At 38.8% G+C, this 277,133-nt stretch overlaps 10 protein-coding genes across 29 annotated transcripts; 3 read left to right on the forward strand and 7 right to left on the reverse strand.

Moving 5' to 3' along the window:
- Positions 1–26,995: 26,995 nt before the first annotated feature.
- On the reverse strand, positions 26,996–48,441 carry exoc3l1.L (exocyst complex component 3-like 1 L homeolog). 2 transcript variants are annotated; one of them, XM_018258115.2, is made up of 13 exons: positions 48,283–48,441; positions 45,973–46,133; positions 45,258–45,477; positions 43,966–44,662; positions 42,394–42,511; positions 39,515–39,640; positions 36,963–37,063; positions 31,550–31,660; positions 30,202–30,343; positions 29,757–29,879; positions 28,391–28,546; positions 28,005–28,129; positions 26,996–27,487 (listed from the first exon to the last, which is right to left on the reverse strand). In XM_018258115.2, exons 1-13 carry the CDS (start codon positions 48,410–48,412, stop codon positions 27,301–27,303), a joined length of 2,397 nt encoding a protein of 798 aa, XP_018113604.1. In that variant the 5' UTR covers positions 48,413–48,441; the 3' UTR covers positions 26,996–27,300. The 2 variants fall into 2 exon arrangements, with proteins under 2 accessions (XP_018113604.1, XP_018113603.1); XM_018258114.2 differs by having other exon boundaries at positions 43,945–44,662.
- Positions 48,442–51,259: 2,818 nt separating this feature from the next.
- LOC108714167 (anillin-like) lies at positions 51,260–80,513 on the reverse strand. Of its 13 annotated transcripts, none has more exons than XM_041590273.1 (27): positions 80,342–80,484; positions 79,806–79,901; positions 77,631–77,709; positions 76,645–76,863; positions 75,443–75,510; positions 73,824–73,878; positions 69,191–69,345; positions 68,961–69,071; positions 68,439–68,534; positions 66,714–66,825; positions 66,416–66,505; positions 65,823–66,028; positions 65,644–65,735; positions 64,074–64,209; positions 63,402–63,537; positions 62,991–63,167; positions 62,765–62,891; positions 62,523–62,571; positions 61,065–61,118; positions 60,352–60,381; positions 60,214–60,259; positions 59,660–59,769; positions 59,439–59,492; positions 56,601–56,687; positions 56,230–56,337; positions 55,911–56,083; positions 51,260–52,587 (listed from the first exon to the last, which is right to left on the reverse strand). In XM_041590273.1, the coding sequence occupies exons 2-27, from the start codon at positions 79,812–79,814 to the stop codon at positions 52,446–52,448; spliced, it is 2,721 nt and encodes a 906-aa protein (XP_041446207.1). In that variant the 5' UTR covers positions 79,815–79,901; positions 80,342–80,484; the 3' UTR covers positions 51,260–52,445. The 13 variants fall into 13 exon arrangements, with proteins under 13 accessions (XP_041446207.1, XP_041446205.1, XP_041446206.1 ...); XM_041590271.1 differs by having other exon boundaries at positions 69,191–69,354; positions 80,342–80,483; XM_041590272.1 differs by having other exon boundaries at positions 66,419–66,505; positions 69,191–69,354; positions 80,342–80,481.
- Positions 80,514–89,486: 8,973 nt separating this feature from the next.
- Positions 89,487–101,481, reverse strand: tmem208.L (transmembrane protein 208 L homeolog). 2 transcript variants are annotated; one of them, XM_018256981.2, is made up of 6 exons: positions 101,373–101,481; positions 96,868–96,963; positions 94,446–94,505; positions 93,542–93,678; positions 91,634–91,718; positions 89,487–89,910 (listed from the first exon to the last, which is right to left on the reverse strand). In XM_018256981.2, the coding sequence occupies exons 4-6, from the start codon at positions 93,628–93,630 to the stop codon at positions 89,770–89,772; spliced, it is 315 nt and encodes a 104-aa protein (XP_018112470.1). In that variant the 5' UTR covers positions 93,631–93,678; positions 94,446–94,505; positions 96,868–96,963; positions 101,373–101,481; the 3' UTR covers positions 89,487–89,769.
- usp1.L (ubiquitin specific peptidase 1 L homeolog) lies at positions 101,471–125,951 on the forward strand. 2 transcript variants are annotated; one of them, XM_018258126.2, is made up of 9 exons: positions 101,471–101,609; positions 106,369–106,626; positions 107,377–107,506; positions 115,553–115,660; positions 116,389–116,549; positions 116,757–117,427; positions 121,431–121,595; positions 122,445–122,646; positions 124,573–125,951. In XM_018258126.2, exons 2-9 carry the CDS (start codon positions 106,448–106,450, stop codon positions 125,297–125,299), a joined length of 2,343 nt encoding a protein of 780 aa, XP_018113615.1. In that variant the 5' UTR covers positions 101,471–101,609; positions 106,369–106,447; the 3' UTR covers positions 125,300–125,951. The 2 variants fall into 2 exon arrangements, 1 of the variants encoding a protein (XP_018113615.1); XR_005966989.1 differs by lacking the exons at positions 101,471–101,609; positions 106,369–106,626; positions 107,377–107,506; ... (2 more) ...; positions 122,445–122,646; positions 124,573–125,951 and adding an exon at positions 113,116–115,457 and having other exon boundaries at positions 116,389–116,413.
- Positions 125,952–129,908: 3,957 nt separating this feature from the next.
- elmo3.L (engulfment and cell motility 3 L homeolog) lies at positions 129,909–153,182 on the reverse strand. Its single transcript, XM_018258130.2, has 21 exons — positions 152,848–153,182; positions 149,931–150,025; positions 149,372–149,412; positions 147,733–147,805; positions 146,079–146,129; positions 144,978–145,147; positions 144,053–144,152; positions 143,518–143,669; positions 142,000–142,078; positions 140,490–140,540; positions 140,295–140,417; positions 139,770–139,898; positions 139,053–139,157; positions 136,467–136,575; positions 135,735–135,871; positions 134,267–134,430; positions 133,986–134,098; positions 133,701–133,805; positions 132,203–132,279; positions 130,872–130,949; positions 129,909–130,783 (listed from the first exon to the last, which is right to left on the reverse strand). The coding sequence occupies exons 2-21, from the start codon at positions 150,006–150,008 to the stop codon at positions 130,571–130,573; spliced, it is 2,148 nt and encodes a 715-aa protein (XP_018113619.1). The 5' UTR covers positions 150,009–150,025; positions 152,848–153,182; the 3' UTR covers positions 129,909–130,570.
- Positions 153,183–163,050: 9,868 nt separating this feature from the next.
- Positions 163,051–183,219, reverse strand: e2f4.L (E2F transcription factor 4 L homeolog). The gene is made up of 10 exons (XM_018258132.2): positions 183,081–183,219; positions 173,763–173,872; positions 172,573–172,734; positions 171,451–171,494; positions 170,620–170,681; positions 170,289–170,535; positions 168,602–168,772; positions 167,569–167,616; positions 165,209–165,253; positions 163,051–163,829 (listed from the first exon to the last, which is right to left on the reverse strand). Exons 1-10 carry the CDS (start codon positions 183,201–183,203, stop codon positions 163,717–163,719), a joined length of 1,125 nt encoding a protein of 374 aa, XP_018113621.1. The 5' UTR covers positions 183,204–183,219; the 3' UTR covers positions 163,051–163,716.
- A 60-nt stretch (positions 183,220–183,279) lies between these two features.
- On the forward strand, positions 183,280–219,181 carry LOC108714170 (circumsporozoite protein). 3 transcript variants are annotated; one of them, XM_018258134.2, is made up of 5 exons: positions 183,280–183,347; positions 206,233–206,321; positions 207,070–207,196; positions 208,026–208,112; positions 218,689–219,181. In XM_018258134.2, exons 2-5 carry the CDS (start codon positions 206,319–206,321, stop codon positions 219,108–219,110), a joined length of 639 nt encoding a protein of 212 aa, XP_018113623.1. In that variant the 5' UTR covers positions 183,280–183,347; positions 206,233–206,318; the 3' UTR covers positions 219,111–219,181. The 3 variants fall into 3 exon arrangements, with proteins under 3 accessions (XP_018113623.1, XP_018113625.1, XP_041446224.1); XM_041590290.1 differs by having other exon boundaries at positions 183,284–183,335; XM_018258136.2 differs by lacking the exon at positions 208,026–208,112.
- On the reverse strand, positions 189,231–204,759 carry ldhd.L (lactate dehydrogenase D L homeolog). Its single transcript, XM_018258131.2, has 11 exons — positions 204,573–204,759; positions 200,982–201,076; positions 199,881–200,022; positions 198,295–198,436; positions 196,941–197,100; positions 195,256–195,455; positions 193,408–193,536; positions 192,657–192,784; positions 191,621–191,711; positions 190,843–190,954; positions 189,231–189,720 (listed from the first exon to the last, which is right to left on the reverse strand). The coding sequence occupies exons 1-11, from the start codon at positions 204,660–204,662 to the stop codon at positions 189,555–189,557; spliced, it is 1,455 nt and encodes a 484-aa protein (XP_018113620.1). The 5' UTR covers positions 204,663–204,759; the 3' UTR covers positions 189,231–189,554.
- Positions 219,182–234,187: 15,006 nt separating the features above from the next.
- On the reverse strand, positions 234,188–244,048 carry lcat.L (lecithin-cholesterol acyltransferase L homeolog). The gene is made up of 6 exons (NM_001094208.1): positions 243,783–244,048; positions 241,070–241,226; positions 237,693–237,808; positions 237,291–237,386; positions 236,517–236,741; positions 234,188–235,076 (listed from the first exon to the last, which is right to left on the reverse strand). The coding sequence occupies exons 1-6, from the start codon at positions 243,940–243,942 to the stop codon at positions 234,550–234,552; spliced, it is 1,281 nt and encodes a 426-aa protein (NP_001087677.1). The 5' UTR covers positions 243,943–244,048; the 3' UTR covers positions 234,188–234,549.
- Positions 244,049–251,167: 7,119 nt separating this feature from the next.
- On the forward strand, positions 251,168–272,145 carry ano10l.L (anoctamin 10 like L homeolog). 3 transcript variants are annotated; one of them, XR_001935319.2, is made up of 14 exons: positions 251,168–251,400; positions 252,372–252,429; positions 256,816–256,991; positions 258,913–259,086; positions 259,779–259,913; positions 260,791–260,910; positions 262,943–263,509; positions 265,197–265,252; positions 265,441–265,515; positions 267,253–267,426; positions 268,390–268,581; positions 269,926–269,996; positions 270,416–270,559; positions 271,779–272,145. XR_001935319.2 is itself a non-coding variant. In XM_018258137.2 (14 exons), the coding sequence occupies exons 3-13, from the start codon at positions 256,847–256,849 to the stop codon at positions 270,554–270,556; spliced, it is 1,917 nt and encodes a 638-aa protein (XP_018113626.1). In that variant the 5' UTR covers positions 251,170–251,400; positions 252,372–252,429; positions 256,816–256,846; the 3' UTR covers positions 270,557–270,559; positions 271,779–272,145. The 3 variants fall into 3 exon arrangements, 2 of the variants coding, with proteins under 2 accessions (XP_018113626.1, XP_018113627.1); XM_018258137.2 differs by having other exon boundaries at positions 251,170–251,400; positions 269,859–269,996; XM_018258138.2 differs by lacking the exon at positions 252,372–252,429 and having other exon boundaries at positions 251,170–251,400; positions 269,859–269,996.
- Positions 272,146–277,133: the final 4,988 nt, after the last annotated feature.

Genomic DNA, 277,133 nt, shown 5'->3' on the forward strand with positions numbered 1-277,133 from the left:
TTTATTTTCCATAATTAAGAAAACAGCCCTGACGCATTTCGTGTCTACCAGGGACACTTACTCATAGGCTAAACATGAAACAATTCATTATTCTCTATAGACTGTTGTACACAGCTGATAGACACGTACATAGAGAATAATGAATGTGGCAGAAGCAGGAATGAGGTGAGTGTAGCGCAAGACTTGGAGTCCAGGCCCTTGGGCAGGATAATATTATGGGATGTGTATTTCATGGGGACCTGACAGAACGCTGTGGAAGGCAGTGCAGGCTGCAGTGACACATACACAGAGAATTAGGGATTCCTGGGTAGGAGACATTTGAAGTCATTTTCCCCTTCTTTGTGCACGGACAGTAATTTCCAGCTGGGGCAGCTCAGAGCCAGACACTGACAGTGGGAAATGATTTAACAGGCCCGGGTGGGATTAGAGCGGAGACTCTTTCTCCTCACACAGTCCTTCTCTTTCCCCTGTCACGGGAGAGGGTGGGCCGGAGCGGTTTATGTTGCTCACCCGGGGACCCAATTACCTGCGGCAGATCACAGTGCCTGGGGGCCCCATTATCTATATTATAGACTAGAACGATATGGAGTAGTGACCCGGAGCCCACAGAAGACACACACTTTTAGTGTCACAATCACACTGTGTATAGTGTCACACTCCCTGGCACAGATGTGATAGTAACTCAGAGTGAAACACAGATGCGCCTCTAATACAGCAGCAGCGTTAGCAGTGTGAGAGTGGAGCGGGCGCAATACAGTGTGGAAGAAGACTCTGGGGAAGCGAGGTTTGTCTCCCCCGGCTCCGGAGCGCTTCCCTGGTATGTGGCAGTGCAGGAGTGGGAGGCAACGGTGAAGTTGGCCCCGTGCTGTGGGGGTGAGGGCCCTGCACTCAGGCTTGGGGCACATCAGGGAAAACTTTGCCAGTTTGGAGCATCAGTCAGTGGCCAGCAGGATCCAGCAGCAGAGAGCCAGGGAGGAGAAATCGAGCGCCACTAGATGGATGGTCGCCCTGTCCCCTTTTCCAAAGAGGAGCGGAAGCTGAGTTATTTCTTAATAAAGACTTTGCAATTTTAAAGTATAATTTGTCTTTGTGTTATTTATTCATTGTGTACTAAGGAAATCTTTTTTTTCAAAAAATTTGATGTTACTGGTCCTTAAACAACATCAATTATGACCTTTAATATAACGTCATCAAAAGTGCCAATATTCCTTCCTTAGGTAATGTGTGATTAGCTTAAGACAGGAAGAATCTATATTGAATATTTCTTATGTGTTTGACTTGCAGACTATAAATGGAGGACAATTCTACGATCAATTTTGTGTAAACATGAACTTATAGTTTTAGTCATAAGCTTAATTGTATTTTATTAGCAGTGAGCAGTGTCAGCCACAAGTGGGAGACATTTATGTTTCTGCACAAACACAACATACATCCAGCTATAGATGCAATATACATTTTTAGCTGCTTTTTTTAAGAAGTTGGGAGAGCGTATTAAAATGGAAAAAAAATCAAAGCATTCAACCCTGAGTCAAAATAATGATTAATCCAATAGTGATGCAGTATTGGAAATAACGAAATGCTAAGGGGTTCTATGTAGGGTAGGGGGGTAGAGTTTGTTTTTAAAGTTTAAATAATTCTTTTAGTAGACTTAAGGTATGGAGATCCACAGAAAGAATCCTTATCTGGAAAACCCTAGGTCCTGAGCATTCTGGATAGCAGGTCCCATACTTGCGCTATATATTGGGTGGTCAGCTGGTATTGTCTTTGGAAGTACTAGCCTCCATTCTCTGCCTGCCAATAAAGCTTAATAATATTCCTTGTCATTTGTACATTTTTAATAGCATAGTTTTGCTTTTATAATGCCTTTACTTGAAAAGTTTCAACCAGGTTTTTTAAGGTTCAGCAAATAAATTCATAAAGGTTATTCTGTCTATCATTTTTCAACACGGCAATCTACAATTTCCCCATAACAAAAATCACAGTTAATATAGAATGTTCAGGGGCGCTCAGGCGAGTTGAGAAACTTGTCTCAGGCGGCAGCACCCGCTGGTTGCCAGGGGCAGCAAATTAGCTTCTCCTGGTAAGTTTAAGAGCCAAATTCCCATTTTTCAACCAGGAAATTCTGCTCCTTTAGTGTAGCGAGTGCAACTGCGCTCTTTGCACTAGTGACATGGACCCCCCGACCCCCTCCGCTGCTGAAAAGGTGAGTGCCGTGGGGAGGGGCGGCAGAACAAAATGGCCTGGATCACCCCTGAGAATGTTGATCTAGAGTTACATGTAGTTTAGCTCTTACGGAGAGACACTACATTAGCAGTGGAATGGGGACCCAAATAACTACAGTGTCTAGGGCTATTCTGTTGTCTTATAAATTAAATTGACAATTTCACTGATTAAGACCAGTAATTAAGAATACAATTTCAGGTTCCACTGTAATTCAGTAAAATTCCCATGGTTGAAGTGCTCAGTGTAGAATTAAACAATACCTCATACCTCATTAGTGAATGCAATGTCACTTGCAATTTTCAAACCTGCTTTATAAGAAAATATGTTTCTGGGCACCCGATAGATTGCTCAGTACTTAAAAGGAAGAAATGCCGGAAATGTACATAAGATGTGAAATATGTTTTATACATTTTGTTATAAAACCTTATAATGTGGACCAGGTGTTGGAAGAACCCCATCAATCATCAAAAATGCACCTAATGGTTCACCATATTGCAGGACATGTAAGCACGAGTGTGTATATAAAAGTCCAAATTTATTTAGAATTTTCCAATAAAATCATTGCATGAGGACAGACAAATAAAGCAGGCAGTGGAGATCAAGGCTTAACGCGTTTCGTGACTTTGCTAGTCACTTCCTCAGAAGCCAGTGCGCCCTCTGCCGAAATAACACCTTTATAGTCACATATATAAAAGGATTGGTCTAAAGGCTGTTATACACAGTCACATAAAGCGATAGTAGTCATGATAAATACTGTGGATATCGTAAAATTAATTATTATCGTTGTACCATACCCTAATTAATATGTAATAAAACAGCAATATTTATTGCGGCAGTAAACTATTTTAAACATACTAAATGGAGTTATAAATATTGCTATAAATACAATATAAATACATATAGGTAAGAAATCCAGGCAAGCCAGAAAAAATATAAATATATATGTACATGACAATATACAGTATCCTCAATGTGGATTGAAAGTAATGGGCAAACATGGAAAGAGCATGTATAAAGAGGAGAATATAAGGAAAAACATCAAGTTAATGCATAAATGGCCACTTTCATAAAATAAGCCTAAAAAAAAAAAAATGTTGATAAATTCATTATTATATTATAAATACAAAGGGTACACCCAAATTAATCAATAATGCAATTAATTTCCCAATCTCCATGAAGCCCTCCCAGGGTAACTGTGCCAAGCGTGTAAATCCAAAATGCTTCCCTCTTCAAGAGGGATTTTCAAGGTCTCCTTTCCTAACCCCAGGGGTATCACCCTGTCTATCACTTGAAAGGAGACACATTGTTTTCCACCATGTTTTTCTATCAAATGTTTGGCAACTGCTGAGCTCTTATCCCCCCTAGAGACACAGCTCATGTGCTCAGAAATACGTTTTCTCACCGGTCTGATCGTTTTACCCACATATTGGATCCCACAAACACAAGTAATTAGATATATTACCCATTTTGTACTGCAAATGGCATAAAATGTCATCTTATATGTACGAGAGCTATCCCTAGAGCCAAATTCCTTAGAAGATTTCATGAGGTTACACGCATGACAGTGCGACCTACCACATCTGTAGCATTACATTTAACCAGTAAGAGTTCCTAGTTTCTTTACAATCCAAAAATAAACTAGGGGATAGTTGTGAACCCAGGCTTTTACCCTTCTCAGCAGTTTCCCTAGAGGGGGGCAGGCCCTGGTGTGTGATGCGCCGCTGGGCCCCGCCCCCCTCAGTACGGGTTGATCTCAGTGGCGTGCGGCGCTGCCGGGGGGGCCTGAGGGGGTGCGGGCCCTGCTCCCCCGGTAGTTTCGCCACGGACCCTTCTTAAAAGTAAAGCACGGTCGAGGGGATAATATTGTTTTCAAAGCCAGGTCATGTCTCAAAAACACCCCAATGTTATTGTATTATTCTTTGTAAAAGGGGGGTGTCCTTTGAGTATGTAGTAATTATACGGGGGCAAACTGGATTGGCCTTGCGGGTAAATGTCATCCTACAATGCAACATAATCCCACAAGGTTATTTCTTAAACAAATATAAATAGCTAAAATATAGCTCTTTGTAGTTGATGCCTATATGCTTGATAGAAATTTCAAATGCCTCAGACCAAGTTTCTGGAAGTTTTGGTTTAGTCCCCAGCCATGCCCTGTTCTGCCAAACCCCATACAATTATGGCCAAAACACAACTCCGTATACCCCATCAAAGCCCCTTTGCTCCACCCAAGTACATAAATATAGGAGATTAATGAAAAATACAGGAGGCTTGACGTGTAGTTTTAACTAAAATTTATAGAGGGATTAAGTAAAAGAATTAAGAAACAGTCAATGTTCCTTTGATAAGGTTGTTCACCTTAAAATTTACTTTTAGTATGCTCTACTACCTTTTATTATAACCATTTTATGGCCTTGGGATACTTGTTCTTGTGCCGTACATTAGACGGCCAATATTTTCATCAAGGTAGAGCTCCTGATGGGGCCAGGTGTCGAGAGTAGATCCCAGGGTAACAAAGTCTGGGCACCCCTGCCATAGCCCCATAAAGAGATTCGCATACGAGGGTGCAAATCGTGCTCCCATTGCGGCTGCCTTCTTCTCTAAATAATATACATTATTAAACATGAAATAAATAGTACTAGATAAAGTAAAGCCTGGATCAAAAATTCATTTTGTATATCCACATATAAACCGAAATGTTTTAACCAAAATCTGACTGCTAATATGCCCCTATCCTGCTTAATAGACTATTAGATCTATAGACTATAGCATAGATCTATGCTATCCCTCAGATAACTTAATAAACTTAACACCATGGACAGCAACAGACAATCAACATATTCAGATAAAGGTTCATTTAGGGAGCCAATGCCAGATACAATTGGTCTGCCCCGCACCTCATCTAGACTTTTATGAACCTTAGATAACCAGTGAATAATTGGAACGTGGGGAATCACTCTGTTCAGATAGGTACACTCTTTATCATTCAGAATCAAATGGAATTGAGCCCGATCAAATAAACTTAACAATCGGGTACGAAACTCAGTAGTGGGATCTAGTTCTACAACCCGGTAGGTAATATTATCCTGAAGCTATCGAAGAGACTTGGAAAAATAATATTCTGCATCCAATATCACTAAAGAGCCTCCCCTGTCTGCATTTTTTATAACAATGGATTTATTAGAGGTGAGGTCTAGTAATGCCTTGATTATTCAAATTCCCAATAGTAACAAGGGGGTTACCTTTTCTATCAAGTTTACATAAGTCTAACGTGTCCAGTTTCTGAAACAAATCAATATACGAACCCCTACTCTCTATTGGGTAAAACTCGGACCTCTCTCTTAATCCTCTATGTATAATGGGAAGAAACACATTATCCTACAGTTTAGATTCGGACTGAAGATCATGCATCATGTTAATCGCGCGTACATCCTCAAAAGTAAAATTTGACCAATCTACACAATTAACGAAGTGGGCCTCATTATCAATACTAGATGACATGTCCTGATTCCCATCAGTGTCAACGGGGCTCCCCGACTCCTTTGTTATAGAATTATAGTGTCTTACTACGGTAAGTTTACGAACAAACTTGTTGATGTTCAAAATAATGTCATGTAGGTCTTTATCAGAGACAAAGTTCAATCCTAGACTCAATACTTTTAGTTCAGCATCAGTTAGAACATGTTTGGATAAATTAATGACATTGCATGTGGGGTCATATATTTTACCCCTACTCTCTCCATTATTGCCAGATTTCAATAGTGCCTGCTGTATCCCCGGTCTCTGCTCCCCCTCCAAGTCCATTCCTGGTCTCCTGAATACATGGCTTCCGCCTGGCTTCGTGTTTTGACCCGATCTCTGTGGAATGGTGTTCACCTGTAAGGCCTTTCTCTCATGTAGTCTTCTATTTCACCTCTGGAAAAATCCCCCTCTGTATGTAAAAAAGAGGGAGAGGAGGCCGAGCTGCCTGATGCTTGGTTATCTGTATCCTTAAATCGTACTCTCTTCTCAGGTTTCCTGTTAACCTTAAAGGGTTTCCTTGAAAATATTTATTCTGAGTCATAAAGGTCTTGTTACGAAAATTCCAGTCGTATACTCGGTTAAGCTCATAATCCTTCTTATCTCTGAGAAATTTATCTATCTTTGGGGCAAATTTACTAAAGGGCGAAGTAACTAAAACGGGAGAAAATTCGACAGCTAGCGAAGGAGATAGACTCTAGCGGTAGTTTGCTTCCTAACGCCTATCGAATTTGCGCTCTGGCAAATGGACGTAACTATGCAAATCCACTAAGATACAAATTTTATTGAACGTTACCTCCTTTTGCCAGACTTGCCTTCACCACCTCAGACCAGGCAAAGTGCAATAGAGTAGATAGGACTTCCTAAAAAATGCTAGTGTCTTTTCCTTTTTCAGGGTAATGGGCTGAAAAAGAGCGTAATTTTTTTGGGGGGGTAACTGGCTTCCCCCCTACATTTCCTAACATATGGCACATAAACTAAACACTGGGCTCATGTGTAGAGCAATATAACAACTTTATTTTATTAAGGTTTCCCGGGTAATGTATTTGCTGCAACATATACCTCCATTGAACTTTAACTTCCCGCGGTATGCAAATTAGGCAACGCTAGTGAAACTTTGCTTTGCTTGGCGCAGTAATGCTAGTGCAACTTTGCCAGCGTTCGGGCCCGGAAGCAATTTCGGATTTTAGTGAATTAGCGTTGTCCTAGCAAATCTACGCCTGTCGAAGTATTGCGCTGTGAGCGAAGCCGTCACTGGCGAATTTTCGGAGGTTAGTGAATTTGCCCCTTTGTGTGTTTGAGCTGTGTCTCTAATTTGTTAACACGATGTTTGATGTTATCCAGCCGTTCAGCTATATCCACGTCAGCTTCCCGTTCAGCCAATTGGACTGTAAAGGTGGCCATAGACGCAGAGATCCGCTAGTTTGGCAATGTCGCCAAATGAGCCAATCTCTCCCTGATATGCCCACATTGAAGTGGGCATTATCGGGCAGATCCGATCGTTGGGCCCGCATTCCAAACGGGCGGGAGGATCGCGGGACCGCATACACGTGGCTGCGCTCCAGCGGGATTTTTACCCTGCCCGATTCAGATCTGCCCGACTTTCAGCAAGATATCGATCAGGGAAGCCCGTCAGATAGCCTAATACACGGACTCGGCATGTCGGCAGCCTTTATCGGCCTGTGTATGGGGACCTTTAGTCCTTAATGTTCGCCTGTAAGAACCCAAACAGTCTAAAAACCTGTTGACATTTGCTCTTAAAATTAAATGACCCAAACACTCTAAAGTATGTTCTTATAGTAAAATGATTGCTGTATGTAGGTAATTATAAAATACTAAAATGAGCTAACTCACAGACCTAAAAACTGCACGTAGTTTAAGCACTCCATTACATAACATGGAATGTCTTTACTTATACAAAACCAGTGGTCTTTCAGTTGGACTGCTGTAAACAAGAGGTTTGCACATTTAAAAGGACAAATAAATATGAGAAGGTATTTTTATCTTATGTGGACCTACAGATAACTCTTCTTTTTATTACATTAGTAATCCTATAGTGAATTGTAGACTGCCCATTTATGAGTATCCTCCAGCTGAGTTCTTCCCCCTGCCCTTAAATACATAAATAGATAAACAGTTAAAGCAATGTTCCCAACAAATTGTGGTGTGCACAAAAACACTTGTGTGAAAACACAAAAGGTTGTATTAATATCAATAAACTGAGCACACTGGTTGTAAAAACTGTGCACACTTGTTTAAAATGTGTGCACAAAATAAATTTTTAGCCAAGTTAGGAATTAGAAAGAACATTGCATTTAAGGTATATATAACACATGCACACTAGCCTAGAACAGTGGTTTTCAGACTTTTATTGTGTCTAGCACAACTCTGAGACCATAATTAACCCTGAAGTTGGACTTTCAGCTGTATCTAAAAAGACAATCGCATACTTCCCAAATTTCTCTCAACTCTCTTTATTCTGCCCCATCTCCATTAAAGGCTTTGAGGCCAACCCCACACCAGAATCACTAGAATGAAGACTCTAGATCACTGATCCCCAATCAGTGGCTCATGATCAACATGTTGCTCACCAAATGCTGGTTTGGGGACAAGTTTTGGTTGCATAAAAACTAGGTGTAGTGCCAGAGTCTCCTGTAGGCTACCATTCCATATAGGGGCTACCAAATAGCCAATCACAATCCTTAATTGGCAATCATAGGAACCTTTTTCATACTTGTGTTGCTCCCCAACTCTATTTATATTTGAATGTGGCTCATAGGTAAAACGTTTGGACCCCTTCTCTAGATTTAATTGAATGGAATTAAAACGTTGCCATTTTCTCTTGAAAAGAGAGCCAGATGTAGTGGAAGCTGCACCAGACTCCTGAAGATGTAGTGTTTCTATGACTGATAAGATCAGGGCATCTATCATCTCTGCGGAACGTGGAACCAGGTCATCTTCCTCTTCGTCACTGAGGGATAGTTCCCCTTCTTAGAGAGTGTTCTCAGGCTGTCGAAGCATGCACCTTAAAGGCGGATGACCTAGAGAATAGGCTCCTCCGTAACAATCTCTTGTTTATTGGTTTCCCTGAGAGAACGGAGGGAGAGAACCCGGAGCGCTTCATAGAGACTTGGCTAATAGATCGATTCAGCCGTGAGGCTTTTTCACAAGTTTTCGTGCTCACAGAATAGCAACGAGACCACTTATACCCGCAGCTCCACCACATCCATTAATTGTCCAACTACTGAGCGCCCAGAGATAGAGATCGCGTGTTGGCCCTAGCTAGGAGATGGATACCCTTAACCTTCAGGATGCCCGGATCTCAATATTCAGTGATTTCTCATCTGAGGTACAAGACAAAAAGCGGCACCTTCGGGGCCTGGGATTACAATCCGCTATTCTATATCTGGCAAGGCTGCGTGTGGTGGCAGATGGATGGCCAGACCCGATTCTTCACGGAGCTGCAAGATCTCAGCCGCTGGCTGGACACGGAGGGCAGATCACCAGCTAACCCCTAACCGGATGGAAGGAGACCGCAACGTTACCCTGTGACCGTTCGCGGTCCTAGGCCCCAGATCTGCATTAACTGGTAAACCTGGCCTGAGTTACTCCCCCCCACCACCTTGCTGGGCCTAATACCTGTTGACTAGTCAAGACAAAATCGGAGCCACTGGGAGGCCTCACCACGCAAGACGCGTGGATGGCGAGTGCCTCACCCGGTGTAGCTTGGCACACAGGGAAAACATGCACCCTTTGACTTTAAGTTTTAGCCCCCTGAAACTGACATCACCTACGCACGAAACCCAGACCAGGGACGGTGGGTCCAGGTTGGGCTCCTGTCTACGACACCCTCGTCCACCACAGGACAAGTGGCCTAGCGCTCGTTGGCACCCCCATAGTTTATTATGTGTTACGGGTTGAATTCTGCCAAAAGTTGGGGATCCGGGCAGAAAGGGAGGGTTATGAAGCTTAAGTTGGGGGAAGCTCTAAGGTTAAATGTTATGTGTTCATCCTCAAGCAAAATGTTTATACAAAATGTTATGCAAATTTTAGTTAGTTATGGCACAATTTCAGGTACAATACATATGAAGAATGCTACAGATCCAAAGCCCAAGGCAAAAGCAGTAACATATCTGACATTGTATTTACTACTGTGTATAATAAGAGATTCACAGCCGCCAGCTGGTAAAGGTAAAATGCGCATGATGAAGGGTTTATCTCCAAAATCCAGTACCTGTCATTTTATTCATAAATCTATGCAATATGGGACTTAAGGTTGTAACCTGGAATGCTAGGGTTCTAAATGATTGTATAAAGCGCAAGCTAGTTCTGGAATTTCTTAGGAAAACAGGGGTAAATGTTATCATGCTCCAAGAAACCCACCTAGCGGGATGCAAAACGCTGGCCATAAAACGCCCCTGGATAGGATGGTATTACCACGCACCGTACTCATCTCACTCCTCAGGAGTAGTGGTGTTAATAACTAGGGATGTAGCGAACGTCGGAAAAAAAGTTCGCGAACATATTCGCGAACTTGCGCAAAAATGCGAGCGGTTCGCGAACGGTTCGCGAACCCCATAGACTTCAATGGGAAGGCGAACTTTAACATCTAGAAAAGACATTTCTGGCCAGAAAAATGATTTTAAAGTTGTTTAAAGGGTGCAACGACCTGGACAGTGGCATGCCAGAGGGGGATCAAGGGCAAAAATGTATCTGAAAAATCTGCCTGTGTGTGCTTGGAAGAGATAGTGTAGGGGGAGAGCTGTTAGTGATTTCAGGGACAGATGATAGCAAGTTTGCTGGCTAGTAATCTGCTTGATACTGCTCTGTATTGGAGGGACAGAAGTCTGCAGGGATTTGAGGGACATTTTAGCTTAGGTAGCTTTGCTGGCTAGTAATCTACTGTTCTCTTTAAACAACTGCCATACGTTGACCTTGTAGGCATTGTTTGCCCAGTTTTTTTGGACGCAGCCACTGAAGCACAGTTGCCAGAAAAAATATGCCATATAAATGCTGAAAATAGTCATTTTTCGCCATTACGTAAAATATATTATGGCTGCTTGAAAAAAGTGACTCCGGTGTTTTTTCTGGAGACGGTAATATTATGGATATTTAGACAGAATGGGAACAAGGTCACACAGCTCGATGGCGGGTTGAAGAAAACAGTGTGCAAATAATGCCTACAAGGCCAACGTATACACTACTACAGCGGTGGATACGGATTACGTAAAATATATTATGGCTGCTTGAAAAAAGTGACTCCGGTGTTTTTTCTGGAGACGGTAATATTATGGATATTTAGACAGAATGTGAACAAGGTCACACAGCTCGATGGCGGGTTGAAGAAAACAGTGTGCAAATAATGCCTACAGGGCAAATAATGCCTAAAAGGTCAACTTATACACTACTACAGCGGTAGTAAAATAAAAAAAAGTAAAATAAAAAAAAAAGAATATTAAAAAAAAAAAATTAAAGTTGGTGCTGCTGAACTACTAGGAGCAGCAGATTAGCACACCAGTCCCACTCCCCAACACTGCTAGACTAATAGCACTGGGCTCTTATAGTAGTAGTAGTAGTAGTAGTAGTAAAACAACAAAAAAATAAATAAAAGCAGTCCTTACAAGGACTACTGTTATTGCAGCAGTCAGCAGATGAGATCAGAAGCAGGACAGCTGCCCACTGCAGCTACATACAGAGCACTGCAGTAGAAGGTAGATTACTAGCCAGCAAAGCTACCTAAGCTTAAATGTCCCTCAAACCCCTGCAGACTTCTGTCCCTCCAATAACAGAGCAGTATCAAAACGATTACTAGCCAGCAAACTTTCAACTGTCCCTGAAATCACTAACAGGCAGCAGCTCTCTCCCTACACTATCTCTTCAGCACACACAGGCAGAGTGAAAAAACGCTGCAGGGCTTCGGTTTTTATAGGGAAGGGGAGTGGTCCAGGGGAGAGCTTCCTGATTGGCTGCCATGTACCTGCTGGTCTGGGGTGAGAGGGCAAAAAAAAGCGCCAACAATGGCGAACCCAAAATGGCGAACGTCGCGCGACGTTCGCGAACTTCCGGCGAGCGCGAACACCCGATGTTCGCGCGAACAAGTTCGCCGGCGAACAGTTCGCGACATCTCTATTAATAACTAGAAACGCCCCCTTTAGAATGGACTCAATAAAAACGGACAGTAGGGGCAGATTTATCTTTATTCATGGCTACATTCAAGCGCAAGAGGTTGTACTGGCTACTATATACATACCCCCTCCATTTAAAGATGATTGTCTGGTGCAGCTAATCAGCTTCATGGCTCAGTATGAACATGCAGTGGTTTATGCACTAGGGGACTGTAATACAATCCTAGATGCCACACTGGATAGGAGCCCCCTACCAATATAAATGAAATTACATAAGTGGCTGGGTTAACTGAGGCATGGAGGCACTTCAACCCCGCCCACAAACAGTATAAATGCTTCTCCAGCTCACACACTGTGTTATCTAGGATAGACCACTGCTTTGTTAACCAAAAGGCTCTGACGCAAATCAATAGTATAAGATACCTTCCCAGAGGGATATCGGACCACGCCCCCATTGAGCTTATTCTCACATTAGAGGAGAAGCAGAATAGGCCCAGGTGGTCCCTTAACCCAACTTGGCTGAACCTACTAGAGAACTATGATACCCTGGAAGCTGAGAATTCACTAGAATGAATGAAGACACAGCAGATCAGTGTACATTTTGGGATGCCATGAAGGCTTACTTGAGGCGGGTGTTGCACGCACAAATCTATATATATAAGAAACAGGCTTCAATGGAGGTAAAAGGAGTAGAGAACCAAATTACATCCCTAGAAAGTGGCAGTCCTGAACCCTCAATCGCAAAAGTTTGAGGAGCTTAAATGAAATGGTCCAAATATAAGCACTTATTTGGGAAAATAAATGTACTGGAGTACGGAGAGAAAGCTGGTAGAATGATAGCCCACCTCACTAGAATACACTCATCCCCCTCCACAATTATCCTTTTAAGAGGTGCACAGGGATCACTCACCACAGATCCACAAGAAATCCAAGAGAGCCTAACTAAATTTTATGAGAAACTATACTCCTCTACACTCCAGGGTACTTCGCTAAATACTATAGACGATTTCCTAGAGAACCTAGACTTGCAACAACTACCGGAGGACTATCAATCATACCTAGACTCAGAATTAACACTTCCCAACGATAAGGAGGCAGGGGCTGACGGGCTTCATATTGAGCTATACAAAAGACATAACTGTAAGGAGTTCTTACCTGGCGTCCCAAGATGGCGGAGTCCAAGATGGCGGCGACCTCCATGTGCTTCCTTCTGGTCGCAGTTCTGTGACATCACACCAGCGTCAGAATATCCACCAGCATCGGATTGGTCGCCGGCGCCTAAGCGCCAGCGTCAAAACGCCTGCGTGAAGACGCCAGCGTCATGACGCCACTGCGTCCGTTTTGGCGCCAAAGGAGGCCTATAAAAGATGCTGAAGCACTGCAGACTGTGCCCTACTATAGGTTCTTCCTCGTGAGTTCCTGGGTGTGCTTCCTGTGATTATCATTCCTGATCCTGTGTATTGACCTTTGCCTGATTTCGTATTCTGAACCTTTGCTGTCTGAACCGACCTTATTGCCTGGACTTCGACCACTCTCTTTCTATACCCTTGCCTGTACCTCGAACTATTGGACTGTGCTTCCTCCTTGGTCCGCTACTCCTGGCTGAGCCTTCGGGCCCCTTACAATAACAAAACAATGGAGCCCATGCTTCTTAAAGTGTATAAACATACTATACTAGCCACAGCCCTCCCAGGCTCCATGTACGAAGCTGCAATAGCCTTAATAGCAAAACCTGGCAAGGACCCCACAGAGCCAGAATCATATCGTCCCACATCGCTCCTCACAGCTGATGTTAAAATATTCGCCAAAATAATAGCAAACAGATTAAGAAAGGGAATACACAAACTGGTTAAGGACGACCAACTGGGGTTTATGCCGGGACAAACAGAACCCAGAATAAAGGGCTGGAAATATAAATCAGGGGTTGATAAGCTATACACAGATGATACCCTGGTGTACTTGGGTGACAGAGGAGGCTCGCTTCGGGAGCTTGTTGCCATGACCAGTCAGTTTGGTACCCTATCAGGCCTAAAGGTTAACCCCTCAAAATCCATCCTATTCCTAGTAGATCAACAACTACCTGCTAAGGACTTGGGGAGCTGCACTATGCAGATCTTGTCTTTGTATATTTAGGAGTTAAAATTGCACTTCCAATCTCAACTTATTACTCATTAAATGTGGCCCCATTACTAGAGTGGGTCAAAAATAAAGTTGAGGCTTGGACCTCGTTACCACTGGGACCGGTGGGCAGAATAACTCTAATGAAAATGTTTATTCAACCAAAAGTCGCATATACCCTATGGCATGCCCCCGCTACTCATACCAAAATCTTTCTTTAAGAAACAAGAGGGTCTGTTTAGAAGTTTTATATGGGGTAACAGTTGACCTAGACTAGCTTTCTGCACCTTGATCAGACAGCAAGGGAAAGGTGGTTTGGCTGTACCAGACTTCCACATACTTTACATTGTATTACAACTATCCCATGTGGCTGCACTGCTGGGTGGAATGACTAGCTCTGCTGTGTTACAGTGCTGGACCTCTATACTCCCCAAAGATCATAATACAGCCCAATCATTGCTCACTCCCTATAAAAAGGGTTTGTGAGGAACTAATTCTATCCTATTGGCTACAGCAGAAATCTTCCTCAAAGCAACTACGCAAGTGTTAGTTGACACACTGGACACCTCCACACCCCTATGGAGGAGTGGCGGCTCAAGCGGCGTGACTGATCTTGTCCCCCCCCCTAGTGGGCGGAAGCAAAAGGGCATCCTTACATTAGGGCATGTTTGGCAAGATGGAAATATCATCTCCTTCTCAGCCCCATTAATAAAATTTGGCCTACAAGAAACTCACTGGTTGAGCTACAGGATGTTGCACCATCATTGGCCCAGAGGCACAGACGTGTACCAATTAAAATGGAGACCCATCCACTCCTCCCTATACTAAGCCCCAGGTCCCCAAAGGGTATAACATCTAACCTGTATAAAAAGAGATAAGTGCTCGCCACCTCAAGGAAATTCCAAACAAATCTAGAACTGCATGGGAGATAGATGTGGGAGATATAGAGGATGAGCAATGGGCGGAATTTCTTAAATCCCCCAATAGAGTCTCGTGAATCCTAGACATAAAATCTTACAGCTCTACTTGGTACATAGAGCATACTTTATTCCTTCCCGTCTCCACAAGTTCAACTCACCCCTATGTCTGAGGTGTAGAAAGGCAGGAAGGCACCTTGTTGCATACCACCTGGTCCTGTAGGGTGATACAACCATACTGGAAAGATATAACAAATGTGGTATCATCAGTCCTAAAACAAACAATACCTCTTGACCCACTCATCTGTATCTTGGGCATATTCACAGGTCTTACTTAACAAATTCTCCAAAGCATGCTAGTAAGTAAAAAAAAAACAAGATCATTGAAAGAACGTATTAGGGAACATATCAATCAAGTAAGCAATACTAAACTAAGCAGCAAAACCAATGTCACTAGACATTTTCAAGAATGCAATAATAGTAATTTACAGTATTTTTCCATACAGGGAATTGAACAAATTAAGACAAGCATTAGAGGGGGAGATCTCCTGACGAAACGAAAGAAAAGAGAGGTTTATTGGATTTTTCACCTACAAACTAGGTTGCCACTCGGTCTCAATTATATGTTTGATGTGACTTGCTATATTTAACTATATGTATACTATTTTTTATATTGTATAATTATACTTTTATAAATGCCCTGTAACATGAATTATCTAACACATAGATTATTGTATTTGAACAAAGCCATTAGCCCTATGGATGATATATGGCAGTTGTAACACATGTTTTGGATTGTAATTGGTTTTATTGAGGGGAGACTATGAGAGCTAGTATTTAAGGAACAAAGGAAAAGAAACTAGTTAGATTCTGCCTATGACTAAGTGCTGGGTAAGCATGAAACGCGTTAGGCGCTAGAGGGGTTATTTCCTATGTAATTTAATAACTGATGTAAATAAAGTATATTTTTTTACTTACTAGCATGCTTTGGAGAATTTGTTAAGTATATGGTTATACCTCTGTTTGGTCACTAGAGGTCTCCAGCATGCTTATAATGAATGTTTACTGGCTTCTACCTCCAATTTGACTAAAATATTCACAGGTCTGCCAACTACCCCACAGATTAAGGCCTTCCTTAGCAAAGCCATGTTTCAAGCTTGTAACGCTTAGTTGGAGATCAAACAGCCCATCTGACCAGGGCAGTGGATTAGCTCAATGACCAACCTAGCCTCAGTGGAGAATCTTCTCTCCAAAAAGAAGGGTTTATTATCTAAGTATTACAGAGAGTGGTCCCCTTGGATCAGTAAATTTCCCTGCCCCACCATTCATCACTCTAGTGACCACCCACCCAATTAAAGTGGGGACACCTTCCTAAAAACCACCTCAGATTTGTGCACTATAGTAGCCTTCTGGTAACTAGCTGTAAAGCCGTTTTTCATATATACACCTGTAGATACAGACTGCTTAAATATATAAATAAGTTGAAGTGGATGAATCGTCTGTTAACTCATATGCGACTCTTTATTGCCAATTGCATACTGTGCACGATTGTATATACTATTTTAAAGGGATTGAATAAAGTTGAACTTTTAATTTATTCTTCGGCTCCACCGCTGATTATATTCATCCGGATGCTACCCCCTACGTGAAGCGCTTGTGAAGACTAAAAACAGCATGTCTGTAATAAGTGGCAACAATTCTTCATTGATGTATGTTTCAATACATTTACCTGAAACAAAAAAAAAAATTAATTGTGCACAGCAATGAACAATACATACATACATACATACATACATACATACATACATAACATTTTAGGACTGGTGGCAGGACCCCAAATTTGGAGGGACACAGCAACTTAACCCCTGAAATAATACCTAACTCTGAGCAACCAGGGATTGAGGAGCAGCAACTTAAAGGTTCTAACAAATCTTTATCTAAAGGTGGCCATACATGTAGAAATATGCATGTTTGGTGATCTCTTCCCAACATTGAGGTGGGCCATATCGGGCTGATCCGACCGTGGGCCCTAGGGCCCAACGATCAGATCATAAGGGTTGTAGCACACGGCCAGATTCGGGAAGATTTAGTCGCCTGGTGACTAATCGCCTCTTCTGCGGGGCAACAATCTCCACGAACTGCCTTCCCCCTGCTATAATGTGAAAACGCCAGCGCCAATGCACTTGCGGCATTTCGATTTCTGAAGTCGCTCCAAGTTGCCTCACGAGGAAACTTGGGGCACTTCTGAAATCTAAGTATAGTGAGTGCATTGGCGCTTTCGCATTATAGCAGTCTGAAGGCAGTTCGGGGAGTTTGTTGCCCCGCAGAAGAGGCGATTAGTCGCCAGGCGACTAAATCTCCCTGAATCTGCCCGTCTGCTAGCTCCATAATGCATCCGATACGGGCGGTTGGATCATGGGACCGCATATACCCACAGATGCGGCCTCAATCCAACAGGATTTTTTAACCTGCCCGATATCGATCAGGGAAGCTCGTCGTATGGCCCCACACACGGGCCAATAAGCTGCTTACTCGTTCTGTCAGAAGCAGTATCAATAGAATTATCAAATAATCTGTTGCTCCTTGGCAATTTGCTTTGCCATTTGTCACTTACCTTGCTAAATTCCTTTCACATTGTAGTTCAGCCACATTTGTGTTCTCCTTTGCTTGTCTGTAGTGTTTCAGCTATTCAGCAAAATCTTCTTCTTCTTCCTCATTGTAGTTACCATCACTGTAGTTACTATTACCATCATAATCATTTGCATTTTTCTTATGCTTTGGGGATGTAATATAGCTCCCTGGTCCATGCTGAAATGAAGTAGAGAAATAGCTTTGCAATTGCTGAAAACTCCTAAAACGGTTATTTTAAAGAGCTTAATAATCTAAACTATACATTGAAAAGGTCTCTGTGCTTTTTTATATAATTCATGGCAAACATACCTGTGAATATTGAACATCATAATCTCTGTACATAGTATCTTTGTGTGACCTTTCTCCATGCTCTGTATCAGAATCACCACTGTACTCTTGAGCTGTTATCACTTTCAGGAACGTTATGCTGCAAAAAATACGAGGCATTATACCAGTTAAAATAAAATAATAACAGATTGCAGCTAGCTTAAGGTGGATGGTACTGGAACATATAGAAAGACCTTTACAAGGTGGTGATAGAAAAAACTTTAATATGAAGCTAAATGGATAGACAGGCTGAACAGTGTTCAACCACTTGGGATGAACGAAGCCTGGAGCCTTAAATGTTTTCTATGAGTAATAATAAGGTGGTTAAAAGAATGAATAACTTCTGCTGCTTACACTATATATATATATATTCTTTACAGAGAAAAAATTCTGGAGGACCATTGAGATGTGTGGACTCTATTACTGACTTGATTTGGTGAAAAACAATTACTGATACTATTGACTTATAACACTACTGAAAAAAATCACTGGTGTGGGCTTTGGATAGATGGCAACATAGTATCCCTTTGTTTATTATTGTGCTGATGGAGCTGAGGAAACACTTGGGGGAAAATTTACTAAAGGGCGAAGTGGCTAACCTTGCAGATTTACTCTAGTGCTACTTCGCAAAGTTGTGCTATGGCGAAGGTACGTAACTACGCCAATTCACTAACTTGCGGATTTTACTGAACGTTACCTCTAGCGCCAGACTTCCCTTCGCCACCTCAGACCAGGCGAAGTGCAATAGAGTATATACGGCTTTCTTCAAAAAAAGTCCCAAAAAACGCTGGCGTCTTACTTTTTTAAGGGTGATAGGCTGAAAAAGATTGTAAATTTTATTGGGGGTACCCTCCTACCCCCCTACAAATCCTAACATATGGCACCTAAACTATACAGTGGGCACATGTATAGGGCAAAATAACAACTCTATTTTATTCTATGAAACTTTCCCAGGCTTGTGTAGTTTAATGTATTTGCTGCTACATATACGTCCATTGTACTTAGACTGCGTTGTATGCAAATTAGGCATCACTAGCGTAACTTCGCTTTGCTTGACGAATTAACGGTAGCACAACTTCGCTACCCTTCGCCTCCCTGAGTGCAACTTCGGATTTTAGTTAATTAGCGGCGGCGCGGAACCAACGCTGGTGCAACTTCAAAGGTAATTAAGTTTGCCCCTTGGGGCTTATGGGTAAAAAAATGTTTAAACGGTCATCGTGTTAACAATGTTTGTAACTTGCACCAGAGGAAGGACCTTTGAGGTTCGAAACATGTAGTGCTGTAATAAAAACGTAATTTCTTCACACTGGAAGGCTCTCCAGTTCCCTTCATCTTTCATGATACTGCTGTGGAGATGGCTACTCTACTGTTGAAGAACTTGGGTCATTTGGAGGATCGGTTGGGAAATAATTGATTATACATTTAAAATTAAAAAAATCAACACGGTACTCAAAATCTCCATAAGCACTCTGTGTGCAAATTTATGTGAACATGCAGAACATATACAGAAAAAGGGCATTCCTCCTCTTTCTGAAAACAAATTAATTAACAAGCTGAAAAACATTGAGTTGTAGTGAACAAATCAAAGGGAAAATGCATCTTACCCTGTGTTTCTCTTGTCTGTGATGTTTTCCTTTCTTTTTTGGCCTTTCTTTTCTCTTTGTGGACTTCCCGTTGGTCTTCTATTTCCTTATTTCTCGAGGCTTCTCTTCTACACCTAAATCGTGTACTTCACCCTCTTCCAATTCCCCGTCTTCTCTGTAAGATAAACATATAATTCATAACAAGAATTAACATCTACTCAAGTGACTATTGGTGTGGGCATATTTTCTGGTGTAACCTTGATTTAAAGCAATTCTACTGTGTGTAAGTATTATTGATAGAACAGGCAGATACAAAGATACAGGGTGGCCTACTGAGTTTTTTATAGCACCCAGTCTGGACAAAAGTCACTATGATTTAAAGCAGTATTTAAGGGGTTCAACTAGGGAAACTGCCTACAACTCTACCCACAGAATAAATAGAGCAAAGACTAGCATTTCTAGAATGCCAGGATGATAACTATTTATACCTATGCTCTAAAAATATTGCCCTTCAGCTGCTGTTAAATTACAACTCACAGCACCCACCTACAGTCTTTGAAGTGCTAAGAGCTGCCATTCTACAAATTATGAAAGACCACAGATTTGATAATTTTACTATATATAACGGGGGCACTGGTGGACTGGATTATCCGCCCAGAGAGATTGGTATCTCTGAGAATTTATGCCAGGCCAGGGGTAGGTTATCCAACTAACAGATCAGTATAAAGTGGCCATTAATATGAACAATTCTTATTTAAGAGATTTGGAGCTCAGATTTGCCTGAGCAAACAATACATGTGCCACTAGCCTAACATAAATAATGAGCTCAGTATAAGCAAACAACTCCCTTCTCACAGCTGCAAATCAGGCTCTGAGATAAGGAGATGCTCATTATACAGAGGACTTATTTGAGGCCTGGGTCATTTATTGGATGTGGGCTTAAAGGAACAGTAACCGCAAACAAATTAACTGTTTTAATGATTAAAATATAATATACAGTTGCTCATCACTGGTACAACTGGTGTATTTGCTTCAGAAATTCTGCTATAGTTACATAAACAAGCTGCTGTGTAGCCATGGGGGCAGCCACGGAGAGCTGAAAAAGGAGAAAAGACAGAGGATACACAGTAGATAACAGATAAGCTCTGTAGTATACAATGGGATTCTTCACAATTTATCTGTTACCTACTATGTATCATGTGCTTGAAAAGCTGCCCCCATGGCTACACAGCAGCTTGTTTATACAAACTATATTAGGGTTTCTGAAGCAAATACACCAGTCTTACCAGAGCAGAGCAACAGTACATTTTGCTGTCGTTTCTTTATAATACTTTAATTTTTAGATGTTACTGTTCCTTTAAATGAAATTAACAATAAAAAGGTGGCCACACCTTGTATGGTATCCATCCTTTTATACAGTCAGCCAATTGGTTATATACCAAAGAGTATCAGCCAATGTATCGCTACCTTTAGTACAAAACTTAGAAATTTCATTGAATTTGTGCTGAACAAGAGAGTATATTGCCCCTTTAAGTCTGCATTCAGTAGCACAATGGAAAGGCTCCTACAATGAATGATACGTGGGAAGTGTTATTTTGTTCTATTTCTGAAAAACTTGTCGTCATGTTTTTTCACTCATTATCTAGATTAAATGTAATTTATCTAGTATGATCACAAATACCAGAAACTTAAAGACCTCAACCATTGGGTTTACAGTCAAACGCTTGTCAGCTCAGGTAAAGGCAGTTTTTGGCCTGAAAATTTGACCATTTTTGAGCCAAACACCAGCTAAATAATTAAATAAATAAATGTAATATAAAATTAGTTAAATTATCTATTTAAGTGGATTTAGGTGTTTGTGCAGCAGCAAAAAAAACCTGCTATGCCTAAGGTTAAGGTTATAATTTGCGCTTTCTCTGCTGACTCGTTAATGCCAATAACATCAAATATGGCTCTGCGTCTGTAGGGAGTGTCACTGATGGGATTCTCCTATCGCTGCACATAGGGTGCATTTTGGCAGGAAAAGTGTTCATTTGTGCAGTTATGCCACTGTCCACTGACACAGTTAGGCACTTGGTGGTTCTCTGCCAGAGAAGTCTGACATTGACTACTTTATGAATATAAGACTTATGGGACTTGTAGACTTTAGTTGCCATTTTTTCTCAGAGTGAATAAAGAGACATGATGCCAGCAATTCATTTAAACCACTTCTCATCGTAGGTAATAGGACACAACTGGGGTTATATACATACCTCCCAACTGTCCTGTTTTTAGAGGTCCCTCTTTTGACAGCTCAACCTGCAGTCCCTCATTTGTACTGGAAAGTCCCGTTTTTGTCTGCACTGAACAGTCAGAAAAAGAAACAAAGTTTCTTACTTAATTGGCTTTTGGCAGAGAGCCCAGAACAGCCACAACAGAAGATACATTTGTAACAATTCAAATGTATCTAGATAAGCAAATAAGTAATTGTAACAAGATAAGATAACAGGTCCCTTGGGAAAAGTTAGACTCACAGCTTAGGGTAAGGCCAGACGAGGAGATTCGGGGAGGTTTTGTCGCCTGGCGACGAATCTCCTCGTCTGGCCTTACCCTTAAAGTGCAATTCACCTTCATTAGCAAAACTGTAATAACTAGAAAAAAAACACAGTATGTTCAAACTTTTACAACCTGCGAAATTTTGTAAAATGAACATGGTAATTAGGGGGGGTGATGGCAAAAATGGGTGTGGCAAAAAAAAATTTCGCCAGGCTACACGCGGCAACTTTTTTTGTCTCTCTTTTTATTTCCAAAATGTTGGGAGGTATGTATATAATTAATGGCACTAAGTTTGCCCAGGGGCAGTTACCCATAGCAACCAATAAGCAGGTAGAATTTATTAGTCACCTGTTTAAATGCAAGAATTTTATTGGTTGCCATGGGTTACTGCTCCTGGGCAAACAGTGCCATTTATTATATAACCCCCTCGCTATTATCTAAAATGGGAAGCTATATGAGACAATTCCTACGTGGATTTTCAAAAGTTTTTTTTTTTTTTTAAAATTACACAATTCCATTGATTTGATTAGTGATAACATGGAACAATAGATGGTGAAGATACAATGCTAAACAGCCTCTGGTAAGATTTGCAAACACCTACAGATGCATTCAGATATGTTATTTACTTGATTTTCATACTGAATCAATGATTTTTGTGACCTTTTAAACACTGGTGGGTAAGGGAAGTGGCAAAGCTACACTTCAATAAAGGGTTAAACTATTTGATTACACTTTACAAGTACATTAGAGGACATTATAGACAAATGGCAGGGGACCTTTTTACCCATAAAGTGGATCACCGTACCAGAGGCCACCCCTTTAGACTAGAAGAAAAGAACTTTCATTTGAAGCAACGTAGAGGGTTCTTCACAGTCAGGACAGTGAGGTTGTGGAATGCACTGCCGGGTGATGTTGTGATGGCTGATTCAGTTATGATGATTTTTTGGACAGACATAATATCAAAGGCTATTGTGATACTAAACTCTATAGTTAGTATAGGTATGGGTATATAGAATTTTAATTAAAAGTAGGGAGGGGTGTGTGTATGGATGCTGGGTTTTCATTTGGAGGGGTTGAACTTGATGGACTTTGTCTTTTTTCAACCCAATTTAACTATGTTACTATGTAACTATTTGCATCTGTTAATCACAGGGAGGAGTATGGGAGAGACTCGTATCACTACTTGCCACCAAAATGAATGTGAGCAGCTCTGCAGCTCTGTGCTGTCCCACAAACACACATGCATTTTCTTATAGATAAACACGAGTGCTTGCAGTGTACAAATTCCCCACTACTTAGAAACAGTCAAAAGCCCCCCTAACATTTCTCCCCTACAAGTCGTTTTGTTTTACACTGAGGCGCACACACTGCACCAAAAAGAAAAGGCTGCATCCCCCACACAACTTCCAACAATTTCCAAGACATGAAAAATAAAGAGAGAGAGAGAGAGAACATTACTGGACCTTTCATCCCCTGCATGCTCACAGTCTGTCATGTTTTTGTCAAGGGCTGGGTTTGGGGGTCTGGAGAAGAAGCTTTCAAAAGCCATGTCTGATGGATAATGACAGGCCCTTGTTTCGTACTTGCTTCTTGTGCAGCCTATATAATGATACTGGAGTCATTACTCTCGCACAATTACGGTGCAATAATGGCAAGATAAAAATGAAAGGCAAGACATACTGACACAGCTATAATATAGTGGATAATGTACCCCCTACTGTAATTTATAAAGATATTATGTTACCGAGGAGTTATGTGACCATATAAAAGCACGAGGCCGCAGGCCGAGTGCTTTTATAAAGGTCACATAACTCCGAGGTGACTATTAATATCTTTATAAATTTTAAGTGGGGGGTACATTATCTATTATAATCTACAGTTTCTGGATTCAGTTTTACTTTTACTTTTTTCAAAGTGTCTATACAAGTTGATTTTTATCTTTAACTGCAGCTCTTTTAGGCATACCTTCCAACTGTCCCTTTTTCGGAGGGACAGTCCCTCTTTTGACAGCTCAACCCGCAGTCCCTCATTTGTACTGGAAAGTCCCTCTTTTCTCTGCACTGAACAGCCAGAAAAAGAAACAAAGTTTCTCACTCAATTGGCTTTTAGCAGAGAGCCCAGAACACCTAACAGGTGCAAATGAGATACTTTGTAACAATTTTGAGAGACAAAAACACAGTTTAGATAAGGAGAAATATTTTCAAACTTTCATAACCTGCCAAATTTTGTAAAACAAACATGGTAATTAGGGGGTTTGGCCACAGAAAGGGGTGTGGTCAAAAATTGCTGCGCTACGTGTGGAAAAAACATTTTTGTCCCTCTTTTTACTTCCAAAATGTTGGGAGGTATGCTTTTAGGTACCTGTATTTTATTCTTGCTTTCTAAAAGGCACACGTCTCCTGCAGCTGCCTCCCTGGTCTCGCTCTTTTCCTCACAGGATTCCGCTACATTTTCACTCCCCCTCCCGTCCACTATCTAAAGAATCGCTCCCCCTCTGTGTCACATCATTTTCTTTTACTGCATCAGAGACCGGTCATGCAGGGAAGGAGGGGGAGCGAGTGGACGGGAGGCAGAGCGAGACTTTGGTAGTGTAAGGGAGGCAAAGCGAGATTTAGGCAGTGTAAGGGAGGCGGAGCGAGACTTCAGACACTGGACGGGAGGGGGAGTGAAAATGGAGCCGAATCCTGTGAGGAAAGCGACACCAGGGAGGCAGCTGCAGGAGACTTGTGACAGGAGTGAGAGATGCGATGAAGGAAAGAGAAGCCCTTCATCGCATAAAACGGGTAAATCCATTGTGGGAAGTGAGGAGATGTGGAGCCCGAAAGCTATAGCGGTGAGAAGCAAGGCAGCAGCTGCGAGTGCTGTCTCTTTAAGCTTATAATCGGCGCGTTCTGACGGAAGAACGCGCCGTTTATAAGGATATAATTTACAGTCTGGTCCCATAGGGAAATGACCAGACTGTAGATTATAATATTATATTCATTAACCATAAACAGCTTTGCTTTTCTGCCATGCACTGAAAGTCTCCCTTAATGGAGAATAATCTAATGGGACAACTTGGGAACAATAAATTGTATAGAAACTGTTGCCTTGGTGCTTCATGAGCTGACGGAAAATGTGGAGCACCCAGTCAAGTAACAGAACATGGGATAACGGTCATGAGAGGGACTTCTGTTTAAGGAGAGGATCATTGCCCCTAAACCTTTTTAAAGGACCAGTAACACCAAGTTAGCTTAACACTTAATTCCCCCCAAACTTCTATATAAGTCAGGCTTTCTCTCCCCTTTGGTTTTCTTTTTAAATTGAGCTTCAATCTGACTTCCAAAGTGCTTCATAACAGAATGTGAAAAGGTGACGGCCGCTTGAATTCCTCTGTGTGCAGAACCAGAAGTCAGCTTCACGTGGATAACCTAAAGCACCTAAGCTTTTTTTTTTTTTTTTAAGCATCTGCAGTTCAAATGTCTGTTTCTTTTCCTTCAGACGTCATGAAATTAATAATAATGAGGCCCCCCCCAGCACAGTGCGATCAGGAATCCCATAGCCGTAATATTAAGGCACATTAGTGAAATGATCTGCCACTTGGTCTATACTGCTGCCTGTGTTAGTAATAGACAAGTACTGGCACGTAGAGATGCTCTGTTTTCGCATACTTCTTTAGAGCTGAAGGTGCCAATAGACGATGTGCCAGTACAGTAAACTAAAGAAGTATGGCGTCACTACATGCTGTTACGTGTCTATTGCTACCACCTTCAGAACACAAGCAGCAGTATAGACCAAGTGGCAGATCATTTCACTAATGTGCCCAAATATTACTGCTACGATTACTCGATTCCTGTATTTTAATATTAATGGTTAAAAGAATGTTGGGCTGAATGGTCGTCCCACACACATTTTCACCTCACCAAATCTGGACCTCGTTGCAAAAAGTTTGGGCACCCCTGACTTAGCCTAAAAGCAAGAAGTAGTGTTCTGGCTATTATGTTACACTCAAGCCTTTATACATTACATTTTTGGCTAACTAACTATATTAGAAACATTTCATTTGTTATTTTGCACAGCCTATCTATTTATCAAGTTTTTATTTTTACACTGAGCTGTTCCTTTAACCTACAGGAAGCTATTGGGAGATGTTGTGGTCTTGATGAGCCCCTACATGCCACTACAATTTAGGACATCCTACTCCTAGCCTTTTAATGTTGCTCAGTCTTATAGCTTTAATAAACTGACCTCACTTTAGACATTCATGCTTTATCCCTAATATAACCTACAGTGTCCCAGTAGACCAAATAATCACCCTGTCAACCATCAACCAAAAAATGCTTCTCACGATTCATACCAATCTAGGGCTCCTAAATGGTAGTTTTTTTCCTCCAACACTGTCTGCCCGCATACTTAAGGCAACTTAAGCCTGATTGTAGTATTAGCAGAGATGCTGCGGATGGCTAAGGCATTTTTATATAGAAGGAATACTGATACAGTCCACAGCCAATAACAGGAACATGTCAGCATCACATTGCATGTTATTATAACGGTTGTATGAATGTATCATTAAAGTGAACCTGTCACCCAGACACAAAAATGTGTATAATAAAAGTCCTTTTCAAATTAAAAATGAAATCCAATTTCTATTTTTTATTAAAGCATTCATGGCCGTTGTAAGCTCATTTAAACATCTCAGCTGTCAATCAAATATTGTCTGCCCCTCCTCTATGCAATTACTTTCACAGGCAGCACTTCCTAGATGTCACTGCTCTCCACACATTCCCCAATTCTCTTCACCACTTAATTGTGTAGCCAGGGCAAGGGGATGGACATCAAATCCCCCATTCTGGTGCACAAACAAGATTTTGAGATGATTCAAGGCTTGTCTTAATAACAGGGTCCACAAAATGGCTCCTGCCTGCTTGCTATAATTATGAATTCCCAGACGGAAGGAAACAAGATTCAAATAATTTTGGGTGACGGGCCCAAATTAACCCCTAAATACAGTCAAATATAATATAGTTATGGACAATGCACAACTTATTATTTGACTTTATTAGGCACTTACTGTAGATTAAAAGACATGAAAGACCAATCTTGTTTTCTGAGTGTATGGATTAATTACTAACATTAAGATAAATAAGTTGTTGTGCTTTGTAGAAAACAAAATTATATTGAAACAGTGTCCATAAAGGATAAGTAATTTGTGCATCGAAAACAGTAGTTTAACTTTTATGTACCATCAGATAAGAAACTGCTTTATTCTTATCTTCTTGCAATTTGTAGTTATAGTTGAATGTTGATATATGAGGCTATGGAGATGATTGCTGTCATACAGACAAATTAAGCACATGAGCTTGGATGTAGGCAAAATGGTGGCGCTGGTGCTGGTACAGATATACTCATGAAGATTGGGCGGTAATCCTTGGGAAGAGTCAATGTCTGCTGCTGCATCATATTTAGCACAGTATGCCGAAGGTCTCTGTTTACATCCCCACGGAGCTCCATAAGAGCAAGAACATGATCATCACTATAAAGAAAAGAGAATCTAGGTCATGGGTAATAAACACATGCACATTGCCTACACAACGGATGTTATCTGTTTTTCATTACTTCCCCCATTTCAACCTCCAGTGGATTATATGCCTATAATTTAGCAGGGACTACCAATATATTGTAGGGCCTGTATATGTTGGACTGGTCTCAGTGGATTTTGTGTGGGGTTCTGTATTATTCTATTCACAGAATACACTTGTCAATACATTTCTTTGTGGCACACCATAGTGTTACCCTGTAACACTCATTTCCATATTGTTATTATTTCCATTTCCATATTGTTTCAAATGCATTGTGATGTGCTATAGAAAAGTGCATTTCCTCATTCAGCAAAATAAACAATTACTGGCAGAGAAGGGTGTTTTGACCATGGTAATTCCATAGTGACATTGGCCTTCGATGGAGTGACCTTGTTTTTTTTCATAGCAGTGTACATTGATGTGGATATTCTAAAGGAGTTGGTAAATAGATATTATAGACCTCACACACACCTGATATCTGGAAATGTGGTCATTAATCCCGAAACTTCCAAGCTGAGTAACGATGGATCCTTGAGAGCAAAGATCTCCTTGATTGACAAAATAAGTGGAACGCAGAGAGTAGACTGCTCTAAATCCTACATGTAGAATCAGATAACAAGAGAGAGAAAATGACTAATAGTCATTAGTTAGGAAAAACACAGTTGGTTTTAAGGAACCACACTTTCACTTACAACAACTATTGGGAAAATACCATATGTGCCAAATGTTTAGTGGAGCAATTGTAGAATCTTATTAATTGTAGCACCATACAGCCAACAGCTTATTAATTATCTGAGGCCAGATTTTATCTCTAGTTCCCTTTTGCAGTATCCCAATGAGGTTAATTTCCATCTTACCATCCTGCTTAGAGCAGCCCTCAACTCTTCAGCATCTGAAGACATCCTCTCAGCCATCTGTTGCCTTTCCAGAGGGTTCTTACACACCATCTTGCTATGCATGAATGCTTTTACATACTCAATTACAAGCATCCTCTCGGTCTGTCCCAGAAGAAACTAGAAAAAGAAGTGTCTTATTAGAGCCTACCAGTCTATGATCATATCACTGCTGCTAGTAGTAATTTACAAGTGGAAGAAATAGAAGAACTACTGTACGTTTGTTTAGCAAAGCTTATACTCAGTATTCAAAAGTAGAGAACTTGGCCTGCAAAGTATAGATATATATATCTGTAATAAAACAGATCCTGGCATGCATGTGCACGCCATAAGCCTGAAATGTGGTCCATCTAGATCAGGGATACTCAACCTTTCTTACTCACTAACCACATTCAAATGTAAACAGAGATGGGGAGCAACATAAACATGGAAAAAAGTCCATGTGGGTGCTAATTAAGGGCTATCATTGGCTATTTGGTAACCCGTATGTGGACTGGCAGCCTACAGGATACTCTGTTTAGCAGAAAATCTGTTTTTTATGCAACCAAAACTTGCCTCCAAGACAGGAATGAAAAAATAAACACCTGCTTTGAGGCCACTGGAAGCAACATCCAAGGGGTTGGTGAGCAACATGTTGCTCGAGAGCCACTGATTGGGGATCACTGATCTAGAGAATGCTGCTTAGATGATCCAGTAAGCTCTGGTCACATAATATATTTTAGTGTTTTGATCATAAACAAAAATATAGTTCACTTGTAATTAATGTTCACTCAGTTGTATTACCCAATTTCAGGCTGTGTAGATAATAAAATTATAACTACAGCACTAGCACCTTATTTAATCCATATAAGAACCATTAACTTTTAGATTTCATCAATTGTGTGTAGATAGATTTTATTGAAAGTCACAGCACCTAATTTATAGCACTTAAGCACTTTAATCATTTTAATTATTTGTATGTAACACAATCGATTGAAATACCATTAATTGTATGTTGGTGCTAAATTGATTGAGAACTAAGCATATGTTTATAATAGCACTAAGCACTTATATAATTACATCTCAATTCATTTTAGTAAGGTAGTGTGGGGTTTTACTGCTTTTTCTTGTTTTTAGTATACATTTTAGTGTTTTGTAACAAAGGGAAAAGCTCACTGTACCCCCTCTCTGCTAAAAATTGTTTATCAAACAATTGGTCTATTTTATTATTGTCGGGGAAAAAATTTATGTGCGAAATCAAGTACAAGCTTGCTTGCGCTATTATGTTTTATATAAATCTCATGTTTGCTTTCACCAATGGGTTCATGAGGCAATAAGAAGCTTAACTGACCTGACACATGGGAGCTCTGGCCATGGACAAGTGCTGGTTAAAAAGTTCTACCTTCTCACAGATGATGTGCATGGTATCTGATCCTGACAACCAGGTGCGTGATGGAATTTGCAAGAAGAGAGGCTGCAAGCAAAAAACAGGAATTGGAAGTTATCCTCAACATCAACGGCAAAACCAAAAAAAATAAATAAATTCCCATGGCATATCACCCTCCACCCATATCACCACAGTATTTATTAATTAATTCATGTTTTTACAGCTGTCCTGCATATGCTACCCCAATCCTGCACAGGGGATACATGGGAGCAGAAGCAAAGAAAATGTCCTTTGATTGTAATACTGCAGTAGGTTATGTACAGATGTCATAGTTGTGTTTATTACACTCCCTTTTAGAGTTGTCCCTCTCTCCCATCCCAGCCTTAGTCAGCTATAAAGGGTGCGTTACCTGCAACTCTGTCTGCAGCTCATCCAGAAGCAGGTGGCATGCTTTCTTTTGGGTCTTGTCTAATGAGGTCTGCAAGCAGGGAGTACTTTTTCTGATAACAGGACTGGCAGAGTCCTCAGGCTGCAAGTAGGAGATGGATGAACTGCAGAAAGAAGCATTACAATGTGTAGACCCACATGTTGTACAGCTATGAAATCCGTTATCCGGAAACCCATTATCCAGAAAACTCCAAATTACTGGAAGGCCATCTCCCATAGACTTCAATTTTTGAAAAATTATTTCCTTTTTTCTCTCTAATAATAAAACAGTACCTTGTACTTAACTTTTTTTCGTGAGTTCTGCTCTGTTTATTTAAAATGAGCTGCCTTATTGAATTACCTAAATCACCCCCGGACCGCTGAGCCAATTAGATTGGGAGACTAGAAAATTTTGAACTGTTGCAGAACTACAACACACAAACTATCCTGCAGAGACGCCGCCATTGCTACAACTTGAAGCAGACTCCACAGAAGCCGGCCTGCCAACGTGCTGTGGACCCACAGCGAAATTCAGCTTCTTAACGCTCTAGGTGTAACAGATAAGCGGCACATTGTGGAGAAAGATCCACACCATTCTGACTGCTCTTATCTACTACTGCTCGGTAAGTGCAAACGGCCCCAGGGCCTTTTCCTGCAGTTCCGGCGATACTTCACCATTTCAAGCATTTTCTTTGTAGAACCGCACTGAAACCTGTACTGTAGATGCCTGCCTAACGTGCGCTAACACATACCGCTCCTCAACTATCCCTTTTGACATAGATCGTAGAGAGAATTCCTGTACGCTTACAATTTTGGAACAACAATGTGAGTGGTTCTAATTATCTATATAACACCTTGATAAGACCTACTACACTATATATTGCTTCTTTCCTTAGGTTTTTGGAAACATATCGATTAAGCAGATAACAGCGCACTGAACTTTGTTTAAACTGAGTACCTTGTACTTGATCCAAACTAAGATGTCATTAAGTATTGGAGGCAAAACAAGTCTATTGAGTTTATTCTATGTTTAAAATTGTGAACTAGAACAACTAGTCTACTTCAAAAAAGGGATCCAAGGAAATTTCTTTATAAAATTTGAAGACAATTATTAGATGCACACCCCTTCCTGCTGTAACTAATAAGTTGGAATGCATGCAGACTATGTTACTTTTGGTTAAATACTGTATACGGATTGCATTTATGTAAGTTGTCTGTGCACTCTTGTTTTAAGTAACGAAACTAAAACTATCACCTCACTAAGGTTGCCTTCACAATTGCATAGTTTACTGCCAGTAGCCCTTCTTTTATGTTAGATCATGCAGACTTACCTCAAAACAGTACAACCATTTATTATGGCCAGCAGGTAGAGTATGTAGTACGTTGGATGTGTCCTGTCCTTCATATGTTCAATGCCATATTTTACTAGGGCTTCTCGTAGCCTATGCAATGAAAGGAGCAAGTTAGATATATATATATATATATAATATCAAAATATTATATATGACTTCTTCAGCTGCGTGGAACCGCGATGGGATCCAACGTCGCCCCGGCATATGCCAACGCCTTTATGGCTAGGCTTGAGGAACTGCATATATATCTTGATGTAGACTTTGCCAGGCACTGTTTGGCCTGGTGGAGATATATGGACGATGTCTTTGTAGTTTGGCGGGGTGACGTTGACTCCCTACAGCGCTTCCACGACAGAATTAATGAGGTACATCCCTCCATTTCTTTTTCACTAATATTTGATCTTCAAAAAATCTATTTCCTCGATGTTCTGGTATACAGGGACCAAGGTGGCCACCTACATACTTCTCTATTTACCAAGCCTACAGACAGGAATCAGATCCTATATTATACGAGCTATCATCCACCACATTTAAAAAAAATCTATCCCAATCAGCCAGTTGTCCAGGGTACAGAGGCTAGTTAGTGAAACTGAAGAAAGAGATATTCAGAGACAAACTATGTGCCAAAAGTTTAGGGATAGGGGTTATCCAGAAAAGACAATACAACAGGCCCAATATATGGTGGAATATCCTCGAACTAAGAAAAAACAGTCGAATAGGATACCATTCGTTACCCAATTTCATGCAGACAGTGAAGCTGTAGGTAAAGTATTACGTAGACACTGGTATTTATTACAAAATGCATATCCTATGATACAAAAGATTAAGACAATGCCACTTATATCTTACCGGAAGGGAAGAACCATAGGAGCACAGGTGACCTCAACCCAGATGAAAACTAAAACTATTGATAGAACGTTTTTGGGATGTAGATCCAAGGGTATGTTTCCTTGTTTAGGATGCACATAATGTCCTTTTGTTTTGAAAAATAAGGAGTTTATACATCCCCATACTGGTTATACAGTACAATTACGGGGTTATTTCACATGCATATCTAAATTTGCGATATATCTGTTGATATGTATATATGACATATAGGTGAGACCACACAGATGGTCAAACCACGTATCTCCCAACACCCTTCCAGCATCAATCTAGGTAACATGACCTTGCCTGTATCCAAGCATTTCTTGGAAAAAGGACATACTGCAGACCAACTGAAATTTATGGTGTTGGAAACAATACCTCCCTTGAAAAGAGGGGGAGATAGAGAATTAAAATTAAAACAGAGAGAGGTGTGGTGGATCAAACAACTTGGATCATTATATCCCTCAGTTCTTAACAAGGAATATGATTTATTTCTATTTCCCTAATCCACTAAATGCATTTATAGGGTTAAACCAGTGTAGTAATGGATGTGGACCAATCATTATGCAAATTATGAAGTCATTTCCTGTTTGTTGCTTTTAAACTTCACATGTATAATGCTCACTTTTAATATGGCTTGATAAAGGGCATATAGCTTGCCCGAAACGTCGCTGTACTGATGTTTGATATGTAATATACACTTTTGAATCGTGTGCTGCTTCATTCCTTCACGTATGTGTATATATATATATATAACAAACAAGGGAAAGTTGTGCTCACCACTATTTTTTAAAACCATTAGGCGGGGGTGCAATGAGGCTGTGACCACAAAATACATATAGTCAAATACAAGAGTCCTCTGCACTCAACCCATTATCAATATATTTAAGACAGCGACATTTTGTGCATACTGCTACTAAAAAATGCCTTACCCTTTAAACAAAACAGGGATTGTTTGTCCATATATTGCAATATATTTAAGCTGGCCAACTACGTCAAAGTCATCCCATATCCGGCCAGTCCTATGCTCAATTTTATCTGATTCATTAAGAATTCTATTGCTTCATTATACATTTTACAAAGGGACTAGGTATCACCTGCAACTTAACTTGCTGCTTTCAAAGTAAACCTCCATACTTGGCTGCCCTTTTATTAGACACCAGTGGGATCACCTGACTATAGCTGGGAAGGGTGGGAGCTACAACATAGAGCCGGTCACTGCTCCTGTACAAACTACAACAAACAAGGGAAAGTTGTGCTCACCACTATTTTTTAAAACCATTAGGCGGGGGTGCAATGAGGCTGTGACCACAAAATACATATAGTCAAATACAAGAGTCCTCTGCACTCAACCCATTATCAATATATTTAAGACAGCGTCTTAAATATATTGATAATGGGTTGAGTGCAGAGGACTCTTGTATTTGACTATATGTATTTTGTGGTCACAGCCTCATTGCACCCCCGCCTAATGGTTTTAAAAAATAGTGGTGAGCACAACTTTCCCTTGTTTGTTGTAGTTTGTACAGGAGCAGTGACCGGCTCTATGTTGTAGCTCCCACCCTTCCCAGCTATAGTCAGGTGATCCCACTGGTGTCTAATAAAAGGGCAGCCAAGTATGGAGGTTTACTTTGAAAGCAGCAAGTTAAGTTGCAGGTGATACCTAGTCCCTTTGTAAAATGTATAATGAAGCAATAGAATTCTTAATGAATCAGATAAAATTGAGCATAGGACTGGCCGGATATGGGATGACTTTGACGTAGTTGGCCAGCTTAAATATATTGCAATATATGGACAAACAATCCCTGTTTTGTTTAAAGGGTAAGGCATTTTTTAGTAGCAGTATGCACAAAATGTCGCTGTCTTAAATATATTGATAATGGGTTGAGTGCAGAGGACTCTTGTATTTGACTATATGTATTTTGTGGTCACAGCCTCATTGCACCCCCGCCTAATGGTTTTAAAAAATAGTGGTGAGCACAACTTTCCCTTGTTTGTTGTAGTTTGTACAGGAGCAGTGACCGGCTCTATGTTGTAGCTCCCACCCTTCCCAGCTATAGTCAGGTGATCCCACTGGTGTCTAATAAAAGGGCAGCCAAGTATGGAGGTTTACTTTGAAAGCAGCAAGTTAAGTTGCAGGTGATACCTAGTCCCTTTGTAAAATGTATAATGAAGCAATAGAATTCTTAATGAATCAGATAAAATTGAGCATAGGACTGGCCGGATATGGGATGACTTTGACGTAGTTGGCCAGCTTAAATATATTGCAATATATGGACAAACAATCCCTGTTTTGTTTAAAGGGTAAGGCATTTTTTAGTAGCAGTATGCACAAAATGTCGCTGTCTTAAATATATTGATAATGGGTTGAGTGCAGAGGACTCTTGTATTTGACTATATGTATTTTGTGGTCACAGCCTCATTGCACCCCCGCCTAATGGTTTTAAAAAATAGTGGTGAGCACAACTTTCCCTTGTTTGTTGTAGTTTGTACAGGAGCAGTGACCGGCTCTATGTTGTAGCTCCCACCCTTCCCAGCTATAGTCAGGTGATCCCACTGGTGTCTAATAAAAGGGCAGCCAAGTATGGAGGTTTACTTTGAAAGCAGCAAGTTAAGTTGCAGGTGATACCTAGTCCCTTTGTAAAATGTATAATGAAGCAATAGAATTCTTAATGAATCAGATAAAATTGAGCATAGGACTGGCCGGATATGGGATGACTTTGACGTAGTTGGCCAGCTTAAATATATTGCAATATATGGACAAACAATCCCTGTTTTGTTTAAAGGGTAAGGCATTTTTTAGTAGCAGTATGCACAAAATGTCGCTGTCTTAAATATATTGATAATGGGTTGAGTGCAGAGGACTCTTGTATTTGACTATATGTATTTTGTGGTCACAGCCTCATTGCACCCCCGCCTAATGGTTTTAAAAAATAGTGGTGAGCACAACTTTCCCTTGTTTGTTGTAGTTTGTACAGGAGCAGTGACCGGCTCTATGTTGTAGCTCCCACCCTTCCCAGCTATAGTCAGGTGATCCCACTGGTGTCTAATAAAAGGGCAGCCAAGTATGGAGGTTTACTTTGAAAGCAGCAAGTTAAGTTGCAGGTGATACCTAGTCCCTTTGTAAAATGTATAATGAAGCAATAGAATTCTTAATGAATCAGATAAAATTGAGCATAGGACTGGCCGGATATGGGATGACTTTGACGTAGTTGGCCAGCTTAAATATATTGCAATATATGGACAAACAATCCCTGTTTTGTTTAAAGGGTAAGGCATTTTTTAGTAGCAGTATGCACAAAATGTCGCTGTCTTAAATATATTGATAATGGGTTGAGTGCAGAGGACTCTTGTATTTGACTATATATATATATATATATATATATATATATATATATATATATATATATATATATATATATATATATGTCAGCGTAGAAGCTTATATTTCCAGTTTCTACCAGTAAATGTAACATTATAATCTATTGTAATTCATGATATGTAAGCGATATGTGCTAAATATTGGATAGACTTTGTGAAGAAGTATCCTTGATTGTTGTTTTTGCTATTTTGATACCTGCCGAGTAGTAGAAGCTGGTACCTTGTTCATATGGCAATGTGTGTACGTGTAAGGGGTGGTAACTTTGTAAGCTTTAGGAGGCTTTTTGTCACTGAAAGCTTTTGAGAATGTGGCCGGAGGGCTACGAAACGCGTCTTGTTTTTATTCATACATGCACTAGCATATATACTGAATTACTTGTGAGACAGGGGCCAGGGAATGTGCATTGATTGCACTTCCATTGTATTTAAACATATTTTTTTAGCCTGGAGTACTCCTGCTGCCCCCTTTTGTATTTTTGTCTTGTAGCCAGAAGCAGGCGCTGCTTCAAAGTGTTTGTAGCACCCCTTACCGGCCCCTTCAACTAAAAATGGGTGTTGGTTTGGGCAATCACTCTCTCTCTTAAAAGCCATATTGATAACAGATAGCATAATGTTCTACAGAGCTAATCTGCTATCTGCTGTGTAATTTGAGCCTTTTCTCCTTTGAACAGCTGCCCCCATGGCTACACAGCATCTTATTCATATAAACAATAGTAGTGTTTCTGAAGCAAACACACCAGTTTTACTAGTGCAGGGCAACACTGCATTATATTTTTATTACTTTAAAAAGATTACATTTTTTGATGTTACTGGTCCTTTAAGCTCATGTTAATAAAATGTTATGCACACTTGGAGTGTTGAAAAAGCTTACTTGGACTGAATTATCTACAGTCATGGAATTGTTTGAATAGGACATTCTGCAGCATTCACTCTTGGAAGAGCCACCCAGCTTGAAAACTCTTATTTATGGCCAGTTATACTGGTGCTGTTATTATATCTAAATTAAGTGACTTTTATTAGGTTTCTTTTCAATCAAATATTAGTTACCCTGTATGATGTGGGTATGTTACCCATGAGGTTACAAGTGTATTTCCTTATTAATTACTCTGAGGGTGAAAAGTGTTTAAATAGGTGCATTACTTACCAAACCAAGCAGTTATCCATCTCTAGCACAGCCGCATTTCTCACCCGACTCTCCAGAGTCTCACCCAGGACTGAGGCCAGCTGCACATTCTCTGCGAGCATCTGACAATAAAAAGTCCATATTTGATATAATGGATAAAGAACAGCTGGACCCGAAGTCTACCATTTTTGTTTACTGAAAGTGGGAAGTGTCTGGGCCAATGCAAATTTACAGTCTAATCTCTTACCTACCACTTGCCCCTCATTGGACAAGGCAGTTCAAGTTTGCTAGCCTGAAAAGTGATTCTGCCTTCCCAACTGTAGTTGAGATTTTCTGAGGCTCAATTGCTTGTCCAAGAAAAACTTGGCGTTGGGGGAATTGGGTAACATGGTCTAAATTCTCCTGATTTTTCACTGGAGAGTTGGGGGGGGTACGTAATACATGTTAGTCAAAAGGGTAATTACTCCTGTATCTGTTTTTTTAGCAGAATACAAACAACAGGAAAACAGTGGACTGGTACCAGACAAAAAAAAAACAGTTCCCTGCTTTGGGTGTATAGCATGGCACATAGTAGAAAAGAAATATAAGTCTAAAACTCAAACATTCAAAATGTTGGCAGGACAGTATAATTTGAATTGTAGATTTCATGCATGACAGCAGGGGCAACATCATTTTAGGTGCCAAACAAAACAATAAGTAGTACTGATCAGCTAAGGGCAGGAGCTCACAGATATATTTACTTGTATAGGGCCCATTAGAGTAGAGCAAACTTTTGATAGCAGACCTGAATGTCAAGATGTGGTTCATTGTCTGACTACACTACTAGCTGAATCAGGGCTGTATAATTGGAGGTCCGTGAGCTTAATACAGTTGTACTTGGACGTTTGTGAACCCTTTAAAATTTTCTATATTTTTATATCAACGTGACTTAAAACATCATCTGATCTTCAAACTAGTTCTAATGTAGGAAAACCATAATTAAATAAAAATTATTGTATTTGGTGAGGTATTTATTGAAAAAAACAACATATTTGAGTAAGTGAATCCGAAGGATTATCATATAATTCAAAGGGGAAATCAGAGTCTGGTGTGTTCCATCAACGGCATGACAATCAGGTGTGAATGTTTTATTTAAAGAATGGGGATCCAGCGAAGCTTGATCACACATACAACATATTTGTGGATTTGTATCATGGCTCGAATAAAGGAGGTGTCTGAAGACTTCAGAAACAGAGTTGTTAATGCCCATAAAGCTGGGAAAGGTTACAAGATTTGCTGCATCTGGGCCTGGACCGCTTGACATCATCAATGGAACAATGAATTCTAAACAATACCCGTGAATTCTAAATGAAAATATGAAGACATCTGTCTGTGAACTGAATCTCAAGAGTGGACTATGCAGCAAGACAATGACCCTAAACTCACAAGTCCTTCTACCAAAGAATGGTTAAAGAAGAATTAAGTGAATGTTCAGGAATTGCCAAATCAAAGTCCTGACCTTAATCCAATTAAAATTTTGTGGAAAGACCTAAAGTGAGCATTTCATGTGAAGAAACCCACACACCCAAAAGCTGAAGCTGTTTTGTATGGAGTAATGGGCTAAAATTCCTCTTTGCAAATGTGCAGGACTGATCAACAGTTACTGCAAACGTTTAGTTGCAGTTATTTCTGCACAACGGCGTCTGAGAGCACAATTTACTTACTTTTTGCTACACACAGATATGTAATTGGATCTTCTTTTTTTCAATGAATACATGACCAAATATAATAATTTTTTATATTAACTAGATTTTCTTCATCTATTTTTAGGACTTTTTTTTGAAAATCAGATGATGTTTAAGGTCACATTCATATAAAAATATAGAAAATGCGGAAGCGTTCACAAACTTTCATGCATGACTTTATATAGTGAATAAAGTACCCCCTCTTGTAAAATATAAGGATATTATAAGTTACCGAGGAGTTCCATGACCATATAAAGGCCGAGTGTTTTTATAAAGGTCATGGAACTCCGAGGTAACTTCTAATTTCCTCATATTTTGCAACCGGCGGTACTTTATATATTATAATACACAAGTTTCAGTGAGTCATGTGACAGAAATTACATCAGAACTCGCCGTTTATAACTGATGACATCAGAACTCACCGTTTATAAGAATATAATTTACAAGATATTCATGGCTTTTGTGTATTATATATACATATACACTGCACACCATAACTAAAAATAGTATCTGGGTGCCAGTCTGAATATAAATAGATACCAAGGTGAGTTGACAGGACTCCAAGGAAGTTTTGAAGCAAAGGTTTCAGTAAACAAAATGTTGGTTTATTGGTTCCAAAGTTTCAGTTCCATTCTGGAGCTTTCATCAGGAAAAGTCATATACACACACCCACATATATATATATATATATATATATATATATATATATATATATATATATATATATATATATACACATACATATATATACACATACATATACACAAATATTTAAGGGTTATTATATGACATTAGCTCGACCAGTAGAGTTTGTCAGAAGCATCTTTAATAAAATACCACATTTCACACCTGCATAACAAGTTGTTGAAGACTGGAAAGATACAACCCATCCTGATCTTTATCTGGTTCTTGCTTTCTAAACCACTCGGCATATTCCACTTCTAAAGCCTTCTGGATCCATTGAGCCAAGCATACCTTTACAAAAATAGAAGGTGAGAATTCACTTCAAAAACTTGTCTATTTCAAATCTAATAATCTAAGCAACTCTCTCCAACTGGTAGTCAGTGTTGTGCATTATATATTAACCTTTCTTCCTCTCCATCTAAAGTCAAACTTTAAATTCACTTTTGTCAGGGTTTGGGGAGCTGATTCATTAGCATAAATGATAAACTGTACCAGTGCAGTTGCTCATAGCAACCATTTAGATCTTAGCTTTAACTAGCAGCAGACTGCTCCAGTGTACTTACTGATTAGTTGTTGTGTGCAATTTAAGCCCTTTGTTATCACACCAACCTAAAAGCAGATTGATCATAAGAATATCATTGTGACTGGCTAGAACTGACAACTGGGTAGGACTGTAGCTGTTACTGGTACATTCCCTTACTGGACTAGGGTGGTGTGCTTTAAAGTTCTGTGTTACTTCAACTTTAGGTTAACGTTTAGTATGTTATAGTATGGCCAATTCTAAGTAACTTTTCAATAGGTCTTCATTATTTATTTTGTATAGGTTTTTAATTATTTGCAGCCTTCTTTTGACTCTTTCCAGGTTTCAAATGGGGGTCACCGACCCCATCTAAAAACAAATGCTCTGTAAGGGAAGAAATGTATTGTTATTGGTACTTTTTATTACTCTTTCTATTCGGGCCTCTCCTATTCATATTCCAATTTCTTATTCAAAACATTGCATGGTTGATGCATGGACCATAGCAACCAGATTGCTGAAATTGCCAAATAGAGACCTGTTAAATTAAAAGCTAATTCACTCAAAAACCCACAAGTAATAAAAAAATTAAACCCAATTGAAAATTGTCTAAGAATCTCATTCTCTTCTACATTACAACCCCTTTAAGGACTTTAAAGATGGTGTTGTAATCAATGTTTTTCTGTGCAAGGTTGAAGAAGAATGAAAAACATAATCACGGGGGGGGGGGGGCAAAATGTTATGTACCCCCTCAGTTAGAGTAGAGTGAAAACTGAGGTATAGATTTAGAGGTTAATTCTTTCCCTTTACAAGCTGTGGTAAGGCCACTTACTATATGCAAGGCAGTCTCAAAACTGTTATTTGTGAAATAAAAGCCACAGGAGCACAACTGATAAAGAGAATCAAGGTTATAAAAGAAGGATGGCCAAATTCAGATTGTTTACAATGCAGAAGGGCCATTAGGTGGGGATAAGTCTGTCTACATCAAAAGAAACCATGCAATCAACCAGCGGCAAAACAAGACCATGCCGGACCCCCCTGCAGAAAAAAAAATTGGCCTTTTGTGCATGACTTCTCCTGCTCTGCTGGTCGGAGATTTTAATACTATAGAGGAAGATGACCCTGTGGTCCGTGCCCCTGCAGGGTCTGCTTCCTTTATAGTTTTGCACTGCAACTAACTCTATGATAGTACAAAGATTTATTCACCAGTAGGACACAAGGGTTGCCCTTTAAGATTAGAAGAAAGGAGGTATCATCTTAAAGCTGTGAAGTGGTAACATTTTTTCCCCCTGAATCAGATGTACTATTCTGGCAGATAATTAGGTAGTCTGAAGAAGGGGTTTGAGATAATACAAGGTTAAAGAATGGTTGGGAAGAAAATTTCCCTTTTTCTTTCCTCAGATAAACAATAACATAAGCACTTGGACAAGGGTTGACTTCACTTTTTTGAAGCACAACCAGTATTTAACAATGTATTTTGCATAATTCACGTAATGGAAACACAAACTGAATGCCATGGATGTCTGAAAGCCTTAAAGCAACATTATTCAACTTTTATTTCTTTTGATAAATAATTTATACCAGAAGAATCTGTTTTCTCTCACACACACATCAGAACAACACTGTAAGATGCTCATTAGCTGTAAAGCACCCTTTTAATAATTTACACCATAGAAAGTGATTCTAAAAACCAGCACACCTAAACAAAGAGGTGATGGGATTTCTCCAGGATAATTAGTGTGTTATAAAAGGCTCTGGCCACACAAAGCATTTGCAGATCCACTCTCTTCTGCGGCTCTGTATAGATGCACTGATAGGCATAGCTTTCTCCTGCGTGTAGGTACGTGGAGAGGAGATTGGCTTAATAACCACACAAGCAGGTATTTTCAGATGACAATGTTTGAATGTATAATTTGTACTGTATATTGGTATATGGCATAGGCATCTTCCCTGTATAGTTTCATGGCTGCACGTGTTTTATGCAGAAATATACACCAAACAATGTGGATATATAATATAATGTGTAAAAATGGCTGTACAGGTTTATATTTGGCTGGGTACTTTGGCCAGTCTCTACCATACTGCTTAACCCGCATACATGGCAGGTCAGGGTTCAGATCATTATTTAATCCTGTTAGATAATCAGTTAAATTTTGAAATCTTACATACCGGTGTGCTGTGCATTTGCAGATGCAGCTTCTTGTTACTCCATATTCATTGGCCACAATAAATAAACATTTTAAATTTTTTGCAAGAGGAAGTATTGCAATGTAATTTTATATTGCTTCTCCTTACTTCCTCCCATTCTGATTGTTTGAGCTGTCAGCACAAAATGGCACAATGAACAATTGCATTACACATACATGACCACTTGTTTAGCCCTGTAATGGACATTTCTGTGTTGGGGTAGACACTTGTAAGACTAGTTATAAGAGACTGATGAGCTTGGCAGACCAATAACGCAATTAGAACATTGATTCCACTCCAAAATGGATAAGGGTTTAAGGTGTACCATTCTCACACTCACCTTTACACTGCGAGTGTAGCGATTTAGCTGCTCTTCCAAGATTTCAGGGGAAAGAAGAGCTCCTAACTCTTTTGCGTCTATCTCTGGAGACAAATCCTGGTGTCCCATCATGTCTTCACTAAAAGAAAAAACATTTCAATAAATCACTCCTGATTGAGATGCTATACTTTTCAAATTTGTAAGTTTATTCCTGTGCTAAAAAATTGGTATGTTTAATATTTAGAACTACATATAGCTGGGCACATATGCCTCTACCCTACATCCAATGTCAGGACAGTTTTGTGTTGATTTGTGCTAGGTGCTTGGAGTCATATAATTAACGGGTTAAGGAGTTTTTGATTTATCATTGAAATACATTGACTGTTAGATGTAGATACATGAACAAAGCACACCATCTGATGTCTTGTATGTAGTTTAGCTCTAAAACAGTCCTTTCTACCCACACTATAAACTTATTATTTTTAGCTCTTGTCATACAGTCAGCTCACTTTTGTGTCAGGTCATCTTTCTGAAATGTAAATTCTTCTTCCGAGATTGTCCCCCAAAATATATAAACATTCATAGCATGAAAAACATTCATGAATAGAGCAGTTTTGTAAATTCAGTGTAAGTCTTGGGTTTGACAGCACCTCCAGCAACAAATATACACCCTTTCCTATAAAACAATCACCCGAGTATTTATAATATCCAGAATATCATTGTACTGGTATCTGCATAATTATTCTGTTCCCAGTGAGCTCACAGGAAGTTACTGAGCACCACAACTAACTTTTAAGGGCTACCAAACAATAATTCGGGACGACACTGAGCTCTATATACTCCTGGCCCCCTCAGCAGTTGCAGTTATTACACTGCAGGGAAAAAGGTACTCACTTAAAATATGGGAAGCCTTGGACTCATATTCCCCCTGCCTCACTGTACAGAGACATTACTGGTGCAGGACAGCTCCCCGAACCTTCAGTCCATTCAGAAAGGACTATACCTGTGTGTTTGGCTCCAAATAGGAGTCTTCTAAGTCATAATTCAGCCATGCCTCATAGGGGGAAGCCTATTACAGGGGACTCCTAAGTGACTTGCGTAAAAACAAGCAAGGCTTGTTGCAGATATGTCTTTCATAATAACATAAGTGGGGTCTTCCTGGTGGCACTAGAAAAACCAAGCTCCTTCTCATGGTTGGTCCCTAAGCTCAGTAAGTGTCAGCAGCACAGAGCATGTGCAGTGAATCCATAGAAAAGAAGATGGGGATATCCTGTGGCATCTTTGGAGGTACAGATCTTTACTACTAAAGGGTTGCGGTTGCCTTGGGCTGGTACAGAAGCCCAAAACATCATGTACAACATTTCTAGCCTACTTCTGTAGTTAAGCTTTAGTTTTTTTTAAATATTTGATATATGCCCAACTGATAATGCTCCCCAACAAAAAACACACACATAAAAATGCCATACTTTTGTAACTGATAACACAAATGTTCAAAGCAGCAACATACACAAATGCAAAAGAATGTGCGTTTCTTGACAGTTATTGTAAAAATATGAATGCTTTTACATTTACCTGGGGTACACAATTACTGACCAATGAAGAACACGATACAAGGCTGGGTGGGCCAGCTCACGGCCCAATATATCACGAACATGGCGAGAAATGGCATGGTGACACATCAAGGCAACAGCTCGACAGACTTCATACCGTGGCGGAACACATGGAGCTAGCACAGAACATACTGCCTGTAGCTCATCTAACACTTTACTTTGAAGGTCCTTTAAATCAGTTGCTAGACCTGTTGGTGTAATATCTTCCTGTAACCCAGACTTTATAAGCCTGTCGCACACACCCCTTTCTAAGGCTCGAAAGAAACTCTCCCTCCATTGTTTTGGACGCCCAGGTGGTCTCCAAAGCTGCTGCGGAGATCCTCTTGTGTCTTCAGCATCCAGATACTCCTCGCGTTCAATTATTCGGACAGCAGACACTAATAGAGATGGATTTGAACATGCCAAGCTCACTGCTGATTGGGCTAATGAGAACAAAAGACGACCCAAATCTTCACTCAAATTATTTACACCTGCAAAGAACTGCTGTACCAATTCCGCTGGATCTTCACCATGCTGCTCATCTTCACTGGTACAAGAACTGGGATCCTCTAATGGCCTTACCCTCTGTAATCTATAAAGTACAACATCTCGAAAGCTTTCCAAGTCCCTCAGGTTCCGATGAGCCTCCAGTAGACTTTGGGTCTCAATCAAGTTTTGAGTGTGAGAAATCAGCTCAGGTACTGTAGAGAAAAAAATAAACAATATAAAAACAAACAACAATAAAATGAGGTGACAGATGTGTAATAGCCAAATATGAAGAATTTTATAGGTGCAACAAAACTAGGTTAATTCAATAAGAGACTGTACAATGTTGAAACTCATTTAGCAGTTGGGCACATGGGACATAGTTATAATAACTATATTAGTAAACTCTTAGTAAGATGACTTCTACTATCTTTATATTAGAATAGGGGTATATTATTCTATTTAATTCTACTAGAACATGGCAAAAGGCAGGCAAATGCATCTGTTTTACATGATCTAGAGTTAAACAGAGTTTGACCTGAATACTATATGTGAAAAATCAAGGCATAACTTCATACAGTTGTGTAAAGGGAACATACACACCTTTTTAAGAGAAAAAAATTATGTATAATATGTATACACTAGATAATCATGCATTCATTGATTTTTTTGCCACACTAAACTAGATCTTTGCTGAGATTACATAGATCCAAGTAGGTTCTTATATACAACTGTTACCAGTTGTGTCATGTGATTTGTTATGCACCAATAACATAAATGGGGCTAAAACAGAATTTGCTAGTATCTAACCTGTGTAGATAAAAGGCAGGCTTTGTATAACAACAGAAAGCTGTACATGTTCTGTCACCAGATTTCGAATGGGCTGAAGATGGGAACGCTGTCCATCACTCTTGCGCCAGATTTCCTGTGCCTCGTTTAATTCTCGCTGCACATTCTGTACTTCCGTGAGTGCGTTGTGAAGATGTTTTATTCCCTGTTCAACTCCTTCCACATAAGACTGGACTGCAGACTGTGAATGCCAGTAAACTGAATCAGTTTCTTACTCTTAAGTAGAGCTATGTATCATTATAGCAAGGCAGATGTAAGTGATAAACGAGTGAAATGTAATCTCAAGAATAATATAGGAACCCAGTGTAGACTGTAAGATCTATCCATCAAGACTTCTGTGTTAAATGGTAGCGCTATACAGGCATGGGACTTATTATCCAGAATGCTCAAGACCTGGAGTTTTACGTATAAGGGATCTTTCTGTAATTTGGGTCTCCATAAGAATCATTTAAAAATTAAATAAACCCAGTAAGGCTGTTTTGCCCCCAATAAGGATCAATTATAACTTAGTTGGGATCAAAACCAAGGTACTGTATTATTATTCTAGAGAAAGGAAATCATTTTTAAAATTTTTATTTATTTGCTTAAAATTGGTATTATGGGAGATGGCCATACATATAATAATACTAAAATTGAATATATTAGGATGTGCACGATATATAGAACAGGGACATACTTTTAGCCTGGTTTGTATTGAGTTGTTGCGTTGAGTTTCACGTCTTCGATAATGACCAAGCCTTGTCAGCTGATCAGGGCGAGAGAATATGCCGGAGGCCCATTTGAGTGCTGCACCCCTTGCCAAGCTCTCTGCCTTCTCCAGCGCTAAAACACTGCACTCTGTGGAAGATATAAAACATTTGGTTAAATTATGTCAGGTGTTGTGCATAATTTATACACTGTGGTGTGTATTTATTAACATTGCAGATAGGGGCATTTTTATTTACACTGGAGACAAACATTACTGGTGATGTTGCCCATAGCATCTAATCAGATCTTTTCTTTTTTTTTAAACTGCTGATTGGTTGCTATGGGCAACATTTCTGGGGTTGTCTTTCTCCAATGTTAATAAATACACCCATGTATGTGTGTGACAATGCTGACTGAACTAACACTATGGAGGACCAGCACTTATCTACTCATTCAGTTAACAGATAACCTCTGTTCCTTAAAAATCTCAAGATTTACACTTGTTTTTTGTGCCTAGCATCTTGCATTAGTAAAGTGACTCTATACTGTTTTTTGTAGAAAAAAATTACAGCTTCAATATAATAAAACCAAGAAATATAAGAAAATATTATAAGAAAACCAAAGTACCCAGAGGAAACCCATACAAGTACAGGGAGGACATACAAACTCTTTGTAGATAGTGCCCTGGCTGAAATTAAACCCATCAACCCCAAGGACAGCAGTACTAACCATTGTACCACTAACTAACCTACTTACTAACATAGTTTCAGTTACCACTAAGATAAGTCCCCTCTCACCACTACTATGGCCTGCTGTGGGTAAGTATAAGCTACTAGCCGAGATGGATAAAAGGTGGTTGCCAGTGTGCCACAAACAATAGACATGTTGCAAAATGGGTAATAGAAAGGATTAGGGCAAGGAAAGATCTATAGTTAAGTAGCAATGCAATAAAGAAGAACATTAGAACCCAGAGACTATTCCATAGGGGAAGATTCAAATGCAGCAGAGTCCAAATTCTCAGAGCATTTCAATAGAGCATGCCAAACATGACAAATGAGTTGAACCAATGCAAATAAAGTGAAGAACTTCCAGTCAACAATTCACAACTAGTCCCAAGGCTACTGCATAATGTAGTATTTGTTTCTGGTATAAACAAGGTGTATGTTTATTTAAACCCCAAACCCACTTATAAAGGAATATGTGTCATAAGTCAATATTATCCATCACTCCAACAGTTTGGGGTAGAGGATGATGTTAAAGCCATTCCTATCCCATGTTAATGATCCTTATCCATCTCATAATGCATCACCTACTAAACTAGGAGATGCTGTTAGACCTAACAAACGTAGACATATGGACCAACATGCTTAGGCAAGTGGGAGAAGATATGGGCCACCCCCCAAGCACAGTGTAGGGTTGTGATTTTTAGACTTTCTCAGTAAATGCTTCTCTTTATGGACTAACGCAGCCCCTCTACCTCATAAAAGTAGTATGAATTTATAAAAATATTCTTGTGTCATTCACCCTCCAGTTGCATGAATATCTAGCAAATATTTACTGGCAGAATATTATGCTTCTCTTGGGGGTGGGGGTCAGCCAGTAGGGTGTTCTTACAGGCAAAGGTTGACCTCTGGTTTAAAACAGTAGGTTCAACTTTTAAACTAAAGTTATCAATCAGAACAGCTGTAACTTATGCTTGCCTTACCTAACCTTGCCCCATGGCAGAAATACCCCTGTGACATTACATAATAATACAAAAACCAGTAGGCTCAGTTACAAAGAGGGTGTAGCATGAATAGTTAACACCTAACCTGAGCAAAGGTTTTAGTAAATAGTTTTTAACAGGTTAGATTACCTTGTAACTTAAGGGTTGCCTATGTAGGTAGCAGAGGAGGGAGGGGATCTGTAATTTTGTCTCAGGAATAAGTTGCAGGCCAATTATCCAAGGTGAGAATCTACCCCAGTTGCTGCCAAGCAATGCACTAGCATGTACATCATTCCACACTTATTACTGTACACTGCCCTGAGTTATTGCCCCTATGGCTACCTAATGGGACACAGAGGAAGAATATCAGGTAATTCTGTTCGTGAAGGAACCCTGCCCTGGGTAATTCTTCCATATATAATTCCATAATGTCATAATAATAACCCTATGAAATAATATAGCGCTTTACATAGGGAGAAATAACAATGCACTAAGGACAGAGCATCCCGGGAAATAATAAGTGCATGTGTAAATAACTATAACAACCCATTTACACAATGATTGCAAAGTATTTAGGAGAAAGTTGATAGGTACCTGCATTTTGCCTGGTCAATTCCCAGTTAGAAAGAGTGCATAATGGCATATTCTCTCCCTCTGCAGGCATCATGCTTCTTTCTGTCAGTGCAGCAGAAGTGAGCGAGCAGGGAGGGGACACAGGCAGCATCCCACACAAACATCCTCTGCATATGCAGCCATACGGACAGTAGGCAGGATGTGGGAGGGGGGGGCCATAGGACAGATGTGGAGACTGGGATCTCAATGCAGATGCACAACAAGAGCAGGGGGAAAGCCAACCTCCTTCTCTCTTTTGTACACCATCCGGGCATGGTGTTATGGGTTAGCATTCTATATTGCTTTACTAGTCTTTATTTTTCATAGTGCTGTGCACACCAGGGCCTGAGGAATACAAACACAATCAGAAACAAACGGAAGAGTTTATAATAAAGTGGTAGAAATCCTAATGCAGCTCATCATGTGTGAGATCTGCAAAGCACCTTTCAAATCAAAAGTCTACCTTGGGCTCACACAGCATTTTCTTACTATAAAAATCTAAGCCTGGGTGCTACTAGTCATTATACTAAATAAAAAGGGCAGGCTTTTTGCAACAAAGGCAGCCTTTAGTTCATAATACCATGGGTCCCAGATCCCATGGGAGGAGAGAGAACTTCACACCTATGGATTCAGAAGGCTGTGAGGTACAGGAAGACTACAGTAAGCAAGTTCAGTTTAAGTACTGTGTCATTTTCAAACAAATCAAATAAAACATCCATGGTTTATAATCAATGGGGACAGCCATGCAAGCTGGAAAAAAGAAGAAAAGGCACAGATTACATAGCACATAACAGATAAGCCCTGTCCAATACAATGGTGTTTTATCTGTTATCTGCTTTATATCCTGTGTCTTTTCTCCTTTTTCAGCTTGAATGGCTGCCCCCATTGCTACACAGCAGCTTGTTTATATAAACTAGAGTTAGGGTAGGGATACATGGATGTTTTTGGCGCGATCCGACGAAGGTAAGAGATAGAAATGTTGGATGAAGTTGCAGCGTTGATCCGACGCGAGACAACTGTTGGATGCAGATGCTACCATCTAGAACAGTGATCCCCAACAAGCAGCTCGCGAGCAACATGTTGCTCACCAATCCTTTGGATGTTGCTCTCAGTAGTCTCAAAGCAGCTGCTTATTTTTGAATTCCAGGCTTGTGGACAAGTTTTGGTTGCATAAAAACTAGGTGTACTGCCAAATAGAGCCTCCTGTAGGCTCCCAGTCCACAGTGGCTACCGAATAGCCAATCACAGCCCTTATTTGGCACCCAGGAACTTTTTGCACACCTGTGTTGCTCCCCAACTCTTTTTTATTTTTGAATGTTGCTCACTGGTAAAAAAAAAAAAGGTTGGGGACCCCTGATCTAGAAAGTGATTTGTAAGTGGATTCCAAAAATGATATGAGAACACTATGCTGTAGTATCCCATATTTGTTGCATCTCAAGATTTTAGCTACCACCCTTCAAAAGAGGGGGTCCCCAACCTTTTTTACCTGCGAGCAACATTTAGAAGTAAACAGTGTGGGAGAGCAACCTAAGCAAAATAAAAGTCCCGGGGACGCTAAATAAGGGCTGTGATTGGTTAATAGGATCTCCTAATTAGACTGTCAGCCTACAGGAGACTCTGTTTGGCAGTACAAGTGTTTTTAATGCAAGCAAAACTTGCCTTTAAACCAGGAATTTAAAAATAAGCACCAACTTTGAGGTCACTGGGAGCAACATCCAAGGGGTTGGTGAGTAACACGTTGCTCACAAGCCACTGGTTGGGTGATCACTGCTTTAAAGTATGGATAAAAAGTACATAGCACCTTAAAAAGGCAGAGGTGGGTGTTCAAAATTCCCTGGAATAATTAAAAAATGTATAAACCAAATAATTAAAAAAAATAAAGTTGGTTGATTTAAAGTTATCATTGCCCAGATGAAAGTATTGCCAAGACCACAGAAATGTTTCACAATCATGGAAATATTTCATGCAGGAAGCCCTCTGCTGAATAACCCTGTGCTAATAAACAGAGACAGGAAGGAACCGGGAGGGGGTCCATTAGCAAGGAAATGCTGAGGGAGACATAAGGTGAAGAAAAGGAAATGTGTGGAAGTTTAAGCTTCTACTATTTATTTGGGGCTGATACATAATGTGTCAGTGCTTTTACCACAGGGATGCTTTCCCTTATCAGGCACAACATTTGTCTGCTCTGAGACTGCTTTTGGGAACACACACAAAAATACGGTCTGAGTCTATATATGGGCTGTGTAGAGACATCAGGAAGTGTTTCCTTTTCACAAGCCATACATGAATAGTACATACATAAAGGCAACTTGCTTTGTTATAATGCTATGATAAAGTATTCACAGATTCTCTAAAAACACAGTAGTGCAGCAATGTGCTTCCTGTATATCTACCCCAAGCATAAATAGATGTATGGAGCAGTGGTTTTGTGGTGTAGAAGCCAACTCATTTGAAATAATGCCTCAGAACTTCCTGATCACCTAGTTTGGCTTTGTAAGCTTGAAACTGGACTGCATGCCCTGTGTCCACCAAAGGTTATACTCCGTTATTAGTTACATTAGATAACACCATGCTAAATTCTTAGAGGACAAGTGAAAATAACGGGGGGTGCTCTATGTCAGGCACCCAGGCTGAGATTTGTGGGAAGGCCTGAGATTAAGACAGAAAATTTTAGGGTTATATCTGCTTTTAGCAAGCAGCCTTTCATTTTTTAGTTCTGACAAGGGTTGGTGCCCCTCTTCACTGAAAAATGTTCTACTTCTAACAGGGTCTTCATCTTCTTCCTACTAGCCCTTTTATCTTCCTCGGGCCAAGTGCACGAATTTCAACTGTGGTTCTCCCGTAATGATCAGTCAAAAAAATGTTGTGTGCCATAGGCTTAAAGACAAAACCGTTTATTGTACATATTTCAAGGTTAAGAACTCAACTGGTCACATATTACAAAAGATGAATGCCAAACTGTTTTTTGAATTATTTATTTTATAAGCAACATTACATTAAAATCACAAATAATCAGTTGTCATTAGTGTACATAGTGTTTGGATTTATCTGTTCATTATATGATTGTACGAATCACATCTACAGACAAAAAAAATACATCAACATAAAACATGTATAGGTGATAGGTGTAGTGTAAGAGAAAGTTACCACGTACATTGAAAAAACAAAATCAGGGATACAGAGCATATCCCACTAGAAGATCTAGAAGTAACCATTTTAACTGCTGCCCAGTAACTTGCATTTACATGCTCCTGATTTTGCATGTGATCTGGTAACCTTAGCATAGGATGAACACAAAAAAATGTTGTTCAAAGCAAAAGATGCACACTCAAAATTGCTCTTATGTCCTTACCACTTGTGTAATGGATTCTGCCAGGCAGTGCTGTTGGCCAAGGGAAAGACATTTGACTACTAAATGGTTGGTATCAAAACAAGAATATTTTTCTTCTGAGCAGAAATAAAGTGCAAACTGTGTGAGACAAACCATTTGCTAACCAGATACCTATAAAGTGAGGCTCATCTTAGATTTTAATATATTATACCTATATATCTTTAACAGTTAGTTTCCAATACAGACCCCAAAAATACATGGGTGATTACATTGCACCATGGAAAACAGAGACTAAGGCATTCACTAAACTGATAACTGCAGTTTTAGAGTTAAAATAAAAATTCTACAATATAACCTTCATTATAAAGTAATAGGGTCTATAAAGCGATGCAGAAAAGTACCTTCTAAACAAGCGAGTATGTGGCACTGCACAAGTTGAACTTCAAACGCCAGTACCCTTTGTTTCTCTTTTCCTCAATAACCCACAGAACAATTGGCAATTGTAACAAACAATATTTGCATCATTTACACCCCCCCCCCCAACAAGTTCATTTGATGCTGGTAGAGATGATAGAATGGCAAATGTGATTTTTAAATGACCTTGTTAAAGTGCCTGAAAGTGTTACTGTGCAGCAGACCTAAGGAACAGGAAAAAAGGGATAAAAATGGTCACTGCAAGCAAATCTTTTGAGAAAGTCTAGCAGCTTAGTCAATACATTTCTTGAGAAGTTAATAAGAGCTTAGATGCTGAAATACAACTTAATATGCAGTAAAAACAACGTTGCTAAAGTTAGCAATCTTTTCCTTGTGTGGATTAAGAGTTTGGAGACTGCAGTGGTTTCTGGGGAGAGACCCTTGCAGAACCACATTTCCATGTTCGAAGATCTACCAAAACTTGGTTCAGAGCCTCCATCCACTGGTTTCGTTCCTCCTTAGTGTCAGCAGTCAGCCAGTTCCTGACAAATTAGACAAAGTCAGTGCAATGCAGGTTTAGAACACAATTCATATGTATGAATAAAACTAATGTGGAAAAATAATCTTTACATGAAGGCAAGAAAAACATAATATTGGTGCCATCGATAGCAATGACTACTTTAATTACTAGTGCTAACCTACAGTTGAGATAGAAGTGAGCAAGTATAAGGCTGCACAGAAAAGATGGGATCGGATTTTACTTTTATTTTTTAACTTGAGATTCAATGTTGATAAATCTAAAGTCCTGAACCTGGGATGTAAAAATATCCAAGCCACCTATACCCTTAATGGGACTGCACTAGGCAAATCCATTATGGAAAATGTCCTTGTAGATAAACTTGGCTGTAGCAAGCAATGCCAGTCAGCAGCATCAAGGGCAAATAAGGTCTTGCGCTGTATAAAAAGGGGCATAGAGTCAAGGGAGGAGGGGGTCATTCCTCCACTTTATAGAGCACTGGTAAGGTCCCATCTAGAACATACTGTACAGTTTTGGTCTCCAGCTTTCAAAAGGGACATTATTGAATTAGAGAGGATCCAGAGAAGGGCAACTAAGCTGGTAAAAGGTATGAAAAGTCTTGGCTATGAGGAAAGACTGGCTATAATGGTGTGGTTCACGCTGGAGAAAAGCCACTTGAGGCTTGATATGATGACTATGTATAAATATATAAGGGGATCATATAATAATCTCTCTAATGCTTTATTTACCAGTAGGTTTTTCCAGCTGACACAAGGTTAGATTCAGAATAGAAGAAAGGAGGTTCTGGCTGAAAACTCTGAAGGGTTTCTTTTACAGTGAGAGCTATGAAGATGTCTGAATTAGCTGTACAGGCTGATACATTAGATAGCTTTAAGAAGGGGTTGGGTGGTTTTCTCGCAAGTGAGGGAATACAGGGTTATGGGAAATAGCTCATAGTACAAGTTGATCCAGGGACTGATATGATTGCCATCTTTGAGTCAGGAAGGAATTTTTCCCCCACTGAGGAAATAGGCGAGGCTTCAGAAGTTTTTTTTTTGCCTTCTTCTGAATCAACTAGCAGTTAGGCAGGCATGTATATATATATATATATATATATATATATATATATATATATATATATATATATATATATAAACATAAAAGTTTGAACTTGATGGACCTGTGTCTTTTTTCAACCTAACCTACTACATTACTATGTTGCCAAATCCCAGCTGGATTTCATATACATGGGGGCACATTTACTAAGTTCTAGTGAAGAATTTCAAAGGTTTTTTTTTTGGCTACTTCGACCATCCACTACGACTTCGAATCGACCGATTCAAACTAAAAATCGTTCGACTATTCGATAGTCGAAGTACTGTCTCTTTAAAAAAACTTCGACCCCCTACTTGGCCACCTAAAACCTACCAAGCATCAATGTTAGACTATGGGGAAGGTCCCCATAGGCTTTCCTAGGTTTTTTTTTTTGATCGAAGGAATTTCGTTCGATCGATGTATTAAAATCCTTCGACTTGAAGGATTTAATCGAACGATTTTTCCTTCGATCGAAGGAAATGCGGTAAATCCTTCGACTTTGATGTCGAAGTATTTTAATTCGATGGTCCAATATCGAGGGTTAATTAACCCTCGATATTCGACCCATAGTAAATGTGCCCCATGGTGTCAAATTTTATTGACTGTTACATAGTTAAATCGTGTTAAAAAAATCAAGTTAAACCCCTCCAAATGAAAACCCAGCATCCATACACACACCCCTCCCTACTTCCACACAAATTCTATATACCCATATCTATACTAACTATAGAATTTAGTATCACAATAGCCTTTGATATTATGTCTGACCAAGAAATAATCCAAGCCATTAACAGAATCAGCCATCACAACATTACCCAACAGTTCATTCCACAACCTCACTGTCCTGACTGTGAAGAACCCCCTACGTTGCTTCAAATGAAAGTTCTTTTCCTCTAGTCTAAAGGGGTGGCCTCTGGTACGGTGATCCACTTTATGGGTAAAAAGGTCCCCTGCTATTTGTCTATAATGTCCTCTAATGTACTTGTAAAGTGTAATCCCCTCACAATCGCCTTTTCTCCAGAGAAAACAACCCGAACCATGACAGTCTACCCTCATAATTTAAGTCTTCCATCCCTCTTCCTGTTACCATCTATTAAGATTGTTGCAATTAGGGAAGATTTCTTTGCCTGGGATCAACTAGATGCACTGAAGCTGTGCTGTGAACTTGCATTTCTGCTGTGCTTTTAGTCTACAGGCTTTGATTATTTTACTAAACGGACTAATGTGAAGTGACTTTTACTATTTACGTTTTTTGCACAGATTATTTATATAGCACTCCTTTGTGTGTGTTTTTAATTAAGATTTCCAGAATTCTTATAAAGTTATCTGTAACACAGCTGCCACTTCCCTTTAGTGCTACCAAGTGTTTTATGAATGTGGCGTTACAAAACAAAGGTATGAGGAAGATGTATGTATATATTTTATATACTTCCCTTTTCTTTAGTATCCATACAAATATGTGCTCCTCTTATTTTTGCAAATAGTTCTTGTAGATCAGTGGCAGTTCCAGATTCTTAATTTATAGAATTTAATTTCTCTGTATCAGTGGTCCACTGTCTATTTTGAGCACAGCGGACACTAAGCTGAGCCAGATCCAAACTCTTTAATTCATTTTACAACATACAGGCCATGAAACATTTTTCAGAATGTACATTTAAATGTAAGGACATCTAAACCTTTAACATAAATGTGCTCAAAGTGCTATTCTAAGTACTTAAACACTTTTTTTTTCTTCAAGATTTCAAGATATGAAGAAACATGTATAATGCCAATATAAATAAATGTTGTACCAGTGCCATCTGCTGGTCAGATTTTCAACTATGTTCTGGGCTGGGAACACAGAAGAAATGGAACTGTTCTGCTGCTGCTCGCTCTATGTATTTTCCTGAGCAGACCAACATAGAATAGTACTTTCTAATAACACATTCTGTGGACTGAGCATAGTCAGAAAAGTAGCCAGAATTATATTACCAGAATGCATTTTTGGTCATATCTTAGAATCTACAACAAAATGAATGTAAACAGCAGAACTGCTTAGAGTTGCACTCAAATCTCGAATTAATGGGTTTAAAGGTTTACAGACATGGTTTAGAATTTGGCAGAATCTTTTGTGGAGGAATCAGTATTACAAAGTCTAGGCATTTGATTGATGCTTCCCCTTTCATAATGCCTGTATGTAGGCATGTGTAATTTGCTGGAAATGGTGTTGTGTTCCATTAAAAAGGATTTCTTGCCCAGATTTTTGTCACTTACTTGGTGAAGCATAGGGTGTTGCGGCACTGGGTTACCAAGGTATCTGTGTCATCTTCTCGCTGTGGCCTCATAGTGATCAGTTCCAGGGTGTTGGGACGGGCACATACCTCCCTTTTTGCTGGTTCAATTTTGGCACTAGTGCAGTTTGCAAGGTTTATTCGACTCAATGGTTCCTGTACAGAAGATGAACATGCTTGGCTTTACCATTCAAGGATGCGAATTAGAATAAGATTGACCTAATCTTCGGCATCACAGCAATTTGCCCCTTTTTTGTTACAGGATACCATGGGCATGAATACACATCACATTCTCAACTTACTTTTAATGCCTCCTGATCAGGGTATGTCCAGAAGGATAGCTGGTTTAAGGACAACACACACCAGCGTCTGTGCCAAGCTCCTAAACCGCTAACATCCTCAAACATCGTCTAAATAAACATTGCAAACAGAAAGCTTAAGTAGTAAAATACATGTATCCCTGCAATTACCAAAGTAACATAATTTCACTGAAGTCTGGTTTTCTGTTGTTGCATATGAATGGAAATTTTACTCTTGATGTTTTAGAATCTGAACAGATTGCGAATAGTGAAGTAGTAAATTTTACAGACCTATCCCTTAGCCATCCCAAATTTATAAAGTAGGTGGTTTCACACAAACAAAGCATTCCACAGTAAGAGGAGTGTGCACTTACAAGGAAGCCACTGCGTTGTACAGTTGAGTGACTCTGGCACTGCAGCTTAATATACAGGTTTCCCTCTAGTGGTGATAAGAAAGGAACCTAAAGAAACAAAATGAAGCTGATGCACCATAAAATTAAGCAAATACAACTAACAGCAATGACGCAAGTCTTCTTTCTTTATCCGGTTACAAGGAGATCACATTGTGGGTCGGTGTGTGATTTCATTTGAAAAGAATTGGCAGTGCCTTTTCACATTTCAGCCCCCAGAATGTAGGTTGTAGAGCTCTTCCATGGGATCATATTTCAAATCTAGGACATGCTGTACTCAACTCCATGAACGGAAATATATACATCCTTATTTTGCATAATTTTACAGCTAACAGTCCACCACCAAGAGCTATAGGTACAGCATTAGATTACAGACAGACAATGCATCTCCTAATAATGGCAGATACATTTATTTTAATCTGTTGGAAGAGCTCTAAAACGCTTATTTTAAATAAAAAGCGATACACTGCCCTTTACACACAGCAGAGCTATAGGCAGTTAAAGACCATGCACAAAAAAAAATCTAGTGTTAATGCAGGAAGCATAGCAACAGTATGAAACTTCATACTATCTCAGTTTTAAAGCATTCAGTTGTACTGAATTATTAATTTTATTGTGAGCTGTGATTTCATCCAACAAAAACATTTGATATGTTTTTCCTAAATTGGACATTTCTTAACCTACAAACCTGTATATACAAAAAAAATGATGTACCTCCTAATATAAAGGATAAGACCCAACTCTGAAGGCAGAGTGCTTTTATACAAGTACTGGAACTCCAAACTGATTTTGAATATCCTCTTATTTTACATTAAATGTATTATAATGTCTCAGTGAGTCATGTGACAAATTACATTATGAAGCACAGATAACCAATGACATCACTTAGGGGCAGATTTATCAAGTGTCAAATTGAAAATTCAAATTTTCGAGTTTTTTTTATGGTCAAAACGGCCTAATTCGACTAGGGAATTATTCAAATTCAATTTGTGTTTTTTTTCAAAAAAAATTTAATACAATCTTCGAGATTTATCACTCTGGACCTTTAAGAATAGAAATGGGAGAGGTCCAGGGATCAATTTTGGGTTGTTTGCAGCCTTCCTGACATTCAAGTTTTTAGGAGAAAAACTCAAATCAAGTTTTTAAAATTCGTATCAAATTTTATTCAAGTTTTCTGGTCAATTCTATTCATCAGTGTTTAAAAAAAATTGGATTTTTTAAATAAATTTCCATTGGTCGGATTTCAAATTTATGGGAGCTTAAAGGAACAGTTCAGTGTGAAAATAAAAACTGTGTAAATACATAGGCTGTGCAAAATAAAAAATGTTTCTAATATAGTTAGTTAGCCAAAAATGTAATGTATAAAGGCTGGAGTGAACAGATGTCTAATAAAACAGCCAGAATCCAACTTCCTGCTTTTCAGCTCTATAACTCTGAGTTGAAGGGGGGCCACATGGTACATTTCTGTTCAGTGAGTTTGCAATTGATCCTCAGCATTCAGCTCAGATTCAAAAGCAACAGATATGACCCATGTGGCCTCCCCTCAAGTCTCTGATTGGTTACTGCCTGGTAGCCAGGGTAACCAGTCAGTGTAAACCAAGAGAGCTGAAAATCAGGAAGTAGTGCTCTGACTGACTTGTTATATATCAAATCACTCTAGCCTTTATACATTACATTTTTGGCTAACTAACTATATTAGAAACAGTTTTTATTTTGCACAGCCTATCTATTTACCCAGTTTTTATTTTTACACTGAACAATTCCTTTAAAGTTTTTAAAAACTCACATGAATTTCGAAATTCGACCTTTGATAAATGTGCCTCTAAGTATTGTTTATAAGGATATATTTTGTGCATTAAATATGAAAATACATATAAAACTAATTCTTTAAGATAATTTGGTGACAAGCTATGTTTTTTTTTGTTGCCTACTTTATGGTAACCAGCCATTAATATTTCTAAGCAACCCTATATTACATTCCAGATCATACTTGGTCTATTAAACAACTTTCCAAGACAGTTGTTTCCTTTCATCATTATAACCACAGTAAACACGTATAGTTACTATAGGTTTGCCGGCATAATTTTGGTCGTGTACCTATATAGCCCTCTGTATGTTTTAAGTATCAAATTGGCAAACTTTATGCAGCCAAAAAAATAAAAGGTTTTGTACTGATATTATGAAACTGCTAATATTTGTAGCCCTCCCCCAAGAGAACCATTTCAGTTTTTGCATTGCATGTTCAGTGGGTCTGGAGAATGACTAGTTGAGTTGGGGCTATATATAATAATTATTGTTTATGTTGATTAAGGAAAAAGCTAGCAGAAGTAATAAGGTTTATGCTGAAAAATATAGTTTACAGCTGGGTACTTCTATCTGCCATGGATGACTGGTAATATACAGCAAATATAGGTTTAACATTTTTTCCCCTTGGATAGAGATGGGTGCAAAAAAGTGATGCATGTCATTTACTCTAGAAAAAAAACAGGTCAGAAATATCTATTAAAAGTTATGTGCAAAAACGTATAATTACAGTGATTAAACGTTATCAAAAAGCTGTCAAACTGTATGTTTCCAATAAAGGCTCATTTCATAAATCTGCAGGTCACAACTCACAATAAGCATACTTATATCAAGTACAACAATTGAACAGTGTCTGGTTAGTTCTAACAGTAGATCTCATCTTCACCTTCTCATGCAGTACCCAGTAAAAGCGCTCTTCACCAACCTACAAGCTACAGAGAAAGACAGAAGGCCAAGAAGGGGAAAGATTTTTTTTTTTTTTTAAGTTTAATTAACAACCTTATCCTGAAAATGATTCCCAAGAATGCGCCCGAGTTTGCCTTCCAACTTCATCTAGAAAGAGACAGACAAGTAGGGGAAGTGTAACAGTGAAAGTGGGGAAGGAAGAAAATCATTGTAGGGAGGTAGGAAAGGTAAACACCATTCATCTATAGCTAATAAAATATACCAAAGGTTCTCAAAATCTCAAGATCATTGAAAAAGATGGCAGTGCAACTCACCTTTTCAAGAGGAAACTTAAACTTGCCCAGAGAGTCCAAAGAAAGTGTCAGGGATCCAACAAGTAGGAAGTTACTGGATCTCACAATGTTGCCAACAGCAGGACTATAAGCTGAACAGGAGGGAACATTTAAAGGACTTGTTTATTACAGTATAAATTTTCTGTTCAGTCAATCGTTACATGACAGTACAGTATTATCTAAGGTAAGTCATCCCCCGTAACAAATTGCAAATAACAGGGAATACAGCTTGAACATAAATTTACTGATTGTTAGCCAGATCATTGCTAATTTCTTCTCTATAATGTCATGCCACATATTATAGGGCTTGACATAGGTTTACAAATATGATAATGTCATGCAAAGCCATCTACGAAGCCATTCAGCAGATTTTGTATTTCCTTGATCTGCTGGAGGACTAAATCAGACCCATTACATATAAATATTGAGCATTTTTATAATTGTCAGTTAAATTAACACACTTCTGTTAGTTCAAATGTTATATGGATTTTTTTCTCAATTCGTCATTGTCCATAAAAAAAAAAAAAAAAAATCACCGCCATCAGGGCACTGCCACTCACCAGGGGAATTCAAACTTGATTTCTGTTAAGAGACAAAAAATGTAGGATCTTCTGAATAACATTAAGAAAAGAAAAGTAATCTAATCAATGTATTTTGAAGATACAAAAACATACCCTAGAGCCAAGAAGTTTCTTTGGAGTGAGCTGTGGAAAATAAATGTCCATTAAAATGTGCATAAACATACATTAATAAATGTTAGTGAAAACCAAAGATTTCCTTTCTTGGTGGATGCACAGAATAGAGAGTGTGGTCCACCTTTAAAGTATAGAACAAGTAAAGCCAAATTAACTTGGATAGGAGAGTCACTAGCTCAGACTTCCACCTGTACAATAAAGCTAAATTTTACTCTGCTGTGCATACACGATTTGAACTCTGTCAGGAAGCCCCTGGAAGAGGTAAGTAAAAAGGTGGTGTGGCCATTCTGCAACCAGTAGTTTCGATGAGAAAGATAAGATAAGCAATAAGTAGCATCAAATAGATAGTAGCATCAAAAAGTAGTAAAATTGTAGCCTGAAAGAGCAACCTTTGTTTGGCTGCCAGGGTCAGAAACCACAATTTGGAAATAGGCCAAACAGGAAGGAAAATAATTTTAAAACAATAAAAAAAAAAAATAAAAAAAAAGGGGGGGGGGGGAGAGACAGGATACCACATGCTATTACATGCTAGAAGTAAACTTAAATGTTAACTAGCCCTTTAACGTGTGTTAAGATGTCTTTTGAATTTTCTTCAAGTTTGAGTCTTAAAATTGGTTTTACTATAATCTTTTCTACAAAAAAAAAACAAAAAAAAACTGGAATCACATGAGATGAAACGTACAGACTCTTACCTTAGGCTTTAAAGTTTTACGCTTGTCCATTATTGTAATTGCTCCCCCTTGTGCCTACAGACAAATTGAACAGTTACAAAGCCCAACATAATACATAAGTACACACCTGTTGATCCAGAGAAAGGGGTCAGAGAAAAAAAATCCTTCCTGAATCTAAGATGGCAAATTAGAGCATTCCCTGGATCAACCTTGTACTAAGAGCTTATTTCAGTAACCCTGTATTCTCGGACTTGTGTCTTCCAATGCAACCACTTCAGGGAGAGAATTCCACACCTTCACAACTCACTGTAAAAAACCATCTAATCTGAATGGATGCACTTAACTGTGCTGGAATGACTTGCTGGTAACTGTACTGAAACAACCTGCTGGTAATAAAGCAATGTTTATTGCACAATCCCCTTATATATTTATACATAGTGAATATTCCATCAGGTCCTGGTGCCTTGTTCAAATTAACTTGCGTAAACATTTAAGTAACATATCCTGTGTCAGCCACCGACGATTGAGCTGAGCCATCTGTGCCCCTATCGAGTTGGTCTTGAAACTAACTGTATACACTGAAGAACTAAATATGTATATTTGTATTTTCTGAATCTTTTACAACCAAATTATTTCCATTGTTTAAGTGTAACCACACCCCATTAAACTATGTTGTTACTTAAGTAGTGCACAGCCAAACACTTTACATTAGTTAGTAGGTAAAGCAACTATGGTTGGCAAAATTATATTCAAGCTGCTTGGGAAGGGGGGAGTCGCACAAAAAATGGTAAGCATGTTATTTATATAAACAAATTATCAGTTCCTCAAAAATGATATCCAATCATACTAAATCTTAATCAAATTTTTTCACTACAAGAGTTAAATCAAAGAAAGAGTCAAAGAATCAATACAAAGAATCAAATGTATCAGCAACGTACTTTAATTGCAAGATTTGACTTTTTCACACTTGCGTGTTGGTCTGTTTTGTCCTCTGTTTTAATCAATGATTTAATAACCTTACATTCAGCTTCCACTTAAAGGTTAAACTGTACACCAGAGTCGGACCCCTTTATTTCATTTTAGGTTAAGATGTTCCTAACAAAGCTTGTAAAATTAGATTATATCTGTACACCTCAAGAGGACTCTCATAAAATAGTTCAGAAATGTTAACGTCTTGTCCCTTAATATCCTTATTCTCTTGATTGTGTGGTTTTGCGCTTCTGAAGTCAATGTGAACAATTCTCACTATAAGAAATATGCAAAATGTTACACACACACCACACACTACAGAACAACCCAACAAGCTCCAAGGTCTCTATAAAATGCTTGCAAGATCTAATAATCAGAACCATGATTGTTGGTCTTGCACTTGCCCGGCCGAGCACATCTTTTCGCCCGCCGTCTTCCTCTGAGCGGAGAGAGAGAGAGAGAGAGAGAGAGTACGGAGAAAAAAAAAAAAAAAAAAAGATGCCAACTTACCAGGCTGTAAACCTCTATATCGATTTTGAAATCAGATGATATGTCTTTCCTGAGAACAAAATACAATATCTGTTTCTATAGGAAAGGGAAAACCTGAATGTAAATTAATAATTTGGATTACCAAAGTATCCATTTACTACCATGCTAGATGCCCCCAAAATGAATGAAACAGTAGTTGGGCCCATATATAAACTGTTGTAGAAACACAAAGCAGTTATACGATATGTATATAGTACACTTACAAAGTAACTGTTGTAGGAAATGGGATTGTATCCCCTGTCTGTGCATCAGCAGCACTTGCAAGAGGTGTGGCCACAATGTCATGTGATCCAAAACGTATGAGTATCAGGAAGTAGTGGCTTGGATAGCCTGAAGAACAAAACAAAACAAAAAAAACAAAACAGAACAGTATGAAGCACTTAGCACCACTCCATCATACTTTGCTGGTCCTTTAAAACTAAAACCTACCTGATTCACGAATGTTTGAGCACACATAATCAACCTTCAGGGGAAGCCGAATGTCAGTGACTGTAACAGAACCCCTGCAAGGCTTTAAGTTTCCTGAAGAGGGACAAGATAAAGGTTCTTCTGCACTTTCTCCCCTTAATCTGTCTATTTCCTTTAGCAGTGCCTTCCTCTTCTCATCTTAAAAAGAAGGTGGTAGATATTGTGTCACTATGTTGGAAATAACCCATAATGATACACATGTCAAAGACCTGGAACAATGCTATCATATTGTTTTGTTGTTCCCAATACAACGGACCTTTTAATACAGGTTTGGATTTTGCATTAACGTGGTTTATTATATAGTCTGAACAAGCAGTATACAAGATTGCTTTGAATGATCTTCTCAGATTCCTGTAAAAATACACAACTCACTGGACACCAGCAGTAACCGTTCTGCTTCAGCCTCTTGCCGGGTTCCTTTCCCATGCTCAGCATCCACACAGCAGCTCAGTGCACGACAAGCTTGCTCTACGATACGCTGGAGTGCTGAAACTTCCTTACTTAGTAACTGTAACATAGATAATATGCATCACAAATTAAATATAATTGCTATCAAAACCAGTATTTAGCACTTGATATTTCCTGCAATCAATGGCAATTAAATGTAATGGTTACCAAGCTAATTCTACTTGATAACATTCAGTGTGCAGAAAAACTGGGAAGACTATTCAATCTAAATGTCACACCACATAAGATCATGGAAAATCCCATGCATTAACAAGAAGTTCTCCGTGGAGTGAAGCATGGTACTGTGCCCAAAGTTTAGAGAAGGGTTAGGCCACGTTGGTTATTTGGGCTTTTTCCTCCATTCCAGGTAGAAATTTGATATTTTTCAGATTTTGCATGTCTTTAGCTTTAACTTCCTAAAGCCTTTGCAATTTCCAGACTTTTTTCTTTAAAACATCATTTATGAACTTGAAGCATATATAGTATAAGGTGAACTATCTAGTACTACACTATAGAGCAGATGCACAAAGTTCAGGTGATTTAGAGAAACATTATAACAATAGCTTAGATAAAATTTCCTATGGATACAGCACCTACCTTTATTTTTTCTTTTGAGTCTCCATCAACTTGGGCTTTGAGAGTTTTCTCGGGGGAAAGGTAGTTCATCTTTGTAATGGTTTGCAAAGCAAGCTCCCCTTGCGCATTTCTCCGCATAGTACGATAAGCATCAATGCTAGAGGAGAACGAAGAAATCATTTTATCTGAAGTATTTTTAGAAACTGGCAAACTGATTGGTAGGGATGAACGAATCCCCCCTACTTTGCATATGCAAATTAGGATTCGGTTCGGCCATGCAGAAGGATTTGGCCAAATCCTGCTGAAAAAGGCTGCATCCAGGCCGAATCCCGAACCAAAATCTGGATTCAGTGTATCCCTCCTGATAAGTACTGATAAACAGAATTTTCCAAATAAGGGGAATAATGGTTTGCCAACAGGCCTGCTCCAGATCTTTGCTAACCATAAAAGTAAATCAGGAAAAGAAGTGAACAAATACAGAGTTTTCAATACAATAACCAAAATGCCATTTCTTACACTATTGTGTGCCACATGGCAACTTCTTCACATTCATTTCTATTAATTATTACTTAGGAGTGCAGGTTTACATGTTTCCAAGCAATACATAATGCCAAAGAGCCCCATTTTTCATTTAGCATAACTGCAACTAGCTACATGTGGGAAGATAATTCTGATCACTCTTCCCAGATAGACAGAAATATTTGAATGTGCCATTAGACTTAATCACCTTTGCCTCAGATACAAAAGATTAGATTGTTTTACTAAATATCGTACAAAATATTTAGTATAAGTATGGTGGGAGACTAGCCAACCTATGTGTGCAAAACACTTTTTTCAATTTATGATCAGGGGCCAGTGGAGTATCCCAACCTTCGGCCAGTGTTTACTACTGAATAATCAGATACAGGCAGAATTCTTTTGTTTCTACCTGTAAATCTGACGATACAGTTTAATGGACAGATTTATCAAAGGTCAAATTTCTAACGTGAATTTTTTTTTTTTTACTCTAATAAATTTGAATATACTCACAACTCAAATGAGAGGTTCATTAAGAAAAAATTTGAACGTCTACTATTCGATCGAATTGTCCCGACCTGAAAATGCGAATCGGGTTTTCCCTCCGAAAAAAATTGAATGTCAGGAAGGCAATTAACTTATTCAAATGGTTCAATGGAACTCTGCCATTGACTTGTCAATGAACTTGGCAGGTTTTAGATGGCGAATAGAACTATTTCCATGGTTGAGGTGTGATAAATCGCACATATGAATTTACATTCAAATTGGGGGATTCAAATTTAAATGTGTGAATTTTGACACAAAAAAAAAAAAAAAAAAATAACTATTGAACCCTTAATAAATCTGCCCCTAAATGTCTGTAATGAAAAACTAAAGCTTTTGTATTTGTTAAGTGTATGGCCATCTTAAGAAATTAATGTATCAGACAATGCTCTTTGTAGCAATGCATACTTTTGTAGTGTTATTTATTATTTTTAAGTTGTGTAAATATGTATTTTTTTTTAATATTATTAAAATTCAGAAATACTTATGACAACTTAAATCTATGCCTGAAAGTGATCACTTAACTCGGTACCTGTAGAGGAGGGGAGAGTCATCTCGAGTATTTGGCACTGGTGTGACTGGAGGTTCCACCAGCAACTCAGGTAAACTGGATACAACAGAATTCTGCAAAGAAAGAGCAAATGAAGCAGGAGAGGGATAACAAAATGCTGCCTTAATGACATAAAACAATTAAGATCATTTAAGACTCACCAAAGGGCTGATGGCTGCCTGCAGAGCTATAGACTTAGTGAGAGGAGATAATAGAGAGACTGGGGGTAAATCCAGCTCTCTCTCTGACAATTCATATGCTGATTCATTGCTGCTGTCAAGGACCCCTTCAAACAAACGGTCAATGAATGCGGAATTATCCATTGTTACCTGGCCCCTGACCTCTTCAGAGTCATCAGAATAAATCCCTGCAGACAGCAAAGGAGTTTAATCAGAGAATTCAATTAATTTCATGAGACTACGGTAGAACCACTGGTTGTTTGTGTTTAGAATGACCATGTTCTAATGAAGGCATCAGAGTTTTGCAGATTTTTTTATTCTTTTCCTTCTTATCTGTTTAACTCTATCCTTCTTCCTCACAATCCTTGATTATACATGGTTCTTGTATCAATCAACATTGCTGTTGTGACAAACTGAACAGGCAGCCTACTGCAAAGTGCTTACATATTGGTATGTTTTTGGGAGTTATGCCCCAGATTTAATCAGAAATCAATGTCCTTTATGACTTGCTTGCTCTAAATTACACATTATGGAGTTTGGTTATCTTCAGATCTCACAAATCAAATGCAGACTGCTACCTTGATTTGGATCTTTTGCCTCTTGTGGATTACAGGATGGTGACATTGTGCCCTCTTGTTGCAATGGGATGCCTCCATCACATGAATCTGACACAGGATAAAGAACAATTAACATTTTTCTGCTTTCTGACTACAACTATATATATATGCCACCCAAAAGAGATTTTTAGGATTAGATAGACAATGCACACTGTTGACTATTCATGCCTTTATTAAATGACCTCCCCATTTTTTATATCCACTTTTACACTGTTTTCTCTGAAAGACTCTTCTACCAAACACATGCACAGCTTACCAGAGTTTAGAGTGCTCTGAAGTTTGACCTCCAATGAAGAAATATAGCGATCATCTGAGTTATCTAGCACCCCTTCACTACCTTCCAGAGACAGTTCCCCAGAGTCTGATGCCTAAACAATTATTCACAAAGATAATTTAAATAATTAACATTGCAACATTTGCATTCGGTAATTCCCTTCGAAAGGGCAAAAATCAATGCATGCATGTATACTAAGAGGCTCATACTGTATAACAAAGATAGAATTTGACTTGTGACATTTTTTTTTTCGAATGAAATTTTTTTCGAATGTCTAAAACTCATATGAATATTACAACTTAAAACTAATTTGATTCCGATAAACTTGAATCAAGTTTTTTCTCAGAAAAAAACTTGAATGTGAGGAAGGCTAATATCTTCAAATGTGTCACTGGCAATTAGTTGAATAAACTGATACAAAATTCTGATGTGCAAACTAATGAGTGGAAGATAGACTCCTCTATGAGTTAACCCTAACTCTATAACATGGTCGTTGTGGGACACAGTTTTACTTTGACTTTTGGTCTTGGTGTGGGGCTAGTCACAATAAGATTTTTTTTTTTTTTTAATTAATTTGTCAGTACAAAGAAAATTATTAGAGTCAAATTGGGAGCAGAATCAGTAAATACTACTGGTATGCATGCCGGAGACCTCTAGTGACCAAACAGAGGTAAAACCATAAACTCAAAAATTTCTCCAAGGCATGCCAATAGGTAAAAAAATATACTTTATTTACATCAATGGTTAAAAGACATGGAAAGTATCCCCTCTAACGCCCAACGCGTTTCATGCTTACCCAGCATAAGTGCTGGGTAAGCATGAAACGCGTTAGGCGTTAGAGGGGATACTTTCCATGTCTTTTAACCATTGATGTAAATAAAGTATATTTTTTTACCTATTAGCATGCCTTGGAGAAATTTTTGAGTACAAAGAAAATGTTTACAAAGGTGGCTGGGGGGGGGGAGAACAAAGCAGAATATGGTGAAATTTTTACCTTATTACTACCTTAAGGGACCCTAATCACATGGTGAATGGCAAAAGATGCTTTAAAAAAACAAAAAATTCTGGTTTAATGAATGCTCTATTTTCATGATGTTGTTCTCAGCCCATTCTATATTTGCATTAGACTGATTATAGGTTATGAAAAGTATGAACCCAAGGCTAACATAAACACCCCCCACCACCATTCACGTTCCTTGCGGCTCATACTAGTGAATCACAAGTACACACCTGAAAATACACGGAGAGGTGACAGACAGACTTTATAGCTTGAGCTAGCATTCTGGCACCATCAGCTGCAATTTTTCTATATTTATGGTCAGACTGACTACACAGGTATCTTTTATCCATTGTCTGAGCTAAACCAACCATTTATAGACCTAACAAATTGACCTGATATCCATTATGTCTGTACTAAAAGTTTGTTGGATGCAATAACTTGATCGAAACCTATTTTCACTGCTTTAACCATTTACCTGCTAAACACAGGCAAAGGCTGAAAGCACCAGCAACGTAGAATAAACAAGCATGGGAGATGGGGGATATCAGTAATGTCACGGATTGTCCAATTTATTACTGTTTTTCACTGCCTTAAGTTTGCTTGTAATGTGTAAGATGAATGCACAAGTGGCTTTTCCTCTTAAGAACTTGAAAGGGAAATATGATTAAAAACCAATTGTTTAGTTTTTATGCCCCTATTATACTTACACCTGAGTCAGTCTCTGTATCATGGATGGGGCCCATTTTTACATTTCCACGACCTGTTTTCACTCTTCTCCTCTTTCTCCTTTCTTTTGCATAATCCTGGAGATGAGCACAGCCTTTGAGAACCCTGTCTACTTAGAGACTTACCCGAAGGAGATAGGACAGCTGTGCTCTATGCTTAGAAGTGAAAAGGTGTGACAATGCCTATATGCCAGTGCAATGACAAAGTGCAACCATTGTGCTGCCCCGCAGAAAAAAACACCCTAATGCTAACACACCAAACTGGTGATAGAACCTGGAGAACAGAAAATAGAGTTCCGAACACCGGGGTACTTTAAAAACGATGATAGAACCTGCCCATGCGCTAAAGGTATGTCAGAGCATCTGCATACTGATATAGCGTTATGGCATTAGAAGCAATGGCAACTATATGCTGTTGCTTCCTCACTCAATTTTAATAAACACGAGAGATAGGCTAGAAATGTGCACTGTGCAACAAACGCTTTCTTGAGACATTATACCTACTGTATTTAACTGATCAACATTCTGCTTTTGACTGTGTCTCATGGACTCTGCTCTCCAGGGATTTTTGCGATCAAGCATTGAGCACACCATAGCCAGCTCCTCATCCCGCTCCTGTTAAAAAATAATAAGACACCCATTCCTAATCTTCAACTGTTGCTACACAGCGCCCAGCAAAGGTTGAAGATCACTGTTCTAGTATATTGTTTCAAGAAGAAATCGGTTTCTCTGACCTTGCGAAGGCGTCTAACAGTTCCCTCACTTGAAGGCTCATCTTCCTCACACTGATGATGACTGCGACGAGCAATTGTGCTCTCAGCCAAAGGCAGAGGCAGATTATTTTCAAAATCTGGTTTCCACTCGAATTTCTCTAACACAGAACGCACATCTGGATGACCTCAGGATACAATAAAGGACACAATCATTTTAAAAGCTCTGCATATTTAAATCAAGTCTAAGGGTAGAACTCCACAGGGTTCTGATGTGATGAGACTAATCGCAGGCATCGTGTCGGATGCGCCAGACTTAATGTAAGTAATACAAATGTCACACGTAGAAGCGACTGTCGGATGTGACACTGCATGTTGCGTCTTCATCCGACAGTCATGTCGGATGCACGCAGCGAACACGTCTGACATTCTTATTACTTACCTTAGATCCGGTGCATCCGATGTGATGCCTGCGATTCATCTCAGTGCGTCGGAACGGAAGCTATCGCACTTAAAATAGCCCATGGAGTTCTACCCTAAAGATACCAAAACCCAAACCCCCCCCATCTTTTATACATATGTGAGAGCTCTTATTAGGAAATGCACTATCCAGGAAGCTATGAATTATGCAAAGGCCCTCAGAGAGAGAGTCAATTTTAAACATAATCACATGTAATCTCCATTTTCTCTTAAGACCTCGGGGGACACGGGAACCATAGGGTTAAGCTCCTCCCTCCAGAAGGCAGGACACTAATAAAAAAAGAGCTGGGCTCCTCCTCCTCTCCCCTCTATAGCCCTCCTGCTTAACTCCCAATCTCAGTTTTTCAGTGTCCTGCCTCCAAGGAGGTAGGGTTTGGCCTCTAGGAGGCCCCATGCAAGGATTCTACGGTCAAAGCTTAGCGTTGACACCCGTGGTAAAAGACCAGAGTCAGGTACAATTCTGCACTCTAAGGTGAGCCCCCATCGCGGGACGCCTCGTCTTGTTACAAGCTGACCACCCAACATCCCAGGGCCTGCCGACACGGCAGAAACTATGGTTGGCCAGACTGAGAGGCTCATGAGGGAGAGCTGTATGTCCCCGTCGATGGCCTCGCATCTCACGGGACTCCCTCAGGGTAAGTAGTCAGCCCAGGGGGTGGTTTCAGTCCCACCTGTGGGAACTCGTACAGCCTGCTCGGCTTTCCCGGAGAAAAGGGGTTTTCCCCAATCTCTTTCTCATGCAGCCTAGCCCAGATCTGGTTTCACAACGTCACCTGGGAGGGAGCAGCACAGGAAGAAACTAGTGGGTGCCCAGCTTAGTGCGTACTAGTGCAGACGGGAGGGAGCAGGCGCATAGGGAGGTGACGTCACTCCCTTCTCTTCCGGTCTTGCGCTCTTTGTGCCGAAAGGGGAGTTTCCTCTAAAGCTCTCTGGGAGGGTTTCCAGCCTGGCACGCTTCTCTCGCACTATTCTCATTCTGCGCTGGGACAATTAAGACATTTTCCTATCTCCCTCCAGGCACGCGGACTTCAGCAGCAATAACCAAGTGCAGCTCCTCTCCTCCTCTAGAACCAGGTCAGTGGGGAACATACACTAAGCCAGACCATGCAATTCAGGAACACACATTCCAGGGGCCAAGGCTGCAGGGAAACATGTTTTCCAGGGGAGGGAAGGCAAAGGACACTACTGCTGTGACCTACCTTGCCTGCACCTTACCACTGCAAAATTTATCATGCGCAGCTTCAGGGGAATCATCTACCCCTGCCATTGCTCCCAAGGTTACAGACCAAAGGGAGAATACCCTTGCTCCATCTGCCTCTGGGGGCTCAGTGGGCGCTACAGCATTCCAGACCTACACTATGGAGGACAACCCTCCACCCTGGGCGTTACAGCTGTCCCAATCCCTGGCTAACCTGCAGGGAATTGCAAATCTTTCCACTTCATTGGACAGGTTTGTATATCAATTATTTGGTCAGCCCCAGACCAAACACAGGAAGGCATCAAGCAAGAGAAAGATTCTCCTCCTACGTCTTCTGCGGAGTCGGCCGACAATATCTGCGTCTCTGATCTCAGTGAGGAGGAAATTTCTTCCTCCTGATCGGAGGACATTCCTGATCCCAACAGGGAGGCCCCTTATGATATAGTGGGACTCATCAGGGCCATTAAAGCTTCCCTACAGCTGGAAGAACCATCTGGTTCTGGGGCAAAGGGTCCCTTTAATCACCAGCGCAAGCAGTCTGCTGAGTTTCCTTTTCATGATCAATTGGGGGATGTTATCCAGCAGGAATGGGATTGTCCCGAGAAGAAGTTTCAGCCTTCTCGTAGGTTCTCTTGCTCCTATCCATTTTTCCAAGGATCTTACAGAAAAATGGGGCGTTCCCCCAGCAGTCGATGCCCCAGTGTTGAGTCTATCCAAGAATACAGCACTACCAGTTCCAAACGCCACAGCCTTCAAGGATCCCAGCGATAAATGTCTGGAAGGATTCTTACGCTCTATCTTTACGTCTGCAGGTTCTACCTTCAGACCTGCCATTGCGGTGGCATGGGTCAGCAGGGCTATGGCGGACTGGGCTCAGGAACTGCTGGATGGGATCAGAGATAACTAATCCATGTCGGAAGCTTCCAGAAGTGTTCGACATGATAGTGCACAGGTGGGGGCAGGCGGAAGTTGATCTCTTGGCGTCTCATTTCAACAAGAAAACACAAAGTTTTTTCGCAAGATCTGTAGGCAGCGGGGACACCATGACTCAACCGTGGTGGTTCCGGCTCGCATATGTCTTTCCGCCCATTCCAATGCTGCCTCGAGATCTAAGGAAATTTCGTCAGGAGAATCTGAGATTAATTGTAGTGGCCCCTTTCTGGCCCGGGAGAGCGCGGTTCACGGACTTCATAACCCTCTCCACCGTGAATGGGTTTCAGCTGCTGAGACATCCAGACATACTCCAGCAGGGTCCCATATTACATCACAATCCGGACGTGATAACTTTGATGGCGTGACTGTTGAGACCGATATCCTGAGGGGTAAGGGGTTACCAGACACTGTGATCGACACAATGATCAGGGCAAGGAAGCCATCATTGGCCACGGCTTATTATCGAGTGTGGAAGGCTTACGCGTCTTGATGTGATTCCAAGAAAATTTCCTTTTGACCAGTTTGATCTATCTCGAGTCCTTCTGTTTTTACAGAGATGTTTTGAAGGGGGATTAAAGGTGGCATCCTTGAAGGTGCAAATTTCAGCCTTATCAGTACTTTTCCAAGAACGGCTGGCATTAAGGGACGATGTACGCACTTTCATCCAGGGAGCTGCTCATGTGGCACCTCCCCTCAGAAGACCAGTTGCTACATGGCACCTACATTTGGTGCTCAGATCTCTACAAGATCCTTGAGCCGCTCAGTTCAGTAGGCCTGCCGATTTTGACTTGGAAGGTCGTTTCCTGATGGCCATTGCATCGGCCAGGAGAGTTTCAGAGTTGAGTGCACTCTCCATATCTCCACCACTCATGGTCTTCCACCAAGACAAGGTGGTGTTATGGACTGTACCTTCCTTCCTTGTCAACCAACCTATTGTGGTGCCATCGTTTTGCCCAGAACCAAGGAATGAGAAGGAGAGCCTTCTTCATTCCATTGATGTTGTCAGGGCTTTATCAACATATGTGAATAGAACTTCTTCCTTACGAAAGTCCGAATCCGTGTTCGTGATTCCTTCAGGTCCTCGGATGGGGACAACGGCGTCCAAGGCTACTCTGTCAAGGTGGATCAGAGAGGCAATTCTTCAGGCATACTTAGCCGCCCACAAGACTCCCCCAGAGGGGATCAGAGGTCACTCGACCAGGGCATTAAGTACCTCTTGGGCATGGAGGAATGATGCTTCCACTGATCAGCTGTGCAGAGCTGTCACATGGTCCTCCATTCACACGTTCACAAAATTCGATAATTTTGATACCTATTCCTCTGCCAAAGCGTGTTTTGGCAGGAAGGTCCTGCAATCAGTCGTCTGTTCAGACTGAAGCAGGCAGTTGGTCTCTGTTTCTTCCCTCCCTAAAATATGGGACTGGGACTGCTTTGGTAGGTCCCTATGGTCCCTGTGTTTCCCTGAGGCCGTAAGAGAAAAGGAGATTTTTAGTATAACTTACCGTTAAAATGCTTTGTCTAGAGGCACTCGAGGAACACCCTCCCTGAAACAGGTCTCCATTGTGACCATAAAGGGGAATATGTTTTCACATGGTGTTTGACCTTCTGGTTATGTGTATATAGTTCCTTGTTATTCTGCTTGCTATCGAAACTGAGATTGGGAGTTGAGCAGGAGGGCTATAGAGGGGAGAGGAGGAGGAGCCCAGCTCTTTTTTGTTATCAGTGCCCTGCCTCCTGGAGGGAGGAGCTTAACCCTATGGTTCCTGTGTCCCCCGAGTGCCTAGAGAGAAAGAGATTTAAGGGTTTAAGTTATACTATAAATCTCCTTTTCTCTCTCTCATAACAAAACAATTTTTGCAGTTGATTATAACTATGTTACATAAATTCCTCCTAAGTTTATTTAATGTTTAACAGACCATTTGGTATTACACCATTTTTTAAATAATAATCTTTTTACTTAAACATGATATATCCTATAATTGTCTCATGGCCATCACTGATCTACTGTATAGTAGGTATTTTCCTAATGTGATTATGAGTTTATACCTTTAATCTCTTCAGTTTCTCTCCTCTTTTCAGGCTCTGAGAACAGAGATGAATCCTAAAAAAAAAAAAGTAAATTGTTCAATATCCAAATCATTAATTAAGACAACTTTTTTCTGAATGGCAACAAGACCTCAGTACAAGTCATTAAAAAAAAAATCTACACATTTTTTAGTGACCTACAAAATACAGTTAAAGGGAACCTTCATCACATTTTTACCCTCCCTTTTATGATACAATTTTACACAAGCTAAAATAGTGTTGATCCATACGGAAACTCATATTGTTATTGTTTAAAATTTCAGTTCTCTGCTTCAATAAAACTTCTCTCTTCCACAACAATGTATTAAATGTTAATGTATCCCTTTTCCCCTTTAAACGCAATGGCACACAGGGCTGTTTCAGGTGCTTTCAAAGCCCAAAAGACACTTGAAACTACCTATAATCTAACACTATGCAACGAGGTAAATATAAACTCTTGGGGGGCCTATTTAATATTTGGATTTCTATATTTTTTTCTTCACTAATCAAATCTTCTCTAAAAATTTGACAAAGGACACCACTGAAAAATGCATGGATTTGAAAGATGTACAAAGCTCGGAGAGAACTGTCCCTTACCGCTCCCTGTATCAGTTGTCATTTTGGATATCGTTCAGGGTAATGAACACAGCAAGGAATATACTTTAAACACTTTTTCTGGTGAATTAATTTTATTCGCGCCCAGGAAGTTATTACATTAATGCTGAATATCTTAAATTGTATTTTATAAGTAAGAATTGTAATAGGGTATACAGAAGCTCATCTAACACTGCTACTTGTCTTTGCACTTATGAAAGTATATTTAAATTGTGATTATGTTACAATAGTGTTATGCTTTTAATCTGTGAAATAACTAGCTATCTTGAACATTAAAGTGGACCTGTCACCCAGACACAAAAATCTGTATAATAAAAGTCCTTTTCAAATTAAACATGAAATCCAATTTCTATTTTTTATTAAAGCATTCATAGCTGCTGTAAGCTCATTTAAAAATCTCAGCTGTCAATCAAATATTGTCTGCCCCTCCTCTATGCCCGTGGCATAGAGGCGGGGCAGACAATTACTTTCACTTTCCATTCAGCACTTCTTAGATGTCACTGCTCTCTACATATTCCCCTGTTCTCTTAAACATTTAATTGTGTAACCAGGGCATGAGGATGGACATCGGGTCCCCCATTCTGGTGCACAAACAAGATTCGGAGATGATGCAAGGCTCGTCTTAATAACAGTGTCCACAAAATGGCTCCTGCCTGCTTGTTATAATTATGAATTCCCAGACTAAAGGAAACAAGATTCAAATAATTTATATAGTGTTATTAAAGTTCATTTTGCTTGACTAATGTGATAAAATAGGATTTTGAATCATTTTTTTGGGTGACGGGTCCCCTTTAAGATCACATAAGGTATAGCACAAGTTTTGTTTTCTGTAGCTTAGTGACGAAAATATGTGCAGCCAAATGCAATCATCTGGGAATTTTGTCATATATATTAATATATCATGCAGTAATTAATATATATCTGGCTACTAATCCTAACAAACAAATCTACACAATTTACCCACATGAAAACAGTATTTTTCTGACCTGTAAGTTATCTGTCCATGATTTTTCACCTAGTCCATCAGAAAAACCTTCAGGGTCTTGCTTCACATCTGTCAGAAGAAAACAAATCTTAAACTGGCCAATAGACATGAAGATTATTAGGCTATGTCAGACGAATGATAGTATGTGCCAATCTTCCAACCTGCTACTTACCATTCAGATTAATATAAAGCAGCAAAGAGAACAAATCACATGATGTTCGGGCCATTAAGTGACAGACAGCAATCGTACGAAAGTTATGTCCGACAAATAATAGTGACAATCTCTCATATCATCAGATAGGTAATACATGCAAAGATCTTATTGGTAGACGATATAAACAATACAAATGACTGATCATCATGGTTCAAAAAAATGTTGGGACACTCCAACTACACTATCTGCAAATCATACGAATCTGTTTTGAACGATGGTTCTAGTCTATGGCCAGCTTTAGACTTATGTAAAATGAAGCAGTTTCTCTGTTGGCATTTTTCTGCCATGGTGTATCACAGTTTATACAAACGGTCACTTTGTCAGACCAAATCAACCATTTCAATTAGACAATAGGGGAGAATTCTAGCTAAATACTTGGTTCAGCTGCAAGGTCATGAAGACCTCCAGTTTATTACATACTAATAGTTTTATTCGCATTCAATAGTACAATTTTCTCAGCGATATCCACAAAACTTCCAATAAAATGACTGGACAACAAAGTGCAGGATCCGCAGGCCAACTACTCCTACTGACCACCTCGTCAAGACTTTTCCCTTACTTAGGGACCTCTAGGAACAGGGAACTTAATCCTTACCCATTACTGTTCCTGACTGGCGAGGTACCTTCGGATACTGACCCCTTCCTTCTTCCTCAGTAATATGCCATGCAGCATGCATATAAGGATGCACTACCACTAAACAACTACAGAGAGTTTCATAGGACATGGACTGGAACCTGTGATAGGTCCACCTCAGGCCCCTTGGTGCCATTCACACGATATTCGTCATCAGGCAAGAGAGACCAGGGCACACTTAAACCTTAAAGATATGTACTTCCTAATGCAACCCTCCTCCCTCTGAGGGACCAGCTCATTCCAGAACCTTCTAAAAAGTTACCGGTCTCAATCTGCCATATAGTTTCTACTGGCATATTTACACATATTACATACACTTAAGCCCACATGTAACTTTAATGATCTTATATCCTACCTTTGCTTATGTCTGTCAGCATCTGTATCCTGGATCTTATAGAAGGGATTGCCGGAGTGTCTGGTTTTATTTCCTTTTCTGCTATTCGTAGTAGGGAAGACCAGCTTGCTCTGGAGACAAACTCTGACCCTTCAGAAAATTTTGGGTCACAGTTCTCAGATTCGTCTTCTAGTGTTGTGAAACGTTTCTTCCTAGGAGATTCATTTCCAGAGTCTGGACCTAAGAGAACAGCCCATATAATGATAAAAACCCTATTTAAAGCGAAACCTGTAAACTCAGATGGACAACATGTAATGCACAAGTGTATTTGCAGCCAAATCATTTAGGAGAAGGCTTAAATAAATAGATTAGTGGGAGTGAGGCAGATTTTTCTTTTGAAAAAAGGAAACATTTGCATAAGCACCAGAAAATTAATTTCTTCATGCACTGATACAACTGGTCAGTCCCCAGGGAGTAAAAATTAATCTGGCTGTGGATTGGCCAATGACTGTATGCATGTGCCAGTAGGGTGGTTGATCAAACTACTAGAAATTGTAGTCAATCAGCATCTGCACAGTCACAGTAGTGGAGGTATCATAAAGTCATATAAACATTCATTAAAATGTAATAACCTTTATTAGCTTTGTGCTAAAGGGGTTGTTTACTTTTACTATTTTGTAGAGAGGCAGTTTGCAATTGGTTTCATTATTTATTTGTGGTTTCTGCATTGTTTAGCTTTTTATTAAACAGCTCTCCAGATTGCAATTTCAGCAATCTGGTTGCTAGGGTCCAAATTACCATAGCATAAATAATGAAGACCAACTGAAAGTTTCATAGAATTGGCCATTCGAGAACATACTAAAATCTAACTTAAGGGTGAACCAACCCGTTAAAGCCATCCAGCAAGCACTGTGACTATTACAGAAGATGGTGGTACACCCCAATTTTCAAAGAATGTGTGTATAGACATTGAAAAAAATAAAACCCATTTCAATAGGTTAACTCACATAAACGCTTCAGAGGCGGACGTCTTGTCTCCATCTTCAAAGAATGACTCAAAAAAGAAATATTCCTGAGGGTCTGATACTGGGGAGAGAAAAATGTTTTGTTATTTTTTCCAAGTAAGATAATTATCTAAATAAACAAAAATTGTCCATTATGGTCAACACACAGTACTTATACCCATATTCAAGCACATACATTCAGATAATTATACATTAACACACAAAAATTAAACAATAACCCTGGATATTTTGTGCAAGACGTCAGAATTACCACTTCTGGTAGATTTTCCCAGTGGCAGATCTTTTGTAAAGTCTGCAAAATGTGTCTGGCATCAAACTGATATTGGGAATTCCTAAATGCAGAAATATTCCAGGACCTGGCTATCAGCACCCTCCCCCCCCCCCATTATACCTTTCCTCCTACTTTAAATCAACAGTAACGCCAAAAAAATGAAAGTGTTTTAAAGGAATGACAAACTGGTGTGTTTGCTTCAGAAACACTACTATATGTTTATATAAACAAGCTGCTGTGTAGCCATGGCTAGCAGCCATACAAGCTGAAAAAGGAGAAAGGGCACAGGACATGCAGCAGATGACAGATAATCTCTATTATACAATGGGATTCTTCAGAACGTATCTGTTATCTACTATGTATCTTGTGCTTGAATGGCTACAGAGCAGCTTGTTTATATAAACAACAGCTGTGTTTCTAAAGCAAATTACACCAAATTTTACCAGTGCAGGGCAACAGTACATTATATGGCCATTCCTTGAAAACACTCATTTTTTTGGTGTTACTGTTCCTTTAATAAACTGTTCATTAGTAAATGTATGTCTCTTGCTGCAGTCACAACCAGCCTAGGAGCTCTGATGGTAAATAGAGATAAGTGGGAAATACAAGGTTTTGGTTGGCTACACTGAAAATTGTAGCAAATAAGAGATGTGGCAGTACATGGTCAAGGACATTTGGTGGCTAGGATTTATGGTCAATCATAAAGAATGCATGTACAGCTAGTAAGGTCTATTTTTAAAATATGCCCTGCTGTCCTCTGTTCATGGTGCAGTAAGTTGGCAGGAGTGACCCAACCCAATGAATATGCATTTTAAAAGCAATTTGTACAATTGAAGCTGAAGGCAGCATGTCACCACTGTATGTGCATTGAGCAAGGTCCTTAACCCTTCCCCCCAAATTTCTTTCTGGACAGCAGTCAGGGGTGTTTGGACTGCTACTATTCTCCGCCAGAGGGTAGTGGTAGTCAGAATGTCACTGTGCCATAGCCCCAGAGTTGCCAGGTTGGCGGTTTTCCAGGCAAATTGGGCTAATAATTTAAAGTCAGGCAGATTTTAAAAATAAAAACTAGCCAAGGTACGGATTTGGACTACTTTTTGGGCATTTGGCTGGTTTCTGATTTGGAAACCAGCCAAAGTTTTTACTTGCCCTAATGTGCAAAGCCTGCGTCTCCCAATGCTTGTTGGGTAACGTTTATCTAATAAAAGTAATTATAAAACTGGACTTGCTGAGTAATTATTGCTTATATTGGATATACCATGACCAGGGTGAATGAAAATCGTCAGTCACGTTGGGTAATGTATTTTTTGTTTAACTATTTGCCAATTGAAAAGTTTAATGTAAGACTACAATACCCAGAATGCAACGGGACTGACTTGTGTAAGTCAGGAGTTACCAGATTTTGGGTTCTGTACCCCAGTCTCCTGTCCCACTCTCACATTTTCCGGTGACTTTCCTCAATTTTAGGGCAAATATTAATATGTATAAGAGCCTTATGGGGCCCCTATACCTCCTGGGCCGCCAACTGTAGTTACGCCTCTGATGATGGGTGAATCTGTCCCATTTTGTTTCATGTAAAAATTTGCGAAAATTTGAAAAAGGCGTATTTTCCCCATATATTCATGTATTTTTTTTTTTTAGACATTTTTTTCACTGCACATATTGGGATATTTTTGAAGTGCCTCTTGGCTAGTTTTGGGCTGGTTTTGTGGCTGACTTTGGCCGGTTTTGAAAATTAGACCTAGAAACCCTGTATAGCCCTTAGAATTCAGACTGCAGTGAAATGTCCAGTTCTAGCAACTAAGTATGCGATTGGAATTCAGTGTAGCAGATGAATAGAAAAGGCCTGAAAAAATATACAAATAATAAGACCAAAAGCAAAGCCTTACAGTGTTCATGGTTGCCAGAGTTATTGCCCTCAATAACCTGATAGTAATTTCAATTTAGACTGGAAACAGGCAGAATAGGAAGAGCAATAAAGAAATCTTAAAAAAAAAAAAGTTACAAGATCAAATACAAAGTATAAATCACAGCTGAGTCACTTTAAAGCCAGTTTAAGACACAGTTGGTTAATTAAACTGATACAATAAGTTCCTGCAACAATAGCAACTTTAAGGTCCATCTATGCTATGACATGATTTAAAAAGTTAGGATGGAATTGCAGTCGACGATCCTGATAATCGATTGCACCCCCCACAGGGACACATGCGACACATAAACACGGTAAGCTACGCACACACGATTCAGACTCTACTACAACTCACAGAATTCAGTCGCAATAACTTAAAGTCAGTTCACACGATCCATTAAGACAGCGCTATGCACACTGGCCACTCACATTAAACTTGCCGCCTAAACACCAGACTGCAAATTATTCGGAAGAAGATTTAATCATGAAACGCCAGCGGCCGTCCAGCATACTCACACGGCAAAACAATCGCAAACTCACTGCGGTTCTGTCACGTAAACACCTTCCGCCGATCTCCCAGAAATACCCGTCACTGCCCCAACCTCGTCTCCCTGCCTAGAGTTCCAATTTCAAATATTTCAATTTCAGCGCTGAATCAATGCGCAAGCGCAGATTTCCGCTCACGTACCGTAACACGTAACACGCACATACCTGTAAAATGAAAGTCAGTAAAAAAAAAATTGTCGGCAATGTTAAGGGATGCGGCCATTTTGTTGGTGGGAAAAAAGTTAGCTTTGTGGATCACCAAGTCACTGAAAGGCAGGGGGCAGATGAAAATGCTTTACACACCTGGGTTAAGAATAGAATGACTTCAAATTATTTTCTCTCTCTGCTTGGTAGGGTCAGCGCAAACCTATGTTTTTTCAGTGATGTGCCATTTTTAGAATTGCTGCTTTTTTGGTCGATTTAGGCAAATGGACAGTTATGGTTGTCACCTTTGCTGATTGCTAAACCAGAACGGGGGAGGGGCAAATAACATTGGGGGTGGGGCAGTGATTTAGGAACAGGCATGATGACGTCAAAGGTGGGCACAATGATGTTGGTGGTGTCAAAACCGAACAGGTGGCAACCCTATGGACAGTACCACTAAAATATCATACAAATACTGTAGTTCCACTCAAATATCAATAATATCTACCTGTGAATAAATAAATTTTGTGGGTCAGATGCTTGACAGTGAAATGACCACCTGCCATAGGTCTATCAATATCCAAAGTTCAAGATGTCTGTAGCACACCACAACTTCAGTATTAGTGCTTCAAAAGTGCTTTAATGGTTCCACTAGTAGATACATACAAGGCAATGTTTCGGGCCTCACTGGGCTTGAGAAAGGGCCCAGTGGGGCCTGAAATGTTGCCTTGTATGTATCTACAAATACAGTAAAATGCTATTTTACCAGAAACAAATGATGTAAAATCTGGGAAAAAGTAAAATCAGGGAAATGCATTATGTATTTTATATTGGTGGGGACCACAAAAAAACGATGTAAAATGATGGAAAACTTAAAATTATGGGATGTAAAAGTGAAGTTTTACTGTACAGAGAAATTAGGGGTTGTCAGTGCCACTACTACTCCCAATTCACATATATTGAGCGCCTGTGAATTTTAAACTGCTGTATATATCAGTGATAGAGAATGCTAATTATATAGTGATCAGAGGATGCTGGGGTGGGTGTGGTGTAGGGTTGCCACCTGGCCGGTAAAAATGATGGTTGATCCCAATGTTATTAATAGGGAAAAAAGATAAATATATAGGAAGGCCGGTATTTTTTTTTTCCAGAAAAGGTGGCAACCCTACTGTGGTGTCCTAGCACAGCAAAAAATAGTTCAACCTCAACAAGTTTGGCACTTCTAATAAAGTCCAGTTGCTGAGCTTCAGAATTAACCATGTAAACTGATTGAATTTCAATTTAACAGAATCAGCAAAGCCCTTCTAACTGGATTTTTGGATCTTCTAAAAACTTCCCAAAATCTATAACTCTATGGAATAGAGTAAACAGATTGTAAACAGCCAGAAAGACCCTGCTTTTGATTCTGATTACATTTACCAATTTTTACTAATGTATATTGGATATGTAGAATTAATTGTTCTCTCATTATGTAAAAAAGCATGCTTTGGGGTATGTAAGATTTATCCATGTTAATAATATTGCATTAAAGGGGTTATTAACCTTCAAACACCTAGATGTTTGTCAGATAGGTCACCAGAAATAAGGCCTTTTTCTACTTGTGACAGTTTTTCTAATATTAAAGTGTAAAGTTTCATTTTTCACCTTCCCATGTCTTTCTGAAGCGGTTCTGCGAGGGGGGGTTGCTGACTCTGTAACTGTTTAAATTGATACATTTAGTTGATACATTTGTTATATGTGATCCTGTTGGGTAGAATCCCTGAGTTTCATTAAAGGCAGCGGTTATAATTAATGCAAATAGTTGCTAATATTCCAAAGATGCTACAGAGAAATGTATCAACTTAATGCATCAACTAATGTAGCAAGTAGTAACTGTTCAGAATCTGAACCTAAATTACTGAACTACCAGACTAACACCAGAGTAGAGTTGCCACCTGGCCGGTATTTTACCGTCCTAGCCGGTAAAACACCTGCCAAGGCCGGTATTACAAATTTACCGGCAGTGCAGTTGCCGGTAATTTGTAATACCCTTTAAAAAAAGCCCTTGGCCTGCCCCCAATTCGCGCAGAACTCACCATTTTCCAGCGCTGTGGACATCACTGTGATGTTGCTCCGCCCCTTTTGTGGCACGCCACGTGGCTCTGCCCCTTTTTGCATCACTGACCACCCCCTTTTTGTGCCCGCCCCCCACTGGCCGGTAATCTTTTTCAGTAAAGGTGGCAACCCTACACCAGAGACAGAAACATTAACTTTTAAACTTCCACTTTGGAGAAGCGGTAAAAAATAAAAGATGAAAACCAACTTTAAAAAGTCTTTATTTCTGGTGAACAATCTGCAAATAACTGAATAAAGTGTTTGGAAGGTGAACAACACCTTTAAGAAATTATCCATCCAGGACAAATGTTAAAAAGATAACTTTGTGGCTAGAGAGTGATAATACCTATACAGCAAACCGGGACTGGCAATCTGTGGGTTCTGGCAAATGCCAGAGGGGCTGCTGTAAGTTCCCATAGACAGTCACTATTTATTGGGCTGGTGGGGGCTGTTTGGGCCCCTGTTTATCTGAATGCCAGGGCCTATTTTGATTCCCAGTCTGGACCTGCTTTACAGTCTATCAGCATTATGTTTATTATAAACAGTCTGTATTTGCATGTTTTCGTACACAATAATTACCATATTTACTGAACCAGAACAAGAAAATCAACAAAGGTTGCATATATAGCTAAAGTAGCTTATTTAAAAAAAAAGGTCTCATCGTTCTCTGTGCTATTTAGTTTTTTGATCAGCAATATTTCTTACAATGTGCAGCCAATGGAATGTGGTTTAACACAACACTCCAGCTATACTGCATTGCATAACTGTCCTCATAAAAGTCATTTGCACAATAACCGCTCCCTTTTACATTGCTCGAATTCTTGTGTGCCTTTATAATTACCGCTGTCCTCCAAAGAGCAGTGATTATGGTTAACTTATTAAGCAATCTCATGCTACAGTATTAGTGGGACTTGAGAATTATGTGATCTCACACACTAAGTAACAAAAGATATTACATGATTTTCAGAGTTGATATGCCCTGCAAAGTTAAAGGAAGTAGCTATATGAAATACTGGTGATGTGTTTGCATTCTTCATTATTTGTTTAAGAAAGTGAGTTAAATTATTTGCACACTGGAAGTATCCACTCTTCTCAGTCATATATATCCAAGGCCACCTCACAGTTCTCTCTATTCATTCTACATCAATATCACGTGCAGATCCAATACAGAAGACAACCCTGAGATAGCTGCTTTATGTTATAATTGACCAAACACATCACCCTCATAATCTCATGACAGAATAAGTACCCACTGCTCCCCAAGCTATCTCTTAAGTGCCACCAAATAGCACAATTTGGTTGACACAGTCAGCATTGTAGTCTAGGAATGTCTCTTCTCTCAGCAGGAGGAGCAGGATCCACAGATAAGGAAGGATTACATTTAGGGGCATCTGGAGTCTGCTAAAGCCATTCTATGCAACACACAGCCATCTGACAAGTTTCTGACACGTGTCAGGGTGCTAAAAATATTATTTGGGCAATTCCAACGCTTCAGGGTCTCAATAGCCCCCAGAGCCTCTCCTGAAGAAACAGTACATAATGATCTAGCTCAATGATGACCGCCTTGTGACAGAAAAGTGGGACATGGGTTTGAAGGAAAAAATCCAATAGCTGTTTTTGCATGCAGAAATGCTTATTTCCTGGTAAACATGCAACCTGATTAAAGATCAAAGCCCAACTAGCTACCTAATTCTGTACTGTTCAACTTCAGATCAGGTAATGTAAGTAGCAAGAAAAAAAATTGCTTTATATAAATGAAAATATAGTATACTCTAGATTTAAAAAGTTGCTTGCTTCTGAAGAACTAATATTGTATTTTTTAGAGGTGCCCCTGAATTTTCACGTGACCTGGTATCATCATGATATAGTTTACACAAACACACTTCTTTGTAGCTAAGAAGGAAGCCATGTATGTAGAGACCTATAGAATTCATTTTGCATAGCAGATCACAAGCTTTAAGAATGCAGTGGTTTTACTAAATAAGTAGTAATAACAGGGGTAAGCAGTATTTCATATGTATCTAAACACCAAGGGGCAGATTTATCAAAGGTTGAGGTGAATTTTCGAATTAAAAAAAATTTGAATTTTGAACTATTTTTTCTGTACTTCAACTAGGGAATAGTCCAAACTCGATTCAATTTGAAAAAAATTCAAAAATTTGAATATCGAAATGTATTATATACTGTCTCTTTAAAAATTCGGCGTCGACCATTCGCCTTCTAAAACCTGCTGAATTGCTGTTTTAGCCTATAGGGGACCTCCTAGAACCTATTTGGTCCATTGGTGGACATTGAAAAAAGGTTTTTTGGGAATGCGCTATTCCTTCAATTCGTACGATTCGAATTTGGCCGAATACGCACCTATTCGACCAAAAAAACGTTGACTTTATTTTGGTTGGTCTTTTTGAATTTCAACGTTTTTTCAATTTGAAATTCGCCCCTTGATAAATATGCCCCTAAGCAAGAAAACCTGTCTTTCACAAAGTAGGTCTGTAGCCAACATTATTTTTACAGGTGCTCGACTAATAATGTACATAACCATGCATAAATTATTTTTACTATTTGGTACAACTGAGCCTTTAAGGAAACAACCTAAATTTAAGAAGGGATGCAATGAATTCTCTTTTTTGGAATGCTGATGAAGCCTAAATCTTTCATGAAGGATTTGGCTTAATCCCAAACTGAATCAGAACCCTAATTTATGCAAATTAGGACAAGAAAGTATAAAAAAGTAACACATGAGCAGTGAATGGGGAAAAAAATTTAATTTCCTCCTTTGTGTGAAGAAAAGTTACATGATATAAGAATTTGGGTTAACCAGGCACTTGGATTCAACCAAATCATATTGAAAATGTCTGAATACCAAAACAAATCCTGGATTTGGTGCATCTTTAATTTTAAGGTGGAATATTTAGGAAAGTGTTTTATTACCCAGTGTGACAGTCTGAGCACTGATTGCATTCAGAAATTACAGAGTAATTTCGTATGTCTTCACCCATAAAAGCGTACAATACTTTCTTTTAATTGCCTTGATCTGTGTAATTCAATTTTGTAATTTTATTGCATTCTATGTCGTTCTTGACTTTTCTGGTCATGGACTTTCCGTCTCATAATTTTGTAATACTATGTAAATTGAACATTAAACGGTTTTGAAACTAATGGCATTCATATGTATGATATTTTATCTTTGTACCAAAGGACATATGAGAAATATGGTGCTATAAACTGCAAGACAATTTTCATATATTACATAAAAATTGCCAACTTTAAAAGGCTTTGCAGTTTGTAGAAGAAAGACATATTTAGCAATTTGGACTTGTACAAAATGGGACGTATTTATTAACACTGGGGAGACAAACATCACTGGTGATTCAGCAATTCGATTTGAACAGTCACCTACAAGTTAGAAAACAAAAGCAAAGTTCTGATTGGTTGCTGTGGGCAACATAACCAGTGACTTTATAACCAGAATGTTAATAAATACACCTCAATGTGTACTGTACAAAAATACAGTAAATGGCCAAAGGGTGGAATATTGAATTTTGACTTCCATACTGTCTGCAGAAGCAATGTCGGTAGAAAATTTATTCATAGGGAGCAGGTGTGCAAAAACTTCACATGATGCATTACACTGACATAAGTGTAGTCTAATCTAATTTAGTTAACTTTGGACCACTGCTCAATAAATAGGATCAATACATGAAATTGAATTCCAGGTTGCACTGCCTATTTTAGCTATATGACACAAGTGAGATCACAAACAGTGCAATGTTAAAGCTTATTGGAGTTTCTGTGAGGAGTTACATACTTCCTTACAGAGGTTCAGTAACAGGAAAGAAATATCATGGGTGCTACAGCATGTTTACAGCACCCCAGCCAGCAAATTCCTACAATCGAACATAGCTGGCTTTTACAAAGCCTCTCACTTGTCCCTGCAGCTTTCTCAGGTGTCAGCATTACATACAGGTAAAACTTTGTATCTCATGTACAGGTGTTTGGTGTTCACTACAGGGCTAGAACTGCAGCTCCATGGAACTATTTTTTTTTTTTAGAGAGAGCATCTGCTGCAGCTTTCACAAATTGCATCAATTTCTACAGCTGCATCCGTCACTCTATAACCACACATGCAACAGTCTTCAAAATGAAGAAGAGAGGCACATTAATTTAAAATAATAATATGCCTTTAATAAAAATAAGACTGAAGCTCTGTAAGAGGAAATAATAGCAAACTTTGTGAATGTGGTACTTTGTATTCAATGGTTTTGTTTGATCAGTTGCTATAAGCATTCAGGCCACAGGATCACATGAAACTAAAAATGTCTTGTAAAAATAAGATGTTATGTTTTCAATTGAGGTTTGTAGCAGGTCAAGCTTTAGTAATAACCTGCATAAGATTGAAAACCTATAAGCCTAGAGGAGTTCAATAATCCATTTCAGTATATCCTTAAAGCTGAAGCTTTTAGCAGTCATTAATGGGGGTTGTGCACCCTTGAGTTAACTTTTAGTATGATATAGAGTGATATCCTAAAACATTTTGCAGTTGGTTCCCATTGTTTTTATTGTTTGTGGTATTTGAGTTATTTAGCTTTTTATTCAGCAGCTCTCCAGTATGCAATTTTAGAAAATGTGGTTGCTAGTGTCCAAATTACCCTAGTAACCATGCATTGATTCAAATATGAGACTAGAATATGAATAGGAGAGGGCCTGACTATATAGATAAATAAAAAGTAGCAAGAACAATACATTTGTAGCTTTACAGGACATTGTTTTACATGGGTCAATGACTCAAATTTGAAAGCTAGAAAGAGTAAGAAGAAAAAAACAAATAATTAAAAAAACAAAAAAATAAATAACGAAGACCAAGTGACAAGTTGCTTAGAACTGGCCAATCTATAAAATATGAAAAGTTAACCAAAAGGTGAACCACCCCTTTAAGATGCGAAAAAAAAAAAAATTCTATCTATATAACTCTAGGACACGTCTCCACGATGACCAGATATGTCACTTCCGCTTCTTACATCCGATACTTTACATGGTTAGACAACAATACTGCAGCAGACTAACTTGAGAAAGGGAGCATGATGCCCCTGAAACACCGCGCGCGCGCACACACACACACACACTTTCCAATCAGTATCGGCACTCCAAGGCTACTGCAAACATAGGGGTGCACGGTAATTTTGTATACATCAATTATCTTCAGACCAGCACATCCTTTAAAAACTTTATTTATTATTGCATAGTATCAAATTCCCGACGTTTCGGTCCTCATTAGGTCCTTGAAAAAGGTCCTAATGGGGACCGAAACGTCGGGCATTTGATACTATGCAATACTAAATAATCAAGTTTTAAAGGGAGTGCTGGTCTGAAGATAATTGATTATATATATATATATATATATATATATATATATATATATATATATATATATATATATATATATATATATATATATATATATATATATATATATATATATGGGAAAGTTGTGCTCACCACTAATTTTTAAAATCATTAGGCGCCTAATGATTTTAAAAATTAGTGGTGAGCACAACTTTCCCTTGTTTGTTATATTCATACAGGAACAGTGATCAGCTCCATGTTGTAGCTCCCACCCTTCCCAGCTATAGTCAGGTGATCCCACTGGTGTCTAATAAAAGGGCAGCCAAGTTTGGGAGTTACTTTGAAAGCAGCAAGTAAGTTGCAGGTAAAACTAAGTCCCTTTGTAAAATGTATAATAAAGCAATAGAATTCTTAATGAATCAGATGAAAATTGAGCATAGGACTGGCCAGATATGGGATGACTTTGACGTAATTGGCCAGCTTAAATATATTGCAATATACAGTATGGACAAACAATCCCTGTTTTGTTTAAAGGGTAAGGCATTTTTCAGTAGCAGTATGCACAAAATGTCTCTGTCTTAAATATATTGATAATGGGTTGAGTGCAGAGGACAGATTATATATATATATATATATATATATATATATATATATATATATATATATATATATATATATATATATATATATATATATATATACACACACACACACACACACACACACACATACTAAACAAGGTAGCCCCAGCACTCTCAACATATAAAGTTTGTACAAAGCATGCATAAGCTTTCACAGCACCCCCCATCAAATCAACTCCATGAAATAGCTTTTGAGTCAATTGTCCAATTGCTTTTAAGCCCCTGAAATGAAGTGATTTTGTTAAAAAAGGCTTTAGTTGCTCACATTTTTATGCAATCTTTTTTGTCCAACCCACTGAATTAAAGCTAAAGTCTGCAGTTGTTTTATTTAAAATTCATTGTGGTAATATACAGAACCAAACTTAAAAATAAGTTGTGTGTGTGTGTATATGCCTGGGTGCAGGTTAAGAAAAATGTGTAGAAACGAGTATTGGAAAAACCGCACACACAGGACTACCTGAGGAAGGAACCTGAACCTGAGGAAACGTCGTAATAAAATGTTGTTTTTTTCATTCATACAAGTCCTGTGTGTGTGGTTTTTCCAATACATATATACATATATACATATATATTACACACACATTTTTTTTTCCCCTCTAATTGAGCCTGTCTGTTGAGAGCAGTATTTTTTTGTTATTTTGTACACATATTACCTGCACCCAGGCATGCTGTGTTTTGTTTTACCTGGGTGCCCGTGGAAGATGAGATTGTCTTTGAAAGAAATCTACAATCATCTGACCTGCACCCAGGCAAACAAAAATAAAAAAAATTTTCAGAGCAGAAAAATGACATGAAAAAGTTGCTCCCAGAAAAGACCTTTGCAATGCCTATATATTCTTTCACCTTTCAGTAGGTAAACGTAACTGATAAAAAAATAATAATGCGGAGCGTGGTAATATTGAGTGTGGGTTTTATGGCTTTCAGTACAGTATGAATATAATGAGCAAACATGCGTGCTAACAGTTTCTGAAAGAACTCCATTTGCATATTCTCCAGACAGGCCTGTACACCCAAGTTTTATGATACTGGCTTCTGCAGACTGAAAATTATAGAACAGCAGCTTTACTAATAAGTCTGTTATATTCTTTTATATGGCCCCTGTTTCCATTTTCTTAGTGCACAAACTGCCCACGGTCTATTATTGTAAGACTTTTCAGCTCCAATGATATTAAAAAGTCAGAATCTCTTCATTTGCCTTCTTTCTTGACGACGTTGCCGTTTTTCATTTTGCTCTTGTGGAACTGTAGAAGAATTATCAGCAGTAAACCAAGGACCAAGAACATTAACCCAGAGCAGATACAGTGCACGGCCAGGAGCCTGAAAAACAAGTAACGGAGCAAGATTCAATAGAAAACATGCATAAATTTAAATACTGGAGACATTAAATAATTGTCATTGTGTGTGTAAAAAGGAGACTTATATTTAATTCTGAAATTACGTTATCTTGAGTGGCTTAGTGTGGTTGGCAGTTTTAAATCCTTGCCTTTTCCTCACTTTATAAGTTCCTATGAATGCTTACAAACCTTATGTTTGTCCCATATGTGCAGCACATGGCATGGCAAGATAAAGAGCCCAGCACTTAAATGGTGTGCCCAGCACTACAAAACAGTGTGTGTGTGTGTGATATGTCAGCAAAAATGTTTCCTTCCCAAGACTCCTTCTGCTTTGCATGCAAATGTAAAGGTTCTGAGTCTTGAAACAAACTACCAGCTCATTAACAGACCAGGGGAGTAGGATGTCAATTATGTGGAACTAGAGTCTTGGCTAAAGAGCTGACATCTACTACATTGTTTCAAGAATCATAGCCAGTAGTGCAGAAAATACTGGAATTTGTTAAATACCCCACCCCCCACACACAGTGATTACAATGCTAACTTTAGACCATGGGCCAGTGCTCCTCTTTGGTGGAAATTGCACCATAATTAACTAGATTGAAGTTGTAAAGCTAGTGCAAATAAAAGGGATAATAGAAAACAGGATTGCTCTCAAACAAAGCACATAAAATGTATTTTTCCAACAAAACACGGCATATTTTTATGCTGCTTTTGGTACAGTGTGGAGCATCAGCTTCCAGATATTGATGAAGACATGCATAACTACTTTCTATTAAACGAGGCACAGTTGGCTTATTTGCTTTTGCTATACAGAATGCTTGGGACCTGGTATTTTCCAATAGGGGTCTTTCCATTATTTGGATAACCATATCTAAGTCTGCTAAAAATCACTTAAAGGAGAAGGAAAGGCTAAAACTAAGTAAGCTTTATCAGAAAGGTCTATATAAATACACCAGTAAACCCTCAAAGTAATGCTGCTCTGAGTCCTCTGTCAAAAGAAACACAGCATTTCTTTCCTTTTATTGTGTACACATGGGCTTCTGTATCAGACTTCCTGTTTTCAGCTTAAACCTCCAGGGCTAGGGCTTGAGCATGCTCAGTTTGCTCCTCTCCCCCTCCCTGCTGTAATCTGAGCCCAGAGCTATGAGTGAGCAGGGAGACTCAGGCAGGAAGTGATGTCACACCATGTTAATACTGCAGCTCCTATCCTAAACAAACAGAGAGCTTCTAGAGCTGTTTACTCAGGTATGGTAAAGCATTCTACAGAATAAAAAGCGTTATAGTTTACACTATTGTGGCTAATCTATTGGCAATAAACTGCTTTGCTAGCTTTCCTTCTCCTTTAAACCTTAAATAAACCCTATAGGATTGTTTTGCTCCAATAAGGATCATGTAAAGGTACGGTTTTATTATTACAGAGAAAAAGAAAATCATTTTTAAAAATGTGAATTATTTAATTAAAATGGAATCCATGGGAGATGACCATACTGTAATTCAGAGCTTTCTGTATAATGGGTTTCTGTAGAACAGATCCCATACATGTAATTAGATGCTAGGTACAAAATATTGAATAGTGTAATTCTTCGACCATAAGCAGCTGCTCTTTTTTTATTTTATTTTGTATAGCATAAAGAATATCAGTAATTTGTAATTTTGGGTCATTAAATGGAGTGTATTTGATGAATAATGTTTGGGACATAGCTTACCAAAAGCCAGAAGTACCAGAAGTACAGTGAAAAACAGCTAAGGACCTGTACAATTGCTGTCAGCAACACAATATCCTTGATATGTCTAAGGAAGAAAGTTACAGAGGTCAGAAATAAACACTGGAAGAAAGATACGATAAAAAAAGGTACAAATGCAAAATGTATTTTAAAAAAAAACCACACACACTCTTTTGCAGCATCTTATCCTTATCTCAAAAATAATACTGGCATAGAGTATGCCAAAGTTCTTGCTGAAACATTGCTATATGTTAGAAATATAATCTATACCATATTTTCCATTGCTATAGATCAAGGCTATTCAACCCAGAAGCCTTCAGGTCAGAAACAGCCCTTAAATATTGTTTACTTCTATCACTGAAATGCAACTAGTGGCCGGAGAGCAATATAATGCTCCCAGTGACCTCAAAGCAAATAACCATTGAATTCCTGGTTTGCAGGCAAGTATTGGAGGTAAAACACACTTTGTCAATCAGAGTATGCTTCAAAGTGGCAGTTCACATGTAGCTGCCAATCGCAGCTCTTATCTGCCAGCCTCCATGAACTCTGTATATGCTTTCTACATCTAAATGTAACTGTCAGGTTAAAAGATTGGAGACCTCTGGTTTCTATACTCCTCATCGGTTACACAGATCATACAATTTTAGTATACTTCGTCCCAATACACCAAAAAGCTGGACATCAATGCTTTAGAAATTCAGCATACAAAAAAGCAACAAAGTGGTTACAAAGAGCAGCTTTAAGAAAAAGAATTTCTCAACATAATGCACACATTTCCAAAGCCTTTTGCTCCTTGAAATAGATCCAGACATGTCAAGGCAAGTACAAAGTATCTGCATTCAGCAGTAATCACTTAAAATGTCTAGTTTTATTTAAAAGTGTTTCTGACCTATTCATTCTTTCTGTTGAAAACCGCCCCAAGCACAGCAGCAACTGCAGTCCAGGAGGAGAGTGTGGTGCAGAAGCAGCACTACTTTGTCATTTCACTCTAGGCTGGGAGTGGCATTTATCCACCGGCTGTACAAAAAATAGTAGTCCAGTGCATTTAAAGGAGAAGGAAAGTTAAAATACAAATAAAGTTGTATAGATTGCCCACAAAATGGAGCGATACGTACAGGATTCCTTGCTCTATACGTTTTCCCCTCTTTCTGTAATCCAAGATCGTAGTAAAAATCTTTGTAAGGTGGATATAAAAGCAAATCTATCCCTCTCGCTATCCAAATCTGTTGTAATAGGGCTTGCACATGCGCAGTAAAAATTTAGTAAGCCCTGCGCATGCGTACAATATCCTTTTCTTCCCCCATGCGAGCGGCGATATTACGGTCAGGTGGTACAAGGCAACAGGCAATGGGGGAGGACTAAATTTAGCGCATGCGCACTTCAGACAGGGACGTGACGCGCACTCGGCCAACACAGCGGCAGCAAAGTTTGGAAAGGGCTGAAACTTCAACGGGACAGTGTGAGTGCAGGAGACCGAATTCGGCAGCGAAAGAAATGCGGTTCAAGAGGGGAACACCCTTTCTTCTCCTTTAAGGACCACATGAGCTCTGCCACAGCAGGACTGGCGCAACTAGCTCCCGGGTCCCTAAATCATGTCACAGCATTAGCTGTGGTAAGTACCAGTGGGTTGAGGATGGCTTGGGGGACACTCATGAATAACTGAATACTTTACCTAGGATAAATACAATAATAGTTTTCCTGTCTACTGTGCATTCTTGTGGAGCTGTTCTATAAAAGAAGCTTTAAGGCTAAGGTATTTAACCCTTAATGCATTCTTAGGTAACACATTCTAACAAAAATATGAATTTAGTCTTTCAGGCAACAATGTTAAAAAACTTAAAAGGAAAAGGAGGGAGCAGCTTGTGCTCACCTGGGTGAGCGTGCACTCACTCTGCCATTCCTTGCTCCATGTTTAGGTCAATTCCTCCATCTAGAAGGCTCCCATCTTCTGAAAAAGATGCCTGTGCCATGCTTCTCATAGAACGATAAGCTCCAGCATACACTATCCCACTGAACACCAGTGTTGCCTGAACAATAGAAATTGAACAATAAATGAGACTCCTTACTTGTTCAAAAGCATAACAAAACAGTGTAAAATGATCTAAATAACTGGTACTGCATAAAACATTCAGCAAAACTTGCAGTCCCGGTAGACTGTCATTATGGAAAAATAAAAAGATAGTAGCTATATTACCTGTTAGTTTATTAACTGCTTCACCTGTATGGATGTTGCAATGCTAGCATTTGACAAACCTTAACAATAATTGATAAATAATACTCTATGGCCTAGTATTTAAAAACATATATGAAGGAACAAGTTTGTTCCTTCAAGTGGGCTACAAGAAGATAAAGTCCTTCAATGTAAAATACAATTTAAATCTATATGTATTCATTTGCCATATGCATGTAGCATGTCACTAAACAAAAGGAAATACTTGACAATTTTCAAGACTAAACCAAACAAGTTAGCTAAATAGCTCTGAATGTATATATGCTTTCAGGTGACTGTAAACAATTTGTGTTGATTTCTGCCTCAGCTCCTGAAGTAGGGAATTTTATCTCCTTAAAGTTTGTTGTTTCGTAAGAGAATGCTAAAAGGCTTTTAATGAACATGCATAATGTATTTCAAGCTGAAAAAATAATGCATACAGGGCATAATACAGTAGCCTTGCCCACAAGTAAAATTTACACCATATATTTGTATTTTACTACACAATTCTCTCAAAAGCTGATCATTTATATGGTACAGTTTTTTTTTTATCAGCAACCTTACAATGCAAGTTTTCATACTTACCCAAGTCCAGAAATTTGAAGAGCTGTAAAACACTCCCAGATTAATAGCTCCACATAATACCTAAAAAATCAGATTGCAATGAGGTAACAGCAAAATGATTTGCACAAGCCCTACATAACCAACACCTATAGAAGAACCTCATAGGAAGGTACCTGAATATTTTGTAAAAATATACCTTTGCAAACGTTTTGTGAAATCTGTTTTAACACGTACACTTATATATTTGGCACTTGTGTATGCTGATTACTACTTTGCAAGTTGGCTTTTGCGGCTTCATTATTAAAATTTCCAGCAAAAGAATGTGACAGTGTGAGAGAGGGTGAGTGTGAGAGGGTGTGTATGAGTGAGTGTAGTTCACTGTGATCACTTGAGGAGCACAGGATATCTTGAAATACTGTTTCAATTAGCTAGAGGCTAGAAAATAAAAAAGTAGATGTAGCTCCTCCATGCACTACACCTCCAGTAAGCCATTTCCCAGTTCCCCCCACCCTCAGCAAGGGACCGAATTGCTCACCTAGATAAATTTAGAAGTTCACAATGATATGAATGCAATTAACACATTTTTGCTTATGCTATGGTGTCAAATAACTATCGAGAAGTTCCATGACCATATAAAAACACGAGGACGAAGGTCGAGTGTTTTTATACAGGTCATGGAACTCTGAGGTGACTTCTAATATCCTCATATTTTGCAACGAGGGTACTTTATTTATTATAATACACAAGTTTCAGTGAGTCATGTGACATCACTAAGCTTCAATTATAACCAATGACATCAATAAGCTCTGATTATATCCAATGACATCAATAAACTCAGATTATAACCAATGACATCACTAATCACAGTTTATAAGGATATCATTAACAGGCTATTCATGGCTCTTGTGTATTATAATAATATATATATGCTAATCAGTTGAATTAACGTAGGTATTATCATGCTATGCTACATGAAGCTCAGTTCTTCTGTCATGATTTTTATGATGTCGTTTTTATTTCTAAATTACACTGCAATTAATTGACTCTACAATATTAAATTTAATTCCTGGACCAGCAAGTGTATTTTTTTTTTTAGTTGTAATATTGGTGTGTAGGCAGCCATCTCAGATCATTTTGCTTGGCCATGTGCTTTCAGAAAGAGACAGTACTTTAGGATGGAACTGCTTTCTGACCTACTCAATATAACTTAATGTGTCACAGTGGGACCTGGATTTTACTATTGAGTGCTGTTCTTAGATCTACCAGGCAGCTGTTATCTTATGTTAGGGAGCTGCTATCTGGTTACCTTCCCATTATTCTGTTGTTATGCTGCTGTGGGGGAAAGGGGGGGGGGTGATACAAACTAACTTGCAGCGCAGCAGTAAAGAGTGAAGTTTTTCAGAGACAATGTTTTAAATTTACATTATAACTCAGTTGTTCAAATGAGTTAAATGAATAGGGCCTGTGCTGAACATACCTTTTACCTATTGTTTTTATCACAAAAATTAGTTTTTTTGTTTTTTCTTGAGCTTACCACGGCAAGCAGATAAACTGAAGCTACTTCATGTTTGGTACTTGCAAGGTAGATAATTAGATTACCAGTGCACAGAAAAGTAGAAGTTCATTATGTAAGAAGACTATAGCTCCCCATAGACGCGATGATTCTTCTTGCTGAACGACTGATTTTAGAGAAGTCCGATCAATCCTTCAAAATTATCGTGCGGTTAGTGGTATTCGAACGATCGTACATTTTTCAGCCGACATCTGTCAGGAAATTGATCGGCCAGGTCAAAAAATCTTTGTCGGCCCCAGTGCAATCTATCTAAGTTTGCAGGGACAAGTAGGCAGCTCCCCTTTGTTTTCCTGGCAAATTGGTCTTTTTAGTTGATGGTCAATTCGTACGATCGTTCAGAGAAAATCGTGGTCTCACGATGAGGATTGGATCTTTTAAAAATCTCAACATCTATGGCCAGCTTATCTGTGCACTAGCAATCTAATTATCTACCTCGCAAGGATCAAACATTGAGTAGCATCACTTTCCCTGTTTAGTTCAAGAAATAGAAAACAAAGTCTTTCTTATTATTACAATAGGCAAAAGCTCAGCACAAGTCCTATTCAATAATCTCAGGTTAAAGAAGGGAGCATATTAAAGAAACTCAGTGGATATAAGCACAGGATTTTTATATTTCTCTTTGAAACTGAAAACTTTACTGCGTTAAGGTTTATGCAGGACAATCAGGCATTTTTTAAGAAAAAAAAATTGACATAAAATTAGTTGTAAATCCCAAGAAAAAGCACCAATTAAAATACACTGGAATTTGTGAGATCACAAGCAATTGTGTAAAATGCAGAAAAATATAAAATGTGTGTCAGTGGCTGGTATAAAATACGATGCAGAAAGGCAGAGAAATAAACAGACAAAGAGGGGAGGAAAAGTTCTTACTGTAGCTCCAAGGATGATGCGCAAGTAGAAACTTAATGTCTCCTTATTTTCTTCATAAATCTGCTTCTTTCCTTTAGTTCCAACCTTACCTTTGGGCTGTAAAAAAAAAAAATACCACGTGTAAAATACAGGCATAGCTACTACTTAACACAAATAGACACATACTCTTTAGGCTAGGGCCAGACGATTGCGGATCTCAGCTGAGAATCTGCTCTGCCAGCACCCGAAAGCACTGTCTCTGCTTGGGTGCTGGCAGACGCAGTGGATTTTGGCACCGAAAAACTACATTTTGCACTGAAATCTACCCTGCCTGCAAAAGAGAAGGGGAGCAACCCTTAACCCTGGAGCAGAATCTGTATCATCTGGCCCTAGCCTTACCTCTAACAATATTTAATGGGGGTTTGCCCTATAAAATCTAGTAACATACCAGTCACAATAAGAATAAAACACTTTTGTAGTAAAACAATAGAATTGGCACATTTATAATGTAACTGCTAAACAATAATTTGTAATGTTCTAGATCAGTGATCCCCAACCAGAAGCTTGTGAGCAACATGTTGCTCTTCGACCCCTTGGATGTTGTTCCCAGTGGCCTCCAAGCAGGTGCTAATTTTTGAATTCCTAGCTTAAAGGCAAGCTTTAGTTGCATAAAAAAACAGAGCCTCCTGTTTGCTGCAAGTCCACATGGAGGCTACCAATACCCAATCACAGCCCTTATTTGGCACCCCCAGGAACTTTTTGCATGCTTGTGTTGCTCTCCAACATTATTTTATACTTTAGTGTGGCTCATGAGTAAAAAAAGGTTGGGGACCCCTGTTCTAGATATAGGGGCCTTAACCTTGGCATATAGGCAGGATTATGAATCAAATGGTGCTAAACCTTTGCTATTCATTTCAACAACACTGACTTTACTTTGCCTTAGCATCGCTTGATGCATAAACCCAATGGTATGCATTTACAGGGAAAAATTGCCCCAGTTCAGAAACCATAGCTAAAAGAATAAGCATTTACAGTTCAAGTTGTTTGACTAATATAGACACATCTGTTGCTAGCTACTGTATTTAGCAGGACTAGGTCAATGCTTGCCTTAAATTACTGCAAAATCCCACAGTGCCAGATTCTCAGGTAAACTACGTCTGTAATATCTGTGGTGCTGCACTAGGGGGTCTATTTACCATGTATTACTGGTGATGTTGCTCATACCAACCAATCAGTTCTTTGCTTTTGTTTTCAAAATGTTGAAATCGGATTGCTGATTGGTTGCTATGGGCAATATCGCCTGTAATGTTTCACTCCACTTTTACGCACCATGATAAATAGGCCCCTATGTGTATTGCTTCAGCCCCCCCAAGAAAGAGCAGAGAAAGCTCCTTTTAAAGTCATTTCTAGTAAAAAAGAATGCTTAGCCAGCCCCAATGTGGTGCACACTGAAACCCCTGCATTTCAAGTAAAACAGGGCAGTGCAATCAGCACCAACTGCACATGTCCTGGCTCTTCCTAATTCAATTATATAGCATACATTAATACAACTATACTCCCAAAATGAATACATGAGCAACAGATAGTTTATATCAAGTTAAGTGGCATATTGCTGTTTCACATCTCTTGCCTTGAACCACAATTTTGTGATGGTCTGTTCTGCCTCAGATCACCTGACCAGAAATACTACAACTTTAACAGGAAGAAGCGTGAAAGCAAAAGACAGAACTCTTGTCTGTTAATTGGCTCATGTGACCTAACAAGTATGTTTTGTTTGGTATATTTGTGTGCACCGTGAATCATACGATCCCAGGGGCTGCCCTTATTTTTTAAAATGGCAATTTTATTTTTATGATTACCCAATGGCACATACTACTATAAAAGTATATTGCTATGAAAATGGTTTATTTACATAAAGCAGGGTTTTACATGAGCGGTTTTATGCACTATAGACCTACATTGTTTGAGGGTATAGTTTTCCTTTAAAATAAGTAAGGGTGAGACAAGGCATGTGCAATAGCACTTGAATCTTGTGCTGCAATGGCTCTTACTGGAAACAATGCTCTAAGAAGAGTGGAGCAGAAAGTGTGCAACCTCCTGCTCCAGTGGGGCATGCCAATCCCTAGGACTAAATAAGCATTATCTTTTACTGGAAATCATTTTAGAAGAGACTTATTTTGGCAAAGGCAAACTACCCCTTTAAAAATACTGCTTCACTTAGCGTTTGTTAGTTGTACCTTTCTTTATAATTCTTTATATCACGTTACGCTGTATGAAAAAGCCCATAAGGAAACCAATCTCTTTTTAAATTAACGTGAAATAACATGAAGTGCTAGACGATGTATTTTTATTCTACACTTCCTTTACTTGCTATGGAACTGTCCCTTTGCCTAGAATGATCAAAACACATATTGCAGTCCCTGATTCAAATCAGTGCATGGTTGCTAGGGTAATTTGGACCCTAGCTACCAGATGGCTTACAATGCAAACTGGAGAGCTGCCGAATAAAAAGCTAAATAACTCAAAAACCACAAATGATAAAAAAAATGAAAACCAAATGCAAATTGGCTCAGAATATCACTCTCTACATCATACTAAAAGTTATCTGAAAGGTGAACCGCCCCTTTAACGTGCAGGTCAGGCAACTCTTCAGCAAAGGTGAGAAATATTTTGACAGGTGTCAAATATATCTCCTGTTATAAGATCGCTTTGGCGCCCCCATCGTCATTAAAACCACCCAAACACGTGTCCTGTTCATCGCTCGCCGTATCCTCTCTATTCCCAGACCCCACAATAATTTTCGCTCACCGCCATGACTGCACCGGTACTTGATGTAAAACACTAGCACCAACTCAGCAATGCGCACACTTCCGGCGCCACCTGATGACGTAGAAATCATATAAGACGTTCTTTCCGCTAGGGAGTTTTTTTTTTTTTATAGTTAAATGGTCGCCCTGAGAAGCAGCGTAGGTGACACTGAGTAAAGCGGGATATATTTCCCAGTTATCGTGAACCGGCAGCTTGAACGGCACTACAGAATGTTTCCTTGTAGCACAAGCCTAAAAGGCGCACGGGTTCTCTTTTTGTTAATTGTTTGCTTTCAGTGTTGTTTTCAAACCTGAATAATTATAAATAAAAAAAAAAATACAAAATGAATAACTGCATGCAAATGGAGGGACCTTTCTGTTATTCACCTTGTTTGGGTCAACAGCCAAAACAGCAAGTGAAAAGGAGCTGTAGCTTCTCTTCAGTTTATCTTCTGCCAATGGTAGGTACATCAGTGTATGAAATTTGTAAACATGCCCAATGAATAAAATACTGATTTTCATAGTACATATCAGTCTGGTCACACTTCTCAAAACAAAAAGCGTACAAAATGCCAGTGCATCTGTGGCCAGCAGCAGATCCCCCTTTTCCAGAATCAAGAGTATAAGGTAATGACCCAGTATATAATAGCAAATTACCTCATGCTTGAATGGCTCAGTACATTCAGTGACCTAGGGGTAGACAGAACATGCATAGGTTGCAAAGGTGAGGGGGTGCTAGGACCCTAGGCATGCACAACTTCTGTGTCCTCTAACTCTAGTCCTGCGCCTCTGGATAGGCCAATGGTGACAGGTGAGTTGTAAGCCACTGGGAGGAATGTGGAGATTGCTGGGTGTGTGTGTGTGTGTGTGGGGGGTGATGATGGCCAGGGTCTGCCTTGGGCATCGCTCAGCTTTGACCTGCTCTGCCTGGGCAGTTTTGAACCTGACGAAGGGAGGTGCAAACCCCCCGAAACGTTGTTCTGTACTTGGAGTGGTAATACTGGCTCAAAAAATCATAGTAGACAGCACCAGTCTTGAAAATTATTTAAAAAAGCCTTTATTGTTACTTCATGGCTTTATCATCTGAACAATTTGTTCAGATGATAAAGCCATGAAGTAACAATAAAGGCTTTTTTAAACAATTTTCAAGACTGGTGCTGTCTACTATGATTTTTTGGATTATTGAAGTTGGTGGAAGTGGACACCATTTGACGTGGACCTGGTCGCTCTCCATAAGAATTAAAGTGGTGAGTGCTGGCTAAGGAAAAAGCACCACCATATGCAACAACAGCCGAAGAGTGTAAGTAGTGCTGTGCTCGGGCGCTCCCCATATGTCTTATTTGTCACAGTGTCTGCCTTGGGCATCACTCAGCTTTGACCTGCTCTGCCTGGGCAGTTTTTTTCACAATGACTGCCAGCGTACACTCTACTTGAAGTTACTGTTGGAGAACTGTCCTTATCTGTGGCAATATAATCAGTGTAGCTACATAGACCCCTCATCTAGAATGATCACATATAGTGTGTATATGTCAGCAGTACAATATCACTTTCATTCGTTGTTCTCAGCCTGAAACCTCCGGACCTCTGCGGAGTCTATATGATGTTGCCGTTAGGGTCCCCTTCCTAAGGCAATGAATGTATTTATGTTACATCTTTCCCGAAACATTCAGGCTGTTGCGCCTGTTCCACCTATTGAAGTATTATTATACTACAGTATACGTTCTGTATTCAAATCTCCCGCTCTTCTGACTTCCACTTCCTGGACTAGCGCATTGCATTTCCTATCGCTGCAGACGGAGTGGTCACGTGGTGTCGTGATGTCACGGATGACATCGGAAGGTCCACTACAGGGATAGGGACTAGAGAATTCGGAGAACTCCCGCGCTTTACTGCGAACGGGAGTACAGCGAAAAGTACACTCTCGGGAATGGATTATCTGTCAAATCGTTCTGCTCGGTAGGTGCTATAGTTACGATTTTCCGTTCCTAGTTCATATTTGCATTCCTGCGAAGCTGGCGGGGTTACTGCCTCGAACATTGTACTCAGTGGGGCCCTTCCGCAAAATCGAAGTGGAAAATCGGGGTCACGTTTATGTATTTTTACGTATTTTTGGTTGTTGGTTTTGCCGGCCTCCTGTGCGTGCTGAACTTTTGATGGAATGCACTCTTGAGACCGGCGGGAGTTGTAGTTGCGCTGCAGTTCGTGTGGGCAGTGCAGCTCTGGGATACGGAGTAGAGCAGCGGGTTGACTATAGTATTTCTGTATTTAAACGCTGAACATTAGACTAGCAACTCGGAGCGGAGAAATAGATTTTGTGAAAGCGAAAGTAACTGGTTTTATTGAGGCGTGTGTGTCCAATCGTCAGTAGCAATGGCGGGGCTTTCCCTGTGATGCGCTAGTGACGCTTCCCTGGCTGCTGCCAGCATCCCATTAGCTTTCCATTCACTCGTCTAGTCTAACTTACTCAAAAGCTTCTTTGCTCGTCTATTTCTTGTCAGCTTCCAGATACGTTTTATAATCCAAGTAGTCCCTTATTGTCACACAGTAAGCATTCTGATTGGTATTCTAATAGATACAGCATGTACACTGAATAAATAGGCTCATTTATAGACACTTGACAGATTTGTCCATGGCCAGTAACCCATAGCAACCAATCAGTGATTAGCTTGTTTTTTTTAGCCAGCTGCAGGGTCAAAACTGAAAGCAATCATCTGATTGGTTGCCATGGGTTACTGCCCAGGGGCAAATTTGCCCAGTGTTTCTAAATAACTTGCAAATTTTTTTTGGAAAGGCGGCACTCCGGTTAAAAAGAAAAAGTGGTTTATTGCAACAGGTCACAGACCCACATTACCTGAAGCGTTTCGGGAGCAACTCCCTTAATCATAGGCTTCAAATGATAGCCTATGATTAAGGGAGTTGCTCCCGAAACGCGTCAGGTGATGTGGGTCTGTGACCTGTTGCAAAAAAAAAACAAAACACTTTTTCTTTTTAACCGGAGTGCCGCCTTTCCAAAAATTTTTTGGAAGTCTGATTACAGTGAGGACGCTGGTGGCTGAGCACCCAACAGTGCAGAATGGAGCTGTACTGATTACACACACAGGAGGTGAGTCTGGAGCGGCCATAACCCCCTCTTCTCTACTTTATATAGTGAAAATAGTACCCCCTCTTGTAAAATACAAGGATATTATAAGTTACCGAGGAGTTTCATGACCATATAAAAACACAAGGCTGAGTGTTTTTATATAGGTCATGGAACTCTGAGGTAACTATAATATCCTCATATGTTGCAACTGGGGTACTTTATTTATTATAATACACACGTTTCAGAAAAGTGAGTCATGTGACAGAAATCAGAACTCACTGTTTATAAGGATATAATTTACAAGATATTCATGGCCTTTGTGTATTATATAGTGAATAAAGTACCCCCTCTTCTAAAATATAAGGATATTATAAGTCACTGAGGATTTCCATGACAAGGCCACAGGCCGAGTGTTTTTATACAGGTCATGGAACTCGGAGGTAACTTCTAATATCCTCATATTTTACAACAGGGGGAACTTTATTAATTATAATACACAAGTTTCAGTGAGTCATGTGACAGAAATTACATCAGAACTCACCGTTTATAAGGATATCATTGATAAGATATTCATGGCTTTTGTGTATTATATGTTTATAAATAACAGGGGGAATTTTATTAATTATAATACACAAGTTTCAGTGAGTCATGTGACAGAAATTACATCAGAACTCACCGTTTATAAGGATATCATTGACAAGATATTCATGGCTTTTGTGTATTATATGTTTATAAATAACCCCCACTGTGTGCCATAGGTTTTAAGAGGGTCGCGCACACAGGTAAAATCTGGCAAAACAATGTTTCCTACAGTATTCTGTGCATGTATGGTGGCCTGCTGATCCAAACTGATATCCATCTGTTATGGATATTGGTCAGTTCATGGACTGATTCTGCTTAAAAATCTTATCTGCTACTGTACCGTATTGGCTGTTCTATGGTGTGACTGCAGGTTGGGAAGTGAAAAGGCTTGAGTAGTGAGCCACCACGTGTTCGAGCTGTCTGCTGAAATTATATAAAGACAGTATTCGTTGCTACTCACCTGTTTGGCCTGTGGGTGGGTCAGTCATTTAGTGCAGAGGTCCTTAACCTTTTTTTACCCGTGAGACACATTCAAATGTAAAAAAAAGTTGGGGAGCAACATTAGCATGCAAAAAGTTCTTGGAGGTGCCAAATATGGGCTGTGGCTGGTTATTTGTAGCCTCAATGTGGACTGACAGCCTACAGGAGGCTTCATTTAGCAGAACACATGTTTTTTATGCAACAAGGAGACATATGGGATAAATGAAAAACCCCTAATTTTGTAGACAGTTGTGAGTAATATGTGTTGTTGCTTTTACATGGTGCTAAAAATTAATATTATCTTTTAAAATCGCCCCTTTATTGGAGCTCCAAATAGAAGTTCTCTGGTCCCTGGGGTGGGCATAGCCTAATGGTCCCATCCCTGCCAGAAGCACTGTAGGAGGGGGACAGCCACTCACAGCCCTGCAGTCACACAAGCAAAGACAGACATCAGTTCCCTATCAGGTCCTGCTAGCTGCTGATTGGTTCCTATACTACAGTGCAGTGAGCTGACTGCATAGCCTGGGAATTCAGGGAGCTAGAAGTGGAAGGGAGGGATTATTAGGGTTTTTGCAGAAATATTAAACAAATCAGCCTGAAACACTACGTTTTAAGCACAATTCTTCTATATCTAAATGAGTATAACCCACTGGTACGTTCTTATTTTTTACACAAAATGTCTCCTTTAAAATACTCTTAGTTATTATGTACTCAAATTAGCGAGAGTCCTACCCCCCTTTTCTTCCCTCTATCTTTCTCCTCCTTTTCTTTCTTTATTCAATATTTTTTTTATTTATTTATTTTAATTATTAAAGGGGAACTATGACAAAATAAATGTAAAATCTAATAAAACATTGTGTAGATTGTCGCATTTTATTAAATATGATAAATATTATTTTTGCAGCTAATACTTTAGTTTTATTGTTTCCACTCCTCCCATTCACTCTTCTACTTTGCAACTGGCAGCTTGCTACTTCAAGCTTTGACAGAGTAGTGAGCAAGCAAATAGTTGCTCATATTGATAAATAATTCACAGCTCTTCTAGAATGCGTTGGTTGTTCACTTGTTTTTTTACATATTCACCTGGCGCTGCTTCTTGTGCGGGGATCAATGACATTCTGTAATATATCATCGCACTTCAATTCAAGTGTGTGTCTGTGCATATTTCGATAAAAGTGCAATGACGGGTTATATTCAAGGATGATACAAGCTAAGTGATGATGTAAGAACAACTACACATACCTTGCATGATAGAAGATAAGCTATTGTAAAAGTCAAGTTTTTTAAATATTTCATAAAAACTGCAAAAGATTAGCATATTGGATTTGGAAGACATATGTACTCATCTGAAATTTGTCAGAATGCACACTTCCCAAAACATATATGGTTTTCTGGGGGTTACTAACTCTCTTGGGGGTTACCACACATTAAGAGCACTCAGTGTGTTACTTTTGATGTAACCAAAGTGTCTGCCACAAAAATCCGTGTGCATAATTTCATTTTGTAATCTGTACATGCCATATACTTTCACGTGTGTTTCTTTCTCAAACTGTAATGCATGCCTCCGCATTTATGTGCAACAAAAATCTCTCTGCAAGGATTTTTTAGTATAGTAAAGACTATTACAGGCATGGGACCTGTTATCCAGAATGCTCGGCACCTGAAGTTTTCCGGATAAGGGATCTTTCCATAATTTGGACCTTCATACCTTGTCTACTAGAAAATCATGTACTCTTTAAATAAACCCAAAAAAGATGGTATTGCTTCCAATAAGGATTCATTAGATATTGGTTTGGATCTAGTACAATGTACTGTTTTATTATTACAGAGAGAAGGGAAATATCTTTTTTAAAAATTTGGATTTTATTATAATAATTTGGGAGACTGCCTTTCCGTATTTCAGAGCTTTCTGGATAACGGGTTTCCAGATAACTGACCCCATACCTGTATTATGTGCTGGACTTGTTGCACTTGCAACTATATCACAGAAAAGTTCATGCTTCAGATTTGTACAAAGCAGTTCCCAATATTTTGATCTTGTTAAGCTCTTCTCTTGGTGTTAGTGACACATCACATATGTGTGCTCTCGACTGTCTGTAGCGTTCACAAGCTTAGGAAATGTGCAGTATTAGGAGTAATTCATGTTCTATAATACTTCTCCTTCTACATCTTTTATCTGAAGTTTGTTCCTAAGCTCATAAAATTTAAAAAGCTCAGCGTGTAAGATGGCGGCCTAAAGAAGATCCATTCTGCACAGTGAAGAAGAAGCTTAGATCATAAGATTCCATTTTAACCTAGTATAATCTAGCACCCCAACTAATGGCAGAATTGCTAACCTGTGATTACTCAAGTTTGTGCATTCACATTGTAGTCACATGCACCGAGTATAAATTATCCTCTTGAAATTTCAATTTATTGATAGGTCAGCACTCATCTAGAGTTGCTAGAGCTTGGTGGTTTATTGATGTATCACTTGGGATCGATGTATCACTATGTAAAATCTATTACCTGTGATAAGTAATACTTAAGCACACAAACTAAGAATTAACCTTTTGTTTTGCTGTTCTACAGGGGACATTTGGGAATCTAAGGTTTCCTGCCACAGAAGTATTCTGTATTTTCTGAAGAAGGTGAACGGCTTTTATATAAAATGCCAGGAGTCACTCACTGTGAAAGCCAAACGGTCCTATCCAAAAGCAGTCCTCCAAGAAGGAACCGCTTATCTTTACGCTTTTTTCAGAAGAAAGACACCAAGAGGGCACTGGAATTTACTGAGGCATCGCCAGCAACAACAGAAAGTCAAAATGACGAGGAAAAGGAATCCGAAATGTAAGAACAACCACTGTAGGCATTTTTTTGTGTATTTAAGTACAATTAAGAGCAATACTGCACAGGATGGCTAACCAATTGCCTAAAAAGCTTGGAGATTCTGTGTGCTGGCAGCAGCATAGAATCTTGTTTCTGTGCCTGATGACTCCCCTAGGGATTGATCATATTGCTCCAGTTTTCCTAGGAACATTCCAAAACAGTAGACATATGACAACATAGTCTCGGCATTACAAGGTTTTTTTTTACACATGCCGATAGGACCGTGTGCTTCTGCAAACACTGTGCACTGTCCTGCCGGCTTCAGCACAATCATTTCCCCCTTAGTGCACAATGTAGGGCGGTGCAGGACCAAAGAGGAATCGGGTGGCAAGAAAAAACATCTGGGTGATGTGTCCAGCCAAAACAGCAGGGAAGAACACTGGTTTAAATGCACAAAGAATTGCAGCACTCCCATTCTATAGTAAAACCGCTTTTGTTTCACTTATGGCATAGTGACGTTTTGGACCCTGGTGGTCCTTTCTCATGCTAACCAAGCTTTGTTCGCTTTAGAAAAGACCACCTGAATTCGAAACGTGAAATAAAGGCGGGTTTACTGCAGAATGGAAGTGCTGCAATTGTTGTGCATTTGAAGCAGAGGTTTGTGGAGGTGAACATGCTATTCTGCGTGCATAAACCTTTAAATGTATGTGTTCTCAAAATTGCTGATTTATCCAGCGAAAGGCTAAGATGTCCCTTCTTTCTTATCTCCAGCTGCAGTGATCAAGTTGTTCCAACTCCTCAGTTATCACCACCAGCTTGCTGTGTAAAAAAAGAAAGTCTTATTCCATTTGTTGGATTGAATAATCTTGGTAATACCTGCTACCTCAACAGCATACTTCAGGTATCTATGCCTTTTATGTATGGTAGAGATTGTAATTGCCAAGGTCTTTCCCTCAGGTCTGTGCTCCTGCTGCACAGGTGCTGTGCTACTGTTTTACTTACTTTTCCCAGGTGTCCTTTGTGAGAACAGATTAGTAAATTAATAGAATAATTTCTCTTCTGATGCAGTTCACACATTAGGACAGTATGAGTTACTGACAAACTGTCAAGTAAGAGCATAGCTCACACAGCTGCTGCTGGATTTGTAGTACCGGTACATGGTGAGAGTTGGTGGGGGGTGGCTGGCCACAAAAAAAGAAATGCAACAATTTAATTGCTTGTAAAACTTGTAATGTTTCTAAACACTTAGGGGGTTATTCAGTCAAAACACAAATTTTTGGGTAAAAAAAACAACAAAATTTTTTCGAGGTTTACATTTTTTTTTGATATATTATACCCTGAACCTGGAAATAGCTCAAATATGAAAATACTCCAGCTTAAACATTTTAAAGTCACGTAGAAGTCAATGGCAAAGGTCCCTTCAACGATTTGAAGATATTTGTAGCCTTCATGATGTTCGAGTTTTTTTTGGTTGAGTTTCGCTCGAACACTCAATTCGATAGATTCAAGTTTTTCACCCCGACTACTCTGATTCGTGTTTTTACATTTGATTTTTTTCATAAAATAGAAAATGAGTTGTGAGTTTTATTTGTGGTATAAAAAAAACTGCTCAAACCTCTAAAACTCCACCGTTGATAAATAACCCACTTAGTTATTGCAACACAGCTGCATTTATTCCAGAACCTTGCAATGTGGTTAAATAGTCTGTATACTAATATAGTTGTAGTAGTCCCAACAGAAACTGTCCACAGTCAGCGGAGGTCAGGCGCACCATTCTGAGCCTTCAGCTATGGGATTAGAATCAAAATATTATGAAGGAAATCCAAATTTACAGTTTATTTTGTATAGACAGTGGCAGCCTTAAAAATTGTGTTGTATTAACACTTTGGCTAAAAGAACAGATCAGCCAGTCATCCCGAGGAAGACACCCATCAATATACACATAATAGGATGGTGAGTGTACTTCCAGACCTGTTTGAACAACAAAAACTTCATAAATAATTGCTTTAAGGAATTAGTAATTTGCCACTTGGGGGTGCCAAATGTTAGGCGAGCGATCCTCTTCCTACTTCTTCTTTCTTCAAATTTTCTGCAGTAGGCGCATGTGCAGTTGAACAAAATAACTGGCTTTTTCGTTTAAGTTCGGCTTTTCGCTCTAATGCCAGTGCAGTTTTCTGTTGATAGGGGCACCAGTCTGCAGTGTCATGTAAGTAAATACAATCACTTGGGGTGCCTAACATTTGGCACAATGACTTTTCTTCTCCTTTAAAACATTGCTTTAGAAAATAAAACAAAACTGACAAATTCTGTTTGGAATGTACATGCAACTCAGAGGACAATGTAATATTTCTTTTTCCTAAGGGCATTTCTAATATATAAAATAAAACTTGAAACAATTAGAAGTAACGGGAAATAACATATCCACTGTTCATAAAGGGATTATTGGGTTTTTTTTATGTGGATTTACCACCTGTTATTCAGAGAGAGACTCTCTGTACCACGGACAAAAAATATACCAAGGACAAAAAATAAATCCACCTTTCCAAAGCTAGATTCAAGAAAATTCAAGTCATTTACTTACCTGATACACGAAACACATTCCAAACACTGGTTTTGTGTTTAGAAGTAATGTTGTTTATGTATTTGTGAAGGTTTTGCTCGTCTGTCCCATGTATTGCTTTACCACATTTCTCAAAGGATAGAAGATATATTACATTTCAGGTGTTACAATTGATATATTGTTTTATTTTTATTTGAAGACAAGTTATGACCCTCTACCATATATTGATATGATACATCTGCATATGTTATTAGACATTATATAATGAATCCTATTTGTTAATAGTGTCCCTAAGGGTCATTGACTTTCTTGAAATAAAGAGACAACTGCTTTGTTATATATTGCCCAGAGTTCAATCTGTTTTTAGTATAACCACATTTATCTTTATGATTTTAACTTTATTATTGACTGTGCTGTAGCTTCTGAGGAGAATTTTGGGGGCGGTGAATTTTTTTTTTTTTTTTTAGAGTTTGTGGACTTTATATTATTTTATAAAGTCTAGCCATGTAAAGAAATGATTAAAATTCAAATGTATTTTTCTCTTGCAGATATCTGTGGGACACAGGGACCATGGGGTTTAGCTTCTACCTTCAGGAGGCAGGACACTAGAACAAAAACTGACTCCGCCCCCTTAAGCTATACCCCCCACTCACCGCAGGGGAGCTCAGTTTTTCTAGTGTCCTCAAGGAGTCAGGATGTTAATCCAGTCAGGATTATTCTGCGGCCAGACTTTGTGTTTGGCACCAGGGGTTGTCCTGGAGTTCTCTGCTTAAGGGAATCTCCTTTTAGGCTTCCCCCTTCGTGGGATATCTGCACTGGGGCGACTAAGTCTCTTATGGAGCGAGCCACACAGCACTCAATGGTGTCATGTAACATGAGCCGCAGCTGTCCAGAGCAGAAGGCTGAATGCGGGCATCCTGTGAGATGATGGATGTCCAGGGTCTGTGAGTATTGGCGTTTTTACGCTGGAGCAACTATTTTGGCGAGTAATGGTGGTTTTTGTGCCCCCCTCAACCCCACCCCGGGTCCTATTGTGTCTTCCGACTGCGGCACCAGCGTGTTCTGTTAGGCGCGTGGGGAAGGGCGCACCTGGAGGTTATTTCAGTGAGCCTGCGTTCCACTGCGGAACGCATAGGCGGTTCTCGGTTGGCGATGACGCATCACTTCCGGCAGCGCCATTTTAAGTGCGCAAGTGATTTGAGCAGCGTGTGGCTGCTTGCGGCCAGCCAAAATTCAACGCCTCAGGGAGAAAAGGTTGTCGGCGGCTAGGAACAGCATTCCTAGCGCGCGTATGCAGGACCTGTCCCAGTGTTTCTAGCCGGTGCTACGTTGACTCAGCAAGACAGTACTTTTTCACGGTCAGACACAGGGGCCAGGGGCTGGGAGAGGGTGCCGAGGGGGGCAGGCACAAGGGTAAAAGCTTCTTCAGAGCTACCTTAGAGTGTTGTGGTTTTTAAAAAAGATTTAAAAAATATATAAAAATTTAAAAAAAAAAAAAAAAAAAAAAAAAAAATTTTTCCACCATGGCGGATAAAAAGTCTGAAGGACCGTTTGCTAGGACCAGTCATGCTGTTTCTAAAGTTAGATATTTAGCATGCTCCAAGTGCCGCAAACGCCTACCAGCTGGTCATAAAGAGACCTTATGCAGTAACTGCGTTCCGCCTTCTTCGGCTGAGGGGTCACTGAGGGCTCAAGAACTGCAGGAAACTGCTGTGTCAGACAATAGGGAGGATAATTCTCCTCCGCATGTACCGACCGCCACTGCTCAAACTCACATAGTCGCTGAAGTAGCCCCGCCTGCATGGGCAACCCAGTTATCTTCAGGCATTCCTAAATTGGCGGCATGCTTAGATAAACTTCTAGACAGACTAGATCAGGGTACAGTGGAACCTAAGACCCGTGCCCACAAACGTGCAGTTCCTTCAACATCTCTGGAACTCAGTGAGGAAGAATCTATAGCCAATTCTCCTACAGAGGATGATTTTTCACAAAGTGAAGGTGAAATATCAGATGACCAAGAGGATAATGAGGAGCCGACTAGATCCTCAGAATCTATAGACAAGTTAATTTTGTCAGTAATCAAGTGCTTGGATCTCAAGGAATCTGAGCTTTCATCAGATTCTTCTCAGTTAATGTTTAAACGTCAGAAAAAATCGGTACCAATATTTCCTTCTCACCCTCAACTAGACAACATTGTTCAGTCCGAGTGGGAACAACCGGAGAAGAGATTTCAGGCTAATCGTCGTTTTCAAAGACTTTATCCGTTTCCAAAAGAAAATACTGACAAATGGGGTTCTCCTCCATCTATAGATGCTCCGGTTTCTCGGCTGTCTAAGAATACAGCTCTGCCGGTTCCAGACGCATCGTCCTTCAAGGACTCTATGGACAAAAAATTGGAAGGACTGTTGCGTGCCATTTTTTCCTCATCAGGAGAATCCTTAAGGCCCATTTTTGCAACGGCATGGGTAAGCCGAGCTCTTCAGACTTGGATTTCATCCTTGATGGATGATATTGCTTCAGGAAGACCTAGACAAGAACTTCTTGACATTACTTCACAAATTAAGGATGCATCCGATTATATTTGTGAGGCATCTCTTGATGCAGCCCAAGTAGTAGCGCGTACTTCAGCATTATCGGTGGCGGCACGCAGATCCTTATGGTTGAAACTCTGGTCAGCAGATCTATCATCAAAGAAATCTCTTACCACTCTACCATTTAAAGGAAAACTTCTGTTTGGGTCGGATTTGGATAAAATTATTAGTCAAGCCACAGGGGGCAAGAGCACGCTCCTTCCCCAAAATAAACCTCGGTCCACTTTTCGGAAAGGACGATTTTTTCGTTCCCCACGCTACACCAAGACTTCAACTTCCAGGGACTTCCAGTCTCAGTCCTCAGGAAACAAAAACAGATTCCAGAATAAGTTCAAGAGCAACTGGCAGAACAGACGAAACCAGTCAAAGCCGTCAGACAAGTCATCTTCAGCATGACTACCAAATCGATCTCAGTCTGCAACCTACAGTCGGGGCCAGGTTGCTTCACTTTCAAGAGGTTTGGCGAAGAACCACTCAGGATTCTTGGGTTCAAAAAATTGTATCCCGAGGGTATCAGCTGGAGTTTTCTTCCACCCCTCCATCTCGATTTTTCATGTCAAGAGTGCCAACAGAGCCACAAAAGAGACAAGCCTTTTTCGCAGTAGTACTCAATCTAGTACAGGAAAAAGTCATTGTACCTGTTCCCCCAAAGGAAAAATTTCGAGGGTTCTACTCAAACCTCTTCATTGTGCCAAAAAAGGATGGCTCCTTCAGACCAGTATTAGACCTAAAAAAGCTCAATACATTCATTCGACCAGCTCATTTCAAGATGGAATCCCTACGTTCAGTAATTGCCAGTATGAGACCGAACGAGTTCATGGCCGCACTAGATATCCGGGACGCGTATCTTCATATCCCGATTTTCCAAGTCCATCAGAAATACTTGAGGTTTGCTTACCTAGGACTACATTTTCAATTCGTAACACTACCATTCGGCCTAACCTCGGCTCCACGGATCTTTACCAAGGTGATGGCAGCAGCGGCGGCATCTCTCAGAGTACAAGGGATATCCATTACGCCCTATCTGGACGACATTCTTCTGAAGGCGCCATCTCACCAAGAAGCACAGAACAATCTGGCCCAAGTGATACAATCACTGACAAGCTTGGGTTGGATAATCAATACCACAAAATCAAAATTAGTTCCCAGCCAAAAACTAAAGTTTTTAGGTATGATTTTCGACACAAAGAATCAGAAAGTTTATCTGCCACAGGACAAGATAGAGAATATTTTAACGTTGGTACGACGTCTCGCCAAGACTCCGAACACTACCGCTCGGTTTGCCATGAGAGTACTGGGATCCATGGTGGCCACAATAGAAGCGGTTCCCTTTGCGCAGTTCCATCTCAGGGAATTACAATGGAACATTCTAACACAGTGGAACAGAACAAATCTGTCTCAGAGAATAGTTCTACTTCCCAAGACCAAGGTGTCATTGGCATGGTGGCTGAACTGCAACAACCTGTCCAAAGGGAGGAACCTTGCAGATCCCCAATGGCGGATCCTCACTACGGACGCCAGTCTAAGGGGCTGGGGGGCAGTGTTCGGCACACTCACAGCTCAGGGGATTTGGTCATCAGCAGAAACTCAACTGCCAATAAACATTCTAGAACTAAGAGCGGTGAGAAGGGCTCTCAGTTATTGGCAACAGATAATGAAGGGAATAGCCATCCGAGTTCAATCGGACAACGCGACAACGGTGGCTTACTTGAATCACCAAGGAGGTACTCGCAGTCGACAAGCACTCCAGGAAGTAAGCCAAATTCTGTCTTGGGCGGAAAAACACAATGCAACTCTATCCGCAATATACATTCCGGGCCTCGAAAATTGGGAAGCCGATTATCTGAGTCGACAGACACTGGACCCAGGAGAGTGGTCTCTAAAGCAAGAAGTGTTCACCTTGATCACAGAAAGATGGGGAATTCCGGACATAGATCTTATGGCATCAAGAGCAAACAGGAAGGTACAACAATTCATGTCTCGTTGCCGGGATCCTCTAGCACTCGCAGTGGATTCCATGACGGCTCCATGGGAGTTCCAACTAGGCTACGCATTTCCCCCTCTTCCTCTGCTACCCAGGTTAATTCGAAGAATTCAAAGAGAAAATCACACAGTGATTCTAATAGCACCACACTGGCCTCGACGAGCATGGTTTTCCGATCTGATAAATCTGTCCAGAGAGGATCCATGGCCACTACCGAATCTACCAGATCTACTATCTCAAGGCCCCATAGTACATCCCAACTCGAAGATGCTCAATTTGACGGCATGGCTATTGAGACCCTAGTGCTGAAACGAAAGGGGTTTTCTTCAGAGGTAATAAAGACCATGATAGCAGCAAGGAAACCAGTCTCGTCGAAGACTTATTACAGAGTGTGGCGTTGTTTCAAAGATTGGTGTGTTCAAAAAGGAATACCTTTTGAGGACTGTTCAATTCCTGGCATTTTAGAATTCCTTCAAGTTGGGTTGAATAAGGGACTGTCTCCGGCATCATTAAGATCCCAAGTATCAGCACTTTCGGTTCTGTTTCAAAGGAAGCTGGCAATTAATGCGGATATTCGAACATTCTTACAAGGAGCAACTCATATAGTTCCTCCATATAGAGATCCTCTTCCTCCGTGGGACCTGAATTTGGTGCTGTCGGCATTGCAGGGTCCTCCGTTTGAACCCTTGGCTTCCATTCCTATGGCGTGGCTTTCCTGGAAAGTGGCTTTTTTATTAGCTATTTCGTCAGCGCGCAGAGTATCCGAACTGAGTGCTCTATCATGTCAACCACCCTTCTTGACATTTCATCAGGATCGAGCGGTTCTACGCACCATTCCTTCATTTGTACCCAAGGTCATATCGGATTTTCATATCAACCAAGACATCACAGTACCATCGTTCTGTCCTCATCCTAAATCAGCTAAGGAGATTGCCTTGCATGCCTTAGATCCTGTAAGAGCCATTAAGTTTTATTTAGACAGAACCAAGGAATTTCGGAAATCATCTTCATTGTTCATCATTCATTCAGGAATACGCAAAGGTTTTCCGGCATCTAAAACGTCCATATCCCGATGGATAAGAGAAACTATTAGACGCGCCTACGTGGCCAGAGGAAAAACTCCTCCAACACTCATCAGAGCCCATTCAACGAGAGGTGTCAGCACTTCATGGGCCTTCAGGAATCACGCCTTAGCCGAACAAGTTTGCAGAGCCGCAACATGGTCCTCTATCCATTCATTTACAAAATTCTATAAATTTGAGGTCTTTGCGGCATCGGATGCACGCTTCGGGAGGAAGGTATTACAGGCCGCGGTAGTTTAAAGACTTCGGCCTCGCTTCCTCCCTCCCTATTAGTTGGGACAGCTTTGGTATGTCCCCATGGTCCCTGTGTCCCACAGATATCTGCAAGAGAAAAGGGGATTTTGTGTTACTCACCGTTAAATCCTTTTCTCTTCAGCAGTCTGTGGGACACAGGGCATCCCGCCCAGGAAGCGATTCCTCAGACTGTTATTCGCCATCAAGTGGTTGTTTGTATATAGTTATGGAGTTCTATTTCTTCTTGGTTAATTCAAAACTGAGCTCCCCTGCGGTGAGTGGGGGGTATAGCTTAAGGGGGCGGAGTCAGTTTTTGTTCTAGTGTCCTGCCTCCTGAAGGTAGAAGCTAAACCCCATGGTCCCTGTGTCCCACAGACTGCTGAAGAGAAAAGGATTTAACGGTGAGTAACACAAAATCCCCTTTTCTTGTATAACCATATATAGATATAACCTCATTTGCTGCTACTTATTTTGGATAACTTTTCTTTTTCTTTAGGTACTATGCTATTGTCCTGGATTTAAAAATGGGATAAAGTTTCTGTCTGAGATCATTTCTAAGAAGGTGGAAAATGTTGGTAAAGAGAGAGAGCAGACTCAGGATAAGGTAAACATGCATAGATGCAGCATTATTATTTATATTTATCTACAGATGAAATTATGTTCCTTTGGAGAATGAGCAGGGCACTCAGGGCAGTATGACATAGCCTATACATATCAAATGTTAACTTCACCTTAATATTTAATTGCAGAATTATATCGACAGTGGGGCTTAATTGTCGCTGGGCAAATTTTAGGTCTTCGGGAGCAGGATTCATGGCTGTGAAACAAAATCCTACACAGAGACAAAAATGCATGCCAAATAATGCAGTCAAGTGAAAGACCTCGCAAACAAATTCTGACTTATTTTTACCTTGCACAAACATCAATTAATTGATCATAAATCAGCCACAAAGTCAGTGCTTGGGATGGCTGAGAAAGATAGGTTAGATGGCAGTGCAGTAGTAGAAACTTCCCTAGGTCTGTGCAAAAACAATGTTTTTGTGTTTTTTGTTAAAAATAAAGGATCGCTGGCCTAGTCAAAAAATCTAGTGATTGGATTTCTGGGAGGCTGCTAATATATTGGCACCTCCAGGTGATATTGGGGTTCATGGTTTAACAAGATAACAACTACTTTAAAATATTTGAACTGCAAAAACAATGCTTACTGCTAAGATCTGTTTTGGCCAGGAATGGTTATTAAAGCAAAGACTTTTAAAAATTAAAAGAAAGCAGAGGTTCTTTTTTTTTTTTTTTTTTTTAATTTTGTTGAAAATGGTACATTTGTTATTGCAGGACACTGTAAAACATGAGTTACCTGCAAGTTATGAGGTCATCAGCAGTTTGAGTTCTTTGATTCACTCTATGGAACACCTTCAGATATCTTTTCTCTCAAACCCAGACAATTATGATTCTGAACTTGCTGCTCAACCAAGGAGGCTTCTTAATACATTGAGGTATGTAAAAATATACCAATTTTATTTATGTATATTTAATTTAATCCATATCCTAATATCCGTAATTGGCTACAGTTTTTACTTTATTCGCTTGTTGGTAGTGGTTTTCAGATCATTATTTCAACATTCATAAAAACAATGAATCTGCTTGTTGTTGGTAATATCTATGTTTAACTAAATATCCAATTTTTATTCATGTTTTTATAGGGAGGTAAATCCTATGTACGAAGGATATCTACAGCATGATGCACAAGAAGTTTTGCAGTGTATTCTTGGAAATATTCAAGAGGCATGTCAGGTTATGAAAAAGGAAATTCTTTTAAACTCACAGATTAATAATTCCACTAAGAATGCACAGGACACTGCTACATCAAAAACTGAGCACAATGGATTACATGGTAGTGACACAGAGTTTTTAACTGGCAGCTCTGCTGAAATAACTGAAATTGAGACGAATGAAAATGGCAAAAGGAAAAGTGATAATGAGGCTGGAAATGTAAAAAAAAGAACCAAGCTAACCAAAGAACCATCCGCAGAAGAACAGAGACAAACCAGATCAAAAAGGAAGTCATTAACAGAAAAACAAGATAAAAGAACTGATGCCCCCCCTAAGGCTGACAATGGGAATTCAAATCATTCACAGAAAAAAACAAAGCTAGGGTTAAACTGGCTAAAATCGAGTAAACAACCTAGCATATTTTCTAAGTTTTGTAGCCTGGGTAAACAGTCAGACTCTTCATCCAAAAGCTCTGAAACTGGAACACACAGCATAAAAACCAACGCTAAAACATCTGAAAATGAACAGTCTAAAGAAAATGGCCTCTGCATCTTGGAGAACAACAAAAACAGAGAAGATACAAAAACTATTCCAGGAAATGGTTTGTACTTTGTTATATAGAAATATTGCTGTTGGGTGAGCTAAATAGTAGATGTAGTGTGAATATATGAGATATTGCTTTAATGAGGTTGTTCAGGATCTAAATGCTTTTTTTCAGTTCAGTTGTTTTCAGATTGTTCATTTTTCCAATTGCTTTTTTTACAGATTTTCCAAAATTAAAATTTAAAGGGGACCCGTCACTAAAAACAATTATTCAAAATCCTATTTTATCACATTAGTCAAGCAAAATGAACTTTAATTACACAATATAAATTATTTGAATCTTGTTTCCTGCAGTGGGAATTTATAATTATAGCAAGCAGGCAGCAGCCATTTTGTGGACACTGTTATTAAGGCAAGCATTGCATCATCTCAAAATCGTGTTTGTGCACTAGAATGGGGGACGTGATGTACATCCCCATGCCCTGGTTACACAATTAAATGGTGAAGAGAACGGGAATGTGTGGAGAGCAGTGAAATCTAGGAAGTGCTGAATGGAAAGTGAAAGTAATTGTCTGCCCTGCATCTATGCCTAAGGCTGGTTGATGAAAACAAAATAAAAGCGCAGATTCTGAACTCATATTTTTCATCTGTCTACACAAATGAGGAACCAGGTAATTAAGGTTTCCTTCTTAATAGTCCCAATTCTAGTAATACAACTAACGATGCATGGTTCACACATGAGAAAATTCAAATGAGATTAGAACATGTTAAGATAAACAAAGGGCCGGGGCCATATAGTATTCATCCCTGGGTACTTGGCGAGCTTAGCTCTGTGATTGCCAAACCTCTTTACTTAATTTTTCAGGATTCATTGAGGTCAGGCATAGTGCAGAGAGACTGGCGAATTGCTAATGTGGTGCCTCTATTCAAAAAAGGATCCCGTTCTCAGCCTCAAAACTATAGGCCAGTTAGTCTGACGTAAGTGGTAGGAAAGCTTTTAGAAGGGTTAATATAGGCTAAGATTCTGGACTTTATAGCAAATCATAATACATGTACTATGAGTGTGTGCCAGCATGGTTTTATGCGTAATAGATCACCCCTTTAGACTAGAAGAAAAGAACTTTCATTTGAAGCAACGTAGGTGGTTCTTCAGAGTCAGGACAGTGAGGTTGTGGAATGCACTGCCGGGTGATGTTGTGATGGCTGATTCAGTTAATGCCTTTAAGAATGGCTTGGATGATTTTTTGGGCAGACATAATATCAAAGGCCATTGTGATACTAAGCTCTATAGTTAGTATAGATATGGGTAAATATAATTTATGTGTAAAAAGTATGGAGGTGTGTGTGTATGGATGCTGGGTTTTCATTTGGAGGGGTTGAACTTGATGGACTTTGTCTTTTTTCAACCAAAGCTGTGATTTTTAAATCAGATAACAACCGCTATGAATGCTTTAATAAAAAATAGAAATTGGATTTCATGTTTGATTTGAAAAGGACTTTTATTATACAGATTTTTGTCTGGGTGACAGGTCCACTTTAATGTTCCTGTCTCTGTGTTTGGTCTCTCAGTGAACCAGATGCATATTCTGAACTGTTACAGTTTGCTACATTAGTTGATACATTTCTCAACTGCATCAGGAATTTTGCTCAGCAGGGACAAAAATAAGAAATGTATCGACTATTTTATCAATTTAAAACCGTTTATATGGTCGGTAACCCCCCCCCCCCAAGCTGCTTAAGAAAGACATAAGAAGGTGAAAATTTTAAATTTAAGCTTTAATATTAGAAAAACTATCACAAATTGAAAATAGAAAGAAATTTGAAAAAGTCTTTAATTCTGTCGAACTATCTGAAAACTGGACTGAAAAAAATGTGTTGGAAGGTGGACAACCCCTTTAAAAGTATTCTTTGTTTTGTCTATTTACATTCACTGTATTCCTGACTCAAGAAAATATTGCTGACCAGCATTTTAAAAGACCTGGAGGAGACCTGACTCCTGTTAAGCTGGTCATAGATGCAAAGATCCGATCGTTCGAATCCTCGAAAGTTATGTCCGACAAAAGCTAGTGACAGTCTCCCTCTGAAAATCGTACGAACGGCAATACATGCAGAGATATTATCGGCAGCCAACAGAAATTTTCTAACCTGTCTGATCGACTGAACGACCGATCGGCATGGCACGACAGATGTCGGGACACCACACACGATCCGAAAATCGTACGAAACGAGGATCTTTGCGTCTATGGCAAGCTTTAGTGTTTTAAGAGAAAAAGGATTTTTTTTTTAATTGCACTGGTAACCAGTGCTTATGATTGCAATGAATGGATATTGCAGAGTTGCTTAAAATTATATGTATATTTTTTTTATTAAACTAAAAAAAATATAATTTTTTTGGGGTGGAGAATCCCTTAGAACCTCATGTATACAGGTTTTCCTGTACACCCAACTGACATTTTTATTATGCACTTGTAGCCTCCTAATTTGTGACTTCTAGCTGCTGCTGTTATTCACTACAGTGTCTTAGTGGGTCGCATTTCTACTTTGCAGAGAATCGTTACTGCATAAGATTCCATTATGGGCACTATCTGCATATGAGTATCTCCCTGTGTCTGTGTGTTTCCTCCAGGTACTTTGGTTCCCTCCCACACTCCAAAACCGTAAAGGCAGGTTATTTGGTGAAATTATAAAGTTCTTGATTGACCATTGTTCCATTGGATCCAAGCATTTCATGTCAGACACAGCGAAAGCTTTAGTTTGTGGGTGGCTGCAGTTGCAATTTATATAATGTTGCTATTGATGTCACAGTTTAATCTCGCAAAACTGAGAGGGGTGCAGCCGCCACTGTATGTCACTGTCTGAGGCCCAGTAGGTTCAGTTGGCCTAAGGCTGGCACTAAATGTAATGGCTTGCAATGTTGCTTAAAGGGTTTTTCATTGTTTTTACGCTTTACAGTTGTATTATACATTTTATATAGTTTTAAGTCATCCCATAAATTAAATATGAATACTAATGTATTCTGCATTCTGTTACTAGGTTGGAGCATGAAGTGGCTGAGCTTTCTGCTAAAATGCTTGGCAAATGGCATTGGTGTAAAACTTCCAGAAAAGGGGAGAGCCCTTCCCTTTATATTGTGTGCTGGTGTTGGCAAAGCTTAACCTCGTGAAGGGGCACACACCTGAACTTTAGTAATTCCATTTTGGCACAATGAATCGGAGGCACTACTCCCCATATTGCATCCAAATTTTTGTTCAGGAGGATCATTGGTGCTGATGCTCCCAATACTGATCACCTGATTAGAACACTTGGAGAGAATACTTGCGTATCTGTGAAGACTACTTTTGTAAAGCAAAAATCCTGTTTGTCAGTATACCCGTATTGTTGTCATTCTTGATATTTGTTGAAGGCGTTAGGGCTCTTGCAAGCGGCCATTTTTTTCTGCACTTCGCTTTCTTCTGTTCAGCCGCAGGGGAGCGCAAGAGAAGACACACAATTATTGTGAAGGGGGCTGTACTAACACAGATGCATGTTTGCACCAAACGCAGGTGAAATGCAATGTCCCACCTGCGTTTGCCGCTTATGTGCGTCTGTGTGAGTACAACCCCGTCACAATAATTGAGTGTGTCTTCTCTTGCACTCCCCTTCGGCTGAACGGAAGAAAGCGCAACGCAGAGGAACGCTGAAAAAAACGCCCATGTGTAAGCCCTTAAAAGGGTTGTAAACCCAAAAGGTTTTGCATAATAAAAGCAATTTTAATTCTGAGAAACTTTCGAGGATACATTATTTGTACATTTTTAAAATGTTTTAAAATTTCTCAACTTTGAATATGCAAGTAATTGTTCTGATTTGCCACATTATTCAGCCAAATCTTTTGTAGAATATTTTCTTTTCAGCCAAATATAAAAATCATGGATTCAGTTCAAACCTAATTAGAATAATCTGATCATCCTTGTAAATGAGCTATGTGTTTTTCTTTTTTAATGGCTTGAATCTTAAATCAGACACTGGTATAAGGAAAAGAAAGTTATGTCCTAAATCTAATTATTACATTTTGTGTTTTGTAGAATCGAGTGGTTTTGAATTAGTAGAAAAAATGTTCCAAGGCAAGCTGGTGTTGCGAACCCGCTGTCTTGAATGTGAGTCTTTCACAGAGAGGAGGGAAGATTTTCAGGATATCAGCGTGCCTGTTCTGGAAAGCGAACCACCAAAACTGGAGGACTCCTCTGATGGTAAGTTACTTCCTATGTATGGCTTGATTTCCTGGATTTAGAGGAAAAATAAGCATCAGTGTTATATTGTTGGTATGTTTGTGTGGCGAAAAATGCATTTTCACTTATGTGGGGGATGTGTGTTGGCTTTTTTGAAAACGATTCCAGGTTTCTGGAATCTTTGGCAGGCAAAATGAAGTAGCTTACGGAGTAGGAAGTCATTGGTCTTTATTGGGTGTGGGTGTTACCATGGAAACATGTTGCAGGTTAAGGTTGAGTACATTTTTTCTTCCTTTTCTGTTGTTAAAATAGTATATTGCTACATATTTTGATGTTTTACTTGTAGTCTGCATTTACATTATATGCAATGTGAAGAAAGGAACCAACCAATACAGCAGCTATGACTGAGAAGAAGCATCCTTGCAGTATAACCATACAACATTGGTTTTTCTGAGTGCTTGGGTGAACTACCCTTTCAGATTGCTAAGGGAGCAGGCGGTTTAAGCTGCCTGCAGAAGTTCTGCTTGACTTCACTCTTGGCTCTGATACATGTTCTGTAACTTCATTACAGATACTGCCTAACAAAGCAGGGCTGGACACCTGTAGAGTTAGGGAATGCATATAGTCACAGCTATGTTAAACCACTAATGCAATGTACAGTCAGTCGTCGGCATTTATCCGTTTATATCTCTACCAGCAATTCAAGTGATCAGCAGCAGGTACTGATTGTGACAAAAAAAGAAAAAAGGTTCCGTAAGCCAGAATTCAAATGTCATCAAATGCATATTCATTTGCTGCGTAATTTGCATGACTTTTCATTGGGTTTATGCCATGGTGCACGTCAACTTTTTTTCAAACTGTTTTTAATAGTTTCTCCCGATCCAAGACTTGAAACAAAGACTTTAAAATGGGCTATATCCCAGTTTGCATCAGTAGAGAGAATTGTTGGAGAGGACAAATATTTCTGTGAAAACTGTCATCATTACACCGAAGCTGAAAGAAGCCTTCTTTTTGACAAAATTCCAGACATTGTGACTATTCATCTAAAATGCTTTTCTGCAAATAACTCTGAGTAAGTTAACAGCCATGCATATAACAGTATATAGTAAACTTTTCTTATGTCATTCATCTGTGGCAGACCAAACTGGCATATCTCAGGATACTGAAAGATGTTTGCATGTGTCACATTTGATTTTTTTCTTCCAGCTATCTCTTTTTTTATTTTATGGAGATCTGTAGCATTTACTTTTATAGCTTTGCATGTATTTCGGTTAGGGATGCACTGAATCCAGGATTCGGTTCGGGATTCGGCTAGGATTCAGCCTTTTTCTGTATGATTCGGTTGAATCCTTGTGCCGAACCGAATCCTAATTTGCATATGTAAATTAGGGGCGGGAAGGGAAATCACGGGACAAAACAAGGAAGTAAAACACTTTTAAACACTTTTTCCTTCCCCGCCCCTAATTTGTTGATGCACCTCATTTTATTTTGAACATTTTTTACATGTGATAGGAATTTGCTGCCCTGGGGAGAAGTCCCAATGCCATATGCTACTGCAGTCTAAAGACTCCCTTCATAGACTGTTCTGTCCAGGGACAATTCAGACATGCTTCAACATTAGAAAGTTCAGTGAGGGGCGGCAGCATCAGGAAGACTTCCTCAGGGCAGGACAGGGGCCTGAATAGCATCCAGACAGAGATGCCTCTGAAGGGTGGCTGTACGTTTTCAACTTGCCTCATAGCAGCAGCACCCCTGGATATTTCATCACTTGTGCTGGATGGAGCAATGTCTGCTTAAAGGAAAACTATACCCCCAAAATGAATACTTAAGCAACATATTGGCTCGTGTGACCTAACAAGTATGGTTTGTTTGTGTGCACTGTGAGTCCTACGAAATGTTTTTTTTACATGAAGCGGGGTTTTACATAAGAGCTGTTTTATGCCATATCTTTTTACAGAGACCTACATTGTTTGGGGGGTATAGTTTTCCTTTAAACAGCTGTCGTTATTTCTACAAATCTCTATTTAATTGTATAGAGTCATGTTGGTAAGCTCACATTGACCCAATTCCTTCAGCAAGCAAATCCATATTTAAGTGGTCTATAAACTGGATGGCAATCTGATTTAAGGCCCAATAATTAGAGGCCAATTTATCAAAATGTGATGTTTTTTTTGTGATTCAAGGAAATAACGAGGGAAAAAATATGAATGTTCTTGAAGAATCCTTGAGTAGTCACGGTTTATTATAAGAAAAAAATCTGAAAATGTGTTAAATAAAAAGCTAGGGAGCCTCTATAGAAGTCATTGGGAACAACTTTATTCTCAGTTGAAAACATTTTGTGATTTTTAGGCTCATTGAAAATCAATAAAATGGTGTGATTCTTGCTTCATTGTGAGATTTTTTTTTTTCCCATGAAAAATGTGGCCCTGAGTTTTCACTACTTAGCAATTGAGGGGGGGAGGCGTTCATCTTGTTTTTTTGCAGGTCCCCCCCAACAGTTGCATTTTTTTTTCTCTGCAACACAACCCTCTCCATATTTTAACTTCTAGTGATACTGTTTACCTAATACACATCTGTATATCTGAACAGTTATATTGTAGCCAGTAGATTACACATAGAAAGCCAGTGTAAACGTGTTTATTACATTGGTCCAAACTAAAGAAAAAGAGCTGTAATATCAGATCATGATACAGTACAGTATATTTTGGCCCAAACTAAGGAAAAAGCTGTAATACCAGATTGTGATACAGTACAGTATATTTTCACTGGCACTGCAGTTTGTACAGTAATATTAGGCTCAACTCTGCTGCCTGCCCCAAGCACTGGAATTCTGTGTACAAGTATCTTGTTCCTAACCAATTTGAGATACATTTGATAGGACTATACTGAGCAGTCTAGTTGTCCCTAGCCTAATGATTTATTCATCAGCTTCCGTGTAATTCATTTATAGCACCTGCATACATACTGCAGCTAATACTAGTGTTTTTCTTTATTCTAGATTTGATTGCTTTGGTGGTCTTTCCAAAGTAAACACAGCATTGTTGACTCCGCTGAAATTGTCTCTTGAGGAATGGAGTACAAATGAAAGCAAGGACCTTTATGGGCTGTTTGCAGTGGTAATGCACAGTGGGGTTACTATAAGCAGTGGACACTATACAGCTTATGTTCGAATTCCAGAGATAAGCGATCTTGAAAGAGACCATATGAAAGCCCTGGTTGACCACAAGGATGCTGTAAAGGCCGAGCCATTAAACGAAGAAGAGGCACGGATGAATGATGCCAATTATGATGATGGTGAGGTCTCGTTTCGAGTGAATGGGTGTGTACCATCAGCTAGTAAAGTGAGCAAAAAGCAAACAGAAACCGTAAGCCTTTTAGGAGGACAGAAAAGTAAACCTGACTTTCAGCAGTTACCCAACAAAACTGCTAAATCCGAAACCAGCTTCAACTCCCATGGTGATAAAAGTTATAGTGCGAGCCTTAGTGTAGACCTTCAGCGGGAGATGTCAGAAGAGAGGGACTTGAGCGTGTCCTCCTATACCTGCAAAGCTGACAATTTGACATCTTCCTTTTTGGAAAGCCTGAAGGAGTATTTAGGAAAATGGCTTCTTTTTGACGATTCAGAAGTAAAAGTTACAGACGAAAAAGATTTCATGACTGCTATTTCCCCAAACACACTTTCAACGTCCACTCCTTATTTACTCTTCTACAAGAAATTAATTTAAAATCTGCCGATATTTTGTAAGCAAAATGTATCCTATGTATGTTAGTCTTTGGAGATTGGGTCTATGAATGAGACTGTTTGTACATATGTAAATGTTGTCGTATTACAGAGCTAACACTACAGTCTTGAGTCTGTCCGTATGTAAATGTTCCAGGTGAAATCCAGTTGTCAGTCATGTCTGCTAGTGAAGGCTTACACAACTTTATTTGCATAATATTCTTGTCTTCATTGAATTTCATTACCCTGTATTGACAAAATAGAAATTGAATATCATGATTGTTGAGCGTTCCGGTACTAACTAGAATTGCCTGAAATGAGAGTTTCCATAAACAATAGCTTTGAGCTTCTCTCCATCTTCTGACAACAATCCCTTCACCTTTTAGAGCTCACCTAAAAAAAGGCAACTGCTTTCAAATAGGATTGGGTTTAATTATCGTTAACTGCAAAACTGATGGTGTTCTGAAACGATGCAAGATGGATGACGTTTTTGTATTTATTGTGCAATTGGAACAGTGTGTATTGGATTACAAAACATACAGGAAGTTTTAGTTTATATTTGTTAATCATAGTTCAGTATAAATCATTTTAATCTGCTTTCTGATTGTTTTTCTTAATGTAAGAAAGGCATTTTAATTAAAATATTTCCTACTTTTTTTCCTGAGATGAATAATCGAAAGAATGGGCAATAGTATTGAACAGTTTAAAATAGTTTCCTTCATCAGACTAACGCTATTAAACTGTACTGTTGGCAAATGTTTATACAGGAATGGGATCTGTTATCTGGAAATCTATTATCCAGTATGTTCCGAATTACGGGAAAGGCAATCTCCCATAAACTCAATTTTTTTTAAATCGATTTCCCTTTCCTCTGTAATAATAAAACAGTACCTTGTACTTGATCCAAACTAAGATATAATTAATCCTTGCTGGAGGCAAAACCAGCTTATTGGGTTTATTTAATGTTAACACGATTTTCTAGTAGACTTAAGGTATGAAGATCCAAATTATTAAAAGATCCCTTATCCGGAAAACCCCAGGTTCCAAGTATTCTGCATAACCAGTCCCATACCTGTATTGAAGAGGTTGTGTGAAACCTGAATATATATAAGTTGGTACGCCATTTTTTTTTGCACAGGAAAAAACACATCAGCTATGAGATCTTCATTTCTAAATATTCAGATTTCTGGTTATCCGTTTGTTAAAAGCATCACTAGAAAAACTGACTTCAACAGCTCTAGCCTACAGCATTCGGTTACTTTGTGTGATGATGCTGACGTTTTCGGGTCACTTGTGGGTCTCAAAGGGTCTTTAATAGCCCTCTGCTTGCCAAAGACTTTCATGGGCTTCTTTGTATCGACTAGTTTTTTTTAAGGGGCTATCTTCAAAAATGACAGCCGTTGTGGCTAAAAAACATGACTTGAAGGTCCATCTTCCGGCTCTCCTTGGTAAGCCAACTGGGAGATTTTCAATTTGTGTCCAATTCGGTACATGCGCCGTTGTCTGAAACCGAAAAACTGTGCATGCGTTGTAATACCGATCTCCCAGACAGCTTACCGAGGACCTGGAAGATGGATGCGTGGATACAGGGTTGAATTCTCCTTTAAAGGAGAATTCAACTCTTTAACTAAAAAAAAAAAACCCGCACCCCCCATCCCACGTAGACCCCCCGGGCAAATGCCTCATACTTTATACCAGGGGTGTCCAAACTACGGCCCGCGACTCATTTTTAATTGGCCCGCAGGCCGCAGCATTTCACACCGCCCCCCTCCCCAGTCGGTGCAGTGGAAGTGGCCAGCAGTGAAGAGGAAGTCTGCTGCAGTGCCAGAGAGGGAGCCGGAAGAGGAGCAGAACGTCGCAGCAGGTCACACGCGCACCTGCTGCACTTGAGAATACTGCTGGGATTCGACCTCCTCCCCATTCCCACTGCAGCAGCTAGCCTCCGTGAGTTTTTAAAGCTCTCCGTTCTCTCTCCGTTACACACTAAACTTCTGTCACTCCCCCTCCCTCTCAGAAACTAAAGGTGGACTCCTTGACTGTGACTTACTTCCCTGCTGCCGCACATTCATTTCTATGTGATCACTGAGACACGTGAGAAGTGTTGAAAATGTGCTGCTGCAGCTTGATCCTGCTTATCTAACAAGTTTCTCAGTGATCACATAGAAATGAATGTGCGGCAGCAGAAAAGTAAGTCACAGTCAAGAAGTCCACCTTTAGTTTCTGAGAGGGAGGGGGGAGCTGGCAGCTCCAGAAGGAGAGGAGCTTGTGTGTAATGGAGACTAGAGTTGTAAAACTATCGAGGGGGGGGTTTGAGTCAGGGGATAGAAAGGGTTTTTTAGTAGTGTAGCTTTTTTTTCATGCCTGGTTTCTGAGAGGGAGGGGGAGTTACAGAAGGTGAGTGTATAACGGAGAGAGAATGAACAGTTGAATAAAAAATTACAAGATTACAGAGAGTGGGTGGGGGCTGGCTATCAGGCCTGGACTGGGAGTCAAAATAGGCCCTGCCATTCCAAGTACACAGAGGCCCAAACATCCCCCTACCAGCCCACTATTTGGTAACTTTCTATGGAACCATATAGCAGCCCCTCTGGTATTTTTCAGAACCCATAGATTGCCAGTCCGGGCCTGCTGGCTATGGGGAAAGAAGGAGATCAGTGCAGTAGGGCACTAACATATCATAGTAGCTTCACATTTAATTTTGCCTGGATCCAGCAGCTTCATGAAAATAAACTTAATGGTTCGAGTCAAAGAATGTCAGGCTAAACTGGTCGGCCCCCACACATTTTCACCTCATCAAATCTGGCCCTCGTTGTTAAAAGTTTGGACACCCCTGCTTCATACTTACCCCTCGGCACAGATTCTGGCATTGGAGTTCCGCACATTCATCTTCCGGGTCCTCTGTAAGCTGACTGGGAGATCGGTATTTCAGAGCATGCGCAGTTGGAGCAGTTTGCCTGGTTTCCGACAACTGGACGGAAATTTCCAATCTCCCAGTCAGCTTGCGGAGGACCCTCTGGGTCTTCGTGTCTTCTTCCGGAGCTTCGGCAATTTTCGTCAGTTTCAGTCAGCTTACCTGAACACCCGGGAGATGGCTGTGTGGAACTCCGCTGCCTGAATCTGTGCCAATGGGTAAAAATAAAGTATGGGACATTTCCGGGGGGGGAGAGTTAGGCTAGGGGAGGAGGGAGGGGGTCTACATGGGGGGGTACGGGTTTTTTTGTTAAAGGATTGACTTCTCCTTTAGGAAGTTTTCTTATAATAAGAGCATTGCTACACTCGTCGGATGTTATGATTAGCATGCCAATTTATGTGCTCTGCATAAGATGAGGAATCATCTCATGAGCAGTCTGGCAATGTCTTACAGCCTCTTTAACTGAAAGCTTCTACTTTTTGTGGTGTGTTTTGTGTGACAAAAGGATAACGTTTCAGGGAAATACAGGGAGTCCTTACGTTACATACACCCAACTTACATAAAACTCACACTTGCACACGGGGGCAATTACAGTAACATACTATGGTTTGCTTGGCCTTTATTAGCATTTAGCTTTAACAAACCATCTGCCCCAATACCCTATGACATGTGTTGTCTACTGCAGAGCTCAGAAAGGTAAAAATAAATACAAACACCTGTCTTGTTGAATTTAATAAGTAAATGTATATGTTTCAACTTGCATACAAACAAACCTACAGACCCTCTTGTATGTAACCCAGGGACTGCCTGTAACCCTCCCTTGTCATCTGCTATAGTTATGGGTGCAAATTCTTTAAACAATGTGTATATTTCAGGAAAGATAGGAGAATAATGAAAAAGGGAACTCTAGAGAGAGAAAATGGGGGGATTTACCTGCCAGGGTGTTTTGCAATACTTGGCACCTTATACTACAGGTATGAGACCTGTTATACAGAATGCTTGGGACCTGGGGTTTTCTGGATAATGGATCTTTTTGTAAACTGAATCTTCATACTTTAAGGGGCATATTTATCAAGGGTCTAATTTCGAATTGAAAAAACGTCATAATTCAAATTCAAAAAGACCAACCGAAATTAAGTCGAAGTTTTTTTTTTTGGCTCGAATAGGTTCGTTTTCGGTCGAATAGGTCCGTATTCGAGCAAATTCTAATCGAAGCAATAGCGCATTCAATCGAATTTGATTCAAAGTTTTTCCACCAATTGACTCCAGATAGGTTCTAGGAGGTCCCCCACAGGCTGAAACAGCAATTCGGCAGGTTTTAGATGGCAAATGGTCGAAGTCGAATTTTTAAAGAGACAGTACATGATAAATTTCGATTTTAGAATTTTTTTCAAACTGAATTTGTACTATTCCGTAGTCGAAGTACACAAAAAATAGCTTGAAATTTGAATTTTTTACTGTGGAAAATTCACATCGACCTTTGATAAATCTGCCCCTGTCTACTAAAAAATCATTTAAACATTAAATAAATCCAGTATTCTGGTTTGCTTATATCTTAGTTTGGATCAAGTACAAGGTGCCGTTTTATTATTAAGGTAAAAAAGGAAATTTTTAAACATTTGGATTAATTGGATAAAATGAAGTCTATGGGAGACGACCATCCTGTAATTTTGAGCTTACGGATCCCATACCTGTACAAATATTTTTTTTTTACAAGACAATTTTAATAAATGCCCATGAAAGTCTCTCTATTGCTATCCAGGCTTGCCAGATTAAATTGAATTCATTTTGGCAATATGTGGCCGTTTTGAATGATTGATGCCCTGCAAGGTTGACAAGGAGTAATGGGTAATATGAAATAAAGTACAACAGGAGCCTAATTTTACGTTCACTAGGGCACTGTATCAAAATGGTGTTATTGTAGGGAAACTTAAAAGTCAGGAAAAGAAAAATGCAAATTGCCTGGCTTCAGTTTAGGGAAAACTGTAAAAAACGGTTTCTATTTCATATAATGAGCATTCAAGCAACTGATATTTGAGTATTTTCCTTTGTAAGAGGTATATAGTTCTCCTAATGGTTTTATTTCTAACATACATTCATGCTGCATGATGAACTCCATAAACTAGACCGAATAACCTGATTCATAGCTGGGTGTTGTTGAAGTTAGATCATTTTTAGAATTTATTTCAAAATAAAAATTGACAAAAAAAAACAACAATCTGCATTATCTTTTTAGCAATTTATCTAAACTAGGTGCAACTTCTTTACAGAGTGTCTGTGCCTTTAGAAAAGCCACTGGTACTGCAGAGATTCAGTGTGAGTGTATGTGCCCAATCTGTCTTGGGAGATGTTCATGATTCAGTGTCAGGCCTCTGTGGAGGTGAATTGATAGCAGTAGTCATAGTTCTGTGGGCGTGGAGGAATGGGTGGTGGCTGCTCAGGTATTGGAATATTCTCCAGGTCTAATAGCCTCAGCTTGAGCTCTGTATTTAGAAGGACCTCCAGGTCATTCCTTGTATAATCGCTGGTCATTTCCCGACCCAGCAAGGCATTCAGTCCATCCAACCAGAGACAGAACTAAAAAAGAAACCATATTGAAGCTTATTCGTGATAGGACTTTTGTTATATGATCCCAATTATGTGTCAATCAACATTTGCTTCTTACTTCGCTGTGTGTAGCTGCGATGAAGTTTAAACAGCTGTCTACATCATAACAGATGGAAAAGGCCCTTTCCACAATTTCCTGTAAACGAATAATGAGAAAAGGGAAGCTGTTAGAGAAATGCATTATCTTTGGTACAATAGTGTGCATAAGGTCCCAATTTACTACATAACCCTGTCTGCACATTCTCATTAACTTAGATATAATTCAATCAAACAATATACATTGCTTTACACAAACTGCTGGTGTTGTTAGTATGGGAGTTTCTAAAGGCAACACAAAACATCCATAATGTGCTAAAGTAACAAAAATGACTGAGCAATAATAGCTGAGATATAATTGGTTATAATCAATGGTGCTACTACCGTAATATAAACCTAAAAAACACAATAGGACTTAATCCTCAGAAAGCCATATGATACTGTACTTAATCGATAATATATAGTTAAAATGGTGATTTTAAGGGCAGAGACACACACGGAGATTAGTCGCCCGGTGACAAATCTCTTCTTCGGGGCGACTAATCTCCCCAAACTGCTTTCCAGCCGACTAGAATGTAAATCACCGGCGGGATGGCGCGCTTCGTTTTCCGAAGTTGACTCATGAGGAAAAAAAACAAAGCGCTCCGAGTGCCATCCCGCCAACGATTTACACTCTAGCCGGCAATAAGGCAGTTCAGGGAGATTAGTCGCCCCAAAGTAGAGATTTTGTCGCCGGGCAACTACTACTCTCCCAGAATCTGACCGTGTCTCTGCCCTTAATGATCAACCATGCAAATGCAATTAAAACCCCTGAGACTCCTGTAAGGGGCCCCTCCTATCTGCGACACAAACAATTGTATTACAAAATAATAATAATGTTCTGACAATGACTGATTGGTAGCAGCTGTTGCTATGTTGAACTGAAAAGTCCACCAAAAGTTAGTATAATATTCTCACTCCTATTTCTAAGCTTGATATATTGGTGTTGAAAGGGTTTCAAGGACTGATTGTGTATTGAGTCATTGTAATTGAACTTGATTCCTCAAAGGTAAATGTTCAATATAAGTCACAAGTAATGTCTTGTATACCAGAATTAGTCTCCTATTTGTAAAACAGCTCCCATTTCACGCACTTATCTCTGTATCCAAATAATTTTTATATGAAATCAGTTTTTTGCTCGTATCCTTAGGTTCAAGGATTTGCTAGTGTGTGCGTTATAGTTCAGTGCTTTGGAGCATATACATAAGAACAATGCATGTGGTGCCAATACTTTTCCCATCATCCCAGGTATAGTGTAGATAAACTCGATGTTTGGCGCCCACTGTTCCATACGCTGCTATCCATAATTCCTACCTTGTTCTGTTTTCCTTTTTCCCTCATGTGTGGGCAATCCCTTCCCGTCAGCACATCTTTAATATCAGACACTGAAACTAATGAAAGAACATACAGGGTAACAAGCATTGCAGGAAAAGACAAAGAGGTCTATACAGTGAAACAGAGCTTAGGTAATGGAGAGTAGGTACCTTCACTTGATGTCCATTGGAAGAGTTTACAGAATTTGTCATTTCCTTATTGCTTTGTTTTTTATTGTAATGTGTACAATACAAAAATGTCTTTTTGTATTTGGAATATGCTGTACCTACAAGAATATACACACTTATGTTCAGCAGCCACCTATATTTATATAGGACCTGAATACATGTGTGTATCTTGCTAACTGGCTTTTGAATAGGCGTGGCTAGTAAAGTGGTTGTAGGGGTATGAAAATGTTGTGTGAGTGGGTGGCCCTTCAGTAACTTAACTCGGGGTAAATGAAGTTGGACAGAACTGCTTTTCTGCCTTACCCTACCTTTGGAAGTAACCCTAGCTTAAGAAATGCTGATATGGAACCAAGGACGGCTGACAACCGAGGAGGTAGTACTGAGCACTGAAGTAGGAAAGCTGAAAATGAATAAGCAGTAAGGGAATGAACAGAAGATGACGTTTAGAGGGTGCATAGAAACCTAATGCCTGTCTGAGCGCTTGGATATATTTTAGGGAAGAATGTCCAAAACTGTACACTTCTTAGAAAAAAAAAATCTATGTCCTTTGCCCCTCTGACTTGTTACCAACTGCCCACTTTTAACCCCTGAACAACTCTTTAACCATCCTCAGCCTCATAAACTTCCTCCCCATTTTGGTTCACTTCCCAAAAACTTGCAGCCAAACCTCTACCTTGTTTGTTATCGTCACAGCTCTCTGCTCTGAGCCTTGCTCCTTAAACCATACCAAAACTCACTGCCCAATTTTGCCTCACCCACCCCCCACCCCCACAAATAACTTGCAGCTAACTTATGCCTTGCTTTTCACTCTCACAAATCCCTGCCCACCAAATCCTTGTTCTTTACACAACCAATAACTCCCTGCCTGGTGTTGCCTTGTCCCTTAATTAACATACTCCAGCTCTACCTTGCTCTTTACATTCAATATTCCTTGCCCACCTCAGCCTTGCGTCTCATACCTCCAAATTTTAACCCAAGGTTAATATGAAACCCATTCTTGGCTTGTGCTTCATATTCTTAAAATTCTTTGACTAATTCTGCCTCCCCCCAACAAGAATAAAGAGCTGCCTACCTGAGCCTTGATCTTTACCCTACAAATTCCTGCTCACATCACCCTTCACCTTATACTACCCCAAATCTCCCTGCCCAATACTGACTCACCACACATACGACTTGCTGCTGACCTGTGATTTGCTGTTCACCCTCAATGCCCACCCTTTACACCACCCAAAACACAACTCCTCTGAATAATCTGCAGCTCTTGCCTATGCTTTGAATATTATCACAGTATAATGTCATTCTAGACTCACTTTTTTCTTGGAGCATTTCCACTGGAGGATTAGCAATGTTATCTTCCAAGTCGCCATAATGTAGAACTTTGTGATTGGGGGAGAGCCGACAAAACCACAGTTTGTCTGCAAAAAAACAATGATTTAGAAAAATGTAGACAATACTTGGGAATAGATGCTAGGTATTTGTAATCTAAAATGAATATTTCAGCTTGAATAACCTATATATGGGCCTATTCTAAGAAAATAAGTTATTTTTGTGAATATAAAACAATTTTGTTCAATACATGGACATTTTCACATTACCTTGCCTCCTGCGGTTACTGATCTTTCGGAATTTGGTACCCTCACACAAGTAATGAAGTCTGTGCTGTTTGACCAGACTCAGAAGGTCTGTCTTTAAAGCCTTTCTTAGTTCCCTAGATAGAAAACAATAAAGTTTATGTATATGTCTTTTCCTCAAGTTTCATACTCCCTTTTCAAGTTTGTCTGGCATGTTCACCTTGCTCAACCGCTTGTTGATTTTTTTGCCAAGCCCCATTAATGAAAATCTTTTTTTTTTTAAACTGCCTTTGTCTTTGACTTACATCACTGGTGGGGAAAGGACTTCATCTTGGTTCACCCTCTCTGCCTGACGTAGTTTCAAAATTTCACTGTAATTCAGGGAGAAGATTCTTCCACGGAAGGAATCCAGAGAAGAGGGAGGATTAGCAAAGGTCCTAGATATCTGCTCTTTTACCACGTTCATCACCTAGGACGGGACGAAAGCATTAGTTCCCTTGGTTTGGCCACTGTTATTTCCCAAATAGGTCATATTTTCCCAAATCTCCCCAATATAGCAAAGCAGTGTGCCATTACTGACCTTTGGTTTGCGTATATTTGCCTAAATACAGTGCTGTGCTCACAAATGACTTAGGGAGAGGCACCACAGATCTTAGTGTAAGGGCAGATGGTGTGGATCATCTACCTCTCTCCAAGTGATAAAATGTGAGTGTTAGTAAGCATATTAATACCAAGGAGAGTGGCACACACAACCACTGGCATGCTCCTAAAAGAACTCCGTCAGGTTCATGACATGGACTTCCACAGATCATTCCAGCAGAATTTTTATGTATTTTTATATCTGTTTCCTTGAACTGATCAGTTATTTTTCAGGGAAATATTTCTAATATAACAGATTGGTGTGTTACTGATAATCTTTATATGCCTTTATGCACTTCTGTGTGGATAATTTACTTTAGAAACAGGCACCATAGATATTATGCAGGCTCATTTACTAAAATAAGCTCCAGAAATAAGGGGTCTATACACGTATTATTTCCGACCTGCTCTTTGTCACTGCTGCCGTGCCTTGTATCTTACTAATTATCAGTGCATAAGGCAGCAGAAAGGTGAAATGATGCCCTACACTTAGTCCGTATCACCTGTATGCAGCATGTGCCTATGGAAACTACTTGCAAATTATTCAGAGGTTGTGTTTTAGGGATGCACCGAATTCGGGATTCGGCCTTCTTCAGCAGGATTCGGGTTCGGCCGAATCCTTCAGCCCGGCCGAACTGAATCCTAATTTGCATATGTAAATTAGGGGTGGGGAGGGAAATTGCTTCACTTTTTGTCGCAAAACAAGGAAGTAAAAAATGTTTTCCCCTTCCCACCCCTAATTTGCATATGCAAATTAGGGTTCGGACTCGGTTCGGTATTCAGCCGAATCTTTCGCGAAGGATTCGGAGGTTCGGCCAAATCCAAAATAGTGGATTCGGTGCATCCCTATTGTGTTTGGAGGTAAGGTGCTTTAAAGTGATTTTGCACCTTGTCCCCCTATTTGTAAATGGGCCTTATAATCTCAGTTTGCTGCTTGAGGGGCAAGGTGATTAAATAATTTTTCAGATCAGATGGCACTGGAATCAAACTGAGACCTCTTTCAATCCCAGTAACTGCCCCCCTTCCTTTTACAGTACATGTCTTTAAGTACTGTAGTTCTGTATTAATACAGGTACAGTTCAGGGAAGCTTGCAATGGGACAGGATGAAATGAATGTTTATCTGATTTAACAACCTTGTCAAAATCTTCCTGTGTTGCCCTCATCTCCTTCCATGTTTTGTTAAGCAGCTGTATACAAACACAGAAGAGCTCTTGCAGAAAGTGATCTTGTGAATAAAACAAGGTGAGGAAATTCTGTCCAGTCTCCGAGGCTGAAATGCAAATATTTAAGAAAGAACTATTAGTGTGACACAGGTGAGGCATGTGTTTCCCAGTCAATTACAGTTGTAAAAGGTTTTTGTTCTTGTGCATTGATAGAAATACTATTCCAATTATTTATATGGAAGCAAAATAAAGCTAGGAAAAAATATTAAAACTATCTCATTTGATAAGGTTTGCCAGATGAGCAGATCAACACTGTATATGATTAAGCAATCAAGGTGTCAAACCAAATCAGGCTTGACTGTTTATGATGACATCTCATAATATTTGTTTTTAGGCCATTTCTATGTGTAGCCACATCATCCAATATTCGTCTGATTGGCCTGTGGGGGTCAGTCAGTTTGTGGCTAAATTAACCAAGAAACTGCTGTAGGAAAGTCCTGGAAGTTAAGTATCTGACAAAAAATTGAAGGGGGTTTGAAACCCCTATTATGAGGCTGTATATTAATAGAGAGAATCTTAAACTAAGTTATTTTAGATTAGGCATTGCAGGACAAACATAATGGAAAATAAATACAAAGTGGTTATAACATATGCAGACAGTGAGAAATTAAAAGGAAGGGACAGGAAGTCATGGAAACGCACCAGGCTCTCCAACTCGTAGGATGTCACATAACATCAAGCTGAGATAGATGCTGCTACGTGCAAACGGACAAGCATGTTGATCTTCCCGGCTGCTATTTTCAAGCACAAACTAAGGAGAAATCACATATAAACAACACTGTATAATGTCTCTCAATTATTTTATACATTTTATTTTGCTTGTTTAGAGACCTTAGGGTTTATTTATTGATGGAGAGGCAAGGTGCAAAAAGAAGCACCATGTTTTTGTCCTTTGCACCCATAGCACCTGTGGCCGCAGGTCCTTACTTGTGTTTTCCTCTCATGAATACAGTTCTTACATTAGGCAGTGCTGTATTCATGAGTGGGTTGGGGGTATGGGGAGGCTGCCTTTAATGCTCTAGCATTTGTGTTTGATGTCATTGTTAATGACTCCTCTTCCATTTAAAATTTTAAACAATTTTGAGGAACTGCTCCCGTGCTTCACCTATTAATAAGTGCCATGCAACATGTTAGACATGTCTTTGTTTTTTAGCAATGACTACACAATGTTACATTTCAATATCTGTCCGTAATCCTTCTATGACTGAAAGACAAAACATCTGTTTCAGGATAGCTGCCTCAACTTTGTTTTGCTGTTGCTTTCTCCTCTGGATCTGGGATGTGCTGTACATGTACCTCTCTACAAATGTGCCAAGTTCTATGGGATACATGTGCTATGTGAATGGCAAATTACTTATGGGCAGATTTATTAAGGTTTGAGTTGTGTTTTCCACTAAAAAATGTAGTTTTCAAGGTTATTAAGGTTTTTTCCAAAAACCTCAAATATTTTGAGATTTATTATACCCTGACCCTGGAAATAGCTGAAATCCAAAAATATACTAAAACCTGTTGAGGTCATGTAGAATTCAATGGCAGAGGTCCCTTGAACCATTTGAAGATGTTAATAGTCTTCATAATGTTTGAGTTTATTTCAGAGGGTTTCACGTGAAAATTCAATCAATTCGAGCGATTCAAGTTTTTTTTTTTTTGCAGAAAACTCAATCAAAGTTTTCAGGTTATTAACCCTGAACTCGCTGATTCAAGTTTTTCTTAAAGGGGAAATAAAGTCTAAAATAAAATAAGGCTAGAAATGCTACATTTTGAATACTAAACATAAACTAACCACACCACAAGCCTAATAAAATAAATGATTTAAGCTTTCAAAGTTGGCCACAGGGGTCACCATCTTGTAACCTTGTTAAACATCTTTGCAAGACCAAGACTGTGAACATGCTCAGTGTGGTCTGGGCTGCTTAGGGATCGTCATGAATTATCAAAACAGAAGAAGTCAAATAATATCTGCCAGAAGCTGATACAGCAAGATTGATTAATAATCAGAATAGGCAGACAGCACTGGGTCCTGTGTTGTCATGTAATCTAATGTGGATTTTACAGTTTTTGTATTGTTTAATACAAACTTTCTCTAACTCTGCAGAACCAGTGGCTGCAGCAAAATAATTCTCCAAATAGAATCCCAGTTTATCTGCTTAAATCTGGCTCCATGATCTTTGACCCTGCAGCTGGAGTTGGAAACAGTAAAGGGGATGTAAAGGCAAAAATAAAATCCAATACAAATCTCTACACAGTAGCCGACTACTCTACAGGGAAACAAACAAAGCTGCTTGAGTTCTGCATGGCTGGGAAGTAAGGTGGGGGCTCCCCCTGCTTTGATAAATAACCCCCTTAAACTGCCAAATGCCCAAACTATAGTACACTTACTCGGCTTTGTAACCAAAACTCCTTACACCATATATGCTGAAAAGTGAAATCAGACAATAATACTCATAATGTAATTTATGTTTTCCATATTGGCTATATACCAAAGAAACATAAGATCTGAAGAAAGATGATTTGTTAACTAATTGATGAATCCTTTTCACTTTAGTACATTGGCAGGACATATGGAAAATGTTGAACACATTCCTTCTTACAGGATTCAGGAAAATTTCAGCCACTTTTTCAGACAAAACTGACAGGAAAAGTGTAACAAGATGTACTCTAAGTAATTTAGAAATGAACATAGCCCAAAGCCTGGAGACATTACAAAAAAAAGTTATCAGTAAGAATAAAATACTATTTTAAACATACTTTTTATTTGAGAACATGGACAGTGGGTACACTTTCAAGCAGTCCTTAAGTATCTAAATATTTCTTGCTACAAATATTAGATGCTATTCTTCAATTAACTAGGGACCTATACATTTGGTTACAGGAGAGAAGCTGTGCAATGTTCATTTTGGAGAAAGGCCCTAAACTCCACAGCTGCAGCTCTGACTCTAAGGAGACAGGATTACTTTTATTTATATTATCCCTCAGCCATGACACAGCATTTAGGATCTGAGCCAATCCTTTCCATACTTAGCAGGATATGAAATATTGGATGATTGTTAAGAATTCCCTCAGGACAGAACTATGTATGTCTTCATATACTGCAATGAAGCTCAGTCTAACCTCTTTACGGTCACAGGGCTTGGCAGCTTTACCCTTTATTAATGTACAAAACTCATACACCCGGGTGGATCCATTTTTTACAGTCCTCTCCAAAGACTCAGTACTGATTTCACTTACCCTGCTGTAAGCATTGGGACACCTAGTAGAAAAGTACACCATGTTATCCAATCCCAGGAGTCCGGGAGGCGCAAAGCACAGATCCTGCCAAGGACTTCCACTGTTCTGTTTAGGGCAGAAAAAAAGACTAAAGAACTATAATTTAACATAATGTTTGGTCTACTTACCAACTGGCATTTCTAAACTGAGCACATAGCACAAACATCTTTGAGTTAGGCACAGAGCTGGCTGGCAGATTACAACAAAGTTTGCTATAGGTCTAGCCACCTGTACTAACAATTCAGCAGGAAGCATTCACTGGTGACCAGTTTAAAAGTAAAATCTTATAGGTTGCTATGGTAACTATGGGTTGCAAACATTGTACATGTATTATATATGGGGGTATGAGCAATTTTCCCTCTAATTCCTTCTCAGCTATGTTTTTAAAAACTGTTCAGGTCAGAATTAATACAACATTTTGTGTTTTTACACAAAATTCTTTGTGTGCACCACAATTTGTTGTGTGCTGGTCTAAAATTGTGTGTGTACAGGCATGAGCACCCCTTGAGGGAATATTGGGTCATGTATGTTTATCAGTTTGCCAATTAGAACATTTTCATAAGACTGAAGCAAAATTCCAATTGTGATTCTTTTTTGCATTGTTTGCTCTGACAAAGAAAAGTATGGCAACTCCCAGCCATATGAATATATAAGACTATATAGAACACATAAACTCACAAGAAAGCCAAGCTTGCGGAATTCTTTAGCACAAAGTGAGCGCCGTCTGTCTGAGCTCATGTGGCCACCTTCTTCACCCTCTTGGGGAAATGCTGCAACACGTAGACTTTGAAGTTGTTGCCGCTGGTCCTGTGTGGATGAGACATGAAAGTGTGTAGTGATGCTTACGAATGTTAATGTTAGATGGTGCATTTTGATTTCACCACGAGGTTCAGATGGCAGCGAAAATGGGCACAAGGCAGTTTATCACAGGACACAGGCAGTCAGTACAGGGCTGCGTCTGCAGGTACTCTTCAACTTGTGCGAATGGGGGGGAGAGCACTGCAGCTGTATATTGGAGCCTTTTTTTTACATATGGGGTTAGTCCACTGTTGCCCATAGGGATATACTGTATGTCAAAATTATTAAATTGGAAATTTGGCTGGCAGACATGTATAGCTTGAAAATTACTCTGTAAGACATCTGAAAATAATTTGCTCTGGACACTTAATATAAGGGGAACTGAGATCTGTATGTAGTACTCACAGCATCATTAGCATCCATGCATTTTCTCATGCGAGGCTCCAACAAACCCAGACTCAAGCACTGTAGCACATATAGGTAATGGCTCATTTCGTCCCCCAGGGTCGTCCATTCATTTATTATATGCTGTAAGCGCAACAGATGTTACTAGTCAGCATAAATGCACTGATTAATGCCTCATATTAGTGACTCTCTTACCTTGTGGATAAACTGTCGCATATTCCTCTTCCATAGATAGTCTAGCATCTCCTGAAAGCAAAATTACATTTCAAGCTTCAAAATTCAAGATGCTTTATTGACAATATACTTGTTACAGTGTATTGCAATTTCATTCCACCTAGAATATCATCAGATTTTTAATTTACATTTCCCAGTAGCTAATGGAGTGAGAAACAGAACTGCACAAAAAATTATACTCGCACACTATAAAAACATGAGGTCTATGTTAAGGGCTAAACTCCTCAGGAGTTTTTTTAGGATGGTGTTAGATCAACAAAACTCATCCTTCATGCAGTTGTATGGGTCAAAATATAATGGGGCTCATATGAAAATCTGATGTTCAAACTACAGGTATGGGATCCGTTATCCGGAAATCCGTTACAAGAAAGTTCCGAATTACAGAAAGGCTGTCTCGTATATACTCCATTATAATCATATAATCCAAATTTTAAAAAATTATTTCCTTTTTCTCTGTAATAATAAAACAGTAGCTTGTACTTGATCCAAACTAAGATATAATTAATCCTTATTGGAAGCAAAACCAGCCTATTTTTTTTATTAAATGTTTACATGATTTTCTTGTAGACTTAAGATGTGAAGATCCAAATTACAGAAAGACCCGTTATCCGGAAAGCCCCAGATCCCGAGCATTCTGGATAATAGGTCCCATATCTGTATATGGAAATGTTTTCATCTGATGCAACACTGCTGTAGGATTGGAACACAGCATGCTGCATCTTCAACAAACGAGATAAAATCTGATGGTGTTTGACCGACTTTTTCCATTGAAATACATTGACTTTCGGATGTAGATGCATGAACAAATACACCATTCGAATTTATCTGATCCGACTTTACATTCTAGCTATAGGGGGATCAGATTTTGTAGGATCCTTCAAATATCGTGCTGTTGTTTGGTGCTGCATGGTGTTGTGTGTTGTTGCATGGCAAGATGAGATAAAATCAGACCCACAAAATCTGATCAAAATCTCCAGTGTAGTTTTACCCTAATAAACAAAGTGCAGACAACTGTCACAATTCACTGTTTTCATTGCCTATAATGCAACATTATTTACTAAATTTTCAATGTAATTGTGTCATCTGCAATCAAGGGTAACAGTTTGCAATATATACTGGAGGTACAAATGTCTGTTCCAGTTAGTACATTGTGCACAAACAGGCATACCTTGCACCTGTGCAACATCATACACCAACAGTAGCAACACACAAAGGTAGTCGGCACTTACCTCCTGCTCAAGGCAGGTACTAGGTATGGTTTCTTTGCAATAGAATGTGCTGTACCTTGCACCTCATTCACCAAAGTAGTCACAACTGGAATGCTGTCAGATAGCACCAGTACAGACAAGTGCAAAATAGGCACAAGAGTTTTGTGTGTGTGGTATTTGAATAAATGTAATACTGTTCCCATATTTCACAATACAATCAGAAATTATGTTTCAGTTTCAGTTACCTTAATTTGCTCTCTTACCTCTCTCTCCTTGTCTCCAACTTTCTGCATTAAGGCAATGAAAAGAGCCATAACCTTTGTTTGCATCTCCTTATTGGTCCTGTTGCAAAGAAAGAATTGTTTTAGCATGCATTAATGTTATGCTGTTTGGTTCATATAACCCTCAATACAATGTCAATCATAATCTATAATTTTTATGAATTATTAATTCGTTCCCTTCCAAGATTTCACACCCATATGTTACTGTTTTCCGATATGCACGCAAAAATGAAAAACACTAGATTATTGCTAGATCCCAAGTCTTTGTCCTGCAAACCTAAAAAAGCCTGGGGCCCACCAGGAAAACGAATGTCAAGGGCCCAAATATCCCCCCCCCCTGTACCAAATAGCTTCACTGCCCTCTTTTCCTTTGTTATTTTCTATGTGAAAAAGATCAATCTATATCAGTTTATAATGTCCTCTAATGTATCTGCAAAGAGCAATCAAAGAGAATACCAGATCATGGTCCTACAACTTCCACACCAATCCCATTTAACCCCACTACAGAGGTTCAAAATGAATGGGCATTTTCAACAACACAACATGCCTAGAAACAGAAGCTTTTTTCATTCATTGTATTTTACTTTGTCCAATTATGAACTCCTTCTGGTTAAGGTTATGAATACTGGCACTCATTAACAAAACAAACATTCAAGCCTGACACAGAATGGGCTCCCTTAACAAAATTAGAGGGGCTCAAAAAGTATCTAAGGCCAATCTAAGGCCAATCTAAGGCCAACAGGGCCCTAGCGGAGAGACTAGCCGCAGCAACTAGAAAAGTCATATTACAGGAATGGCTCTACACTATCCCACCCGCCATGAACCTAGTGAAAAAACGAATTGCATTTCCTGTTTCACATAGGCATCTCTAAATAAAATGATTTAAACCAGTAGAGTCTTTGAGACCTGAAACACTTACATTTTAAATCTCCCCTCTGACATCAGACAACTTACGGTTTCCACATTTTGATATACCTAGTGGTATGACCTGGAAAGCCTATGAGGCACCAACCCCCTAGTTCTAGCCACAACAACCCCAACCTGATGCTGAACATTGAATTTTGTAAGTAATATAAACATAACCTAGCCATAATTTCTCAAAATACACAAAAAATAATCAAATGTAACATCCTAATGCTGATGTCACATGGGCTGATTTTCTCTATTTCCAGGTCCATTGGCTGATACGTTGGTATTATGTTTTTTGAAGATACATCGCAATGGTCAAATTGAACAGATCTAACCAAATGAGTTCAGTCCACTTTGTCGCAGTATGGCCCAGAACATTATACGTCAGCTGATACACCATGTGCTGGCGTTCTTATTGGTTCATTCAATGCTAATGCAACTACACCACAGTTCAACTTGACTGTACCTCATACAAATATTTAGTATCTGACAACATAAACCATGGAAAGAAGGGTGGGGCTATGGAAAGGTAGAGACAACAGTTTTTGTATTCCTGTCTACCAGAAAGGATAGTGAGAGAAATCAACTTACAACTGAAGAAGAACAAGCAGCCTGTCCAGGGTAACTTCCCGTCTCACTAACTCTCCAAGGTTGGTGTCACTCTGCACTACACTCTCCAGAATAGCCAATGAGAGTTGTGTGATCTCTGAATCCATTAGATTCATGTTGACAAATGTCACAACCTAAAAAGAAGAGATTTTGTTTTATCCTGTATCCACATAACTATCTTAATGATGTAGGGTGTGTAATTATTTGTATAACAGTAATAATAGTAAATGCATAATCATAAATCACTAATCACAATCACAATCATAATCACAATATGGATCCATGATCATAAAACTGCATTCATATTAACCAATGGCGTTTCTTGGGCTGCTGCCGCCTGAGGTTAAAAACTGGAAATTTGGCTCTTAAAGTTACAGGAGGCAGCTTTATGTTGCCCCTGTTAACTAGCCACTTGCTGCCTGATGCAAGGTTCTCACCTTGCCTCTGGCAGGAGCGGCCCTGATACTAACAGAAAACGCCACTCCTAAAAACATTTGGATGCTAACATTTCTCTTACCTTATGTATAAATGTTGTACTGAAGGTTTCCCAGGAAACAAAGCCATGCTCCATCAGCTCTGAGATTGCCCTGAGTGTGTGAGCCATTATCTTTCCCAGCCTAAGAAAGAGAAAGAGCTGTAAGAGTTCTTCCTGCCAGAGGTTTCTGAATAGAATACTGATTTGCCTTTTAGAAAATGTCACACCATCAAATATTTTTTTTCACGCTACTTAAAGTTTGTATTCACAACCATGGTCACTAGCCTATGGTATGGCTATCAAGAAATGTTGGTGGTGTAGTCAAACAACAATCAAAGAGTTATAAGTCATAGAACAGTATGGGGCTGATTCACTAAGGGTCGAATATCGAGGGTTAATTAACCCTCGATATTCGACTGGGAATTAAAATCCTTCGACTTCGAATATCGAAGTCGAAGGATTTAGCGCAGATAGTACGATCGAACGATCGAAGGATTATTCCTTCGATCAAACGATTAAATCCTTCGAATCGAACGATTCGAAGGATTTAAATCCAACGATCGAAGGAATATAATAGGCTAACATTGACTTCGGTAGCTTTTAGATGGCGAACTAGGGGGTCGAAGTTTTTTTTAAAGAGACAGTACTTCGACTATCGAATAGTCGAATAGTCGAACGATTTTTACATTGAATCCTTCCATAGTCGTAGTCGAAGGTTGAAGTAGCCCATTCGATGGTCGAAGTAGCCCAAAAAAACTTCGAAATTCGAAGTTTTTTTACTTCGAATCCTTCACTCGAAGTTAGTGAATCGGCCCCAAAATGTCTCCTTTAAATTACTTGATAGGAGCATGATATGAATTATCAAATGCAAGTTCACTGGTGTTTAATGTTCAGACAGTTACTGCAAATTACTTGCCATGGTAGTACAATTAGATGTTACAGGATGCTACAATTTAGTGTGACTTACTCTTTTTCTTCTTCTATAATCTTGGATAAAATGGTGAGTCCATCACGGCTGATGAATTCCTGAGCAAATGTAACATCTCGAGAAAGATCAGCAAGCTTTTTCAGAGACTCTGACTTCACATCTAGGTTATGACTTTGTGCTCCATTACAAAGACTACTGGCCTCCTTGTCCTGCCAGGCATATCATATCCCAAAAAAATGATGCGAAGAATAACAGAAGAAACATATTAGCAAAGGAGTAAAGTCAAAGTACTTGTCATGAAGTGTAGCCAGCTCAAAAAATGCAAAAGCAATCTAACAAGTAAGAAACAGCAAGTAAGAAAAAAAAAATCACAGTTAACACTTAACATAATAAAATTACATATGTCGGAGGATATAGCAACCTTAAGTCAAAACACTGATCCACCAAGTACTAGAAAGAGTAGAAAAACATAGAGTCATCAGGATCTTCTTTTTGATGATTGCTGTCAACATTGGTTATAAAGCTTAAAGAAGAACTTAAGCTAAAGAAGTAGGGCAGAAATATTGTACATTATGTTTTGGCCTTCTGTAGCAGCCCAAGGCAACCACAGTAATTTAGCAGGGAAGATCTGTCTCTCCAAAAATGCCCCAATAGCTCCCCATCTTCTTTTCTTCTGATTCACTATACATGCTCTGTGCTGCTGTCACTTACTGAGCTTAGGGACCCACTCACAATATACCGAATATATTTAATATAAATGTCACAATATAAGGCTGACAAATAATTCAGATTATTGGTACATGGCAGATCAGAAACCAGCACAATAAACATTAGAATTTAATAGTCAGCCCTGTAACATCAGCTTATATGGCAGACTTCATTTTCTGCTTGATGACTTGCGACAATCCTTAAGCTTAGCTTTTCATTTGCTACTCAAAGCACAAATAATTGGTAAAAATTGGTACTAAATATCAACAGTATTGCAAGCAGACATGAATTAACTGTACCTCAAATACTGAAAGAGATTTAGTTGCAAGCATTCTAAATGAATTACATCCACAGATACACCACAACAAGACTGGAGCAATCTTACCAGCATGTAATGAATTAAAATATATCGCTTTGGTCTCTTTAGCTTACCGGAGATGTCGTAAGTCTCAGGATGCTGCCATTTTTTATTGCCAATCGGTTCTTAATTAAAAAAAATAAACAAAAAAAAATAACTTTACTATTCAATTATCCAATTTTTTTCTATTGCAGTAATTACAATTTTGCCTAATATATAATGATTCATACAATAATTGTCTCTAGAAATGTCTTATTCTCTTCTCTTTGATTATGGGGCCATAGCTCTTATATCATCTTAATCTGTGGAACTGTACAATTTTGTAAGCAAAGTGCCCTTATGACGTTTGCTATATTGCACATCAATTGTACAGCACTATGGAAAATACTGGTGCTTTATAAATACAATATAATATTTCTTTCCAAGCAGATTTAATAATGTATCCTTACACGTAGAAGTAACTGTATCCTATAAGTCATAAGGATCAATAGAATCCTAGACATTCTGCATGCATATCCATATCACTTTGATCCAAAGCACTGACCCGAGACTGCAAATTCTTTGCCTTTACCATTTTATAGTTTCTGTCTATTGATGCCTCTGTGACTGAAAACCATTATACAAATTCAAGCTCACACGTTCTCACACAAACTAGATCCTTGTTTTGCTGAAACTAGGCTTAATGTGAGAAAACTTCAGACACCAAGAAGGAGTTCCTATCCCCATTTATTGGTAAGTAAATTCAGTTTTTGCCATCTAAAGGGGTGTAAAAAAAGATCCTAATATCCTCTCATGCATTTGTAAAGCATGTTCATGTTAATTTGCAGGAACCTCTTCTCTAGAGAACAAACCCTAAGTCAAATAGTCTTTCCTCATGTTTTGCAACTATTGCTGTTATACAATAAAAAGCCACTAATTTGCAGTAGATGCTTAATGCTTTTTTTCAAAGATAGGTTTTATTATTTTCTTTTTTAATCATTTTTATTAGTCTGCTGGCTCAACCTAACATTTTCCCTGCTGCAATCAATCCAATGAGGCTGTGTTTCAGAAGTGGATTACAGTTCCTTAGAGCAGGGAAAATCTGTCCTCGACTCACAGCATCAGTGTTTTGCCTGTAGCAAAGTGTAAAAAATATAATCAAAAACATTTATGAAATAGATTAATTAAAATGTCGACTATAGTGGACATTTTAGAATCATGACAGGTCCTTTTTGTTTCAATCCTGTTACCAGGAAAGCCTTCAACAGACTGAGAAAAATCAGGCCGATATCGATTGGACAGGTTTAAAAATCCTGTTGGAGTGAGGAGCGCATTGGCTCATTGATGTGGTCATCGCTCCACTAGCCTGAATCTCCATTGTTGAACTGATTGGTGGGCATATTGGTGAAGGATCCACTGGTTTGGTGACCTTGCCAAACCAGCAGATTTTTAAATGCATGGCCATCTTATATTACATGTCTCTCTACTTTCTCCAGCTCATTAAAATGCTTCTAAGGAATGAAGTACCCAAAACCTGAAGGTGAGGCCTATAACAAGGCAAAATTCTCAACAGATTGATGGAGGATTCGTGTTTAATTTATCTCTATTTAACATAGTTATTTACTGTAAAAGCTTTAGGGACTTTAGGAAGCCTTTAGGAACTTCTAGAGAGAACAGTAGTATCACAACACTCTACCCCTGAACAAATGAGAGCCCTGTGCAACAGCACACTCTACACTTCCAACTCACCGACTCAGTGATGTATTCTTGGTGCCCATCCACATACTGCAGTGCATAGTGTTCTGAGTTATTAATATTCCACCTGGAGAATGGCAAGAACAACAAGCAGCTAATATAGGATGTGTATGTGGAATTAGATAAGTGACGGCTTTTATTTTACTGTTGTTTCATTCCAAACAAAGGAAATATGTTTGTGAATACCTTAGCATTACTATTTTCATAAAATTTCTGTCAGAAATGGTGCATTATTTGAAAAAAGTGCAAAGGCCCACGATAGTATATGTCTCAGTAAATACAGAGGCCAATCATACAGGATGCAGTTATGGATTTACTGATTAAATTGATCTGATAGAATAACCAAAGACAAGGATCAGCAGGATTTACATTACATAATTTAATATATGCTTAAACAATAATAACGTTAAAAAGGAATGTTAGAGAGAATAACCTGAGGCAGAACAAACTGGAAAGTGTTTGAAGTATATTAAATAAGTACATTTGCTGGTAGCAACAGGAAGTACAGGTATGGGACCTGTAATCCAGAATGTTCGGGACCTGGGATTCTCTTCATAAACCCAATAGGCTGGTTTTGCTTCCAATAAGGATCAATTACATCTTAGTTTTGTACAAGGTACTGTTTTATTATAACAGAGAAAAAGGAAATCATTTTTAAAAATTTGGATTATTTGGATAAAATGGAGTCTTTACATCATTCAGAGCTTTCTGAATAAGGGATTCTGGATAATAGATCCCATACCTGTAATATGAAAGAAATGTACTGGCATACCAATTATTAAAATTAGACTGTCACAAAGTACATATAAATAATGCTACACTAAGGGTTGATGTATTAAGGGTCGAATATCGAGGGTTAATTAACCCTCGATATTCGACTGGGGAATTAAAATCCTTCGACTTCGAATATCGAAGTCGAAGGATTTTGCGCAAATAGTTCAATCGAAGGAATAATCGTTCGATCGAATGATTAAATCCTTTCGATCGAAGGATTATCCTTCGACCAAAAAAAGATAGCCAAGCCTATGGGGACCTTCCCCGTAGGCTAACATTGACTTCGGTAGCTTTTAGGTGGCGAACTAGGGGGTCGAAGTTTTTTCTTAAAGAGACAGTACATCGACTATCGAACGATTTTTAGTTCGAATCATTCGATTCAAAGTCGAAGTCTTAGTCGAAGGTTGAAGTGGCCCATTCGATGGTCGAAGTAGCCAAAAAAACACTTCGAAATTTTAATTCTTTTTTCTTCTACTCCTTCACTCGAACTTAATGAATGGGCCCCTAATTGTTAAAAAAAAAAAAAAGAAGTTTGCTCGTACTAAGTGACAGTCTAGAGGTATAATTAGAAACAGACCAAATATTTCATATAATGCACTTTGCAAAAATAAACTGGTCAATTTATAAAATCTATGAAGCAGATTCACTCATTTTCTTTCTGTCATCTACCATTGACTTGAATTAGAAATGGATGACAGCACAGTAATGACAGCTTTTCAGACAGAAAATGCTTTATGTGCCATAAGCCTCAATGGATTTCTTAAAACAAATGATGCGATAAAATAATCAATTTTATTCTTCTAATACTGTTTCCTGTACTGCCACTGAAATGTTTTTATGGATTTTAACAAGCACTTACGCATCACATACATCCTTTAGCACAGCCGACAAAGGTTTGCTCTGCAATAAAGAAAATATTTTAATTCAAAATGTTTTTTTTGCAGGTTCACAAGAGGGTATAGTAATGCAATATATACAGTAATACTTAGGCAATAAGTATGTGTTAAGGTCACCATGCACCGACTGTAAAATTTGAAAATTTGTGCTTAACTGTGTGATGGGCAATGGTATGCAAAGGGGTTTCTTGTGCAGAACACTTTGCCTTTAATTATTCAACAACAAAAATACATCAACATGGTGTTTTTCTAGTCAGGTACAGTACATCACAGCATTTTTCAACTGACTTATTTTACAATCTGATATGAGTTAAGGAATGGCATTCACTAAGACTATCCAAACAATGCTGCATCAATTGCAATTATTTATTTGCTCAACATACCTAAATTGCAGCATATCTTTTTTAAATGGAGAAATGGAAAGATGTATGATTTGCCTCTTCTTTTTCAATGATTAATATATTTTCCCTTCCCAAACACACAATAAAATGATGCGTGTGTGAACGAGTCCATTTACATTACCTGATTCAGATCAATAAGCTGTGGGTAGGCTCCCATCATCTGTATGGCAATTTTAACTATATTCTTTGGAGGCTCCATGTCCACCTAGCTTGAATCTGTAAGGAGGAGAAACTATTCACCAACAGTTGTAATGTCATTTATATCATCACTAATATGGAAGCAAAAACTTTAACATCTCTGCTAAGAATCCCATTGTTAGCATGTAAATCGGATTCGTGGAGTTTAACTTGTAGTCAACACCTCAGGCCCTAAGAAACAAATAAGCAGAAACCACTCTCCAAATCCATGTTTTATTTCTCCAAGTAGTACTCAAATGGCTGCGTAACTTGACCCACAGTGTACCCTCATTGTTTCTGTACACTCTGAAGTTTGTCAAGAGAATCAACTGCTGTGCCCCCATAAGATAACTCTGTTGCCTAATCTCTATTTCAGACACTGTTCTATAACAAAGACTTGAGTGTGTATTCTTGATTCTAGAACACCTGTGGAACAGAAAGAGAAGACAGTTCCTCTCCTGGCCCACCGTTATCTCAAGTCTTCTATTGCATGGGTGAATAGACCCCTATATTGGTACATTGGGTACACTTTCCTGTTCATGCCAATGAGTTTACATAACCTTTTGCATTGCTGTGGTTATTGTTAGTCTATCTGGGAATTGCAATGCATGGTTTCCCAGTGGTTAATAGCTCAATAAATACCTTTAATTACAAGACTATTCTTCAAATGATAACCCATTCCATTATCTCCATTAAATATAGAAAAAATTATTCTACAGTAGCATCTTGAAAACGTTTCACCTCTCATAAAAGCAGCTTATGAGTTCAACAGAGTGGTAGGGAATTCTTCATCCATTTGAACCTTCTTTAGAGGCTGCTCGGATGAGCGCTGAAATGTTTTAAATTACTTAGCAAGTCAAGTTTCTTTAGACTTATCGCTAATTGAATACCCTGTTTGCAGTAACATATACTTGGAAATATAACACTTTACTGTGTGTACTAGAATTAGTGCATAAGAAAACGGATTCCTAGTGACTTCCACAGGGAAAGTCTTGGCATCACTGATCTGTATGACCCACTCACTGAAGAAACTGAAGAAAATCTGGTGGGCCACAAGTTAGATATAACTAAAGCACCAATATTGGCTCCTCTTTGCAGGGCAGTGGCAGTAAAATGTCCAGGAAATGTAAAGTTTGTGTTTTAGGCAAAAGTCCACAAAAACGAACATTTGGCTGATATGCAATCACAAAATCCCCCCTGGAAATCTTAGGCATGCATTATCAACCTTGTATGTTTTTACTGGCAAATCAACCTCTGCTTGTCACTAATTTTTCAGCTACAAAATGTGTAACAAAAAGTTATATTTAAGGTACATATTGCAATTTCAAATGGCAACAAACTGACCCAAAAGTGCACAGAGTAACAAAAATACCTCTGGACCACTCTTAGTCCAATCCCCACAACACTGTTCTCTGCAGTAAACAATAGTGCTTTACTAAATGGTGTCTCTGTCCATTTTTGCACTTATTGCTGCAATAAGCAATTAAATGTCAGACTGGAAATATGTATGAAGGTCAGAGTGCAGGACCCATAATACATTTTGTATGCCTTTGTATGCCTTGAGTGAGCAGAATCCCTTTGTATGATGCACCTATATATGCTTTTACATGTGTCTATTGAATGATGTGCAAATGGAATTATTATCAACAAACACATTTGCATACCCCCATCAATGCCACCATAATGTGTGATTTATTTTCCAAACAAAAGTATTATGCCTGTACAGGTATGGGATCGGTTATCCAGAATACTTGGGATTTTCTGGATCATGGATGTTTCTGAAATTAGGATCTTCATACCTTAAGTCTTCTAGACAATCCTGTAAACATTAAATAACCCCAACAGGCAGGTTTTGCTTCCAATAAGGATTAATTATACCTTAGTTGGGATCAAGTACAAGAACCTGTTTTATTACTACAGAGAAAACGGAAATCATTTTTAAAAATGTGGATTATTTGGATATAATTGAGTCTATGGGAAATGAACATTCTGTAAGTCTGAGCGTTCCGCATAACGGGTTTCCAGATAATGGATCCCATACCTGTACTAACAAATCCGGCACAAACACACAATATATTTCTTGAGTGCAGTTGTGGACGAAAAACATGAACATTTGTGCTGATATTTTGTACAAAGCCCAGATAAGTAAATAATCACTTCGCAACATTATGGTCAAAATATTTCACTGAAACCTTCAGTCTCTAATCCATCATAGCACTGGCCCAAAAACAACCAAAATAATATGGATGTTTTCTGGAGAATTTGCTACCCAAATTGTTATCACCAACCAAGACAACATATTAAATATAAAAATAATCTTTCCAGCCCATGGGAACCCAGCCTTGCAACTAAATATTTCAGAAAACACAAGTCTAAATTGCTGTATGAAGAAAAATCTATAAATATTTCAGATGATTAGAGAAAGCTGTGCCAAGAAAAGCATATTTTTCATGCTGTGTAGCAGAAACAGAAAGTAGAACTCATCGTATCAGTCACAGAAAATGCATTTTTTACATATGAGAAAGCAGACAAGCTCCTAATTGTATTATTAAGCAGTGGCCAGAGATGGAGAGGACAATGCAGCAGATGTAGAGCAAATGAAATGAAATATTGATAAGTACAGTGTACAGAGGAGGGCTGGGAAGGGAGGGCTACTAGAAGATTGTAGTCAAGGGCACAGAGCGAGCAGGGGAGGGCTAGCAAACAATAAGAGAAGAGGGTGACAAGAGAAAGCTGCGAGCTTGAGAGAGGGACAAACACAAATACAAAGCAGCAGACAAATGTGAGTGAGTGGTAAGAAAGCAGCTGAATGTCCAGCTGTGTGTGTTCCTGTGAAGAAGTTGCCTGCTCAAGCACATTACCTGTAACTTATTTCCTGTCAGCCCGGGCAGAAAGGAGAGTGAGCGAAAGGTGGAGGAGAGCAGGAGGGAGGGAGAGGTGGAGACACAGGGAACTATGGGGTAGTAGAGGAGGAGATTGGAATGGGTTAGAACAAGTCTGCATTCCACTGCTGTTTGCTCTGCAGCGCTGTTCCTGGGAGCGAGGGAGATAAGCCAGTGCTACTAGTTCAACTGCCACAGCTCTGCATCAGTCATTCCCCAGGCATGCGGCGGCCTCTCTCTGCTCGCTTCAGACCTTAACATTTGTGAGGAAGAGATGGGGGCGTGTGTATGTAGCGACCTCTGTACCTCAGCTCCTCTCATTCCAGTCCATACATGGCATCTGGAGGCGGCTACAGATACTACTTCACGCACTCGCCAATTATTTCTCATTCTGCATGTTGCATGGGGGTTGGACGACATTAATATCGTGATAATATACAAAGAAGTCTATGGAGCTATGGGTTTGCGGGTTGTGAAAGGAAGAGGGCCAGTGGTGCAGTGGGTAACGTAGATTTGGGAGAAACTTTGGCATAATCAATGGGACCATGTTTGCCAGGAGCATTTTTTTATTGAGGTCCCATTTTACTTGTTGACCCAAGAGCCCCATGTGACCAGTGGCCTAATAATTGGGGTGTCCTGGGGGAATTACCCAGCTCACTTACTGATAGTAACCATGACTAGGCTACAGCTGCTACCCATCTTTAAATGTGTAGTTCATCTTTTTTGAAGACTTATATCTAATAGATTCTGCTTTAACCAAAAAAAAAAAAAAAAAAGCTTTAAAATGTGTTTATACTGTGTTTAAGATAAAGATGATTTATAAAGTACATTTCCATTGCTTATCTTTTCCTAGGGTGGCCACCTGTCTGGTATTTCACTGGCAGGTCCAATGAGGCAGGTCGAAAAACTCGCCCCAAGTCGAGTTGTGAGGTAATTAAAGTACACACTTTGTCCAGAGCTGGTAACCCATAACAACCCATCACATTTTGTTTTGAAACAGGTGACTAGTAATTGCTACCTGCTAATTGGTTGCTATTGGTGACTAGGCATGTATCAAACTTTGCACTTTTTAAAATTAAATTAGCCTGTTTGCAAGTGGTACAGATTGTAAACCGTACATGGTAGGGACTTCATTGCTCCTGTATCTGTAACACATTTAAGCTGCATACACCAAGCTGTACATTCATTTAAAATGTTAAAATGAAAGGCAAGCAAAATTGAATATAAAGCAAATGTGCTCGTATAATGCGTTTCTAAGAGCTAAGCTACACAGGAGATTTTATAGTATTGTGTTCAACCAATTGCATCCTACAAGCCGGATGTAGTTGCATGAGTTAAAAATATAATGGGACTGATAGAAAAATGTGATGTGTAAACTACATGGAAGTTTTGCCATCTGGCACAACATACCTGTCGGAACGGAAAACTGCACGTTGTGTTTTCATCTGACAAGATATAATCTGATGGTGTCTGATAGATTTATTCTTCTCATTGAAATACATTGACTGTCGGATGTAGATGCATGAACAGACAGGCATGATTCTTTCCTGAACATCCCTCATAAAATATAAGGTTTTGTAATTTTGGGGAGATATTTATTATTTCAATTTAGAATTTTTGATAATATGTGCCTTTTATTTCCATAGCCATAGAATTTGTTGGAACAGTGAAAAGAGTTAGCTTGAAACTATACCATCATTGGTGGTTCCCCATATTAAGCACAATGTATCAAGACAATAAGTCATATATGAATGCAAAGTCGGACAAATTTTCACAAATGTAAAAAAATGTAACAAGAATTGTATGTGCCACTCAAGTTCTTCTTCAGAAACAGGCGGTCTCTATTACTTCAGAAAGCTGAATTATACAACAGATACTAAGGGGCAAATTCACTAAAGGGCGAAGTGACTAACGTTAACGAAAATTTGCCAGCGTGACGTCATTTCAGGACTTTGCTGATTTACTAACGGGCACAACGTAACTTCGCTAGCAAAGGAGATAGACTCTATCGCTACTTCACATTCTTACGCCAGGTGAAGTTCCGTTCTGGCAAAAGAGCGGTACTTCGCAAATTCACTAAGATTCGCCTTTTACTGGACGTTACCGGTTCCACCAGACTTGTCTTCGCCAGCTCAGACCAGGCGAAGTGCAATTGCATTTATAGGGCTTCTTCAATTTTTAGTTGAAAAAGTTCCAAAAAAAATACATTTCCAAACATATGGCACATAAACTATATACTGGGCATATGTGTAGGGCAATATAAGAACTCTATTTTATTTTATTAAGGTTTCCTGGGCTTGTGTAGTGTAATGTATTTGCTGCAACATGTACGTCCATTCAACTTTAACTTCCCGCCGTATGCAAATTAGCCAACGCTAGCGAAACTTCGCTTCACTTGGCGCAGTAATGCTAGCGCAACTTCGCCAGAGTTCGGTGCCCTCGATGCAACTTCTGATTTTAGTGAAATAGTGTTGTCCTGGCAAATCTACACCAGGTGCTGTGTTTATCATTGCATTCATCCCTCACCATGCTATAAATATTGAGTTAAACAATATGTCTAATGTCTACACCTTAAAATTAAAATGGCATGGAAGTAAGACTTTTATATATTATTTTATATTTTTTATGTCTGTTAGATGTGTGGAAGAAAGGAAAATAATATAGGAAACTAATGCTTGAACTTAAGAAATAGGATATGGCATTTATTGCAGCTGGGTGGAGAAGGGAATTTCATTGTATAATACAATATGCAGGGTAATAAAGTCAGCACAAGATGTTTTTTTACAAAGAAAGCTAGAAACTGAGACGCATATGAGTCAATATATGGAATATAATGAAATGACAATTTAACAGGAAAATGAAAATAGCCTTGCAGCATATAAAATCATAGTTAAAAATATCTGCCATTAATTATGAAATAAAGATCCCTTTGAAAGTTACTGTATCCAGCTTACAATACAATGGTAGTATGTTTTGCAGACATCTCAACTCATGTGGATTCTTCAGGGTTCACTTTCCACCCAGTCACCTGCTTTCAGTGATTTGCACCTGAATTAGTCAGTGGCGTAACAAGAATGTGTCCCACAAAATTTTTTTTAAAGGGGCTCAACACAAGCATAAGTTCCTTTTTCAGACTTCCCTCCGCCGCCCAAATGGTCACGTCCCCTTGTGTCCCGGTGAAGGTAAGAGATCGGCTAGGGAGCGGGGTTTCTAATAACTAGAGAGGAAACAGACCCCCTGTTCCCTGGGCCCTCCAGCAACTGCAGGGTCTGCTTCCTTTATAGTTACGCCACTGATTACAGATATGCCCGATCACTGAAAAAACAAAATGTAACAAAATTACTGTAGAAACACATGCAGCACTGGGCAAAACTGGAAGTGTGATGAAGTAATGGGGAGTGGACAAAACACACTGAAACACAAAAAAACAAGATTGGTACCTCTAGTATTGGGTTTGGACCCTGTTTGAGAGTGATCTTGCATGTTCTCCCAGGCAGAGTTGCCTCTGGTTGTGATGACACTTTTTTCTAATAGTGCATGGATTTCTAATGTAATTAAGATCAGGGCAGGGGCCGGAAAAAATTATTTAGCTTGGGGCCAGTAATTTTAGTTGGATCTGGCCACACCCAGTTCCTATGTCTATGAATCAAGGATTCTATAGACTTTTTTTATGAGCCGCAGAAGTGTTACTTTCTGCTATAAGGTGGTTACTCCCTTACTACAGTCTGTTTATAGGACTGAAACAAAATAGAGTCCTTACTGATTGAAAGCAGCCATACAGCATAATGCAACTAACACATATTTCACTTGTTTATTGTGTTTGAGTTGTACATTGTAATAGATTTACACCACACATATTACTTTGGACTTTTGCCAGAAAGCTCTTATCTTGGTCTCATCTGACCACAGAGCCTTTTACACATGACACCTGAGTTATTATCATGCATTCTGGCAAACTCTAGACAGGCTACACAATATGTTGGCGCTATATAAATACATGTTAATAATAAGAAAATTCTCAACTGTTATATCTGTAGCTCCTTTCAGGTGTTGTCCTCTCTCTGTGGTTCTTCTCACGTTGGAAAAAATAAGCTGTTGTCTAGCAGTATAAAACTGCAATGTAAACTGCACAAATGTTCTGTGGACCACTCTGAGTAATTAATTGTTTTCAGTAATTGCAAATATTTCCCAGGCATAAATTAGTTATCAGTCTGCACATACTGATTAACTAACTCACCACTGAATTTTAACACTTAACAAAAGTTTGAAAGTTTTGAAAATGTGATCAGGTCGGCATGCACTGCACTGGGCAGTGAATGTTGTCCTCTCCTGGCAGGTCTCAACAGCCCCCAATTTTGATCCAATTGTTGGTCCAGGGCCAAAATGGAAAACCACCAAGCTAATGTATATTCTCATGTGACCCAAGCATCCATGTGGAATGCTGCCTCTATTGTTACTCTTTTCATTAAAATTACAGTGTAATAATAAAATGTGAGAGGTTTCCCAAACCACAGAAATGCTGGGTTAGGAAACTAGCTTGTACCCCACCCCCGGTCCCAGATTTTTTTGTTCATCTCAATGATATTTTCTTTCTGTGGAGATCTGGGAAAATGTTCTTGGCACAACCATATAAATAACAATTTATAACATATGGGTTACTCCCCATTGTTCTGTGCGGCCCCCAGAACTATGGTAGAAAGCCAAATAAGTTTCAAAAGCAAACAAAAACATTCAATAAATATCTTTTAGGGCAGCATCCTTTGCTGAAAATTAAAAAAGGAAACAATAGAATAAAAATTTAAATGAATGCAAAATAACTGGAAAAATTAAAAATAGAAATGAAAGAGACCAAAGGCAGATGTGACTGTCCCTTTCCCACAATACATGGGCCTTGTTATATGGCGATCGAAAAGGAACTAATGTTGAGGACCCCACCAGTCAGCACATAGTTGAACCCTTAAGTTTGAACATTCTCTTTAAGGGATAGCAGTAAACAAGCAGATAAAGTGATGACTCTGATAGCTGAACAATTCTACTTTTAAAGGAGAACTAAACCCAAAAAATGAATATGGCTAGAAATGCCATATTTTATATACTGATCTTATTGAACCAGCCTAAAGGTTCAGCATCACTATATTAGTAATGATTCACACCTCCAAATTTGTCCCAGGAGTTTCACAACTTGGATTTTGTAAGGAGTGTGTTGTATGCACATGCTCAGTGGGCTTTGGGCAGCTGTTGAAAAGCTAAGCTTAGGGGTTTTGCAAATAATCAAGCAGAAAATGAGGTTTGTCTGTCAAAAAAGCTGATGCTACTGGGCTGATTATTACATTCTGATGCTAACTGTGCTGGTTTGTGAGCTGCCATGTACCAATAATTATTTTATAACTGGCCTTATATATTGTGACATTTATATTCTAGTTATATTGTATACATACAGAATATTGTAACATACAATCAAATGATTTTTAATCCAGCTCCTCACCTTCATTCAAATCTATACATCAACATCAAAACATATTTGAGAACTGAACTCTAGACAGATAATACCAGTTACCAGCCATCCATTTTCACACTCACAAAGTAATCACTAACTCAGTGTACTTGGGCCATCTGAGCAGGGTTAGATTTAAAGGAACAGTTCAGTGCAAAAATAAAAACTGGGTAAATAGATAGGCTGTAAAAAAAAATGTAATCTTTAAAGACTGGATGTCTAACATAATAGCAGAACACTACTTCCTCGTTTTCAGCTCTCTAATTGTAAATTAGTCAGCGACTTTAAATAACTGTTCAATCAGTTTGCAAATGATCGTTATCATGCAGGTCAGATTCAAAAGCACCATGACTCATGTGGCTCCCTTCAAGTCACTGATTGGTTACTGCCTGGTAGCCAATCAGTGGAAACCAAGAAAGCTGCAGAAAGTAGTATTCTGGCTATTGTGTTAGACATCCAGTCACTCCAGTTTTTTACATTTTTGGCCAACTAACTAAAATTTTATTTTTTTTATTTTGCTTATCTATATACCCAGTTTTTATTTTTATACTGAACAAGCTTTTCTCAATCATGCAGCATTGAATAAGTCAAGATCTATTATTTTATAAAATGAGATGGCAAGATATAATTAATCCATATTGGAAGCAAAACCAGCTTATTGGGTTTTTTAATTTTTTTAACGTTTACGTTTACATGATTCTCTAGTAGACATAAGGTGTGAAGACCAAAATTATGTAAACCCCAGGTCCCGAGTATTCTGGACAACAGGTTCCATACCTGTACTATAGTTCATATAAACAAGCTGCTGTGTAGCAATGGCGAAAATTGAAAAAAGGCTATATGGCACAGGTTAAATAGTGGATATCAGATAACACCATTATGTTCTATAGAGCTTATCTGCTGTGTAATCTGAGTCTTTTCTCCTTTGAATAGCTGCCCCCATTGCAACACAGCAGCTTATTTATATAAACTATAGTAATGTTTCTGAAGCAAACACTGCAGTTTTACCAGTGCAGGGCAACGCTACATTATAATTTTATTACTTTAAAACACTTTAATTTTTTGATGTTAAAAGGTTGGATGAATTCAACCCAATATCAACAAATTCTTCAGGATGTTTAGGCATCAGTCACAAAGTTGAAGTTATGCAGGGGTTGGATATTCCAACAAGACAATGACCCTAAACACACTTCAAAATCTACAAAGGCATTTATGCAGACGGAGAAGTACAATATTCTGGAATGGCCGTCACAGTCCCCTGACTTGAATATCATGGAAAAATCTATGGGATGATTTGAAGCAGACTGTCCATGCTCGGCAACCATCAAATTTAACTGAACTGGAGAGATTTTGTATGGACTAATGGTCAAAAATACCGCCATCCACAATCCAGACACTGATCAAAGGCTATAGGAGGCAGTTACATTTGCAAAAGGAGGCTCAACTAAGTATTGATGTAATATCTCTGTTGGGGTGCCCACATTTATGCACCTGTCTAATTTTGCAATGATGCATATTGCATATTTTCTGTTAATCCAATAAACTTTATGTCACTGCTGAAATACTACTGTTTCCATAAGGCATGTTATATATTAAAAGGAAGTTGCTACTTTGAATGCTCAGCCAATGATAATCAAAACTCCAAAGAATTAAGAGAGGTTCCCAAACTTTTTCATACGACTGTAAGCCCTGGCAGAAGAGAATGTGTATACTGAGGTACTTTTATTTTTTCTGTTCACCTGCTCTGTTAAGCTCAAGTGATATGAGAGAGAGAGAGAGAGAGAGAGAGAGAGAGAGTGTGTATACATACAGTGTATCAGTTTACATTGCCTCAATAAAGCCTCAGTATTTTTTTTTTTTTTATTATTATCTTTTGTTTGCCAGAAAGGAAATATGAATAGTCGGGTATCAGGAAAAAAATTCTCTCAAGCAAGGAGAAAGAGCTCCAATAACACAGAAAGGAAAAATATACCTCCATTATTGCCAGGAGCTTATTCAGTTGGGCTTATGAAAAACGGCTTCCTAAACATTTACCTGATTACAATGATGGCTCATCTCCTCCCACCCACCTTTAGGTTCATAGAACCTCCCCCTCACCTTGTTCCATTGTAAAGCTATGGATTTTGGGACTTGAGGTGCCTCTGCTTTCCAGAGAATCTGAAGACAATACACAATGGTAAGCAGAGGGACTTCAAAAGTCCCAGAATTTATCACTTTACAGTGGACCAATTGGAGGGAGGGGTTTCATTATATTGTCAGCCTGTAGGGTGCTGGGAAATGCCTCTTACAGGAAGCATGGCTTCCTTTCTGGAAGTTCAAGGTCTATGTATGGTTTCTACATAAGCCCAACTGAGTGAGCTTATGTCAAAAAGGAGGTATATTATCCCTTTAAAGCAGTAAAGCAAACCATTTCTTTCTATTACTCTGTGTTCTGGCAATGATATCTTTAAAGAGATGTTTCTTTCCATTTCTGTTGCTATCCTCCTCACTCTCTCTCCTTTCAGCTATACTAGTCTTTCCAAAGATTTTATTCGCTCATGAATTTTCACCTCACTTTCACCTTTTACTTTCCCCATAATTTAATGAATTTGTCCTTTTTGCACTCAACTCTATTCTCTCATCTGTTATGTCTTTATTGATTTAAAGTTCTCTTCAAAACATTACTTGAACATCATTACCGGAGTACTCTCACACTATATCTTTAACATCTCCCCATTACTCATTCCTGCCAACTTTTTCCCTCTGCAGCTGTCCCGTCTTTGTATGCACATCACTCCTCTACACAGCTTTGGTCTTTCAGGGAGAACGTGCTATATGCAAGAACAAACAGCACAATTTAACTTCACTACTCATCTGTAGTTTGCAGGCAGAACAGAAGACTTTTGCTTTATCCAATCCTTATTTACCTAAGCTCAAACTGGCTAAATTCTCAGCTCTTTCAGACTGGTAGGACTATGCAGCAAACAAAAGCAAAACACTGGAACTTCTTCTAGCATTCTCACAAACTAAAAATAAATCTGAGCAAAGCAAAGATAAAGCACTTTATTTATTCTAGCAGCGAGAGCTTTCTGTCCCTTAGGGCAGTCAGTTACTAATTTGGATCAGAATATGCATCCGAGTATAGAAATTTGTCTCATGGTACAAAAATATATAGTGAATAAAGTACCCCCTTTTGTAAAATATAAGGATATTATAAGTTACAGAGGAGTTTCATGACCATATAAAAACACGAGGCCGAAGGCCGAGTGTTTTTATACAGGTCAGGAAACTCCGAGGTAACTTCTAATATCCTCATATTTTGCAACTGGGGGTACTTTATTTATTATAATACACAAGTTTCAGTGAGTCATGTGACAGAAATGACATCAGAACTCACCGTTTATAACTGATGACATCAGAACTCACCGTTTATAAGGATATAATTTACAAGATATTCATGGCTTTTGTGTATTATACAGTAATATATTTTTTCTCTTCAATATCACTCACAATAAACATGATTGTGGTGATGACGAGGTAGCCTAAGCCTCATTAAGCCCAAAACATCGCCCTCTGCTGGTAAAATTTTAATGCAGAGGATTGAAAGGTTGCTTTCCTTAGACTTGAGAGTGCCCTTGTTTAAGAAAGCCCCCACAAACCATATGTTAAATGCAAAACTAGTCAGTGTAATGTCACTTAGTTCTTTTGCTCTACCTCACTCTCCATCACTTCCGATTCAGAGGTTATTTAACAGTGAAGATGTTTTGCAGCAAATTTGGGATGCTGCTGCTGCCCATCACCCATACTAAAGCATAACAATCACAATCCGGGGAAACCCCATTCACATCCTTAGTGCAATAGCACATATAGTGGAAATCACCAGTCCCACGTGAGACAAATTGCCATAACTTACCTTGCCTTTTGGGTTCATAAGAACCACTGTAACATAAATTGCTGTAATCTATTTTACAGGCAGTGATTCTAATGAGTCTATGCAAGGTATTTTCAATTGATTTATAGCCGATTTCCCATGGGAGACAAATATTTGCCACCAATATTTCCTTTGATTCAAAGGGCAATGGCACATGCAGAGACACATGACAGAAATAAAGATTTTTTTTTTTTTAACCACTACAGTTAGCATCCACAGATACAAGTTGTCTTTTGTATTGCCCATCAGTCATGTGGCTGCAAGGGGCCACTTTTTGGGGGTTTATAGCAGAGAAAGCAATGGAGGGTATAAACATACTTTCTCCTATTAAACATAGAAGACTGTCCAAGAACACAGCTTGCAGAAAAACTTCATTTTGCAGTATAGTAAATGAAATTCATTCATGTCAAATAATAGATCAGGACCTGATATTTAAACTCTGGATTGAGATTCAGGTGCGATTAAGAAGCATTCTCTGCCAACTGGGAGAAGCATATTAACCCCTTGGTACCATGCCACCCAATATATGAGAGATATATGGCAGTACAGTGCAAAGGAAGATGTCAATCCTAAGGCATATATTCTCATCAAAGTGACTAGTAATAGGTTAACTCGTTTAATATTCTTTCTAAAATATAGAATTTTATCATTAATATCCAGTTCCAGAAATCACTGTAGGGTGTATCCTTTGAACTACAATAATGGTCTGCATAGCATTTGTGTTGTATCTCACCACTATTTCTCCCAAACAAATAAAGTCACACAGCAGCTCTGGGGGTTCATTTTTACATCCCTAAAGTGCTACTGGCAAATATGGGTTTATTTTGTAGAAAACAAAAAATTACAAATAGTTGCTGTGGCGCAGCAAATGTAAGTAGAAAAATAATTTCACATCAACATATTCTTTTGTTTAGCTAGACAGTTACTGGCAAGGATTTGGCAGTGAGCAAGGCCAGAGCATAGTAAAAGACAACCAAGCATATGCTTTACTGTTACTGCATGAAAAATCATTTGTTTATGGTGGATGGTACTGCACACCTACGATATAATTGGATAGAATCAAATACTGTTAATTATGGATAAAAAAAGCCCAAATACTGAGGCATTCACAGCCAAATATACAAATGTTATGTACTGCAGTAAAATGTTAAGTGCTTGAAATTTGTAAAATGCTTCTGCAGGATGAAGTAATGGACTTAATAAAGCTGGAACAATACCAACAACCTCTATGAAGGGTTTGCCAAGCAGCCCTCTTATCACAGGGATGGAAAGTCTTTGAGCAGATTCTCATCACAGTGAGGAGAATGTGCCTTTTTATACTGCAGAGATCTCTGGTATGGGTTCTGTAACTCACGCAGATATCCAAAAATAGAAACATTTCTTCATGAAAGACAACAAAAAAAGTTCTTATTCACAAAAAAGGCACAAAGCCAAGTTCAAAATATCAGAGATTGATGGGTACATCAAAAAGATCGCAAACTCCTTCACTTTCATCCAAATTATAGACATAGTCATGGTCACCAGGAGGAGGAGAGAGTCTGAGCAGAGGAGCAAAAACTGAGGACAAAAAAACAAAACAAAATCATGAGAATACTTTTGAGCATATGTAGGTGCCCACATACAGGGCTATCACAGATGCAAATGGTTCTGAAATTATTTATATAGAGACATATTGCAATACAACTCTATACCATCTATAAACATACATACATACATACATACATACATACATACATACATATATATATATACATACATACATATACATATATATATACACATACATATATATATATATATATATATATATATATATATATATATATATATATATATATATATATATATATATATATATATATATATATATATATTTATTTATTTTTTTCTGTTGTACCGAGTATTAAGCACTCTTTGCTGGAACCGTAAAATCAAAAATAATTAATCTGATCTGGTTTTATTACAGCATGTTTGCTATCAACTCTGCAGCTCTGTAAAATAAAGGACACTTGCTTTTTCATGTTTATTTTTATTCTATCAACTCTACAGTGGTCGACCATTATTTAGCTGTCTAGTCTATCATGTTAAAGAGGCCCTATGTACAACCAACCCCTTTTTTTAACATTAAAAACAAACATTTGGCTTATAATAATGATTTTTTGTTATATCTTGCCAAAACAGGGCAAACACTGAAAATGGAAGTAAAATCACATTCTACTTTTTGTCCCACTGAGCAAAAAAAAAAAAGTCAAAACAAATCAGCAGTCCACTGAGAAGGCTGCTGTATAACATGCTACTCATCAAAAAAGGATAAGCTGGGGGTTTGCTTACTCTCAGCTCTTCTGCCAGCCTCAGCCTTACTGTCACATAGCACTAATACTTGACAGTAAGGGAGAACCCGAAAGCAGACATTAGACCAGTGATCCCCAACCAGTAGCTCGTAAGCAACATGTTGCTCTCCAACCCCTGGAAAGTTGCTCCCAGTGACCTCAAAGCAGGTTCCTATTTTTTAATTCCAGGCTTGAAGGCAGTTTTGGTTGTATAAAAACCCGATGTACTGCCAAACAGAGCCTCAATGTAGGTTGACAATCCACATAGGGGCTAACAAATAGCCAATCACAGCACTTATTTTGCAGCCCAAGAACATTTTTCATGCATGTGTTGCTTCCCAACTCCTTTAACGTCTGAATGTTGCTCACGGGTTGAAAAGGTTGGGGATCCCTGCATTAGACCCTCAAATTTCCCTGTAGAATACTGAAACAGAATAGTGGTTCTGACTATTAGAAAATTTGAGGAGTTCTCCTGGCTATGAAAAATGCTTGGTAGGTTCCTGATATGGGCCACGCCTCTAATGAAATCATGCCTTCTTTTAATATGATTTTAACAAAAGATAAAAAGAAAGACATGGAAAAAAATGCCTTGATGGTAACACTTACCTTCAGAGGACATTAATTCTTCTAACAAGTCTGAAGTGATACATTCTGGGAGAGAACAGAAGCATTACATAGTTACTATGGTCAGGATTCTACAATACAATGACAAGTATATTATACATTTGTATTAATTCTGCAAAACAAGCATGCACTAATGATTCCCTTGTTTCCATGTCATAAAGACTAGATGTATACATTTATATTAACTAAGATTGTCTAGGATAACCAAACCCATATTACAATATATAAATCCAACAAATATTATTGGTTCAGGGCCTCAGGGTGATGTTCGCCATTTGCAAATTCCTACCATAGCAGGGCTTTGCAAAAGAAACACTTTTACAAATATAATCAATTAGCAAAAATAAAATATTTCAATATTATTAATAGTAATTGCTGTCCCTTTCCAGAACGCAGACTTAGACTTTCCCTCAGTAGAAGGGTGTTGCCAATATCCCCCTCCCTTCAACACTAAAAATCAGTATCGGCATACAGAACTTCAGCAAGTAGATCCACAGCTTTATTTGCTGCTGCGCCTACATCACTCATTTGCATAGCATTAATCCTATTGGCAGCCAATTAGATTAATGCTATGCAAATAAATCAGGGCATGTGCAGTAGCGACATGGCAGTTCTCACTGAAATTTTTTACCCACTGCTGATCATCCCTTTTGCAATTGGCATTTGATTCTGAATTAAATGAAAACTATACATTTTTGCTAAATCACTATATTTAAAAAAGTGTGGTAGGACCCTTTAATATCATGCAGTGACTATTCTTTCTCTGTACCGAAGTAGGAGAGTGGGAACCGTCATATTAATTCCCTTGGCTATTTCAGAGCCACATTCAGCAATATAAACATGCAGAGGGATTGTTCTGTGCATATAATAAGCTATGCCCTTTGATAAACCATAGTCTGCCTATATGCAGTTAAACAGTCATTGTTTCAAAGTTCAGTGGAAAAATATAAACTATTTCTTGGCAATAGCTCTTAGCTCATTGTGACATGAATATTCCAGTTACATATTGGTTAATACACACAGAAAGAATATGCTTACTGCAGTTTAGTTATTCTCCTTTGCCAGCAATATAACTTAAAGGGATACTGTCATGGAAAAAAAAAATGTTTTCAAAATTAAATCAGTTAATAGTGCTGCTCCAGCAGAATTCTGCACTGAAATCCATTTCTCAAAAGAGCAAACAGTTTTTTTTATATTCTATTTTGAAATCTGACATGGGGCTAGACATTTTGTCAATTTCCCAGCTGCCCCTGGTCATGTGACTTGTGCATGCAATTTAGGAGAGAAATGCTTTCTTGCAGGCTGCTGTTTTTCCTTCTCAATGTAACTGAATGTGTCTCAGTGAGACATGGGTTTTTACTATTGAGTGTTGTTCTTAGATCTACCAGGCAGCTGTTAGGGAGCTGCTATCTGGTTACCTTCCCATTGTTCTTTTGTTTGGCTGCTGGGGGGGGGGGAAGGGAGGGGGATGATATCACTCCAACTTGCAGTACAGCAGTAAAGAGTGATTGAAGTTTATCAGAGCACAAGTCACATGACTTGAGGCAGCTGGGAAATTGACAATATGTCTAGCCCCATGTCAGATTTCAAAATTGAATATAAAAAAATCAGTTTGTTCTTTTGAGAAATGGATTTCAGTGCAGAATTCTGCTGGAGCAGCACTATTAACTGAATCATTTTGAAAAAATTTTTTTTCCCCATGACAGTATCCCTTTAAGGTACATACAGTGGCGATTGTGCACCCCACACCGCCTGATCTGCATCAAGTGCAATTTTGCTCTCTGCACTACTGGAAGTTAGGGATGGGCGAATTTGACTCGTTTAGTTTTGCCAAAAACTCGCCGACGCCCATTAAAGTCTATGGGCGTCAAAAAAATTGTCGCGCGGCAAAAATTGTTTAGGCGCATCATATATATTTGACTCACAACGCCATGCAAGTCTATGGGCGTAATTTTTGAGGTGAAACAAGGCGAAAAAAATAGCCCATCCCTACTGGAAGTCCATTTCTGAGTTTATAATCGGGGAATTTCTGCTCTTAAAGTTACCAGGGGAAGGTTTTTTCTGTTCCTAGTAACCTTCCTTTACACTACAGCCTGAGCAAGATTCTCATTTTCCTCAATGCAATAGCTGCCCTAAATACCAGCTGTGGTTTTTGCTACTGTTGAAATGAATTGAGAACGACTATATAACTAGCCTTCAAATAAATAGTGATTTTTCTGCACTCTCTCTGTCACCAACATTTACAGTCTGTTAATATATAAAGGCAACCTCCACAGGGTTGCCTTTGCTTGCGAGATATTTTATGACATGACATTACAAATAAAATGAAAACTCTTCCATACCTTTTGTTTGATCAAAAAAATCAGATATATCTTTTGGCAATTCCAGTACTGAAATGGAAAAACAAAATGAATATTTTTACAATGTGCAGACATATCAACTCATCTATTTTGTGTGCTAATTAGACATTTTAATATGACAACACCCTAGAAATGTATTTACCAGAGGCTGCGACACTCTGGGATCAAGCTGGTGGCAGTGCTGGGCCATAAAGGGGATTGCCCAAGGCTCAGTCTACCCCTCTCATGCTGTTTTTCTCCACTGTTTACACAACATGATAAATAGGCTCCTTCATCTTTAAAGGAACAGTGACATCAAAAAAATAAAATTGTTTTAAAGAAATAAAAATATAATGCAGAGTTACCGTGCGCTGGTAAAACTGCTGTGTTTGCTTCAGAAACACTTCTATTGTTAATATAAATAAACTGCTGTGTAGAAAGGGGGGGGCAGCCATTCAAAGGAGAAAAGTCTCAGGTTACACAACAGATAGCAGATAAGCTCTGTAGAACATAATGATATCATCCGTTATCCACTATTTAACCTGTGCCATATAACCTTCCGACACAAGAAGCTTGTTTATATGGACTATAGTCGTGTGTCTGAAGCAAACTGATCAGTTTTAACAGTGCAGGGCAACAGTACATGATATTTTTATTACTTTAATGCACTTTAATTTTTATGCATTACTGTTCCTTTAAATAGGTTACAGGTCTGTTATTTATTGTTAGTTGCAAAGAGCAGATTGGATTAAGAATACAAATACGTTATAACTAGAAGACTGAAATCTTTTGCATCAAACCCAAGTAGTAAGATATAGCTAATGTAAATACTAAGGCTAGGGCCAGACAATACAGATTCTCTGCTGCTTCCCATCTCTTCAGCAGGTAGAGCAGATTTCAGCGTGAAATGCAAAAAGTCGCATTTCTGCGCCAAAATTCACCACGCCTGCCTGCACCCAAGCAGAGACAATGCTTCTGGGTGCAGGCAGAGCAGCATCAGAAGAGCAGCAGATACAAATGCTCTAAAAATTCTTACCATCTGAGAGATCTGATTTTATTGGCTGGAATGAGGTAGAGGGATCTGGTAAGTCGGTACTGTTGTCCAAGGAGGCTGAAGACTGAAGGGGGCATGTATCTATACTTGCAAGACGAGAGGAGGTTGTGTTTTCCATACTTAGAGTTTGGTCAGCTGGACAATCTTGTGACTCTGTACAGTAACCAAAGATTTTATTTAAGTAAAAGTGTTTACCCAACCACAGCAACAGTCATGCAAAAGATGAAAATTATACATTTACATATTCATATAAAAAGAAAAGTTTGTCCATTAACTAACGTACTTTACTACAAGAATAGGCCTGTAAGTTTGACATTCGTGGTGGTCAAATTATTTGAAAGCTTGTTAAGGGATCACATTCAAACTTTTTTCCTAGTGAATGGTATTATGAGCAGCAATCAGAATGGCTTTATGAAGCATAGGTCATATCAGACAAATTTGATTGCTTTAAATGATGAGGTAAGTAAGATGCTGGACATTGGCGGAGCAGTAGATGTGATCAATTTGGATTTTGGCAAAGCTTTTGATACAGTGCCCCACGATGGTACATTCTATAAGGTTCTTAGTGGGGTCCCTCAGGGCTCTTTATTGGGTCCACTATAATTTAACTTCATTAATGACTTAGGGGAGGGTATTGTAAGTAATGTATCAGCGTTTGCAGATGACACAAAACTATCCAGCCCAATTAATTCCATCCACGATGCGGCATCCTTGCAACAGGATCTCGAAAAACTGGCAATCTGGGCAGCTAAGTGGCAAATGAGATTCAATGTTGATAAATGTAAAGTCATGCACCTGGGATGTAAAAATATCACTAGGCAAATCCATAATGGAAAATGACCTTGGAGTTCTTGTTGATAATAACCTTGGATGTAGCAAGCAATGCCAGTCAGTGGCATCAAGGGCATACAAAGTCTTGAGCTGTATTAAAAGGGGTATAGATTTGCAGGAGGAGCGGGTTATTCTTCCACTGTATAGAGCACTGGTAAGGCCCCATCTACAATATGCCGTACAGTTTTGGTCTTCAGTGCTCAAACAGGACATTATTGAATTAGAAAGGGTCCAGAAAAGGGCAACTAAGCTGGTAAAAGGTATGGAAAATTTTAGCTATGAGGAAAGACTGGCCAGGTTGGGGTTGTTCACGCTGGAGAAGAGGCACTTAAGGGGGGATATGATAACGATGTATAAATATATAAGGGGATCATATAATAATCTCTCAAATACTTTGTTTACCAGTAGGTCCTTCCAGCTTACAAGAGGGCACCTATTCCGAAAAAAAAAAGATTCTATCTAAATATTTGTAAGGTTTTTTTTACAGTGAGAGCTGTGAAGATTTGGAATTCTCTCCCTGAATCAGTGGTACAGGCTGATACATTAGATAGCTTTAAGAAGGGGTTTGATGGCTTTTTAGCAAGTGAGGGAATACAGGGTTATGATAAGATAGTTTATAGTAAAAGTTGATTCAGGGACTGGAGTCAGGAAGGAATTTTACCCCCCTCGAGGCAAATTGGAAAGGCTTTGAATAGGTTTTTTTTGCCTTCCTCTGAATCAACTGGAAGTTAGGAAGGTTATATACAGACTTAAGGCTGAACTTGATGGACGTGTGTCTTTTTTTCAACCTAACTTACTATTTTAATATATAATACCGGTAACCAAACAATTTACAAACCTGCATTTGAAATAGGACTGTGGGGTATAGCAGGAGCTTGGCTAGTAGCAGTATCATTTTGTGGAGTCAATGCTGGCCTCTGAGGTGTACTGGGTACTGCAGGAGGAGTCTGGATGAGGTCTTCTGGAGGTGGAACAGGGACAACAACTGGAGGAGAGCTTGATGTATCTTTGTTAACTAAAAGTACTTCTATTGGCCCAGTTGTACTTTTTAAGTGTATCTGAAACTTCTTCTGTCCGTTGGTATTCTGACAAACGAAATGTAATAGTAGTGAACACTTTAAAAATAAAGAAAGGGGGCTTTTAATATAAACAATGATGCAGACACATACCTCTGGAACTGGCACTTCTAAACATGTGCCCGATGGTGCTCTAATTGCAAGTAAGGTGTCACCTGAAAAATATAAATTGCAAAAGAAAAATGACATCTGAAACTTTCTTATTTTTAATAGTGATGTCATCTTTTTATTCTTACTTACTACTTACTAATTTCAGAAGCTGCATGTATTTGGATGTGTTAGTGTGTAATCTATAATCTAAAGAGAAGCAAATTATAAATATTAGGCTCTTGTTTATTAAATGAGTAAAAACCCAGCGAGAGAACTGACTTGCGCATTTGCATAAGACGCACTGTTGTCCTTGCAAATCGTCCACAATTGTGATAATTAAAGTCATTTCCAGTGCTTGGTGTCAAGCCTATTGCCATATCCTGCTGTGGGAACCCTGGAGCTACCACCAACATGCGGATAGCTCTGGGGTTCTCCAGTGTCAAATGGTGCAAGTGCAAAAAGCAGCTTCAGATGCAAATACCTTTAATGAATGGTGTTGATTTGAGCAAAAACTGTGGTAAATGAGTGTTCCTTTCAACCTTTATGGACAAATCACTACTTTGAAGCATGAAGGTAAGTAAGTGATTTGGGTTCAATTACTATCTGATCTGTTAGGTGTTGCTGCCCCCCCCCTGCAGGATAATTAATTAACAATATAGGAAAATTTTAATCATCATTAGAGAAAAATGTGGTCTTCCTAAAATGATCCATGGCGATAAAACAGCCAAAAACCTATGTAATGTGATGCTGTGCTGTCACTATGAAAAATCAAAACAATGCTGGAAATTGGGCCAAAAAAAGATCTGCAGAAAGTTTTTACATTTGTAGACTTACCTCTAAAACAGTGACATATATCCTCATGGGTAAGATATGCTAGCGTACGTCAGATTAAGGACAAATCAAAGCTTATATAATGAAGGTTGGTCTTACTACATAATATATAATTAACAGAATAATAATTTGCAAATAATGTTAGTATCATTCACTTGATGTTCTATGCATTACAGGAACTCTTATTTCTAATGCTTGGCGTATGCTGCATTTAGCTTGTTATTTTTAATTAATATAAAGATATAAGTTGCCAGGCTTTTAAGAGGATACAGAGCAAATAACTGCACAGAAAATCTGCAGCACACATATTAATTAACCTCTAAGCCAAGCAGCATGCTTATATTTATCGATTTTTAGGTGGTTCCTTTAATTTATTCAAACTTAAAGGGGACCAGTCACCCAAAAAAATTATTCATAATCCTATTTTATCACATTAGTCAAGCAAAATGAACTTTAAATTACACTATATAAATTATTTGAATCTTGTTTCCTCAAGTCTGGGAATTCATAATTATAGCAAGCAGGCAGCAGCCATTTTGTGGACACTGTTATTAAGAAAAGCCTTGCATCAGCTCAGAATCTTGTTTGTGCACCAGAATGGGGGACCTGATGTCCATACCCATGCCCTGGCTACAATATTAAACAGTGAAGCGAACAGGGGAATGAGCAGTGATTTCTAGTAAGTGCTGAATGGAAAGTGAAAGTAATTGTCTGCCCCACCTCTATGCCCAAGGCACTTTCCAAGATGATGACCCATTGTAACAAGTTTGAAATCCTGGATCATTGCTGCTATTGAGAAGCTCAAATTTTAGTTCAGTATATAAAATATGTAATTTTTCTAGTTCTTTTTTTTAGTTCTTCTTCAAAAAATGTCATAGTTAAACTTTTGCCTACCCCCAGCTAAATGTTCTTTACCAGTGTTGAACTCTCATATCCATTTGTGATATTGGGTTTAGGGAGGATGACCTTGGAGAGAACTTGGAGGTAATGAATTTAGCTGGGATGGGGAACAGCATATGAATGGCCTGTACTTTATATGACAAAGCAATAGGTAAATTTATAACAGAAGTGTCTTTTTTTAGATCAGTAGCATTTGAATGTAGTTACAAGCAACCAAAAGGATATCCATTATTATGCACATCATCGGTGACGTTTTTTATGCTCTGCTGCACCCATACACGCTGCTGATCCAGTTCCTGTTCCCGCTGCTCAAGGTCAGCAAGTTCTGCCTTCAGGTCAATAAGTTTGTCAGCAATCTCCCGTGTATTACACCCAGGGCCTACACCCCTACATATAGAACATATCAAATGATTAGGCATAAGAAATTACATAACAGTGTAGACAAAAACGTAGAACACCCCATTTTGAATTCTTAAATCTTAAAATTCCTTTATTAATTCCTCAAAGGAAAAGTAAAGAATGAAAATGGCAAGTGAGGCTTTCATATTCACTTATTAATTCGAATCCAACAACTCATATGAAACAAATTTTCGTCCGATATTCGGTGCGTGTATGGCAGGAGACAAGCAATACCTGTAAAGTTCAACTAAAAACAAAGCATCAGCTGTCATTTATTTAACCTTTCCCCTGCCAAAAAAAGTGGATTCTACATTGCTGATAAGTGGGTGTTAACAGCCTTGTAGAATCTCTGTCTAGTGTTAAATGATTGGAAAAGTACATTATTGTAAAGCTGCACTGAAGTGTGGCAGCAAAATGGTAATTAACATTGCTTTATTGATGCTGGGAAATGGCTGTTGCTGAGTTTATAGTGGGTGCCAAAGAGATAAGAAAGCTCAGCTAAGAGCAATGTCTCACATTGCATTGTCACACATTGGGCCATTGCCTCTCCTGCACATAACAAGTATCCAGTAATTCCATTTAATTTCAGAAAGAATGGGGATCACGGCATGTAAAACATTTGCAGCGAGGTCAGGATTTATTGCGGGAAAATGTGTAAGGTGGCAAACTGAAAGGGTATTCTTAGGCACTATCACCCACAAAAATTTTAAATCTATCAAAATGATTACATTTGTGTGAAATAATACATTGAATTACAGTATATTACCGGTAAATGGGGTGGGTGATAAAAAGAAGCAAACTATGTTCCACTAAAACTTGTTTTTTTATCATTGTCAATAATGAAAAAGCATTGTTTAGTGATACAGTACTCTGTGTTTACTTTCTTTCCAGGGCAAATCTTGAAGCGTATACAGGTTGCTACCACTAATCATAAGTTTATGAATATTATTGAATATACAGAGTTTACAGTTTAGAGTTTTTTCTTTTCAAGAATCTTACGTGTATGAACAACATACTTCCACTGAATACTGTTCTTTGATTTCTTCTCAATCAATCCAATTCCTTCTAAAACATTAGTGATGTCATAGATTCTGCGTTTTTGTCTCACAGCTAAAGTGTCTGCTGCCTGCAGTGGAACACATTTACAAAAGTTTTTAGAAGACACATTAGACTCTGCATAAGCAAAAAAACAAGAAAAGCTTTACACTCAAATGAAACAGTTAAATGTACAGTTAAATATATAGTAGAAATGATCTGGTTTATGAACAAATTCTAATGATAACACTTCATCAGTATATTCCTATAATGGAAATGTACCTTAATTCTTGACAAACAATTCTCAAACACAAGTTAGAAAATGGCACGTGGTGTAATCAGTTATATAGGTATGGGATCTGTTATCCGGAAACCGAATTACAGAAAGCCCATCTTCCATAGACTCCACTGTATCCAAATAACCCAAATTTTAAAGACGGTTTCCTTTTTTTTCTATAACAATAAAACAGAACCTTGTACTTGATCCAAACTAAGATATAATTAATATTTTTGGGCAGCAAAACCAGCCGGTTGGGTTTATTTAGTGTTTACATTATTTAAGGTATGAAGAGCCAAATTATGAAAGGATCCATTATCCGGAAAACCCTAGGTCCTGAGCATTCTGGATAACAGGTCCCATACCTGTACTTTAGAAGACACAAACACTCTAAAGGGGACCCACTGCCTTCACTTTACAACACTGACTCTAAGCAATAACCCTCTCCTGACTCAACATAAAACATTCCATAGAAGAGAAATTAGCCTCTATATCGAACACCAAGGTGCAGATTTATTATGTGGTGTAAAAAACGGGTAATTTTCCATCACCAGGCTTCGCCTAGTAAAAACGGCATATTTTTTTAATGCAAGGGACTTCTGTTGGAACTTACTTACAAATGTCTGAAGCAATACAAAATAACAGCAGCGAAATATGGCATTCGCATGGCGTCAAAAAATAAATAAATAAATAAAAAACCTTGATAAATTTGCCATTTATTTTACACAGCTTTAACAATTTTTTTTGTGAATTTCATTTACACAGCATACTAAATATGCCCCCAATGTAATGCTTGGCAGAATAGGAATAATTGGGCTGGTGTTTCTGGTTCAGTGAGAACTCACCTTATGGCTACAACATACAATGAAATTTGTGGAATTTATATGTTTCCCACTTTGAGGCAACAGTTTAGGAAAGGCCCTTTCCTGTTTCAGCACAATTATGCCTGCAGGCACTAATTGACGTCCATATTTAATTTGCTTGCTGGACTGGGTGTGGAAGAACATGGTTGGATTGCACATATGACTGACCTCAACCAAACTGAACCATTGTGGAAGGTATAGGAATGCCAAAAGCCAGGCTTGATTACACAGTTACAAATGGAAGATGCCTTTTAGCACATGGTGCACACAATATATACCACATGGTAAAAATGGAAATGAAAAATTAGCTGGGAGAATTTTTCCAGAAAAAAATATTACAGTCTTGTCTCACATTATCCAGGATAATTCACAGTAGCAAACTGAAACGAGCATGTGTTGCAACAGCCATCACTACTATTTCCTTGATTCAGTTATGCCTACCCATAGCCAAACATACAAGTAACAAGTGCATCTGGCTCCTTTACAGGCCCTGTACATTCTGTTTATGTATGCCAGTCATGGGCAGGGCAATGAAAGCCATATTAGTGAAGAGATCCCTTGAAAAGCTTGGGGTGATTTTTGTTTGTCTAACAGGACTGCTGTTCATTCCAATTCTATATTCTGCTCCAATACAGAGGGAAAATAATTTTACTAGCTAGGAACACAAAATCCCCTTATTCTAACACGTCACGCACAGACATGCTTAAGAAAAGAAAGCTTAATCTCAAAAGGCTCTTATTAATGTTATACTTGTGATCAAATTGCCTTTTACTGCACTGCAACTGCACAACCAAATTGAATAATAACTACTTAACTCCATTTACAAATCTCTTAACTCTTTATTTAAAATGTAAAACCACCAGGGATATTAAAAGAAAACTGCAAATCTTGAGTACCAATGTTAAGTCATTTATCAGATTTTTTGGTTAATTGATAGCTTAATACAATATTCTTATTGCAATCTGTCAGGTTAATTGAGAATTCAGTACAAAAAACTATGTAATTGTATACGTATATATCATTACAAATCAGTTCTGTAGCTCCCAAAAAAAACCCAGCCATTCAGAATTAATGGAATGAATGGCACAGGTATAGGATATATTATCTGCAATTTTATCTTTTTTTTTAGTTCAGTTGATTTCTAACACCGGAGTTTAAAGTTTCCTCTTATATCTTTCAAAGCAGCCCTGGAAGGGGAAGGAGGTCACCGACTTTGTAAACTGTTCAAAATTTATAAATAAGTTATTATCATTTATTATCTTTGGCCCTGCTGAGGAACTGTTATAATTAATTTAACAGTTGCCAACATCCCACAAAATGCATCAACTAATGTAGCACATTGTAACAGTTCAGAATCAGAGTCTGGCAGCGTAATACAGGCGCAAACACCAGAGACAATTACATTAAACTTTATACTTCAATTTTGGAAAAATGGACACAAATAAAACATGGAAAGCAAATGAAAAGTGTTTATTTCTGGTGAACAACTTAAAAACAACTGAACTGATTTTTTTTTTTTATACAACTCCTTTAAGTCTGCTAAAAATAATTTAAACAATAAATAAACTCATTAGGATAATTTTGCCATGATTATTGAGTCATGTAACTTAGCTAGGTTCAAGTACACAGTACAGTTTTATTATTGCAGAAAAAAATTAAATCATTTTTAAAAATTAAAATTGTTTGCTTTAAATGGAGTCAATGGGAGATGGCCTTCCTGTAATGTGGAGCCTTCTGGATAATGGTTTTCTGGATAAGGGATCAGCAAATCACCCCTTATCCCTATCCATTTAGCAGAACAGATATTATATAAATGCATCTTGTGGCCCCATTTAAAGGGTGATTGTTCATATCGCAATTCAGATAGGTAAGGGACCATAATAATGAAAGCTTAAAGGACCAGAAACATCAAAAAATGGAATTGTTTTAAAGTAATAAATATATAATGTAGTGTTGGCCAGCACTATTAAAACTGCTGTGTTTGCTTCAGAAACACTACTATTGTTTATATAAATAAGCTGCTGTGTAGCAATGGGGGCAGCCATTCAAAGGAGAAAATGCTCAGGTTACACAGCAGATAACAGATAAGCTCTGTAGAACATAAGGTTATCTGTTATCCACTATTTTATCCTGTGCCATATAGCCTTTTTTCGATTTTCACCATTGCTACTCCGCAGCTTGTTTATATGAACTATCGTAGTGTTCTGAAGCAAACAGATTCATTTTACCAGTGCAGGGCAACAGTACATGATACTTTCATTACTTTAAAACACTTTAATTTTTTGTTGTTATGGTTCCTTTAATGCGTCTTGACTTTTGCATTTGCCAACTCGCTCCTTTCAAATCACCTTAAGGCTCATGGCTCACAAGGTGTATTCTGTGCTGGGCCAAACATCAGGGAAGCACCCAAACATGGTCATGCAACCTGTAGTACAAAAGGGATCCACCTCTCACCAGTATATAATGTAAGCACAATATATGCTTGCTACCTCATCCCTTTCAAACAAGATATGTTCAGCCTTGAATAATAAGTCAAAACTGTTAATCCATCATCCATTCAGTTCACTGCATTTGTGTCAGTGATATAATAGATAAATGGTAGACATTGATATCTGTTGCCTGCATGAGAGGAGATTTATTGAGGCCAACTAATCTGTATGTATGTCCTTGGCCTAAAGCTATGACCCCACAATATGGATTTTCCGCTGGTGCAGAATGCCCGGCTGCTCCCCTTCACTTACTTGACTATAGCAGATTTCGTTGCGAAATGTAAAATCTCCCATACGGTTTCACAGATGAGGAATCTGCTAGAGGTCAAGGGCTGAAATCAGCACAAGCTCAATGAGGTGGGCCTGCACCATACTTTTTGCCTAATTTAAGAAACATCCGTGGTCTGTTATCTCTACTACAAAACAAAAAATGGAAACCACTTCCACTTTCCAATTTCCTTGGTTTGCCGAGTGAATTTTTCAGGTGTAGTAGGCAGTAAAACAAATTAACATAGATAAGCCTTCTGTGTAATGAGATGGCTTATCTCAAAGCTTAACAAAGGATGCTCTTTGGGAAAGGAGTGGGTTTGTAGATCTCAACTTCACTGAAAAAACCGGCTCTGACGACAGGGCAAAAGGAGGTAGTTCTGGGAAAATACAAATAATGCATTAGAGCATTATTATCACAAAAAGTTAATAAGGAAACTGAGCTGTGTATATCATTTTAAATGGGTCAGTTGAATTTAAATGACCTTGGTGCAGGGCTGCTTAGAAAGTATTTGTCCCCCCTAATTCATTAGCACAGATTACTGAAAACCATGCAACATGTGGATTTAAGCAGCATGCCTAACAATGGTTGCTTTGCATTGAGAACATTTACCATACTTAAAGATGAACTAAATGCCTTCAATTGGTTTTTAATGGCTTATTGTGAAACAAAAAGAGCTGTTGGGATTAAGCAAGGGCATATTAACAAATACTGAATTTTATGTTTTTAAGTTAATATAAACTTCCTTTTTAATTGTATGGGGTAGAAAACAGGCCAAAGGGTTGTTAAACTTCCAAAATGACAATGAAGATTTTCATTCATCCGGGTCATGGTATATCTAGTATAGGTAATTCTAAAACAACTGGACTTGCAGAGTAAATATTGAAGATGTTTCACTACTGATCCGAGCAGCTTCTTCAGAACTGTTTTAGAATGACCTATTCTATAGCTTCCAAAATGTTTTCCACTTTGGTTGGTTTCAGAGAGTACACCAAAAATAAGAAGACTTTCTTTAACTGCTTTCTATTTTTTTGTATTTAACTGTATTTCTATATTGAAGTTTATAGCTTAATTTTTCACCTTGTTAAGAGTTTAATCGTGGATTACTGAGCTGGTAGACCGAAAAACCAAAGAGGAGCACTGAAATACAAGTTTTATTTGATAAACTGTAAACAAAAGTATTTATTTCTTGTGACAGTTTGGTTGTTTTCTGAAAACACCTGAACTGAAAAAAAAATTTAGAAGGAGAACATCTATTTTAAAAAAGCACAAGTTATGGATTCAGGATTGGGGAATGAATACTATGTCATAAAATATAACTAGTTGGAAAGATTTAAATAAAACCAATTATTAATATGTATAAAATAACATATTCCATTGACAACAGTAAAAAAAAGTATACATTAAACATACAAGAAAACATAAAACTAATAACCAATACAAGAGGGCCCAGTCCAAAAGAACTTACAATTAACACAAGCATAGCTGATCAGTTATTTTCTATATTTGAGGGAGAACAGAGTAGGAATAAATTGTTTAATATTGTTACAAATTTAAAATGTATTTAGATACTTTCTTATCTTCATCATGATAGTAAATGAAAACAAAAAATGGAAGAACTCCACAACCTGGAATAAAGTTTTGCAGTGATCTGCTGGAGTTCTCCTTCCATTTTTTGTTTTAGTTTACGAACACAGTGGAGTTACAAGCACAGAGCAACTATATGAAAGCTGAACACTATCTGATTTGAATTGTACAGACCACTACCAACCCAATTGCCTTGGTCTTATTATGATAGAACTTATTACAAAAATAAAATAGAACAGATAATGCCATAGGTATAATATTCTCTACTAAATGACTGGGCAGATACATGGCCACCAATTCCTGTGCTAATCATGACATTTGCCCTACCAACTACCACCTTCCGTAGCCCATAGACTTTACCTTTCCAAATTGCTTCACTGTCCCCAACTTGTGTCCATGTAAAATACATAAATGTGACATGGACCTTAGATTGTAAGCTCCACTGGGGCAGGTAGTGATGTGAACGATGTATGAACTCTAAAAAGATTAGTGTAAAGTTTTTGGTGCTATACAAATTAGGGATGCACCGAATCGAGGATCTGGTTCGGGATTCAGCCGAATCCTTCTGCCCGGGTTGAACCAAATCCGAATCTTCATTTGCATATGCAAATAGTGGATTCTGTGTATCCGTAATATAAATACCAGGAAATAAGTAGATAAGGCTTTTCCGTGGGAAATCTGTTCAAAATGCCACTTAATAGGGACAGAAAAAAAATGCAAAGAAAGTAGCTGAACTTTTCAGCAGGTAATAAACATACAAAGGACAGAGTAATGCTATAAAAAAGGAATTTAGTCAGGAGCCAAAATTTGGTCTCCATGTTGACATTTAAACTAAAATTTATATTTACAATTGTAGTAATCAAAGACAACAAGTCCCATATATCAATAGTCTTATTATATGCCAAGCAATTTACTAAAACAGCCTAATATAAAAGGCACAAACAAAAATGCAAAACTAATCCGTATACCAATACAAAATTCTCAAATTTTTCATGCAGTGACATGAAAGGGACAAATCCCACCGACATCTCCATGACCTCAACAGCTTTCAGATGGCAAAGTTTTGTATTAGTGTTTTTCATGATTTTTCATTTAATAAATTCAAAATTTTTGATGGCTTAGAGTAATTAGTATAATCCACCATTTTTAGCACAAAAAAATACGATATTCGGAAATTGAGTTCTGAAATTAGTATGTTTAATACAGGCATAACTGACATGCTTACTGAATATTGTGTATGGTTACCATAATTGATATATATATATATATATATATATATATATATATATATATATAGATAGATAGATAGATAGATAGATAGATAGATAGATAGATAGATAGATAGATAGATAGATATAGTGGTAGAGTGGCCAAAACAATGTGGGAAAATGTGTGTTTTCCCTTTAAGTTCTCCTTAGTGGGAGAGGTAGGCACCAGGAAGGGTGTTCATAAAGAGAGAATATGTTCTCTGTTTAAAGGCTTTGGCGGCCAGGTCCTGGAAGCTGGAGCATTCTGGAAAGAACAGGCAAGCCAGGTACTCCGATCCAGTAGTCCAGCTCATGGATTGGAGCTCACCTTCATCTTTATAAACGGTGCTTAGTGATATAATTGGTAATAACCGGAGCTCAGTCATTTCTGCCATATTACTCACCGAAATTTGTGTATTATAATAAATAAAGTACCCCCTCGGAGTCCATGACCTGTATAAAACAGCCTTGTGGTTTTATATGGTCATAGAACTCAGAGGGTAACTTATAATATCCTTATATTTTACAATAGGGGGTTCTTTATTCATTATATAATACAGAAGAGCCATGACTATCCTGCAAATCTTATAAACGGTGCTTAGTGATGTCTCGGTTATAATCGGAGCTTAGTGATGTAAGGGTCATGCTCCCTGGTAAATTATAAAATCCTTATATTTTACAATAAGGGGTACTTTATTCACTATATATATATATATATATATATATATATATATATATATATATATATATATATATATATATATATATATATATATATATATATATATATATATATGACATTCTAACTGCTATTAAGTTGGTTACATTAGCTCCAAGGGGTCTGCACCAAAAAACTTGGGACAGTGAAAGGAACTGCAGCTCCATGCAGCTTTCAAACTAATATGTAAATGCTACTGAAAGCAGTACCTCTTTATATATTTTCTGCACTACTAGCACTGACCCTTAAAATAACATAGGAGAAGCCAGCTGATTGACAGACCTGGTAGGAAATTGACGCCTGTTATATTGTTTCAAGAACCAAAACCAAAGGAATAAACAAATACTGCTTTCAATCACATTTACAAACTTTAAAGCGGTGAACCTTTGTCTTAAATGCATATTGGAAAGTTGCTTAGAAGTACTCCTTGTATTACAAAGCAAAGCACAGTTTTTGGTTAGATGACAAAAATGACTTCACTGCTATACCAAACAGAATGTTTTAATGTTAGATAGACAGGAAGTACTTCTCTTGCTTTCCTCATGAGTTGATGATGACAAAACTTAACATGACTCATCAATCCCTTGTGTCTTCAAAGAGTGACACGACCGTGTGAAATGAACTACAAACAGAAACATATCTAAAGATACACTATACTATTGTAATACAATGACCATGAGAACAACATAGATAGTGGGTGGTACTGGGAACTGTAGTGGGGGAGTACATACGTTTGTCTATCCAAAGTTACTAAATGAGTATAATGGCTAAGCATTTTGTAACCCAATTTTGCATGGTAAATGAAAATGTTATTCTAAAGCTACTTTCTAATATACATAAATGGCATATTTGTAATTATTGTAAAGTGGCCATAGATGTTGAGATTTTTAAAAGATCCGATCATCACTGTGAGACCACGATTATCTCGGAACGATCGTATGAATTGTCCATCAACTAAAAAGACCAATTTGCCTGGAAAACCAAGGGTAGCTGCCTGCTTGGCCCTGCAAACGATAAAGATTTTTTGACCTGGCCGATCAATTTCCTAACAGATGGCTGAAAAATCGTAAGATGTTCGATTGTTCGAATCCCACTAACCGCAGGATAATTTCAAAGGATTGGACGGACTTCACTAAAATCAGTCATTCGGCAAGAGAAATCTTTGGGGACCTCTACACTGGCAAAAGGCATTGCATTCCACAGTTGATACCTTTCTGTTCTCTCTTAAAACAATGTAACAAGGGTCAGGTTTTCCCTGTATTTATGTATCAGTTGGTTTGCCACATTATCAGAGGCATCAGAGACAAGAGTGAACAGAATGTAAACAGACAGCTTTCAAAAGCAATTACAAAACAAATAGGTTGTATAATTGCAAATTGGACAGTTGCTAATAATTGCCTTGTCTTTCTTTATGCAGATATAGTTTTTGGGTGGAGGAGCCTTTTGCACAAAACCATCAATGGTGCAAGTATGAAAGCTGAGAAAGTAGGCTATTACACTGTAGCGATCCAGCCATGTGCAAGAGAAACTTTTTAGAAGATTTAACCAGAGCATGAAATAGGCAAATTAAGTGATAGAAGAGCAAGCCCTAGGCTAGGAAGCATAGACACTCTGCAAGGTCTCCACATACCGTGTGCTTAGAACTCGCCCACAACAATTCATCCAATATGCCCCAGCTACAGGCATGCTGGGATAGAATTCAGATAACCACTTAACAGACCATTTATATAGAGCGGAAACGTGTGGGACAGACACACAGACAAAACACAGCAGCAGATCTCTGTATGCACATGTGGACGTGCATATACATTAAATGATGTTAATAAGAAACCTAGAGCTCATGTATATACCGCCTTGAGGTCCAAAACCCCGTCCTCGGCCTCTTGCAAAAGAGAAACGAACTTGCTGGTGAGCAGTCCGAGGCTTTTTTCGTGCCGGCTCGGTGTGACTGGGAGCTGAGCGGGATCCGCCATGATGGAACACTACAGCTGTGGGCGGGGCCTCCGGTCACCTGCTCAAACTGCTGCAGAGCAGCCGTTGCTTTTGCAAGGCACGCCGGGAAGAGGCTGTATCAGAGTAGATGGAGCATGTCTGAAGCGCAACAGGCCAGTGAGAATGTAATGCTTACATGGAGGGATGTTCACTATTGCAGAAAAGATGCTTCTTAATATATTTTTAGAGGCCGGATATTCCAGAAGTAAAGTTATTAAGGAAACTAGAGAAGCCTGGGGATGAATTACTTTCTGTTTTGGATTGCTGGTTGTTAGAGTGTGTGTTGCAGGACCTTACTCTTGGCAGCAATTCTGATTTACTTTGTGTCCTCTGTTGCAACGCTCACTACATACATAGTTCCAAACTGTCTCTGAAAGCATTGTCAACACTAGAGCGGTTGTTTGTGAGCTTTGTGGACTGTAGGTGTTGTAAAGTTTGCGGAATTCTGGAACAGATGAAATGCATTGTATGGAGTCATTGTTCCTGCTTCACCATTGTCGGGGAACAATACAGACCACAAGGAACACTATTAAGCACAGGCAGGGAGGGTTAACAAGGCAGGCAGAAGTTAGACATTGGTAGGGTTAACTTGCAGGCAAGACAAGGTACACACTATATTGCAGCACTGGCAGGGTAACTCCCGCAAGTAGAGTAACCAGCAACAGGATGACCAAACTGCTAGAGAACCACTGGTTTCAGTGGGCCTTTAATAGTGACTTTTACACCACTTGATGTGGTTTGCTTGCACTATCATGCAGGCCTGGAAATGAAGTGGCTTCTTGGCATGACATGTTAATATGGATGTATATGTTGAATATTAAACAGTGTGACTATTTTGCGATATGTGGACAAACAATCCCTGTTCTGTTCAAAGAGGAGGGCATTTTTTTGTAGCTAAATGCACAAAATGTCTTAATGCGAGTTAAGAGCAAAGGGCCTCATGTTTCTGTCTGTCTGAATTGTTGTGGTCACATCTTCATTGCACCCCTGGTGGTGAGCACAAATTTCACTTTTAGCTATAGTTGGGAGCAGTAGCCAGTTACATCATTCCCAGTTACAGTCAGGGGATCCCAATAGTGGGCAATAAACAGGGCAACCATTTGGGAGTATTAACCTTGACAGCAAATTGCAGCTTTAACTTATCTTGTGTAAAATGTGTAATGAAGCAGTAGAATTCTTAATGAATTACATTAAGGTCAGTGTAGGACTGGCCAGACCAGGGTTGACTTTGACATAGTTGGCCAGCCTGAATATATTTTATTATATGGACAAACAATGCCTGTTTTGTTTAATAGGGAAGGGCAATTTTGGTCACTTAAAGGAGAAGGAAACCCCCAGGGCGCTAAACCCCTCCCCCCCTCCCCTGTGCTGCCCCCCCTCCCTCCTCCCCCCTGGCCTACCTGTCCCCCTGGGCAAATGCCCCTAACTTTTTACTCACCCCTCTGCGCAGGTCCTGTCCACGGAGTACGCAGTCGCCATCTTCTCCCACGCGCGTCTTCTTCCTGCTCTGATCGGCGTTTTCTGGCGCATGCGCAGTAGGAACAGGTACCGGTACGGCTCTACTGCGCATGCGCCGAATGTCACGAAGTTTTCCGATTTCACTTCGTGACATTCGGCGCATGCGCAGTAGAGCCGTACCGGTACCTGTTCCTACTGCGCATGCGCCAGAAAACGCCGATCAGAGCAGGAAGAAGACGCGCGTGGGAGAAGATGGCGACTGCGTACTCCGTGGACAGGACCTGCGCAGAGGGGTGAGTAAAAAGTTAGGGGCATTTGCCCAGGGGGACAGGTAGGCCAGGGGGGAGGAGGGAGGGGGGCAGCACAGGGGAGGGGGGGAGGGGTTTAGCGCCCTGGGGGTTTCCTTCTCCTTTAATGCATAAAATTGTCTTAAATGTCCTTACTATATTGATTATGGGTGAGTACAGAGGACCTCTTGTCTATGTGCATATTGATGTTTTAATAATAAACAGGCCTGAAATTGTGGGAAGGTAGCAAAGGCCCGGGCCTATAGTGGCAAGGGTGGGGTTGGGGACATCAACCCTCTGTCCTAGGGGTGGCAAAATTAAATATCTGGGCCGGGTTATGAAAGTAAAGAACAGAGGGCTAAAGGCCCATAAAAAGGGCAACAGTTTGGTAGTTTGTAAAGCAAGTTGCAGGTAAAATTTTGTCTTTTTGAAAAATGTATTGTAAAATAATAGCATTTTTTAAAGGAGAACTAAAGCCTAACTAAAGAAGTAGGCTAGAAATGTTATACATTATGTTTTAGGTTTCTGTACCAGCCCAAGGCAACCACTGCCCTTTAGCAGTAAAGATTTGTGATTCCAAATATTACCCATTAGCTCCCCATCTTCTTTTCTGCTGATTCACTGCACATGCTCTGTGCTGCTGACACTTACTGAGCTTAGGGACCAACTCACAATATACAGTGCACATAGAATATGAATGTTGTAATATAAGGCTGCTTAGTAATTAATAAAGGTAATTACTACATGGCAGCACAGAAACCAGGCAATTAGCATCAGAATTTAATAAACTGCCTTGTAGCATCAGCTTATATTACAGGCAAATTTTTCTGCTTCATAATTTGCAACAACCCCTAAGCTTAGCTTCTCAACAGCCGCTCAGAGCCCACTGAGCATGTGAGTGTCGCAGACACTTTCCAAGATGGTGACCCCCTGTGATAAGTTTGAAATCCTGGATCATTGCTGCTATTGACAAGCTGAAACTTTAGGCTGATGCAATATGGTTATTATATAAAATATGGCATTTTTAGCCAAATTAATGTTTAGGGTAGTGTAGGACTGGTCACACCAGGGATGTCTGATGTAGATGGCCAGCTTGAATATATTGCAATATATGGACAAACAATTACTTTTATATTAAAGGAACAGTTCAGTGTTAAAATATAAACTGGGTAAATAAGCTGTGCAAGATAAAAATGTTTCTAATGTAGTTATAGCCAAAAATGTAATCTATAAAGGCTGGAGTGACAGTATGTGTAACAGAACAGAACACTACTTAGTGCTTTTCAGCTCTCTAACTCGGAGTTAGTTAGCGACTTAAAGGGGGCCACGCGGGACATAACTTTTCGGCGAGTATGCAATTGATCCATTCAGCTCAGATTCAAAAGCAAACAGTTATGACACATGCCCTCTCAAGTCACTGATTGGTTACTGCCTGGTAACCAATCAGTGGAAATCCAAAGAGCCTGAGCACATAAGTACTTGTTACATGTGTTTAAGTATGTGTTACAATATTCATTTTTGTAACGATATATTTGGATTGTCTGAAATGATATGTGAATGCGTATTTAATACTGTATGCCAGGGGTCTACAGTGATATAAAGAGCCAACTCCTTGGATCACAATTTTCTTCCTCTTTTTCTCAGTTTTATATTTTCTCTGTTGTTTATATCAGATATTAATCATACATAGGGGTATTTACCACTGTTGTTAATACACTGGCACTACTCATCACTACTCCATAAATAGGAGGCAATTGGCAACTGATATTTCAAATGGTTTTAAAAGTAGCCTTTTGGACTTTCGAGTGCTAATAGGGGGGTGGTGCTTACATTTGTGAACTGGATGACAGTAAGGTCTGCAAGATTTACTGGAATAATATTTTTTTTTACTTTTTCCTGTACAGTTTTGCATGTTTCTTTGCATATGGCATTACTTTATCATAGAGCCCTGCAGTTAGCGCCCAGCCCAGCGCCCAATGCTGAGGATCATTTAGAGGGGCTGAACTTAATGGACTATTATATGTCAAGCTTTTATTGTAGCATGAATAGACTGGAATACAACAGTAGTAGTGAAAACAGACAGAAGGTGGATTGCGAAACCAATATATTGAAATACAATTTATTATATAATCACTAAACAACTGGCCAGCCAGGAAGCACAATGAATAAATTAAGAATAAATAAATTAAGTTATAAAACACTGCATACTCCACTGCTTCACCATATGGGAAAAACCTTGGCCATAATCCCTATTGAAATACCTTGTCCGCCTTGCTGAACTACAACTCGCAACCTTTTTTCTTGTCCTTTAAATTACAAGCATACACCAATACCAAGGAACAGTTATTTGAATTTTCCCTACAGGAAAAGCGATTACCCACCTGGACCGTATTTATTATTGGTTTTATAACTATTTATTCTTAATTTATTCATTGTGCTTCCTGGTTGGCCAGTGTTTTAGAGATTATATAGTAAATTGTATTTTTAATATATTGGTTTCGCAATCCACCTTCTATCTGTTTTCTGTATATTGAATTTTATCCCCAATAGAACCTTGGGGATTGAAGGTGTGCAGTCTTGACCAGTATAATTTCCCCTGTCTGTCACAGGACTCTTAATTGTACAACGGTAATAGTACACATATTGCTGTAACTACCGGTAAAAATAAATAATTGTCAAAATGGAAAATGTTCAAAGATATCTATTTAGAATTCTGCAGGGATACTTTTTTAATTGCATCCCCTCTGATTGTATAAAAGGTGATACAAAATACATGGGATAACAGTATAAATATGTTTGTTATAGAATGGCCAATTGTAAGCAACTTTTCAATTGGTCTTCATTATTTATTTTATATAGTTTTTGATTTTGCCTTCTTTTTATGACTCTTTCCAGCTTTCGAATTGGTGTTACTGACCCCATGTAAACAAATGCTCTGTAAGGCTACAGATGTATTGATATTGCTACTTTTTATTACTAATCTTTCTATTCATTCCATCTCCTATTCATATTCCAATCGCTTATTCAAATCAATTCATGGTTGCTAGGGTAATTTGGACCCTAGCAACCCGACTCCTGAAATTGCAAACTGGAGAGCTGCTGAATTAAAATATAAAAAACCCAAAACCACAAATGAAAACCAATTGCTATTTGTCTCCACTGTACACCATTTTTTTGTGGTCCCACCAATTATAATGCATTTCAATAGGTGCTTTTCCCTAACACCTTTTCCTGTACTTATATCCTTGAGTACTTGAAGAATACATTTTCACATTTTCTGGATTTTACATAAATTTTGGCAAATTTCTAATTATTATACTGGCAGGCCGTTAATAACTGGTTGCCATGGATTACTGCCCAGTGTTGATAAATGAGCCCCTCTGTGTGTTCTGAGTACTGGTAAAACTGTATGTTTATAAAATGCTACAAATTGCAATCAATCAATTTTATCAGTTTTTTTGTATTTAATCTGTATGGTCAATGTATACACTCATATATATATATATTACAGTGCTGCTGAATATGTTGGCACTGATAAATATGTGTTATTAATAAATGCAAGGAGAACAAAATATTGGGTAGGCCCTCAAACCCATTATCTTTTAGGTTTCTTATATTCACACGGTTTAACATTGGCATCCAAAATGTGCTAATATTCAGTACAATCCATTCTTTCCTTTACACATACAATGTTTCCTATGCCACTGGCTGCCTCACAACCCAAAATTATAATGGATCCACCCCATGTTTAACAGTTGACAAGAAGTGCTTTGGTGATTGTAGCCAAAGCACATATTTCCAAAAGGCCTCTGGCCTGTTTAAATGCTGTTTTGCATACCTGGGACATTGACATTTGTGATGAGATTGCAGATTTACTCCTGATGACTCTTCTATGTTTGCACCATGGTACTATAGTAAGTGCATGGTTTGGTTTGTCAGTCCTTTCTCCAGGTCCTTTTGTAGTTGTATAAGGATTTGCCTTTTTGGTCTGCATATAGGCTGTACTTTCTAAAGCTTTTCTTGGTCTTTAGATCTTTGTAGGCATCAATTTTCAGATGCTCACTCAGTTGTGTAGAGGAGCTTATGGTTGTTGAATGATAGCTCACAATTTGTGGTGCCAGAGATTTTATTAAGCTCTGCAATTGTTATCTGGTGACATAGTCTAATGGCTATTGAGGCCTAATGAGGTAATTAGGGTTAGAGACCTTGCAAAGAAAAGTGTTGATCACTGGATAAGTGAAAGAGTGTCCAGGCTTTTGCATGTACCACAATTGTTTTTTTACTGAAGTTTAAAATTTATGAAATAGATTGTAAGTTTACATTTGCAAATATTTAAAATAATTCTTGCAGAATAATTGTTTAAAATTTGACATTTGATTCCCACCAGAACATTTTTAACTCTGCTATGTATGGTGTATATATAAGTGAATCGTTTTCTTCAGTTCACAGTGGTTAGCTTAATAATTTTACTACTTCAGCCCATTATATTGTTCTCCTAGCCACAAGCTGAGCTCATTAATTGTTTATGGTCTTCAGACAGCTTTTTCACTGTATAAATAAAACAAGGTAATTACTAGAATCATGTGGTTAAACAACCTTCCCTGGGTTCATAAGATTCTTAGGATCCAGTGTATCTTTTATTTGCTTCATGGTTGCAATGCCAACTTCTCCAACCTCTTCCTCTAATAATTTGCGTTTTCCTAGACCAATGCCATGTTCTCCTGTACAAGTACCATTCATTGCCAAAGCTCTCCTAAAAAGAAGATACTAACAGGCATCAGTATTACTTTTAATTTTCTCTGGAAACAAAAACAAGTGGATTTGAATTTTTACATGTTACAGTTATTATTATTCTTTAGTTATATAGCACCAAGATATTCTGTAGTGCTTATCTAAGGCCCACTAAATAGTGACTGTCTATGGCATCTATAGCAGCCCCTCTGTCTGGGCCTGCTAATATGTATGTATGTAAGTTTATGTTTATGAATACATACAATCCTTATAGATTTCCATAAATATGTTTCTTTACAATAAAAAAGTGACAGGGTCCTTTAAATAATAAAAAACATTTCATATTATTCCTTCCAGAGACCCATCCAGTCCCGAGGCCCAAACACCACAATAAAAATCAACACATTTACAGACAGTACTCACAATATTGACTAGTATGGGCCTAACAACGTCACCCACCACACACCTCTAAACTATAATTATTATATAGGGGAACCAAATTTCACATTCATTTGATCACTGTTTTTCAAATGGAGCTACTGTCCGTTCAGGATGGATGCTTCAGTAAGCCTAAATAAAAGATAGTGATTGAAAAAGGGTATGTTCTGTTAGGACAGGTATGGGATATATAATCAAGGTTTTTCATATAAGGGATCTTTCCATAATTTGGATCTCCATACCTTAAATCTACTAAATAATTATCTAAACATTAATACCAATAGAATGTTTTTCCCTTCAATAAGGATTAATTACATTTTCGTTGGGATCAAGTACAAGCTACTGTTTCATTATTACAGAGAGAAAGGCAGTCATTTTAAAAATTTAAATTATTTCAATAAAATGGAGTCTATGGGAGACAGCCTTCCCGTATTTTGGAGCTTTCTGTATAACAAGTTTCCAGATAATGGAATCCATATCTGTACCAGTTTGCGTTTCATATACATTTGCCTCACTACTTTAATGACTACTGGTTCCAATCTAATAGAATTACATTCATAGTGTTCCACCAACCGTGCTCTCCTGGAACAAATGAAGCACTCACCAATCATCCTCAAAGTAATCGTTTCAACACAACAGATTCCAAAAACGATGGGCCATACGAATACGTGAAGGAATTACAAGATGTGTATTTTGTTTCGATTACCTGGCAAGGCGGTTTGTGAAATCTTTAACTCTGGAAACCTCATCCTTATCAGCCAAGTTCATCACCATAATACAATGAAAGTTCCCATCTCCAACATGCCCAGCAATGGGACCTGCAATGATAATTTACAGAATAAGTATTTGGAGACTTGTGTACTGCAGACCAATAAATTTAACCTGCTAATTAATGACTATGGATTACTAGCACCTGCACTAAATTTGGAGTGAGTAAATGAGTATTCAAGGTCAGGTATGTCAACTCCAGTAGGGGTTTTACACAGATGTATTTACTTATGGGTTCCTATGGATTTTAATGTATGCCTTTACACAGGAATGAATTAACAGACCACATGCTTCCCTTTGGGCCTGTACCAATAGTACAGTACTAAAATGCAACAGGAACCTCTCACATGCTTTGCTGCTTCAATGCAATTCCATCAGTGCAGGCCCCCCAGCGAAGAATACGTTTTATTAACTTATCCTTACCCGTGTGGTAGAACCCATGAAAAATCCCACTGTGCTGGAACACTCAGGTAAACACTTCTGTAAAAAACCCTGCAGGAGTTCATATACCTAACCTTAAATACATATTATCATTTACTCACTACAAGCACATTGTTTAGGATGACTCTTGCACCCCCATTATTATTTTTCAGAAAAACAAACCCAAATACGTGTAATGACACACATGCATGCTCACAGCCAAGCCCTTATTATTACTCTTATTGGTATTCCCTTTAAAATGAGCAGTGACCTGGTAACTTTAAATCAATTCCAACCTGTGAGACGCGATTCTATTAAGTCTTTCTTTGTCTCCACTATAATTTCAGGAAGTTTGGAGATTGGGACACACACATCTGTCGAATAGCCCTATAAAGGAAGGAATAAGGAGACTTGTTAAAAAATGATGACAGACCTAATTATTTCACACAAAAAAAGATATTTTTAACTGCAGAATAGTGTTTACTTAGTAAAGCACTTTAGATTTTTATGAATTCAACTGATTTCAAAAAGGTATGTGTCACCTAATATTATTATTCAATTATGACATATATGACACAGTGGGGCTCATTTATCAACACTGGGCAAATTTGCCCATGGCAGTTACCCATAGCAACCAATCAGTGGTTAGCTTTTTAAAGCCAGCTACAAGCAGAACAATGAATGCAGCAGTTTGATTTGTTGCCATGGGTTACTGCCCATAGGCAAATATGCCCCGTTTTCATTGCAAAACATGGCAGTACTGTATTTAGTCATACAGAGGCTACAGAATGCCTTTTAACCTAGCATGCAGCCTATAATGTGGTCAATGGGAACTCTTGAAAGGTGACCCTTACAGCTTACAGTTATCTCTATCAAGTATTTAAAAAATCTAAAAAAAAACAAAACACAAATGTGTATTGTGATTGTTTTTATATTGCTTATTTAATCCCTGACTGGACATAACTTGTGTGGGAGCCAGAACAACAAAGCATCAGTGAACATTTTAAATGGAAATACAGAAAAGGTGGCTAAAGGTGACCATAGGTTGACACTATTTCTTAAATATAAAGTACAGCATTGTACAAATATACATGCTGAACTCAACTCGGGTCAGAATCACATACAATATCCAGGAACAAATTTACAGTATTCTAAAATGCCGGCCTTACAGCCTGTCTAGGTAAATTAGAGCCAAGCTGGGTTAGATAGTAGTCACACAAGCATGCTACTCTTTCTTTCTGAATATTATTTTAACACTGTGCCTTTAACCAGCCACTGCAGTCTTGTTGGTGACTGACATTTTATTTATTTATTTTATTTATTAAATCTTACCCTGCAGCCAGGACGCAAGGCTAATGCAGCATACCATGCATTATGTCTGGCTGTCCAAAGCTTGTTTCTTTCTTCCTGATCTTTGGCCCAGGTGAAATCTGAGCCTCCATTCATCTGGGTTATTTCCTCTATAAGAAAACACATTGATTATTTACAATGTCCTCTTGCTCTGATGTTGGTATAAGAGAGGATTAAGCTGATCTAGACCTGCACCCGTCTATGGCCTGAGTAGTCACATATCTCGCCCCCCCCTCGCAACTACAGGACAGGTATGTGCTGGGGCCTGCAAGGAGGGGGGACCTGTAGGTGGGTTGAGGCAGAGTATGGGGGGCTTAATATAATATAATAAATTAATGGAAGCCTCTATTCAACCCTTATCGAATTTTAGTCACTGAAGCTTTTTTTAGCCGAAATCCACTCCATGTGTCTGTATGTAGTCGGAGGGGCTTTTTCTTGGACTCAGTGAGACAGACCAGTGTGGCATTAGTCTAAGAATACCAAAAACAAAGTGTTAAGGAATGCTGAATGCTGTACTGTTTCCCTTTTCACTAGCATTCCTTTTAATTCTTCCTGGTTGTGAGAAAATTCATTTGTGTGCACATGTACAACCATCTGTACATGCTTAAAAAACTGTATATGCAAAAAAAGGGAACAGATCAGAATAAGTATAAAAATATGTTTTTACAAAAAATCTGACCGTTTGTGGTGAGCACACAGCTTTCTGGAAATATTGCCTTTCACTTCCCCATACCTGTCTGTTGTACTTGTTCCTTCAGTCCATTTTCAGTCCCATGAAATTCTAAGAAAAGTGTAGGTAACACTGGGTAGCTTAGCCCATTAAATTTGTTACAGGCACCAATCATCACATCATCTAAAAACTCTACAAAATAAAACAAAAGACACTGCAATAAATATTTTCTGTGAATTAACAACCACGTTCTGAAAAATATTGCCATGACATAAATGATGGGAATAGGCAAATGTTAAATTCTAATCCATATTTTCTTTGAGCACTTTCCAGGTATGAAGAGTAGTTAGTGGCACTACATAAATTTCAGTCATGATTCAAATCAGGGCCTAGATATGTTTGCTGAATTGCTGCAATATTTTACTTTAAATTTTCAATCTGGTTAGAATTGTCCCTTACATTAATACCATGTTGTAGGTATGGAAAAAAGAGACGGTTGAAATAATAAAAAAAAAAAAAAGTCCTTAGTATTCAAATGACCAGAGAAATCGGCAATGGAAATATAATGAAGATTAAGTTAATTAGCGCACCAATTAGCATACCAAACAAATACATTATTACAAATAGTGGTTTTATTCCAGTGGTATTATTTAAAGGGGACCCGTCACCCAAAAAAATTATTCAAAATCCTATTTTATCACATTAGTCAAGCAAAATGAACTTTATTTACACTATAAAAATTATTTGAATCTTGTTTCCTTCAGTCTGGGAATTCATAATTATAGCAAGCAGGCAGGAGCCATTTTGTGCACACTGTTATTAAGAAAAGTCTTGTATCATCTCAGAATCTTGTTTGTGTACCAGAATGGGGGACCCGATGTCCATCCCCATGCCCTGGCTACACAATTAAATAGTAAAGAGAATAGGGGAATATGGGGAGAGCAGTGACATCTAGGAAGTGCTGAATGGAAAGTGAAAGTAATTGCCTGCCCCGCCTCTATGCCCATGGCATAGAGGAGGGGCAGACAATATTTGATGGACAGCTGAGATTTTTAAATGAGCTTACAACAGCTATGAATGCTTTAATAAAAAATAGAAATTGGATTTCATGTTTAATTTGAAAAGGAATTTTATTATACAGATTTTTGTGTCTGGGTGACAGGTCCACTTTAAGAAACAGTATATATTTTGCCATGTTAGTTGTCTTAAATAAATGCTTGATCATGTCATTAACCTCATTCTCCATGCCATCTGACATGGAATATAATCCGTTTTTCTACCTAAACAGGTAGTCTATGTTAAATACAACTTCTATGAAATTCTTATCAATTAAAATTGGAATTTTATTCATGGTCGATTTACTCAGAGAAGAATTCCACACCAAAACAAGAAATCTTAATCATACCCTTGAGGACTTCTCTTCTTCAGATGTGCAGCCTGCAAGTACTGCAACATTGCACGGGCCTTTATGATTACATTTAGAGGCCAATTTATACATTTTTGAGGGCAATGTAAAAAATACAGCAATCATGGTGGAAAAAAATACAACAAAACAAATCCAACGTTTTCCCTCAATCACATTTTTTTGGAGTACTGGCTTATTAGAGAAAAAATTCTGGTAGAATTTTTGGCTATTTTTTTTTTGCATTTTTCTGCTGCATATATTTGTATTTTTACACTGTTTTTTTCTTGAAAGACAAACCCTGGCAATTCTATTTCTGATAAATCTGCCAAATTGTGTGTGTTTACATACATTCTTGAGCGCTACTGGTGTTTTTTATTATTAAACGCTCCTTTTGCATATTTCAAGGATATGTTCCTAAGTCCAACTCCAGATGCACCTATATCTCCTGGTGGCATCTGAACACAAGAGTCCACATGACACTATTATATGGTGTGCTACAGACTAACCAATTCTAGCGATTGGAACACCACATTGCAGGATCTGTACTGTGCTATCCACTGCAGCCTGGACACTGGGAAAGGCACAGACGGCAGCCACCATTGCCTCAGGAATTCCATGGAGACGCAGAGATGCTTTGGTTATGAGACCAAGTGTCCCTTCTGATCCTACAAACATGCTTGTCAGGTTGTACCCTGCAGCTGTCTTCCTGTAGGGTAATAATCAACAAAATAAACTTTGTTAATAAGCAGGTATCACACTCTCAAATGGTTACTAATCATTCTATCCATTTAATACTGACACTAAAAAACTAGTTTTTAAAATATGAATGTACAGTAAAAGTTAACAATAGGTTTTTTCTGAGAGGTTGTTTTTGTAAGTATTTGTTTGTTGAAGTTCCTAAACCTGACTTTTGCCAACCTGACTGACCCATCTATAAGTATCCTTTGCCTGTGAAAATATTAAAGGAGCCATTTTGTGTAAAAAAAAACAAGAATGTACCAGTGGGTTATACTCAGATATAGAAGAATTGTGCTTAAAAAAGTAGTGTTTCAGGCTGATTTTTTGAATATTTCTGCAAAAACCCTAATAATCCCTTCCTTCTCTTCCACTTCCTGCTCCCTGAATTCCCAGGCTGTGCAAGGGAGCCAGCGGCACTCAGCTCACGGCACTGTAAGAACAGGAACCAATCCGCAGTTAGCAAGACCCCGATAGGGAAAAGAAGCCTGTCTTAGCTTGTATAACTGCAGGGCTGTGATTGACTGCCCCCTTCTACTATGCTTCTGGCATGGACTGTTAGGACACATCCCACCCCTCATTTGAAACAGGGATGGGGCAGTGAACATCTATAGGGAGCTCTAATACTGTAAAGGGGCTATTTTTAAAAACAAGATGAATTTTTACCACCATGTAAAAGCAACATATATTACTCATAATTGCCTACAAAATTTGTTTTTTTTTTCATTTATCCTATGTCTTCTTTAAGAAATAAATGTCACCTAAACTAACATCAGGTCCAGACTGTTACTGAAATATACAGAATTTCTCTTTGATCTCCTGCACTGAACAGCCAGAAAAAGATACAAAGTTTCTAACTTAATTGGCTTTTGGCAGAGAGCCCAGAATTAATACCTAGATACTTTTGTAACTATTTAAGATAAGGAGGTCTCTTAGGGAAAGTGTGATTTGCAGCTTAAAGTCACCTTCATTAGCAAAACTGTAATAACACATAAAAACCACAGAAATGTGTTCAAACTTTAATAACCTGCCAAATTTTGTAAAATGGACATGGTAATTAAGGGGTGGGCGTGGTAAAACATTTTTTGCTGCACTCCGCAAATCTTTTTGTCCCTCTTTCTGTTTCCAAAATATTGGGAGGTATGCCCTAGCCACATGACTCTTCTACCTACCCCTAGTTTCTGCCCTGGTGTCCTACAACCAGTAAACTGTAGGGATTTCCTGCAGCTTGTGCAAACTGCTCAAGGCATGTGTTAAACACGTTGCTCTGCAGTGACCCAGCGTTGTATGTTATGCATTGTAATGTAATGTAATTGCTATACAGCACATATATTTCTTTAAAAAAATTTAACTTTTATAGAAGCAAGCCTCTGTAGCCTCTATTAGTCTTTGCAGCTTCGTTTTCATATTTTTTCACCTGAGTTGATGTTTTCAAACATTTTCACAGTACTAATACCTAAATCTTCGATCTTTCCCTGCTGTGTGTAGTATTCTTCCATCTGGCAGAACCACTTCCAGGTTGATCACATTTTCCCGCATTGTGCCATACCGTACTGCATTGGTGCCTGAAGCACTTGTAGCAGCCATTCCACAAAGAGAGGCATCTGCACCAGGGTCTATGTTGGGAAATATAAAGCATTTTTTTTATCAACAGTTCCACCAATATTTGTTAATACTCTAAGCAAAACTAAAAGTTTCCCAAAATCCCCAAAAAATTATTATGCTGGCTTTGTAAATATATCTAATTTGAAAATTGGACATATAGCATTCTAGGAGTTTTGTTACCTGCAAATGGAGCTATTAATTGCCTTGTTAACACAATGCCTTGAAATTCAATGTGTGCCAAGGCAGGGATCCCCAACCTTATTTTAACCCATAAGCCACATTAAAATGTAAAAAAAAGTTGGAGAGCAATACAAGCATGCTGTGATTGACTATTGGTAGCCCATATGTGGACTGGCAGCCTACAAGAGCCTCAGTCTGGCAGTACACTGGTGTATTGGGTAAATGCCCAATTTACAAATGGGGTCATAGTCAGAAGAATAATGCAGCTGGGTCAGGGCAACAGGCATTTGTGGTAAACCAGTTCCTCAAAAGGTGAACTTCTCCTTTAAAGGGGTGGGGTTAAGTTAACATTATGTATGTTATACAATGGCCAATTCTACGCAACTTTTAAGTTGGCCTTCATTTTTTTAAATAGTTTTTGAATTATTTTCCGTTTTCTTCTGACTCTTTATAGCTTTCCAATGGGGGAGGTCACTGACTCCATCTAAAAACCAAATGTTCTGTAAGACTACACATTTATTTTAATTGCTACTTTTTATTACCCATATTTCTATTCAGTTCTTCTCCTATTCATATGCCAGACTATTATCCAGTCTCTTATCCAGATTGCTAAAATTTCAAACTGGAGAGCTGCTGAATAAAAAGCTACATAACTAAAACAAACACAAATAATGAAAGTAATTTTAAAAAAATTGCAATTTGTGTTAGAAAATCTCTTTCTACATCATACTTAAAAATTGTGAGTCAATCTTAAACACACCATGTTTCCTTTAGAGAGGGGTACTTTTTATGGAGGCAAAGTAAGATAATAGGTATCCTGAATAAACAATTTAGCAAATATCATCTATCTTCCACATTGGAATTAAACTAATTTCTCTCTCTCTCTCTCTCTCTCTCTCTCTCTCTCTCTCTCTCTCTCTCTCTCTCTCTCTCTCTCTCTCTCTCTCTCTCTCTCTCTCTCTCTCTCTCTCTCTCTCTCGTCATTATTCAGGCAGCAACAGTATGGCTTTTTAAATAACACTTACCAACAGGAAACCAGAGCCCACTATCTCTTAGATAATTATTGAGAGCTTTTCGTGTAACGCCTGGTTCTACAGTAACATGAAAATCATCAGCATTTAAATTCATAATCCTGTCCATTCTTGTCATATTAAAGCAGACCCCACCCTGCAAAGGCAATAAGGAAAAGCACACCACATAATGATATTCATTCAATTTCTGCCTTGTCTTGTCTTTTGAAAATATTGGATTGCTTTTTTTGCACACTGTTTTTACTGTTTTGTACATTGCACTCAAATGGCACTTTGTATACTGGTTGTTGTAATACATGTTGTAAATTGTTGTCCTTTCAGTAGGTCCTGAAACTTTTTACAATTTAGACTCACTGTGTTCTTGTTTACAGCTGAGATGGCAATACAATAAAGTCTGGCTTGACTTACTGCATTCATTATACTGCAGATGTATAAAAAGTAGGCAGAGCAGGCCCAATAACAATTTGTTACAAAAACAGGGATCAAGGTTTTATATATATATATATATATATATATATATATATATATATATATATATATATATATATATAAATAAATAGTAATGACCCTTTATTTATCCTGCCATGTGCTCTGAGAGGTTAAGTTAGCATTCCATAAATCACATGTTCTGTATTCTCTCTGTCATGTGCTCTGAAGACATTATACCTGAAAATAGACATGTACATATCCTGTCATCGTATGCTGTGGGTTATTATACATAGATTTGGCCCTGGGATACTATAAAGGAATCCTTATAAAAAATGCCCAGAACATAAAAAGCATATGTTGCTTATGCATACTAGTATTTGCTTTTTCCTGACTCTGAAGCAATTGAGCTATTTTTGTTGTAGTCCCTTTAAGTTCCAGAAATTTGCAGTATAAGAACTAAGTTTGCATAAGTAATGACATTGCAAAAAAATTATATATTTAATGGCTACACTGGTAGCTTTTTTCTAGAAAGATTTATGTTATCTGCACCAGTACTGAGCAGGCTACATAAGAAAAACCAATGTTCAGTATTCCATGGTATATGGGCATCTAAGAGTAGCCAATTGTGAAAAAATGCACCATACTATAGTGATGCTGCCCATTGATGTATCTGAATTTCATTGTGGCTAACTGAGGTGAGCACTATTTTTATATTTTGATATAAAATATGTTTATCTCTGTTCTGCATACAGTATGTAGCCTAGTTTTACTTAACTTGCTACTTATTTATATTGCACAGTGCAAGTGAAGTAAATAACAGATTACAGAGTAATTTTACTTTGATCCAGGGCACCTACCAAAAGTACAGTTTAGGCCAGTGTGTGCAACTTTTTACTTGTAGAATGCTAATTATTGGCCATTTCACATCTTGCGGGCTGGATGTATTAAAAATGTTTCAGAGCCATGGAGGTGCCTAACAATGTGTCATGCTGTCTGAGTGATTTTATGTTTCCTTGTCCTTTAATGTAATATGTTTGTACTTTCCTTTATTCATGTCACAAGACACTCCATTCAGTCATAACAACAACAAAAAAAAAAACTAATTACAACAAACTACAAGTTACCAACAAAATAATATGACATGTACATACCATTATAGCGCTGACTCCTCCCTCCAACCCTGTTCCGGTTCCAAATGGAACAATTGGCACACTATTTCTGTAACACATTTCGGCCATCTTGCTAACCTGATCAACATTCTGAGGCCACACAACCACATCAGGAGGTCTGCAACTGCAAAAGACAAAAAACATAAGTCATAAATGGGCTCTAACAACTCATTCAGTTATGCTAAACCGACTGAACAGTTTTTGTTTAGTAGCGTTAACTATAAAGTTATATTTACTCTATCTTATATGGTTTGGCAGCTCTGGCATGAGTATGGTTAATATGTTGGTATGGCTAGTTTCTTTTTTGACTAACCATTTGTTGGCCACCTTACAATCATTTTAAAGTCTGAAAAACTAAGCTGATTGGATGTGAACAATCAAAATGTACTGAACAATGCAATTAGCAAAACTACTTTGTATTCCAGTGTGTATGCCCACTGTTGCCCTATGAGGTGTCTATTGACCAAACATATTTTAATCATTAACACTTTTATAGTACTGATTCTTGCACAATGTTGCCACTTAAAACTATGTTGTGCTACATATATTTCATTTATTTAATTAGTTCAAATAACCTGTGCCTATTCCAGTTCTCTCATCATAGGATTTTGCTAAAATTATATATCCTCCATAAGGAAACTATAAACGTATACTTAAACAAACAATTCACTAAAATGCATTAAGATTCATGGTCTACTAGTCAAGTGTTAAAGGCTGCTAATATCAGTGAAAAGGTTAAATAGTCCACTAAAAGGGGCAGTACACCTGACTTTTCAAAATGAGTTCAATAAATAGGGATTGTGCTGCTTTTAGTCTATTGTTTAAACAGAAAAAAAATCGATGTTTTTTTTTTATTTCTTGAGCTACGCTGGCCAAACAGGGAAACTGAAGCTGCTTCATGTTTGGTCCTTGAGAGGTAGATAATTAGATTATCTTAATTGTACTACTTAGATTCATTAGTTTTACTACTTACAAAACAGTCACATCCAAGGTTGAAAGGGGTGTTGTACTTGTAAGGAATAGTTTGTATCATTATATACAGGTATACTATTTTTTTGGGAAGAATTGTCCCAGCTCCATTACCTGTGCATTGATTCATCTCTTCCATGCTGCTCCCGCACAGCCATTGCAGTAGAAATGTTTGACTCTCCCACCACAGTTCTCAAACCATCTACAAACTGACAAAGGAGAATTTATAGCTAGAAGCCAAGTTTCAATAAAGCACACTTTCAAGTAGGGATACACCGAATCCACTAATTTGGGATTCAGCTGAATTCCGAATCGTTCATGAATAATTCTGCCAAATCCTGAACTGAATTTTAACCCTTATTGCATATGCAATTAGGGTAAAAATGTGTTAAATACCTCACACTGTAAAGTAATCTCAATTTTTTTGTTAATGTAAAGAAAAGTCTAAGGATTCGGAATTGTTTTGGCCAGGCACATGGTATCAGCTTAATTTGGATCCTGCTGAAAAAGGTCAAATCAGTCGAGCCCAAAAACAGTGAGTTCATGCAGGTGGCAGGTCCAGATTCCATTTATTGCTGGTGTCTGGCTCCAATAACTTCTGCCCTGCGTCCCTGTGGTCTGAAAATAGGGCTGTATGACCTAAATTGTGTAATTGGGGAGATGCTATCAAGCCAATTAAGGTAAAATTAAATAGGGATGCCCCAACTCCATGATTTTGTTCAGGATTCTGATTTGGCCGAATCCAAGTGCCTGGCTGAACTGAATCCAAGTGCCTAAAATCATGTGACTTTTTGTCACACAAACAAGGTATTTGCTATTTTTTTTTCTTTTTAACCCTTCCTTCACATTCACATAAGCAAATTAGGGTTCAGATTTGTTTCAGGATTTGCCCAAATCCTTTATGAAAGATTCAGGATTCAGCCAAATTCCAAAATAGTGTGGTTTTGGTACATCCTTACAAATTAGGGAGGCATATGCAACATATCCAAATTTATGATCCGTAGATGTAAATTATTTTGTTCCAACTATGGGTTTTCATAAACTCATTCAGCATTGTATTTAATTTTGTTAGACCTTTTGTCCAGGTAGGCTTAAGTGGGGTCTTGCTCAGTGGTGGTTTCTTGGCAGGAGGTCCATGTGCCCAAATATGGGCAACCTCTACCCAAGTATGTCAATTTGTGATGGGGGTCTATTTATCATGCAGTGTAAAAATTGGAGGAACACATCACTGGTGTTGTTGCCCACAACAACCAATCAGATCTTTGCTTTTGTTTTTTAACTTGAAGGTAACTGCTGAAATGTAATTGCTGAATGTTTGCTATGGGCGATATATTTATCATCACACAGCATGATAAATAGGCCCCAGTATAACATAGGACATGTGGGCATAATGCATTATATTACCCACAGAACCAGTGTACATTTAGGATATAGCAGATGAGAAATACACACATACAGCTTTTGTGCTCCCTGCTGTATTTTTCAAGCCCCTCTAGCTCTGCCCTACCACCACCCTGTCGAACCCTTTTTACTAGAAGTTTTTCTTTACTAACTTAACCCATCTTTATAAAGCCTTTTCTCTAAATTATCTACAGTGACCTTTTTATTAATTCCCCATTACCCTGGCCTCTCTTCTTTTAACTTCCTCCCACCAAACTAAACTCCCAGTATTTCTTAGTTCCAATATCCCATTGTGCCACCCCGTTGAAATTCACTTCATTTTTGTCTTTGCTATGTATTTAAAGGCATTAATGATGAAATTGGTATTGCTTTTATTATGCTATACCTTGTGTGGCAATAATTATGATACAGGTATGGGACCTATTATACAGAATGCTCTGGACCTGGGGTTTTCCAGATAACAGGTCTATCCACAATTTGGAACTTCACATGATACAAGATTCATACAAGATTTCTAACCATTGGCCACAAAGCGCATCATAAGAACATTGTAGCAATCAGGATAGAGGGGAGCAGGAGCAGACTATCTCAACTGGAATGGGATAAAGGGGTTTGGCCCGGGGAGGGGGTCACAGAATAAAACACTTGCCTTAGGTGCCAAAATACCTTGGCCTGGCCCTTCCTGACCTCAAACTTGCTGAACACCTCTGTGATAAACTGGAACAAGGAGTTCAAGCCTAACGTGATCAACATAAGTGACCAAATTCACTAATTCCTTGTGGCTGAATGAAAACAAACCTAGCAATTGCACAACAGCTGAATGTGTAATTTTAAATTCTCTGTGTCATTGCATGCCCTTCTTCCATGCTGAAAATATTGGCCATAGCAAATAAGACACATTTGTATGAAAATTAGACATGAAAGCTGCATTCATCAAAGATCAGGGGAGAGCAGTGGGGGAGGGGCAGAGTTATCCGACATGATAAAGTGTAGTAATATTGAATAATGTATGGTGCTGGTTTCACATTGAGCTTAAAGATTATAGTATTTATAATCCCTTTATTGGAGATCCCTATAGATCTTCCATGGTCCGTGTCAAATGAAAGGTGGGCATGCCCTAATAGTCCCTGTCTGAAGCACTGTAGGATTGGGGATAGCCAATCACAGCCATTCAGTCACACAAGCAGTGATAGGCTTCAGCTCCCTATCAAGTAAGCATAGCTGCTGATTGGTTCCTATCCTACAGTACTAAGTGCTGCTGTCTCCCCTGCACAGACTGGGAAAGGAGGCAGCACAAGGTGGAACAGATGGGTGGGATTAGTAGGGATTTTGCAGAAATTTTCAATAACGTTACCCAAAAAACTACTTTTTAAGCACATTCCTTCTATATTTAAAAAGTAAAATGCACTGGCAGGAATATCAAGTTATATAAGTTTCTGGTGGCTTGAATTGATTGTAGCTCAACAGACGTGGGAAAACCCCTGGTATTAGAAAGACAAGAATTGCTTCACTTTTTTTCTGATGTGTCCTATTGATAATTTTCCCTTTTCTTCTTACACCTCTCACCCTAAACATCTGCTGAACAAGGAATAAGATGCTTACACTTGCCTGTGCCTCCCTGGTATCTGCAATGCGCCAACAGGCATTGTGATTTTAGGAAATATCTGTTGCTGTGTAACATCAGAGACCGGGAGAACACTGGCAAATGAGTTGGAAAACAATTTGTACTTCACAAGAGTGGCTCCAAAATGTACACTATCCTGACACTCTTGTTGAAATGGGCTCTGTACATGAGTCAGTAAATGTTAATTTGCCAATTCATCATTTAGTAGCTCTGAAGGAATGGGTAAAAATGCTCAATTTTCCCTCCATTCACTGGGCAATACCCTGAGTGTGGGCGTACTCTCTTGCCAGACAACTGCCATATAAGTTAAAAGGGAGGGGTGGGAGTATTTTATTCCCGCTTAGCTAGCAATCACCTCTGAGAAATTTCTTGGAATCGTCCTATATGTAGTTTTTTGACATTTTTTTTGTTTACATCGGTGATGCTGGAGTTACTGAAAGCAACGCCTACTAAAGACTGCCTTAAAATCCATGGCAAAACATTAAAAAAAAAGTCTGCAAAATGAGAACATAAATCTGCAATAAACCATTCATAGTTATTCCAAGAAAAATCTTCCCAAAAGATTATACTGACTGGCTACATAAGTTATACACCTCTCTAAACCTGAAAAGTGGATAATGTTGCTTACTGCATTTTCAAATGTTGCAGATCTAAACATGCATTTGCCGAGCTGGCCCTACCTCTTTCTTCATGCAGTATGTTCTGCAGGTCCAACTATTCACACAGTAAGTCAAGGCCCTCTTTATACGAGCTGCAGCCTGCAGCGACATTGCTTCTCCTTAGTAGCGTCCCTTCTGGTCACAGCAGCCTGTAGCTATAGGCCTTTCTATAGAGTAAGGGCACAGTATAATGACCCATTGCGTAACTGCTGCCAGTTAACAGCTTAGTGCCTGGACTAACGTGTGTCAATGGGTGCTGCAATGACGATACAACTTGCATTCCAGGGCCAGGCATAGGTAGTTTGGCATCTAAGGTAAATGCTTTAATCTGTGCTCACCCCTGGTCCTACCTTACCCCATTCTCTTATCCAATTTGAGATAACTAACTGCTGCTCCCAACCTTCCTGAAAATCTTCTGTTTTGGTGTTTAATGCCCACTGGACATGTAGCAGTACATATGCAGTGCCAATTTCATGTGCCTTCAGAACACAAAGGAATATATATCTGCAATGCCAACTTCACATATAGCCACCAAGACGAAACACATCAGGATAGCACAAAAGCAGATCTGGTAAGAACTTCTTGAGCCATTTCTCTCCAGCACTGAAGTAGTTATCTGCTGATTCTGAGATATGCCCGCCCACCCCTCCTCCACACAGGCAGGGAGCAGACAGTGGAAACTGGAAACACAGTGTCTGATACATTCATTAAACAGGTTTTATAAACTATAACACAAAACTTATTGAACCATTGAGGGCCCCTATCATTACAAGAAGCAAGCTAACATTTCACACCCTGGATAAATGGAGATGGTCTCTGGTTGTCCGTGTTATGTACATTTCCCCTGCACTGTGCTCATGCCTCCCTCATATACTTCCCTCACCCTATTGCTGAAGAAATAGAACATATGACGCACACAACCATGTGACCAGAAGTCCTGCCTACATTATCGTAGTTCTGTCATGGTGGAAACTGTCACTCTGAGCTGGCAATAGAATAGCTCTGAACTTTTGAACATTCAGTTCATGTCTTTGTTCTAGACTCTGAGAATTTAAGTTTTAGGTCTCAGTACGTTGTATGTGAATGAGTTTTGTGGCCTCTCCCTCAAAAATGTATTGTAAATGTATATTTACAGGGATGCTACTGTACTTTTAGGAAGTCACGGATTTACTTGGCACCAACATTTTTATTTACTGTTCTCTTCTTTTAAAGCATTTAAACCTCAGTTCATATGCTTGGCAATTGGATTGGCTGGAGGAGTTTTAGAGTTCACCTCCAGCCTAAAGAATTCTCAATTGGCTCACATGAGCTAAGAATACAGTATGGGGCGTATTTGTCAAGATGTATAGAATCTTTTACCTCAAAGAAAATTATGTACAAATGGTGTAAAATAATAATGTTATTTATCAAGCTGGGTTATTTAGCATTGTCAATCACCATTTCTGAAATCAGGAGGCAGAATCCATTAAAGTTAAAAGTGGTGATTTCTATGAAGGTATATATTTTCATTAACATCAGAAATGTACACCATTATCTGACACCACTTCTGAGCTAGTGTAATTCATTAAAGTCGATGAAGCTGAGGAGAAATTCCTGAGTAAATTGTGATGTATAATGCAGTGTAAAAAGTGAAAGCACTTATCAAGGTGTACTAATAATCCCATGTTATTCTCCTTCTCAGGTCTGCTATTGAAAGAACAGATACAGCATTGTTGTGGGAACTGAAGTCTTGGCTGGAGGAGAGCTGGCTACTAATAAAGTGTTCCAATGGTAGGATTAGATCGAACAAGAGAATAGAGATAGATACTTATTTTAGAAGGAATTAGATTTGGGGTGATTGCACATGGGGCAATTTGTTACCCAGTGAGAAATCCTGCATGTGACTTGCCAGTGGGAATCACATGACTAGCATATGAATTACATGAAAAACAAACTAATGCAAATTTGTTCAATTATGCAATTTGTATATTTCTACCCATGGGATTTTTTTTCTAAACCCCCATTGTGCAGCATTTTCCGGCAATTTGTCACCCACAAGAGAGGAAATATCCCACAGTTGACAAAGTGCCCTGGGTACCATCACCCTTACAAATAATGGTAAAACCATTCAATATTTTTCATTAATGAAGACAGGAAAGTTGCTTAAATTATGTAATCATTATGTAAATACTTTTTTTTTGGGTGGAATCCATTTTAAATTAAAACAGGAAATATTCATTAAGTGCCTGTGGAAGTTATTTCATTTGGTATACAAGATCTTGGAGAGCAAATGAAAAGCATTTTTCCTCTTCAACACAATTTACATTGGTTAATAAAGTTTCAGTCCATGTTGGGACCTTTATCAAGGTATATTCACCCCATTTTACTTTTTTCAGGCGACCAAAAAAATGGTGTAAAATCTGAGAAATACATTATGAATTGTATATTGGTGGGACGACAAACAAAAAGTGTAAAATCAGGGGATGTAAAGTTTAGATTTCACTGTATATGTTTACTTTTTTTTTTTTTTTTTTTACAGGAATTGAAGAGCTTTAAGGATGTTGCAGTTTTCTTTTCAGAGGAAGAATGGAAATGCCTGGATGGAGAGCAGAAAAAACTGTACAAGGAGGTTATGCTGGAAAATTACAACATGCTCATCTCTTTGTGTAGGTAGATAGCAGGGGTGTGTTACCATTGATATAACTGTATGCCTGGTACTTGTGCCTTACAAGTTTCCTAATTAGGCAAGATAGTGTTGACCATGTTGCATTGTAGACTTTGATCATGTCCATTTCATCACATTAAGCTCAGCCAACACATTAGGGAAACTGAATATAGTGGCTACTAGTTAGCCATGTCATTCTTAATAGGTTGGGATTTTGTTTGTTTTCTTTCAGTCTAGGATTTACCAGCCAGGGGTACACAAGAAAATCTATTTTCGGGAAATAATAGTTTGCAATATTAATCTTCTAACAATAAATTTAGATATTTGACCCTCTTCAGGAGCTACTTCCTAAATTCAAAATACTGCATCTGGAATAAATACAAATATTTGCTTCATGCACCTTAGTATTCCAGAGTCTTCTGCAAGCAATTACTGTACTAAAGTTTATCTTTCAATACATCAACAGCCTCTTTCTCAAAACAAGACATTAACATCAAAAAATACAGTTGTATCTGTATATTACTGTAGTACATCTGGGAGTGATTCATTCTGCCTTTTGCGAGCATCGGGTTTGTGGTACAGCTGCAGGAGTCACTGTGGTCAGAACTGCAGTTTTGTGGTAATAACATGGGGTTAAAAATACAGATAGTAATTGCAGAGTTTCTTTATTTTAAATCAACCCATAATTGTATAGCCCCAAGAGCTTCTTTTAACAATATTAATTTGTTTTATATGTCTCCAAACTACTATGCTAAACTCTGCAAAAAAATATAGTAGAGTGAATATTTCTGTAGTATAATTTAATTCTTGGTATTGCTTGCTAATGTTAGGTCAACCTGCATTAATTTCAAACATTGAAAGACAGCTTGAACCATGGATAAATGGCATTTGGGCAGATGAAGAGAACCCCCTAAATGGTAGGTGAATGTTAAGTACAGCTTTATAGAGGTTATTATATTAATAGATTTATTTTGTAGAGAAATTTAGTGCAATAATGTATTTATTTGCTGCGATTATTAATTTTTTTAAACAAATATTCATAAAGCACCAACAGATTTTTACGATAGAAGGCAATAAACTTTGAATATATAGTCAATAAAATAAAAGTAGAAGGGGTGTAAGACATATGGGGGCATGTTTACTTACCTGCAAATTTTCGCTTTGGGAAGCTTCGGCTTACTTTGCGCAACTATGTCAGACATTATTTCATGACGAATACGCATATTCATCAAAATGTGCAGTTACGTCTCAGCAAAAGAACGTCGGCAAACTTTTGTCAGTGATGTTTTGTTGGAGCGAAAGTTTGATAACAAATTTTCCTTTGGTGCAAAAATTCACTGACCTACTTTCACTAGTGTCAGTTTAAATTTAGTGGGTACAAAAAGGTTATATGTATGTATTTAGTGATGTTGCTGAACTTAGTGGAAGTGGACAATTCTTTTAAAAAAAAATGTCCAAAGAACCAAAAGGAAGGCAGAAATCCTCTATTGTCCTAGGTCACACTGATCCTGGCCAAGGCATTGGTGATCCTGCTCCACACCGCCATGGCTCTAACCAGGAAGCAAGCCTGGAGGAGTGCAGCCAGGAGCTCAGACAGGAGGCTAACAAGGAAGCCAGACAGGAGGGAACAAGCCAGGCGCCCACCCTTAAACAAATATGGCATGAGCTACAACGTTTAGAAAAAATTGTGGACAAACTGGAAAGAAAAATGTTAAAAAAAAAGTTTTAAATATGTTTATATTTTTTTTTTATAAAACTATGTATTTCAGTTGAAAAAAGTTTGTAGCAAATTGTGAAAATAAATATATCTAGAAATAATGAACACATTATTGGATAGTGTTTGAAGTCAGGAGATTTATTAAAAAAAGAAAAACAGTATATAACAAAAAACCTAATTGAACACACTTTCATCTGCAGTAATAACAGTCACACACTGAAAAAAAATCATTCTTGTTATAGTTCAACAACAACATTGATAAACTATTTATAACATATTGCATGCACTAATGTATGGACAAAACCTATACATATGTTAATGACTGTGATGAACTATAAACAGTCAACAGTTTAAGATGATATTATTTATTTAGATTCATTCGAGCATTGTCTTAAAAATTATCTGTGGGAGGATGTCAGTCATCAGCATGTATAAAGTGCACAGTCTTTAAAGAATAAGTAAACCTTAAAAATAAGTGAATGTAAAATTGATGAGCGTGCTATTCTAAGCACTTTTCCAATGTACATTCATTATTAATTTTTTTTTAATTCAAAGATATTAAAGGTTACATGTAATTTTAACATGAATGAATTATGTTACACCAGTGCCACATACTGGTCATTTTCTGTCCAGTCTGACCACCAAGTAGTCAAAGAGGTTGACAGGAGTAGGTCAGAGGGCTGTCCTTTAACAATACAGAAGGATAAAAAAAAGTGTCCATAAAATGTTACATTTACAAATTACACAATCAATTCCACTTAAAATATGACAACGCCAGCATTTTGAAGCTTGCATATGACGTATTTGTTGGAATACAGAATATGCTGTTACTGACATGAAGTCATTTTCAGTATAAAGCTTCATTAATTCACAAGTCAGAACCTGGCTAAATAGACTTTGGCAAAAAGGGTAACAAATAGAAACTTTCACATTTTGATAAATAAATAGATTTTTGCATATTCGTCTGATGAAACTGAATGGATCAATAGTGATTGATGAGGTATTTTGCTAACAAAGTATGTTATTCGACTTTTATTAAACAGGCAATGTCACTGTGAATTGTCTTTTTAGTGAAAATTTGTCAAAAAAACACAATTCGCTCTTTAGTAAAAGTGCCCCATGGTGTGAATTTGTGCAAGATCGTGAGTCAGCAAAGTGAGAGATGTGGCACTGTGCATTGTAACATAGTAAGTTCAACCTTTTAAGTCAATATATAACCTAACTATAGGGTTGCCACCTTTTAAAATAATCTATACCAGCAGGTGGAGGGGGCGGTGTTAAAAGGACAGGCCGTGACGATAAAGGGCGTACGGGTGGGGACCATCCCCAACCCTCCACAGCAGGCAAGGCAGTGGCCCGCACTTCAGCAGTGTGGGCTTTTTTCACGTGCCAGGCAGAGGACCAGGCAGTAGCAGTGTGCCAGCTCTGCCGGCAGAAGGTTCGAAGGGGGCAGGCAGGGTCACATATGGGAACATCAGCTTTAAGTTCCCATATGAAACGTCATCACAGGATGACGTGGGAGCAGCACCAAAGTGGCAGGGCACCGGGGGGCAGCGGTGCTTCCTGTCCACCTCCTCCCATTCCTCAGGGAAGAGGTGCTAGCTCCCCAGACCCTGCAGCAAGGGAAGAGGATTCTGGGGCTCACAGTCGGAGGCAGCCACTGTGTAGCTCAGCCTCTTCTGCAGCCTCCTCCTCCTCAATGCGGCCCCTGTCCCGCCAGGTTTCCCTCCCCCAGTTCCTCACCCGCAAGATGCCTCTCTCCCCCAGCCACCCCCAAGTGCAGAGGCTTAATGGCTGCCTGGCAAAACTTCTGGCAGTGCAGCTGCTGCCCTATCAGCTGTCAAGCAGCCCCCTTCCGACAGCTGATGGCTTGCGCTGCCCCTAATTGGCGGATCCCCAGCCGCCATTATTTTGCCAGGAAGGCCGTCCCTGCCCTCCACCAGCAGGTGGTGGAGAATGTGTCCCTGTCGCTGGATCATGCTGTTGGCGGCAGGGTGCACTGCACCACTGACACGCGGACCAGCAGGCACGGGCAGGGGAGGTACATAACCTACACTGCGCACTGGGTCACCCTGATGAGTGCTGAGGAGGGTGCAAGCCGGGCGCTCCCCTCAGGCTACAGGTGCCTCCGTGTGGGGTACAGGGCAAACCCCACATGCCCACTTCCTCCTCCACTATGGATGAGCCACCCCTGAAGCGTCCCCGCAGCTACGCTTCAGTGCAGCACAGGCGATGTCAGGCTGTGCTGCAACTCTCTCCCTGAGCTCATGGCTGCCTTCCACACTCAGGTTCAGCGGTGGTTCACTCCCCGCCAGCTCCAAGCAGGTAACATTGTTTGCGACAACGGTCGCAACCTGCTGGCCGCCATCCACCTAGGGCACCTGACCCACGTGCCTTGCTTTGCACATGTCCTCAACCTTGTGGTGCAGCGCTTCCTCAAGAGCTACCAAGGATTGGGTGACATGCTGGAGAAGGTACGTAGGGTATGTGCCCATTTTCGCAGGTCCCCCACCACCAGCGCATCTTTGGCACGGATGCAGCGCCAGCATAATCTGCCACCCCCACCGGCTCATCTGTGACCTGCCGACGCGCTGAATTCCACCCTGCACATGGTGGAGTGCCTCGTAGAGCAGCGCTGGGCAGTCAGCAATTACCTGCTGGAGCACAGTGCCAGGGGTACTCAGGGGGCAGATTTGGGGTACTTTAGTGCAGAGCAGTGGCAGCAAATGAGGCAGCTCTGCCAAGTACTTGCCCCCTTTGAGCAGGCGACACGCTTTGTTAGCAGGGACAATGCGTGTCTTAGTGATGTGATACCCCTGGTGTTCCTCCTCAAGCGCACGTTGGATGGGCTGCTAGAGGAGGGTGACGTGCCTGAGGAGGAGGAGAGTAGGCCCCGTAGGCATGCAGAGGGGGCTGAGGAGGAAATGGTGCCCGATGAGGAGGATGAGGGAGAGGAGGACTGGGTGCCTGCGCAGCATGGGGAGCAGGGCACATGCCACCCAACCACCCCAGCTATTGTCCGCGGCTGGGAGGGTACAGAGCAGGGGCAGGTCGAGCCAGATGACCTGCTGCATCTGGAGGGCAGTCAAGAAGAGGTTGGTCGGGGGCACCTCTTTTACATGGCTGCCCATATGCAGACTTGCCTCCGAAGCGATCCCCGGGTCTGTTCTATCAAAGACCGGGAGGATTATTGGGTGGCTACTTTGCTTGACCCACGGTACAAGGGAAAGGTGGGGGAGTTCCTTGTACCCAGCCAGAGAGAGAGGAGGATGGGTCAATTGAGAAGGGCTCTGTGCTCAAAATTAGTGGAGGCCTTCCCCCAGTCTGACACTTCTCAGGCCTCCACTACTACACACACCCAGCAGAGACGAGGGCTCAGCATCAGCAGCAAGGGCAGAGATCTCATGGGTGTGTGGAAGAGCTTTTTCGAGCCTCAACGGCCAGCAGCAGGCCCAGTCAGCACCCAAAGCCACCACCAGCAGCGGGTGGAGCATATGGTGGCTGACTACATGGGGTCAGTCAGCGTGCAGGATGCCATTCGCCCTGACGATGACCCCATGCATTATTGGGTCTCGAGGCTCGACCAGTGGCCAGAACTGGCACAGTACGCTCTGGAGATGCTGGCTTGCCCCCCTGCCAGTGTCCTGTCAGAGTGTGTCTTCAGTGCCGCAGGTGGGGTGGTCACTGAGAAGCGGACACAGCTATCGACTGGCAGCGTGGATAAGCTGACATTCATTAAAATGAATGAGGCATGGATAAGCGGGGATATCCAAGTGCCCATTGCAGACAGCAGAGACTAGCCACCTCTCCTCCTCCTCCACAGATTTAGCCTCCTCTCTCCATTGCTGCCCATACTCTCCTCCTCAGTAGTATTGCCCATTTCCCATCTGTCTGCACCTGCTACCCTTGCTGCTGCAGCCTGCTACTAGCCCTAGTAGTACTGCTGCTGTGCTGCATTGTTGGCAAATTTTTTTATGGTGGGGGCCTATCAAAGCTCCTACTGCTATCGTAGATACTACTGCTGCATTGTCGGCAAATTCTTTTAGTAGTTGAGGCCTAACATGGCCTCTAAATATGTTTCTTCGAATACTGCCATATTGTTGGCTAATTTCTTCTGGTTGAGGCCTATCATGGCTTCTAAATATGTTGCTTATAATTTTGCCGCTTAGTTGGCTAATTTCTTCTGGTTGAGGCCTGACATGGCTTCTAAAAATGTTTCTTCGAATACTGCCACATTGTTGGCTAATTTCTTCGGGTTGAGGCCTAACATGGCTTCTAAATATGTTGCTTATAATTTTGCCGCTTAGTTGGCTAATTTCTTCTGGTTGAGGCCTAACATGGCTTCTAAATATGTTGCTTATAATTTTGCCGCTTAGTTGGCTAATTTCTTCTGGTTGAGGCCTAACATGGCTTCTAAATATGTTGCTTATAATTTTGCCGCTTAGTTGGCTAATTTCTTCTGGTTGAGGCCTAACATGGCTTCTAAAAATGTTTCTTCGAATACTGCCACATTGTTGGCTAATTTCTTCGGGTTGAGGCCTAACATGGCTTCTAAATATGTTGCTTATAATTTTGCCGCTTAGTTGGCTAATTTCTTCTGGTTGAGGCCTAACATGGCTTCTAAATATGTTGCTTATAATTTTGCCGCTTAGTTGGCTAATTTCTTCTGGTTGAGGCCTAACATGGCTTCTAAATATTTTTCTTACAATTTTGCGGCTAATGTCTTCTGTTTGAGGCCTGCCTCATTTAATTCTTCTGGCTCTAATATAGAGTTGATTACAACATGACTGCTGCTGCTGTTGCTACTAATGCCTCATTATTTGGCAAAAGTCTTCTGTTTGAGGCCTGCCTCATTTAATTCTTCTGGCTGTAATATAGAGTTGATTATAAGTTACAACATGACTGTTGCTGCCGCTGCTGTTGTTACTAATGCCTCATTATTTGGCAAAAGTCTTCTGTTTGAGGCTTGCCTCATTTAATTCTTCTGGCTCTAATATAGAGTTGATTATAAGTTACAACATGACTGTTGCTGCCGCTGCTGTTGCTACTAATGCCTCATTATTTGGCAAAAGTCTTCTGTTTGAGGCCTGCCTCATTTAATTCTTCTGGCTCTAATATAGAGTGGATTATAAATTACAACATGACTGTTGCTGCTGTTGCTACTAATGCCTCATTATTTGGCAAAAGTCTTCTGTTTGAGGCCTGCCTCATTTAATTCTTCTGGCTCTAATATAGAGTTGATTATAAGTTACAACATGACTGTTGCTGCCGCTGCTGTTGCTACTAATGCCTCATTATTTGGCAAAAGTCTTCTGTTTGAGGCCTGCCTCATTTAATTCTTCTGGCTCTAATATAGAGTTGATTATAAGTTACAACATGACTGTTGCTGCCGCTGCTGTTGCTACTAATGCCTCATTATTTGGCAAAAGTCTTCTGTTTGAGGCTTGCCTCATTTAATTCTTCTGGCTCTAATATAGAGTTGATTATAAGTTACAACATGACTGTTGCTGCCGCTGCTGTTGCTACTAATGCCTCATTATTTGGCAAAAGTCTTCTGTTTGAGGCCTGCCTCATTTAATTCTTCTGGCTCTAATATAGAGTTGATTATAAGTTACAACATGACTGTTGCTGCCGCTGCTGTTGTTACTAATGCCTCATTATTTGGCAAAAGTCTTCTGTTTGAGGCTTGCCTCATTTAATTCTTCTGGCTCTAATATAGAGTTGATTATAAGTTACAACATGACTGTTGCTGCCGCTGCTGTTGCTACTAATGCCTCATTATTTGGCAAAAGTCTTCTGTTTGAGGCCTGCCTCATTTAATTCTTCTGGCTCTAATATAGAGTGGATTATAAATTACAACATGACTGTTGCTGCTGTTGCTACTAATGCCTCATTATTTGGCAAAAGTCTTCTGTTTGAGGCCTGCCTCATTTAATTCTTCTGGCTCTAATATAGAGTTGATTATAAGTTACAACATGACTGTTGCTGCCGCTGCTGTTGCTACTAATGCCTCATTATTTGGCAAAAGTCTTCTGTTTGAGGCCTGCCTCATTTAATTCTTCTGGCTCTAATATAGAGTTGATTATAAGTTACAACATGACTGTTGCTGCCGCTGCTGTTGCTACTAATGCCTCATTATTTGGCAAAAGTCTTCTGTTTGAGGCTTGCCTCATTTAATTCTTCTGGCTCTAATATAGAGTTGATTATAAGTTACAACATGACTGTTGCTGCCGCTGCTGTTGCTACTAATGCCTCATTATTTGGCAAAAGTCTTCTGTTTGAGGCTTGCCTCATTTAATTCTTCTGGCTCTAATATAGAGTTGATTATAAGTTACAACATGACTGTTGCTGCTGCTGCTGTTGCTACTAATGCCTCATTATTTGGCAAAAGTCTTCTGTTTGAGGCTTGCCTCATTTAATTCTTCTGGCTCTAATATAGAGTTGATTACAACATGATTGCTGTTGCTACTAATGCCTCATTATTTGGCAAAAGTCTGGTGGGGGCCTATCAAGGCTCCTACTGCTGTTGCTGACACTACTGCTGCATTGTCGGCAAATTTTTTTAGTAGTTGAGGCCTAACATGCCCTCTAAATATGTTGCTTCTATTTTTGCTGCTTAGTGGGCTAATTTCTTCGGGTTGAGGCCTAACATGGCTTCTAAAAATGTTTCTTCGAATACTGCCGCATTTTTGGCTAATTTCTTCTGGTTGAGGCCTAACATGGCCTCTAAATATGTTGCTTCTATTTTTGCTGCTTAGTGGGCTAATTTCTTTGGGTTGAGGCCTAACATGGCTTCTAAATATGTTTCTTCGAATACTGCCACATTGTTGGCTAATATCTTCGGGTTGAGGCCTAACATGGCCTCTAAATATGTTGCTTCTATTTTTGCTGCTTAGTGGGCTAATTTCTTCGTGTTGAGGCCTAACATGGCTACTAAATATGTTTCTTTGAATACTGCCACATTGTTGGCTAATATCTTCGGGTTGAGGCCTAACATGGCCTCTAAATATGTTGCTTCTATTTTTGCTGCTTAGTGGGCTAATTTCTTCGGGTTGAGGCCTAACATGGCTTCTAAATATATTTCTTCGAATACTGCCACATTGTTGGCTAATTTCTTCGGGTTGAGGCCTAACATGGCCTCTAAATATGTTGCTTAGAATTTTGCCGCTTATTTGGCTAATTTCTTCTGGTGGTTGAGGCCTAACATGGCTTCTAAATATGTTTCTTTGAATACTGCCACATTGTTGGCTAATTTCTTTGGGTTGAGGCCTAACATGGCCTCTAAATATGTTGCTTATGATTTTGCCGCTTAGTTGGCTTATTTCTTCTGTTTGAGGCCTAACATGGCTTCTAAATATGTTGCTTCTATTTTTGCTGCTTAGTGGGCTAATTTCTTCGGGTTGAGGCCTGCCTCATTTAATTCTTCTGGCTCTAATACAATTGATTACAATGCTTGCTGCTTGGTTGTCAAATGTAGTCACACTATTATTACCCCTGAAACAACTGCGGCCAAAAGTCCTGTGCCTCAGTCATTATTCTTTCTTTTGAAATGATAGGAGTGCTCTAAAAATGTATACAGGGAGGGCATGTGTGTGTAGCAGTTACTGAGTGAAACATAGGTGCGAATTGCTCTTCCCATTGATTTCAAAGCAAAACATGGCATATATACATTTATCACTGTGTACAAAGCTTAAAAGTAAGGGAAATGTTTTAATGGTAGCCCCAAAGCCATGTCTGTTCTGGGAGTCAAAATAGGCCCTGGCATTCAAATTACACAGAAGCCCAAACAGGCCCCAACCATCATCCCACTAAATTTGACTGGAAACCAACCAACCTGGCAACCCTGAGTGACGCAAACATAGCCATAAACTCTACTTAAATTCATGCTGTAAGTAATAATTTAGATGGAATTTGTCCTCTGAATACTTTTGTCCTTGAGTTAAATAAACGAGACAACACAGTTTGCTGGATGGAAAGAGGAATTTCATTCCTAGCTGATGTCCAGCTTAAATCCCACTTTCAGCTGCATCTGCTATTTTGCAACTTTCAACTTCACATGCAGTCTTGTCCCAGTTTGCTGTCCATAACCTTCAAAGAGAACACACGCCATCCTTTGTTTCCAAACACTTTACACAACGTATTCATAGATCCAATGCAAACCCCTTAAAGGGGTGGTTCACCTTTAAGGTAACTTTTAGTATGCAATAGTATGGCAAATTCTAAGCAACTTTTAATTTGGTTTTCATTATTTATTTTTTTTGTTTTTTTAATTATTTGCCTTTTTCTTCTAAGTTCTGACTCTTTGCAGCTTTTAAATGTGGGTCACTGACCCCAACTAAAAAGCAAATACTATGTCAGGCTACAAATGTATTGTTAGTCATTGCTACTTTTTTCTATTTAGGCCTCTCCTATTCATATTCCAGTCTCTTATTTAAATCAATGCATGATTGCTAGGGGAATAATGTTACTTCTAATAGTGCCTAATTAGCAAATATAGTAAAAAATGTATTTGAGTGTTACAGTAGTCAATTTATCAATTTCGGCGCCGTCGCGACTAAATTTGGCGCGCGGCATAGCAGAATAAGGTTAGCACATGCGCGCGTCAAAAACGGGCGTCGCCACTATAAATAGCCCCGCCCTTGCTTACAGTTGTAGGAGTGCAGTTAGAAAATGGCAGGACCTGGTATGATGAGTGAGGAACAGCTGCGGTACTTCGTCAGGTACCTGCACCGGGAGGGATACGACAATATCCCTCCTGGTGTGAGAGGCATCCAGGCACTCCGCCGCAGTATAATGGAGAGGCTGAGGCGCAGGCTGCGGAGGGAGTTCCGCGTGCGCTTAAGTCTGAGGGAGCTCCAGAGGATTTGGAGTGATTTAAAAAGGCGCTTCAGCGCGTTAGTTGAAGAGATGCGCGTGGAGGTTGAAGGTAGTTATTTAAAAAGAAAACATCTTATAATGATTTGCTATTTTACAGCAAAAATGTATTTAAGTGAATACTGTAATTAGGATTGGAACAGTTGACTGACTGTCATAATTGCAGACAAGTTAGATAACAAGTAAATGAGCTGTCAAATGGAGATTATTTAAACAGATTATAATAGATTTATTTAAACGGAATACATGGGTTTCCCTTCTTAACTACAATAAAGCCACTTGATTCCTATTTATTTTGGTATTTTGGAGCAAATGTGTATTTGTTTAGGCCTGTGGCAAGGCTAATAAGATTTTTACTTCACATAAAGGTAGATTTATTTAAACTGAATAAATAGGTTTCCCTTCTTAACTACAATAAAGCCACTTGATCAGGCTCGGATCTGTGGAAAGGCCACCAAGGCCCGGGCCTAGGACTGGAGGATTTTAGGGTGGCGGCATGCTGCCCAACCACACCTATATTGGTCAGAAACACTGGGGATGCACAGGAGATACAATAGTTTCCCATGCAGCAATCCCAATTTCTCCTGTCCAGATGATAAAAATTTGCCCGAATAAAGGGGAGGGGACAGGGGCGACGAATGGCAGTGGGCCTAGGGGTGCCTACTATGTAAATCTGGCCCTGCACTTGATTCCTTTATATTTTGGTATTTTGGAGCAAATGTGTATTTGTTTAGGCCTGTGGTGGTAAGGCTAATAAGAATTTTACTTCACATAAAGGTAGATTTATTTAAACAGAATAAATAGGTTTCCCTTCTTAACTACAATAAAGTTAATTTTCCTGTAGTTACAACATGACACCTTATCCTGTATAATTCATACTGTACAAATTCATTCATTGCCAGCTGAGTGGATCCAGGATAATCCTGAATCTAATGATGAGAATGCACCGACACCACCTGACCAGGCAGCACCGCCACCACCTGACCAGGCAGCACCGCCACCACCTGAGCAGGCAGCACTGCCACCACCTGAGCAGGCAGCACTGCCACCACCTGACCAGGCAGCACTGCCACCTGTCCAGGCACCACCACCTCACCGGGCAGCACCACTACCCGAACGGGCGGCGGCACCACCACCGGACCAGGCACCACTTCCTAACCAGGGGCTCAGTGTAGGCACTCAGACTGGGAATGCCTATTATGACCACACTGAGCTCCTGGTCACCCTGGTCCACCAAGTGAATGCCATCAGGCAGGATCTCAGAGAGGTCAGGGATATCGTGGAGTCCCTGCAGAGGGTCGTTGCTCCTCCTCCTCCACTGTAATATATTCCTTTTTTGGGCTAGCAGCACTGTTGTTCTACTTTGTATATTAAAAAAGTTTTTTTACATCTCTATATTTTGAGTTCATTTTTCATTTAACTAAACTAATACTCACATGGTACTTGAAATTGTTTGGATTCTAATAACACAACGATGACTATTCTTAATAGGAGTCATTAAAATTACATTACATAGTATTTCAGAATCATTACAATTACATGATGTAAATATAAGGTTCATTCACATAAACAAATGGTTTATTCATTTTTATCTGAGATACAAAGCATCCAGATACTATCTGTTCAGATTTATTAGTTGTACTTGTGTTAGTAATCTACTATTAGATATATAAAGTACAGATGGTACTTTTTGGTTAAACAGTGATATAGAGTAGTAGTAGATACCATTACCAGTTGACCAGAGGTAATGTAAAAAAATCCACAAACGTTAAAAGTTTAAGAAACTTGCAAAATGGGAGCCATTTTTTTCAAGATAGGAGTCCTCTAACAATGCAGGGCATGTGTGTAGCAGTATACTAAGTGAAACACGCATGTGTATTGGTCTTCCCATTGAGTCCAATCCAATTCAGCACATTCAGACACAAAGCAAAAGATACCATATTCATTTATCATCACAGACTACAAAGCTTGAAACTTAGGGAAAATTTTTTATTCGTAGCCCCAAAGGTGAAAAAAGGTTATACAAACAAAACACCCATAGGAGATGGGTTTCATCAAATTGCACTGCGCGTCAAAAATAACATTGCGCGTTAAAACACTTATATGCGCCCGTGACGAAATCGGGCCGCGCATCTTGTTTCGTGAATTTTTCGCCGTTTCGCGAATTTCAATGGAAATTCGCGAATTATTAGGCGAAGCGAAACGCGACAGATTCGCCCATCACTAGTGCCCACATATCAGCTGGATGGACCTAATAGTAAATAATGTGTAAAAGAAACGGATCCGCACACACACCGATTAGTGCAGTCGGGGATTATCCCCTTTTATTCAGCCACCAAACATCAACGTTTCGGGGGGGAACACCCACCCTTAAACACCCACCCTTCATCAGGATACAATTATTTGTGCAGTCACCCATTTAAACCCAACTTCCCACGCCTTCTTTTCCCATCATGCAATTTGCCATAAAAATTAACCCTTATGTGGGATACAGGAAATTCGACCTATATGTTACATACAATAAAGCAATCAATTTGGTACGACAGTCCACAAAATGATCTTTTTCTTTCTTAAAGTGCCCATGTGCAATAATTATTATAAAATATGGTACTTTTTCTAAAAAACCACATACATTAAACACCATATTGCAAAAATCCATGTGTTGTATTATAATACCTTACTGCCCTTGGGATTTTCTAATAACCCTTAATATTATATGTGATCATTCAGCAGTTCTTATCTGTAAAAAATGAATAAAAACATGCAAGAAGGTTAAAAACTGTTTTTCTCTCATAAGAAACACGTATAACTAAAATTCTCATTAAGGCCCTTTGGTGTGAGTGTTTTTAGCTGCCAAATCCAAAAGGCCTCCCGTCTCAACAATGACCTCTTATCTATTTCACCTTTCTGCCTGTGTATAACCTCTAATATTTGCCATCTGAGTTGAGAAATGTTATGTTTTGCTTCGAAAAAATGTTTCGCCAGGAGGGTTTCCTTTTTAAATTTCTCTTTCTCTTTTTTTTGGCCTACAGTAGCCCCTTCTCCCTTCTCTTCAGGTTTATAATTCCTTATTCTACTCTTATGTTCATTCATCCGAGTTTTAAACGCTCTGGAAGTCTGTCCCACATAACATAGGCCGCACGGACACTTTAACAGATAAATCACCCCTTCAGTGTCACATGTAGCGTATTGTTTTAATTTAATATCGTGACCCATAGTGGGGTGTTGGCAAATTTCCCCTTTAATGACTCCATTACAATGCCCGCATTGAAAGCATGGATAAGTGCCTTTCCTGTTAGATATTGGTTTCTTTATAATTTTTCTAAAATCAGTTTTAGTGAGTCCATTAGCTATACTCTTTCCTTTTTTATAGCTAAAAAGGGGTTTATCATCAAAGAGTTTACCAAAGGTTTTATCCCTCTGTAAGATCGGCCAATACTGTAATATAGTTTTTCTAATAAAAGCAGAGTGTGGGCCAAAAGTAGTTACACAAACCGTATTTTGTTTTTTGTTATTGGTTGCTAAGGGACCCGGCCGGGTCAACGGAAGGAACGCACCACCAGCTTGCAGGATTGGTGAACTACAGGTGTGCGGTAGGAGAATTACATCCTAATAGTAAATAAAATTATTAAAAAGAAATTATTATATTATCCCCTTATATATTTATACAAAGTTATCATATCACCCCTCAAGTGCCTCTTCTGCAGTGGGACAAACTCCAGTTTAGCCAGTCTTCCCATATCTTTTACCTGCTTAGTTGCCCTTCTGTGGACCCTCTTTAATTCAATATGTCCCGTTTGAGCGCTGGAGACCAAAGCTGCATGACTTAGTCTAGATGGGGCCATACCAGCATTCTGTACAGTGGAAGAATAACCCCTTCCTCCCGATAATCTGTGCCCCTTTTAATACAGCTCAAGACCTTGTTTGCCCTTGAAGCTGCAGACTGGCATTGCTTGCTAAAGCCAAGTTTATTATCTACAAGGACTCCAAGGTCCTTTTCCATTATGGATTTGTTTAGTGCAGTCTCATCGGCCACTTAGCTGCCCAGATTACCAGTTTGTCAAGATCCTGCTGCAAGGATGGGGCATCCTGGGTGAAATTAATTGGGCTGCATTGTTTCGTGTGATCTGCAAACACTGATACATTACTTACAATATCTTTCCCTAAGTCATTAATGAACAAGTTAAATAAAAGTGGACCCAATACAGAACCCTGAGGAACCCCACTAAGAACCTTACTCCAAATGTAGGTAATGTACCACTAACAACCACCCTCTGTACCCGATCCTGTAGCCAATTTCCTATCCATTTGCAAACTACATAATTAAGTCCAACAGAAAGGTCTGTTGGACTTAATTAGAAAGCAGTTGTCTGTGGGGCACCGTATCAAACACTTTGGCAAAATCCAAATAGATCACATCTACTGCTCCCCCACTGTCCAACATCTTACTTATCTCATCACAAAAAGCAATCAAATTTGTCTGACATGACTTGTACTTCATAAAGCCATGCTGTGTGTGTATATATATATATATATATATATATATATATATATATATATATATATATATATATATATATATATATATATAGCTATAGCAGCAGGTAGTAGCATATAGTGTATACTGAAGAAATGTTAAACAAGAAGCAGGTAAACTTGTCTATAGAAATATGTTCTATGCGATCCTTGAGAGAGAGAGACAGAGAGAGAGAGTGATTGAGAGAAAGTTGGAGTGACTATGGAGTGACTAATGAGTGAGGAGTAGAATGTTGCAAGGGGTTTGTGAATTTTTGGTGATAAGTTGGGTGGAACAGAGTTGTGAACTTGTTTGAATGTCAAGGTCATTAGTTTGGATTTCACTCTGAAAGGTAGCAGAAGCCAGTGAGGAAACTGACATTGTGGAGTGTCAGGGGAAGAGTCGTTGCTAAGGTGTATGAGCCTAACAGCAGTATTTACTATGCACTGGAGAGATGACAGGATCTAGAAGGGAAGGCCAATTACAGTAATCAATATGTGATATGATAAGTGAGTGAAACACAATTTTATATAATCTTGTTTGATAAATGATCATGTTTTGGAAATATTCCTTAGGTGGAAGTGGCATAATTTAATTAATAAATGGATATGAGGAAAGAAGGCCAGGACAGTATCAATGACAACCCAAGGCACTGAGCATGGGGTGAAGGGGTGTTAGTTGGTCATTGACCGTGATTGACACTTCTGGAATGTTATGAGTGGAGGTAAGAGAAAATAAAGAGAAAAGTTAAAATCAAGAGGGAAGGTTAAGTAAATGGGCTAAGGTTTTAATCAGTTGGGATTTCAGAGACTTTGAAAGAAATGGTATCAAAAATGTGAGGAAACCAAAAGTGTCAAGTAAACTTTTCAGTCTCTGGGTAAAGAGCACAGGGGAGACTGAGGAGTGTAGAGGGAGCAAGGTGAATGGCTAGGAGGATGCTGCAGAGTGATGTAATTTTTTTATTTTTGCTTTTTAAGTGCTCAGAAAGATCTTGAGCAGTAGCTGAGACACAGGGTGTAGGGAAGGGGAAAGTAATGAATTTTAGGTAGAGAAAAAATGTGCAGGTTTTTGAGAGTGAGAGTGCAGTAAAGAAGGTTTGTTTGCCAAGGCAGAGGCTGGTATTATATGAGAACATGGCAGATTTGTAGCTGCAGACATCTGTTCCTACCGGGATTTGCAACAGTAGCATTCAAGTTTGTTGCAGACTGAGCAGGCATGTTGAGAGGAATGTGCTTTTTTGTTGAAAATAAAACCTTTATCTAAGTTGTTTTCTATCTTGTAATTATTTTCTTTTAAATGTGCAGTAAAGGTCATTAAATGTTTACATTTTATTGTATGCACAGGAACATTCATCAGTTCACTCATAGCACTTACATGAGGCCTTTCCCTTATACACGACTAACAACATACTAAAGTTGTTATAGATAGTTATGTTCCTTTGATTTCTATTGAGAATAGCTTTGCTATCACATACAGTATTTCCACAAGAAAAGTTAAAACAAAAACAAGAGGTACCAAATTCTAAGATAACCCAAGCTCATAACCATCGGCCAGTGTGACTAAAAACAAACCAAAAACCAAAAGACTTGGAGTACTTTTCTTCAGAGTGCAACTGCACCAACCTTTTACTGTGTGTTGGGATTAGTGCATGTACAGTACAGTTGAAAAGTTACAAGAATGTGCTTGTGCAAAGCCCAAAGAGTCACAAGGGATGCCTGAGACCACAAAAAAGATGGTGCCATATGTTCTGAAGAAACGTAGATTGGGCTTTAAAGAGGTTTTCCAGGTTCCAAACAATCAAACAAACAAACAAAAATAAATAAAAGAAAATAAATATTGACTTTTTTATTTGTCAATGTCTTCCCTCTCATATTGCAGTAGAGGAGTTTTTCAGCACAAACAAATATGTTATCAGCAGGACAACATATGATCGGTAACTTCAAGCCTATTTCTGAGCAGGCTGAGAATCAGACAGGGATTAAAATCTATTAAATTGGCCATAGACGCACCTGTAATATCGGGCAAAATCTTTTCTGTGCGATATTCGGTGCGTCTATGGTGAGACACTTGGATATCAGCTAGTTGATCGGGCTGCCCGGAAAATTTTGATCGGGCGCCTTTGTGAAAAGTGACATGTCTTCCCAGACTAAAGAGAGGAAAAAAGTCTTATGTCAGCCTAAGCTAACTGAGAGAATTCAAGAAACAGAACTAGCCACTCAACCTCACAATCAACAATCAGACAGAAAGATTAATGTAGCGAAATGCTCAAAAGTCTTCTTGAATCAAAACATAGAGCAAAGCAGGAATGCAGTGGCAATTCATGATTTGGATTATGATGTACAGAAAGATAATGGAAAGGACGGGAAGTCTAAAGATCAAATGAGAGCTGCAATAAACAAACAGTCAAACTGGTCGGAAGTTCGAATAGGCTATGCAGCAATGATAGTAATGCTAAGGAGGGAGTAAAGGGATTAAGTATTCCTGCAAGAACCAAAAATGGTGAAAACAACATAAATTTTCTGAATGCTTATCTTGATTGTGAGCAAACTGGAGAAAACTATACTCTGAAATGTGTAAATAGAATAAAAATGCAGAAGAATAGAAGAAATAATGGCAAGCAAAACATAAATTCCACCTTCAAGGACAGAATGTTTTCATGCTTGGAAAAGAAAGAAGATTCAAACTCATTTAAGTGCCTTAAAAAGGAAAATAAACACTCCTGCCACAAAAACAGAACATTATAAAATAGTCCATACCTGTTCAAAGCAAGGAAAGAGTAATAACTATTTAAAAAGAAATCAGCTGTTAGGTAAAAATAGCCAAAAACTGGCCTGAGGTGTCTTTCGGCGTGTAATAAAAATACAGACAGGGCCTCTAAGTTCTAATAAATTATATTTTATACTTATAAAGTAGTTAAGTTGATTTTATGACCCCAGATACCAAATACTGGATTACCGAGCCGACACGTACAAAGGACTCCTAATAACCTGTCAGTATTTTTATTACATGCCGAAAGACACCTCAGCGTCCTACTTTCAACCGGCATAAACTAACAGGCTCCTTCAGTGAAAAAAATCTAAAAAAGACGGCGATCTATCCAACACGCTGACTATGCGGAAACAGAGACACCGCAGCATTCCACCTGAACTGACAGGCAGTTTCTGCAGAGAGAAATCCAAAGAAGCACATCGATTTATCTAACAAGACGCTCTTTCCCACGTGAAGCTCGGTAAGTGCAATTGCCCACAGGGCACTTCACAAGTTTTCCGGCGATATTACACTATTGCAGCCTTTTCCTAGGTGCATCTGAAGACCAGCTCTACTCTCCAACAAATGCGGCTAAGATTTCCACGATAAGCACATTATCAAGTAGATCAGATTTGCGACTCACTTAACCAAACAAACTGTAACACACTATATATGTTTCATTTCTTTATTTAGGTATTGGGAACATATATATCGGCTAGCGCACTAAACCTAGAACTCTTTTATTGTGTAATTTGTGGACCAGTGGATTCACATAAACCTTTGGTGCAGCTGACTCTTTTCCATTGATCGGACTTTGCGCAGCGCTCACACCTGTCTGACATGTCAGAAAATGTGATTACTTTTAGCAATGCTATTGCAAATATATTATTTTTGATGTGTTGAGCATTCTTCTGAGGTTATTGCATATAGTTTCCTTTTTAATTATATTTGTATTAATTCATCTCTGTATACATTTTTGTGTTTTGTTTTTTTGGAAACATAACATAACTAAAGAGTAAAGTAATAACCAAAATTTACAGGGCACTGGAATAGAGTAAGCAGAAGCACAAAATGAAGCAAATAAAGGGCCCAGCATCAATGTAGACACAGCAGGCTTTTTAATTTATTTGTTACAGAATTCATCATAAAACATCTATTCTACTGAGACCAGCACCATACAGCTTACAATGTAAGGTTTGGAACCTGAGGCACAAACCAAAAAGTAACTGACAAGAATAATCACATGGCAAGGTCTCTGTTTGTGGTCAGACATTTTAGGCTCCCCTTAGTGGCGGAACTACCAATGGGGCTGGGGGTGCGACTGCACCAGGGCCTGCTCTCCCATGGGGCCCGCCAGGGATACCACGGCATGATGTAATTGGCAATTGAGGTAAGGAGGTCGACAGGTGCGGGCATAGAAGGGGCCTGGTGTAAATTGCAAATTTTGCACTTGGGCCTGTGTGGCTTTAGTTGGGTTACTGGCTCCACTAACAAGGTCATGAAATGGATGTATTAATTACTCTTCTAGTTCAAGGATATCAACGCCAGAAAATAAACATTCACCCTCAAATTACAGCTTAATTAGCTAGTAAGCTAAGTTTTTTAGATTTCTTTTAATGCACCTGAATGAAAGCAAACCATAGAACCGTTCCAGCTGTATCTTCTAGAAGTTCCACATCTTCCACATGGTCTGGTAACCTTAGCCTAACCTTTTTTTCACATCTTGTACCTCCAATCAAGCCCATCTAAGTTGCTTGAGGATCACTGTCTGAACTGAATGTACAACTTTCCCAACATAAAAATACCTAAACTATATATTTCATATTTTGCTGTACTATATACACCCATCCACTTTGATTTGGCCTTAACCCTCTGTCTGAATAAAATAGAACAATCCTTCCAAAAGTTTTCGAAAGTACAAACCTGTATAACCAAGTTTTCAGTGACATTCAGTGAGCCATTCCTTTGCCTTCATTTTTCTTGTTTTCACTTTTAAATAGACTTTAGTTATTTGCTGCATATTAATGACAACTTGTTACATACAATAAATTCTATGATGTATTGTCTTTCTTTTTGTTCAAGCACAATCCAACCAAATCAGCATTACACTTGGGAGCTAATTAACTAATGCTTGATCCTCTGGCCTCTGGGTGCCAAGCTGAGCTTTTTATTTTTTTGAAAAATCTGCCCAGGAAAAAATCAGCAGCAAGCCAATATATTCTCATGTGGAAACCACGTGTGAGTTTAGGAACTCGCGTGATTTTAGTACCAAATTGCTTAAGCCCAGAGGCTTGAGTATAAGTAAATTAGTGGCTAAGAATTCCACCTAATAAATAACCCCTTTCCTAAGCTGCAGCCTATAAGGCTTTTAGAATAGGTTGGTCTTATTATTTAGAGGGCTTCTCACTGGATTAGTAATTTGTTTTGATTGTCCTTATAAGAACCTGGTTTTGCTCTGTTTAGTTCATGTCATGAAATATTAAATTATTATTATTATGCCTATAACAAGCCCCATTCATTGAACTAATACTGTAAAAAGTGGGTATGTGACCACTTTCAAAAGTGCATAACAGGTTCCCCAATGTGTATTTGGTCATGTTTTAAAGCATCATAAGCAATTGTGCTAGGCACAAATCAAGTGTTGCTGCAATTATGCTGGGGGGGGAAATGTTGTTTTGTGGGTAAAAAATTCAAATGGCATACTGTGGCTGGGTTTGAAAATAAGAACAAATGTTTTTAGGGCGCCATGGTCAGTGACCTAACAACTATTTTCATTTCAGATATGGAACAGGTCAAATAGGAAGGCCAATACCTTCTCTGACCCCGCAACAGATTACAGTTATGTCTGCATCAATTACACCAGAGGAAGTGCAGACCGCAATAAAGCAAATAAAGACAAGGAAATCTCCTGGCCCTGACGGGTTCTCAGGAAAATACTTCAAAACCTTTGCCTTAAAATTGACCCCTTGGCTCACTACAATGTTTAACGACATCATGCAGGGCAAGTGTGGGTTCTGCCAAGAGGTTTTGTTAGCTCAGATAGCTGTTATTCCCAAGCCCGATAGGGATACCACTTGTAAAAATTTCCGTACAATCTCTGTCCTTAATATCAACATTAAACTACTAGCTAAAATTATGTCCACTAGATTGAACACCATCATTGAGTGCCTCATCCACAAAGATCAATCTGGATTTATCCCTAAGAGACAGGTTACAGATAACATCCGTAGAATCCTTAAAGGGAATCTGTCGTCAATTTAAACTTTTTTTTTTTTGTTGCATTTTTATAAAAAACACACATCCATAAACACTGTCTGGCAAATAAAATGTTAATCCACAAATCCATGCATAAGTTATTTTAGTTTGTATTTTGTCATGGGGGCTTCCATTTCTGCTCATTACACATTCATCCTGTGCTGCTCTAACAGCAGGCACAGCATTACCTGTGTGCTTGGAGGCAGCCACTCTGTAATGAAAAGCCAGGTCGCACTACGACATGAGAATCTAGCTGTACACTCCCCCTCCCCTCTCTGCCCATGCGTGTGATGTTTGGAGGAGAGCGGTCACATGGTTTGCAGGGAACCAATTACTTTCACTTTCCTACGTCCTGCTCTACAGCTGCACTAGCAGCCCCTCCTCCCACAGACACTATCAAAGCTCCTGCCGTTCTGTAAGTTTGATCTCTGCATTCCTTTGGAGGGGGGAGCTTTCTCTCCTTGCTGCCTTCCTAGTTAGTTTTACTGGTTACTAGATGAGGTAAAGGAGCTGTGAGTTCCCTCTGCTATCCACCTCACACAGACCTTGCTCCTTTCCTGCCTGCAATACTTCTTTTTACATTAACTACTTACTGCCTCCTTTCTCCTGAGCTATTTTAACCCTTCCTAGACTTCCTCCTAAGTTTTCCTGGTTTTCAAGTATGTCCTCCTTATTTTATCCTTTTTTTCTATTCCCTGTCAACAGTCCTGGGAGTGTACGCCTGTGTTTCTGCCATTCATTTTTGTGCAAACAAATATAATAAACTATCTATATAAAATATTTTTTCCAGTGCCCAAAATGAATTGTGTGTATATATATATATATATATATATATATATATTTATTTATTTATTTTTGAAACGTAAGTGGGGGCAGTGATCACAGGACTATTTTATTTCAGTCCTGAAGTGGTGTCAGTGGGAGCTTATCTTGATTCCTGCCTATTGTTCAATTGACAGGCTCAGCAGACAAGGCTCTATTTACATTACAGCAGCTTGTAGGAGGGAGGGGTAATGACATCACTCCAACTTGCAGTGCAGCAGTAAAGTGTGACTGAAGTTTATCAGAGCACAAGTCACATGACCTGAGGGCAGCTGGGAAATGTCAAAATGTCTAGCCCCATAGCAAATTTTAAAATTAGATATAAAAAAATCCATTTCTTGTTTTGAAAAACAGATTTCAATGCAGGATTCTGCTGTATTAGCACTATTAACTGATACATTTTGTAAAAAACATTTTTTTCCACGACAGTATCCCTTTAATTTAGTCCATATAGCGAAAACGAAAAATATACCATCTATGCTTCTCTCCCTAGATTTGGAGAAAGCGTTCAATACTATATCGTGGCCTTTCCTTTTTGAAGTCCTCAAAACTTTTAATTTCCCTCCATCCTTTTCCCAAGTAATCTCGGCATTATACTGCCGCCCTAGAGCAAGAGTCAACTATATGGGCTTCAGTTCCACAGAGTTCTCTATACTGAGAGGCACTAGACAGGGATGTCCCTTGTCTCCCCTGCTGTTCGCCTTAGCGATTGAGCCGCTCGCACAAGCCATTAGAGCTAATACCAAAATTTCGGGGGTGACAGTGGGGGAGACAGAATATAAATGTGCCTTATATGCCGATGATATTATTTTGACCCTGACCAAGCCCATGACTTTCCTGCCCTTTCTGTATGATATACTTTCCACATACTGTATGCTACACTGTCCGGTCTAGTGGTGAACTCCTCTAAATCAGAGGCGTTTAACATCTGCCTCCCTGACCATCAAAGGAAGCTCCTGGAAATAAACTTTGAATTCCAATGACGGCCAAAAACCATTAAATATTTAGGGACACTGATATCTTCCCACTTCTCTAATTTGGCCGCACACAATTACACTAAAATTGGTCATAAAGTATTAGCCATGATAACATCCTGGGGTAAAAGTAACCTGTCCTGGTTGGGGAGGGTTACGGCCTTGAAAATGTCTGCTCTCCCACTTCTGTTGTATGTTTTCCGCACTTTGCCAAACTACCCTCCAAGAGGTTTGATTGACACGTTACAAAAGGCTTTTAATAAGTTTGTATGGAAAGGTAGGAGAGCCAGATTAAATTTCTCTACAGCTTGCCGCAGTCGGTACAAACGGGGCCTTGGAATCCCGAACTTGAAATGTTACTTTTTTGCTGCTCAATTGTCTCAAATAGTCTCCTGGCCGTACGATACCCCATTGTGGGTTCACATTGAACAACACTCTCTCCAGGACCTAATTTACGGAATATACTGTGGATTACAAACTCTTCTCACAAAGTCCCGAATAACCCTATAGTGGCACATTCCATGAAAGTGTGGGCCCACACGAAAGACACCTACGGCCTATACTCTCTGCATAAACCGGCTACCTCTTTTCTTAACAATGTTGACTTCCCCCTGGTAAGTCATCTAAAGCTTTTGCTTGGTGGGAACAGTCTCACCTGTCGACAATCTACTCCCTCACACGGTCTAACAAAATATTGTCGTTTTCCCAACTTCAGGAAACATACAAGGCTCCTCAGGGGGAATGGTTACGATACCAACAGATCGAGCACTTCATAAAATCTCAACAAGAGGGAAATGTTTTCCCCCCTCTGACGGCTTTCGAAAGTTTTTGCCTACATCTGGTCTCCACCAAAGGAGCATTGTCGTACCTATATGATAATTTATCACTCCTATAAAAACATTGAAGTTCGTTCAATACTGGGAGAAGGATCTGAGGCAATGTCTGGATGAGGATACTTGGTCAGACATCTTTAAAAACACCATCAAGTGCTCAGTCAACGTTCTAATTCAGGAGACCTCCCAGAAGGTGCTGCACCAATGGTACCTGGTCCCAGAGAAGATCGCGAGATGGTATCCTACATCCTCCAAGTTATGCTTCAGAGCCTGCAACCAATCCGGCTCATTTCTCCACACATGGTGGAACTGCCCTGTGGCAACCCGTTTCTGGATTCGGGTATATACTCTTATTACCAGCGTCACGGGACTCACTCTCCCTAAAAACCCGGCTGAAGCCCTACTGAACAAACATATCCCGGGTGGCAATAAATACTCCAGGCGAATGATCACTTATATCTTTTCCGCAGCCAAGAGAACGATAGCGAAAGCCTGGAAAACTAACCCTGGATATACGAGAGGTGAAAAAGAGACTGGACAACCTACTATTAATGGAAAGACTCACAAGCATCGAAACCGGCCAATCCAAGGCTTTTAACAAAACCTGGTCCCTCTGGCTCTCCTACCGACAAATTTCTCAAGGCTTATTAACTTAGACCTTTCTGTTACAGGGTTGTGATGTTGAGCCATGCCATTATAACCAACAGCTCTTTTTCTCTTATGTGAATAACTTGCATTCATGTTTCCTTTTTTCCTTTTATTTTTTACTCCCTTTCCCTTTTGGTTGACAACTTGATGGATATGCTTTCTTGTCTACCTTATGTATGTATCAATACTATCTGTGACAATGAAAACTGTGCCCCGGGGTGTTCCCGGTCAGCACACACAAATGATGTCAACCTTCACTTTGTAAATAAAAATATATAAATAAAAAAAATAAAAAAATAGGAAGGCCAATAAAACAATAATAAATGTAAAATGAACAATGCAAATATTGCTTAGAATAGATCTATTTGTAACATACTAATGTTAAAGGTGAATTTAGGTATTTTGAGAAAAATGTAAAAGTAAACCACTGATACATTTGAGTATTGTTTTTTTTATACTTTATATACAGAGGCCACACTATTTTTATTGTATATGCCATTTTTTCCCTTTTCCTTCATGTGAGATTTGTCCCTGGATATTAAAAATACATTCTTCTATCGCATATATATTTCAAGTGGCCTAAGCACACCAAAACCGGCTTTAATTTACAAAATAAGAGGCCTGGCAGCCACAATTGACTAGTCTATAGCATCATAAATTATTTAAATGTATTTATTGAGAACCAACAGCAGTATATTGTTTTAAGTGGATGACAGTTTGAACCTACAATTTACTGTATGTAAGAATTGGTTTATACAGCTTTTGACATGCACAGCCTGTTAACAGATATAGCATTGCCATCTTGTGGACATGTAGGTAATTGTACTTAAATACTCTGTATTTGCTCTACTTCTAGTAATCCAGAACATTACAAGATCATTTGACATGGTTCTAAAATGCAATAAAAAGAAGTGAACAGTTCCAAAAAAATCCATCAGTGCAGGCACAGGCAGCTCTGCATTGAAAGTAATGGGAAACTCAATAGTGCAACTCTCCAATCTAGGAACATAAAGAACTGCTTGAAAAGTACTAAAACAGGGCCATTTGAACTTTTATAAAGGCCTACAAAGTATGTCGCAATTTTGCTTTAATATACCTGATACCTCTCAATTACAACTGATAACATCACTAAGCACCTTGCATAAGGATATATTTTACAGGGTGTTCATGCTCTTGTGTGTTATATAGTGAGTTATATATATATGACCATATAAAAACACGAGGCTGAAGGCCGAGTGTTTTTATACAGGCCATGGAACTCTGAGGTGACTTCTAATATCCTCATATTTTACAGGGGTACTTTATTTATTATAATACACAAGTTTCAGTGAGTCATGTGACAGAAATGACATCACTACTCACCGTTTATAAGGACATCATTTACAAGGTATTCATTGCTTTTGTGTATTATATGTATATACAGTATGTGTGTGTGTAAAATGACAGTTTCCAGATGTGCTGATCTATCCAACTGCTGTAATTGCTTGGCAGATGTCTGTTTCTAATTTAACATGCAAGTGTATTTCTGTTTATCAGTGTAACAAAACACTCAAATCCATTGTGATTCAATGTTCTATGACAGTACAAATTGAGAACCTGCAAGTGGATGAATATAGACACTGCATATATTTACCAGATCCTTCTTTCAGTGTATACTGTATTAATATCCTTCGCATATTCCCACCATGATAAGAGGATGCAGTTACTGTCTTTGGACTGCAGGTCGACAGAAGACTTGGGAGCCACTAAGAAGTTTCATTTTACTGTTATTCCATACATATTGGACCTCCTTTCCCATTATTTTACACATATATCACCCAGGCTGCCAATAGTTGTACTAATCTTTCAAATGTAATGAGGTGTTATAAAGAGGCCCAGTGCAGTGTGTATTTCAGATGGCATTAAGATTTAGCACAGCAGTGCAAAGAATATTCCTCCATGTAAGTTACTAAGGACAAATATAGGTGTCCCAAAGATGGATTTTGTTGCTGACTTGACCTGATGTAAGATAAAATGCAAGCCTGATTTACGTATGTCTATAGCTAGACAGGGAGGTGGAAGTTACATCTTTCTATGTATGGATCACCACCTACTTTGTTAATAAGGTTGTTTAATATAACTAAATCCATGTTGGGTTTCTGGGGCAAAGGTTGTGCCTTTTTACGGTCTTTTGCAGGCTACACACTCAGAAAAAAGGAAAAGACGTCAGCGTTTTTGGGACTTAGAAAATTCTTCAACAAAAAATTGAGTAAGTCCTATCCACTCCATTGCACTTTGCCTGGTCTGAGGTGGCAAAGGCAAGTCTGGCGCAAGAGGTAACGTTCAGTAAAATCCGCAATTTGCGGAGTTATGTCTGTTCGCCAGAGCAAAAATTCACCTGGCATTAGAATGCGAAGCATTGCTAGCGTCTATCCCCTTCACTAGTGAAGTGGCGCCTGTGCCCGTTAGGGAATTGGCGTAATTACAAAATGACATTACGCTGGTGAATTTTCTGCTAGCGTTGGTCACTTCGCCCTTTAGGGAATCTGCCCCAATGGCTCACATTTGCATCAACTACACATCTATAGAATGCAGATCATTTGCTAGTTAAATGATGTAGCTGAACTACATATTCAAACAATATTTAATGGAAGATTGCACATTGGACCACACAGTAATGGCCAGAGGGCATCACCAAGTTTATTTGGCTCATATTGAACAAAGATGCAAATTGCCCCTTGAATTTATGGAAATGGTTAACTATATTTCAGGAATCCTTTCACGTTACAGAAACATCAAATCACTTGAAATATATTGTTCACTTTCTACAACTGGGCACACTTATATAATAGTATCCTTTTGATATGCAGAGGCTCCCTGCCAGCTGGCATTACAATATGCACATACTTTATACTATCTAAAAGACCAACAGCAAATATAGTGTAAAAGTAAAGTAAATCAGTAATGATGGCTGTGTTACATTCTCAGTCAGTCTAGATTGCTCTCCAGCAGTATATCATTAATGAGAGTTAATGTCTGGTTGCTAAAGACCATATTAAGATGCTGGATCCCTGCAAGTTCATGGATGTGCACTTTCTGTTTCTGCTGATTGATCCACCTCTTGCACAGTTCCATGCTTCTTGTATGCACTGTATCATCCCCATCTGAATACTTGATGTCTATGGCAGGCTCATTTGGGAAACCTTCTCCATAAATGTATGTTTCTGCAGTAGGGATCCCAGTACCATAGATGCAATATACTTCTACTCCTGGTGGGGGAAGACCCTCTATCAACCCCTTTGTATCCTCCCACATGTACCAGCCATCCTCAAACCCGATGTCATGGAATAACTTCTGATAGTCCTTGTATGTGTAATTGTCAGAAGGAGTAGAAATAAAGACATGGGATTCTGGCCAGCCTAAGTTTGTTGGGAGCATCCACGGATTTGTGGTAGTCATACGTTGCTCTTCTCGGATTTTGATGTTGGAGACCATTGGAATGCCATGATTATCTCCTACAAATTTAAATGATAGATTTTTGAGATCAAGACCAAGGCAACCTGTTCAAAACAATAATATACAAATACACACAAATAATAATATATTTATTCAGTATACTGTTTTAATGGAAGGTTGTTTACACAGATTCCAATTCTGACCCTGTGATGTACAAATCTAACTCCACCTAGATACAGGATCATTTATGCTATATTACTAAGGTGGAATTTTGAGACGTTTACAATACAGATTCCTTTAAAATGGAATATACTGTATGGTACTTTTTTTTTTTTACTCAACTCTATCATTATTTAATATGATCTAAACTTATTATACCACAGCAAATTTATCAGTTGCATTTAGCATGATAGAGGTTAAAGGATACTCTGGGAAATGGTATTTCTAGGTACTTCAAAGAATGGTAAGGGAACTAACAACTTATATAATTATTACTGGTAAATTAAAGTAGTTTATACATAGAAGCACGTCGAAACAAGCTATTCATTTATATAGTACATGACAGCTCTAATTTTTTTAAACTATTCACTATTTTTCTGTAATAATAAAGCAGTACTTGTACTTAATTGTAGCTAAGCTGCATGAATACATATTGGCAGGGCCGCCATTAGAAATCACGGGGCCCCGTACAACAAAATTTTTGGGGCCCCCTGGGCCCCGCCCACACTGACGACCAAGCTCCGCCCCATATCCCGCCCACATCGCAGTTAAAAGACCACACAGAAAATTAATATTTTTTAAAAAAAAAAAACCCAAAAAAAAACAATGGTGGCAAGGGGCCCCTTACGAGTTAAAAAAAAAATTGGGGCCCCAAAAACAAAAGTTTTAAAAAAAAGATTGGTGGCAGGGGCCTATAGAATATTAAAATAATACATTGGTGGCCAGGGGATTAAAAAAAAAAAAAAACACAAACTGGTGTTCAGTAGAATTGAACTCATGGCTTCAGTACTTCAACTTCGCCTCCTTTCGTGACTTCGGGTCTTTTCACCGCTTCAGGACTTCGGCTTCGGCTGTTTTCGTGACTTCGGGTCTTTTCGGCGCTTCGTGACTTCGGGACTTCGGCTTTTTCCGTGACTTCGGGTCTTTTCGTCGCATCGGCTTCGGCTTTTCGGCACTTCCGCATTCGGCACTGAAGAGGCAAGACGTACGGCTCGGGCGCTCGTAAGGGGGGCCCGGATCTTCAAAAAAATGCAGCGCTGCCGGGCCCCCCTTCATGCCCGGGCCCGGTACGCTTGTCCCCCCTGTCCCCCCCTGATGGCGGCCCTGCATATTGGTACCAAAACAAGCCGCCTGGGTTTATTTAACGTCTACAAGCTATGACGACCCAAATTATGGAAAAATAAACCCTTAATTAGAAAACCACAGGTCCCAAGCATTCCAGATAATACATTCTATACTTGTAATAAAAACATAATTCCTAATGAAGTATTTAAACTGACCTGACATGAGTACAAGGAGAGGTTTGACTGCACCTCCCCATGGAGCTCCAAGGGATATAAATCCTTTTACATATTTGTCTTTCCATTCCTGGGGCTGATGGTTGAGAAAATAGAGTAGGTACAAATTGCCAAGACTGTGACCAATGATGAAGACAGGCTCATTATATTCCACGCTCATCTCTTCTATCAGATTCTTAAGTTTCTCAAAGTATTCTTTCTGCCCATCTAAACAACAAGGGGGAAAAAAGCATCAGTAAAGGACATCCTGAGAGGTTTCCATTTCAGTTATGTTTAAATAGCACACATTTCATGAATGTTTGAAGACCAGTAGCACTTAGACATTAAAATTACCTGAATGCATTTACAAAGATAGACAATTTTTTAGTCTGAGTTTGTTTTAAAACTTCATTTCAGAAAAACTTTGACATAATTTGATGAAAGATAGCCAAAGGCTCAGCCGGGTGCTAACCATAAAAGTTAATAGCGGTCCACAAAAGGACTCGCAGCAACAATAAATATACTTCAGTGCATCTTTAATATTGCATGGTAAATGCGTTTTGGTCCACATGGGGCCGCCATCCTGATGACGATTGATGTACTGTATATTTATTGTTGATGTGAGTGCTTTTGTGGATATATATATATATATATATATATATATATATATATATATATATATATATATATATATATATATATATATATATATAAAGCAAATGTTTTTGAGTTTGCATAGTTAGAGTGATATGTAAGTTTTGCACTCCTTATACTCACTGGGAGCTATACGCCAATCATATGGTGCAGCTCTAACGGTCTGGTCTCTTACATACCCATTATTCACTAAATTCTGCACAAGAGTGTGAAAATAACCTGTGAATGAAATATTGATAAGGGTTAATGAAATTTAGAACTGAAAATGCAGCCCAAACACACAACAGTCTTGCATACAGGACATAGCTTACTTCTAGTTTATATACATATTTTTTTAAAGTTGCTTAGACTTGCATTTTCTTTCGTTATGCAAAAATAGTTTTTGGGTGGAGTGTCTAATATTGGTAATGTTCAAATTTGTACATAATTCAATAGTGTGACTGTCCGATTTATATTAAGCAAAAGAAACAATGGAATATTCCTAAGGTAAAACTGGTAAAAATATAGGCATTATAGTCATCTTACCAGCTAACTTGCTTTTATCCAGGTACTCAACAGAATGGGTCTTTCCAAAACCTGGGACCTGGACATCAACTCCTGGAGCATTTGAAGCCATTCTTGTAGTCTTATTGTAAACAACCCTGTGGAGGATGCACTGAATCTGTTTATGTAAATCCCAATCAATCACATTGCATTCTTTTGTATTAATGAATTCATATTGAAATGTAAAGATCTATGAAGGCAATCTAGGTACAATTCCCAATTATTTGTTTTTATTAATGTATGAGTATCAGTAATTCCCACAAATATTTATGACAAGGAATCACAAACAAAAAAATAAGCAGAAAATGCTGGCTGCTGATATGGAAGTTGTCTGCAAAAAGGAATCTTAACCTCTAACAATGAGTATTTATTTGAGCCACTGGCCTCAACAACAGGTACAAACATGCTTTGTTTTTTTTGTAGTATAGATTGCAGTACAATGACCTAGAATGCAGGCAAAGCAATCAAAAATAGTTAAAATGTTTTGTGTACTCCAGGGAACTGTGTCCACTGTCTTGACAGCGGGATGTGGTTTACAAATGAATCATAAAGGATGTGGAAGTAGTATCTGCTGGAACTGGATTGGAACAGAATGCAGAATGAATTGGATGAAGCAGCTTAGATCCTAGACAGGATAATCATCTATAGGTGATACATAATACAAATTTAAGGAGGTTTAGCCTTTCCGAAAAATGTATCAACTGCCATATATTCAAAAATAATTGTGCATTCTCCAACTGAAAACATTTTATTATCCCCCAAACAAGATGTTGAACCTCCTCCCCTGAGGAACCCTGAAGTTGAGAATGCAGGAGATAATTTGTAGCTTTCTGGATAACGGGTTTCCGGATAACGGATCCAATACCTGTATTTAATACCTTGGTCCCGTTGACTATTCAAGCATGTACTTAATATTCCAGATTTTATTTTCTGAACATGATTGTGTATGTGAGTGTGTGTATGTGTGTGTGTGTGTGTCTGTACTACATACTCATTGTTTACACTGAAATTCTTCTCAGTAAAAGGGATAGGAAATTCTAGTTTGGGAAGGTTTTCCATAGGCGAACCTTATAAGTATTTAGTCTCCCTAAATCTTCATTAGTCTCTGCCTAAATCAGTAAAACAGTATGAAACTAATGACTCTCCTAAAATAAAATGCTAATGCATTGGCAGGCCATTATTGCTCATATTATTCCTATGAACAATAATTTCAAATATTCTGACAATGCTGGAAGAATTTAGCGACAACAAGAAAAATGTCATCATAGAAAGAGATTAGCCTATAGCTAACTGAGCTTCCAATTTTAAAGAAAAGCAACTTATATTTTTAGTTTGCATGCATATTTGAGATTTTTACCAACTTATTTGAACAGCTCGTAGGGGCCAATTCACCAAGCTCGAGTGAAGGATTCGAAGTAAAAAAATTTCGAATTTCGAGTGGTTTTTTGTGCTCCTCGACTATCGAATTGGCGTAAATTCGCCTGAGTAGAATGATTCGAATAGATAGAGCGCAAAACGCTGCGACTATTCGCAATTCAATAGTCAAAGTACTGGGTCGAGCGCAAAAACGCTGCGGCTATTCGCCCATTCGATAGTCGAAGTACTGTCTCTTTTAAAAATACTTTGACTGCCTACTTCGCCACCTAAAACCTAAAAGCCTATGAGAAAGTCCCATAGGCTTGTTTTCCAAGTTTTTCGAATAAAAAGGCATTCGATCGAATGAAAATCCTTCGAGCGAATCTTCGATCGAGTGCCTATTCGCCTGGCGAATATTCGCCAATTCGACTATTCGCCAGCGCATAAATTCGCCCGAATTGCCTATTCCATTCTATTCCCCAGTCGAATTTCGAGGGATTTAACCCTTCGAAATTCAACCCTTGATGAATTTGCCCCTTAATGTTGGCACAAATATAAAAAACACAAGTGTAAGGGGCAGATTTATAAAGGGTCGAAGTGGATTTGAGGGAATTTTCGAAGTAAAAAAATTCGAAATTCCCCTCCGGATGATTGATTTATGAGAAGTACTCTGCCGTAATTGAGGTTATTGGCTATTTATTTCTTCAAACCATCGCTATACATATAAGTACTTGTAAACGGAGCTGATTAAGTGTAAAGCATATATGTGCTGTTTATTGTTTGTTTTTTTGTTTTTTGTTTAAAATGCAAAATAAAAACCTTTAAAAAAAAAAAAAATTCGAAATTCGAAGTGATTTTTTGGATACTTCGACCATCGAATAGGATACTAGAACTTCGAATTTACTTTAACTTCGACTCGAAGTAAAAGTTGTTTGAATGTTCGATAATCGAAGTACTGTCTCTTTAAAAAAAACTTCAATACTTCGCCAAGTTAAACCTGCCGAAGTGCTATGTTAGCCTATGGGAACCTTCTAGACCAATTATCTAAGTCTTCACACATCGAAGTAAAATCGTTCGATCGTACGCTAAAATCGTTCGAATCGTTTGATTCGAACGATTTAATCGTACGATCAAATGATTTTACTTAGATCATTCGATGGCCAAATTCTGTGAAAAATACTTTGACTTCGATATTCGAATTCAAAGTATTTTAATTCGATGGTTGAATTTCGGAGTATTTTACACTTCGAAATTCGACCCTTGATAAATCTGCCCCTAAGTATCACACAGGATCTTATCATGTCAGTCTCAAATTAATTCTAGTACGAACAGCTTTCGTATTGGCCTTACTATGGGCTACATGTATGAAACCAATGTAAATTTAGAGGAAACTGGCCAATGTGTTTTAGTGGCATACAAATATGTATTCCCTCATGTTGTAATAATTTGTTTAAATGTGCTAAACAATTCTCCATCCATGGTCTTCATCCAGCCACTTGTGAGCAACATTTTGCTTGCCACTTTTTTAGCAGTTCCTCTAAGTGCTTATTTACTAGCATATGTGCTAAAGTGCACCAGTACAGTTACCCATAGGAAACAAACATCAATTTGATGTGTTCAGTCCACCATAAGATAGAAAATGAAACCAAAAGTTGTATTCGTTGCATCTGTAATTGCACTTTTTCAATTACAATTAATTTTCACCTGGGCAGTAATCAGTAGCAACCAATCAGTGATTAACTTTTTTTCAGCCCCTGCAAAACAATGAAAAGAAGGTGCAAACATGCCCAGTGTTGAACCCCAATACGTTGGTATATCAACCCCACTCATTTCTGACTAAAGGTGTTCATCAAGTGTTGCTAAACAAACATGAGATTTCTATTAGTCTACTAATCAGTAAATATTAGGAAAACTTTATCATGAAAAAGTAACTTTCTTTACTCATGACAAGTGAATTGTCTTTAAAGTCCTCAATCTCTTTGTATGACAACAAATAACGTTACCTGATATTATCTATCCAACAGTCTATTCCTAGGGGCAGGAACATGTTCAGATTCAGCCATATTGTAAAGTAGTCATCGGTTTTTTTGTAGCACACCCAGTTTACAACATCTTCTTTGTCAACTTTTGCTTCTAGCTGGTTTCCAAAACATCCTGGGACTGGGAAACAGTTAGGATAAAACTATACTTAAATGGATATTGTCATGAAAAAATAAATATATATACATATATAAGCCCCTTATTTATTGCTCCAACAACAGATTAATCGACTTGGAAAACAGCTCAAACACAGTATGTAAATGCAGACGTGTCCATATTGATTTATGGGAGTGGATCACTAGGTTAAAGTTGCCTGGTTCATGAAAAGTCATTTAAAGTTTAACTGTGAATAACTTTCATTTTAAAAAGGATAGCATGATAGCTTAAGGAGCTGTTATGCCGGAGATAAGCGTTAGATGACAAAGATTAACATTGATTTATAAATAAAATCATGGACCCTCCCGATACACTAGAAGGTTATCAAATAAGATAACCCTTAGTTTAGTAACCCTTAGGAACCAACCCCATGTTTCTGCATTCTTACTGCAGCAGAAAATCAGTGCTTAATGCTGATTATTAGTTCCTTGAACACTGCAAACACTGTCAGTGTTAAGAGACAGCCCTCTCAAATTGCACTTTGCACATTGTACTTGAGCTCAATTTTAATCTTAAATGAGTCATTAGTTCTATTTTGCTTATGTTCAAAAAGGTCTATATAGGTGTATAATACACAAAAGCCATGAATATCTTGTAAATAATATCCTTATAAACGGTGAGTTCTGATGTCATTTCTGTCACATGACTCACTGAAATTTGTGTATTATAATAAATAAAGTACCCCCAGTTGTAAAATATGAGGATATTAGAAGTTACCTCGGAGTTCCATGACCTGTATAAAAACACTCAGCCTTTGGCCTCGTGTTTTTATATGGTCATGAAACTCCTCGGTAACTTATAATATCCTTATATTTTACAAGAGGGGGTACTTTATTCACTATATACTACCCATTTAAAATTCAATACAAGGAATAGTAATTGTATTCCAATAAGTATGTGCTACACGCTATACACACACAAACCAAAGAATTTAAAGAACAAAATAAACCAATCAAATATTATTGCATAACTGTGACAGTAAAATGCATCAGATGAATAATTAAGTGAATAGACAAGCATTCTGTGTAAAAGTTCATAGAGATACTAGAATGGGGTTTCAGTTTTACCAAAAGGTATTGTATAAGGTGTAAGGAACCTAAAATTTCTCATGTTGCCTATATTTGCTATAGAGTAAAACAATTAACAGAATGAATTCGATTTAGAAGAATTATACAAAGCTATTTTTTTAAATTGACCCATGTTATTACATTTAAAGGAAATATAAAACCCTCAAAATGAATATGGCTAATAATGCCATATTTTATATACTGCACCAAAATAAAGTTTCAGCTTCTTTATGGCAGCAATGATCCAGGACTTCGTCACAGGGGGTCACCATCTTGGAAAGTGTCTGTGACGCTCACATACTTAGTGGGCTTTGAGCGGCTGTTGAGAAGCTAAGTTTAGGGGTTGTTGCAAATTATCAAGCAAAAAATGAGGTAGGTCTATATTATAAGCTGATGCTACAGGGCTGATTATTAAATTCTGATGCTAGTTGCACTGGCGTTGAGCTGTCATGTAGTACTTATCTGTATTAATTACTACTCAACCTTATATTGTGACCTTTATATTCCATGTGTACTGTATATTGTGAGTGGGTCCCTAAGCTCATTAAGTGACATTAGCACAGAGCATTTGCAGTGAATCAGTAGAAAAGAAGATGGGGAGCTACTGGGGCATCTTTGGAGACACAGATCTTCCCTAAAGGGCTGTGGTTGCCTTGGGCTGGTACAGACGCACAAAACATAATGTACAACATTTCTACCTACTTCTTTAGTTAAGCTTTAGTTCCTTTAAGGACAGTATACCCCTTTTCAACAGGTTCAATAAATAGGATTGGTTATGAATAGATATTTTGCCTATTGTTTTAATACAAAATACTTTGTTTTTTATTATCTCTTCAGCAAAACAGGGCAAACAGGGAAACTATAGCTACACAATTAAACAGTGTTTCATTTCATGTCCCTGTTCTATGTGAGACGACCCTAGAAACATTACTGGCATAATATAAACCACAGTTACCAATAATCAATAATATATAATATCGGCTGGTGCATATTAATTAATTTATATTTGCAAAAGTCATATGTTGCATACAGAAATACATTTTACATTTGCATTCTTCCATAAAAGATTATTTCAGAACATGAGCAATGTGATTTAATTATAGGCATTGGATCTATAATCTAGAATTTTGAGCACTGTGCAATATGGCTTTTAAGAGAAATTAAATTATTAAAAAAAACATAAGGAATATTTTGCCAATGATATAAATTTATGGTAGCTCCGTTATCATCAAGTATTGTGTAATTATAACAGAAAAGCAGATACATAAAAAATAAAGAATTGCTTGAAAAATAGGACACTGTTGTAAACAGAAATGCTGTATTTCAGAGCTTTCTGGATAACAGGTTTCCTGGAAAATAACCCATATTATACAGCCTATATGTGTCCATTTCATTAATTCTTTACCTTACTACTATTTTACATAACATAATCTCTGCAATGGTTTGGGCTTACCTAGTACGACAGGAGGAGTGCTGTTAGTTTGGGCAGCTTCTGGTGTATTACTCGGAGGAAACAAGACATTCAGAAGCCACAATGCTCTTGCAGGATAAAATTGGATAAAACACAATAATAAGATTATGGTCCAAGGAAAGAAACTGACACAGTTTGCCATGGTTTTCTTCTTTCTTAAAGACGCTTACTAAGCATAGAGCCTGTGAGAAAAGCTGCAGATAACGAATTCATGGGCTGAGATTTGGAAGGGAGGGGAAACAGAATTTGGTCTGAAAAGGAAAAGTCATAGTGCATACAGAGAGAGAGCGGGATTTAGAAGTTAATGGATGATGCATTTAGAACACATTACACAATGTTTTTCTGCCTTAGCAGGGAGTCTCTGTGTGATGGTTCCAGAAGTTTCTGTGAAATAAAGGCCCTAATTGTTGCTAGCAGCCCATCAAGTACGAAGGCTTTTCCTTGTTTTGCAAATTTGTAAAAAGCTGTCAATCATGCAAATCCTAAAGGCAAAAACAAAGAAAACATATAATGAGCTGTTGCTAACCCTTTCCCTTTTACTGGCCCTCTTCTGTCATGAGCTGCCTCATGGTCCTTCTCTCGCAATACATGAATAAATTGTAAACTGATCTAATTTATTAAAGAACGTGCAATTAACCCTTCAATGTTTTGCAGGCAAACTGCTAAATTTTACTCCTGTTTGGTTAAAAAGTGTACAGTAGAGCTTTGTGATCACAACTTTGCTAGAATGCATAACATATCACCTTTCCTATATCTACTATTTGGTGTGTATATATATATATATATATATATATATATATATATATATATATATATATTTATATACAGATATGGCAGCATTTAAAACCTATACTAGAAAGTAATGTGTAATATTATATAAAAGTAATATACAGGTATTTTGGGGGAAATTATTTCTTTGTGTTTATTATAGTCTCATTTTGTACGAGTTTTGCACTGAGGTGAGTGTTTCCTGCCACTTATGTGAGAAACTCTGCTTTCTTTCTGGCAGTCTGATCTTTCAAATTGTTGAAGTTTTAAATTAATTTAATTTCTCTGAACATCCAATGTGACATCAAATAATTTAGAACTATTGAAGTTTATAGAAAATATTAAATTGCTGTACTATTGAGGAGCACAGTATAAAAGCATATATCCCTCATACAGATCTATACTATATGGAATATAGTAACATAGAAGATGAGGTTGAAAAAAGACATGAGCCCAACAAACCAAAGCATTTTGTCTAACTGAAACCTGCTACTCTGTGCTGTCTTTGTATATTTATGCATTATTATTATATACTCTCTTAAAATGGCCATAGATGCAAAGATCTGATCATACGAATTGAGGATTCGTACGATTTTCAGACCGCGTGTGGAGAGTCCCGACATTTTTCATCCGGCGGAGATCGATCGTTTGCACATGCAAAGTTCAGCATACTGCATAAATGCAAGTCTAGGTCTAGCAATACATGTCTGAGAATTACAGATAAGATAGTGGCGTAGACCATGGAACAGACATGACAATTGAATTTAATGGCAAGGGCTTTCCTTGTTCTTTAAAGAGGAAAATAATAGCTGAGCAGTGATTGTAGCTTATTTTGCTTTGGCTCAGTAAACCACTTCCCCATTTAAAAAGAATGCCAGATATGGCTCTGTGGTAGTGAATTGGAGGCAGTAAATAGATAAATATAGTAGACGAATAAACCTTGAAATTCTTCTGCATACAGCGTAAGGTGCAACTGTCACTCCACTCTAGGGGGTCTGTTTACTAAAGTGCGGTAAATCTGACTTTAAGTTTCCGCATGTTATCTAAGTTTACTAAACAGCGATACGCTCAGAAGTCATTGCGATCACTTGCGGTAACTACGTTAAGGAACCAGCTTACATTAGCAGTAATTTTATCGAGTTGCGAATTTTCTGGCGAAAAATTAAGTTTTTGCGAATATTTATGCTATAAAATAGTCTTGTTTTATGGCGGTTATTATGGCAATTTTTACTGTGACATTTATGGCCAGAAATGCATCTTCAAAACTCATAAACTTTATTGACTGATGATTATAACATCCAACAACATTGCCAGAGTAACACCAATCAAACATGTCTGCATCATATAAACCCTTCTGCCAATAGAATCATATGAACAAGAAATCATACCAGTCAATCTCTTTGCTTCATAGAAATGCACAGTTTAATGTAGCCAATCACAATGAAACCAAAAAAGTGTAGAGGCCGACGAATCCTTGGACTGTAATGCCGCTGCCAATAATACGACTCTGAGCTGAAACTGCTGCTGTTGAAACAGATAGAAGCAGAAGCCAAAACATCCTGTCAGCAATAGCTACAGATCTCTCTCCTGTCAGCAAAGAATGATGGGTAAAAAAAAAACAGTATTATGGGATATTTCCTGCCCCTTGACAATTTTCTGGCGAAAAAATACTTTTACGCCACTACATAGGTGGCGGTAAAAGTTTGCGAATATTCTGGCGTTAATTTTGTCTTTAGCACATTTCGCTGTTTAGTAAACCATGTGTTAATGTGTACGTAGCGTTATTTTCAGCGAATGCGATAACTGGCGTACAATTATTCTTGCGCAAGAAAATTCGCAAATTTATATTTACCGCAGGTTAGTAAACTGGCGATAACATATTTTGCGAAAATTCTGTCTATATATTTTGCGAATATTTTTAACGCACTTTAGTAAACGGACCCCCTGGAGAGCAAAGATTTAAACCTCAGTTTGCAAAATTCAGGGCAAAGAACAATAAACAATGCACTTTTTATTCTGCCCTATACTTCATATATTAGATTGGCTGTTTATGTACATTTTCTGTACAGTAAAAACATACATCAAACATACTGTCATAATCTATATGGAAGTTACAGCATTCAATTCAATATGTTACATAGTTAGATAGTTAAATCGGGTTGAAAAAAGACAAAGTCCATCAAGTTCAACCCCTCCAAATGAAAAACCCAGCATCCATACACACACACCCCTCCGTACTTTCATACTATGTATGCATGATTTGACTCCACGTGCAATAATTAGGTGCAGTTAAATATGCCCCTAATTTATAAGATCATAAAACTTGGTAGAGAGCAGCAGCTGCAACCTGGAAGGCAGATAAGACATGATATTAAGTTAGATACCTGCTAGGTATTGCCAGACGGTTTAGTTCATAACTGCTGGAAGGGAGAGCTGTTATCTATTTTCTTGGGAGCTCTTATCTATTTAGAGACAGCAGCTGCCTGATCATAGCTCATTTATTTTTCTTTCTTGCTTACCAACCCAATTCATAAAGGAGGGTTGACTTCTTACATACAGCTTTGTCATGTCCACAGTTGGCTTCATATTGACAATACCAACCTGGGCCTTATTCTGTTGGCCCTTGGAGTTGGTCAAGGCAAGCTATGAAAAACCTGACATATAGGCAATTACAAGATCATGACAAGTGCTCAACTACTATCGCTATCCTGTAAAGATTTTGGAAAAGGGCATGTAGATTATTGGGTCACACACCCCCAGTGTTATCTCATTACCTTCCACTATGGAGAAATTCCCACCTATTATATAGAAAAAACCTACATTTCCTCTATTGACTTATATTGTTTGTTGGGGGTCTCACTCCCAGCTTTGGGGCAAATTCACTTACCTGCGGAAATTCGCCAGCGTCGGTACCCAAAAAAAATTTACGGGCTTTTGCAGCCTATCACCCTGAAAAAAGTAAAAGTCGCCAGTATTTTTTGGGACTTAGAACATTTTTCAACTAAAAATTAAAGAAGCCCTATACATTCCTTTGCACTTCACCTGGTCTGAGCTGGCGAAGGCAAGTCTGGCGGAACGGGAAACGTTGAGTAAAAGGCGCATCTTAGTGAATTTGCGCAGAAACGCTCTTTTGCCACAGCGATGGTTAGAGGTTGAGTAGGTAACCCCCCATGGAGTTGGCCCTAAGGGACCCTATGAACAAGAAACTAATATCGTGATTATATTGACTTTCTTTACAGACAATTTACTCACTGGACTATTTAGCTTGCTTGTTGTGAAACTTCTTAATTAACATTTAATAAAAACAACAATTTGCCTTTTCTGCTTCTATTTTACTCATAGTTATATACTAAAGTGTTAGAAAACACCATATAGTCCCCAAATGCCATCAAATCAGACACATGAAGAAATAAAAGCTTAACTCACGAGCTCACCTTCCAGGTATATTAGCCACTGACTGCCAAAATATAACCAGCTCTATTTGGTCCAGCCTAATGACCCACAAGCTTAAAGCTGGCCATAGATGCAAAGATCCTATCATATGAATCTTCGATTCGTACGATTTCGGTCCGCTTGTGGAGTGACCCAACATTTTTCCTCCCATGGAGAAGATTTGTTTGGTCGATCGGCCAGGTTAAAAGATTTCTGTCGGCTGCGGGTAATATCCCGGCATGCATTCCCAATCGGACGACTTTCAGCGGGAGACTGTCACTAGCTTTTGTTGGACATTACTTTCATACAATTGCAGTAGGGGCTGATCTGTTCTTTTACTACTAGGGATGGGCGAATGTTATCACATTGTTTCGGCACGAAAATGAAGCCCATATACTAGTATGGCGTCGTTGATCTGAAAGGTTAGTGGCAGGTCTGGAGATGGGGAAGTCCGATCGTTCGAACGATCGGATCTTTGCGTCTATGGCCAGCTTTACAGAGACAAGAGCAACTGGCAGTTTGAAAGTTGCTAATCCGAGTGGAGCTCATATATGGGCATCTGGTTGCTTAATATCAAGCAGCAAGGGGGTCTCAAATAAAGTTTGTGCAAATTCATTGTGTACCTTAATGTAATGTCTATTAAAGGAAGAACACTTATTTATTTAAAGGGATCATGGAGAGCCACCCACAGGTTAAAAATGCCTGCTTGTAATAAATTCACAAAATCGGCCCCATATGGCACTGAGAGCTTTTTTGTGGTGAGTTAAATGAAACAGTTAAACATTCTGCTTGGGTAAACTGAACTTTACCCTTTGCCTTTCTTGCAGTCTGGATCTCACAGCCTGAGTAAACTGAGCATCCAAAAAAATGGCAAAAAGATTACACAACTTCAACAATGCTGATTTAGAACTGTTTAACAATACAAGCACGCTGGGATAAGAACTCTTTGTTTAATCTGATTTGGTGTGGGAGCCCAAAATCCTTCCTTGCCCAAGCTTTGTTTGCTTGGGATTTGTTATTTTCTTGCAACATTTAAGCATTATTATATTTTTACGTCAAGTTTCATTAAGGCTGACCTGTACCCTTTTGTGATAAAATGGTTGTGTACCTAATCATATGTATAATGTCATCAGTGTTTGTGGACACCGTTGATTGATAAGTTGACCACAATGTTCATTTCTGGTTTTCTTGTGACCTCTTTTTTGACTGTTAGTTGTGTTACTTTTTTGTTATAGAAATAAAAACCCACCCACAATACTAATGCTGTATTACCCTGGTGGCCCAGACTCCAATTGCATCTGGTTCAATAACAATCTGTTGTAATTCCATTCAAGCTTTACAAGCCATACAGCTGAAGCTGGCTGGATTCAGCAATTATTTCAAAACCCAGCCAGCCAAGCCAAGTTTAGGAGGTAACAATAGTTCACTTTCAGGATGACTCAGAGAAGAGAATTAGATTTTGATCGTTTTGAGTGCCCTTGAGTTTCATGACCAGAGCATTTCATAGGGAGAGCAACATGGGCCATTTTCCATTTTAGGCTCATTTAGCTTTTTTGAAACCCACTAGGAAAAACAGTTAAAATGTCTGCTACTCTCACTTGTGATAGAAATGCTGAGCTCCGTTTGTACTCTGAGTCTACAGTCAGCTCAGTTAAAAGGTTGAAACAGCAGTGTAACCTATACCTATGTACATCTATCCCCCTGCAGATAAGCAGATATGTTCAGTTAATGCTCAGGCTATTTCTTCACAAATCACAAAGGCCTTGTTCACATAAAGATCATAATACAATTTAACTTGGTCAAATTATTGGATCACAGACATACATATAAAGGCCATGAGATGACTGGGATTGTCAGAGCAGCATTTAGAATGTAGAACCACTGTGTATCTCCTAAAAAATAGGAGATACACAAATAGGAGTGCATAGATCTGGGATGAGTGAATATTTTCGCCATGTATGGTTTTGCTAAATGGTGCCAAAAACTTTCCCACCAGTCCGTTTTCACACGACAAAAAAGACATGCAGTAGACAAAAAAGTTTCTTGGGAGACAAGAAAATTGCTTGCAACATATTATCGTCCCCTTTCCTTCCACCTTAAGCAATGGGATTTGAGCACTCAGATATTATCTGTTAGTAGTTGGATTTATTAGTTGTGCCTGTGTTTGTAAGATAGTGACATGTTTTTAAGAAATTGGCAAACTGAGAGCCATTTTTTTCTATTGAAAAAACAGTTGTAGCATAATGGACAGGAGGTCCTGTAGCAATGAAGGGCATGTGTATAGCACGATACTGAGCAAAAAATGCACGCAATTTTGCCTCCCCAATGACTCCAATGCAATCTTCAACCCTCTTTGCGAATTTTGACAGAAATGGAAACATGGCAGATTTGCTCAACACAGTCAATAAAACTTGAAAGTAAGAAAAAATGTTTAATTGGTAGCCCAAAAGCGGAAGAAGGTGCCATGAAAAAATGCCCATAGATTCTGATGTTTTTCGCAAGTTTCCCGAATTTTCCTGTAGTTTTGCGAAGAGAAATGAGACAGATTGCCTCATCACTGCTCACATGCATTTATAGGTGTGCAGAGCTAATAATCTAATGCTTCATCAAGAACACAAAAATCACTTAAACAGAAACATTTCAGTATTTAGGAAGGTGGAAGCAAAGTTTAGCATTAACACCTGCTCTGGAGTTTCGTTTAATATTTCATCGCAAAATACACTTTGGGATTGCAAAATGTTATTACATACACTGTGAATATTCACAAAAGCCACTTGGTCACAAACTTTGCAAGGAAGTCGTTGATGTCTGTAATCAGTCAAAAAGGACGCAAACATGGTCGCTAACATTCACAATGGTCTTGGCGAACATTTTTGCACTAATGAAACATATGCAGAGTATGCTTATTACATGCTGTCTGATGAATGCATGTGGTTGCATACAACTATTTGTACAGCCATGTCATTTGAAAGATCAACTTAGCTTTTTTTTGGAATGTGTCAACTTTCAAAAATATTAATTTTAATATACTGTAGTAAAAAACATATAATACACAGTTCCTATCTCTATGGTACTGTATTCTACAGGGCGTATAACTAACAAGGGAAAACAGGAAAAGAATATCTTTGTTTGTGAAGTTTGGACACACCCCATACCTGAACAGACCTGTCCAGCCAGTCCCATATAACTTCAGGAGTTTACAACCGAAAGTCACTCAAACATACAAAAAGGATTTCTCTTCAGAGTTCACTTGGGATTTTTTGAATCGCACTATTGTTTTATGCAGAAGATATTCAGGAGGTAATCAGTATGTACTGATCCGTGACTGTGTTCTAGAACTAGACATGGGGCATTCATGTATTAATGTCCCACTGCACTAAAAACTAAGCAAAGTAAAAAGGTATGTCTCATTCTTCTATTTTAATGTAAACATCATGAAACAGCAATATTAGCAATTTTCTAAGGATATAAATACTGTATATGTGTGTGAGTATATTTGAAAATGATTATGTCTGAAATGTACAGCACATTTTAATGTATATTTCTATATGCATTTTGTGTTCTATGAAAACTGCAAGCCATAGTGCAATCACACAGTGCAACACTGCAAAGAAAATTAGGAGTGTAACTATGGATGGAGCAGACTCTGACTGCTGGGGGTAGGGGGCCAAGTTGGGCAATTACAATGTGTGTGTGTGTATATATATATATATATATATATATATATATATATATATATACACACACACACACACACACAATCATGTCTTATTTGCAAAATTTAAGGGGGCGTAAAATGATTTTGCAATGTGGCCCAGTAACTCCTAGTTATGCCAGTTGTATTTATTCCATATATGAGTGGAGTTATAGCTTATAGATACATTTTAGCAGACACGTTGGGCAGTGTTTCTATGAGTCTGCAACAACTTGCAGTAATTATGTTTATATATATCGCTCTACAAAGTATATTGTTATATAAAAAAACGATGGCATAAGCTTTTGAGGCAAACCCCTTCAGAAGATGATTTTTTTGGTTTAGGGAGGCTCAAGATGGCCATACTCTGACTTACAAGCTACCAATGTGATGGGACTGCAGTCTGAATGGTGAACTAAAATGCGATTTTGGCATCCACTGGGATGATTTTATACTTTTTATCTGGAAACAAGTGAGAATAACTTAGTTCTTTGATGGCACCCTATAAGTGCACTAAATAGCCCCACAAGCACAATAGGACTCGCATATAATGAGGTGCCAATGAGTTTCCAGCAAATACATAAAAAGTGTCTATATGTATGTCTATATTAATTTATTTGTGTTTATATTATAATGCATTTTTATTGTCTGTGTATTGCTGACTCCTGGTTGTACAGAGATGCCATGGCCATCCAGCTATGATGTGACAGATGAAGCTGAGGGTGCTGTGAAGGAGTGAGTAGTTATCCAACAAACTGTATGGCTAAAAGGGGTTATGTGCGGAGAGTCTCAGTAGAATGCATTAATGTTTGCAGCAATGGGGTCCTAGTTTTGCTTCTAGTCAGGACACTATGTGCAATGAGTTGACATGTTCTCACCATGCTTGTGTTGGTTCACTAGGTATTCTGGTTTGTTCCCAAAGCCATGCAGGAAGGTTCCTGATAAATATATACCATATGCAGTGCTGTCTAACTTCTGTGGTACTGAGGGCCGAAATTTTTCTGGCCTATATAGTGGAGGACGATAATGGAAGCCAGTGTTGACCACTCCCTGTTTTAAACCAAATCCACTTTAAACCACACCCATGTTACCACAAGATCATGTCCAAATTAATTATGGTAGCACACCAAAAAACCAAATGGTTGGTGCTCACTGCAGGGATAGCACTTATCACTCATATGTGAAAAAAGTTAACATACCCGTAAATCTATATGCCGCCTCCTCCACCTTGGTTAACACAGCACCCCTTCCACATGATTAAACACCTTAGGGGCCCCTAATAATAATTTATTTTCAAATGCTAACAAACCTCCAGAACAAATACCAGGCTTATGTTCCACAGGCAAAGCAGGGCACACACAGGCAGAGCAGGGCACAAGCAGGCAGAGCAGGGCACACGCAGGCAGAGCAGGGCACACACAGGAAGAGCAGGGCACACGCAGGCAGAGCAGGGCACACACAGGCAGAGCAGGGCACACACAGGCAGAGCAGTGCACACACAGGTAGAGTATGGCACAGGCAGGCGGAGTAGGGCACAGGCAGGCAGAGTATGGCACACGCAGGCAGAGCAGGGCACACACAGGTAGAGTATGGCATACACAGGCAGAGCAGGGCACACACAGGCATAGTATGGCACATGCAAGCAGAGTATGGCACACACAGGCAGAGCAGGGCACACGCAGGCAGAGTATGGCACACGCAGGCAGGGCACACACAGGCAGAGCAGGGCACACACAGGTAGAGTATGGCATACACAGGCAGAGCAGGGCACACACAGGCATAGTATGGCACATGCAAGCAGAGTATGGCACACACAGGCAGAGCAGGGCACACGCAGGCAGAGTATGGCACACGCAGGCAGGGCACACACAGGCAGAGCAGGGCACACACAGGTAGAGTATGGCATACACAGGCAGAGCAGGGCACACACAGGCAGAGTATGGCACACACAGCTAGAGCAGGGCACACACGTGCAGAGTATGGCACACACAGGCAGAGCAGGGCACACGCAGGCAGAGTATAGCACATGCAGGCAGAGCAGGGCACACGCAGGCAGAGTATGGCACATGCAGACAGAGTATGGCACACGCAGACAGAGTATGGCACACGCAGACAGAGTATGGCACACGCAGGCAGAGTATGACACACACAGACAGAGTAGATCGAAAAAATCAAACAGCACACTGTTAAATTTGCAGAAGTGCTCAAATGCCCATAGCATACATAAAGGCAACATTTTAAACCTACCTGGCCCTTTATCAAGCTTGATAAAGGGCCTGGTAGGCTCGAGAGGACTTAAAGTTGTTCAACATGTTGCCCACCAGCCCCATGATACTGCTCTGCTTTTCCAAACAAGGTACAGCTAACAGGAATGTTTAGGGAATCCCTGTTTTGGATGGGAGAGGGCTCTGGCTGGGAGTCAAGGTACTTGCACAAGAACTAGGGGTAGGCAGAAGATGCACGTGCCTAGGGTGCAACCGCATGTGTGTGGGCACTAGGAACATACACTTTCTGTCTGCCTAAAACTATTCTGGGCCCTCAAGTCTGCATGATTTCCTTGTGCCCCCACTGCCTGCTCATCACGTTTCCCACCTGGTTGCCACATGTGGGGGAAAGGCCTTCTGAGTTGCCTAGGGCATCTCTCCAACACTGCTGAATGGGTTTTAGTTCTCATTTAAAACACTTATGAATACTCTTAAAGTTGATAAAGCTATAGGAGTAGTCCTCAATCCAATTTTCCACTGGTAAAGGGGAAATTCAAATCATATTTACTAAAAAATGTTTTCCCTTGGACTGGAACATGACAGCAAACAGCTATGGGCTAACTGACCACACCTTGCAGAAGGACAAGAAGCTAACAAGCAGTTTAAATTAAATTCTTTGCAACCAAAGGGTGTTCTGAGAATCTGGGGAGGGTGTCAAACAGTGTGGAACTTTGCACACAGTATTCAGCATTCATTATCATTTGCACATTCTAAGCATTTAACAGTGGTTTGTACTACTTATTAATTTCACATGTATATGAAATATTTTAAAGTTATAGCATATGAATTTAATAGCCGTTATTAGAGAGCAATTTTATCACCTATTTTCTATTGAAATTATTTGGACTAGCTTGAGTGTTGTATTATTTCTAATCTTATTGTGTACTTTCTATGAAATGATTTTGATACCCACTCTTTACAGTGGGTGAAGAGGTGCAATTTACACTTTCTTGTTTTTTTGTGTATTAATTTTTACTGATGCTGTTAGTGTTGTAGCAGGAACTCCATAGCCTGAACAAGGCATCCATGACTAACTTCATGTGTGGAGCACTCCTAATTTCCCGAAAAAGCTCAGTGACCTCAACTATGTAAGGGGTGTGTGTTTTTACTGGAAATGTTTGCAACTTTGCAAGAATATTTGTAAGCTAAAAGAGTATAAGAAACAGTGGCAAAAGTTCAAAATCAACAAAAAAGAATCTTAGTTAACTACAGGATTGGGTGCTCAGAATTCATTGTCTGTTGAAATCAAGCAGATAAAATGTACATTTGAATTAAAGTTTGTAGAATATGTGTAGATCTTTTGTAGCCATGTTAAATTATATTTAGGGGCCCATTCACTAAGTTCGAGTGAAGGAATAGAGGAAGGAAGGATTTTCAAATGTTTTTTTTGGCTACTTCGACCTTCGACTACGACGTTCGACTTCGAATCGAACGTTTCGAACTAAAAATCGTTCGACTTTTCAACCATTCGATAGTCAAAGTACTGTCTCTTTAAGAAAAAACTTCGACCCCCTAGTTCGCCACCTAAAAGCTACCGAAGTCAATGTTAGCCTATGGGGAAGGTCCCCATAGGCTTTCCAAGTTTTTTCTGATCGAAGGATAATCCTTCGATCGATGGATTAAAATCCTTCGAATCGTTTGGATTTTGCGCAAAATCCTTCAACTTCGATATTCGAAGTCAAAGGATTTTAATTCGCCAGTCGAATATCAAGGGTAAATTAACCCTCGATATTCGACCCTTAATACATCTGCCCCTTATTGTATAGATTTTTTACGGTCATACAGTTTAATTATAACAGACCATACAACAGTATGCTTTCCATTATTGAATTTGCTTTCCACTCAGTAGACGTTATTTGGACAATTAAATTAATTTAAAAGCAATATTGTATGGATGAGTTAGGCAGCAGACTGAAAACTGCACATTCTGTATTATTTTAAAATATATATATTTTTTATTTATAACCATGTGGAGTTTTGCTTGGCAGGGCTTCTGGGGACAGGTCATGAATATTTATTTTCATGTGTTCTGTTGAACAGAGTAGGTGGGGCTGTGTTTAGACAGATGATGAAAGATAACTGAAACTACAGATCTGATAGCCAACAAACTGCAATATAAACCAGGGCTTCTGCTTGAAAGGGTTTATTTCTCACCAACTGTTGCTCGTCAAACAGTAATTTGTATATTTGTACCTGTGCATTCAACTACTGCCTTTTCCATCACATTTCATAATACCAGTTAATTTACTGTCATCTATGAGTTTCTTTTAGCTTAACATCAAAATTTCTTTTCAACATTTTTATTAATTTCATAAACAAGTCTGAGATAATACAGTACAAGTGTAAAAATCCAAATGACATCTGATACATCATTTAGTGTAAACAGCAAATTTCTTCAAACATCAAGTTTCCTTAGAAGGATCCCTTGGTTGTACCTATTTATAAACTCATTTGACAAAGTTGTGTAGAAAAATGAGATATCCAGACAGGACACGATTTGTGGCGAGACCTAGGGTGGCAAAATTTTAGGGGCTGCATGCTGTCCAGCTGCATTCTAGGGAACACTGGGTATGTACAGCTCCACATTGCTCTGGATCCTGTGCATGCGTGCATGATTGCGAGCGCAGGGGGAAGACTACTCATGTGAAGGTAGACGGGCGCTAGGATCACGAGGCCTAGAGGCGCCTGTGCAGGAAATCCGGCCTGTATCCAGAATTAAGTATTGTTCTTTAATATTTGCAATTACCAAATTACTAGTTTCTCAAAACCTCGTCATGAACATACTTTGGAGAATAGAATTGTTTTCATTATCTATAGTTAATTTATTTACGTTATTTACATTATGCTTTCTTTAAAGGACATACTGAAGAGAAATTATTGAAAATACAATGGGATCATGGACTGCAATTCGCTGCCAATGCTGTGTGATGCCCACTATCCAAACACTTGCTGTAATGAGACTAAGAGAAAGCATCAAACCCGAGACAAAGAAATGGTTGATCTCTGTCTTGGAGACTCCAGCAAACCCCGGGGGTAACATTTTCGCCAATGTCAACAGATGACTTTCTTTTTAGGATATGCCTTATATATTCTGTACTGCATATGCCAATTTTTCTTTTGATTTATACTTTTGAATTATTTCAAACCCTGTTCCGTAAAGGGGTTGTTCACCTTTAAATTAACTTTTAGTATGATGTAGAGAGTGATATGCTGAGACAATTTACAATTGGTTTCAATTTTTTTTTATCTGTTGCTTTTGGTTGCTAGGATCCAAATAATCCTAGCAACCATACATTGATTAAATGAGAGAATGGAATATTAATAGGAGGGGGCTGGAATAGAAAGATAAGTAATAAATTAATTAATTAATTCAAAAACTATAAAAGATAAATAATGAAGACCAATTGAAAACTTGCTTAGAAAAACATACTAAAAGTTAACTTGAAGGTGAACCACCTTTTTAACAGGGTCAATGCTGTCCTGCACCTAGGCTACTGCAGAGATCTGAAGGATCAGTCATCAATAAATACAATCCAATAAATACAATCTAAAATCTGTGTTACCAGATATTCCCATGCAAGTACAATGTATAGAGGGCTTTTATTATTTCTGTGTATATGCTAGACACACTTTTATGATCTTTTTCAGTACATTGTTTGAGGTTTTGTCAACCTTTGCTTTGTCTCAAATTAGTGGTTCTCATGCCAAATTAGGTTAGTTTGTTGGGAGAGGGTTATTACAGTACATACTAATATTGACAGGACAGTCTTGGGAGCACATTTGTTTAAACAAGTCCGAACCACTGGCTGTTTAGAGAGATAATTTTCAAGCAAATGAATGGGACCTTAATCAAGTCCAAAAAAACCCACAAAACATACTGTCATTCAGTTGTGCCCTTTAAAATAAATCAAATAAACAACATAGTTTAAGGTTAGCAATATTTCACTCAGAGCAGCCAAGCACAGTGGGGTTTATTAATGAACAATGGGCAAATTTGCCCATAGGCAGTTACAAAGAAAATTCACTGGCACACAGGTACAACTAGCAGGGTAAACCCTTGCTAATTTATTAAATGGTTTGCAGCATGCAACGTTTTGGGGTAACCCCCTTTATCAATGCTTGATAAAGGGGGTTACCCCGAAACGTTGCATGCTGCAAACCATTTAATAAATTAGCAAGGGTTTACCCTTCTAGCTGTACCTGTGTGCCAGTGAATTTTCTTTGGATCCGTCATTTCAAGGTGGGACGCCGATTCCACCATTGCTGTGCACCAGGGATTATCTTCAATTGAAGGCCAGGGTGTGCGAGAGCAACCCGCTAATTTCCCATAGGCAGTTACCCATAGCAACCAATCAGTGATTAACATTTTAAAGTCAGCTGCAAGTAGAACAATGAATGCAACAATTTGATTGGTTGCCATGGGTTGATAAATGACCCCCAGTAAATCTTCCAGAATATAATCAGGGATTTCACCTTAGTCTTTTACTGGCAACTCCCTTGCAAAGTGAACACTTACAGCATTATTGTCACCTCAAAAAGAATGAGAGAAAGAATTTCAAGAGCACTGAGTGCAGCCCTTTGTGCTCATTCAGGAAACATTCTTTCTTGGGTTTGGCTGCATTCTATGTGTCAGATAAAAAATCCCTGAATGGCCCTGTTGCAGCCTGTGGTCCGTCTTCACTGCCTACTTTGTGAGTCTGCCTTTAACAATGCAGTTTGCAGTAATTTAACAGTTTGTAGTTTTTCATTTACAGATCATAGGCAAAGCAGACCTTAGCTGGCACACAACATCTGATAAACTATTTATAACTATCTATAATATAGATTGTTAGGATAAGCTGTGCAGTTGCAATAATGATGCCAATTGCTTTTCTGTAAAGAGCAAGGGGATATTGAAGCTGTCTTTTTAGAATTCGGACACTGTATTAACAATAGGACTGTTTTTACCATTTAGGTGCACAAATACTGGTTCACCCAGGTGAAGATGATGAAGATGATATACTTCTTCTTTCTGCCACTGAATGTTTACTGCTGCAGGCCACAGAGAGATTAGGGCTGGCCAAAGCTGACCATAATAAGTCAATAACTACATTTTCCTATAAGAACAAAAATCATTTTTTAAACTCTGGTGAGAACCTTTTTTATTTATGGGTATTGCTACACATTTGTACAAAAAGTTAAAAGGTAAAGTACACCACATAAGAAATTATTCTAAGACAGAGACTTGTGTAGACCTTCAAGGGGCAGATTTATCAAGGGTCGAATTGAAAATTCTAATTCCAACGTTTTCTTATGGTCAAAACTGTCAAATTCAACTAGGGAGTTATTCAAATTTGATTTGAGTCAACATTTTAATTTGATTTTCAAGATTTATCATACTCTGGCCCAAAACTTTGGTTGAACTCTAATTCAACTATTCACCACCTAAAACCTGCCGAATTGTTGTTTAAGTTAATGGGAGAGGTCCACTGATCAATTTTGAGTTGTTTGCAGCCTTCCTGACATTTGAGTTTTTTTCTGAGAAAAAAACTTGAATCGAGTATTTTAAATTCGAATCTAATTCGATTAATCAGAGTTTTAAAAATTCAATTTTTAAATGAATTTCGAATTTTGAGTTCATGGGAGTTTATGGGAGTTTTAAAAACTCACACAAATTCGAAATTCGACCCTTGATACATGTGCATTCCTGTGTTGGCAGTAAACACAGATCAAAGAGAAACCTTTAAACATTGATTCTGCCATGCCACAATGTAAAAGCTTAACTAATACCGTCTAGGAAATTATTAATACAGGTATTTATGATCTATATATTTTCAACAGATAAAATAAATATCTTCCTAACATTAGCGGAGCAACAGTTCTTATTGAAGTATGAAGTGGAAAATCTAAAAATACTACAAGAGACCTGTCTCCCAGGATACCCCAAATATCGACTGTATCCTGGACAGCACATTGGTAAGGGTATCTACACTAACAATCATATGGAGATTCCTTTGTTTATACTTTATACTGTTGGCCTAAAGTAGTAATGGCAAAATGCATCTGCAGAACAAAAGATTACATGTAGCATTCTCCGTGTTTTTCTGCAACTGCAGCATAACAGTTTCATTTTCTTGTTGCTAACCCACACGCAATTTGTGCATAGCACTCAGTGTCAGATATGTACCAATAAAAGTACAAAATTTGCACAGGATATTCTCTGCATAATAGAGAGAGCCCATGTGTGTATTAATGGTACACAGTTTTGTACAAAGTACAACGATTTAAAGGAGAAGACAAGGCTGAGTTTACTTGGGGGTGCCAAAATTTAGGCACCCCCAAGTGATTGTATATACTTACATGAAACCCCGGGCTGGTGCTCCTATCAACAGAAAATTGCTGAAGCAATTGCTTCCTTCTTCTTATTTCTTTGTGTAGTTACACATGCGCAGAGGGCGAAAAGCCGAACTTTAACGAAGTCGCCTATTTTGTTCTACTGCGCATGCGTCTGCCCCGGGAAATTTAAATGAAAGAAGAAGAAGGAAGTCGATTGCTCCATGGTGCTCGCTTGAAGAACCCCTGGGCCAGTGAAGTTTTCTGCTGATATGACTTTTGACACCCCCAAGTAAACTCAGCCTTTTCTTCTCCTTTAAGGAAGCTGTCTCTAAAAATATTTGCTGTAGCTTATCCTCTTTTGACCTTACTATCTTTCCCATCATATTCTTACTGCCCTCATATAATCTAAAACTCTGAAAGCAACTGAACTTTGTCCCAGGAAAATATACAAACAGAAAGTTCATTGTATTAATCATGTTTGTATTTCCCCCCTCCTAACATCTCTCATTTCATGTAGTTCATTTCCTGCAAAAGTGGGGGATTATTGTCAAATTCTACCCCATTCATGATAAAGAAAAATTAAACAATTTGCAGAAGAGGTGGTACAAAGAAATAAGTCTGGCTCCACAACCAATTGGTAAGTATTAAAATAGTTTTATTCTTTTGCATATGCACACAAAAATACATGCAAGTGTGTGCATGCGCAAAAAAAATAAATAAACAATTTGCCGACAGGGTTGGTGTGGGTAGACAAGTTTTAACTAGGGGTAGGCTACATATGAGGTATACAAAAGTAATATAATATAAAGCTTTTGGAGATCAGTCATGGACAATTGTAAGTTTGTGAAATCAGACTCTGTACATCATGTGTAGTTTACAGAATAATGTTTGAACAATGTAAACACAAAATGGAACAACTAAGAGAAGAACGGGAAAGTAAGAAAAGAAAAAGAAGAAAAAAAAAACTTTAAAAAAAATTACAAGGAGAGCAAATGACTAAACAGGGTATCCTGGAATCTATGTTTGATCCACAGTCACTTGACAAAAGATTGGTGTTTATTTAGAGAAATGCTGGTCAGCTTCTCGGTGCAACATATCCCATCCATTTTAATTTTCACCATCTTAAAATCAGTAAAAGGTGATTTCCAGAACTAAGAAAGCACTTGTTAAGCTGCTAAGACTATTAAGCAACATTTGTACAAACCATCTTGTTTACATTTTATCCCATACACGCAACATTGTTTTGGGCTTGAATACTCAGTTTATAAAATTATATAAATAATAACTAATGTGCAGACTATGGGTCAAATTTACTAAGAGGCGCAGTATGACGTCATTTCGGTACTTCGGTACGGGCGATTTACTAACGGGAGCAGACGTAACTTTGCTAACTTCGCTGGCGCTCACTCGCACTCAATCGCCAGGCGAAGTTGCGCTCTGGCAAAGGGATGTAACTGCGCAAATTCACTAAGATGCGGATTTTACTGAACGTTACCTCTTGTGCCAGACTTGCCTTCGACACCTCAGACCAGGTGAAGTGCAATAGAGTAGATAGGAGTTTCTCAAAATTTGGTTGTAAACGCTGGCGTCTTTTCCTTTTTTCAGGGTGATAGGCTGCAAAAAGAGCGTAACCGACTTCCCCCTTACATTTCCTAACATATGGCACATAAACTATACACTGGGCTCATGTGTAGGGCAATATAACAACTCTATTTTTTTTTTATTTAGCTTCCCTGGGCTTGTGTAGTGTAATATATTTGCTGCAACATATACGTCCATTCAACTTTAACTTCCCGTCATATGCAAATTAGCCAACGCTAGCGCAACTTCGCTCTGCTTGCCGAATTAACGCTAGCGCAACTTCACCAGCATTTGGCTCCCTGGACGCAACTTTGCATGTTAGTGAATTAGCGCTGTCGGAGCGAATCTTGGCCTGGCGAATTGGTGTGCTGCCTGCGAAGCCGTCGCTGGCGAATTTTAGGCTCTTACTAAATTTGCCCCTCTATCTGCTGACAACCTCAAAAAGACCTAACTCTTAAATTTCCTTTATTATTATGGTGTTGTAAGGCCAGCAGGGGGCCACCCTTATAGTATGATGGTGCATGCACTTATATCTTTTTCTAAGTATCACTCAGCTACCACTGTTTCTGTCTCTAAAATAAGAGGTTTTTTTTGATCCAGTGTTGGTATCTTACTTTCACTGGGTCTTGTCTAGAAGCATGATCATTTAAGCAAATGATTCTAGTTTGTATGGGGAAAATTATAACACTAAGGCAGTGCAGCAGTGCTGTTTATGATTTTCCATACTTTGAGCAAATAAATGCTACTACATAAATATATTGTGCAAATAAATGCTATGACATATAAATAATAATGTCATGCAAAGAGCTCTATGGAGATCTTGTGCATTCTAGAGTCCATATAAATCTCTTACCTTATGCAACCAGTATTGCAGATCTGCTCTAAGGGATTACTTGATATATGGGTCCCACCTGCACATTGTCACGTTGCTTCAGTACATCAGCAGCACCAAGTCAGTAAAACTTTAAATGGAGAGACACAGAAATGTTTGTCCTTTATAGTAAAACCGTTGAAATTCAAGTACAACACAAATGCTTAAGGCATGTACAGTATTTAGTGGATTCTGATAATTTTATTTCTATTTACAGAAACTGTGCGTGCTTATTTTGGAGAGCCCATTGCATTATATTTTAGCTTCCTAGGATTCTTCACTCTTTCTCTCATCGCTATGGTGCTTCTTAGTTATATTCCAGCTTTCCTTCAAGACTCGTCAGACAAATATATTATTTTTGCCGTGTTTAATGTTCTCTGGTCCACTGTCACCTTGGAACTGTGGAAGCGCCATAGTGCTACAAAAGCTTACTTCTGGGGCACGTTAAACTTGAAGAGTTATATAAAACTTCCTCGAGCTGAGTTCTGGGGCACCCTGATTAAGAGCCCCATAACAGGAAGGCTGGAACCCCACTATCCACACTGGAAGAGGAAAATGAGGATTTGCTTTGTGACAGTACCGTCCGTGTGCATTTTTCTGGGACTTGCTGTTGATGGGATGAATATGTACCTTTACTGGGAAACATGGATTAAAAAATGGTATGAAACGAACCCCAGCAACATGGCGGCATTAGGACTATACCTGCCTAGTATTTGCTACACACTTTTCATGGAAATGTTAAATTCTGCATACATGAGAGTGGCTACAGCTTTAACAGAGTATGGTAAGTAGAATTTACATTTGCTTGCTTACTTACTATCCTAATAATGTTTAGGTCACAAATCAGTACAGGTAATATACAGGGATCTCTTATCTGGAAACCAATATCCAAAAAGCATTTAATAATGGAAAAAGTATTAGAGCGGTGGGGGGTAAACGAGGAGTAGACGTTTTGCCTAAACTACTCCGCTTGGAAACTAAGTGGATATTTTTCTTGGAAAGTAGGAAACCCCTTGGTCTAAATAGTGACTGTGATGTCACGTGCTTTTTTTTGAGATATTACTGCTGGTACTTCATCTTCTACATTATGCATACTTCAACATATATTCTCTATGAGTGCTTTAATAAAGGCCTGTACCTTAATGAAATTCTTATTTATGTGCTGAATATGCATTAAATATATTTAATGCACTTTATTTATATATATGAAGAAAAAAACCCATACCAAGAAAACCTTATTAAAATTGTGACTGTAGTGTTTATTTTAAATTTAAATTTTCTTTATTTTTTCTTATATTTTTTGGTTTTAATTATTCATTATTTCAGTTATTGTCTCATTTCATTAATTTTTCTAAAATTTTCACATATATACTTTTTTTCTTTTTTGTTTGTTTTTTGTTTGAGGTGTATCTTTTGCATTTTGTATTTTTGTTACATTGCTTTGTGTATGTATGTATTAATTTGTCTTTTGACCACTAGGTGGAATTTCACAATTTGTAACAAAAAGTGGTAACACATGTGTGCCTTGTTGTGATTGGGCACAGCCCCTTTATAAGATGTGTACAGGGGTGTGCCATTTAGCCTATAAGTAAGTGCCCCATCAGGCACGAAACGCGTTAGGTTTTATGTCCTAATAAATTTTCTACTTTTTTAAAAAAATATTCAGCTCTTGATTATTGGAGATCCTCACATTCTTCCTTTTGGATTCAGTGTATGGAAATAAGTACCTTGTACTAGGGATTTACTAAGCTATCAGAAATCCATATTGGTAGCAAACTTTTTTTTATTTGGTTTATTTAATGTTTAACTGTTTTTTTCAGTAGACCAGAAACGTCATGTCTTAGGTATTCTGGATAATAAATCCTATACCTGTAATGGATTAAAAAAGGATGATAATGGAAAAGTTTTGGCTGCATCTGTAAATCTGCTTCAAAATGATTCTCAATATTATGGAGAACATTCGTCCCTGTTTTGTATATAAGTGGCCAATAATATTTGTCTGACAGAAATATAGAGTATAACACAACATTTTATGTAATTTAAAGCCCTTTTGTGGTACAGTTTAAAACTGTGATAGTGGTTTTATAAATAAAAGTACTCGTGCATCTGGCACACACCCATTTTACCAAAGAAATTAACCATTAACTGGGACCCAACCAGCCTCCCACAGGCCCAATTGATTGTGACTGTTTATGGGATCGTGGAGCCAGTTCAAATTGTTTTTCAATGTCGTTAGAAGGAAACATGTATAGTAGAAATGCTGTGTCTTCTAGAAATTTTATGAAGATTCCATTCCACACAGTGTAAAAACCCTCTTTATCTCCATAAACTTATGGAAAAAACATAGAATGTAGTACAAAAAGAACAGAGGCGTCACCAACATGCAAATATATCATACAAGTATCATACAAGTATTAGAAACGTAACAATAATATATAAAATATGACCAGAATTTCCTTTAAACTCAACAGAAAATCACAGGCTAGAGTCTTCGTTCCAAAATCATCTAACCATAAAAGTACTTGTGGTAAGTGCTTCTCTTCATATGTACAAGAAAACTTGTTATGTTAGCCATTCAGTGTAGGCCTATATTCTATAACGTTTATGCAGGTATATATTACTCTGTGAGTACCTAATGAAGTGGTGATTGTGTTTTCAAGCTGATGTGATTATATTGAACTCCACAATGAAAATATTAATTTTTTTCCCTCCTAGTTCCGCTTCATCAACTGTTTTGGACTCTTGTTTTATATAACCTTCTGTCTGCAAGATCTTCAGCTCCTCAGAAAGGTTAGTGCACATATTGTAACCGATTGAAATAATTACATTCCTAACAGGGCAGCCATCAGGGGGGGGGACAGTGGGGAGAGTTGTAGGGGGCCCCCGGCCATGCCACACTTACTTGATTATCCGGGCCCCCCATCTTTCTGAGAGCTGCTGACTTCGGGAAGGCATGGACGTTTAAGGGGCCCTGGCCACCAATATCTTTTTATTTTTTATTAACATGTGGGAGGGAACCCTAGCCACCAATATTTTTTTTTGTTTTTTTACTGTGTGGTAGGGGGCGGACCTGTAGGTGGGGCTTGCGGTGGGCGCAGCCCAGGAAATGTTGTCGTATGGGGCCCTGTGATTTCTGATGGCGGTCCTGATTCCTAATACTTTTACCAGCCACCTTAACAATTGGCATGTGGCCACCAAGTACTGGGGTAATATTCAAAGAGGTTCAGGCATAGGCTGAATTTTAGTTTATGTAACAATTCAAATCCTGTTTAGATATTGAGTGTGAATGAGTGAGCCTGATAATAAATAGGAGGGGAGCTGAATCTCCTCTGACTTCTGAGTTAGTTGGTGGCCTGCGACCACACACTGAGCAGAGGCATTAGCAGACTGGATATTCTGTCCAGACAGATTAGTTTCATCTCAGGACAGTCAGACTACTTTGGCTGAAATGCCAGAACATATTACTACCTGTATTCATTTTTAATACTTTTTCCCAATATCTTTTTCTCGCTTTAATTTTCATTGAAATAATCCCTTAGCACTCTTACCTAGCCCCATGTGAGGAACAAAGGGTCCGATAATGAGGTAGGGTGACCAAACATTTTGCCTTATGCCTGACAGACCTGCTTTTGAGTACTGTGTCCTCTGTCCTGCACTCCTTATATTAAAACGGCAGGTACTGAATGCAACAATAACCACTAATGTGTTATAATTAGAATTTTAAGTAGATGCCATTGGTAAAACAGTGTGATACTTGACTAATAAATAATTCTCCTAAGTATATTTTGTATATTTTCTACAACAACAACTACATATTTCAACTCAAAGCAAAGATAATTTGCCAAAATGTGTCATACTAGTATTTTTGTAAATCTCTAAAGTTGTAGTGAATTATCACGTTTGAAAAAATATGCCAAAATTCAACATTAGTATCAATGGGACATTGGCAGGGTTGAAATGAGGCCGGAAGAACAAAAAGCTTTATTTTTCAGTCTAGATTTACATAACCAATAAAAATGGACTAGGGAGCATGTAATGTTAGGAGATGCATAAAAGACTTGACAGCACAGGGAGCAAAGCAGAGGAGGTATTGATTAGCCAAAAACTAGCAATTATTCATATTAGGAAAATCTAGACCAACAAACTAAATAATTTACGTACCATGCAAGTCTTGGGCCCCTGTTAACTGTATACAAAATGCTTGTGTTGTTATTTCTTTGTGATATTTTTATTTAAAAGCACTAAAACTCAAACTATTTTTAATATGACCTCAACAGTATATGTTCATAGTGTCACAGTTTCCAAAATGGTTTGTAATGAGACTGGGGACTGCATCACACTGACCTTTTTTTTTGCTCTTGAGCCACTTGTTATTTTGACCTTGTGTTTGGGAAAGATAAACATCCACCCATTTTTTTAGCAAACAGAAGATTCTATTGCAGTGTTTCATAGTAATTTACTGGCCTATTTTTACCATTCACCATTATGCATTATTCTGCACCCTGATGTATTTTACATTCCCCACAGCGTCTCTCTTCTCTTCTCATCGTGTCTCAAGTAATCAGCCAGTTTAAAGAATCATTGCTTCCATACCTGAAACAGAGGCTTAAGCTTGATCCTGTGTGGGTAAAAAAAGGCAAAGTAGACACATATCCCTTCATTGATGAAGTTGTTTCTGAAGGAGACATGTTTTCTTACCCGGTAAGTTGTATACATATATGTAAGAGGGGTGTGTGTGTGTGTGTGTGTGTGTGTGTGTAAAAACAAAAAGGGGAAAAATAAACAAAACAGCAAAATAAACCCTTGGCAGCTAACTATACATTAAGGTTTCTCTGACTATCAGACTAGAAACAACCTTACGTTGCTCTGGTCTCTACGTTAGCAACAGCAGTCTTTACCACACGCAAAAGGTTTGTATTTCAGTGGTATATATATATATATATATATATATATATATATATATATATATATATATATATATATATATATATATATAGTGACAGCAGGTCAGTAAAGGTTTGTGGATTTGTGCAGGATGGTGTGTATATCTGTCCCAGGTTTGAACACGTAATATGCAGGCAGCTCACAGAGCAGTTAACGAGCTCAGCAGAATCTAACCTGCTGATCCAGGTTGCTATAAATATATATATAAAAAATGGAACGTACAACCATAAGAAAATAGGAGAACCTGGGTGCCAGTCGTGAGAATCAAATAGTTAATGCAGGAAATGACAGCACACCGAGGCGATATTTACAACAAGCCAACAAAACTACTTGATGAAGTGGAGGTTTATTTGAAGTTCAACGTTTTATCTCTGCACAGGAGCTTTTGTCCGAGAGAGAGAAAGAGAGAGAGAGATTTTTTAAAAAACACACAAACTACCTACATGCCACAAAGTACCTGATAAAATGAAGGCAAATTGTTTAACTGACCCCTTTTTATTGATTTGGATTTACGTCCTTTTTAACTTGTCTTTTGTTATAGTTTTTTAATTATTTGCCTTCCAGGTGTGCCTCCTTCTAGCTTACTAAATAGAACAGCTCACTAATAGGTAATTTTGTGTTCCACAATCCAATGTCACACATTTCATGGATTTATCAAGTAAAATATTCCCTGGTAATCAATACGTTATATGACCTGTTCCTTTCTGTTCGTTTTTTCAGGGTTTATTTGATGACTATATGGAGCTCCTGGTCCAGTTTGGCTATGTCAGTCTCTTTTCCTCCGTTTATCCTCTGACTGCTGCCCTGCTGATTTTAAATAATATCACTGAGATCCGAACAGATGCTTTTAAGTTATGTCAGATATTCCAGAAACCTTTTTCATATCCAGAAGCAAACATTGGAATATGGCAGGTCAGATAACCAACACACAGAAGATGCTAAACTTAATACATGTCATACACCTCAAAGATCTTTAAGAAATTATATTTTGCAACCACAAAAAATGTCAGGCAAACATTGATGACAAACTTCAAGTTACAAGTTACACTACTAATGTGTTACTCACATATACAGTAAATACTTACAATAATATGGCTTCCAGCCATGTTCTTGATTTAGAGAGATAGAAAATAATTAGCACTGGTGAAATACCCTCTCTAAGCATATATATCAGTTCGACAGACAGACACTAATTTATTATCGGATATGATTCTGGTCTCACAGCTCTTTGTGGCAACTTGTGTCCCCTCATTTTCATATCCTGTCTGAGTTTATGTTCTTTGGGAACTGTAACCGCATAGAGAGAGCAGACCCCATCCTCTGTCTTTGGCCTGATGTATGATGGTCTCCATAGCACTACATGCTCCTAAATTTGCCTGTACTAGTATCCTCCTTTTGAAGTGGTTGCAAATCTTGAAATGCTTCTCCTCTTTGGCCTTGCTCCTTTTGTGCTACTAAGACAGAACCTTTGCTTATAAATGTTGTAGTCATAAGAACTGCACACTGGTGGAAAGTAGAGAAAGGTAAAATAGGAACTTGCAGCCCAGCTTGAGAAATACAGATTCTAAGCCACAACAGGTGCAGAACAACTTAAAGCACCAAATAAACTATGCACTACTAGGATATATGTTAGGATATGCTTATAACAAAAATGATGATGATAATAATAATAATAAATACAATGTTGTACTAAATATTCTTACTCTTCTGAATCACTTGATGGGTCAGGTTAGTGACTTCCTCCAAAGTGAGCTAAAGCCAAAGAGACAGCTCCTGTGTCATCCCACTCCTGGAGCAACCTATGGTCAGCTTGTAACAGTCATTTAGTCATAGTTCTCAGAATATCTAGAACGGCAAATATGTTTTTACCCCAAACATCTACCTATCTGACCTTCAAGCTGAGCTCTCTGGTTTATCTATCAGAACAATTTGACAGCCTCCCCAACTCTTACCCTAACTAGCCTTTAGGTTGAGCCTGTGTGTCTGCACCCAGCCAGATGCAGTGCTGATGCACTCCCATTACTGAAGAAGATAAAGTCAGTGTGGAGATTTAAAAGTTGCTTGAATGGAGCAGCAAATTTAGACAACAGCAATGTCCCAAGTCTGAGCATAAATAGTGTCCAAAAATTATTCTTTGCAAACATAGGATTTTTACCTCTGACATAGCGCTCTTGTGTTTCTTTTCCCAGACTGCATTTGAGACCCTTGGATTTCTGTCTGTCATTACCAACTGTTTCCTTGTTGCTATCTCACCAGAGATACAGGCTGTTTGTAAGAAATATGAAGTGGGACCAGAGAAAATATTGCTCTACATGCTTGCTGCTGAGGTGAGCCTTGCACGTGGCAAACACTGTATTAAAGTAAAAATTAAAAAAAAATCATCTGTATAATAATAATCTTAAAATATTGTAGAAGATCCCCTAGTTGTCCAGTGCTCAAATGTATAAATGCAAACTATCCCTTCTTCTCTTCATTTTTAACTTGGGAACTAAGGTATGTTAGGTATTAGAGAATTCTCATATACAGTCTCTTATACAGAACGTTAAATAAGCAAAGATTATAAACTTGCCTCCAGTAAATGTCATGTGATACCATGTCTGATTCACTCACATTTCTGAATTAGTTGTTGGCTGGGATGAATAACAACATAAATAAAATTAGTTCTGGTATGTAGTTCTATATTAATATTTACAGAAACAAGTTTAATACCAATGATTTTGGCATTTCTTATTATTTGTCCCAACAGCATATACTCATCATTCTCAAACTGTTTTTGGCATTTGCAATTCCTGATAAGCCAGCTTGGTTGCATCTGAAAGTCATGCAGATGGAGTATCGTTCCCAGGAAGCATTCAAAAAGATGCCCAGACAAGACATTTTCAATTAGCTGGTACATTTTATTTGCTGCGATATGTCAATAAAGCTGAGGGGGAAAAAAGACACAGACCAAATAAAAAAATCCCTAAATTTCTCCTGACTGATAGAGAGGACAGCAAAGAAAGAAAGATGTTTTAAATTTGCCTTAAGGAGAAATGAATTGTCCTGGTTCTAAAATAACAGATGTCAAACTATAATAATCTATAATATGCATTAATGCCTTCGATGCATTCTAAACAACTTTTCAACATACATTAATCAAACATTTCAGTGGTTTTAATGTTATTGGCAATTGAAATTAGATGCAGTTGTGCCGGTAGATGGGATAGTGGGTAGATAAGATAGGGGGTACCCAAAATCATGATTACCCCAGTTAGATTACCTTAAACATGGTCAGATTTGGTTCAATCTCCGGCAACACCTGGTTGGGCACATATTACACGCGACACACATGGGCCCTTGCTGTACTGTTGGGGATGGTGCTAACCACACTGATTTCACACACAACTTGATCTCTTAAATAACTTGGTGCTAGTGGTTCTTAAAAAAGCAGATGAACTCTTTATTGATGGATATTACACAAACTTTTTTTTGGTGGGTGCTGCTTCTGATGATACAAGATCTAATCTGTAAATGCTTCAAATATTCACTCAATTGGTTGTTACTAACGCAGTCACAGATGTAGCATTCACAACACCCAGAGGTAGTAAGGCCTAACTTGGTGAACAATCTCCAGCACTAGATGGAGCTCATAGAGGTGTATTACTCAAGAAATCTCTTTATCCCTGAGTCTAGCTGCTTGGGTGCCTATACTGGCAGCATTGGGTACTAACCCTTATTAGCATCCTCGTTGGAGCCTCCGACTGCTCTACTAACTACCCCAATCCTGCCTACACTTTACGTGTGCTTCCCTTTTTAAAATTGAGGACATAGCTGACACCTTACATGACTAACAGACCTGCTCCCCCGTCCCCATAGTTCTATATATTCATTTAATCATGTGTAGTATTTAGGCAGATTACAGTATGGTAGTTGTAATGAACAACCAACCCAGAAGGCCAGCTCACCAATAGTCTATACCCCGCTAAGCAATTAGTGAACATAGATTATCTGATGAGGCCATATGTTATAGATGATGATAAAACTGTTGACTAATTTACCATATTTTTATTATGTTTGTTTGGTATAAAATTCTATATTAAAATGATTTTTACTTTTTTTTTGTCTTTTAGAAATGTTCCGGGGCAAACACAAATTAAGAAAAAGTGTCAGCTATCAACGTAATTACCGACATAGCCTGAGGACCTTATGCACTGAATGAATATGGTTATGCCTTATTTTGAACTCTCTTGTTGAATACAAAGCATCAACATTGAGTAAGGGCCGCTATCACTATTTATATTTAATGTGCCAATATATTCCACATCTTATTATAGCTTATACATCATTCACATCAGTCCCTGCCCCAGTGGAGCTTACAGTATAGGGTCCCTGTCTGTTAGGAATATAGCTGTGTGCTGTGTAACAACTGTTTTAATAAAAAAAAGTATATACCTCTGCAGATAAGCACAAATGAGGGCAGGCAGAAAACAATCACTATCACTATTTATATTTAATGTGTCAATATATTCCACAGCACTTAACAGAGATTATACATCATTCAATCAGTCCCTGTCCCAGTGGAGCTTACAGTCTAGGGTCCCTGTCTGTTAGGAATATTGCTGGTGATCAAACGGACAGGAGCAGATGTGCTGTGTAACAACTGTATTAATAAAAGTAAAAGTATACACCTATGCAGATAAGCACAAATGAGGGCAGGCAGCCCTTAAAACAGGCCAAGGTACAAGGGCAAGCAGCAGACAAACGTAACCAGGAACAGGCCAAAGGTCGAGATAGGCAGAGGTCCAAACCAGGAGATCAGAAATTGGGGAACAAGGACAGGAGCAGGACTTATAAGGTAGGAGCAGGGTCATAGGAACAAGGTTGCAGGAACAGGATCAGGCTCAGGAACACGATCAGGAACAGGGTCACAAGTTAGGAACAAGATCTACAAGACACAAGACTAGGATAAAGCAGAATGGCCAGTGATCCAGCATTAGGTGATCGGGGAAGCAGGTTTAAACAGACCTTAAACACGCTATTGCCATCAGCTGGATAGGGGGCATGCATCAGGGAAGATTGACACAGAGGCATTGTTACAGAAGGCACTTTGTCAGAGTCATGCCAACACCACACTGCCTCCTGTGGCTCAAACAAGAGAGCCATGACAGAAAGACCACAGGTCCCTGTTTCGAACCCAGGGAGTTCACGACACTATCATGTTTAAGTACCAGTGGCGTAACTAGATATTACTGGGCCCCACAGCAAATTATTTTTCAGGCCCCCAAAAGTTTTTGCAGTTGACTTGTTTTACCAATATTTATTGAAACTGTATATGAATTAGGGCCTCGTGGGGCCCCTATACCTCCTGGGCCTCCCTGCAGGCGCAGGGTCTGCTTCCTCTATAGTTACGCCCCTGTTAAGTACGCTATGGTCATTTTTTTTTATCGGTAGTCAATTAACAGGCCTGTAACCAGCCCTCATGCCTAGGATGCCAACACTGCAAGGAGCAAATGCTAAGCTCTGCCGTACCATGACTTTGCCACTACTCCAGCATAGTGCCATGAACCTTATAGCTTGTTTCTGATGAGAAAAATTATACCTGAATATTCTTCTACTATAATCTGCAACATAAAGCACACCGCTTGTATGCCTCCAGAGAAGCATTATCAGGCCGGGATTTCTACTTGGGCCAGAGGGTTCCCCTATAGTGTGCCCCCCCATGAGCGCACTTATGCACAGGCACCTTCTGTAGCACTGGTGATCAGGTGCGCAGCAGCGAGTCCCCCAGTGCTTCTTATAATGATGAATTGCGGCTGGGCGGCATGCCATCCATAAAATCTTGCTGCCCTAGGCCCAGGCCGTTGTGGCCTTGCCAAAATCCTGACCTGTGCATTATAACCACTTCTTTTAGACATATATTTTCATTTTACAGACATTTTTTTATTACGGAATTTTTTTAGGTGCTAATTACATATTATATATATATATATATATATATATATATATATATATATATATATATACACTAACCCTAAAACGTTTTTTAAATAATGGTACCAGTACAGTTGTAACAGATACAGAAAAGCCAAATGTGCTAAATCAGTTCGGAGTTAGAGTTCCAAGCAGATAGTTCAGCTCAATCTCGTCAGTGGCTGACTCAGGATACGATTCAAAAAGCTTTAATCAAAATTAATGTAAACAAGGCGCCTGGGCATACACCCCCGGGTTCTAAGAGAGCTTAGTTCAGTTTTAGACTGATTTTCTCAGATTCGTCTTAATCTGGTATGTTACCTATAGATTGGAGAAAAGATGATGTCATTTCAGTATTTAAAAAGGGATTACAATCTCAGCCTGGCAATTATAGGCCAGTAAATTTGACATCTGTGGTGGGCAAATTATTTGAAGGCTTGTTAAAGGATCACATTCAAAATTTTGTCCTAGTGAATGGCATTATGAGCAGCAACCAACACGGCTTTATGAAGGATAAGTCATGTTATATGGTGATATGATAACTATGTATTAATATATAAGGGGATCATATAATAATCTCTCTAATGCTTGATTTACCAGTAGGTCCTTCCAGCTGACGTGAGGTCACCCATTCCAATAAGAAGAAAGGAGGTTATGATGAAATATTCTGAAGGTTTTTTTTTACAGTGAGAGCTATGAAGACGGGGAATTCTCTCCCTGAATCAGTCGTACAGGCTGATGCATTAGATAGCTTTAAGAAGGGGATGGATGGCTTTTTAGCAAGTGAGGGAATACAGGGTCATGGAAGATAGATCATAGTACAAGTTGATCCAGGGACTGGTCCGATTTTGGCATTTTGAAGTCAAGAAGGATTTCAGAAGGACACACACTCAAGTGTGTTGCAAATCAAATTTTTTCTTTGCAACAAACAGGAGCGTGGGTCCTCCTAAAGATTTTTCATGTTTATTTGACCCTGCACCAGCAATTGTTGAAATAATCAGGCATTAGAGTGCGGCTGCTCCGCCTCTTTTGTGACATCAACGGGAGCGGGGTGGGTCTATAAAAGGAACCCGGAGGTCAGATGCAGGCGGGCGCCGGCTAAGGGAGGGCAGGTTAGGCTTGGTAGCAAGTCGGGGAAATCTCGATCTGCACATCACTAATATATATATATATATATATATATATATATATATATATATATATATATATATATATATATATATATATATATATATATATATATATATATAAAATACACAAGAGCCATGAATGTCCTGTAAACTATATCCTTATAAATGATGCTGTGATGTCATTGGTTATAATCGGAGTTTAGGCAGGTTAGGCTTGGGTGCAAGTCGGGGAAATCTCGATCCGCACATCACTAATTATATATATATACATATATATATATATATATATATATATATATATATATATATATATAAATACACAAGAGCCATGAATGTCCTGTAAACTATATCCTTATAAATGATGCTTAGTGATGTCATTGGCTATAATCTGAGCTTAGTGATGTAATTTCTGTCACATGACTCACTGAAACTTGTGTATTATAATAAATAAAGTACCCCCTGTTGCAAAATATGAGGATATTAGAAGTCACCTCAACTGCTGTTGTGCTAGTTAATGAGCCCTAATATACTGTATATTTAGAATGACTTGAAAATGTAGAGAGGCAGAATATTACCTTGTGCTTTAAATGTAAGGAAATTGGCAAGTTGCTCCCTTATGCATAAAAAGTTGATGTTCTTTTAGTTTGAGAGGAAGACACAATCCAAACCTAGTGACATATATAGTAAGTTAGGTTTAAAAAAGACACACATCCATCAAGTTCAACCTTTGAACTCTATCTTAACCTGCCTAACTGCTAGTTGATCCAGAGGAAGGCAAGAAACCCCTTCTTAAAGCTATCATGTGTCAGCTAGCATGTGTCAGCCTGTACGACTGATTCAGGGAGAGAATTCCACATCTTCACAGCTCTCACTGTAAAAAAAACCCTTTCAAATATTTAGACAGAACCTCCTTTTTTCTAGTGTACAGTATTATACAGTATTTGTATACAAGTATATTATACTGTATGTATATCTATATCTATCTATCTATATATATATATATATATATATATATATATATATATGAAGATTCTACCTGAAATAGCTGTCGGTAAATATAGGTATATTTTAATTGAACTATCTCATAGTAACATAGTAACATAGTAAGTAAGGTTGAAAAAAGACACATGTCCATCGAGTTCTCCTTTATTAATGAATCCTTTTGTACATACAGTATATGAGAATAAATAAACATATTTACATAATTATAACTTTGGACAACATAAGTGTGAAAGTACTCTTCTGGAATAGAAATTGATGGTACACATCGGTTCCAAGAAAGATGATGTTGCAGTACCTGCACCATTATATTTTAGTTTAATTAAAATTAGAACACATCTAAAAGTTTGGAGGAGGAGTCCAGAATAGTTCTTTGGATTTGTCTCCATTTTATAGGTTCTGAAGGACCATAAAACTGCTTTATATTCATGAGACCCTTAGATTTTCACCCACCCACATGATATGAATTCAGGATTGACTAATATTACAGGTGATAGGAGGATGGAAGACATTCATTTAGCCACATCATTTGCTTTGTCTCATATTTTTAGTACCTCATTCCACTTTAAGGGGCAGATTTAACAAGGGTCAAAGTGAAAATTTGAATTTAACAATTCACATTTTTGAGTTTATTTTAGTGCAATTCGACTAGGGAATAGTTGAAATTCAATTCGAGTTTTTAAAAAAAATTTGAATTTCTAAATTTATCATGAACTGGCCGTAATAAAAACTGTACCTGGTGGTCCAGTGGTGCGGCGACCATTGCGGCTACTTAGGGCGCGCGTGCCCGTGTCTCATTGGCTTTATTGACGCGGGCGCTCATTGGTGCGAAATTCAAATAGGTATTTAAAGGGACTTCAGTGTGTAATTCATTGCCCATTATAGGAGTTTGTTCCTGGTGCTATCTGAGCTTGTGCTAATCTGTTTTTGAACCTGTTTGCGTCCTGTTGTGACCCCTGCCTGGCTTTTGACTATTCTGACCTCTGGATCCTGACCCTTGCCTGTATACCAACTACCTCTTCTGCTAAATCCCTCTGATTGACTTCCTGGTTTGACCCTTGCCTACCTGAATACATTTATTCTCTGCCTGCCCCGACCCGATCTGACTACGCTATTGCCTAATGCCTTGTACTACGAGCTTCTGCCCAAAGACTTTGCATACCGTTGTGCCCCTTTTGCCTGGTCAGAACCTTTCGCCTTGCACCTCTAGTTATAAGACCTGGCGGTATCTGAGTAGCTGAGGGCTCCTCCCGAGGCCAATGGCGGCTGCTACAGGCGGAAGCACGAGCCAAGACCAGGGTGCTTGGCATCTGTTCTGACTTTAAAGTGCCAATCATTACACTATTTAATTTAAGAATTAGATTTTGACCATATGCTAATGTAGGG

Source organism: Xenopus laevis, chromosome 4L (assembly GCF_017654675.1).
Source record: "Xenopus laevis strain J_2021 chromosome 4L, Xenopus_laevis_v10.1, whole genome shotgun sequence".
Classification (NCBI taxonomy): domain Eukaryota; kingdom Metazoa; phylum Chordata; class Amphibia; order Anura; family Pipidae; genus Xenopus; species Xenopus laevis.

What these genes read in the sequence shown, in the direction of transcription:
- lcat.L (NM_001094208.1), bottom strand. Translation starts at nt 243,942, where the DNA reads ATGGCAAACTGTGTCAGTTTCTTTCCTTGGACCATAATCTTATTATTG. An exon ending in TGTTGGATAGATAATATCAG is followed by an intron (nt 237,809 to 241,069) that starts GTAACGTTATTT and finishes CATCCTCCACAG; the next exon opens with GGTTGTTTACAATAAGACTA. An exon ending in GGATAAAAGCAAGTTAGCTG is followed by an intron (nt 237,387 to 237,692) that starts GTAAGATGACTA and finishes TTTCATTCACAG; the next exon opens with GTTATTTTCACACTCTTGTG.
- tmem208.L (XM_018256981.2), bottom strand. Translation starts at nt 93,630, where the DNA reads ATGAGAAGCATGGCACAGGCATCTTTTTCAGAAGATGGGAGCCTTCTA. An exon ending in ATGGAGCAAGGAATGGCAGA is followed by an intron (nt 91,719 to 93,541) that starts GTGAGTGCACGC and finishes TTTCTTCCTTAG; the next exon opens with ACATATCAAGGATATTGTGT. An exon ending in TCTGGTACTTCTGGCTTTTG is followed by an intron (nt 89,911 to 91,633) that starts GTAAGCTATGTC and finishes CTTGTTTTTCAG; the next exon opens with GCTCCTGGCCGTGCACTGTA.
- e2f4.L (XM_018258132.2), bottom strand. Translation starts at nt 183,203, where the DNA reads ATGGCGGATCCCGCTCAGCTCCCAGTCACACCGAGCCGGCACGAAAAA. An exon ending in GGGTTTTGGACCTCAAGGCG is followed by an intron (nt 173,873 to 183,080) that starts GTATATACATGA and finishes GTTCCACTGCAG; the next exon opens with GCAGCAGACACTTTAGCTGT. An exon ending in TAGAAGTGCCAGTTCCAGAG is followed by an intron (nt 170,536 to 170,619) that starts GTATGTGTCTGC and finishes TTCGTTTGTCAG; the next exon opens with AATACCAACGGACAGAAGAA.
- ano10l.L (XM_018258137.2), top strand. Translation starts at nt 256,847, where the DNA reads ATGGGATCATGGACTGCAATTCGCTGCCAATGCTGTGTGATGCCCACT. An exon ending in GACTCCAGCAAACCCCGGGG is followed by an intron (nt 256,992 to 258,912) that starts GTAACATTTTCG and finishes TTTACCATTTAG; the next exon opens with GTGCACAAATACTGGTTCAC. An exon ending in GTATCCTGGACAGCACATTG is followed by an intron (nt 259,914 to 260,790) that starts GTAAGGGTATCT and finishes CATTTCATGTAG; the next exon opens with TTCATTTCCTGCAAAAGTGG.
- elmo3.L (XM_018258130.2), bottom strand. Translation starts at nt 150,008, where the DNA reads ATGGAGCCTCCAAAGAATATAGTTAAAATTGCCATACAGATGATGGGA. An exon ending in AAGAATACATCACTGAGTCG is followed by an intron (nt 146,130 to 147,732) that starts GTGAGTTGGAAG and finishes TTTTTAATTAAG; the next exon opens with AACCGATTGGCAATAAAAAA. An exon ending in GTCCCAATGCTTACAGCAGG is followed by an intron (nt 136,576 to 139,052) that starts GTAAGTGAAATC and finishes ATTTCTCCTTAG; the next exon opens with TTTGTGCTTGAAAATAGCAG.
- LOC108714170 (XM_018258134.2), top strand. An exon ending in CAACATGCTCATCTCTTTGT is followed by an intron (nt 207,197 to 208,025) that starts GTAGGTAGATAG and finishes TGCTAATGTTAG; the next exon opens with GTCAACCTGCATTAATTTCA. An exon ending in TGAAGAGAACCCCCTAAATG is followed by an intron (nt 208,113 to 218,688) that starts GTAGGTGAATGT and finishes ATTCATTGCCAG; the next exon opens with CTGAGTGGATCCAGGATAAT.
- exoc3l1.L (XM_018258114.2), bottom strand. Translation starts at nt 48,412, where the DNA reads ATGCTGCCTGTGTCCCCTCCCTGCTCGCTCACTTCTGCTGCACTGACA. An exon ending in CAATACAAACCAGGCTAAAA is followed by an intron (nt 45,478 to 45,972) that starts GTATGTCCCTGT and finishes TGGCATTCACAG; the next exon opens with TCTGCAGTCCAGTCTTATGT. An exon ending in ACCACATTTCCAGATATCAG is followed by an intron (nt 27,488 to 28,004) that starts GTGTGTGTGAGG and finishes TTTTCTTTATAG; the next exon opens with TGATGATCATGTTCTTGCTC.
- usp1.L (XM_018258126.2), top strand. Translation starts at nt 106,448, where the DNA reads ATGCCAGGAGTCACTCACTGTGAAAGCCAAACGGTCCTATCCAAAAGC. An exon ending in AGGCTTCTTAATACATTGAG is followed by an intron (nt 116,550 to 116,756) that starts GTATGTAAAAAT and finishes ATGTTTTTATAG; the next exon opens with GGAGGTAAATCCTATGTACG. An exon ending in ACTGGAGGACTCCTCTGATG is followed by an intron (nt 121,596 to 122,444) that starts GTAAGTTACTTC and finishes TGTTTTTAATAG; the next exon opens with TTTCTCCCGATCCAAGACTT.
- LOC108714167 (XM_041590271.1), bottom strand. An exon ending in CTGTTAGACGCCTTCGCAAG is followed by an intron (nt 69,072 to 69,190) that starts GTCAGAGAAACC and finishes ATTTTTTAACAG; the next exon opens with GAGCGGGATGAGGAGCTGGC. An exon ending in TTAAGTTTCCTCTTGAAAAG is followed by an intron (nt 59,493 to 59,659) that starts GTGAGTTGCACT and finishes GTCTCTTTCTAG; the next exon opens with ATGAAGTTGGAAGGCAAACT.
- ldhd.L (XM_018258131.2), bottom strand. Translation starts at nt 204,662, where the DNA reads ATGTCGCTGCAGGCTGCAGCTCGTATAAAGAGGGCCTTGACTTACTGT. An exon ending in AGAGATGAATCAATGCACAG is followed by an intron (nt 200,023 to 200,981) that starts GTAATGGAGCTG and finishes TGTCTTTTGCAG; the next exon opens with TTGCAGACCTCCTGATGTGG. An exon ending in GAGGAGTCAGCGCTATAATG is followed by an intron (nt 198,437 to 199,880) that starts GTATGTACATGT and finishes TTGCCTTTGCAG; the next exon opens with GGTGGGGTCTGCTTTAATAT.